This window comes from Pleurodeles waltl, chromosome 1_1 (assembly GCF_031143425.1).
Source record: "Pleurodeles waltl isolate 20211129_DDA chromosome 1_1, aPleWal1.hap1.20221129, whole genome shotgun sequence".
NCBI lineage: Eukaryota > Metazoa > Chordata > Amphibia > Caudata > Salamandridae > Pleurodeles > Pleurodeles waltl.
The window spans coordinates 99333771-99622128 of NC_090436.1; positions in this window are offsets into that span (position 1 = coordinate 99333771).

Genomic DNA, 288358 nt, shown 5'->3' on the forward strand with positions numbered 1-288358 from the left:
TAACAATACCAGTCCAAAGTCAGGAATTCTGTAAATGACCATTGATGTCTTATTGTTCTTCTATCAGTAAAGATCTTCAACTGGAAATTATGTTTACCCTGCTTTGGAGGCAATACGTTCTAGCTTTACTCAACAACTATGGTGTATCAGTGATAAATGTTCACATCAATAAGGTCAATTTATGTTATTGTTGCTTTTTTTCTTATTCTTCAGTCACCAGATGCACCCAGGTCTTTGGGTCAAATACAATGATCAAATTTAGTAGCCTAATCAGAATAACCATAGTATCAAATGTACCCATATAGTTATTGTACTTACTAATGTACATGCTGTGGTGCATTATTGTACTTGTTTTTAATAATGTATTGTATTTTTATACATTTGGGAAAATATAATTACATTTGCTGCAGTGAAATGTTGCTTTTTGTTGCCAACCTATGTAAGCTATCTACTGGCTGACACCAGGGGCATACTGAACCAACAATTGACTAAGTATTATTGAGACCTCTTTTTTCTTCATGAACATTTCAATCATGCTTAAGATATCTTCTGTGCAATGGTTGGGATTGTGCAGGTTTGCTTCAATTACACACCAGGCATATATTATCCAAATTTGATTATAACATTGTTATTGAGAAACTATTGTTGATTTAGTATGAGTTATAAACAATATGAAATGCAACGGCTCTCAGAGCCTATTTCGACCTGATTGACTTTTGATCATATCAAGTAATTACTTTGATGTACATGTGTAGCCTCTACTGAGTTGCACAAAGTATGAGAGTGTGTATGATAGTTCTCAGTTTCAAATATTGGTTGGTGTTAGAAATGGGGTCTTTGGTTGACAGTCAGGTTACCCCCTGTTCAAGCAAGGACCCTCACTCTAGTCAGGGTAAAAGAGAATCACCCGCAGCTAACCCCTGCTTACCCCCTTTGTAGCTTGGCAGAGCAGTAGGCTTAACTTCAGAGTGCTAGGTGTAAAGTATTTGTACCAACACACACAGTAACTTGATGAGAACACTACAAAATGACACAACACAGGTTTAGAAAAATAGGAAATATTTATCTAAACAAAACAAGACCAAAACAACAAAAATCCACAATACACAAGTCAAGTTATCAGTTAAAAATCAAAAAGAAGGGGAGCGTGGCGAAGGCGTCAAGATGGCGGTCACACTTTAATAGAGCTCCGGACCCCTCCGTCATCCGCCTAAAGTAAAGACAGGCCATCGACTCCCATCGCGCTACGATTGACCCCTGGGGGTCCCACAGTTCCCCCCCCACACCGGCAGGGGGGTTTCCGATCCTTCTTGGCCCTGATTTTGAACGATCCGATCAGAAACACCACAGGCCAAGATGGCGGCCGGAGAGTGAGACCAGAGAGCAAGGGGCCCGGGGCGGTCGATCGGTGTCGGCTCGTGGTGCCTGGATGCCTGACGAATGACCCCAGCATTGAGAGGTGAGCTCCGGGAACCGGGACGTGGCGCGCGGAGCCGGCCCTGAGGGGCCCTGGCTGAAGACCGACGGCCGTGCGGCCGCGCTCCTCTCCCCCTCCCTCCAATTGACATCGCTCTGGTACCGGCAGAAACTGAAGAAACGACCGGGGGTAAAATCCCCCCCTAACCTTGGACTGGCGCTGAGACGAGGAAACGCCTCGGCGGCAACAAAATCCGCAATCGGGCTGCGAGGCGGCACCCAGTGAAGGTGCGGTCCCCGGCCCAAGATCGTGGTCGGGATCCTGTGGCAACGCAAAGGTAGTAAACGAAGGCGGAACACAGAAAGAGCCTAACGAATCGGTCCAATTCTGCAAAACCCTGAAAGGTGAGCCGCGGCTGGGGACTGAAAAAACAGGGATACTACGAGGTACGCAGAAAGCGGCGCGAAACCGAACCTCCTCCGGAGCGCACGATTCCGGCATAAGCCCCAAACATAGAGGGAAGGGGGGGGTTCCTTTCTCCCCCCCTTACAGAAAGTAATTAAAGAGCAGAAAACCCACTAGAAAGAGCAATGGAGTCATCGCGACAAACCATATTGAAAAGAGATACGCAACAAGAGGAAGGCCACTAAATGCCATAAATGCCCACTGTGACCTCGCGAAAACTTTGTAAAAACCCCCGAGAACCAAAGTTCACGGAAGGACATCCGGACACCAAAGGACACACCTGATGACACTGATCTATTCCGCAGCCCGACCTTATGAAGCCACAGGCCAAGAACACCCCACAGGGGGAAACTGAAATTAAATTGAAACTGAAATTGAACTAATGGATGAAAGCAAGGCTGAACTTGAACAACCTAAATATCTACTATTTATTCGTTATGCAGTCTTCGATGATCCGACACGATGGAGGTGTCCACCGCCATTAACACTACAACCCACCAGTTGAAAACCACCTCACCAGTTACAAAAGTGAGGTGTCACATATTTATGGGCGACAGATGCTTCTGGGGGGAAGTATGGGGAGGGGAGGGAGTTGGGGGGCAAAAGGGTTCAGGCTTAGTTCTCAAGGCCATTGTTCAATCGGTTCTATTACTGCAATGTTCATGTTCTTATTTGTTAACTCACACACAGGGCAAGGGATTTAAAAACATTACTGACACAATTGAGGCACCGAACAAGTTAGAGATATAGAGGAAACATAACGTAAGCCCCTCACAAACACAAATCTCCTTAACCCAAAATGAGGTCAGCCATTGCGGCAAGCTACCCAAAACCACCCATCCACCATGAACCAGACGCAAATTATTTCATGGAATGTCAATGGTCTCCTTGATAAAATCAAACGCACCGCAATATTCTCGTATATACAAAGATATTGACCAGAAATACTTATGCTGCAGGAGCACACCTGCTGGGTGATAGTTGTCCATTCCTGGCCCGTCGCGGGTTTGACAGAGTATATCATGCAGGATTCACACGCGGATCACGAGGAGTAGCTATAATATTACGCCGCACATTCCCCATGACACACATCCAGATAAAAAGAGATGAAGAAGGTCGATACATAGCCCTCACCGGCAAAATCGAGGGAGCCACAATTAATTTAATCAGTGTCTACACTCCCCCGCCCCTGGTCAACAAAACGCTCCAAGCACTCACCACACTCCTCTCTGACTTACCCCCGGGAAGTACTATACTAGGTGGGGACTTCAACGCAACTCCAAATCCAGCCTTTGACGTAACCGGACCAATTTCAACGTATAGGACTACAATAGCAACAGAAATCAATGGCTGGCTCTCAGCGACAGGGCTATGCGACGCCTTGAGAACATGGCATCCTAGAAAGCGACAATTCACTCACACCTCGGCAGCCCATGGTTCCCAATCCAGAATAGACCTGATACTCCTCCCAAGCACTGAATGCGCAGCTCTTACACACGTTGAAATTCTGACGAGGGGAATCTCGGATCACGCTCCACTCCGACTCACTCTGGGCCAACCCGAAACCCAGCTCCGCCAGATATGGCGACTAAACGCATGGTACCTCCAAGACAAACAATCCAGGGAACAAATACAACAAGCACTATCAGAATATTTTCACCTTAATGATAGATCAGTGTCCAAATCAAGCACCTTATGGGCAGCGGGTAAAGCGGCACTGCAAGGGGTAGCAAAAAAGCTGATACGCAATCAAGAACGTGCCAAAACCCAACAAATTACACAATTAGAACTCCGGGCGATTGCCCTTGAAAATCAAAACGTAACAAGCCCAAGCGAAAAGCTTAGGAGACAACTCCTTTTGATCCGAGAAGAAATCCGAGACCACTCCCTAGAAACGGCAAAATACATATGGAGGGCAAACGCCGGGAAACTGTACGGGTGGGGAGATAAGACCGGGAAAATGCTATACTCGCTAATTTCCAACCAACATGCCTCCAGAATTGTCCCCGAAGTCTATGATAAGGGAACCACCCTAGTCACAGGACACGCCGAAATTGCATATGCCTTCGCCACATACTACACCACTTTATACCAAGCATCCACACAAGTAGACCTACACCAGGCCCGTCAAACACTAGAAGGGATCCCCCTCCCACAGCTCCCCAGGGTGGAGGTACAATCATTGGAAGAACCCATTGGGATAGAGGAGATTGGAGGAGCAATTTCAACTCTAGGCACGGGCAAGACGCCAGGCCCTGATGGGTTCCCCTCAGAATACTACAAAACATATAAAGAAGAACTCTGCGCATCTACATGGAAGTCAACGAAAAAGGATCCTTCCCCCAAGAACTAGACACTGCCACGATCGTGGTACTTCCCAAAACCCAACCCCCCTCACCTCATTGCGCAGACTATAGACCAATATCACTAATAAACACAGAGGTTAAAATCTTTGCATCCATCCTAGCCACTCGTCTCAAGAGGGTCCTACCGCAACTAATACACCCAGCTCAATGTGGATTTATGGCATCCGCAGATTATATGTAGCCTTAACAGAGAGACACCGATTGCCCCGAAACATTGCCCTCCTGCTCATCGATTTCGAAAAAGCATTCGATTCGGTTGGTTGGGGCTTCCTTCCCCTGGTGATCCAACGCGCAGGGTTCGCAGCACAATTCTGTCGATGGGTCCAAGCACTGTACACCAACCCTATGGCTCGGGTGCTAGTCAACGGGATATTGTCCCCTGCATTTGATATCCGCAGGGGCACGCGACAGGGATGCCCCTTGTCTCCCCTGTTATTTACCCTGGCCATCGAGCCCCTGGCCCAGATGATCAGGACTGACACAATCTACCGCGGGTGGAAATGGGTCCCCTCCCATGAGGACAGAATAGCGCTGTACGCAGATGATGTCTTGCTATACATGCAAGAGCCCAGCATAACCGGCCCAAGAAGTCTCAACCTCCTACGAAAGTATGAACAAATATCAGGACTCAAAATGAACTCTACCAAATCGGTTCTGATCCCGCTAGCAATTTCACAGGATTGCTTTGATTGGCAAAACACAATACCCCTGCGTAGGCTCAGCTTCAAATACTTGGGTATCTGGGTATCCCTTCTGCCTGAGAGGACATGGGCCAAGAACTTATCTCCCTTGTTAACACGAATTAAAACAGATTTACAGAAATGGCAAACCCTGCCACTAAACGTGATGGGCCGAGTGGCATTATATACAATGATGATCCTACCAAGGCTCCAATACATATTTCAGAATCTTCCCCTCCCTATCCCCCACTCCTGGTTCGAGAACCTCGAAGGCATCACAGGGAAATTTCTTTGGCGAGGAGCCAGACAGAGAGTGGCAATACACCACTGTCGGAAGGATGTTTTCGATGGGGGCCTAGGCACAACAAATCCATACCTGTATTACCTGGCCACCCAACTAATGGTGATCCACGATTGGTTTAATGGAGGATGGGATGACCCGGCCTACAAAACAGAACTGACAATCCTAGGCTTCCCCGGTGTTCTTGACATGCTCTACGGATCGCCGCTCCCCCGAGATATGGAAGACATAACCAAGGCAGTCTTCCTGGCTTGGCAAGCGGCTCTGCGGCACACCAACTGGAACACCATTATCACGCTCCAGACCCCGTTGTGGAGGGGGAAATGGCTGAGCGCCCCAGCTGCGCTAAAGGGATTTACAGAATGGGACCGAATATGTTTCTCCATGGTGGGGGACGTATGGAGGGGGAGAGCCATGAAAACATTTCAGGAGCTCCAGACAGAATTTCAACTAAACACGACACAATTCTTCAGATACCTCCAACTGCGGTACGCACTAAAAATACACTTACCCACCACAGGCCACATGCCAGAATTTAACCTGCTTGAAGCCAAGTTACTCATGGGAAACCTAGAAGGGAAAGGCATCTCGCAAATATACAAGACACTAATTAACAACACTCCGGACAAACTAGTCCCACTTAGGGCCAAGTGGGAAACCTGGGTGGGAACCCTGGAGGAAGCAGACTGGAGAGAGGCCCTAATGGCACCCAAGGTACTGGCGGTGTCAACTAGATTCCGAGTAAAACAATTTTATTACCTGTATGAAGCATACCTGACACCATCCAGGCTTCATAAAATGGGAGCCCGCCCCTCTTCCAGATGCCCAAGATGCACGTGCGACCCAGCAGATTTCTTCCACATGGTATGGGCCTGCCCAACAATACAGAAATATTGGGATGGGGTATTTCAGGAACTGGAAAGAACCCTGGGGCAAGAACTACACAAATCTGCAAAATTAACTTTATTAGGGATAATGGAAGAAACGGAGGGAACACGTGCAAAACGGGCCCTAGTAGCCACAGCATTACTAGTTGCTAAAAGAGACATTGTAGCAGCATGGAGCCTCCCGGGGGCCCTTTGCTCCACAAATGGAAGAGAGGAGTGGACTGGTGTGCCAATCAGGAGAAGATAGTCTTCGAATCCAGAGGGTGCCCACAAAATTTTTGAAAGCTATGGGGACGGTGGTTGGAGCTATTGACATAAACCAGACTGATCACAGGGGAAAAATCACTGAAAATATTGTATTGACATATGATTATAAAAAGGCTCAAAAGGAAGGAAAGGCTGCTACAATAATTGTTACCATCTCTAACAACAAAGATGCTATCTAACTATTACTATGAAGACGGAAATGAAAAATTTTGTAAGATGTTTGTCTCCCTTGACTTGTACCCTTCCCCTCCTTCTTCATTCGTTTTTTTTGTTTTCCCTTCCTTTTGAAAATAATCAAAAATGTTTATCAAAAAAAATAATCAAAAAGAATCTTTAAGTAGTTTCAAACACACGCTAGCTCCGCTAGAGTGAAAAAGTACCTTGGGTGCGTCAAAAATAACCCCGCACGGGTGAGTGCGTGTCAAAAAGGGCTTGTGAAGCGTTGATTCCACTCACGAGCGGGACCTTGCGTTGTTTCACCTTTTGCTCGGGTCGGGCGCGTCGTCTCTTCTCTCCGCAGGAGAGCGATGCGTCGATCCGGTTAGGACTCTCGGGTCCAGGCAGGACTTGCATTGTTTTTGCATTCACAGCAATGGTTCACGTCAGAAATCCAGCAGCACGATGATCCGAAACCACGCAGCGTGGGTTGCGATCTCCCAGCCTCCGTCAGCGATGATGGGTGTCGGTTCTCCTGTTCCGTGCGTCAAATCTTCGGTCGCATTTCCGGCCGCACATCAGAGTTGCGGCGATTTTTTCCCCGCATGGTGCTCTGTGCATGGATTTCTTCCTCTTAGGCTGCCAGCTTCTCCTTTCAGGAACTGGATGGGCACCACAGGGCAGAGTAGGAGACTCTCCAGAGACTTCAGGTGCTGGCAGATAGAAGTCTTTGCTGTCCCTGAGACTTCAAACAACAGGAGGCAAGCTCTAAATCAAGCCCTTGGAGATTTCTTCTCAGGATGGAAGGCACACAAAGTCCAGTCTTTGCCCTCTTACTCTGGCAGAAGAGGCAAAGGCAGGATAGCTCCACAAAGCACAGTCACAGTCAGGGAAGCTCTTCTTCCTCAGCTCTTCTCCAGGCAGAGGTTCCTCTTGTTTTCACAAGTGTTTCTAAAGTCTGTGGTTTTGGGTGCCCTTCTTATTCCCAATTTCTCCTTTGAAGTAGGCCTACTTCAAAGTAAAGTCTCTTTTGAATGTGAAATCCTGCCTTGCCACTCCAAGGGGGTTGGAGACTGAATTGTGTGAGGGCAGGCACAGCCCTTTCAGGTGTGAGTGACCACCTCTCCCCTCTCTCCTAGCACAGATGGCTCATCAGGAAATGCAGACTGCACCCCAGCTCCCTTTGTGTCACTGTCTAGTGTGAGGTGCAACCAGATCAACTGTCAAACTGACCCAGACAGGGACTCCACAAACAGGCAGAGTCACAAAAATGGTATAAGCAAAAAAAATGCCCAATTTCTAAAAGTGGCATTTTCAAACACACAATCCTAAAATCAACTTTACTAAAAGATGTATTTTTAAAGTGTGAGCTCAGTGACCCCACACTCCACATGTCCATCCACTCCCAAAGGGAATCTACACTTTAACCAGATTTAAAGATAGCCCCCATGTTAACCTATGAGAAGGACAGGCCTTGCAACAGTGAAAAACAAATTTAGCAATATTTCACTGTTAGGACATATAAAACACATTACTATATGTCCTACCTTAACCATACACTGCACCCTGCCCTTGGGACTACCTAGGGGCTACTTTAGGGGTATCTGACATGTAAGAAAAGGGAAGGTTTAGGCCTGGCAAGTGTGTACACTTGCCAAGTCAAATTTACAGTTAAAACTGCACACACAGACACTGCAATGGCAGGTCTGAGACATGATTACAGAGCTACTCATGTGTGTGGCACAACCAGTGCTGCAGGCCCACTAGTAGCATTTGATTTACAGGCCCTGGCACCTCTAGTGTACTTTACTAGGGACTTACTAGTAAATTAAATATGCCAATCACGGATAAACCAATTACATACAATTTACACAGACAGCATATGCACTTTAGCATTGTTTAGCAGTGGTAAAGTGCTCAGAGTTCAAAAGCCAACAGCAAAGAGTCAGAGAAAATAGGAGGTAGTAGGCAAAAAGATTGGGGATGACCCTGCATAATCAAAAAAGTCTAACAGTTGGTCATCCAGGGGTACACATTTATGCAAATCCTTGATATTTTTGAAGCATAAGTCTATTATTGGCTTATAGAGGGACTAACAAGTTCTCAGGTTGATCTGTATATTCAATTTGACTCTGCTCTTTAAGAGACACTTTTACTATTTCAAAGCCAGATTTTTTTACATTTGTTCCTTTTATCCTTCTTAATTTTAGTTTAATTTCTACAGTAATTGTTTTTATAGGGTCTTAATCTCAAGTATCTCTCAATTGTAATTTGTGTAACCATCACCATAAAATATAAAGATAATAAAAGTATAGCGAGTGAACATCCCCTAAGTTGGACGCCATTGGTTTTGAAATGCCATGCCTTTCAGAACTCTGGCCTATATAAGAAACTCTAAACATAATTGCAATCTTAAGATATTTTGACTGATGACTTTTAGTTTAATTATTCGCTGTGTACACTATGAAAATTTGAGATGGACCTTAAATGCTACTTTTTTCACAAAAGGGGATGTCTATACAGCAGTTTGAGCTTCTCACATACCTCCCTAGGGTTATTACCAATATAAGGAATTACAATATGTCCATTAACTAGGTCACTTGAAACAAAATTGATCTGAGGTAACCATGGGCAGCAACTCTCATGTACTTTGTAACAATATTCTTAGACCGGTCACATTCCACCAGATTATACTCAAATGTCTTGGTGGTGCATCGATACTTGGTTAGAAATATTTTTTTTCATGTGGTATGGCAGCAAACCAGAAACAATGTGGTGTTTGCAAGCCAGCCTTATTATTCTACTCTTCAGTTACTGAATGTTCTCTGTGTCCATTCTCATCTTTTCTCTCTTCTAGTCTTCAGAGACAGAATGTTCTCTGTGTCTATTCTCATCGGTTCTCTCTTACACTTTTCAAACTAATTTATCAACATACCAGAGAACCAGAAGCCTGAAAACAGTATGGTTATGGATTGTTTCATCATGCCCTTGGTATAAATAAAACTAGAGATGTAACTTACATTATAAGACATTAAACTAGAGATGCACAGTGGGTCCAGATGGTCAATAACCTCTAATATCAAAACCACTACCGTGGATAAACTCAAATGTTGATTTAGATTGTCTTTTCTATTATTATGTCACAGAAACGTTAGCAGCTACAGTGGTGCTGGATTAACAATAGTTAGTGAGCCATTTATTTACTGCTGGTTTTCTTTAATCCACATCTTTTTAGCTCCTAATTCTTTCTCTCTGCAAGCGTGTTGTCACCCTGGAGACAGGCATCTCCTTTGCTGCACTAGAAATGTATGTTCTCTTCCATAGAGTCTCAAGACTGTTTTTGTTTAATCCACTCCATGTAGCTACAAGCATTCACCACTCCACTTCAACTTCAACACTAAGCTACGTAATGCATGGTGTTAGGAACAAACTGTTTGTGTGGTTTAAGTGTGCAGAGTAAAAGGGTGTGACTAGGATGATTTAAACATGCTTAATGAAGAATAACTGATCAATTCCTACCTCATCTCTCTTCCTTGTAACAATTATTTATCAATAAAATATATTAATTACCAACCCTCCAGTGCCAGTATGGCCAGAAGCAATGTGTAATACTTCTCAACCCATTATAGTCTTGACTTGAGAACATTACTCATATGATGGAATATGGATCATGGGGCACACTACTGCTCAAATGGATGGCATCCAGGAAAAATATTATTTTGCATCTGCTTAACACTTATTTAGGGATTATTTTGTAGGATGCATTGATGGCATGCTATTCTTGACAGTTTCAACCAGGGTCTACAAAGCCTCAACCCTAAATTATAGTGTTCATATATCTTGATCAGTAAGGATGTAGCTTGTGATACATTATTTGCAATGGAGTTGTGTTCTGATTCTCTGAAGTGAGCTAGTAGATGTTGCAACACTAGATTCCTGTCACCAGATGATGGTAGAAAAGTCTAAGCTAAGTTGTAATTTCTTCAGAACAGAGACTGTCACTCAATCTATGTTCCATGAGATGCCAGTCCTCCAGCTTCTTCTTCTGCAGATATGCACATGTGCTCTATAGCATATTTCATTGCCTAAGGTTGGCTGGTGTGAGGTCTCAGTGGTATAGTTTTCCACCGGGTGCTTGCGGTCCCTGGTATTTTTCTGAATGTAATTATTCACTCTTGCAAATCTCTACTGAATCCTTCAACATGCATATCAAACAGCGACACATTTTTAGGCTATAGCACAGTTCTCTGAGAAAACTGTGCCTAACCTCTTATGTTTTGGTACAAGCAGCAGAGTGTTCCTTAGAGAAATATATGATAGGCTCAATTAATACCAACCACCATATTGATCAAGACAACAACACTGCAAACTCCCAAAGGCAATTTAGAAAAATCAAGAAAATCATACATGGCAAAATGACATTTTTAAACTAGGATTATTGGCACCTTAGATTTGACTGTTAAAGTTTAGACATTGGCATAGATGATATCTAATGAGGTACCCTTTCCATTGAAGCAAAGTTCGACCTGCCTCATTTAGATTGTGACAAAACTTCAGAATGTAGATGGCAGAGACTAATCCATCTCTGCTGCCTACATACATCCCTGGGTGGCAGTAGGGAGAAAAAGATGTTAGAGTTTTGGCCATGTGTTTGCCTGCGCACTTTAGAGTGGGCGAACAGATGGCCAGTTTCTCCACAATTATTCAATTTGAGCAGTAGAGTGTCCCATGATTGGGGAGTAAAAACTGAAAAATGACCACTGCACCATGGGAGAAAACACTCATGGTGAGGGGGTCATTGTTTTTTGGTGGAGTTACCTGTCAAACGTTCAATACATTTTCACAACTGCCATGACAGGAGTTCCTGCAAATGCAGGAGCTGTTCGCTGAACAATGATACCAATACTTAATCCATTAACCAACGTATAAATCAGGCCCTAAGGGCCAGATGTAGGAAGCCTTTTGCGCCTCGCAAACGGTGAAAAGCGCAGTTTGCGAGGCGCAAAAGGCCTAACGCGATGCACAACCGCAAATTGCGAGTCGGTACTGACTCGCAATTTGGGGCTGCGTGTTCCCTTCCTATTTGCGACCGCATCGCCATACAGAGTTGCTTTGGCACCGCGAATGCGGTCGCAAACCAACTCGCAGTTACCATCCACTTGGGTCCCTATGGGACCCCTTCCCCTTTGTGAATGCCAATAAAAATATTTTTTCAGAGCAGGCAGTGGTCCTATGGACCACTGCCTGCTCTGAAAAAACAGAAACCAAATGGTTTCGAATTTTTTTCTTTTTGCAGCTCGTTTTCCTTTAAGGAAAACGTGCTGCAAAAAGAAAAAAAAAAACAGCTTTATTCAAAAAGCAGTCACGGACTTGGTGGTCTGCTGTCTCCAGCAGGCCACCATCCCTGTGAGTGCTTAGTCTTGCTATGGGGTCGCAAAATGCGACCCACCTCATTAATATTCATGAGGTGGGTCTTTGCGACCCCATAGCGAGTCGCAGAACGTGTCTGAGACACCTTTCTGCATTTCATTTTGCGAGTTGCAAATTGCGAGTCGCTAGTACTCGCAATTTGCAACTCGCAAAATGAAACCTACCTACATCTGGCCCCAAGTTCTTAAACATTACAAAATGCCACTCGCAGCCTATATTCATCATTGAGTGGTACCTAGATACATTTTCAGGTCGGACTCAATGGAGCAGTGCTCAGGTTAATCCTAGTGTGTCTCTGATCAGAAGTTTTACCATCCAGGGCAGCATCACTCGTCTTGCAGCCCTTAGTGCCTCCCTACCGCCACCATGTGTGAGCCACATTTAATATGCGGCGCCCCATAGTGCAGGGTAGGGTCAATAGCATCAACATTTTTGATGCCAGTTATGAACTGTGAAAGATCAGCACTAACATTTTGGTGCTAATCCTGCAGAGTACATAAGAACCCATGGAAAACAATGATATGCCCCCTTTTAATGCCTTCTCTATTTAGTGGAAGTCGCCGTGTAAGTAGCTATAGTTAGGACCCAGTTTCTATGGAAAAAACTGTTTTTTACCCGCCTATATCTTTGATGCCGCTTGACGAACCTTGCCAAAAATTTCCAAAAACTATTTGACAGTCACATGAACTGCTGTCTAGAAGGTTTTAGGGTTGTGTGTCAAGCAGGGGATAAGATAAAGGCGGGAGTGAAATTTAGAGTGCTACCAATGTTAATTCCCATAGGAAAAGTGAACATCGATAGCAACAAAACCAATGAAAGGAATTACACCAAATTTGGCAGAAAGGTAGCTCTTGGTTCAGAAAAAGCAATTTTTTATTTGGTGTAAATCCGTTTTTTAGTTTTTGAGAAATGTAAGGAAATCCAAATGTATATATATAGGGAAGTGAAGGATTAGCAACCCCCTCCCGATCTCTTACTAAGATTTGATTGGGTGTGAAAACTTCCAGTATTGGCAGGAATGTTGGGGCTTGGCTTCAACTGAGTCCCAGAAAAAAACAATAAAAAATACAAAAGGGGCCAGGGTATTAACACCCTGACTGCTTAGCTCTGATGCTGGGGTCCTAAAGGGACCCCTCTGCAGGGCAAAAGAGCATTATTTTTAAATACGTCATTTGGAATTTGTGATAGGATCACAAATCAAATCGCCCTTGTTTTTAAATAATCCCTCCGGTGGGCCAGGTCCCAGGGGCAGTGTATTGTTTTTAATAGGGTGACCTCCTGCCCCCTGAAGCCAAGGGGACCACCACCTCCCTGAGGAGATTAATGAAATATGTGCAAGGGGGCACATAACCCTCCGTGCCCTGGGGACCACCACCTCCATGGCGCAAATGTATATTGTGGATGTTAGAACTGACAGCCTGCCTCCCTCCACTTTTGAGATACTTTTTTTGCTGGTTTTTAGACTTTGCACACTTTACCACTGCTAACCAGTGCTAAACTGCATATGCTCTCTCCCTTTAAACATGGTAACATTGGATCACAGCCAATTGGGCTATTTAATTTACTTATAAGTCCCTAGTAGAGTGCACTATATGTGCCCAGGGCCTGTAGAGTAAAAGCTACCAGTGGGCCTGCAGCACTGATTGTGCCAACCACTTCAGTAGCCCCTTAACTTTGTCTCAGGCCTGCCATTGAAAGGCCTGGGTGTGCAGTCTCACTGCCAATTCGACTTGCCAAGTTAACCCCTAGAGAAGGGTGCTGTGGAGGTAAAAGGTAGGACATGTACCTGTGTAGTTTACATGTCCTGGTAGTGTAAAACTCCTAAATTCGTTTTTACACTACTGTGAGGCCTGCTCCCTTCATAGGCTAATATTGGGGCTGCCCTTATACATTGTTTGAGTGGTAGCTGCTGATCAGAAAGGAATGGGAAGGTCATATTTAGTATGGCCAGAATGGTAATATAAAATCCTGCTGACGATGGTGAAGTTGGATTTAATATGACTATTTTAGAAATGCCACTTTCAGAAAATGATAATTTCTCTGCACTTAAATCTATCTGTACCTTACAATCAAAGTCTGACTGGGTTTAGTTGACAGCTCCTTGTACATTCAGTCAGACACACCCCAACCACAGGTTACTCACCCTCACTTGCATACATCCGCATTTTGAATGGGTCTTCCTGGGCTGGGAGGGTGGGAGGCCTGCTCTCACACAAAGGACTGCCACACCCCCTACTGGGACCCTGGCAGACAGGATTGAACTGAAAGGGGACCTGGTGTACTTCTAAGCCACTATTTGAAGTCTCCCCCACTTCAAAGGCACATTTGGGTATAAAAACAGGGCCTCTACCCTACCACCTCAGACACTTCCTGGAGAAGAAACCTGAACCAGAACCTGCACCCTGACAAGAAGAACTGCCTGGCTGCCTAAAGGACTCACCTGACTGCTTTCTGAAGAGGACTGCTGCCTTGCTGTTGCCCTGCTGTCTTGCTGCTCTCTTGCCTTGCTGCAGAAGTGCTAATCCTGTTCACTAAAGTCTCAGGACCAAAAAGACTTCTCTCCTGCAGCTGAAATCCCCAATCGGTGAAAATTCGACGCACCGCCTGCCAAGAACGATGCACAGCCTGCTTGCGGTCACAAATTCACTGCACGCCTAGTCTGGAGCGACGCAGCCTGACTTCGCGACAGAAGATCGACACAGCACCAGCGACGTGACTGGAACTTCAATGCACAGCCCTACTGGATCAACTCAAGCCGACTCAGAACGCCGCCGCCCGACTTCCTGAGAGGAATCGGTGCAGTGCCTGCAGTGCAGAAGAAAATTCCACGCATCGCCTACCGGAATCAATGCAGCCCCTGTGACTTTACTCCGCAAGCCCAGGATTTCACGCATCGTCCCCGGGGCATCTGAAAACCCCGCCACCCGAAGAGGATCCAAGTCCGCGCACCGGAAATTGACGCAAACGTCTTCCCCACGTGGAAAATAACGACACAAGTCTGTGTGCGAAGGGGCGAAACCGACGCACACTCACCGTTTTCCACGCACCTCCTCCTCTGTGGTCCCTTGTGAGGATTTTTTAACGCAAACCAGGTACTTTGCCCTGCAAGAGACACTTCTTGTTTCTAGAAGAACTTAAGACACTTCTTATTGCTTTTAAAGTAATCTTTTAACTCTAAAGACACTTGATATCAAGTCAAGTCAATGAAGTCTTTATTCGATATTTCATCATAAAAGACATGCTACACGTCATAATACTTATAAAATTAACAGTGCTAACGATTAAAACAATAAATACAATATTTCATAAAAGCTACTAATGCTTCATTTGTTAAATATTTTAACATAATAAAAAAGGAAGTACATTACTTTAAAATCTCAGTACTAATGTTCAAGATATTTTACTTATCTAAAACAAGTAACTGTTTTAGTAGTTCAGAACAAATTATCCATGCCCACCCCAGGAATTTGGCCACCCCTATTGCTATAGTAGGTGAAAGATCAGTTTTAAGGATCCTATAAGCAGTCTCGGCCGAATGAGTGCCCAGACTTTTGCATAGGGGTACCAACCACTTCTTCCTTGGGGCAGCATATAATGGACAGACAAAGAACAAATGGCTCACATTTTCCCGCATTACAGTACACAATGGGCATTTATCTGGGCCTCCAATGCCCCAGGTTGAGGTTAAACACCTTAATGGTATTGAGCCCACTCTAACTTGGTGATATAATTTGCGGTCCATAGGTTTTGTAATAACATCCCAATACATTTCAATTGCAGAGACATCTTTCACGTGTACAAATGTTGTTGTAAGGGAACTACCTATAAGGGATGAGTGTCTTATGCCTACCACCCATTCCCAATATAGTTGTTTCAGCTCTTTTTTTGAGGGAAAAGTAGCTGAGTCTGGGTTGTGCCAAAGGGCACCTAGACCCATGGCACAAAGGGTGGTTCTAACACCCTTAAACCAACCAATCTTATCGGATCCTAGGGTGTCCCTTACCTCGAGACATGCTTTCGCATATAATAACAGATCTAGGGTAGACCACAACCTCCGCCAGAAGGCCAAGGGCCGAAATCTGGCTTGATCTTCTACCGGTTGGAGCCCTAGGTCATAAAGGAGCGGGATGCGTGGGGATGACCTCGGAAGACCAACCGCCCCTCTTGTAAATCTGTTTTGGGCCAGCATCAGTCGGTCCAGATTGCTATAACCCCAATACAAGACTGAGGGAAGAATTTTTTACCCATAAATTTCCATAAGTGGGGACATCGGGCGGGTAAATGATCTTTTATATTCCTTAAGAAGGGCACCGCCCAATTGAACATGTTTAAGTGCTTGAATATCAATCTGGGGTTTCCAACTAAAATTATCACTAAAATGCACACCCAGATATGTAAATACATTAGTTTGCTCAAGAATAGCACCACCCATTTTAACCCTTGCCACAGTTTGTGTTCGACCTCTTAGTACCATGAATTTTGTTTTAGAAACATTTACTTCTAGCTTATGCTCGTCACAAAATAACTCAAATCTGAGTAGGGCCTGCTGAAGCCCTTGCCTTGTCTTTGATAATAACAAGGTATCATCCGCGAACATGAGCAATGGTACTTTCATTCCCGCTATCTGGGGAGCATCCGTGGGATTTGTTGCAAAATATTTGGTAACCCCGTTAATAAACAGGGAAAACAAAGTGGGAGCCAGGACACATCCTTGTCTAACACCTTTCAAAACGTGAAACCTGTCCGTAACCTCGCCAGGCTTACCCCAGCGGACTTGGGCATAAGTGTATGCATGAAGATTCATTAAGAGTCGCACTAGAGCCCTGGGCATTCCCTGTTCCAGTATGCAATCCCATAATTTAGTCCTAGGGACCAAGTCGAATGCAGATCTTAGATCCACAAAAGCTGCATACAACTTGCCCTTACCCAAAAAAACTGTTTTCCAATATAAAAGGGCAAAACGAAAGGCTTGATCAAGGGTGCTTACATGAGGTCTAAAACCCGCCTGCAACGGAGTCAAAATATCTGAGTCTGTTATCCATTCCTGTATCCTCCCTAAAATGAGGCGCGCTATGATTTTTTGGATCGCATCAATAAGGCTGATAGGCCGGTAATTTGAGGGTACTGAGCGATCGCCTTTCTTGTATATAGGAAGGATTTCTGCCCCATACCATGAGTCAGGAATTTTAGCGCCTGCTGCAACTGCATTCACCAGGTGGAGTATATAAGGTACCCACAGGTCCTGGTCTTCCAGAAAAATGTCCGCTGGAATACCATCTGGGCCAGGGGCCCTCCCTTTGGGAATGTTTTGCAGGCAATTGATAACTTCAGTAACTGAGAATATTAACGACTCGACGGGCTCAAGACAGTAGGGTATAGTCACTTCTACTGTATGACACTTAAACTGATCCTAAAATTTTTTTACCCACTGATGATTAGAGACAGGTGCTGGACTATAGTGGGCGTCCTGCGAGATACCCCATTTTATGAGGTACCAAAACTGTTGCATATTGCGTTTACCACAGGCTTCTGACAGCATAAGCCAGCGTTCCTTGTCCCACTTTTGTTTTGCTTTACGTTTTGCCTCATTATAGAGTTTTCTACAAGATCTAATCTGGCTATGATTTTTGTTTTTAATAGCCTCAAAGAGAACTCTTTTTGTCTTGCTACACTCTTTATCAAACCAGGTAGTGGATGAGTATTTCTTGGTCGTAGGTTGTTTAGGGATAAATTTGATGAACAACTTTTTAAGTTCCTGAAACAAGTCAGAATGGGTACGTGTAAGTTCGCTGTTAATCTCGTCCTGTGAGCCACAATTGTTTAAAAGCTCCACAGAACTAGACACTAAGGTTCTTATCGCCCTGCGGGCCCCAGCGTCCACAGCTATTTTGGGCCAGCGTACCCTGCGTGTATCATTGCTCACAATGACCTCTTTTTCTGTTATATTAGGACCACTACCCTCAGACCTCAGAAAGCTGGAATCCCTTAAGGTCAAAACCAGCGGGTCATGATCGCTCTCTGGGCGTTCCGTAACTAGCATATCAACAACTGGAAACCACTGCCTCACGTCGACCAAAATATAGTCGATACAACTACTGTGTCTGCCGTTGTTGAACGTATGCCTGCCCTTCCTATCTGACTTGACCCTTCCGTTAACAGCTCTTAGACCCATATCCAGGCATAACCCCTTGATATAGGTGGCTGAGCTCGACCACTTAGCAATCAGAGGTATCTCGAGTTGGGGAATACCCCAGGATAAATTCTCATCCCCGGTGAGCGGGCCGTCCTCAATACCCAAAGGCTCAAAACAAGTATTAAAATCCCCCATCACAATCTTGTGACCATCGAACGTTGTTCCTGATAGAATGTCATCCAACAGGAGGAGGGTCGGAGAAACCCTTCCTCCCTGGAGGCCCCTGACATAAATATTAACCAACAGGATGTTTGTACCTTGGTTGGACTTTATCTTTAAGGCAATTATGTCTGGACTATCAATTGTCACTTCTTCAACTCTTACACCCGCACTTTGGCGGACCCAAATTGTAAGACCTCCAACAGGACGCCCTTTCTGGCCTCTGATTGCTGGCTTGCTAAAGTTCAGATACCCCACCCGAAATATCGGTGTGGTAGCCCATGTTTCCTGGAATGCAATTATATCGCCCTGGTCTATGAAGTCCCTCCAATCAGGAGTACACTGGCTGGACTCCAGACCGGCTATATTACAGTATTTATACCTTGATAACTTATCAACAGGCTCAGCTAAAGCAGAGGGTGAGTCCGTACTAAAATTGGGTAATGCAGACAATGTACCAACAGGGGTAGTGTCAGGATTATTACTTTGATCAGTGGCAATAGCCTTCCAACTTATATCTTCTATGTGGGGGGATTTCAATAAAGTTAAATTAACTAATTCTTCTCTACCGATGAGTCAATCATTCTCATTTAGGCAGGATAACGGCCCATATCTCCCGGCAGTAATCAAGGGTTCAATGCTTTCTGGTGCGAACCAACCCCTGGGAGGGTTAATGACATTTTTATTAATCTGGGAAGGCACCTTCACCTCGGGATACACCGTAGGATAAAAATCTAGTAGTTCCCACGTGACTATTGGTCCGTCTGCAAGTTGCGGGCACCAGCCTCTCAAAAATGGGACCACATTAATACTCCTGAAATTAACTATTACCAGATCACCTGGGATATCTTTAATCATGTGGCCAAGCCAACCCACCCTTCTCACATTTAAGATTTTACCATCAATAGTAGGGGGGAGGGGTCTATTCTTAGTAAGCCAGAAGGCTACTTTGTTTTTTAAATCATTGTAACCTTCTTTTTTACCTGAACTAAGTTCTGGGACTCCTGACAATATACATACAAATGGAGCGGCCTCCGGTGGGAGATCAATCCTAACATTATAATTATTGTTGTGCTCTCTTGCTTCCTTATGGACTCAAGTTGGTTGAGGCCTGCCCTCTAGGGACCCTCGAATCACTTCGGGTTCCCTAGGTATAGCGGGCTCCGCCTCCAAACTTGTTTCGTTACATGGGGCTTTATGTCTTAAACTGCTGCCCGCGAGTATTGCCTGCTCAACACAGTTTCCAGATGGTAAATCTAGAGGTACCGTTCGTACATCTGCTGGTGTCGATGTTGCTTGTACCCTCAGACTATGAACCTCTTGGGTAAGTACTTCAATTTTCAGTAATAATGTGCTAAAAATTTCAGCCATTTTTGTCGCTAACTTATCCTCTACTGTTGCCAGTATATTTTCTATATACTGCCTGTTATGACAGCAACCCACTGGCTTATCAGATCCCCCGTCTAATCCTTTTGTTTTAATAGTATGGGTTTTTGCTTCGAGGAGCTTTCGAGAATTGCTGACCTTCCCCGCTCCTCTTTTGCCCAACGACTTTCTGCAAGCCCTAACTGCTCTTGCTGGTTGGGGGGGAGTCACTGCCATAACCACGGGGCTAAATGGGCTCTCGCCAATTATATCCGTTGAGTCTAAGGGATTAGAATGTATCTGTGCCTCAGTTAGTATCATATCCTTGTCAGTGTTGACACCCAGATCCTCAAAAGTAGACACTATATGTGGGGAGGAACTAGGGTGTGTCTGAACGGGGGAACCTCCTTTCCCTAGAGAGACTCTGCGATCGCTATTAATCTTTTTAACCACCTTGACCAGGTAGTTATCAAGCATAGTAGCCCCTAGATTTTTGGCGGAGTTATTACAGTTAGCCATCATAGGTTGGTTGCAGTAAGTACCACCAGCTATAATTCAGCAATACAAAACACAAAACCGCGTAATCAAGATGTAATACAGCTAATTTACAGTTTAGGCAGAGTCCCGTGCCCAGTCCAGCCTCTTCAGGCCTCAGGGGGCCACAGAGGGCCCGCCCTTTGCCCGGCGCCGCCCGCGCGCGCCCCGCGGTGCGGTGTACCTTGTTGCAATTTAAGGGCCCGGGCCCGGGGGGCGTAACAGCACTTTCGCGCCACCTGGCGCACAGGAAACCCAGAGGATTCTGGGTATTGTGGTCCTCCCAGCGTGCTTTAGCAGGCAGCCTACCCCTGTATCCTGCAGGGGTGCGCGGCTGGTTGTCTCCGGTGCCTGTGTAACACCTATAGTGAAGGCTCTCAGAACCAATCACCATCTGCAGATGTACTCTGGTTTTAGTGTCCCCTGAAACAGTCAATTCCAAACATACGCGGTCAAACCTGATCAGCACTGCGTCCACAGAAACTCTTGTGGGGCCGCCCACCAGCAGCCAACACCTCTCAAAATCCCGCCCAGACCCGGGCAAGGATCAGGTTCATAGAGGTGAAAAGGTATTGAAAAAAGAAATGGATACAAAGTTTAGTCGATCTTTGCTTCCTACGGCCGTCAAGAGCTGCCGTTCACAGAGCACTGTTCCCAGAGACGCACCGTTTCGATAATGCAATTGTATCTCGTATGGCTGATATGTACATATCCAGGTGCAGCTTGGTTTTCAGAGCTCCGCAATTTCAAAACCGCGCGGAGCCAGCAGACACTTGTTATCTAATGGGCGGCTTCAAACAAGTCCAGGAAGCCAAAATATCACGGATACTTCTTTGAGTAATTAAAAAATGTACGAGTCACCGTTGTAGGATTTCATTATCTTCGTCGAGTAATCGGCCGGCCAAGCAGAGTCCAAGATCAATTGTCAGCAGAAAATGCTCACAACGCAGCAGCCCCGCACTTCCGTCCACCGCGACAGCTCCTAAACTGGCAACGCCGTACACTTCCGCAGCGGCCACTGCCTTACTATAAGCGAAAGAGGGGTGGCCCAGCCCAGCCTCTTTCGGTCGATGACGGGCGCAGGACGGGCCCGCCCTTGGCCCGGGCTTTGCCCGGGCGCCGCCCGCGCGCGTCCCGAGCAGCGGGAGCGCTCAGGAAAGTTTAAAGGGCTCCTGCCCTAGCTTGATTGGTTTCCGCCTCCTGCTGCCTCACAAATGCGCGTCCCGAGCAGCGGGAGCGCTCAGGAAAGTTTAAAGGGCTCCTGCCCTAGCTTGATTGGTTTCCGCCTCCTGCTGCCTCACAAATGCGCGTCCCGAGCAGCGGGAGCGCTCAGGAAAGTTTAAAGGGCTCCTGCCCTAGCTTGATTGGTTTCCGCCTCCTGCTGCCTCACAAATGCGCGTCCCGAGCAGCGGGAGCGCTCAGGAAAGTTTAAAGGGCTCCTGCCCTAGCTTGATTGGTTTCCGCCTCCTGCTGCCTCACAAATGCGCGTCCCTTTCAGTGATATCCCTACATTTGCTTATTTCATCTTTAATCATTTTGACCTGCATTTATCCAGATAAATATTATATATTTTTCTAAACACTGTGTGGTGTATTTTTGTGGTGTTATATTGTGATATTGTATGGTTTATTGCACAAATACTTTACACATTGCCTTCTAAGTTAAGCCTGACTGCTCAGTGCCAAGCTACCAGAGGGTGGGCACAAGATAATTTAAATTGCGTGTGACTTACTCTGACTAGAGTGAGGGTCTGTGCTTGGACGGGGGTAACCTGACTGCCAACCAAAGACCCCATTTCTAACACTGCGTGAGACCCAATGGCCTCCCCCATAGTCCAAGTGACCACCACATCCCGGTGCAATATATTTACATCTGTGCCCCCCACCATCCAGGGACCACTACCTCTTGGGGCACTACAGAAATTTGGTGGGGGCCCCACTGGAGCTGCAGGGAACACCACCTCCCTGGGGCAGTTAAACCATAAGGTGCAGGGGGCCCATGGCCCCCCCTTCCGCCCAGAGACCACCACTTCCCTGTGGCAAATAGTAGAATATGTAAAGGAAGTCTGCTTGGAGTGGGGACACATGGCCCCCCCTTGAGGAACCACTGATAAACGTGTGGCCCAACACCCCCAGGGCTAGCTCCTGCTATGTCCCAATAGGCCCATCCCGTGACATAGGTGTTTGCTGTGGCTTGGCTGCAGCCTTGACAGCAGGACTTGAAAAACAGGCCCCACTGCCATAAATCAGAGTTTTCATCTCTGTTCCCTGCATGCAGATATGTGTGCAGGGAACAGAGATTAAAGCTTTGCTCCAGCCAGCACAGAGCTTCTACTTAAAAGGCATAGTATAAAATAAATGTTGAAAAATGTTCAGGGGCCTCAGGGGAGGCGTTGAGGCTCCCCTGCGATCCCAGATAGCCCATAAAGGGCTAAAGAAATAGGAAGAAAAAATAATAAACTCAAGTTTGAAGGCCTCAGATCTTCACACTGAGCATTGAGGGTTCAAATCCAGGTGTGGCTCTGGTCGTTTTCCTCCTTTATTCTATTTTTTTATTCAAATATTTAAGACTCATACTGAGGGGTAATCTTACTCTTTTTAATTAACAAATAAATTTTTCTTTTCAATTTATGCAGAAATATCTCATTCTAAATATATCTCCCTCTCCCTCTCTTTCTCTCTCTCTTTCACTCACGCACCTACTCAGACCCTTATGCAGAAAACTTTTTTTTTTTTTTTTTAAACATCCCATTTTTTTTTAAGGAAAATAGGCTGTATTATAAAAAATTTAAAAAAACACTGCTTTATTTAAAAGCAGTCACAGACATGGAGTTCCGCTGTCACCAGCTGCCCACCATCCCTGTGAGTGCAGCCATTCCCAATGGGGTTCCAAATTGCGACCTACCTATTGAATATTTATAAGGTAGGTCATAGGCAAAAAAAACAATTGGGATTCGCAAACAGTGTCACTAACACATCAGATTTTGCAACTCGCAAACTGCGAGTCGCCAAGACTTTTATTTTGCGAATTGCAATACCTGATATTTGTACATGTGTCCCTTAGTCAACCATTTCAAGATATTCTGCTTTTGTTCTCCCAGTCGAGAGAGAGTTCTTGATTTCTCTGTCAATCTGAACCAGGAGCAAATGAGGAATCCATTTATGGAACATTCTGAAGACGCTTACCTTAAGTGAAAACTATAATTCCTTCCATTTCGAGAATGTATGCGTAGTTTTATCCAACAGGGTACCGGCATTCTCTTTCACGATCTGTAAGTGGCTTGGGCACACAATGATATCCAGATAGTTTAGTAGGCTGCCTATTGAAGGTAAGGTCATCAAATCTACTGTTCATGAGTATTCCACTATAGGAAAAATTTGCAACTTCAACAAGTTATTCTTATTTTTAAAGACATTGGCCCTCATTCTGACCTTGGCGGTCGGCGGAGAGGCGGCGGTCGGACCGCGAACAGACCGGCGGTATTAAAAATGGCATTCTGACCGTGGCGGTCACCGCCGCGACCGACCGCCACTTCCCCACTCCGACAGCCACGGCGGTCATGACCGACGGGCTGGAGTCTGCGCACTCCGGTCCGGCGGTCGACCCAAGACCGCCAACGGTATCATGACCCTGCTCACCGCCGCGGTTTCTGGTGTTCGGGAACCGCCATGCGAACCATGGCGGTAGGCACTATCGGGGCCAGGGAATTCCTTCCCTGGCACTGATAGGGGTCTCCCCCACTGCCCCCGAGTCCTCCCCCCACACCCTCCACCCCCCTGCCACCCCCCAGAGGTGGTACGAACCCCCTCCCCACCCCCACCCCGACATGCACATACACGCCCCCCGACATGCACACACCCCCAACATGCACATATACACACCCCCTACACACACACATACACAACGGGGACACATACCCGCACACATACATGCCGACATGCGCACCCGCCGAACTACACACATTGCCCATAGGCACAGCAGCACTCCCCGCCCGCATGCACGCACTCACACACCCCCTCTACACACTCACACGCACACCCCCATGCACGCACACATCACACAACACCCCCCCACCCCCTCCCCTCACGGACGATCAACTTACCTTGTGCGTTGGTCCTCCGGGAGGTGACAGGAGCCATGGGGAGGTGACCGCCAACAGAAGACCGCCAACAGAAGACCGCCACACAGAAATGTGGGTCGTAATTCTGTGGGCGGTGTTCTGCTGGCGTGGCGGTGGAGGTTGACCAGTCTCCACTTTCCCGCCGACCGCCAGTGTGGCTGCTGGCGGTTTTCCGGCGGAACGCTCCCAGCGGTCAGAATGCGCACAGCGGCATACCGCCGCGGTCGGCGGTCTTCACCGCGGCGGTAACTCGGCGGTCTTGCGAAAAGACTGCCAAGGTCAGAATGACCCCCATTGTATTTGTTATTATCATTATACAGTGAAAATCCAAGAATTCAGAGATTAAAGGTAACAGCCATTGATACAACAGGATCTGAAAGGGAAAGCAATATACCATTAAAATATATGGCCCCATTTATTTCCCCTTCCCTTTTGGGTAATGTCAAGTGCATGGCAATTGCCTTCAGTTCCAGAACTACCAGAAAAAAGGGTTTGACAACAGACAGCTTCTCAGCCCAGCTAACGCGAAATCGCTTAGACAGTATTCCTGTGCAGGAATTGACATCATAGGTTTCTCACCAAAACTGTCCTTAAATGAAAACGTCAGCAAAAAGGACTCTTTTTATCTTCCATCTGCACATGAAATTATCCACCATCCTTCTGCACAGGAAGTGATATCACTGGATTCCAGCCAAAATTGTATTTAAAATAGGAAAATGTAGGAAATGGGGTTCTTGGTCGACTAGGGTGTGAGCCCTGGTCAAGCAGCAACCACAATTCTTGTCAAAGTGAGCAGAAGCCAACCCTAAACTGACCGGTGCTCAACCGCGGCTTAACCTATAGGAAATGATTAAAGTATTTGTGAAAACGTCAGAAATAAAATGAAAACACTACACAAAAACAATACCACACCAGATTAGAGCAATAAAGTTATTTTTAATAAATAAACCAAAACCAAAATAGAATAACTGGACATATGTATTTTATAATTGTGAAAATAGCACCAAAAAGCACAAAAGGTCAACTGTGGATATCTGGTCTAGGCGACTGTGATGGACCATGGCACAGCTACAGAGACACTCCTAGGCAGCCAAAGCAATGTGTTGGTTCTGAGGTGTGGTAAGGCTATGATGCAAGGTTCTGCATTATCACTGGGGATCCCATCAACCAGGGCATTGGATGCGAAGTCCGGCGTCTAGGATGCGTTGCACAGTTGGAGCAATTTGACAGTTTCGAGGAGCTGTGAGACTGTGAGGTGGAGTCTGACATCTTCATTGAGACTGCAGTAGATGAGGGATACAAAGGCCTGCACTGTTACAAAGAAGCTGCAGAGGCAATACGGTTATTTGTGACCGGTACAATCCATGCACCAACGGCAATGTATCAGTTCTGCTTGAAGGAGGAGATGCATTAGTTGTGCTGGATTCAAAGAGCTTGGAAAAGCACTTTCGGCCCCCTTCCGAAGGTCCAGTACTGGGGTGACACCACTTGGAAGGCTACACTCACAGATGGCAAAGTCCAGGTACAGGGCTGTTGTAAGTCTGTTATGTCACTGAAGCTTCAGGTCAGCCACTGGGTTTTGGGTTCAAGAGATGCAGGTCCATGCCTTCTCACCCAGGAATTAGAGAAGCAGGCAGCGATCCCTACCGGTCTGCAGTCCAGCAGAGTAGCATCCCTTTCAGCATCACAGCCATCCTTCATCCTGGAAGAGTATCTACAGGTCAAGAGGTGTACTGAAGTGGTAGCATCTGAGGTCCAGTATTTATACCCAGTTGTGCCTTTGAAGTGGGGAGAGGCTTGTAGAGGCATGCATTTGAATTACACAGGCAGCCTGCCTTCCTGTCCGTGACTCTGGAATGACTACAGTGGCTATGCAGCCCTTTATGACGAGGCAGGACACATCCTATTCAAGTGTATGTGGAGCTGTGTCCAGCAACTTCTTCCCATCCTGCCAGTTATGGCCCATCCAGACACACCTAAGCTCCCTATTTTGTGTGTCTGTCTAGGAGCAATACACAAAGCCCAACTGTCAACTACACCCAGTCATGTGACCCAGAGACACGCTGCAGGCACCAAATGGTTAAGGCATGAAAATGCTGAATTTTTGTGAGTGTCATTTTCAAAATTGAAATGTAATATCTGACTTCACTGCAGGTTAGGATTTTTCATTGCAATTCCAGAGACACTAAACATGAACTGGTAACATGTTCCCATTTGGAAAGCACATCTTATTAAATGTATTAGGATAAATCTAATGTTATTGTACATCAGAGGTGGGCCGTACAGTAGTGAGAAATAGATTTAAGGGTTTTTCATTACAAGGACAAGTAAAACCAAGAAGAAAATGACCCACTTTTTAATACATTGCACCGTGCCCTCTAGGCTGGGCAGGGCCTACCCTAAGTGTGACTTGTATGTGTTAAAAAGGAAGGTTTGGGCCTGGCAAAAGGTTTATTTTCCAGGCCAAAATAGCAGCCTAAACTGCGAACAATAGCAATGGCATTCCTGGAACCTGTGGGTGGCACAATCAATGTTGCAGGCCAAAATTTTATTTGCAGACCTTGAGCACACATGGGTCCTCATTACGAGTCTGGTGGTCTTACGATCGACAGACTTGCAGTGGCAGTCATACTACCGCCATAGTGGCAGTCCGACCACCACATTACAAACGTGTTAGAGCTGCATGATCGGACCTCCAACACCACCATGTTGCAGCCTGGCCAGGATCCCCCCTTTAGGAAAACATAATTCCCCATGCCTGAGCTAGCCTGTTGTCTAGAGAGACACCATACCCCAGTAGGCAAAGAAACCAGTGGTCACGGCAAGCAGCTGTAACAAAGTCAATCAGCATGCCATTGTGTTCATTTGGCTGCAACCTCCCTCTAACATGTATGGGACAAGGAACAGCTTTAATAATAAAACAGCTGATGTTCTGAGAAAATGTCCCTATGTAAAACTATGTGGGTTTCTGTGAACATTAGACACAGTGTACCACTTGAACTGACAATCCTATCTTGCTGCAGCCTTGAGGAAAGCAAGGAGTGAAAGAATGTCGTACTGTGAAACAGAGGCTCAGATTTATGGTGGCCTAGCATCATTCCAACTCTGCATTAGCGTCATTTTATTATGCTAATGTGGCGTTGGAAGGGAAAAAACGCATCTGTGAGATTACTTTGCACCATTGGCATTGGCATTTTTCAATGCCTACTAAGTGCAGGCATTCAAAAGAGGCTCCCATTGTGTTCAATGGGCCTCTGGGTGCTTTGCAGGATTAGCATCAACATTTAGTTCTGCAAAGCACCGGACTAGCATAAAAAATGATCATGCTAGTCCCCCTGACTACCGCCATGGTGTGCTGCATTTTAAATGTGGCACACACATGTTGGCATTAGAGAGGCTCTAAAGGGGAATAAAAAAAGTGGTGCTGTACTAGGGCCATAATGCTTTCCTGGACAAAAGGACAACTAGATAAAAAATAAAAAAAACATCACTACAAATGTGGCCAGTTCTAAAATAATAAAAATGAAGCAGAATAAAAGGCACAAGCAGCAAGCCTTGTTGCTAAAATAACATGCCCGGAGACATCAGTAAAATGACTATGCAATACCGCCAAGTTAAAAACTGCAACAGTTGCTACAAAGTCATCAAGAATTTCAACAATTGACTTACCTTCAGTGCTGACTACCTGGCCCTCCGAAAAAACAGTACTACTGCAAGATTTAGAGCCTGATTCTAACTTTGGAGGACGGTGTTAAACCGTCCCAAAAGTGGCGGATATACCACCTACCGTATTACGAGTTCCATAGGATATAATGGACTCGTAATACGGTAGGTGGTATATCCGCCACTTTTGGGACGGTTTAACACCGTCCTCCAAAGTTAGAATCAGGCCCTTATTTTGTACACCAAGGAATTTAAAATGTTGAAACACCACTGCAAACCAAAGGAGCTCAAATGGAGACTGAGCCAGGGCAATGTAGATATTAGCATGTTCAAATTAAGCCAAAGATGCTACACCAAATGATCCAGACCACTGAACTTGCCATTTTGTCAGACCACATTGATGCCAACACCAACAGAAGGAAAGAACTCTTTGTCATTGTGAAAAATATCACCCCACCATTGGCCGTCTCCAAGTTGATCACCACCTTGAAGGACCTCTGGAACAATCCTTCTCAGTTCTTCAGAAACAAAATCACTGGTATTTTCAGCAACTTTAGCCCGCACCGGACCCAACAGACCTCGCCAAACACCTTCTGATCTTATCCAAAAATCAATGCTAGCCACAAGGCCCAATATCTCCCCAGAAGAAACCACAGTCACCATGAAGTCCAATCACTCAGAGGCCCCATCAGAAACCTGCCCCTACCACGCCTGCGTCAGAGGACTGCAGCACATCAGTGTCATGCTCACACCCATTCTGAATGCCTCCACCTTCTCTGGGACCTTCTCAGATGCTTAGAAACATGCACCTGCACTGCCATTGTTGAATAAACCTTCTGCAGACCCTTCAGTACTCAGCAACTACAGACTAATATCCCTGCTACCGTTACTGGACAAGGTTTTAGAGAAAATCATTAATAGGTACCTCACCAAATTCCTCAAAAACCACCAACACCTCAGTCTGGTTTCAGACCCTTCCACAGCATGGAAACTGCCTTAATCACTGATGGCATCTGCATGATTCTGGACAGAGAAGATAGGTTGGCCCTCATACTTCTGAATTTCTCCACAGCGTTTGAGATGGTCGCTCACCCCATCCTCACCCAACACCTACACAACATTGTTATCCAATTACACACTCCAATGGTTCTACTTCTCCCTGACTGGTAGGGATAGGTCGGTCAACCTGGCACAGTACACCTCGAACTCCCACAACCTGAGCAGGGTAGTTCCACAAGGATCCTCTCTGAGCCTGACCTTCTTCAATGCATTCATCATCCCTCTAGCCAGTGTCAACAACTCTCACAACATCAATGCCCTCTCCTATATGCAAATCATTCTCTCCCTTACAGACAAGACACCCAGTACCCTGATCAAGATCATTATCTACATGACTGGAATTACCCACTGAATGAAGACTAAGGGGCACATTTACTAGAAATTGGACTAGGAATTCAAAGCTACACCCATGGAACTCCCCCGATGCAATGTAAGGCAATGCAGTGACATGCACTGCGTTGCCTAACACCATATCAATTAGGCCATCAAAAGCCACACAAATGGGCTTTGCCCAGTCTCATGGTTACAAGTCTGCAATCTGCGCTGGTGGTGAGTCAGGCAGCACAAGGGGCTTGTAAATATATCCCCAACTGTTGAAAGCTTAACATTGACAAGACCAAAATCGTGATCATCGAGAATAGCACATCACCATGGGACTTCACTCGGTGGCCAACAGAGATAGGACTGACACCCACCCCCACCACTCACACTGAGAATCTCAGGATCATCATGAACAGCAAACAGCCTGCCATGACAGCCCAAGTCAATGCCATCACCACCTGATGCTTATGTACCCTTAAGATGCTGAGGAAAATGTTTAATTGGCTCACAATCAGCGCCCAGAAAAATGTCAGGCACGCCTTGGCCGTAAGGAAGCAGGATTACAGGAGCACCCTCTATGCCCATATCAACAAAAAACTCAGTAGAAGGCTGAAGATCCTTCAGAGCTCAGTGGTCAGAATTATTCTCAACCTCCACACTGCACTCACATCACTCCACATTTGAAGGAGCTTCACTGGCTTCCAGTTCTCAAGTAAGCACAATTCAAACTCCTCACTCACACTTTCAGGGCACTACATAACACTTGACCAGCTTACATCAAGAATTGCATTTGCTTTCACAAACCTTCCAGACACCTCTGCACGTTCAGACTCCTGCTTGCACAAATCCCACCCATATATATCAGGATGTCAAGCCTTCTCCTACATCAATCTGACAGTATAGCGCAACCTGCCACTACAAATAAGAACCTCATCCTCACTTCATGAACTTTGTAGGAAGTTGAAGACCTTACTTTTCAGAAAGTCCCACTAGACCTTGTCTGTGGCCAGACTCACATCTGCTCAACACCAGTATACTCTAATATAACATACCATAATGTAACACACCATAACATAAGATAACATGTCATAACATAGCATAACATAACAAAACAATTCAATATGGAAGTTAGTTCATGATATACCACTTCACTTTGCTCCTAAAATATAGGGCTAAGCCAGCTCTCTCTGAGAATTGTCTTAGCACAGAGAGATAGAGGCCAACTTTGTGCACAAGGTCACATCTAATTTTCCAGTGTAGATGAAGGAGAATCCCACAATTTCCTCTCAAAGACCTACAAGGTACAAATCCTTATTGAGCTCCTTCAAGCATCATAGGGATGACTACGTAATCTTGGACGCATTACCTTGGCTAGAATCATCATACCTGTTGTTGATTAGCAGAATAGCCGTACAGTTCCACAGAGTTAAGGATCTCTTCCATATTGTGTGAGAAGGAAAGTTGGGACTGTTAAATTCCAGTAGTAAGACATGTTGTTCACAAGCTTCCTTAAAGACCATGCATATTAATGAAGCACCTTAAGTATCATCACTTGTATAAAAATGCAGTTCTGAGCCCTTCTTTTCCACAGGCTTTGACTATGTCAATTCATTTTAAAATGTCTGTGATTTCTGTCTCAGAAGTTTATTGCTCAAGTTGGACACACACTGCAACAGAAAGCAATTCCAACTGAATAGTCTGTATGAATTCAATTTGCAGATTAGTAATGTCACCATTGCCTGAGGTCTAAAGCACAGAGATAGTTATTTGACAATAGAAAATGGATGCATCATGAGTTGACACCTTACATGCCAAAAGCTGTATCTCCTTGATTTTATTAGGGTGTCAACAGCGGCCTTGCTTTGAGGAAATAAATGCTATTTATTGTGGGTACACATATGAAGAAGTGGAAAAAAGGAAAGTAAGGGTACAAACATCTCCATGTTGCTTAGAGAAGTGGAGTATTGACAGCCAACATACTCAAAGCTGTAAAGGACTGCTGCTTCATCACACAGGTTTAGAGTCAGTACAAATGTCAGTGAAGCAACTGGAACAGTATGGGATGAAGGTGTGAATCTGTTGTGATCATCCTTAGAGTTTTTTGTTCTGATGTTCTGCTGGTAGTTGTAACATGGTAGAACACTTTTGCTGTACTGTGCCAAATTATCCTGGCTGGATGTCACAGCAGCACCAGTATCACCTAGGAAGTGTAGGATCAAGCTGCAGGTTAAAGACCCCACCAAGGAACAAGTAGGTAGGGTGTTATCAGGACATTGTTGATTCCATTCTGAAGTGTCTTTGGACACCATACCTTTGTACAAAGTCGGGGTGGAGCTCAATCTGGTCACCAATAAAGGTGTAAGCAACAACATGAAGACTCACAAACTGAATTGCCTTGGATGCAGCGCCAGGGCCATATTTTGTGAAGAGCCCTATCACACAGAGTAAGGCATCTGTTGATCCTTCACCCAGAAGGGAGTGTTTGATGGAGAGCTCCATCAGATGGTAGCCATCTACTGTAAACCCAACCTCACATCATAGGTTTTTAGTGTTGTGCCTTGATGCATGTTAGAAATTGGGTCTCGACCTGGCAGAGGTATGCACCCTGTCCAAGTAGGGGCCATATTCCTAGTCAAGGTAAGTCATAAATGCAACCTAAAGTAAGCTATGCTCACCCTTTGGTAGCTTGGCACAGAGCAGTCATGCTTAACCTAATAGGCAATTTGTCAAGTATTTGTGAGTGTAGTGCTTAAAAATCACTAGTGCAAAAAGGTTAGTTAAGGTCGCATAGACCCGGGTAAATCCAAAGTTCAGTCCAACCGTGATGGAGGGCAAGCTGGGCAGAGGACCCACACAGGGCTTTCTGAAGTGTACCTTGGATGGAGGGTTGCGTTGGTGTCAAGGAGGCGATGCAAAGGTGATGCATTGGTTCTAATCTTTGCAATCCAGAGGATGCATAGTCATTGAGCCACACAGTCATCCAAGCACTGTCCTCAAGGCATGGCATTGAACCCCTTGTGATGAAGGCAACAAAAGCGAGGCATCATCATCTGGCTGTGGTATGAGTGATACGTCAATCTTGAGCCACGCATTCTGCAATGCAAAGTCATTGTCCTCAGCTGCATCAGTGATACGTAGGCTTTGAGGGAGGATGTAGTGGTGTTGATGCATTCCTTTCTGCAGGAAAGTAGCTGCAGAGTCCTCTTTCAAGGCCCAGGACTGGATGGCCACCTTTGGCAGTACAGAATTCATAGTTTACAGAGTCCAGCAGGTGAGCAGGTTTGCAGGAAGCCTTTGATTGCCCTGAAACTTTAGAGTAGGAGGTAAGCCAACAAGAATTGGAGTCACTTAAGTTCTTTAGAGAATGTAGAGAGACAAGTCCAGTCCTTCTCTCTCCCAGGCAACAGCCAGCAGGCAGCAGGCCAGCACAGCAAAGCAATCCAGCAGAGTGGCAGTTCCATCTGGCAGCACAGCAGTTCTTCTTCCTGCCAGAATGTCATCAGACTGAGTTGAGCCTTAGAAGTGGGGGGACATTAAAGATAGGCTTTTACAGTGCACAAAGTTCCTGTAGTTTCTTCCTTGGATCCAGACACTCTACAGGGGTTATACAGCTATGTGAGTGGGGACAGGCACAGCTCTATTAAGATGCAAGTGTCATCTCCACACCTTCCATCTAGCCCAAGAAAGCCCATCCGCCTGATGATGGGCCATCAGGATGTAAATGTCACACCCCAGCTTCCTTTGTGTGTAACCATTGAGAGGTAATGCAACAATGTGTATTCAGAGACAGGTAGAGGCACAGAAAGGTTAAAGTAAATGCAAATTTCTAAAAGTGCATTTTCAGACTTACAATTAAGATATGGTTTCAAATTGTGAGTCCAGAGACACCAAACTCCAAGTTTTTATATTTTCCTAATTGAAATTACACTTAAAAGCTTTGTTAAAATAATCCCAATTTTAACCTATGAGAGCAATATGTCTTGCAGTAGTGAAACATGAATGTAATGGTTTTTCACTACCAGGACATGTTAAAATTAACAGTATATCCCCTACCTTTAAATTACACTGCACCCTGCCCTTCGGACAAGCTAGGGCCCACTGTAGAGGTGACATACATGTACTAAAAATTAAAGTTTGGGCCTGGCAAGTGGGTGCGCTTGCCGGTCAAAATGGCATTTTAAAAACTGCAAACACAGGCTCTGCAGCGGCATGCCTGAGACATGTGTAAAGTGTTACTGTAGTGGGTGGCATACTTGGTGCTGCAAGCCTACTAGTAGCATTTAACATAACATACAGGCCCCAGGTGAATATAGAGAAGTGTGGCACAATGGTTAGAGCGGCAGACCCTGCTGCAGAGATCTGGCCCAGGACAAGGGTTCAATTCCCACCTCAGTGGGTCTTGAGCTCAATTCCCTTGAAACAGGTAATTCTTGCCTCTGTGCCTAATATAATTGATGGGTCCCCCTCTGTAACTCTGGGCAATAGCTTGCTTAATCTCCACAACAGTGCTTGGGTGCCTGGCTTAACACTGGGGCTGTCCAGGAGTGGGTTCCTCACAGGGAGAAGCCAGGAGGGGTTCCACAGCGGTATGCTTACAGTACCTTGAGACCCTAACAGGTGAGTAGTGTGCTATACAAGTGTGTATTTTACAGTTTAGTGCACTTTACTAGACTTATGTGACAGCTGAACTAATCAATAATACATTTGCATTGATAAATGTATTTAGAATGCATTTTAGATCAACATAGAAAAATAAAATATTTGTGGAAAATGTGCCCACCAGAGTGGCCACCATTATATATGCGACTTAATAAAATACAGTATTAATTGCCATGTTAATGTATAAGTAAATAAAGTGTAAAAGTAAACCATAATAACATATAATTCATATGTATTTGCTTAAACTTATAATGCAAAAGACTAATTGCGAAAATACTAGGCCTGCTCGACTAAGACTCATGCTAGGTTTCATGATATTAAATAAATGTTTAAAATTATTTTGTGATGCAAGGAAAGAAGTTTTACTGCTCATTGTATTCTGTTCACATGAGGTTGACCAAACCGGATGTAATGTTGCAATGTAAGTTAGCTAATGTCCTGACTCCTTGCTGTAATGTCCCGTACTACAAGTTGATACTTTGTAGGTTTGACGCATGAAGAAGGAGAGGTTGCCAGGAGCTGACAATGACCATACTGACAAGAGAAGTAAAGTGCAACAAAAGTTACGCAAATAAATCTGGTGACAGGAACAGGAGAAGAGGAAACAATCATCGACATGTGAACGACTGTCTAACTATATCAATGATTTAGTACATTAACCCTATTGGTTCTAAAGTGAACATTGGATACTCTGACCAAGGGAAATTACTGTGTAGTTTTAGTTTATCCCTGACTTTGTTTTGTAGCCATTTGAGCTATAATTTTATACACGTTATCACGTTATTTTAGCGTATTAGGCCTGCCGCTGTGCACTTTAACCTAGATATATTTTATTCAGCTTTGTTTTATTATTTTAACATTAGCCACATTTGCGGTCTTGTTTTATTTTCTCTATCTAGCTGTTCTTTGCCTAGGTCAGCACTGCATTCTTAAACAAGGCATTTCTCTCACTCTGTGCATTTCTCAAGGCTGCAGTAAGATAAGTTGCCGGCAAAAGTGGTACACTTTGTCTCCAATGTTCACAGAAACATACACACTCTTTCGTGGGGATCCTTTCTTAGAACATCAGCTGTTTTATTATAAAAACACTACTTTGACCCATGTACGTTAGATGGAGATTCCAGCCAGATGACCACGACTGTATGCTGATTGCTGATTACTTTGCTACAGCCGCTTATGTAGACTACAGGCCTCTTGCTCAGGTATGAGGTGTGATGTCTTCCCAAGAGGAATCTGTAAGGCAGAATTAGAGCGTAACATGCTGTGCTCTAACATAGCTTAGGTAGGAACTATCTATATGAACTTTAGTGACAGTATGGTAGTGTTATTCTTGTGTTTTACTCTTCTTGTCACAATTTTAATCTTATTGTGCTTCATCGTCCTAGTTATTGTAATACACGCGTTATTATCTAAGATGCAGTTACTTCAATAAAACATTCTTGAACTATATTCTGCCTCTGATTTTCCTTGCATACATGAGACTAATGTAACTGAGAGAAATGGTTGAGATCTGAGCGACCACGATTCCCCTGAGGAGTCATATATGTCAGGAGCCCAGTTCCCCAGTCATCCCCACTATTGGGTGGTGATGAGGCACTGCTAGTTGGCCAGAACAAACCCAGGGTAGGCCAACAGGTGTCACATGGTGCGGGATCAGACTCAGTCCCCTGCAGTACAGGTGATTCTGCCACCCGAATCCAGTAGTCTCATTAGGCTAATGAGAACCTGCGTGACATGGCGCCGCCAACATTTGGCCAGGCACTCCTTTTCGGATCCTCCTGGGTATCTCTGTCTCACTACATGCAAAGACTATATATGGAGACATCCGTGGTATTGCAGATTTTTCCTCCTCAGCTAAGTAGGGAATACCTATCTAATGCTGCAGGTTGTTCAAGCTTGAACCCTAAAAGGATAACCTCCATTTGGTGTGCTTATCTCTGAATAAAAATCACCATTTACCATGGCAAACCCACAACGGGTAGCAATTGCAGTAAATATGCGACCACCCCTTACTGCACATTTACTGGCACATGACCTAATGGCCCAGGGGGTTCAGTTACATTTCTTGTTGAAGCTCATGCAGCATACAGAACAGACATTTTCTATTCTTGGGTCACATTTACAGCAGCTGATGGGAACACAAATACATTTCACCACTATACACCTGCCAATATACCTGCAAAATAGAGAGTTTATGCATATTTATCTTATCAAGACCATAATAATTGGCTTGATGGCGACCTACCGCATACAATCCTACATGTGAGGTTACGTCCTCTAAGTAATGATTGCCCTACCTGACCTTTATTGGCCACATATACACCGCACCCTGATGCAGCAACCTTGGTGGTAGCTGAGGTTTGCCACTTATATACTGAGCTTACTTCAATATACAGACTATTAGTATAGTTTGTAATGCAAACATTTAACAAAAACCCAGCACATGCTGCCCCGGTGCAACCACATGCAGCAACCCCAGGCATTAATCCTGCAACTGTACATTGGATCATGGGTAAGGTACCCGCCAAACATGAAGAGATTCTGTTTTGGTTAGCTCAAAAAATAAATGCACTGGAAGCAGTATTTCCCCATATGGGACCTCAGGATAAGCATAGAATATGAACTATGTGCTTGCCATTTGGGATGGTTCCCACAGTAGATAACTTCATTACTCAGGGCACGGTATTTGCCACGCTCTATACTACTGCACACGGTACACTGACACTTGCCAATCTTCCGGGAAGTGTTAAAACAAGTTCAAAATGAATATGGGGCTACCCCGGCCCTAGATCTGGGGATGCAACTTATGGGCAATTTTGTCATTGTATCTTCCTTTATACTAAGTAACCTTAAAGGGGAAGCAGTAGCACTAGCAGTGCGTATGTGGCTCTGGGACCTTCCCGCACAGGTCATGAACGTGAGCTGCCAAAGATTATCGCGGAGACCTATTCTAGTATTAGTCAAGATAGTCTGGGGGCCAGACCCATAAAACCACAGTTTCAGGGAAAATCTAATAAAGATTCTACCAATCAAGCACCTGAGGGTTCTAAAAATGCTGGGATAAAAAACAAGAAACACCTAAAAAAGAAAGGGGAGAATCTCCGCATTCGGAGACCCCTGAGAATAGATATAATCTCAGAAATAGAGGTATTATGAAAACGCCTGACAGATATCAATATACTGAAACACACCCATCTTGTTCCTTTCAGGACTCACCGGAAAAACGCAGTGAGAGAGGTGGGCGGTCAGAGCGGAGAACTGAGTACGTGAAACCGAGACAGGAATCACAATGCTCAAAAGAAGTTTCTGTTAAAAAAAGAAGAGAAACTTCCCCCCAAAATATAACCAATTTAAAAAGAAAGAAAGTGGCAGCAGTTGCGATTCGTCATGCCACTCAGGAAGAGGGGTCTATTGAAGTACACAATGTGGGCACTAGCTCTGCTAAACAGCGCAGCACAGGTCACAATAGTTCGCTGGAATCTTCAAGAGCATCTGGAAGTGAAAGCAACTGATGACTTCTTACAAGTTGAAACTGCGGACATGCGTGTCTCTATGCCTGACAAGCTGTACAAAGTAACAATACAGTTAGAAGGAGACATTGAACGCACAACAGACGCAATTTTTTTTGGGACCGCGCCATCAACATTTACGATATTTTACTGTCTGAAAAAGATTGGCCACCTGAACTTTTCCGTACTTGCCCATATGGGGAAGAGGTTATCTAACCTTTTTTCTAGCCTCTTGTTCCCGAAGAGCTTGAAGAATCCTACGCCATTGATCGGGCATTGGCGCAGGTGCCTGCGTTATACTGCACTCACGTAGGGTGGGATAAAGATTTCCCCAATCAAGTAATTCCAATTAAAAATCAACCTCAACATCAACCCCAATACCCAGTAAAATATGATGCTAAAGGACCTGTGAGGCAAATCCTCACACACTAGAGTACCAGGGCGTAATCAAACCCTGTGTCTCACCAATGGATAATCCTTTATTCCCTGTAGCTAAACAGGACCATTCATACAGAATAGTCTTAGACTACAGACACTGAAATAGTCATACACGCACTTATGCTATACAAAATTCTCATAGCACAGCACTTATGAACAACATAGTGCGCAAAAAATACAAACCAATATTGGATATTTCCAATGGCTTCTTCTGCCAAAATGTAGCGCTTGAGAGTAGAAACTTAACAAGTTTCAGTGCACTAGGCTCCCAGAAAAAATTCTGTGGTTTCCCACAGGGGTAAAAGAACAGTCCAGGACTGTTCGTGGTTCATGTAACTTCAATATTGCACGACATTGACCCTGAAGCATTGTCCCATGTAGATGATATCTACTTTACACATGATGAATTACTGCAACATTTAAGACTGGTAGCCTGCATTGTTGTAGGATTTGCTGAATTTGGCTATAAATTCAACTTAAAAAAATAAATAAAATAGCCTTCCTTAGTGTCCTGTTTCTGGGATAAGAATTATCAGGTGAAGGAAAGAGCCTAGCGCCACAATTCTTAGAAAAATGCACAGTTTCAACCTCCAAATACCATTAAAAAACTCCAGTCATTATAGAGTTTTTTTTAATTTTGGCAGAACATACATTCCAGATTATGCATCATGCATCAAACCTTTAAAGAACCTCTGTGACAACTTCACTTGACTGGAGCAGTCAGTCTGTGAGTTTGAGTCTGCTAGTTAGTCTATTAGGGTTGGTGTAAGTGTTCAGAAGAGTATCTTAGGAAAGAGTGTGTGTGTGGGTTGGAGAACTGTTTGTGAGTGTGTCAGAGTAAGACAGACTTAGATGCTGTTTCCCATATTGATGCCATAATTTGATTCAGCTGACTTAGAGCCCACTGTGGCTGAGCAAATCCCTTTCATTGTCCCAAATGCGAATGCTGACCAGACGGATGTCCAACTGATGAAGAAGTCTCTGCTTGCTGATCCTATAAAGGAGAGGTATAACTGAAACTGAAATGTATTTGCTATAGATTTTTGTCTTTTCTTTTCTAGGTGCCAACTGGTACATTTTATATTAAGCCATAGCTAGATGTTTTCCAAATTGAATTTTGTCTGTGTTTTCTTTTTGCATGAAAGCCCAATTAAGCCATTTGAAATTAGAGGGTTAGTTATAAAGTCCATGTCCCACCAATAGTATTAACAATGATTAATTTTGTTCACCTGTGAAAGCTTAAATGTATGCTATTTCTTCAGTTCAGTTACTGTTGATATTAATCTGCTAAGTATTCTTCAATGTTTTTTAAATGCTTTGGTTAAGTTGAGGTTTTTTGTGGTCAACCCATGTTGTTTATCAGTTGGTTTTGAGATTACTTTATGTGACTTTAGTATTGTTAACCTAGGGAAATAAACATTTTAACCTTTACTAAAGGCGCGGTTATTCATGGTTACATGGGCCATGGTGCGTGAAGGTTACAGACCAATGTTTTATATAAATTGATTTGTGTTATTGATATGTGGGTTATGAGTGAGTATAGTGTCCATGATAGATCACTCTTACCTGACTCCAAAGGTCCATATAACCTCTAAGCGCGTCACCTTATATATAAAATAATAAAAGATCAAATAACATCAGATGCGCTCAAACTTACAGGTACATTAAATATGCCAATTGTGATAAGCCAATATCAGCATTTTTAGGGTACAGTGAACCTGCACTTTAACACCGGTTAGCAGTGATAAAGTGCACAGTATCCTAAAGCCAGTAAAATTGAGGTTAGAAGGCAAAATGTCAGGGGAAACCACAATACATGTAACCATCTAAACTTTATTTAAATTATCTAATTTGTTAAATTACATCAATGTAAACCAAAGTTTATATACAACCATTATAATAATTGAGATTCTGTAATCCCTTTCTTATTTGTTAAACTACTTCAACTTAAGTCAAAGTGTATATAAAACTATTATCATAGCTGGGATATCATAATCCCTGTATATTCACCTGTCTTTCATTTCTTTATAATCGGGGTCTTGTGATGCACCCAGCAGCTGGTTATAGAGAAAAGACATTGGAAATTGACTTCTGTAAGTTAGTTCAGTCGAATTCTGATGTCACATTTTCTGCTGCCAGCAGTAGAGTTAAAAGGCAGGCTGGTCACAGACCATAACTGGAACAACTGTTTAGCAATGAAAGCAATGTTGCTTTTCTTTCTTCAGCTCTGTTTTTCTACTTTACAATAGCAAGAAGAGAGAACGTGTTTATTTTTTTTGCACTCCTTAGATAGAGGAAAGCTAGAATGCTTCTGCATGTTTTTACAAATTGCTACTGCAGCATTTTCTTTTAAAAACTGACTTGTACTGTGTAACTATTTTTAATATCTATTTGCAACACATATCTGACATGTTATTGATGTGTTTAATTTTGAACTAGAGTCTTTATTTTTGTTCTTCATGTTTGCGAACATGCTCTCTCTTTCATGTGAAAGAGCTATGCACCAACAATTGTTAGAAAGGTAATGCTGTAACCATGTATTATTTGGAATAAAGCACCCCCGGCCGTACATGAAAAGGATATTGCAGGTCAGCTCAGAGTTCCATAACCTTATAAAGGAAAAAAACTGCTCAGTGACTTGCAATATCCTTATAATATATGTCAGGGAGTATTTTACCCCTATATAGTTATTTCCCTATGGTATATAAATTGTCAAATGATAATATAATAGGGCTCCTATAATGCCACACATGCCACTAACTGGTACTCCATTTTAGCACTGCATTAAATTGTGTTTATATTAGACAGAAATGCGGTAGGTAAGCATCTATATTCTCAGATATTGCGCAGCCCACCACACCTTTAAGCAGTCACTCACCTCTCCCTGATGCTGTTGTATATGTCTCCCCTTGCATTACACATAGTTACCAAGCTGTGTAAAACTGCTATGGCCTTCTAATGGAGAATGAAGCAAAACAAAATAATGCCATGCAAACAACCGATAATCTGCAAAAACATAAACACAGCACACATTTACTGTAATAAATTTGCACTTAAAAAGCAGTGGACCCATGTATGTAAACATACAGTCCTAACACCCAGTAGTAGGCCAGCCAGTAAGCATCACACACTACACAAGGTATGCTGAAGATGAATGATCTCTCCTGCCACTATCAACTCCCGTTAGCAGTAAAAGTGATCAGTTAGTGGTGGTAGGGGATGGCTGGGGCGTATTACAGCCATTTGAAAATCTACCAACCATTCTGTGGCATTTTCTCTACTTTTGTAGACCCAATGGGGTATATATATACTCCATTTGCCCCAAATTTGCATCATTTTGTTCTGCAAATTTGGCACAAAACTAACTCCATATTTATATTTTGACGTTAGGCAAAATATCAGAGTTTGCACCATTCGTTAGATGCATGATCCTACCTTTCGTTAATGAGATGCAAGGTGGGCGTTCCCATCTAAAACATAGTGGAGAAGTGTGGCACAATGGTTAGAGCGGCAGACCCTGATGTAGAGATCTGGCCTGGGAACAAAGTTCAATTCCCACCTCCAGGGGTCTTGGGCTCAATCCCCTTGGACCAGATCATTCTCGCCTCAGTGCCTAATCTAATTAATGAGTCCCACTCTGGCCAATAGCTTGCTTTAGTCTCCACAACAGCCCTCACAGCACTTGGATTCCTGCTTTCACCCTGGGGCTGTCCAGGAGTGGGTGCCTCACAGGATAAACCCAGGAGGAGTTCCACAGCAGTATGCGTACATCACCTTGAGACCCTAACAGGTGAGTAGTGCACTATACAAGTGCATTTTTTGTTTTGTTTTGCTATCCCCAAAACCTCATATTTATCCCCGTGCTAAAATGACACACGGGTGGGAGGGGGGCTAAATAATGGTGCAAAGCTTGCTTTGTACCATAATTTAATGCCTGGGTCAGATCATGTGTTGGGGGACCTGTAGACCCATTTTCATGGTCAGACACCATGGAATGGGTCCTCAGGTGCCCCCCCCCCACTCCCCAGCTACACCCCCACTCCCACCAGGGGACGCTGACCCAGGTAAGTAAAGTATAGGTAAGTATTTTTTTATTTTCTTTGAAAGTGCAATTGGGGGTCCTAACTTCGGCCCCCCCGCATGGCACAGGGTGCAACGGCCATGCCCAGGGGACACTTGTCCCCTGTGCTGGCCATTGACTGGTGGGCATGACTCCTGTCTTTTGTAAGACAGAAGTCATGTTTTTGGTTGTTGTGCGCCAGGAAACAGCGCTAGTCTGGTTAGAGGCATTTTTTTTTGCCTCAAAGCAGGCTAGCGCCATTTCCTGGTGCACAACCCCCTCCTTCCCTACCGCCACCCCAACCCGGCTAGATTGTTTTTCTAAGACACTAGCCCAAGCTTATCGCCTGCTTGCGCCATTCCATAAATATGGTGCCCGGCTGGGGCTGTGGAATGGCGCAGGCCGGTGCTGTACTTTTTGCCGCAAAACTGCATTAGCGCAGTTTTGCGGTAAAAGGTATAAATATGGGCCTATTTTTTCTATTTTCTGAAAATTAGCAAAGTTTTCCTACTTTTACTGCTCCAAATGACTGCCTAAAAATATGCCAATCATTGTCATGTTGGAAGCAGGCACACATATTCATTGGATACATTTTATTTATGTCAGAACAAAGTGTTAACCCTCTAGGTGTCACGTAGCTTGGGCCTCGTATGTCATTTATCAGTGAGTTTTAATATCCTTTGGAAAGCTCCTTAATCTAAAATTCGGCGTATGCTATGCTTACATAAAGACAAAAACGCAATTCCGATTATTAGGGCCATAAATTCATCTGAATCATAAAAAGTGAAGTTGTGTTCAATTGAACTTGAAACAAAAACAGGAAAATTGATGGGTTTTTTGTGACTTTCAGATGAAAACATTTTATTAGGAAAGAGATGTTCACCTTTCAGCTATTCATGTTGATAGACAAATAGCTACATTTATACTTTCCTCTAATTCTCCATACCAGAACAACTAGGCACATCTGATTTTGGCAGGCCTTGTTCTAAACAGGTTTGAATTCATGATTCAATTTCAGTTCTTTCAAGCCCTCTTTGGCCAAGTCACTCACAGTGCAGAGGCGCAATCGTCCACATTCTTAATGTGTTTAGAGCCAATATTCGGGGATAGTCATGTGAGTTTTCAAGCAGTTCACTAATATTACTGCAAATATTCTCTGAGACACCCTCCCATTTCTCATATCCGAGGTCCTTTTGTGATCTAAAAGAAAACTTTTTTATGGAGGTTGCATGAAAAATTAACACATTTCTCTGCAAAATGTCTGTAATAGACTCACACATTACCCACATAAAAAGAAAACGGTATTTAAACTGCTTAAGAAGTATTCAAGGTCATCAGAACAAGACTCTCTGGAGAACAGAACAGGTTATGTCAGGGGGCCCTATAAAAGTCTGGGCCCCTGGGCCAGAGCCCACTTCCTCATGCCCTAAAACGTCTCTGCTAATAACCAGAAAAACAAGTGATTGTGCGCCTAAAACAGCTGAGAACCACCCCTTATGACAACTCACAATAGTATATGGGCAGCAGTGAAAGCGTAAGTGGGCACAAAGTATACACATTCCAAAGTGCTTTCAAGTGGCTGCTAAAAACACATGGACTGGTTTTGAAAACTTTGAAGAAAAAAAGTAGTCAAATGCATAAAATGAGTTCATAATGTTGATTACCCTAAAGGTGTTGCTTAATGCTCAAAATAAAGGAAAACATCCACATTATAGTTTAAATGGATAATTGGAAGTGTTGAATAAGCCACACTTGTTCAGATAGCAAAAATGAATCTAGTAGCTTCTGAACAAAGGGCCAGATTTACGAGCCCCTAGCGTGACGCTGTGCGGTGCGCCATATTTGCAAGGTGGCATTAAGCCACTTTAAGTGGCCTAACTACACCTTGTAAATACGGTTCCTTCACACGCAGCACTTTGCGTGGAAGGGGCATTCAAAAGGTGTTGCTGTTGCGTTCCACAGCAATGGCCATTGCATTTTGACACTGCCCCAGATTTAAAAGGGTTTGTAAACCTGAGGCAGCACCAAAATCTAATGCCACACATAGAAAGGCAAAATCGTCATAGAAATTGTTTTTGTGGAGGAAGGTGTCCCTTACTCCACAGAAACAATCTCCCCCTCAACGCAGCCATCCTTGCAGTATGGCGCATGGGTGGCTGCCTTGGCATTCGGCAGCAACTTTAGCGCAGGGGGGGACAAAGCGTGCACCGTATTATTGTAAATACAACACATCCCTGTGTTTCCAAACTGGCGCAGCACGGCACTGTTAATTGTGGCACAGGACCGTGCTGCACCAGTTTGTTGTAGATGTGGCCCAAAGGATTTAAAGGATTGTATCATGATGGCTCTAAAACGAAGTGTGAATTAAAACCAGCTTTCTAGCTATTTCAAGAAGCAACAATACAGTCTATCTTTAGTGTCACCTACTTGTGTCATGTCCAAGCTGAAGGATAGTGTAAATTCAGGGTCTGAGACAGAATCAAGACAAATGCTCAGAGAGAGAGGTAGATGCTTAAAAACTATGCCATTTGGCAATTGATTCCTTCGAGAAGCGGTGTGAGTCAGCTCTGGACATTAAAGATCCGAAGGCGGCTGGAGAAAGCACTTGGAAATTAATAAGGAAAAAAGTAAGACTGATTACTCGCCTTTAAGTGTTTCATTATGGGTGAAAAAGATGGAGCCTAGCTGAGGCCTATGGGAGTGACACAGATAAAGATGGGACTAAAGTGACAGAGATAAAGAGACTAAAGTTTAAAAGCAAAGAAGTATAGGCACCAGAGCGTATTTATAACTTCGTACAGCACATGTGGTGCTATTTTAGGTAAGCAGAGCTATTTCTTAGTCAGTTTTGAACAGTGTTTCAGGCAGAGAATAAGTATAATACAAAGTGATGCTCATGTAATGAGAAAACATAGAACATCATTGTCATATAAGAGGGCATTGTGCTGTTTATTTTACAGATATACATTTCATAATTCTCGGCACCAGAAAATATTGGATGGGGCCTGCTTAAACAAAGTAGGTCTTAGTTTCAGAGTGGTGCAATAATTCCACCCAAAAAGAATCTGAATCTTACAGGGTATGGGAAGGCATTCGGTAAACCCTATGATTTTTCCGAGCACATCTCCACCTGCACAAAGCAGGTGGCAAATTTGTTCAGAGCTGGCACAGAACCAGGTGACCCACATGTAAAAGGGAGCCCACTGCTTCCGGGAGTCAACATTTATATAGTTCTCAAAACTGGATGTGCTGGCTTGTTATGGCTGATAAAGGGGCTGGAAATACTGGCTGTTATAGTTAACTCTGGGACTAAAAGGACCCCTCTAGTTGTCCTACATCAACTAGATAGTGCTTTCAGGTTGAAGGATTGAAACAGGATTAAACACTGAGCGGCTTATTTACAAGCCCTGTCCATAGCCAGTGTGTCACTTTTTGTGACGCACCAGTGGCGCATTATGCTTTTCATGCTTTATATGGCCCTGTATATATGGTGTAAGGCAACGCAGCACAAGTCACTGTGTTGCCTTACACTGCGTCAAGCAGGCTTCCATGGGTTTTTTAATGCAACACCCATGGTTTTTTACATATTCCCAGATTTACAAGGCATTGTAGACCTGGGAATGCGTACAAATCTTATGCCACCCCAGGGGGGCACAACAAGTAGAAACTGAAGTATCTTTATGTTTCCTCATTTTTTCCTTTATCCATGTGTGCTGCAATTTGCAGCACACCGAGAAAAAAGAAAAAGCTTCCATTGATTCTTTTTGTGCAGAAAAGTGTCCCTTTGTGTACAGAAACTATCCTGTCTGCGACCCAGGCATCCTTGGAATGGTGCCTGCATCGGCACTGAGCAGCCCATTGTGCGCCAGCGCAGGGAGAGAGTACAGAAATGAGAAGTATCTTGTAGCTACTGCACATTTCTTCCCTTTCCTGCAGGTCACTTGTAAATAAGCCCCTGAATATAGTGTTTTATGTGGCATGGTAAAACAAAAAAGACACTGATAATCACCTCTTAATAAATTTTGAGTTGAAGCCCCATCCAAGTGGACAATTCTGGTAAATGTTTTAGCATAAAATGCATCTTTTTGATTATTTATTTATTTATTTTCTTACATGGCGTAAGAAAATGCCCTTTTTCTGTGATCACCCCAACTTTTTTGTTTGATTTATTGCTGCTCTATTGTATGGACTGTGAACACTGAGGCGCCCAGTGTTTTTTTCTCTGACCCCTAAAAACATGTAGAATTCTCTAATCCCTTATTTGCATATTTAACTTCTCTACAAGTCTGTAGTATATGGTACTCTATGTGCCCATAGCCTGTACATAAATGTCACTAGTGGGCCTGGAGCACTCATTGTGCCACTCTGTAAAGTAAAACTTTGAAACTTTTCTCAGACCTGCCAGTGCAACCTGTGCAGGATGTTTTAAACTGCCATTTCGATGTGACAAAATAAACCTTTTGACAGGTATGTGAAATTGCACGGTTGGTTGGAGGGGGTGTGAGCCCTCTGCAAGCAATAGCCACAATCCACATCAGGGTGAACCACTAATGTCACTAATTCAATATGTGCTTAACCCTCTGGTGGCTTGGCACAAAAGAACACAGGCCTAATTTAGAGGTAATGTATAAAGTCTTTATGCAGCTCACAAACAATAATATAGTGAACAAAGAAAAAAATCAAAAGTTCACGCTGACTGCAATGATGCACACGCTGGATACAGGATCATAGCTAAATTGGTCCCACTGAGAAATGAACCTTAAATCCTGCTAGTGGAGCATTGCTCTGTGCAGCAGCGGTCCCAAGAAGAGGCACGAGGGCCACGCTAGAGATGCTTTGCACAGTGATGGTTCCGATGGGCTGCGAGGGCTGAGATGCAGACTTGTGTCAAAGATGCATCAGGCAGCAGTGGTTCTGATAAGCTGTGAGGGTTGCGATGTGGCCTTGCGTCGAAGCTGCATTGCGCTGCATCAGTTCTGATGAGGCTTTGCAAGGCTGTGTTAGGTTTGCATCACGCTGCATTAGTTCTGGTGAAGTCTACAGATGGGCTGTCAGAGCAACATTAGTCCCACTTCCACGGGTCCAGGACTGGAGGGGCACCACTTGGGGCATTAAACTCACAACAGGCATAGCCCAGGTGCAGGGTTCAGGATGGCAGTAGCCTTTTTTGTCCCTGAGTCTCTAATCAGGAGCCCAGCCATCTAGACCATGGAGTCACTCTGGTGGTCCTGGGTTCAAAGTGCAGGTCCAGTCCTTCTCACTCAGGCAGCAGGACAGGAAAGCAGCGGTGCAGCAGGGCAACAGAGCAGTAGTGTAGTAGAGCTGTCCTTCTTGAAGCAGAGCAGCAGCGCAGTCCTTCTTCCAAGTCTTCCACAGGTCCAGAAGTGATCTGAAGAGTTGGATCTGAGGGTCCACTACATATATTAAAACCCTTTGTGAGTGTGTGAGGCAGAGTCTTTGTGATGTGTACGTGCTGTAGATGACAGGTCTGCCCCATATCAGTTCACAGTTGGTCCATTCTGCCAACATCTAGTCCCCTTTTGTCTCCCTGTCTGGGATTAGTACATAAAAATCAACTGCCAGTTACACCATGTCATGTGGCACAGGTTACAGGCTGCGGGGATCAAAAGGTTGGGAGAAGAAAAAGGCAACTTTCTAAAGTGTCATTATTAAGAATTGTGATATAAAATCCCACTTTACCATTAAAGAGAGATAACCATTACAATTCTTTAGCTACCAAACTCAACAGTCCTAATGTTTTCAATTGAAAGTTAGCACTTATTAACTGTAATAAGGTAATTGTTACAATGTGGGAGAGATAGGCCTTGCAGTAGTGAAAAAATATTTTAAGGATGTTTCACTACCAGAACATGTAAAGGCAGAAAAGTATGTGCACAACTTTTTAAATGCACTGCCCTATATGCTATTTAGGGCCTACCCTGACATGGGTCACCTAGATATATTAAAAGGGAATGTTTAGGCTTGGCAAATGATTTATTTGACCAAGCCAATATGGCAGTTTAAAGTGGAACACACAGTCTGCAGTGATAGTGCTGAGGCATAGTTAAAGGGGTATTAAGTGAGTAGCACTTGGAGTTCTACAGGCCCATTAGCAGCATTTTAATTTACTTCCCCTGGGTACCGACGATACTACTTTACTAGGGACTTATCAGTAAATGTGCCAGTTCAGTGTAAGTTATGCTTAAAGAAGAGAGCACAATCACTTTAGCACTGATCAGTAGTGGTAAAGGCCACACAGTCCAAAGACCAACAAAAATGATAACAAAATGGGAGGATGACAGCAATATGTTTGGCAGGAATTCACCCTAAGGCTGATCGATCTAATAAAAGACCTGGACCATAATTTTTAATACCTACGTCACCCCTAGGATAGACCATAAATGCCCACAAGGCATGGTGCATGGTATTTAAAAAAGTGGGACATGCGTATTCAAGTTTTACATACCCTAGCATTGAAAAATCCAGAGTAATTTTTCACTGTAGCAACGCTGGCCCTCCAAGAGAAAAGCAAAGAATTATATTATAGGAACTTATAATGCATAACGTCAGTTGAGGAAAAGTTTCAACCATGACTCATGGACTCAAATCACTAGGAATTTAAAATCTAATCTGATATTCAAGTCAGATTTTAAATCACCATTTTGAAAATTCCACTTTTGCAAATTTGGAATATTCCTTCCTAAAGCCCATAGAAGCCTTTTCAGAGTTAGTATCTGACTGTAACCTGGCAGCCGACTGAGAGGGGTGAATGGCTACCAGGAAAAGAAATAAAAGGACTTTGGCTGGGAGTAAGTTCAGCTTCCTTAAGACAGGATGACCTGGAGGCATGCCTACCAACTGCACAAGCTTCAAAGGGACATTCCCTTTCAGAGGCTGATGTACCTCACAACTCAGCTGCCCTTGCCATTGTCTAAGTATCCAGAGTGTCCCCAATCCCAGTGGGAGGGAAACATATTCCAGAAATGGTTTGCAAAGGAAATACCTAATTTCCATAGACACACCTCAGGGGTGTGCCCGGAGCTCTGACAAAGGGAAACAACGATTCTGCCATGCTGGATTTTGGCAAAGCAGGGAACTGTGGGATTGTTTAGGGCCAAACCATAGGAAGTTAGGTGAAAATGGGTAGGGTTGTACCTGGGAGCTTTTCCCTCTTTAACAGGGCGTTTCACCCACCCGCAAGCTAGTGCCAGGCATTAAAAATGTTACCTCTGGATACATTCTTCAGAACACTGCTGGACCTAAGGAAGACAAAATAAGGACTGCAACTTCTGAACCCCTTTAAACCTCAGAAAGAGGACTGAGCTTACTCTAACCAACTGAGAAAAACCCCAAGGGCTGGACCTGCTCCCACTTAAACCCATGACAGAAGAGGAGATGCCATGGGCTAGTTTGCTAGCCTCTGCTAAGCTATATGGACACAAAAAGCTGAATGAAGTTTATGTTTCTGAAGAGGCCAGCTGACCAGTTCTAACTGGAGTTGCTCTGGATCCTGCTGATGGCTTCCTCTAGAGTGTGTCCTGACTCCCAAGTGGTCTCCCTATGGTCAGATAAGTACCAGAGTGCAGTCCTCTTGTCTAACCCTAACAACTGGGACTAAGAACCTTTTTCAAGGATTTTAGCCAAAAGAACCAGAGGATACCGTAGTACTACCACCAAACCACAACTGCCAATGTCAAACTGCTGATTGGACTCAACTTGCCTTGCTGAATGGATCCTGACTTCCAAAAAGATTTCTAGGACTTAAAATATATTTTTTTATTAAGCAAAGGCAACCTTCCTTGGGGGAAATTTCAAATTTCTCCCACTCTGAGCTTTTCCGCCAAATGTCAATAGCTACACTTCATCCAACAGTTATCCGGACTCTTGAAACACAACTCACTACAACCTGCTGCCTTAACCCAAAGAGGATCTTTGATTTCCATTTCAGAGTCAGAAGGAAAAGCTTTCCACTGGACCAAACCTGGTCCCTGTATCTGCTCCGTGCTATATCGTGGTCAGCACTACCTTTTGACTTTGACCTAGTCCTGCACAACCAGATAACTGTGGTTGGCTCTTTGCACTTTTTGGAAACCAGAAACATCTAAGACTTTGTAAAATTATATCTCCAATTCCCTTAATGAAATGATTGGTGCTTTGGTGTTTATTTGCTCATTAAAATGGTATCCATTAGTATAAATTGTAGTGGGATTTTTATTGTTTTGCATTTTCTACTTTTTAACTATTTTGTAACTGATAAATGCTTTACAGATTTCTCCTAAGTTAAGTCTGTCTGCTCTGTGCTACAGCTACCAAGGGTCGAGTTCAGGTTTAACTTATTGAGGCTTGATTGTATCTCATCAGGAATAGTGCCATTAGTGCCTGTAGAGGACTACTGTCCACTTGCACCCACCATGCATTTTTCGGACCATCAAGTATGTTAATTGTGTTACTTTGTAAAAGGTTTGATGTTTGAAGGTGGAAAGGCACCATCACATTTTTCTTTTTTTGGATGTTTTGACCACTTTAGCGTCAATTTATTTACACTAATGTGGTGTTGGAAGGCCAAAAATGCAGCGCCATATTTACGAAGTGGTGCAGTGCTTGCATTGTTCCACTTTATAACCCGTTGCACCACATTATACCTGCTCCAGGTATAATGTATGGAAGGGGGGTGTTCCAGGGTTCGGGGGCGAAAAAATGGCACAAAGAAATCTAAGAGATTTCTTTGCATCATTTTTATCAGCATTTCTTAATGCCTGCTAAAAACAGGTGTTAAAAAGAGGCTCCCATTGTGTTCAATGGGCCTCTGGGTGCTTTGCAGAATTAGTGTCATCATTTTTGCGCAAGAAAAGTGGTGCTGCACTAGGTGCAGCGCCACTTTTCATAAATGAACCCTTATGTTTTTTTTACTGTTTGGAGCCTAGTTTGTTGTAGTTCATTGATGCTGTTTCTTTAAAACATTCACTCATTCGCATAGCAGCTGTGCCAGAGATATTTTAGAAGATTGTGATTAGGGGTGGGCAGTGAACTCCACCCCGCTTGCGGAGTTTGCAGAGGTTTTCCCACTCAACGCTCCGCTTAAAGCCCAGAGTTCCGAAAAACTCCAGGTATCTGAGTTTTTTTCCTCATTTGCTCTCACCAATGTTAACTTGCTAAATGTAAGCGAGGAAAATTTTACTCAGACCACCTCCCAGCCACATTTCTCAACACAGAAGGTCACAAATGGTCGCTACAGCTTTCGCTGAGAAACCTTCCGTTCGCGTTGAGGAAGGTGCCGCTCAAGTAGAAAATCTACTTGAGTGTCAGAAAAGAAGCAGCACCCTCTTGCGCAATGCATGGTGCCATTCATGCTGATTTTGTAGTCCTGGACAATCACCAGGTGCTAAAAATCAGCATGAACGGTGTGACCTAACGCACTACGCTGCTTGCAAAACTCCGCGTAGCATGGCAGCGTTTTTTGGTCACTTCGCACTCCGCCCTGACCTACTTGTGATGGGCTTGTATTCATGCCCAATTTTGATCTCCTTCTTCCTAATGTGCCTGCTGACCATTGTGTGTGGTGTGTGAGTGTGTGCGCACAACGCTTGATTATTGAGCATTTTCTGCAATGTTTAAATATATTTGGCTAGAGTAATTATTGACAGCTTAAGGGTAGGGTGCAGTGTATTTACATAGTAGGACATGTAATTTAATGTTTTGCATGTTCTACTAGTGAAAATCTATTAAATTATTTTTTCACTACTGCAGGGCCTGTCTCTCCTGTAGGATAACATTAAAATTTGACCACCGTATGTTGTGATTTTAAATTTTTATTCCAGAGACACCAAACTTGGGGGTCCAACCTCTTCCCAATTTAAAATTACACTTGGATCATTGTGCCACTAGTACGAAACTATACCTGGCAGAAGAGCCCTTATTTGAGTGAAGAAAGTCCTGGGTTGCTTGAGTTCTGGTTCAAGGAAGACCTGGCCTGGCACTTCGGGCCGGACTGTTCCCATGAGGAGCAAGGTCAAGACTGATTTGCATATGGCTGGGTCCAAACTGAGGTGGCATGGTGGGCAAAAAACAATGGACAGGGAAGGGGCCCGAGCAATTGCGAGTGGCTGAGATTAATTTAAGTGTTCTATCCATTACCTTCTTATTTTTGTATTTATCCCCCACTTCAAAGGCACGACTGGGTATAAGAACTAGACCTCAGACACAACCAGCTCAGTGCATTTCTGGACCTGTGGATTCTCTGCCAGGAAGAAGGACTGCTGTGCTGTTGAAAGGACTGCCACTCTGCTGGACTCTCCTCCTTGCCTGGTAGTCCATCCTCAGGATCAACGCCAGCACGCCACCTCCTTTGCTCCTCGCATCTTGTTCTCGACAAAGATGGTCCCTATCTCTAACTTGATCATTAAATTAAGCTATATTTTTTACTGTTTGAAGTGTTGCACACATACTCAACACATTGCATCTTAAGCTAAGTCTGACTCCTCTGTGCCAAGCTACTAGGGGGTGAGCACAGGTTATTTGAGGGTGTGTTGATGACTTACTCTGACTAGGATTGTGGTTCTTGTTTGGGCACGGTGCATACCTCCGCCAACCAGAAACACTATTTCTAGCACACTGATATGGAAAGAGGTGACTTGGATCAGTTAATGAATGTCAAATTATAAATAAAACATATTGGGAGGGGCTTAGATACACTTTATATTTTTAGCGTATTCCTCATCATTCTGGGAACATTTTTCTACATGTCTCTGGGTTTATTATGTGATAGACCTTTTGAGAATAACACACCAGTATCACATGGTTCCACTGATCTCTCTCACTCTACATTAACTCCTCAAACCAAATTTATGTTCCTTTTCTTATTCAACAGGTCTCTCTTTGAAGGAAATAAAAGGTGCATGTCTGGCGAATAATATCCAGGAAAAGAATTCTTCTTTATCTACTTTCATTGGAAAAAAACCTCAAAGCTGCATACCTCTGTGGATGGGAAAGAGGTGATTTATTTGGAACAATTTTAAAAAGTGACCTAGAGTAGCAATCTTTAATTGATTAATGTGAGAGACAAGATGGGCAGTGATAAATCTGCCTTTTTAATATTGGATGATCATTAACTTAGGACACATGCAGCTGGTTGTTTGAGACTGTCTGTTATTGGTACTTACACATGCATATGCCCTTCACTCTGAGAACTCACAGATTGTTTACCCTGACTTATAAATATTGTCATTTCTTTTTTTCTCTCATTCAGTAGACCTTCTCTTCCACCAGGAGCCACCATGGTCCTTTTGCTCTGTGGTTCTGCCCTGCAACAATGGCTCACAATGCAAGGGCGTAGATGCTGAATTTTGTATGCAGCATCTTTTTTAATTCTTATATATTTTTAACTGTGCATGTCTAGCACTCCTATTTAGCATTGTAGCTTAGGTATCTAACTTGTGAGCAGTTAGCAAAAAGTGGATAAACAGCAAGGAAAAACTAAAAGAACAGAATAATAAAGGAAACAAAAAGGACGATGGGGATAACTGTTACCAAAATAGATGAAAGGTGAAGTTAAAAAATGCAACAAAGAAAATGTTTGGAAGATCATGCAATATAATAATGGTGAGACTAATATTTGTCAAATCAAGGAAAAAATAAATATCTTACCACAAGCAAAGAACTGAAGTGGTAGATGAAGTGTGGGTGGCACTAGTGAGCGACTTTTGTCCCCGTCCTCATATACTTATTCTTCTCCCTTTGCTCTGGTCTTCTTTGGTTGTCCTGATAACAGAAAAGAAAAAGAAGACACTATTGATTAGTAATTTTGGCCACCATTGAGCAGACATAGAAATTAATGTTCAAACAAAAGTACTGTTTCAGTACCCAATCTTTTCTCCTAATTCCGCAATCCTAATCATAAGAGTTCTTTGCACTATAAATATCTACAAATAATGATCCTCCCATGCATTTCCAGTATTGTCACACTAAAACTTTCTGCAAAGTGACAAAACTTGCAGCTCACGTAGCTGGAGATTTTGCAGCAAGAGATGAGTCTTGGGGAAGAGCCACCACCTTTGGAACCACCTTCTGATGTCCTGCCCATCTACCTAAACTTCCTATCCAACTTCTAGACTGCCTGTTACAAACCTAGATGACTCCCTCTCATTGTCAATTTTGATTTAAAATAAACTAATGTCTAGCATGACATAACAACCACATTTGACACCCTCCTTGACATGACACTCCAGTATCTGGACCAAACCTCCTAACCCAACTGACGTACTTTCCAATCTCAATTAAAGAGTATAGACTACACATCTGTGCCCACAAGGATTTATGTTCTCCTGTCAACCATGGGTCTGCAGCTACACAGGCCCACAGTTCACAGTGAAAGAACATTTATGGCTATGGTTCAAACACAATACTGAAACATCTGAAAAGAACTGGAATTTACCAGTTATGGTGTGAAATACACAATGGACATCTTATCTCGTGCACACTATGTTTTGTTTTTTGAAGACCACTTTTTTCTGTCATCGACTAAGGAGTGTACTGAACATGGCAGGGCCATAAGTTAAGGTGTGTATGTGCAATGCATACCATAACTGGTGAATAATGCTGCTTCACCTCTTCTAGTATTTGGAATGATGCTGCTTCAGCTCTTCCACTATTTGGAATGATGCTGCGTCACCTCTTCCAGTATTTGAGACACCAGTTAGCCCAAAACTGTGGCTCAGACAATGGGTAGTAAAATAATAAATGGAGCAAAGCAGCTGCTACTTTATGACTGTGGGATCCATCACAAAATATGTGTGACTGGTGCTTTTTCATTCAGTGCTTGTTCCAAAAACCTTTTACCACTGTGTTCTGAAAGCATGATTATAGAGGTGGTGATGTGTGACAAGAACATGTGTGCATATTTGTTTTGCGTAATTTTATTGTGGCGGCGACTGTTCTATTGTTTTTCATATGCAGCGGTGTGTATGTGATGCATCACTGCAATGTGATCTTGCTATGTTGTACTGCAGGTATTGCATTTTGTTGTGATGTGCCCTGTCCTGTTTTAATTGTGGGGTTGTGCTGCTTTGAATATTCTATTGTTCCATATTCTGTTGTTTTCTTTAGATATGTTAACAAGCGCTGCTACATTTCCAGCTTAAAAGAGCACATACTTTGAAAGTTCCTGTGAGAGGCAACTTTTCACCACTGTCTAAGATAAAAAAATAAATCTACTGCTCTTCACCTATTTTAAGAAATAACTTTTCCAAAAATTGTGTCAGATACTGTCTTCTCTTTGCACTCCAAGTAGTCACTTTATGGGACACAGCCCACAGCGCATAGGCCACTCTCTCCGAAGACAGTATGGAATTCTTTACATTCACACTTTTACCATTTGTCCTTTGATCATGTGCAACAACCCGATCTGGCCTGTATATTTAGCACGTACTCACTATTGAAGTTAAACTGATATTTAAAAGCCCAGGTTTGGTTCAATAAAATGGTGAGAAGTATGATTTATACCGAATGATTCCCAAAATATATTAATTAACATCCACAAAAGGCCTCATCGCCCTTGCCTGGAGGAAATATGACCACCGGTAAATAGCGACCGGTTGGACCAGTGTATTTAAGGGGTATTGTAAGACCTCCTCATTGTCAGTTCGGTACCTCGAAATGGGAACGAACATGGTAATATGCATGTTTGCCACCATTCTGAGCTTACAACGTATGAAAACGCAGCATTGCCCCTTTAACTCCTCCGAAGGGAAAAAGTCAGGTATTACCTCAGAAGTTGTAATCCCGATTGAAATCACAGCCATAGTGGAGCCATTTAAAGAAATGAGCATGCTCCTCATTTTTTTATCTTTTTATTTTTTATTCTCAGAACAACTATTAAAATGTCAGCTACTCATAAATTGGCCCTTTTTGCTTTTAAAGGAGCCCAGTGCTATCTTCTGGTAAGGATGGACCACGTGCTTTGTTGGGCCAAAATAATGTGCTATATTCCTTGCTAAAACAAATTCTACCTTGCAAAAAAAGAAAGAAAAAAAACATAATACTGCATGCTTTGCTACCGTGGCACCTGTCGTAGCAGAATGAAGCAGACAGTTCTCTCGTGACCCAGAGGCATTAAATGAATTATGTTCGGCAAGGTGCAGAATGAGTTTCCATCTGACAGAGACATTTACATCAAACACATTCGGAATAATTATTTTCGCTTGAGCATTGATGAATCAAGCAATGGGAATTTAATGAGAATAGTGTCTGTCCTTGCGCGTTAGCCTCTCCTTCAGCCGAGAACGACAGAAGCTGCGCGCGCTGTATCACTCAGTCCTGTCAGAGGAGATGTTGTGTCACTGATTAAGGAGCCGAATGTCCTCTTTAGGCGCAAAAACATTTCGGGGAATAACCTCGCGTCTCTCCTAATGGATCCCTGCGACGTAATGAGTGGTGGCAGACTGGACTTGAGGAAATGCTTGGCGAGATAGTGAAGGAACGCGCCTCTCAGTCACTGAACGCAATTTCTAACATGCTGGAGAATGGACATGATGTTCACAGACACAGCCCAGCACAGGCAGCTATTCTGAGCATGTGCTGACATATTTTGTTGCCTTTACTGTTCCTGTGCGCTTTTCAAAGGAAATCTTCGCGTGTGAATATAACAGTAAATATATTTCAACGGTATCACAAGTGTGTTTGACAATGGAAAAGTAAAGGAATGGCTGTGTGAGTGGCTGTGAGATTGTGTGTATTGGTGAACGAGTGGGCGTGTCCGTTGGTGTATGTGTGAGTGGCTGTATTAGTGACTGTATGGGTGTGTGAATGGTTGGATGGGTGAGTGAGTGGGTGTCTCGGTGGGTGTGTGGGGTTGTAAGTGGGCAGGTGAAAGGCTGTATAGGTGTGTGAGTGTCTGTGAGTGGGTGTGTGAGTAGCTTTATGGGTCTGTGAATAGATGAGTGTTAGAGAGCAAACATCAATAAAAATGAATTACTAAAATGCAATCTAAATGTGAAGTGTATTTAAAGGCCTAACAGAAAAACGTGTGTTTGAAAAATAAAAGTGCAGCTTTAAAGTGACTGATATGGTGGCCCCCACACCATACCACAACGTGTATTATATGAAATAATGTCTAATGCGAACGTATTTTGATTTATCATAATTATATGTACTGAAGAAAATGAATTAATAAAGCTAAAGGTTTGAAATTATTATTCAACTTTTTATTTTTTTAATGCTTATTTAGCGCAAACGTAACTCCATATTTATATTTTGGCGCTAGACATGTCTAGCGCCAAAATATTGGAGTTAAATTCATTTTTTAGATGCGTGAACCTACCTTGCGTCAATGAGATGCAAGGTAGGCTTTCCCGGCCAAAAAATAACTCTAAGGCCCTAGCACCTTATTTATCCTCCCATGCCAAAATGGTGCATGGGAGGGAGGCGGGCCTAAATAATGGCGCTAAGCATGCTTAGCACCAGTTTCCAACTGGTGCTAACCCATTCGCAAACGGAAAGGGGTCCCCATGGTACCCCTTCCTCTTTGTGAATGGCAGCAAAAATATTTTTCATTTCTGTTTTTGAAATGCATCTCGTTTTCGTTTAAGGAAAACGGGCTGCATTAATAAAAAAAAAAAACTGCTTTATTTAAAAGCAGTCACAGACATAGGGGGTCATTCTGACCCTGGCGGTAAAATCCGCCAGGGCCAACGACCGCGGGAGCACCGCCAACAGGCTGGCGGTGCTCCCATGGGCATTCTGACCGCGGCGGTACAGCCGCGGTCAGAAACGGAAAACCGGCGGTGTACCGCCGGTTTCCCGCTGCCCTGGGGAATCCTCCATGGCGGCGCAGCTTGCTGCGCCGCCATGGGGATTCCGAGCCCCATACCGCCATCCTGTTCCTGGCGGTTTTGGCCGCCAGGAAGAGAATGGCGGTATGGGGTGTCGTGGGGCCCCTGGGGGCCCCTGCAGTGCCCATGCCAATTGCATGGGCACTGCAGGGGCCCCCGTAACAGGGCCCCACAAAGATTTTCAGTGTCTGCCATGCAGACACTGAAAATCGCGACAGGTGCAACTGCACCCGTCTCACCCCTTCCACTCCTCCGGCTCCATTCGGAGCCGGCATCCTCATGGAAGGGTGTTTCCCGCTGGGCTGGCGGGCGGCCTTCTGGCGGTCGCCCGCCAGCCCAGCGGGAAACCCAGAATACCCGCTGCGGTCTTTTGACCGCGCAGCGGTATTCTGGCGGTCCCAGCCAGGCCGGCGGCGGCAGGGTCAGAATGACCCCCATAGTGGCCTGCTGTCCCCAGCAGGCCACCATCCCTGTGAGGGCAGCCTTTCCCAATGGGGTTGCAAATTGTGACCTACCTCATGAATATTCAGGTGAATCACAAACAGTGTAAAGTACACTGTGAATCGCAAACAGTGTAAAGTACACTGTTGTGCATAGGGTTTTGTGGCTCGCAATTTGCTACTCGCAAACAAGTTGCAAATTGTGAGTCGCAAAACTCAGGGTTGTACATCTGGCCCTATATGTCTCTGCCTTATCTCGTGACACCTTATCATAATAATATAAAATAATATAAGGCCTCATGCTCACAGAATGTGGTAGCAGAGGATGGTTTTGCCTCAATAGGAGGAAAACATCCTTGTTTTGATGGTTTCATCTCAATAGGAGAGAGACATCCTGAATTCGAGAGATTTGGCTTTGCCAATACTTGTTAAAAATTCAGATTTTTGGAAATTCAGTTTTGCTAATGCTTGTTTAGATGAAAATTGGTATGTTCCCAGTATTTATAGTGTTGTTTGAGTTCCGAATAGGGTTTGCATTTGCAATGCTTTGGCAAATCGCAAGTGAATTGTGATGTATGTGAGAATTAGGGAGTTTGCGTACTCCAACGTAGTTTGTTAGGTAGTTTGCATACTCCAAAGGGTGAATGTAGGGAGGTCAATATACTGCAATTGAGTGTGGCACTTTGTGCGAAAAATTGCCCACGTGGTTGTTGGTATATGGATCCTGCATGGTCTAAGACTCCAGAGTATTGTACAAAAGTAGGAGACACTTGGTTGTTGTTTACCTGTCTGCAGTTGGTGTAGTTCTATTTCTAGAATGGGTGTTAAGAAAGTGTTAGTAGATCAGATACTTGGAGATTCCTGAGAGCTCAAGGAGGATCTGGTATGAGTCAAAGATGAAATTTGCTATTCAAATTTTCTTTGCGCAAGAGAGAAAGCTAAAATCAGATGAGTAGTTGTTAGAGCTAAAAGCCACATTCAAAATATCTGTAAAGCTTTTAAGCTTTTGAAGTGATTGAGTCCCTACCTGTAGTAAACAAACAAATAGGTTTGTTGACTTTTCTTTGGTGCTCACAGTATTTTGCACTTCGTTTTTGTGTGGCTGAGGTTGAAGGCTCATCTGCAAGACTTTGTCAGCCGCTGTATGAGTGAGTGTGAAGTCACTAGGTCCTCGCTGGGATAGATTAGTTGGAGAAAGGAGCTATTGGTTGAGAGAAGCCAGCGAAAAGGATTTTGGGAATTAAGTATTACCAGTTTTGAATTTAATTTGTAGTTTTAAGGCTAATTAAAGGTAAAAATTAAATTTTTCAAAGGGTTCAAGAGTGCAATAAGAGGAGATGCTTTAATTCCAGTCAGAATAGGAGGAATTGCCGTGCCAGAAGAAATACACTAACATTCATCGTAATTGAAGAGAAAGGTCCATCAGATTGTATTTGGATAAAACAGTGGTGCAAAATAACAGAGAAGGAAGATAGCTTAGCGTTTCCTGCTAATGGAAGTTTTTTAATATGAGAATTTTAGAACATTGGAGAAGAGTAGTTTACGAATTAAAACACCCTCACCAGCACAATTTAAAGCTTTATCTATTTGTGCGTTAGTAGCTATATAACAAGAGAAATTAAAATTTGAGAGACAAATGAGAAATTAGGAGAAAACTTTGCTAGAAGTACGATGGGACAATGAGCAAAACGTTTGGATTTGGAGAACAGGAACATTATAGGATATTAAAATGTATCCTGCAATTACACAAGTGAAAGAGGACAGAGTCAGACCAAAGACAAAGAAAAAGAATAAGGATTTTGAAGAATCTCAGGCGAAGTCAGATGAAGCTAGAAAATCATTGACTTATCATCAATGAAAATCATTGACATTATCAGTGCCTTGGTACCCTACATGATTAGCTGCCCTTTAGAAATCACTGATTGACTGATTGATAGTGACTCAGATGATGATGAAGTTATAACACAATTTTTGAGAAATTATCCTCCTCTGTTTGCAATACAAGAGACAAGTCCAGGTACTAGTACTAGTCCAAATGTACCAAATGTATCTCCAGTTGTGATAACACAAAGCCAAGTACAGGTCGCAACTAATGTTCCTGCCATTACAGTTACTCAGACTCCTGTGATTGAAACTGTAGCTCAGCCTGTAGTTTACCCTATAATTCCTGTTGTAAATTCTGCACCGAGTATTACAGTACCGATGGCACCACAGATACCACAGATTGTTAAAAATCCTGTGATATCCCAGATGGAGTCTACACCTAATTCAATGACTCCAGTGCAAACTCAGACAATGCCAAGGTATACTCCTGTAACAGTAACTCAATCAAGTTCCTCAGTACTTTTGTGAGAAAACAGGGCTGATTGCAGAGGCCCCATAACTTTTTGCCCCCATTTTCCACTTTTTGCTGGTGTTTTCCTGACTCTGATGGTGCCCTGGGTACTGCTAAACAGTCCCAGGGCCTGTGCTCTGTGTAAAATGGATATGCAAATTAGGCTAATTATAATTGGCTAAGTTAACCTACCTATAAGTCCCTAGTATATGGTAGGGCATGTAGGTTTAGGGACCACAGCATAGGTGGTGCACACCTAGGTGCACTGCTGAGGTGCCCAGTGTCATTTTAAAAGCAAGCCTGCCTTGCTGGCTGCTTTTAAATTAAAGTTATATGCAAATTCGACTTTGGAATTAAAGGTACTTCCAAAGTCTTAAACTACCTTATTTTTACATATAAGTCACCCCTAAGGTGTGCCCTATGTGCCCCTAGGGCTGGGTGCCATGTAACTATAAGCAGGGACTTTATAAAAATAGATTTATAAGCCCTGGTGAGGTAAAAACAGCCAAATTCGTTTTTCCCTCATTGAAGTAAATGGCCTTCATAGGCTAGAATGGGCAGACTTTATTTTAAATTTTAAAGTCTCCTTAAATGTTACATACCAAGAATTTGGTATCAAATTAATTGTTGTTATAAATCCCACAACTTCCAGTTGTTGGATTTAATATAACTTGTTCAGGTAAAAAGTTTAGACTTTACCTAAAAAGTTGCCAATTTCAGCTCTGCATTGTTTTTGCTGCTGTGCTCTGATTGGCCAGCCTGCAGCAGCTTCTGCCAGGCTGCCTTGATTAGGTGTGAAGTGGCCTGGCTTCACACAAAGGAATGTGCTTGGGGGAGAGAATCTCCCCTCAGCAGATGGTGAGGCAGGAAGGGGGAGGGCTGCCAAACTGGTCTTCAAAGGCAGAGAAGGACATTTGCAGCACCCAGCAACACCCCCACATCCTGCAACCCCAGACAGCTAGGTGCCCCCTTGATTAGATTAGGAGAGGGCAGGAGAGGGGTGTGTTTATGATTTTTAGCCACACCAGTGGGTGGGCTCAGGCAGATGTAACCTCCAAAAATCAGATGAATCCATGTTGGATTTTTAGAGACTGTTGCCTTCTGGGATGGATGTTTGCCACACTTCCCAGGAAGTGGTCATCACAGGGGGACGACCCTGTCCCTGATTGGAGAACCAGGGCCCCCCTGCTTTTCACCCAGGAGCAAGGATAAAACTGGCAGACCTGCACCCACACCTCAGATCCCCTCCAGAATTCAACAAGAAAGGAACTAAAGAAGAAGAAGGACTGCCCTGCTGGACCCCTGGCCTGCACCTGGACCCTGCACTCAGAAGGACTGCACCAGCTGCACACTTGGGCTTCACCACAAGAAGGACTTTGCCTGGCTTCAACTGGTTCAAGGAGGGACTCCCTGTTTGCTACAGGTGAAAAATTGCTAAACCAGAGTCCCCTGCACCAACTCCTGAAGAAAGCGACCAGCTGACCACTGTCCAGTGGCCAAAAAGGAGTTTGCGCCAGGTGCATTCTGGGAGTTGAAGTCCGCACCCCCCAAGGACCATCACAGAACTTCTGGACCCTTGGGGTGAGCTGTGGACCCCAAAAGAACCTTAAAAGAACATCTGGGTGAAGCCCCAGAAGTTTGGAAAAGATTTGAGAATTTTTGGAAAAAAGCTCCAGAGAGGGACCGACCCGCCGTGGAAATTCTAGCCGGCTTGCCTCAACCGCGACCCGGCCTGACTTCGTGGTTCGTCCCGGTAAAGAAAAACATCCAAAAAAGAGACGAAGTCCGAACGTAAAAAGTTGACCGGGACCTCCCAGCCATCGTATCCGAGAAGGGCTCCATGGACGTCGGATCAAGATCCAGGTTTACCCCGGTCGAAGGATTTTCATCTCGAAAAAACGACTAAGTCCGAAGGTAAAAGTCTCCACCGAGGAAACCCACATCGCGTATCCGGACAAGGGCTCCAGGAGGTCGGATTCAACTGGCAGGTTCGTCCCGGTGAAGAAAAACTTCAAAATAAAGACTAAGTCAGAAGGTAACTTTTTAACCGAGGCCTCCCGCGACCTGTAGCCGAGCAGGGCTCCATCGCGGTCGGCCTGAAAGTTTGACTTTGCCCCGGTCGAGGTGCAACCAGATGACCCGATTGGCGCTTTTTGTTTCTAAGCGCTAGAAAAGTAATAATTCTTTAAAAATTCATATCTCCGGTTCCCCTGAACTGATTTTAATCGTTTTTGTGTCATTTTAAAGATAAAAATATAAACTATTTTTATAAATTGGTTTTGGATTTTTAAACTGTTTCCTGTGTTTTATTTAATTACTGTTTTGTGATATTTGAATGCTTTACACTTTGTCTCCTAAGTTAAGCTTTGACGCTCGTTGCCAAGCTACCAAGGGTTGAGCTGGGATTAATTTACTGAGACCTAACTGTACCTACGTGGAGGTTAGTGGCTTGTTGCTAGGTGTAGGTACCTACCTGCCCTTACCAATAACCCATTTTCCAACATAATTGGAAGCAGCAACGGGATCCTGTACTTGTGTTCAATATCACGTTACAGTTTTGAGTAAAACAAATTAAAAATCCTTTAAATTGTCCTAGTGCAAAAATTGTTTTTTTTTTAATTTGGATTAATTTCAATTATTGAATTTTTGTAATTTTTCTAAATTCTTGTTTCCAATTTTTGCAAAAAGTTTTTGTTGACACAAAACTAGGGAACCATGGAGCTTGATCTGGCTAGCCTACCCACACTGACAGTAGTCCATCTTAGGGGGTTGTGTATTGAAAGAGGGTTGCCTGCAACCACTGAGCTCAGGAAGCAAATCCTGATCACATCCCTGACAGCATGGGCTGAGGCCCAAGAGGTAGAGTCAGAAGAAGCTCCAGAGGAGGGAGAAAGAAGGGAGGATGCAAGCTCTAACCACTCAGGGGAGGGAAGGCATCTGAGCCCAAGTGAGGATGAGGAAGAACGGTCCTCAGTAAACACAGTCACTAGGGGCAGATCCAAAGCTAGTGGTGGGAAGGGGGTCCTTTCAGGAGGAGAGAACCCATCCATCAGAGAAAGAGAGCTGGAGGCCCAGCTAGCATACATAGCTTTGGAAGCAGAGAAGCTGGCCCTAGAAAAGAAAAAGTGGGCATACAAAGAGAAAAGAGATGGAAGCAGCGATAAAGAAGCTGAGGTGTCCATGGGTGGGGGAGTTTGCCCCAGATTACCCAAAGGGGTGGTTCCTGCCTATGTAGAGGGGGATGACATAGATAAGTGGCTGGGGGCCTTTGAGAGGGCACTCCAAATGAGAAGGGTTAGGCCTCAATACTGGGGTTCCCTTTTGTGGGAGTTGGTCCCCAACTCAGGGAGGGATAGGCTTCTGACCTTAAGGGGGGAGGAGGCAGATTCATACCCTAGTATGAAGAGGTGCTTAGCCAAGAAGTTTGGTCTGACCCCAGAGCAATATAGAATGAAGTTCAGGGACACCCAGAAGGTCAGTACCCAGTCTTGGGTTGACTTTGTGGACATATCACTAAAGGCACTAGAGGGCTGGATTATTGGTAACAAAGTAGATACTTATGAGGGGTTATACAATCTGATCATGAGAGAGCACATCTTGACCAATTGTACCCAAGAAAGGTTACGCCAGAATCTAGTGGACTCTAAGCAGACCAACCCTAGAGAGCTAGGGGAGGTAGCTGATGAGTGGTTGAGAACCAGGGTGGTTGTCAAGTCCCAGGGGGGAGACTCCAAGAAGGGGGGGACAGGTCCCCAAAAACCTAAGGAGGGAGGTGGTAAGCCCACCACAGAGACTCCCTCTGTACCCCAGAACCCTAAGAAGGAGGAGAGTAAATCCCACTCCCACTCTGACAAGCAGATACAGGGAGACCCAGGGTAAAAAATACTTGGACAGTAGGGCTTGCTTTGACTGTCAGCAGACAGGTCACTTCAGAGGAGATGCAGCCTGTCCAAGGAAGGTGGTTAGCACTGGGCTGTCCAGTGTAGCCATAGAGGAGGATTCCTCAGATGATGAAGTCCTCCTAGCATTGTGCTGGGAGACAGGACCAGATGGTAAGCTGGTGATCCCTGAGGGTGGGAGTAGGCACTTCCACCACATTCAAGTGAATGGGATCCCTACCACTGCCCTGAGAGACACCTGTGCCAGTCACACTATAGTGAGTGACCGGTTAGTGACCCCAGACATGTATGTCCCAGGAAAGACAAAGAAAGTCAGGATAGCCACAGGGGAGGTCACCTCCAAACCTGTAGCCATAGTGCCCCTAGAGAGGGAGGGTATCCTTGACTGGATTAGGGTGGTAGTCAGTGCTGACCTTCCCCTAGATTGTATCCTGGGCAATGACCTCCCAGAGGTGAGTCTGGTCACAGATGGGGTGGTCGCCCAGGACGCCCCCCCAACCCAAAGTCCTGGGGAGTCAGTCCCTACAGTTAGGAGACAAGGGTCCCCAAGAAAACGAAAGAAGAAAAGCAAGGGTAGGCCACTCTTAAAGAGAGTTCCAGGGAGCCAAAGGCCTTCTGCCCCAGTAGGGGGGGAGCCCAGAGTTGGCACTGGTGAGGCCTCCCCTGACCCCAAGGAAGTCCTGAGTAGTCAGGCAGCTGTCCAGATGCAAGGTGTTGCCCCTGCACTGACAGAAGGGAGAGTGGAAGGAGGGTGTCTGCCACAGGAGGTGGTAGCCCCCCACTCTAGACAGCAAGAGGGGTGCCAAGACCCCAAAGATGCCCCTAAAGCAGCTCAGCCACCTGTCAGTGGAGAGCTTAGGGTGTGGTTCTGGGTACTGACAGCTGTCAGTAGCCTCTGCTGGGTGCTAGCCTTCCTGGCAGCACTGTACTTGGCCTGGGAGGCAGACCCCAGGGCCAATAGCAAAGTAGGCCCCCTGACCCTATTGGTCATGGTGGGGTTGCTCAAGTGTTGGGTGACCTCTTTGGGTAAGCTAGGTGTTGCCCTAGCAAAGTTAGGAGTAGGGGAGGTGGGCACCTCACTACCCAAGTTGGCAGAGAGAGAGGAGGAAGACCCCCCTAGAGGGAAGTTTCAGTTTGAGTTGGGTCCTTTTACTGTTGGGATGGCTTCACTACCCAGAGGGAGTGACCCTGACAGGAGGATGTAAGGCAGAGTAGGCCCTGCAAAGGGACAGCCAGTTTTCTTCACTGTCTTCCTCGCCTAACAAGCCAGGAAAACTCTCCCAGGGTTGGGCTGAGTCTCCTGGGCGTGTGGGCTGGGGGGGGGTTGTGTGAGAAAACAGGGCTGATTGCAGAGGCCCCATAACTTTTTGCCCCCATTTTCCACTTTTTGCTGGTGTTTTCCTGACTCTGATGGTGCCCTGGGTACTGCTAAACAGTCCCAGGGCCTGTGCTCTGTGTAAAATGGATATGCAAATTAGGCTAATTATAATTGGCTAAGTTAACCTACCTATAAGTCCCTAGTATATGGTAGGGCATGTAGGTTTAGGGACCACAGCATAGGTGGTGCACACCTAGGTGCACTGCTGAGGTGCCCAGTGTCATTTTAAAAGCAAGCCTGCCTTGCTGGCTGCTTTTAAATTAAAGTTATATGCAAATTCGACTTTGGAATTAAAGGTACTTCCAAAGTCTTAAACTACCTTATTTTTACATATAAGTCACCCCTAAGGTGTGCCCTATGTGCCCCTAGGGCTGGGTGCCATGTAACTATAAGCAGGGACTTTATAAAAATAGATTTATAAGCCCTGGTGAGGTAAAAACAGCCAAATTCGTTTTTCCCTCATTGAAGTAAATGGCCTTCATAGGCTAGAAAGGGCAGACTTTATTTTAAATTTTAAAGTCTCCTTAAATGTTACATACCAAGAATTTGGTATCAAATTAATTGTTGTAATAAATCCCACAACTTCCAGTTGTTGGATTTAATATAACTTGTTCAGGTAAAAAGTTTAGACTTTACCTAAAAAGTTGCCAATTTCAGCTCTGCATTGTTTTTGCTGCTGTGCTCTGATTGGCCAGCCTGCAGCAGCTTCTGCCAGGCTGCCTTGATTAGGTGTGAAGTGGCCTGGCTTCACACAAAGGAATGTGCTTGGGGGAGAGAATCTCCCCTCAGCAGATGGTGAGGCAGGAAGGGGGAGGGCTGCCAAACTGGTCTTCAAAGGCAGAGAAGGACATTTGCAGCACCCAGCAACACCCCCACATCCTGCAACCCCAGACAGCTAGGTGCCCCCTTGATTAGATTAGGAGAGGGCAGGAAAGGGGTGTGTTTATGATTTTTAGCCACACCAGTGGGTGGGCTCAGCCAGATGTAACCTCCAAAAATCAGTTTCATCCATGTTGGATTTTTAGAGACTGTTGCCTTCTGGGATGGATGTTTGCCACACTTCCCAGGAAGTGGTCATCACAGGGGGACGACCCTGTCCCTGATTGGAGAACCAGGGCCCCCCTGCTTTTCACCCAGGAGCAAGGATAAAACTGGCAGACCTGCACCCACACCTCAGATCCCCTCCAGAATTCAACAAGAAAGGAACTAAAGAAGAAGAAGGACTGCCCTGCTGGACCCCTGGCCTGCACCTGGACCCTGCACTCAGAAGGACTGCACCAGCTGCACACTTGGGCTTCACCACAAGAAGGACTTTGCCTGGCTTCAACTGGTTCAAGGAGGGACTCCCTGTTTGCTACAGGTGAAAAATTGCTAAACCAGAGTCCCCTGCACCAACTCCTGAAGAAAGCAACCAGCTGACCACTGTCCAGTGGCCAAAAAGGAGTTTGCGCCAGGTGCATTCTGGGAGTTGAAGTCTGCACCCCCCAAGGACCATCACAGAACTTCTGGACCCTTGGGGTGAGCTGTGGACCCCAAACGAACCTTAAAAGAACATCTGGGTGAAGCCCCAGAAGTTTGGAAAAGATTTGAGAATTTTTGGAAAAAAGCTCCAGAGAGGGACCGACCCGCCGCAGAAATTCTAGCCGGCTTGCCTCAACCGCGACCCGGCCTGACTTCGTGGTTCGTCCCGGTAAAGAAAAACATCCAAAAAAGAGACTAAGTCCGAACGTAAAAAGTTGACCGGGACCTCCCAGCCATCGTATCCGAGAAGGGCTCCATGGACGTCGGATCAAGATCCAGGTTTACCCCGGTCGAAGGATTTTCATCTCGAAAAAACGACTAAGTCCGAAGGTAAAAGTCTCCACCGAGGAAACCCACATCGCGTATCCGGACAAGGGCTCCAGGAGGTCGGATTCAACTGGCAGGTTCGTCCCGGTGAAGAAAAACTTCAAAATAAAGACTAAGTCAGAAGGTAACTTTTTAACCGAGGCCTCCCGTGACCTGTAGCCGAGCAGGGCTCCATCGCGGTCGGCCTGAAAGTTTGACTTTGCCCCGGTCGAGGTGCAACCAGATGACCCGATTGGCGCTTTTTGTTTCTAAGCGCTAGAAAAGTAATAATTCTTTAAAAATTCATATCTCCGGTTCCCCTGAACCGATTTTAATCGTTTTTGTGTCATTTTAAAGATAAAAATATAAACTATTTTTATAAATTGGTTTTGGATTTTTAAACTGTTTCCTGTGTTTTATTTAATTACTGTTTTGTGATATTTGAATGCTTTACACTTTGTCTCCTAAGTTAAGCCTTGACGCTCGTTGCCAAGCTACCAAGGGTTGAGCTGGGATTAATTTACTGAGACCTAACTGTACCTACGTGGAGGTTAGTGGCTTGTTGCTAGGTGTAGGTACCTCCCTGCCCTTACCAATAACCCATTTTCCAACATAATTTTCAGGTCAGAGTTCTGGAGTAATTTACTCAAGAAACCAGAGTGCTCCCTTTGGTCCAGAAGCATTAACAGTTCCTGTCACTATTGCTCCAGTTGTTCCATTGTATGCCCAGGAAAATAATGAAAGCAATGTACAGATTCTTTTCAACACAGATGCAGAAATGGAGAAACTCATACAACTGCAGTAGTTATGTCTTCAATTAATCAGACTTTTGAAAAAACAGGTCCACCCATGGACTAAACATATTCCAGGACTTCACAAAATTTGGAGAAGTCAAATTCAGATTCAAACTCAGTTCTGATGACACATGGGAGAGTAACGGGTCCTCCATGTAATACTCCACAATGTGCGCCCAATGTAAATAATAATCTCTTGTTACAAGGCTTAACAGATCAACAATTAACATCCTGTTTGGAAAAAGTGAGTGGAGTGAAAACAGTTGCTGAAGTGGGAAGAACACTGAATCTGGTAAGTTTAAAATTAGAATTAAATAAAAAGATTAAGACAACACTTGAGGTAACTAGAACTGACTCATGTAATAAAGATGAGTTTTGCTTCACGGGTGAAGATATTACAAACATAGCAGGATTGGCACATCAGAAATTACGAGAACTTGCAGAGAAATATGAAATATATATTTAAAAGTCAAAACCATTGAATTACAAATCCATTCAAAAGTCATTGAGAACAATGAGATCACTTGGAATTAAAATTCACATTTAGTAATTAATCCAGTGTATTCAAACATGGGGAGCATTAGATAAATGGGAAGGCAGATGGGTAAAGAAAATGGATCGGAAGAAAAGAGAGTCTGCAAATTCAATTACTACTGAAACACAGCAGACTGACAGTTCAGTAAAGATATTACCAATGGCAGAAACTTCTGGAGGGAATTATGATAGGAGTGATATTTTGTCATTCACAAATTGCCACTCAAGTTTGAGAGAGAAACCAGTGGAATGGTACCAGCAAACAGTTGTGAAATTCGTACAATGCCCGTGGGAGGATTCAAATACCTTTTTAGAAATAGTGGCTCCAGCTGATTTATGGACTGAATGCAAAAAAAGTGTTGACTGGCCAACAAGAGAACCAACACGATATCCAGTTACAAGGGCACCATCTCCTGATGTAAAGAAAAGCTATTACAAAGTGATTGAATTTTTGAAAATTAGAATTTCTCCCAGAAGTATTGATTGGCAGAGAATTGATAGGACAGCACATAAAGCAAAGAAGTCAATTAATGTATAATATGAAAGGTATTTAACCATTACAGTGGTACGGAGACAACTGAACCTAAAGATATGATTCATTTTGTGTTCAAATTTGTTGAATGATTGAGACCTGAAGTTGGTAACATGCTTAACAGTCATTTGATTTGTGTGCAAGCAAAACCAATTGATGAAGTATTTCAGTTTGCTAAATACTGCAGTGATGAGATTGAAATGAAGCAGAAGAAATGAAAGAAAAGGCATTGGTGATGCAGGTTACAGAATCAGGAATGTAGGGAATTTTTTTGCAGCAACAGGAAAACATGCAAGTAATTCAGAATGAGGGATAGGCCAGAGGTAGAGGACGAGGTGGTGAAAATGGAAATGGAAATCGTGTTGTCGGTGTTGATTTGAATACTAATGTTAATGTAGGTGATATGCAGGCAATGAAAAAGATGTTAGCTTATCACACTCTCAGGGGCCTCGGGGATTGAAAACGAGAGTGTCCAATGATGGTACAGAAAGGTGTTGTGCAGATGAATGAATCTTTTTCCAAATTTGCACATCAAGCTCCAATGGCACAGCAGCAGGTGATGGTTCCTCAACAGAACACGAGTCAAAGATTAAGTCAAAACAATCAGTTAATACATCAATTCCCATTACAAAGTGAGGATGAATCGAGTGATGAAATGGTGAGTGAGAGTTCGGATGAAGAAGAATGTGTGTTAGAAGAATCATTAGAAGTGGATCAGAGGGGTCCTTATGTAACTGAAACAGTAATGGGCCATCAATTCTCATTTTTAGTTGATACAGGAGCTAAATGCTCTTCTGTCAAAAATGCAGAAGTTCCTAATGTGCCACTTTCTAGAAAAACAGTTTAAGTTGTAGGAGTAGAAAATCAATTCCTGACAAATTTGATGTTGGAAATGGCCTTTCTGCAGGGTCACCCCCAAACATTTTACCTTCCTCCTTCCCTTTTTCTGACCTCATTTTTGCTGGCTTTAGGACTCTGCACACTTTACCACTGCTAATCAGTGCTAAAGTGCTTACGCTCTCTCCTTAAAACATGGTGAAATTGGCTGATACCGAATTGGCTTATTTAATCTACTTGTAAGTCCCTAGTCAACTGCACTACATGTGCCCAGGGCCTGTAAATTAAATGCTCCTAGTGGGCTGCAACACTGTGTGTGCCACCCACATAAGTAGCCCCCTAACCATGTCTCAGGCCTGCCTCTGTAGTGCCTGTGTGTACAGTTTCACTGCCACTTCGACTTGGCATTTAAAAGTACTTGGCAAGCCTTAATCCCCCCTTTTTCTACATATAAGTCACCTCTAAGGTAGGCCCTAGATAGCCCATATGGCAGGATGCTATGTAGGTAAAAGGCAGGACATGAACATGTGTGTTCTATATGTCCTGGTAGTTAAAACTCCTCAATTCGTTTTACACTGCTGTGAGGCCTGCTCCTTTCATAGGATAGCACTAGGGCTACCCTCATATACTGTTTGAGTGGTAGATAATGATCTGACAGGAGTAGCCAGGTCATATTTAGTATGGCCAGAATGGTGATACAACATCCTGCTTCATGGTGAAGTTGGATTTTATATTACTATTTTAGAAATGCTACTTTTAGAAAGTGAGCATTTCTTTCCCCTGAAATCCTTGTGTTCCTTCTAATACACATCTAGCTAGGTTTAGTTGACAGCTCCCATGTGCATTCACTCAGACAACCCAAACACAGGATGCTCAGTCACACTTGCTACATCTGCATATTGAATGGGTCTTCCTGGGCTGGGAGGGTGGAGGGCCTGCCACTTACATGTCAAAGGACAGAAGCCTTCCCTCACACAAAGGACTGCCACACCCCCTACTGGGACACTTGCAGACAGGATGGAACTGAAAGGAGACCTTGTGCACTTCTCAGCCACTCTTTGAAGTCTCCCCCACTTCAAAGGCACATTTGGGTATTTAGGTAAGGTCTCTGACCCTACCAACTTAGACACGTCTGAGGTAGACACTCTACTTCATCAAGACACTTCTTGACAAGACACTCTTGTCACAGGCACCTCCTGGAAAAGAAACCCTGAACCAGAACCTGCAAACTGTCAAGAAGAACTGCCTGGCTGCCCCAAGGGCTCACCTGACTGCTTTCTGAGAAGGACTGCTGCCTTGCTGCTCTCTGGCTGTGCTGAGAAGTGTTCTCCAAGGGCTTGGATAGAGCTTGCCTCCTGGTCCCTGAAGTCTCAGGACCAAAAAGACTTAATTCCTGCATGAAGAACTTCCTGTGCAACGGAAATCAATGCACAGCCTGCAGAAAACAATGCACAGCCTGCAGTGCCGTGAAAAATTCACTGCACGCTGAACCAAAATGATGCAGCCCGACTTCTCAAGGAGAAGATCGATGCAGCGCCTGGAAATTCGACACACGACCCACTGGATTGACACACAGCTGAGCCAGAACGATGCAGCCCAACTTCCTGAGAGGAATTGACGCAGCGCCTGCCGTGCAGTAGAAATTTCCCCGCAACGACCACGGGATCGATGCAGCCCCTGTGACTTTGTCCTGTCAGCACCGGATTTCAACGCATCATCCCCGGGGCATCCGAAAACCCCACAACCCGGAGAGGATCCAAGACCGAGCGCCGTAAATCGACACAAAGCCTTCCCTGCATGAAAAATGAACAACGCTGTGTGCAGCCCGAGAACTCTACGCACACCTCCCTGTTTCCTCCTCTGTGGTTCCTTGTGGAGAAATTGAACACAAACAAGGTACTTTGTGCTTGCAAGAGACATTTGTTGCTTTTAAGAAACTAAAGACACTTTATACCATTTTTACAGTGATATTTCAACATATACTTATTGCATCTTAATCATTTTGACCTGCATCTTATCATATAAATATTATATATTTTTCTAAATACCATGTGGTGTATTTTTGTGGTGTTCTACTGTGTTCTACTGCGTTATTGCATGATTTATGTAATTCAATTATTGAAGAATTCCCACTGATTATTTTGTATCCTCTATTTACAGTGCAAGACCTGCCAAATGATCTACAAGGTACGGTTACCTTAAAGGTTTGCAATCTTTCTGGGAAAGACATTGGTCTAATTAAAGGAGTCAAACTAGTCAAAGTCAAACCTAATGCAGTTTTCCCGAAATGCAGTATCATATGGCACCAGATGTAATTGAAGGAGTTATTCCTGTAATTGCAGAATTTGTCAAGCAGGGAGTTTTAAAACGATATCGATATCGAGACAACCGCCTCAGTGGTTGAGAAGCTCTCGCTGGACATGGAAAGGTCACACGTTGACCCAGTAGCAAGCAGCTCATTAAAACCACATTCCTGTAACCCAAGCTTAACGACTAACGGGAAGTCCATAACTGCTACCATTTCAATTATTTTTCTACTTTAAATCTCAGTAACTGGAACAACTGGAGTCAGAGCTCCCACTTACATATTGTTCAATCAAACGATACTGACTGCATAATGATGGAGGACCAACCATAAATCAACCTTTCAGAGACTTGTTCAAATACATTTTTAAGCAAGAAGATTGCCAGTGAGGGACCGATAAATGCGGGTCAGCATTTGAATACCCATGCTAGGCAAGGAGGGGAGGGGTGGTCGGAAATACTAAAAGTCATCTTGATCCAGTGTATTACCTGCAGTAGTAGTTCACTAGTGAAGATAGACTCCCCCATCAACACAAGGAGTCCTAGGAACTCAGATACGCAGGTAAACGCAACAGATATCACATCGGTCCGTCCAGAGGAAACAAATGTCCCAGTGGTCCCTTCAACAGGAGTCAAAATTAATGTGGAACTGCCAGCTTCTGGAGAATCAGGAGACCTGTGGAGGGCTCTTTTATCGACCATGGACATGATGTCCGCAGCTATTCACTTTCAAGCTGACAAACAGGACACTCAGGTGGAGTTACTTAATATCTTGGCAGTGCACATAGTGAGTATTGATGAGAAGCTTCAATCATTGAATGACTTCATAAGAAGTGCCCAAAACTATTCTTATACTCAGCAAGTGTTATCATTGCGCAAAGGCAAAAACTCGCACAAGGCCACAGAAATTTTAATTGTAAACAACATCTTGACAGAAGAAAGGGCACAGGCCCTCAGAACCCAAGATCACCTTCACTGCAGGGAAGACATGGTGCACGAAAACCCTATGGACAAGAAAGATTCTCACTACAAAGTTGACCTACTACAGGAAAGTTAATTCTCCTGGACAGGAGAGGAATCTGTGTCTAACTGAGTGTAGGTCTGGCCTCAGTACTCAAGAAATAAGACCTGCCAGTGGTGGGACTGTGGGAGAATCCACCAAGGAACCTGCAGTGGAGAGGGCCTCTCTTACAAAAAGGGAAGAGAAACGGCATGGAAAATGTTTAAGGGGGTCCAGCAAAACAGCATATTGAAGTCATTTGCTAAGTCCATTGGCATGCTGGGCAAGGATCCAGACGGGATAAACAAGGGAAACAAGGCGGAAAGCAGGACAAAGTCCACACAGCTGATGGAAATGCAGCAGGACAGTCAGGATAACCCTATGATATCTGGTTCTGCATTCAGCAGTCAATCAAAACCGCATAACCAGTCACCCAAGAACAAAAGTCCAATTATTAGTGGCTGTTGGGGTGGAAGCCCAGATCATCGTGAGGTGCCCGTAAGCAAACCCTTGAAAGAGGAACCCAACAACTGCCAACCCCCAGGCCAAGGTAATCAATGGGACAATGCCAGGCTGGAAGCCGGTAAATATTGGGGAAACAACCAAAAATTTACAGTAACCGAAAATTGCCCGAACTCACAAAACGATCTTGTGGGAAACAACATGCAAATCATTGGCAATGAACAACACCCAAGACCAGATAATTATTAAAAAAAACCAGCACTAATAAGATCGCCAGGATGCCAGATACCGCAATATAAAGGGGCTCTGGGAGAAAACAAACTACTCTTAGGGCCATATGTACGAACACATTTTCCCATAGACACAGAATGGGTAAAACCCTTTGCCACATCTGGCCCTTAATCCCTTGTTATAATTCGAAGGGTTCCTTTGATATTTTAAACAGAGGAACAATGATCAAACTCATAAATGCAATTCAGTCTCTGGTCCATATCTCCACGACAGAACTGAGAACAGTGGAGTTTATCCCTCATCCGAATAACAGGAAAAAAGAGGCAACACTAACATATCGGACCTTGTCTGCCATTGTTGACCAAATTCTGTTACATCAAGATACCTTTAGCTCATGGGGCATTGTGTTACAAAGACTAGAACCTCTTTGATACCGCAGTCCCTTGCTCCTGGAAAAAGAGAAGGGGGCTCAGTGTTAAAAGGAGCGGTGGGAGTTGATATCTCCCAAAGTAGACTGGAAAATCTAACTATAGTAAAGCGACAAAGTATGCTCCGTCATGGCATGAACCAACAAGTATTTGTTGGCAGGCTTCCGATCTGCAAACAGACAGAAAGGCAATATTCAAACGACTATAGTAGCAATTGGTTCGAATGAAAAACCAAGATGGCAAACAGCAGCAGATTACAGCATTTACATATGCTCCTGGAAACATATGGTAACCGACGTGGAGGCGTTAATGTTCCTACAGCAGTTCAATATTATCATGTTGTAGAAAACCTGGTGATTGGAGCCAATTCAAATTTCAGGATACATTGGAACAAATGTCTCCGCCATAACCCTCAAAGATTCGGACACCCTAAAGGGGGTCTCGCAACATTGTGTTCAACTAAAATCAACTGGGTCACTAAACAGATTGACCTTGGAATCGACTGGCTGCTGCCAATTAAGGTAGAATCCCAGGAGTCAACTGGTTCTAACACAAGAATGCAGCTAATCAATCTGGAATTGAGCTTGAAAAAAAACTAAAGTAGTCTGGTTCGTTGACTCGAAGTTCAAATCATTTGCATGGTTCATTTACGGAACTCAGGTGGAGGTTGTCCCTTCATACAAATACTTGGGTTTCACAGAGGATCATCCCCTGAACTTTAAACCTCAGCTTGCTGCAGTTCAAGCAAAAGCGCAATGCTTGACCTTTGGATTCAAGTTATTAAAACAGAAACTGAGTTGCCCGTCTTATAACCATCTGCTCTCTGTAATGTCAGCATGGCTAATGCCAACAGTCACTTATGGTGCTGAAATAATGCTGGGTAAGGAAACAGCTTTTTACAACCGAATTCAAACGAAGACCTACAAAACAGTGTTCCAGATTCTAAGCACAGTCTCACCAGCTCAGGTACGCTTAGAATTTGGACTGAAAAACTATGAGCATCAGAGCAAAAGTGCTTACAATAAATTCTGTTGGAGACTGCAAGCAGCAGATCCTGGTACCATCAACAATCTATGTTGGATTGAAATTGAGGAGCAACAGTGTTGTAATGATAAAGGCTCCTGGGGTCATCACCTAACAATTCTATGAAGGAACGAGGCTTGCAAGAGGTATGGGGCATGAGCTTGGGTAAAGTGGAGTTTTACCGGTTGGCAAATGCTGCCACTCGGTAACAGTCCATAATTACAGACAAAAACACCTTCTCCACAAGACGACATGCATGGACCATATTATCATCATACAAAACTCCACAGGCTCAGGAATATCTAGCAGTGCCCTTTATCCAGTCTCTGAAATATGAATTCATGCTATTGCATTTTGGCATGATGGAAACCAAAGACATGGTCCCTTCATGGAGACAGCAGTCACAGACACAATCTTGTCACCTTTTTGGTATAAACAAGAGTCATTTGTCCATGTTTTTTGTGTGTGCCCTGTGCTGGCAGAACATAGGAGAAAGTATTTGAAAAACATTCTTAGGTCGCTGGAAATATGGTCATGTAGGCCAGCCATTATTAGATGGTTAAGTGGCACTTCATTTACTTTTTTTTGTAGGGGTCTTAATTCATTGGGCAGAACTTCAAAGAAATGGCAAAAATAGTTGAGTAGGTAGAGCATAGATGAGAACTGATCAGCGTGTAGACGCTTTAAATGTTTATGGCTCTGTGTTAATGAGTATTCAATTGGCAAATCTTATTATAATGGGTGGATGGAGGAAACAAAAGCTGTCTTTTAGAGCTGAAAGTTTAGTGTGCACCTTTAGCGAGCTCTAAGTCATTTAGATGGATAAACTAGTTTTAATATGCTTTATTGTCATCTTGAACCTGACTGTATTTTATGTTCAGTAACTAGGATGCACTGTCGCTTTATATATGGCTTGCACTGTCACTTTAAATATGGCTGCAAACTAGTGCTTAGACTTAAGGCCCCGTTTTTAGCCTAACATTTTAAGGAAAAGATTTAGTACCATGACAAGCCGAAGGGGTGACCTTTTTATATAGTGTGTAATCAAAAGCTAAAATCAATCAATTCTAATAATTGGGCACTGTTTTGTGTATATTCAAAGTTCAACTTAAGAGCATATGCAGATGAATATTTGGCACGATTATGTGATTAGTTCTTAAATTGGCATAGGTTTTAATTAACTTACTAATAAAAGTTATTACTACTACGAATGAATGATGAAGCTAATGGTTTGAAATTTTTATTAAAATGTTTAGTGAAAGGACTACGCTTTAGCATTTTCTAGAAGCTTGATGTTTTAAAAGTTGCTCACTTCACTGAAATGTATACAAGCTGTGTTTATTAACATCCTGTATGACTTGTGCAGTGGAAAAATTATCTTCTGTACTTGCTTCACTTGTTGTACTTCCTTGAGATAATAATTGTAAGTTTTGACAATGGGCTTCAGTACTCAGTCATGTTTAATGTCGCTTTATAAATTGTATTTAATCACGGAAGCTGTTGACCGGAGATGAGAGAAGAGTGACAATGTGAACCGATCCTAAGTATTGTGTATGAAGAAAAATACTCTAAAGACGCAAGCTAAACCTGAATGGCTTTTAACACTCTCACCCTGTATATTTGTCCAGTAGAAGCTCAGTAGGTATCTTTTAGGACTTTAATATAACAAAGTTGTAGGGAATGTCAGTTAGTTTCCTGGTTTTCAATTCTAGAGTTTTGATGATCTGTTATTCAGCTCTTTGCTTATGATTCTATCAGTTCAGATACATTAAGCCCAACTTTAGTGAGCTGTTTTCCTATTGATGTCTCTGATACCTGACGCTGTGGAGCCCTAGTGCTCCAGTGCTCCGTTGATTAAGACACTACCGTCTACTGTCTCATTTAGGAGAGGTATAACCAATAGACATTTGTCTTTCTTGCAGGTTTTTCTCCTTTAGAAAATCCAACTGTCTATTTTGGATAGAGCTATAGTTAGATTTTTTCTAAATTAATTTTTCTCTTATTTTTCTTTTTGCATGAAGACCAAACATGCGTATTGAATTAGAGCAATAGTTAGGGATCTATATGTTCAGGCACACATCCCACCCATATACATTACTAGTCCATCATATTTCGTAAAGTATATCCACTTTTATGGCATAATGCTCATTTCTTCATAATAAATATTTCAATATGGTTCCAATTATAACTTTCAGCATCCAAGCCAACACATGTTTCGTCAGGGAAATCTCCCAAAAGACTTCATCAGGGCTGTAATTGTACATAAGATAATATAAAGCTTAATGTATCATGCCATCACTTTAACCCTTGTTACACCTCTGTGTGAATTTGTGGAAATCAGTACATCTCATATACCCATCTTTTCTTCCCTTCTTTGTGAGTAGGGTGATCAACCAACCTATTAAGTTCTTATACCCAAATCCTTATGCAATCATATTTGTTTTATATACCTTAATCCTATTTTGCAATGTAATTCACCTTGTGTACATGCACACACATGTGAGGTTTCTATAAATCATAATACCTATCTATAGCTCTTATTTATAATTCACCTGTTATTCCTCAATTCAATGAATTATAATGTTCAGACTGTTTTTCTTATTCTTCACATATTGGTAGCCACGGTTGCCATGTAATTATTCTATTCCATTTTTCTGTAATTACAAATTACAGCTTCCTACACTATTGGCCGCACAGGAGAATCAGTCTTATGTTTATGAATTTTAGACAGAAGATACAGTGTTGGTATAAGTGGTGTATCATTTTTCAGAAAACCCATCTCTACCCAATTTAAAAGTTGATTATTGTAACATTCTCTCAATCGTTCATTGTATCGCTTCTGCAAATCTACAAAATAGCTCTGTCCACTTTTACATAACACGTATTATCACCAAGCTGTCTGAACGGCTCATTCTCATATTTTTCCCCAGACAACAGGACGGCATTGCCCCCTTTATCAGAGGGTTTTATCAACAAATTATCCTCATTCTGTAATGATTTTATAGCCTGCCACTGTTCATGGCTTAAGCTTTGATAGTGTGATTGTGTGTTTACCAGTTTTACTATATCTTCTGATCTCATGTCTCCAAATACATCAATATTCTCTCTTGGTAAGTGGGGTATATACCATGAAGATTGCCTAAACTGTGTCTCAGCTGCTAAAGTGGTTATTCCAAAACATTTACAAAGCTCCCTAGATGCTACATGATCAAAAGGATCACAAAATCTACTCACACCCTCACCTTCATTTGCTAAATCACACATTGTATTTAGCGTCTCAATATCATCAATAAGGCGATTTGAATGTTCAACAGTACTGCTTTCTTTTTATTGTACCACATGTTCTTTGACTTTCATGCATTTGCTTTGTTTAACTTCAGCTTACGTGTAAATTTAAACTTATATATAAATTCAAATAAATCAATCTGTAGTTAGGCATAGTTATCAGAATATCAAGTCAGAATAGAAGTGCACATTTTAAAACAGCAGGCATTAAAAATGATGCAAAAAATTGTGGAATTAAGGGCCAGATGTAGAAAGCCTTTTGCACGTCGCAAACTGCGAAAAACGCAGTTTGCGACGTGCAAAAGGCCTAACGCGATGCACAACCTCAAATTGCGAGTCGGTACCGACTCGCAATTTGAGGCTGCGACTCGCAAATAGGAAGGGGTGTTCCCTTCCTATATGCGACCGCATCGCCATACTGAGTGGCTTTGTGACCGCGAATGCGGTCGCAAACCAACTCGCAGTTACCACCCACTTGAAGTGGGTGGTAACTCATTCACAAAAGGGAAGGGGTCCCCATGGGACCCCTTCCCTTTTGTGAATGACAAAAAAAATGTTTTTTCAGAGCAGGCAGTGGTCCTATGGACCTATGGACCACTGCCTACTCTGAAAAAACCGAAACCAAATGGTTTCGGAAGTTTTTCTTTTTGCAACTCGTTTTCCTTTAAGGAAATCGGGTTACAAAAAGAAATAAAAAAACTGCTTTATTAATAAAGCAGTCACAGACATGGAGGTCTGATGTCTCCAGCAGGCCACCATCCCTGTGTGTGCATGGACTCGCAATGGGGTCGCAAAATGCGACCCACCTCATTAATATTCATGAGGTTGGTCTTTGCGACCCCATAGCGAGTCGCAGAAGGTGTCTGAGACACCTTTCTGCATGCACTTTTGCGAGTTGCAATTTGCGAGTCGGTCAGACTCGCAAATTGCAAGTTGCAAATTTTTCCCTACCTACATCTGGCCCTAAATCTTGTAGATTTCACTGCGCCCTTTTTGCGAACCTCCTTGCACCGGAATGCTCCCTCTGCCTACATTATGCATGGTGCATGTATAATGTGGTGAAAAGGGTCGCAAAGTGGAGCAATGCATGCACTGCTCCACTTTGTAGATATGGCATAATGTTTTTGGCAATCTAAAACCACATTAGTGTCCGAAAAATGGCTCTAATGTGTGCATTAGATGGCGCATGACCATCCTTAAATTTGGGCCTTTAAGTTTTCTCGTAATGTAAACATCGCTACAAATTTAAATTCTTCAGATTGCTTTCCACCACCATCAAAACCAATCTACAAATCTCTCATTACCAATTTGAAGATTATAATCTAATCTGCACATTATGATCTTGAATGATTCAATCTATAATTCCTGACCTTAATGTACTCCAAAAAGGTCTTTGGAAATTACCCTTTCTGTGGGTCATCCCCAGACTTTTTGCCTCCCTCCTCCTTGTTTTCTGACCTTGTTTTTGTTGGCTTTAGGACTCTGTGCACTTTACCACTGATATCCAGTGCTAAAGTGCATGTGCTCTCTGCTTAAAACATGGTAACATTGGTGTGTCCAAAATTGGCATATTTAATTTACTTCTAATTCCCTAGTTTTTTAAATCTTTATTTTGTAAATGTCCTTGTTAAAGCAAGTACTACAGAGTAGACCATGTAGACATATCCTATCTCAAACTACAGTAAACGCATATTATTAACACATATTATGCATGCTACAGGTGGACAATCCTTCTGGAAGAACATTGGTAAACATAAAGGAAATGCAAATAAAAAAAGGGATAAAACATAGAGCAGACACTCATACACATGGGCCAGTAGATATGGTTCCAGCGACAGGGATGGGAAGGTCTGTCATGTCAAAATGTGCAGAGTTCAGTAATCTCGCTCAGCATCTGCTGTGACTAGTTCAGCATGCAGGTGTCACTCAAGAAGAAGCCAAATATCTTTGGGGCCGGATTTCAGGGGCATAAGGTCCCAGTAGGCAGCAAGCTGTTCCTGACTGTACTCAGCATCAGTAAGGTCCCAGTAGGCAGCAAGCTGTTCCTGACAGTACTCAGCATCAGTGAGCTAATCTGCTACAAGTGGCACCGCATGTGCATCCCATCACATTGCCACTCTGTGCCTAGCAAGTAGTAAAATAATCGCTGTTAGTCGGTGACATTCAGTAGGAACATTCATAACATAACCTAACAACGCCACCATGGGTGCGCACTTGGATTGGTGCCCGTGGTGTCCTGAATTCTAGCAAATATTTTGGTCCAATAAACAAACATTTTCGGGCAGTTCCAAGCAAGGTGTAGAAAATCTTCAGTGTGGTAGGAGCATTTTTAGCAATGCGCATGGGCAACCAGGCCCATGCGAAGCAAGTGCACACGGTGTAGTACAGCCGGTGTATGTTATGAAAAGGATAAGGTGGAACCTACAGTTGGGCAGAGTGTGCATGCAATAGCGTCATTGTTCATCTGTGAGAGGTGACATTATATCTAAGTCCGAAGCCATCTTGTTCTTCAGAGTGCATATTGGTGCTGCGGTCTGCATTCCCACATAAAACTGCGTTATCAACTTATGAGGGGATAGATTAGTCAGAGTTGTCTTGAGAACCTGGATTGTAGGCGAGGCATCAGGGAATGAAACATAAAGCACACAATGTTCTGCAATTTGTTGATAGTAGGTGAACACGTCAGGTAGGATGACATCATGTGCCAGAAGGGCCTGCTGTGATGAAAGAGAGGTGCCATCAGGGTATATGACACCCATAGACATTAGGTTCTGTTGGACTTTTTTCCTTTTGCAGGGTCATCTCCAATCTTTTTGCCTTCTGCCTCCTTTTTTTCTGGCTTTTGAACTCTGACCACTTTACCACTGCTAACCAGTGGTAAAGTGCATATGCTCTCTGTGTAAACTCAATTGTTGATAGGTTTATCCATGACTGGCATATTTGATTTACTAGTAAGTCCCTAGTACAGTGCACTAGAGGTGCCCAGGGCCTGTAAATCAAATGCCAATAGTGGGCCTGCAGCACTGGCTGTGCCACCCACATCCCGTAATCATTTCTCAGACCTGCCACTGCATTGTCTGCGTGTGCCGTTTTAAACTGCCAGTTCGACTTGGCAAGTGTACCCTATTGCCAGGCCTAAACCTTCCCTTTTCTTAAATGTAAGACACCCCTAAGGTAGGCACTAGGTAGCCCCATGTGCAGGGTGCAGTGTATGTTTAAGGTAGGACATATACTATTGTGTTTTATATGTCCTGAAATACTGCCAAATTTGGTTTTCACTATTGCAAGGCCTATCTCTCTTATAGGTTAACATGGGGGCTGCCTTTAAATATGAATAAAGTGTAGATTCCCTTTGGGAGCAGATAGACATGTGGAGTAAAGTTGATTTTGAGATTGTGTGTTTGAAAATGCCACTTTCAGAAAGTAGGCATTTTCTTGCTTAAACCATTCTGTGACTCTGCCTGTTTGTGGATTCCCTGTCTGGGTTAGTTTGACAGTTGGGCTGTTTGCGCCTCTCTCTAGACAGTGACACAAAGAGAGCTGGGGTGTAGCCTGCATATCCTGATGGCCATCTGTGCTGGGAGAGAGGGGAGGAGTCATCTCTTAGACCTGAAAGGGCTGTGCCTGCCCTCATACAATGCAGTCTCCAACCCCCTAGTGTGTGTCTGGGGCCTGGCCTGGGCAAGGCAGGATCTCACAAACAAGAGAGACTTTCCTTTGAAGTAGGCCTACTTCAAAGGCCAAAATGGGTATAAGAAGAACACCCAAAACCCTGAAAATTATATCACTTCTGGACATCAAGAGGAACCTCTGCTTAGAGAAGAGTTGAAGTGCTGAGGAGAAGTGCTTCCCTGCCTGTGACTGTGCTTTGTGGAGCTATCCTGCAGTTGCTGCTTCTGCCTTTGCAAGGGAACAAAGACTGGACTTTGTTGTGCATTCCTGCTTGTGAAGAAATCTCCAAGGGCTTGTCCTGAGCTTGCCTCCTGTTGTTGAAGTCTCAGGGCCATCAAAGACTTCCCCTGCCAGCACCTGAGCTCTCTGCCCTGCTAAGTGGTGCCCTATCCAGTTCCTGGGCCCTTCAAAGGTGAAGCTGGCAGACCAAGACTGAAAATCCATGCACAGACCGCCTGCCTGAGGTGCCTGTCCGGATCGCCGCATTGCTCTCCTGTGGAGATGAAAACTGATGCACGCCGACCGGACCGGAGGAGGAACGACGCGCGGTCTCACTTGCGAGTGAGAAATCGATGCATTGGTGGCCTTTTTCAATGCACACTCACCCGTGCGGTGTTATTTTGATGGAACCCAGCTACTTTTTGCTAAAAGCGTTAGCACTGTTGTTCACAGGATTTAAGACTATTTTTGCTTTTGTGTATGATGGATTTTGTCGTTCTGGGCTTGTTTTGTTCGGATAAATATTACCTATTTTTCTAAACATGTCATGTCATTTTGTAGTGTTCTCACTGAGTTACTGTGAGTGTTGGTACAAATACTTTATACCTCAACTCTGAAGTTAAGCCTGCCTGCTTGTACCAAGCTCCCAAGGGGGAGAGTGAGGGTGATTCTCCTTTACCCTGACTAGAGTGAGTGTCCTTGCTTGGACAGGGGGTAACCTGACTGCCAACCAAAGACCCTATTTCTAATAGTTTCAGTTTGCACAAACAGGTGCACATTCCCAAATCGGCAGTGACAGGAAAGGCGGGATGGTCAATAAGTGGCACAGTTGGACCAAAAAGATGCTCAAGGTGTGCTCTGCATTGGCGTTTGTTCCATGCAGATACCGTACATGCCACTGGATCAATTGGTTTGCTCGGGTGCCTTGGAGTCAAGAAAATCACTGTGTGAAGGGGGCAAGGTGCAGCCAGGTCAGTCTCAGGGGCCGTGTGGGTGAGGAACTGTATACGAAATTGCCAGTAATGTACAAAATTAGCCTGGGCACAAAACAAATATTGATTCATGTCTGGAGCAGCTAGTCCTCCCTGCTCAAACAGCTGTCTGTCAGCTCAAGCCAGCGCGGTAAGGTGAGATTTAAGCTGGCGCTGAAAGTGCAGAGGCAGCAGGAGCAGTAAGTTGAGGAAGTGATATAGAAATTTTGGTATTATCACCATTTTCGCAATGGCTAGGTGACCGATTCCCTAGTAAAGTGCACCTTATACGTGAATAGGGCTATGCCTCTCCCACACAAAGGGCTGCATAACCCCCTGTAAAGTGTCTGAAACCAGGGAAGGAAGGGCAGGGACCTTGTGATATTCGAAGGCTTTATTGAAGTCTTTTCCACTTCAAAGGCACATTTGGGTATAAGTACAGAACCCTAAATCCCACCAAATCAGAACTCTACTGGAATAAAGGACATTCTGCCAGGAAGAAGGACTGTTGTGCTGCCAGGAGGGACTGCCACTCTGCAACTGCATTGCTATGTTGATCGACTGCTTCCTGTGTGGTGTGCTGTAGGTGGAACTGACACTTTGCTACTTGCTTTGCTGTGTTGGCCTGTTGCCTGCTTCTTCTTGCCTGCAGTGAGAAGGACTGGGCTTGTTCTCTACATCCTTGAACACAAGATTTTCCAAGGACTTGTTGGCTTGCCCGCTATTCTTTACAATCTCAGGGCCATCAAAGACTGACTGCAACTCTCCTGGTGCTGCTGGACTCTGCCACCTGTGAGTCCCACTCTTGCCTCAGGTATCCCCTCCAGCCCTGGGCCTCAGACGTGGGTTCTGCAGCTGATGTCTGCAAAAACCGATGAATCGAGCACTCAAAGCTGCTGCTTTGCTCCATCAAAAGAACTGTTTCAGTGGGCCCTGCACGGGTTCTGTAGCTGGCCTACCCTCCATCATGGTCAGTCTGAACTTTGGATTGGCACCAGTCCCTCGTGACCTCAAGTAACCTTTTTACCGCTAGTGACTTTTAAGCACTGTTCTCACATTTAGGGCCTCCTTATAAGTTCAGTGGATGGGAAGATCCATCCTCCGAACTTCCGATGGGGAGGTTGCCGCCACACTGACTACCACCCTGCCGGACCAATTAAGACTTTCTCGCTAAGCTGAAGGACGGAAACTCAGGTTTCTGCCAGTCAGCCTAGCAGGAATGTGGTGGCAGCATTGTCTCCAGCTCATAATCGAGCCGGCAGCAATGCTATCTCCCGCAGAAAGCAGACAGTGAACATTAGGAGCATGCTAGGCAGGGGGACCCCTGCACTGCCCATGATAAGTGCAGAGGCAGTGCAGGGGGCACCCTGTGGCCTACTGCACCTGTTCTCTGCCAGCCTTTTCATGACGGGTATGCTGAGATGAGAAGGCTGGCAGAAAGTCAGGTCATAATAAGCAGGGAGGCATGGCATGCAGCGCCACCCTGGCTGATTCTGACCTGCACCGATCCGACGGAGAATGCGGAACCCTGGCACTCTGACTACCAGGGTCTTGATGTGGTGGTCGGGCTGCCACAGCAGCTTCAGTCCTGACTGCCACCGCAAAGCTGGCGGTCTAAACATTGACAACCTCGTAAGGGGGCCCTCAAACTTTAAAAATTGACATCTCAAATTCTGCATGTTGGATTTTTGTTGTATTGGTTTGTTTTACTCAGATAAATATTCTTGATTTTTCTAAACTGATGTGAAATATTTTTGTGGTGTCTTCCACTATGTTACTGTAAGTAAGTGTTGCACAAATACATCACTCATTGTTGCTTAAGTTAAGCCTGATTGCTCTGTGCCAAACTACCAGAGGGTTGGCACAGGTTGATTTAGGTTGCATCTGACTTACCCTGACTAGGATCATCGTCCCTACTTGAACAGGGTACATACCTCTGCCAACTAAAGACCCAGCTTCTAACAATCCTCTTTTCTCCTCCTCAGCCCCCCCCATTATTTTCTTCTCCTGTGACCTCCCATATCCTCTCACTTCTGAATACACAGCCGCCAGAATTCTCCACTCTAGCACTTCTCACTCCACTTTTCCAGCCTCATCCTGTACCCACAATCTTTTTTTCTCTTAGAACTCAGTGCCATATTTCACCTTGCTGCACTCTGTCACAGGGAAAGGGCAGGAATGTTCCATATTTACTGCACATTCCTGTCCTTTCCCCCTGCCTCGCACCCTTTTGGCATCCTAGCGCCAATGCCCTTGCACCATGGTGTTTAAAGAACAAAAATGAAGCATTGCTTTTCTCTCTCTGTTCTGTTTTTCCAGCTGTACTGTGACAAGCAGAAAATAGATATTTATGCCAGCATATTTATTTTGTGCACTTCTTGGGTAATTATACAAAATGTTGAGTTTTTTGTGAGTAGCGATGCATTTTGAGCCGCTGTGCATTGTTTTTGTATTAAACAATTCTTACATCTTTTTTGAACAAATATATTTTTGATGTGCTTACTTTTTCAATAAAAGTTCTATTTGTATTCTACATGTTTGCAAACATGCTATTTCTTTCATATACCCACCAAAGATTTTAGTGTTTTTTGGGAAAATAGCCAACTTGCCACCTTAATTGAAGACCACAACATCCTCGACGCCTTCCAATCTGGCTTCAGAAAAAAGCACAGCACCAAAACAGCCCTCCTGGCTGCAACAGATGATATCCGCTCTCTGCTGGCAAGGTAAAGACTGTGGCCCTCGTCCTGCTCGACCTCTCGGCGGCCTTCAACATGGTCTCCCACCACACCCTGATACGCAGACTTCACAAGGCCGGCATCAGAGCCCACACCGACCACCTGCGGAGTTCCCCAGGGATCCTCCCTCAGCCCAATGCTGTTTAGCATCTACATGGCCCCACTAGCCGCCATCGTCAGAAACTACAGACTCAACATTGTCTCCTATGCTGATGACACCCAACTCATCCTCTCCCTATCCAATGAACCCAACACAGCCAGACACAACTTCCATGAAGGCATGGGAGCAGTTGCCAACTGGATGAAAAGCAGCTGCCTACATACAACTCAATGCAGACAAAACTGAAGTACTCATGATGGGCCCTCAAACCAATGCATGGAACGACTCCTTATGGCCTTCACGAACCAAGCCCACATCCTCGGAATCATCCTGGAATTCAAACTCAACATGGACTGCAAAATCAACTCAGTTGCATCCACCTGCTTCCGCACCCTCTGCCTCCTACGCAAGACATTCAAATGGATCACCCTCGAACACCGAAAGACCGTCACATATGCCCTCGTTACCAGCACACTGGACTATGGCAATGCGCTCTATGCCAGAACCAACAAGAAACTCACCCACAAACTACAGAACATCCAGAACGCCGCCGCCATACTGGTCCTCGACCTACCCCAACACTGTCACATCTCCAAGCACCTGGGCACACTACACTGGCTCACTATAGTGAAAATAATCACCTTTAAGATCCTCATCCATCCACACAAAGCCCTCCACGACACCGGGTCAGCCTACCTGAACAGGCAACTCAATTTCCACGTACCCCACAGGACCCTGCACTCAGCACAGCTCTCTCTTGCCAAAGTACCCAGCATCAGAAAAACAAGAGCAGGCGGCTCTCATTCTCCTACCTTACCACCAGCCTAGATTGCCCTACCACCTCAGCTCAGACATACTACACCCCTCCTCAACTTCACGAAAAAGCTGAAGACATTGCTATTTGAAGACAAGGATATTTCAAGAACCACCGCACTGATGGATGCTCCACGCCCCCCCAAACACCCTCAGTGCCTTGAGACCCTCACGGGTGAGTAGTTGCGCTTAACAAACACTGATTGATTGATTGATGTGACCATATATTATAAGGAATGAAGTACCCCCTGATGTACATGATAAAGATGTTGCAAATCACTCGGAGTTCCGAACAGTGACATAAAATCAAGTATTGTGATACCAAAATACTGTGTCAAAAATATTGTTGACACAAATATCGTCTATCTATAGTGATAAAGGTTACTACAAAAATATCAAAACAAAAATATTGTTCACACTAATATCATAAAAAATAAGACAAAAATATTGTTTTCTATACATAGATTGTTTAAGATAGTAAATCTTAAATATTTCAATACATAACATTAATGTAATGTATATTAAATAATTTAAGTAACGTTTAATAATAAAATAAATATAATATATAATCATAAAGACATAAATGCATGTGTGTTTATGTATATATATATATATATATATATATATATATATATATATATATATATATATATATATATATTTAATATACTACTATTAATATTAAAAAATATATTTAACATGTCCTAAAAAATTGTATATTTATATATTTTATATATATATATATATATATATATATATATATATATATATTACCTAGGTACTTATAGTCAGGGCCATTTCTTCCATAGATTAATGGGGTCATTATGACCCTGGCGGTCGGGAGCACGGAGCCAAGTGCATGGGCAGTGCAGGGGCCCCCAGGGGCCCCCTGAGTCCCCTTACCGCCAGCCTCTTGCTGGTGGTGCACACCGCCAGAAACAGGCTGGCGGTAGGGGAGTCATAATCCCCAGGGCAGCGCTGCTTGCAGCGCTGCCCTGGCAGATTATCATCGCCGGGGCTAAAATGGCGGTATACCACCGGCCCCGGCGGTGCGACCGTGGCGCTACCGCCGCAGTCCAAATACGCCGGGAGGCACCGCCAGCCTGTTGGCGGTGCTCCCGTCGTTTTGGTCATAATGACCCCTTTGTCTCTATGGGGATTTTCAATTTTTTAGACACGCCTACAGCCCGAACCGCTGAACGGAATTACACCAAACTTGGCATGAAGCTAGATTCTGTTCTGCAGATCATGCTTTTTGTAGTTTGGTGGAAATCCATTCAGTAGTTTTGGAATAATTTAAAGTAAAGAAATATAGATATATAGCACCACAGATTCTCCTGGGATCAAACTGTCCTGTGCTGATTGGCTGCCAACACTTCAATAAGAAAATGTTGGTAGCCATCTTGAGACTTGGCTTCAGCTGAGTCCCAGAAAAAAAATGAAAACATAAGAAATTGGGCCTGGGTAGAGTCACCTTGTCCCCTTAGCCCTGTGCTGGGGTCCCTGAGGGACACCGCCAGGGCTAAAATGCATTTTTTTTAAATCAGAAAAATCTGCAGATGGATCCGTGGATTATTCTGAGATTTTTTTAAAAAATGGATCAGTTGATTATTCTGAGATTTAAAAAAATATCGGTCTCCTGCGATTTTTTTTTTTTTTGCTTCCGGGTGTGTCAGGCCCTGGGGCATTTGGGGCTTAATATAGGTGGGGGATCATCACCGCCCCAGGAAATTGAACTAATGTGTGCCCCATCTGCCACGGTGACCACCACCCCCTGAGGTAAAATGCTTTTTTAAATTGGGGGAGGCCCTACGGCCTTCCCCACAGCCCCAGGAACCACCTCCTCCCAGGGGCAAATTTTGAAATATGAGCGGGGGAGCTGTTCAGCCCACTGCACCCTGAAGACCACCTCTCCAGAGGCAAAATGCTTTTTTAAAGTGGGGGAGGCCCTACGGCCTCCCTCATAGACCAGGGGTAAATATTGAAAATATGAGCAGGGGTCTGCATGACCCCCCCATGCCCTGGTGACCACAACCCCGGGGCAAAAATGCTTTTCATATTTGGGGGAGGCCTGTTAGCCTTCCCCACAACCCCGGGGACCACCACTTCCCCAGGGCTAGAATGAATTGAATTATGAATGAATGAATGAATTATGAGCGGGGTAAATTCTACAAAATGTAAAGGGTATCCGTTTCAGACCCCTTTAGCTCCGGGAATCACCACCACCTTCCCGGGGATATGTGCGTGTTCGAAGAGAGCTATGCAGCCAATAATGGCCCTGGGGACTGCCACCCCGAGGCCAGCTCCTTCTATGTCCCGAGGTGCCCACTCTTGGGATATAGCTGTTTGCTGCGGCTTTGCTGCACTTCTGAACCTGAGCCAAGCCACAGCAAACACTCCATTGTTTAAGAGTAGGACCTGTAAAGAAGGTCCCGCTGTCAAACAGTGGAGCTTTCATCTCTGTCCCTTGCACATTTGCAGGGGACAGAGATAAAATCCTTCAGCAAGCAGGTAACTGTTATTAAAGCAGCTCCCTGATTTCTGAAGCAGTGGCTCCACAAGGGAAGCCTTCAGGCTTCCTCTGCAGGAATTTGTAGGGACTGAGGGGGACCCCTTGAGGGCTCCCTTACACTCCCTGTTAGCCCATAGAGGGCTGCAGACCTTCACAATGAGCATTGGGGTTTTGAGTCCAGCTGGACTCATTTACATTATTTTTATTAAAGTACAAATTATTGTATTTTTTTTTAAATAACATATGTTTTATTTTAAAAATGGATGTAAATAACTCATTTTAAGTATATCAGGCATCTCAACCTAAAAAAACTCTCTCCCTCTCACTTTTTATCTCTCTTTCTATGTCTCTCTTTCAATCAATTTCTCCCACTCCCACTCACAAACTCACTCGCACACTTACGCACCCACACACACACACACTAAGACACTCTCGCACCCATTCACATACCTACTCAGACCCTTGTGTACTCAGTCACAGCCCCAGTCATACCCTTGTGCACCAACTCAGAGCCCCAGTCAGACCCTCATGCACCCACTCACAGGCCCACTCATATAGTTACGCACCCACTCACAGACTCACTCAGACTATCACACACTAGCTCACAGACCCACTGACAGCCCCATGCACCCACTCACAGACCCTGGCCCTTGCCATGCATTGCTAACTATTCCACAAATTACAGCTCTCATGATATCTCTGATAACATCATTGATAAAGTCATTGTAACATCTGCAGTAAAATTATTGATCACATAGCTGTGCATAGTGGGGGTATGAGTTATAGTTCCCTCGGGCATGAGTTATAGTTACTTTAGACAAAGGAGTGTTTTTATAATAAAACAATTGACATTACAAGAGGAATGAGTGTGTGTGTTTCTGTGAATGTTGGAGACACAGTGTACCACTTTGCCTGCAAACCTTTTTGACTATAGCCTTGAAGAAAGCACAAAGTGAAATGAATGTCCTACTGAGAACGTATTGCTTTCCTAGGCAAAAGAACAATCAGATAGAGAGAAATAAAACAACACTGCAAATGTGGCTATTGCTAGAAAAATAAAGCAATGCTGAATAAAATGCAACTGGCTAAAGTCCACAACGGCAGGCCTAGTTTGCTAAATTAACATGTCTAAAATATGGCTAAAATAGCTGTACAATAATATTATTGAAAACAATATTAATAACACATATATTATTGAAGATATTGCCAACAAGTGTATTATTGAAAATTATGGGCCTGATTACAACTTTGGAGGAGGTGTTAATCCGTCCCATATGTGACGGATATACCACCAGCTGTATTACGAGTTCCATAGGATATAATGGACTCGTAATACGGCTGGTGGTATATCCGTCACTTTACCGTCACTTTTGGGACGGATTAACACCTCCTCCAAAGTTGTAATCAGGCCCTATATTACTTAACTAAAACTCAAAATTAATGTCAACAATATTTCTGCATCACAATATTTTTGTGTCACAATATTAAAAACTCAATATTTCTGTGACTCAATATTTTTTTATTCAATAATTTGTCCAATTACCAGAGTTCCATAACCTTATAGAAGTACTCCACATTTAGAGGTGTTCCTCTATATGAAAATGGAACTCTTCGGTGACTTACAATAGCCTTATAATGTACTGCAGGAGTACTTCATCCCAAATATAATGAGCCACTGAGTGCATCACAAGTCCTCTATTGTTTGCCCTGTAATCCATTTCACTGACTTTGTTTTTGCTGACTTTAGGATTCTTGGCGCTATACTACTGCTGACCAGTGCTGATGTGCATGTGCTCTTTCCCTAAAACAAGTTATCATTATCTCATCCTCAATTGTCATATTTAATTTAGTTATTAGTCCCTAGTAAAGTGCACTCCCTGTGCCCAGGGCCTGTAAATTAAATATTACTAGTGGGGCTGTAGCACTGATCATGCCACCCACTCCAGTAGCCTTTTAAACATGACTCAGGTCTGCTATTGCAGAGCCTGTGTGTGCAGTTTTAAACTACCACATCAACCTGACACGTTAACTCATTTGCCAGGCCCAAATACTCCTTTTTTAATATATATACATCACCCCTAAGATACCCTGGGCAACCCCTGGACAACCCCAAGGGCAGACTGTACATTTAAAAAGTTGTACATGCACTTTTAAATTTTACATGGACAGGTAGTGAAAAATGATTAATGTTTCACTACTGCAAGGCATATCGCTACCATAGGTTAACATTGGGATTGCCTTATTACATTTTATATGTGTAATTTCCAATTGGGACCAGAGAGACATTTCACGTTTTGTGTCTCTGAACTCACATTTTAAAATCACAACTCATGGTAAAGTTGGATTTTAAGTTGGTATTTTCTTACTTTAACCATTCTATGCCTCTGCTTGTCTCTTAATACACATCCGGGTAGGTGACAGCTAGGCTCTTGTACATTGCCCATAGACAGCCCCACAGAAAGGGAGCTGGGTGTGCCTGATGGGTTACTAACATCTTGATGGGTCATCCTGGACAGCATTAGAGGAGAAGCTGACACACTGAATTAGGTTAGGCCCTGAGCCCTCACAAAGGACTGCATAACTCCCTGTGGTGTGTCAGCAGCCTGGGATGGAAGGACAGGGACTTTGTCCACTTCAAAGGCCTCTATTTGAAGTCTTCCCCACTTCAAAGGCACAACTGGGTATAAGTAAGAGGACCCAAACAACTTCAACTCACTAAATGTCAGGAACTGAGGACATTCTACCAAGAAGATGGACTCCTGTGCTGCTGAGACACTGTCATTCTATGAGAACTTTGATGGACTTTGCCTGACTCCTGTGTTCCTGTCCCTGCCATGCTGCCTGCTGCATGCTGCTATTCTTGCCTGGAAGTGAGAAGGCCTGGAGCTGTATCTCTACATCCCCAGAAACAAAGTGACTGCAAAGACTTGCTAGCTTGCCTCCTGTTCTGAAGTCTCAGGGATATCAAAAACTTCATTCAACACTGCTACAGCTTCTGGATCTCGCAAACTGTGAGTCCTACTCTGACAAATGGTGCCAATCCAGTCCTGGGCCCCTGGAAGTGGGTTCTTCAGGCATCTTCTACAGAAATCCATGCATTGTCATCACTGAGCCAATCTGGATGGCTGCATCTCTCCCTGATGCAACAGATAACTGCTGCTGCTGAGGACAAGGACATTGCAGCACCAACTGCACAGCTCAGAATCAATGCATCACCCTCAGTGCATTACCTTTGCTGTACGAGCTGCTCAGCTTGATGACAACTCATCGCCTTCCAGCACTATTGAATCATCTCCTCTGCTCGTTGCATCAGTTCTTTGATATTGATGCAACCCTCCTCACACATGGTACTGTTTTAGCAGGGCAAGGTTGGTCCCTGTAGGCAGTCCTCACTCCATCACAGTCAGCCTGAACTTTTTGATGTACACAGGTATATCATGACAAGATGGCCCTGGTTGGTGCTTTACTTTCTAAGCACGACAGACCTTCTTAAAAAACTCACATCTCAATTTCTACTTATTGATTTTTTGTCATCGGTCTTTGTTTATTTGTTAAATTAAGCTCTATTTTTCTAAACTGGTGTGATTTTCACTCTTTTACTGTTTTAAGTGTTGCACTAATAACTTTACACTTTGCCTCCTAAATTAAGACTGTCTTCTCTGTGCCATGCACCCTGATATGATTGTGGTGACTTCTTGGGCAGAGTGTATACCTATGCCAACCAGAAAACCAATTTCTAACATCTATTTTAAAATAATTAGACACATGTTTTTATACAAGAATTGCAGAATCTCATGTAGTATAATGTAATCACAGAGACCAAGGTGCTAGTACGGTACATTTTGGAAATAAAAAGATAGCATCAACCACATGTTAATCTGGCTCTTGCAACACTAGACATTTAGGTGCACCATTTTTATTGCAGACAATGACAAGTCCTTTTATGTCACTTTCCCATCCTCATAAACATCAACATGGGCAGTAAACATTGTGTTGATCTAAGTACTTCAATAAAAGGTATTAATACCACAATTAATTCAAGTGAGCAGTAGCTCAGTAGAATCAAGGCTGAGATTATGCTTTTGGTAACAAAAAAAGCGGGATACTGTGTCTACATGCAGGAACATATACAACTGGACAGCTTGCTCAATGCTTCAAAACTGAGCTCTTTTAAAGGGTATTTGCAAATAAGTTCCAAAGCAGTGTATGTGGTGAAAGTAAACTAAGATCTGCTGGTTGTATGATCAGGGGTTGCAAAACCTCACCCCTATATGTTCGACGCTGGGGTCAGTAGTAAAAATAGATTTACTATTTACTATTCTTACTGAATGAATTTTAAAATGTTCTCATAAAAACCTGATTTATTGTTTGTATCTTCAATGGGATCCAATGTCAGCCACCACTTGACAGCCCCCCCCCCCACTTCCTGTTGTAGCCAGTTGCTAAATCTATATTGTAGCTGCCTGCTGGGTAAGTACAGGTGACAAGTAATGATATTCTGCTCCTGCACAAGTATCTGTGCCTTGACTATTGCTATCACAGGATCAAGGCTTTACCTTATCTTGAAATAGGAACCACAAAACACATGCTACCGATAGACTACACTCTTGGAAAGAGCCATCTATTGGGTTTATCACCCCCCTTTCTGGATTTAATTCCACTTGACATCTTTCTTTACATGCTGAAATATGCTTTCCTGGTGTCACACTTTATGCTTCATGCTCTATGTGGCTTACCTACCTTGCTGACCATGAACACGGAGACTCCATGTGAGAAAACAGGGCTGATTGCAGAGGCCCCCTAACTTTTTGCCCCCATTTTCCACTTTATGCTGGTGTTTTCCTGACTCTGATGGTGCCCTGGGTACTGCTAACCAGTCCCAGGGCCTGTGCTCTGTGTAAAATGGATGTGCAAATTAGGCTAATTATAATTGGCTAAGTTAACCTACCTATAAGTCCCTAGTATATGGTAGGGCATGTAGGTTTAGGGACCACAGCATAGGTGGTGCACACCTAAGTGCACTGCTGAGGTGCCCAGTGTCATTTTAAAAGCAAGCCTGCCTTGCTGGCTGCTTTTAAATTAAAGTTATATGCAAATTCGACTTTGGAATTAAAGGTACTTCCAAAGTCTTAAACTACCTTATTTTTACATAGAAGTCACCCCTAAGGTGTGCCCTATGTGCCCCTAGGGCTGGGTGCCATGTAACTATAAGCAGGGACTTTATAAAAATAGATTTATAAGCCCTGGTGAGGTAAAAACAGCCAAATTCGTTTTTCCCTCATTGAAGTAAATGGCCTTCATAGGCTAGAATGGGCAGACTTTATTTTAAATTTTAAAGTCTCCTTAAATGTTACATACCAAGAATTCGGTATCAAATTAATTGTTGTAATAAATCCCACAACTTCCAGTTGTTGGATTTAATATAACTTGTTCAGGTAAAAAGTTTAGACTTTACCTAAAAAGTTGCCAATTTCAGCTCTGCATTGTTTTTGCTGCTGTGCTCTGATTGGCCAGCCTGCAGCAGCTTCTGCCAGGCTGCCTTGATGAGGTGTGAAGTGGCCTGGCTTCACACAAAGGAATGTGCTTGGGGGAGAGAATCTCCCCTCAGCAGATGGTGAGGCAGGAAGGGGGAGGGCTGCCAAACTGGTCTTCAAAGGCAGAGAAGGACATTTGCAGCACCCAGCAACACCCCCACATCCTGCAACCCCAGACAATTAGGTGCCCCCTTGATTAGATTAGGAGAGGGCAGGAGAGGGGTGTGTTTATGATTTTTAGCCACACCAGTGGGTGGGCTCAGCCAGATGTAACCTCCAAAAATCAGATTCATCCATGTTGGATTTTTAGAGACTGTTGCCTTCTGGGATGGATTTTTGCCACACTTCCCAGGAAGTGGTCATCACAGGGGGACGACCCTGTCCCTGATTGGAGAACCAGGGCCCCCCTGCTTTTCACCCAGGAGCAAGGATAAAACTGGCAGACCTGCACCCACGCCTCAGATCCCCACCAAATTTCAAGAAGAAAGAACTTAAGGAGAAGAAGGACTGCCCTGCTGGACCCCTGGCCTGCACCTCAAAACCTGCACTCAGAAGGACTGCACCAGCTGCACACTTGGGCTTCACCACAAGAAGGACTTTGCCTGGCTTCAACTGGTTCAAGGAGGGACTCCCTGTTTGCTACAGGTGAAAAATTGCTAACCAGAGTCCCCTGCACCAACTCCTGAAGAAAGCGACCAGCTGACCACTGTCCAGTGGCCAAAAAGGAGTTTGCGCCAGGTGCATTCTGGGAGTTGAAGTCCGCACCCCCCAAGGACCATCACAGAACTTCTGGACCCTTGGGGTGAGCTGTGGACCCCAAAAGAACCTTAAAAGAACATCTGGGTGAAGCCCCAGAAGTTTGGAAAAGATTTGAGAATTTTTGGAAAAAAAGCTCCAGAGAGGGACCGACCCGCTGCGGAAATTCTAGCCGGCTTGCCTCAACCGCAACCCGGCCTGACTTCGTGGTTCGTCCTGGTAAAGAAAAACATCCAAAAAAGAGACTAAGTCCGAACGTAAAAAGTTGACCGGGACCTCCCAGCCATCGTATCCGAGAAGGGCTCCACGGACGTCGGATCAAGATCCAGGTTTACCCCGGTCGAAGGATTTTCATCTCGAAAAAACGACTAAGTCCGAAGGTAGAAATCACCACGAGGAACCCCACATCGCGTATCCGGACAAGGGCTCCAGGAGGTCGGATTCAACTGGCAGGTTCGTCCCGGTGAAGAAAAATCTTCAAAATAAAGACTAAGGGGGTCATTTTGACCTTGGCGGACGGCGGAGGCCGTCCGCCAAGGTACCTCCGCTGAATGACTGCACCGCGGTCAAAAGACCGCGGCGGCCATTCAGACATTTCCTCTGGGCCGGCGGGCGCTCTCCAAAAGAGCGCCCGCCGGCCCAGAGGAAATGCCCCTGCAACGAGGACGCCGGCTCAGAATTGAGCCGGCGTAGTTGCAGGGGTGCGACGGGTGCAGTTGCACCCGTCGCGTATTTCAGTGTCTGCTTAGCAGACACTGAAATACTTTGCGGAGCCCTCTTACGGGGGCCCCTGCAGTGCCCATGGGCATGGGCACTGCAGGGGCCCCCAGGGGCCCCGCGGCACCCCCTCCCGCCATCCTGTTCCTGGCGGGAGACCTGCCAGGAACAGGATGGCGGTAGGGGGTGTCAGAATCCCCATGGCTGCGGAGCGCGCTCCGCAGCCATGGAGGATTCACAAGGGCAGTGGTAAACCGGCGGGAAACCGCCGGTTTACCCTTTCTGGCCGCGGCTGAACCGCCGCGGTCAGAATCCCCTCGGGAGCACCGCCAGCCTGTTGGCGGTGCTCCCGTGGTCGGTGACCCTGGCGGTCACCGGCAGCCAGGGTCAGAATGACCCCCTAAGTCAGAAGGTAACTTTTTAACCGAGGCCTCCCGCGACCTGTAGCCGAGCAGGGCTCCATCGCGGTCGGCCTGAAAGTTTGACTTTGCCCCGGTCGTGGTGCAACCAGATGACCCGATTGGCGCTTTTTGTTTCTAAGCGCTAGAAAAGTAATAATTCTTTAAAAATTCATATCTCCGGTTCCCTTTATCCGATTTTATTTGTTTTGGTGTCATTTTAAAGATAAAAATATACTCTATTTTTATAAATTGGTTTTGGATTTTTAAACTGTTTCCTGTGTTTTATTTAATTACTGTTTTGTGATATTTGAATGCTTTACACTTTGTCTCCTAAGTTAAGCCTTGACGCTCGTTGCCAAGCTACCAAGGGTTGAGCTGGGATTAATTTACCTAGACCTAACTGTACCTATGTGGAGGTTAGTGGCTTGTTGCTAGGTGTAGGTACCTACCTGCCCTACCAATAACCCATTTTCCAACATTTTTGGAAGCAGCGACGGGATCCTGTACTTGTGTTCAATATCACGTTACAGTTTTGAGTAAAACAAATTTAAAAATCCTTTAAATTGTCCTAGTGCAAAAATTGTTTTTAATTTGTAAATTTGGATTCATTTCAATTATTGAATTTTTTTAATTTTTCTAAATTCTTGTTTCCAATTTTTGCAAAAAGTTTTTGTTGACACAAAACTAGGGAACCATGGAGCTTGATCTGGCTAGCCTACCCACACTGACAGTAGTCCAGCTTAGGGGGTTGTGTATTGAAATAGGGTTGCCTGCAACAACTGATCTCAGGAAGCAAATCCTGATCAAATCCCTGACAGCATGGGCTGAGGCCCAAGAGGTAGACTCAGAGGAAGCTCCAGAGGGAGAAGTAAGGGTGGATGCTAGCTCTAACCACTCAGGGGAAGGAAGGCATCTGAGCCTAAGTGAGGACGAGGAAGAACGGTCCTCAGTAAATACAGTCACTAGGGGCAGACCCAAAGCTAGTGGTGGGAAGGGGGTCCTTTCAGGAGGAGAGAACCCATCCATCAGAGAAAGAGAGCTGGAGGCCCAGCTAGCATACATAGCTTTGGAAGCAGAGAAGCTGGCCCTAGAAAAGAAAAAGTGGGCATACAAAGAGAAAAGAGATGGAAGCAGCGATAAAGAAGCTGAGGTGTCCATGGGTGGGGGAGTTTGCCCCAGATTACCCAAGGGGGTGGTTCCTGCTTACGTAGAGGGGGATGACATAGATAAGTGGCTGGGGGCCTTTGAGAGGGCACTCCAAATGAGAAGGGTTAGGCCTCAATACTGGGGTTCCCTTTTGTGGGAGTTGGTCCCCAACTCAGGGAGGGATAGGCTTCTGACCTTAAGGGGGGAGGAGGCAGATTCATACCCTAGTATGAAGAGGTGCTTAGCCAAGAAGTTTGGTCTGACCCCAGAGCACTATAGAATTAAGTTCAGGGACACCCAGAAGGTCAGTACCCAGTCTTGGGTTGACTTTGTGGACATTTCACTAAAGGCACTAGAGGGCTGGATTATTGGTAACAAGGTAGATACTTATGAGGGGTTATACAATCTGATCATGAGAGAGCACATCTTGACCAATTGTATCCAAGAAAGGTTACGCCAGCATCTAGTGGACTCTAAGCAGACCAACCCTAGAGAGCTAGGGGAGGCAGCTGATGAGTGGTTGAGAACCAGGGTGGTTGTCAAGTCCCAGGGGGGAGAATCCAAGAAGGGGGGGACAGGTCCCCAAAAACCTAAGGAGGGAGGTGGGAAGCCCACCACAGAGACTCCCTCTGTACCCCAGAACCCTAAGAAGGAGGAGAGTAAATCCCACTCCCACTCTGACAATCAGAGACAGGGAGACCCAGGGTTAAAAAAGCTCTTGGACAGTAGGGCTTGCTTTGACTGTCAGCAGACAGGTCACTTCAGAGGAGATGCAGCCTGTCCAAAGAAGGTGGTTAGCACTGGGCTGTCCAGTGTAGCCATAGAGGAGGACTCCTCAGATGATGAAGTCCTCCTAGCAATGAGCTGGGAGACAGGACCAGATGGTAAGCTGGTAATCCCTGAGGGTGGGAGTAGGCACTTCCACCACATTCAAGTGAATGGGATCCCTACCACTGGCCTGAGAGACACCTGTGCCAGTCACACTATAGTGAGTGACCGGTTAGTGACCCCAGACATGTATGTCCCAGGAGAGACAAGGAAAGTCAGGATAGCCACAGGGGAGGTCACCTCCAAACCTGTAGCCATAGTGACCCTAGAGAGGGAGGGTATCCTTGACTGGATTAGGGTGGTAGTCAGTGGTGACCTCCCCGTAGATTGTATCCTGGGCAATGACCTCCCAGAGGTGAGTCTGGTCCCAGATGGGGCGGTCGCCCAGGGCGCCCCCCCAAACCAAAGTCCTGGGGAGTCAGTCCCTACAGTTAGGAGACAGGGGTCCCCAAGAAAAGGAAAGAAGAAAAGGAAGGGTAGGCCACTCTTAAAGAGAATTCCAGGGAGCCAAAGGCCTTCTGCCCCAGTAGGGGGGGAGCCCAGAGTTGGCACTGGTGAGGCCTCCCCTGACCCCAAGGAAGTCCTGAGTAGACAGGCAGGTCCAGATGCAGGGTGTTGCCCCTGCACTGACAGAAGGGAGAGTGGAAGGAGGGTGTCTGCCACAGGAAGTGGTAGCCCCCCACTCTAGACAGCAAGAGGGGTGCCAGGACCTCACAATTGCCCCTAAAGCAGCTCAGCCACCTGTCAGTGGAGAGCTTAGGGTGTGGTTCTGGGTACTGACAGCTGTCAGTAGCCTCTGCTGGGTGCTAGCCTTCCTGGCAGCACTGTACCTAACCTGGGAGGCAGACCCCAGGGCCAATAACAAAGTAGGCCCCCTGACCCTATTGGTCATGGTGGGGTTGCTCAAGTGTTGGGTGACCTCTTTGGGTAAGCTAGGTGTTGCCCTAGCAAAGTTTGGAGTAGGGGAGGTGGGCACCTGACTACCCAAGTTGGCAGAGAGAGAGGAGGAAGACCCCCCTGGAGGGAAGTTTCAGTTTGAGATGGGTCCTTTCATTGTTGAGGTGGGATCACTACCCAGAGGGAGTGACCCTGACAGGAGGATGTAAGGCAGAGTAGGCCCTGCAAAGGGACAGCCAGTTTTCTTCACTGTCTTCCTCGCCTAACAAGCCAGGAAGACTCTCCCAGGGTTGGGCTGAGTCTCCTGGGAGAGTGGGCTGGGGGGGGGGGCTGTGTGAGAAAACAGGGCTGATTGCAGAGGCCCCCTAACTTTTTGCCCCCATTTTCCACTTTATGCTGGTGTTTTCCTGACTCTGATGGTGCCCTGGGTACTGCTAACCAGTCCCAGGGCCTGTGCTCTGTGTAAAATGGATATGCAAATTAGGCTAATTATAATTGGCTAAGTTAACCTACCTATAAATCCCTAGTATATGGTAGGGCATGTAGGTTTAGGGACCACAGCATAGGTGGTGCACACCTAAGTGCACTGCTGAGGTGCCCAGTGTCATTTTAAAAGCAAGCCTGCCTTGCTGGCTGCTTTTAAATTAAAGTTATATGCAAATTCGACTTTGGATTTAAAGGTACTTCCAAAGTCTTAAACTACCTTATTTTTACATATAAGTCACCCCTAAGGTGTGCCCTATGTGCCCCTAGGGCTGGGTGCCATGTAACTATAAGCAGGGACTTTATAAAAATAGATTTATAAGCCCTGGTGAGGTAAAAACAGCCAAATTCGTTTTTCCCTCATTGAAGTAAATGGCCTTCATAGGCTAGAATGGGCAGACTTTATTTTAAATTTTAAAGTCTCCTTAAATGTTACATACCAAGAATTTGGTATCAAATTAATTGTTGTAATAAATCCCACAACTTCCAGTTGTTGGATTTAATATAACTTGTTCAGGTAAAAAGTTTAGACTTTACCTAAAAAGTTGCCAATTTCAGCTCTGCATTGTTTTTGCTGCTGTGCTCTGATTGGCCAGCCTGCAGCAGCTTCTGCCAGGCTGCCTTGATGAGGTGTGAAGTGGCCTGGCTTCACACAAAGGAATGTGCTTGGGGGAGAGAATCTCCCCTCAGCAGATGGTGAGGCAGGAAGGGGGAGGGCTGCCAAACTGGTCTTCAAAGGCAGAGAAGGACATGTGCAGCACCCAGCAACACCCCCACATCCTGCAACCCCAGACAATTAGGTGCCCCCTTGATTAGATTAGGAGAGGGCAGGAGAGGGGTGTGTTTATGATTTTTAGCCACACCAGTGGGTGGGCTCAGCCAGATATAACCTCCAAAAATCAGATTCATCCATGTTGGATTTTTAGAGACTGTTGCCTTCTGGGATGGATTTTTGCCACACTTCCCAGGAAGTGGTCATCACAGGGGGACGACCCTGTCCCTGATTGGAGAACCAGGGCCCCCCTGCTTTTCACCCAGGAGCAAGGATAAAACTGGCAGACCTGCACCCACGCCTCAGATCCCCACCAAATTTCAAGAAGAAAGAACTTAAGGAGAAGAAGGACTGCCCTGCTGGACCCCTGGCCTGCACCTGGAACCTGCACTCAGAAGGACTGCACCAGCTGCACACTTGGGCTTCACCACAAGAAGGACTTTGCCTGGCTTCAACTGGTTCAAGGAGGGACTCCCTGTTTGCTACAGGTGAAAAATTGCTAACCAGAGTCCCCTGCACCAACTCCTGAAGAAAGCGACCAGCTGACCACTGTCCAGTGGCCAAAAAGGAGTTTGCGCCAGGTGCATTCTGGGAGTTGAAGTCCGCACCCCCCAAGGACCATCACAGAACTTCTGGACCCTTGGGGTGAGCTGTGGACCCCAAAAGAACCTTAAAAGAACATCTGGGTGAAGCCCCAGAAGTTTGGAAAAGATTTGAGAATTTTTGGAAAAAAAGCTCCAGAGAGGGACCGACCCGCCGCGGAAATTCTAGTCGGCTTTCCTCAACCGCGACCCGGCCTGACTTCGTGGTTCGTCCCGGTAAAGAAAACATCCGAAAAAGAGACTAAGTCCGAACGTAAAAAGTTGACCGGGACCTCCCAGCCATCGTATCCGAGAAGGGCTCCACGGACGTCGGATCAAGATCCAGGTTTACCCCGGTCGAAGGATTTTCATCTCGAAAAAACGACTAAGTCCGAAGGTAGAAATCACCACCGAGGAAACCCACATCGCGTATCCGGACAAGGGCTCCAGGAGGTCGTATTCAACTGGCAGGTTCGTCCCGGTGAAGAAAAATCTTCAAAATAAAGACTAAGTCAGAAGGTAACTTTTTAACCGAGGCCTCCCGCGACCTGTAGCCGAGCAGGGCTCCATCGCGGTCGGCCTGAAAGTTTGACTTTGCCCCGGTCATGGTGCAACCAGATGACCCGATTGGCGCTTTTTGTTTCTAAGCGCTAGAAAAGTAATAATTCTTTAAAAATTCATATCTCCTGTTCCCTTTATCCGATTTTATTCGTTTTGGTGTCATTTTAAAGATAAAAATATAAACTATTTTTATAAATTGGTTATGGATTTTTAAACTGTTTCCTGTGTTTTATTTAATTACTGTTTTGTGATATTTGAATGCTTTACACTTTGTCTCCTAAGTTAAGCCTTGACGCTCGTTGCCAAGCTACCAAGGGTTGAGCTGGGATTAATTTACTGAGACCTAACTGTACCTAGGTGGAGGTTAGTGGCTTGTTGCTAGGTGTAGGTACCTACCTGCCCTACCAATAACCCATTTTCCAACACTCCAGAACTATCCATGCAGTAAAGGTGCCTAGCCACATCCTGAGCATAGTGATCAACAATGCACTGTGGGGCTGCATGTGAAATTCTTCTTCCTCTGAATTCATGAAGTTCCTATTATTTTTAAAATTCAATTTAGTTATTGATGCTATTGGCAGAGAACTGCCTTTCACACGTGATAGAAACATAAAACAAACATTAAAAAACCATAGTGTTAAATTCACAAGTCTCATAGGTTATTAAGGATTAGGTAACAAATCAGTGTCATAAAATAAAAGAGGTGATAGACTTTTATTATTCAGAAATAGATTTTATGATATGATAGGTGGACATTAGTAGATGTATCGGGTGAGCTCCCTGATACCCCAACATTTCACCTAATGTCTACCTGCTCTTTTAATTGCTTCTTCGGCGATGACACTAGGAGAAAATATACACAGGGCTTCATTATGAGTCTGGCTGTCACAAGACCGCCAGACTCGCAGATGCAGGTCGGATTACCGCCAGTGCGGAGGTCCAAGCACCACATTATAACCCAGGCAGGTGTGCTACCAGGGAACTGCCAGCTCCGCCAGGATTGGAGATCTCTGCAGTTTGGAGGTAGGTATCAGTCCTAATCCGTCAGCTTTCCTAATCTGACAACTTTGTCTATATTCGATGAGAAGTGGCGCCCATGTCCCTTACTTAGCCATCCTTAAAACTGCTCTATATGAAGCATCCCTGCCCTGGGGATTATGAGTCCTCAAATGCCAGCCTGTCCATGGCGGTAAACACCGCCATGGAAAGGCTGGCAGGAAGGGGGACTCGGGGTGCCCCCGGCGGCCCCTGGGGGCCCATGCACTTGGCATGGGCAGTGCAGGGGTCCCCAGGCACAGTGCCATCGCGCATTTCACTGCCCGAATTTCGGGCAGTGAAATGCACGATGGGTGCTGCTGCACACGCTGCACATCAACATTGACGCCAGCTCTATTATGAGCCTGCTGCAATGTTGATGTGACTTTTCCACTGGGCCAGCGGAAAAGTCATAATAGGGGGCCAGCCATACCGCCACCACTGGCGATATGTTGGCTCCTGCGGCTTTGTGGTCTTTTTTAAAGACCACCGAAGTTGTAATGAGGCCCATAATGATTTTCAATGTTGATTCATTACTGAACCTTTCAATAAATACATGATGTTGACACATATCTATCAAGAATTTAACTGTGAATAGGCTATCATTGTCTATGAACCATACCTAGTACAGTATGCCTTAGGTCAAAGCAGTGATGCCACTTTCCACTGACAGAACATTAGCAAGGTAGTAAAATTCCTAGCATCTGATACCAATGTATGTGTGCCTATTGGAATGTTGCAACAACTCAATGCATGTTGCACCCCATCCTCGTTGGGAGGACGTTCCCAGCTGGGTCTCTGCAGTCTTCCGGGCCCAGAGTTTCAGGCCCTCTGCTGGCTGTAGACCCCCAGGGTCAGCACTTTCTTTGCGATGGCACGCCAGATCCCCTGATTCTGATGGGCGTTGACCTGCATGGATGACATAGAAAAAATAAAGAATTTCATGTCCACATGTGCCATACTAAAAAAGGCATGGAAACTAACTAGTTATTACAACTAGCCAAACACTGACTGTCTTGAACATCCCCTGCACTGATAGATAAACATATTCAGTCAAGCCAGATGAGAGGTGGACACAGGCAGATGACATGCATATCCAGCACCAGCTTTCATGTTATCACATATGACCAGACAGCAAAACACATATGCAAATATGGTATTCAGGAGCAGCATGGTATACCAACTCCACTAACCCTGCACAAAGTGGGTCAGGGAAAATACATCAAACACTCTCCACATTGTCTCAGGCCTCAAAACCTGTCTCCAAACATAAGTACATGATCAGGAACTCATCCCCTTCTATCCCAACTTTGGGATCCTACAGACTTTGAGAAAAGAATCTGAAACATTGCCCTCAGCCTTTGTTAAGTAAAACAAAATATAGTTGAACTAATTAAATATTTGTGCACAAGGTGCACTTACCTGCTCCTCTAGTGCACCATCAAGCTGTTTATACAGGGGTAGGACCTCCTCCACCAGCTTCTCCAGCTCCTCGGGTGAGAAGGCAAGGGCCCTATTATCTGTAGGACAAGGCATGATTGCTCCCAGAGGCAGTACACAGAAGCTTAAGTCATGGAGGTCTTGCTGGCAACAGTATCAGGACTCAAATGAGAGATGAAGTATGAAATGGCAGTCACGTCCGCCCCGTAAGAGACCGTCACCACCAGCGGTCATCACCATTGGCCCAAGACCACCAAAGGCAGCTATGTGTTCCAATGTCAATATCCAATGTGATAGTATCCGCCGACCACCATGATGTCCAGTACAGTGGGTCAGACAGCTGCCATTTTAAGGACCTTAGATGGTCTGGAAAGGTAAAAGAAAGATGTGTCACAGGACCAGAAACATATCTGACCACAGTTTTAAGTGCAGGCTATGAGCAAACATGTTACTGAAGTCCGATTTAAATGCATGTTGTGATATTCCTGGAATGTGAGTAATGTATCATAAGTGGCATAGCCTGCACCCTCATGGCAACTGGATAGATGATATTTGTGTCTATTATATGTGAAACATAGTAAGAATGTCAGTATCACTGAGGCTTTCAGTGACATACGTTTCCATTTCCAAGTCACATTTGAGGAAAGGGGATGACATTGCAGCAATAAGCCATTATTTCCCTAGGTATGTCCTGTGTAACATGTTTTTACTATTTCATATGGCATTTCCAAGCATCATGTGTGACATCTGTATTTTCACACTTACAATAGACACAATGACTGATAGACATACCGTCTTATTCCCTTCATCTAGTTACCCTGGAATGAGAACTATCAGACAACCTCCAGTGTACCGTCTAATACCAGACCTGCAGACCATGGAGGATCGACATGTCATCCAGATCTACCACATGGATAGACAGACAATCATGGATCTCTGTCATCAGTTGAAGCCAGATCTGATGACTGCCATTCGTCATTGCGATAGTATTCCAGCCCAGTCATGTCAGTGCTGCACTTCCTGGCCACAAGATCCTTTCAAAATACTGTGGGCCATATTTATACTTTTTGACGCAGTTTTGCGTCAAAAATATTACCGCCAGCTAACGCCATTTCTTTGCACCGTGCGGGCATCAAATTCATACTTTGACGCACGGCGGCGCAAGCCACAGGTGTAAGACATTTTTTTTTACGCACACCGCAGCGTCACGTCATTAAGGAAAACGACGTTAACGCGGCAGAAATGACTGTGAGACGATTTACGACACCGCAAATCGGAAATGCAGTGTTTTTTGATGCAATAGTGTCAAAATTTCCCACAAACACAGCCATTTCAGCAGAGGAGAGCCAAAATGGATTCCAGATGCCTGTACAGACCCCAGGAAGATGAAAACAGACCAGGAACCAGCCAGGAGGACCAACACAAGGACCAGGACAGGGAGAAGAAGAAAAGAAAGTGTTGCTTCAGTGCAGAGGAGCAGGAAATCCTGGTAAAAGAGGTGACGGAACACCAGCACCAACTGTTTGTCCCCTCAAAGTTGCCAATCAGTAGGAGAGAGGCATTATGGCAACAAATTGTTGACAAAATTAACAGTGTGGCAGAAGTACGCAGAACAGTCATCGAGTGCAAGAAACGCTGCCAAGGACCAAGTAAAAGATGGCCAGGAACAGGAAGGCAGCACTGCAGTCTGGAGGTGGGAGTCCAGCACACCAGGAGTCCCTGGAAAACATGGAGGAGATGGTCGCAGACGTCATCCCTGAGGAGATCGTCACAGGGATTCAAGGACAGGGCAGCGCAGACTACCAGGAGACAACACAGATGCAGGGTAAGTCGCATGGAGAATTAAAATGCACCAATGTCAACTACAACCGGGGGGGATACTGACTACAAAATGCATGGAAGTCATCATATACATGGAGTGGCATGGGTAAAGGGGTACAGCATGGGGGCATGGCCTGTACAGAGAAAAGCTGGGGCAAACCATAACACAACACCAACAACAGTTCCATGGGGGTATGCTGCCATGTCAACTATGTAGCAAAGGTAAAGCCACGCCACGAGGGAAGAGCACAACGTCAAACTGACATCCTGTCACACGTCAGCCACTATACCCCCTACATTAATTAGGGCCCAATTAACAACCTCTAACCATACCTACAACTGGAATGTAACAGTGACAACATTTGCCACTACCACCTCCGCTGTGTGTGCAGCTCAAGTAGCCAATGGCAGTAACGTCCCCATGGATCATACACACCTAAATTAGAGGGTTGAGGATGACCCCTGAAACAAGACAAATGTTCCAGTCCTGTCAATTGTGAATGCCCATAGTTGCCGCAAACATCAGCCAATGTCATCAACATTAGGAGCTACACAGCATTAAGGTCACACCCATGCAGCATATGTCAGGGTCCATCCCGTGCCTGGGTCACAATGCAACATCCCAAATGTCATACTGCTCAGACAACAGCATTGATGGGGAAGGACACATGTAACTGATCACTGAAATACACCTGCACAGTCAGAGGAGGAAATAGGACACTGCTACGACTATCAGGGCAATCTAATCTCCACACATTCCCTAACATCAGCTGTACACATTACCAATGCTGACATCCATGTTGTGCCATAACAATGCTATGCATAGGATACGCTACATTTCAACTACATATAAGTGGATGTGAAAGATCAGAGCATGGGGCAGGTTCAGATTGTTAAGTGTGCTGCTAGTGCCATAAGGGCACCCACAGGCAGTGAAAGGTCTCACCATGAGAATGGATGTAGACGGAGGGTTGAGTAGGACAACAAGGTGGCAAATCACTAATTGGCCAAAACCAACACCTAGAGGAGATGATGCCGACAAGTCTAATAACTTACCACAATACATGTGACATGCAGGTGGGGCATAGGCCTGGGAGAATGCCCATCTGAAAGACTGGAGCAATGAACAGGAAACAAGATCACAATGTGAAATCATCACAAGGCAGGCATGTCACATCACCAATGCCACAACACAGACACACTAATTGTACCCTATTTCATTGCAGAAGACAAAGGATCTCCTGTGGATATGCCTGTCCAGGACTACCCTGATGACATGGATGACGAGCTGACAAACATCAACCACCAGACACTCCAATATGTCCTTGGAACCCTCCAGACCCCACCTTCAGTCACAAGGAGGAGCACAGAAGAAGCAGCCATCACAGAGGACCCACCCACCACCCCAATTGTAATACCTGCCAGCTCCAATACAGCTCAGGACTCAGATGGCACAGGCACCAGCTTTGAGAGAACTGTAGTCAGAGTACAGCGGGAGATGGCCAAGGAAGTGCAGTGGGGATGCAAAATATGGCAGCCAGCCTAGAGGCGGTGCGTTTGTGCATGATGTCAACTGAAGAACAGGCAGCAGCTATGCAAGGGCGAACAACTATCTTGCAGGAAGTAGAATAAAGGCCGAAGGAAATCAGCACAGCCGTAATACAGTTGACCCAACACCTACAACAGCAATCCTGTCAACACGTGCACGAATGCAACATTGAACCCCTCAGGGCCGACCTGGCTGCCTACCATCGTGATGTGGCTGCTATTCTTAAGAACCAGCAGATCATCCTTGCAGCAGTACTGCCCTTAAGACCCTCACAGGTAGCAGCTACCGTGATGTCTGACTCCACGTCTTCAAACACTGAGGTGTGTGATGCCCTTCACAACCACCACCACCAACAAAGGACAGAGGAGGCAACACACACATCAGAAGAAGAAGACAAGGAACAGATCACCTTCACACATAAAAGTACACGGAAGCACTAGTCTCTGCCACATGGCCACCTATTACCAAGGTCCTGCCGTTCGTAACATGCCAGTCTTGCAACAACTGTACTCAACGACTGTTCTGCAAACCACTGTATATTTTGTCTGCATGCCTTGTGATTGTCTCTCACTTACTCATTGGCAAATCCTGTCCCTCTGCACTGTCTGACACATCACCCCAGCATGTCAAATGCATTTTCCTTTAGCACTTGTGTAGGATCACAATGGAAGATGTCACTATAATGGACTCACAATCATGGACAATGTACATATAGCACTACATCACTTTTCAATAAATAGCACTTACACAACCACTTTGTCTCTGTGTAATGTGACACATCAACTGTGCAGTACACCACTGAATTTTGCCTCCTGTTAAAATACATAGCTTGTCAATACAACTGTCCTGAAATAATGTAGTCTGCTAACTATGCACAGTGGCCTGGATTCTACCATACTTTGCCCTTCTTGAGAGTAATATCTGATGAAAAGAGAAACTATACACCATAATGCTGTTTTGGACAGAATAACGCTTCCTCAAGGGATATCTAAGCCATTAAATAGTGCCAGCAAAATGTTGCCTCCATGCACAACTAACACATATAACATTGCCCACAAATCTAAGCGAACAGTCACCAAACTGCATGAATGGAGGTGTCTGAGTTTACATCCAAATAAGTGATCATGCTGAACAGTGTAACAAATGATCTATATGAGTCATGAACATGATACTACATGAGTGCTTACTACCACTCACCTTATAAGGGTTTCCTTGAACATCAGACTGCAGTCAGACATAACACAGTGTCCCCAATACCAAATCTGTAAGCACTGTATGTGACATTGTAAACATACTTATTGAAAAAACACGTTGGGCTCCATAGTAACTGTGATTGGTGGTTGCAATGAAAGGTCTAATCTTTGCAAGGTTGCTTTGGGGTAGCTGCCAATGTTACAGATAATTTGGGATTTGTTTGTAGCACAGGACACAAATTGTAATACAAAAGAAATCATGCACATGCTGCCGCAGGCAACTCATTTTTCGCAGGACACGGTCCAATTTACACTGCATATCAACAAAAGCAGCAGGGTCAATATCTACAGCTGGGGTGGTCTGGGTGCCGGCTGAGGAAGTGTGGGGCTCTGTAGTGTCCATGGCTGTGGGCTGCCCTGCAGGTGGTGCTGTGCTAGGGCCTGGAGCACTTGCTGACGTGGTTGCCAGAACGGTGCCACCTGGGTGGTAGTGGTGGTGGTGCTGGTGGTGGCTATGGTGAGCAAAGAAGGGCCGCCCTGTGGGAATGCCCTCCAGGCTCAAGAGGCGTTCCTGTATCTGCGTGTCATTCTTCGGTACCCAGAATCTACCTGAAGTATATGCTGATACCTCATTGCCCGCGTTTGGAATTCCCGCACCTGGATGGGTGTCATATTTGCAGCTGTGAAGACAAATCGAAAAAATAAGATTAAGAACTGCATTGTGTGAAATGGCACAAGAAATAAATCAGACAATACATCTACTGTACTTGTAACAGCTCATATCATCATACAGATCATTGAATGCCCCTGAGGAAGTACATATCAGGCCAGCCTACAAAGGTTCTATCACACATAGCACATCCAAACCCTACAAGATGGGTAACAACTGGCATGTTTTGGCATCATAGTTCTGCCAGTTGTCAGCTAACAATCATGCAGCACATCCTCCGCCAATGCCAGGGCTACAAATGTCATCGTACGGAATGGAAATCTGGGGTCACATGATCTGCAAGTTGTAAATGGACTTGCTAGTTTAGTACTCATGTGGGATACTAGGTTCAGACAAAATATTCACTGATTTTCATGTCTGTGTACCAAACTTGTATCATCAGTCCTAGGTACACTGTTCACAAACCCATGCCCGTGTTGGAGGGTGGGGGGGTGGAGTAACAACTAACAATTTCAAACAACATGGACACTGGGGAAGGTTATGAAAGCTGGACATGTGTTTGCCTCTACACGTACACCACAGGTAAGGTGTATCTACAAATAGGAGACAGCAAACCCTTGACCAATCCCAGCGCCACAAATGTCTGGAAATGCAGACCTTTGTCCACATCATATAGTTCCAGTAAGCCATGACTTACAACTAACACATAGATGCAAGAACACCCCTGGCCATGATTTGCATGCACACCTAAGCCATTGCACTCAAGTGCCACATACTCGTAGCACTACATGTGGAGCTACATGCTGCTAGGAAGTTCAACCTACAGTTTAATAAGTACATTAGTGAATAGGGAAGCCGAAGTCTGTGGGTAAGCATTTAGCAGCCCCATTCTGGGAGAATGTGGGTCTGACAGGCTGACTAAATCACAGATTAGGTCCAGTGCGACTCTTGCTGATACAAGTGCTATCCACATGACTCATCCCTATTCACATTGCGGGGCCTACAGGACTGACCTGGAATCCTCTAAATAAGACAATAGGTTAAGCATTGGCCAACTCTAAAATGGTGATAAAATGAAATCCCACTCATGGAACAAGACAAATGATGGGCCAGCACATCACACCTTGCTATGTGTTCAACACACAGGAGTCCATCACACATCACCAGCAAACACAACACATAACAGACATATCAACACTTACTGTAGTTGTTTGGGTCCTCGAATGAAGCCACCTCGCCCACAGTGTAGGGTGCGGGTCCACCTGTAAGGCATGGAAGGGAGAAATGTGCTCAAAATCTGTGCACTGTCCAACAATTCCAAACACAAATACTATGTGTAAGATTACATAAGTAAGTAAAGCCACTCAGACATGATGATACTGCATCCGACATAGCACGGCTAACATGTACATACCATGGGTCTCCTGCGGAGTTTACACACATATCTGCACACATGCAGTGGCCCTAACTATCATGTGGTGGCAAACATGCTCCTTCATTAGTGAGCAGACATAATAATGGAGTGTATTCGTCTCATCATGTGTATTCAAGAGAGACATCCAAAGCTACTTTCCTTGAGGAGTGCATTACCATTCAACCAGCCATTGTGGCCATGAAAAATTTATGACACACAGGTACAATGTACAGAGGGGCAGGGACAGTTGTAAGCCCTCATGTTGTTACATTTTCTTCATTTGATGTGGCCCAGCTATGATGAGTTGCGCCAACCATAGAGATATGAACCCATGTGCATACTTTTGGCCAGCCATCCGTAAACGAAAGGTGGAATAACAAACACCAAATACCGGTCTAAGATGTTAGCTGAGGGCACCTTGAACTTTTTCCCTATGTCTCCAAATCCAGATCTGACATGTATCCGAAATGACAAAGGGCCACAATAATCCCTAAGATTTTTGGATTTCCGTAATTGCTTTCCTTACACACTCACCAGACACACGAGACATATGTTTGGGCCACATTGCTATCATCAATTGACGTGAAGCCTGCACTCATTTTCAGCCTCATGTAGTGTTTCAAAAGTCAGTCTAGCTGTTGCGTCAACAAATGTAGGTAATGATTTTGAAAATCTATACCTCACAGGCAAACGTGACCTATATCTATACATAATTGGCTCCTGATTTGTGTTGCTGTTTGACACAAAGGCAGCACCAACTTACATTAAGCAAAAGTATTCAGTAAGTTTGCAGAGCACTTGCTTCCTAACAGCTAGCAATCGTGGTCCTTAACACAGTCCATAAATGACCCTGTATGTTTCCAAAGCATTCCACACACTCAACAACATTGCCGGCAGATATTGTACAAATCATCTGATGTCACTACGGAGCATTTAATCGTGCACATTTACATGATTTGTACTCACCAACAGGGCCACCAATCACAATTCCCAGGTGGTCCAGTAGATCTTGCTCCCTGGAGATGAGGTCAACCCACCGTTGTTTTCAGCTGGTGGTCATTCCTTGGGGTCCGATAGACGCGTTGCAGGTGATGCAATACCTTTCCCCACCGGAGCCTCTGTGCCTCGGTGTGATACCCCTGTATCACCCACCCCCCTTCCTCAATCATAAGGGGGAGGAAATGGCACACCAGCCATATGAAACCCCCAAGCTCCTCCTCATCCATCTTGCCAAGAGGAGGCCTACCCAACATCTTAGCAGAAAAAAGGGAAATATGGGATAAAACACAAAACACCACACACCACTACACTCATCCACACTCATCAACACATACACCACCCCACACATCACACAGAACACCCCATGTCACGCCAAAGACACCCCCGCTTCTCCGAGGAGGAGCTCAGGGTCATGGTGGAGGAAATCCTACGGGCAGAGCCACAGCTATTCGGCTCACAGGTACAGCACACATCAATAGCCAGGAAGATGGAGCTATGGCGCAGAATAGTGGACAGGGTCAACGCAGTGGGACAGCACCCAAGAAATAAGGAGGACATCAGGAAGAGGTGGAACGACCTACGGGGGAAGGTGCGTTCAACGTTCTCCAGGCACAACATCGCGGTGCAGCGGACTGGCGGCGGACCCCCACCTACTCCCCCCGAATTTACCGCATGGGAGGAGGAAGTCTTGCACATCCTGCATCCTGAGGGCCTCGCAGGAGTAGGCGGAGGAATGGACTCTGGTAAGGCAAACCTTCACTACTTCTTCCCACCCCCACCCCACCTGCATGCCAAATCATACCCCCACCCTCACCCCCTCCCCATCACACCAACACCTAGCAAAAGGCTCACCATCACAACCCACCCATCCCAACACCAAGCCCTGCATGTGACCACAAAGCATGGACACCCATCACCAAAGCATGCCCACTGCACACACACATCACCCCCACAAGCCACCCTCACAAAAGCCCCCACAAGGAAATGCCTGCACATGGGTACACGGACACCCACCCATCACACGAAATGCCACACACAGAAGCAATAACCATACCTTTATACCCCTGCAGGACCCGAACGCCACCACACCGCCACGGAGGGTCCAGAGATGTCCATCCCACCCCCAGAAGAGGCCCCCAGCGATGACAGCACTCTGTCTCCCTGGAGCCAGATGACCAGCCCGGCCCATCGGGGACCTCTGGACAGTCGGTTCCCCACAGACAGCCACAGGCTACACCAGACCCAACCCCCTCTGGGAACACCAGCACAGCTCCCACCCAGCGGGCCCATGCCTCTGTCTCCAGGACACGTAAATCAGCGTTGTGTCCACCACTACAGGGCACCAAGGTTGACCCACCACCCCAAAAACAACAGGGACCTGGGGGCAGTGGTAGTGGGCACACCGTCCATGGGACAGAGGCCCAGGAACACTGGGGAACTGGGAGGGCTGCAGTGCGACAGGGGGGGACAGGCTCGGGGAACCGACTCTCCAAGAGGCCCTCTCCTCCATCATGGGAGCATACCACCGCTCCCAGGAGACGATGGCGACAGTACTGGCCCGGTTCCAGGAGATCCAGGAACTGCAGGAGGAACATGGGGTTCAGGGAGGAACTGAGGAACATCGGTTCCGCAATGGGGACCATCGTCCTGGCCCTTACCCAGATCGTCACCACATTGCGGGACCATGTGGCACCCCAAAGGGCCCCTGTCACTAGCCCAGGCCAGGAACAGCCTACCACCTCCGCCGGCGCTAGTGGACAGGAGGCCCCTACACAACGACAGGCCACCAGAACCCCACCTCCTGCAGAGGAAGAACCACCCCGCAAGCGGAACCTGAGATCTCACAAGAAGACAGAGTAGGATTGCAAGACCCCCACCAGCCTAAGATTCCCCCTGATGTCATCCCACTGTCCCACATTGTCACCCTGTCCAACCTTGAACTGCCCCTGCTCCATCCTTCCCCAGGCATATGGACAATGCACCTGTGCGACTGAGAACTGGACTCTGCCATGGACATTACTCCACCCCCACCCATCACCGTTTCCCAATCATGTACCTATATGTAGCACTTAAAATAAATCACTTATTGCACTCAAAAAAACAGGAGTCTGCTTGTATTCTTAACAAATGTATTACACATAACGGTGCAATAATGTCCAGTTACTTTGTGATGACAACATACCAATTTCAATAAGCTTTAGTCCATGGGCAAACAAAGCTGAAGTCAGGCAGTGGGTCATACAGCTCTGAAAAGGGAAGGGAAAGTCACAAATCAGTTAACAGGAACTGGGGGGAAACAGAGACAGTGGAGACGCATGAGGCCTTAAGTAAATGTAAAATGGGGTGGCTGATTCTTACCTGTGTGCTACTGAAAATATTGTTGTATGACTGTATCCCTGTTGTCGGTGTCGTCCCCGTCGTCTTCCTCCTCTTCACTCTCCACAGGCTCCACAGCTGCTACAACACCACCATCTGGACCATCCTCCTGCAGAAAAGGCACCTGGTGTCGCAATGCAAGATTGTGAAGCATACAGCAGGCCACGATGATCTGGCACACCTTCTTTGGTGAGTACATGAGGGATCCCCCTGTCATATGCAGGCACCTAAACCTGGCCTTCAGGACCCCGAAGGTCCTTTCTATGATCCTCCTAGTTTGCCCATGGGCCTCATTGTACCGTTCCTCTGCCCTGGTCCGGGGATTCCTCACTGGGGTCAGTAGCCACGACAGGTTGGGGTAACCAGAGTCACCAATTAGCCACACATGGTGGCTCTGTAGCTGTTCCCTCACATAAGGGATGCTGCTATTTCGCATGACATACGCGTCATGCACTGACCCAGGGAACTTGGCATTTACATGGGAGATGTACTGGTCAGCCAAACAGACCACCTGGACATTCATCGAATTATAACTTTTTCTGTGTCTGTACATCTGCTCACTTTCTTTGGGGGGAACCAAAGCCACATGGGTCCCATCAATGGCACCAATGATGTAGGGGATATGTCCAAGGGCATTGAAATCACCCTTCACTGTAGCCAATTCGCCCACCTCATGGAAAATAATGTAGCTCCACATGTATTTCATCAGGGCAGACAACACTCTGGACAAAACCTTAGAAAACATAGGCTGAGACATCCAAGATGATATGGCCACTGTTGTCTGAAAAGACCCACTTGCCAAAAAATGGAGTACTGACAGAACCTGCACCAGAGGGGGAATCCCTGTGGGTTGGCGGATGGGGGACATCAGGTCTGGCTCCAGCTGGGCACATAGTTCATGTATAGTTGCTCTGTCAAGCCTGTATGTAAGTATGATATGTCGTTCTTCCATTGTCGACAGGTCCACCAGCGGTCGGTACACAGGAGGATTCATCCTTCTCCTCGCAAGTTCCAGCGGACGGTGCCTAGGAAGGACAACATGGAGCACAGAGTCAAGCAACCCACAGGTTCGTTCACACAGCTTGCACAGTACACGAATCGCTATGCATTGAAAGGCTTGTATGAGTGGCAATGCAAGGCCTAGGCCTGTGTGACGCAGATAAAATCATGCCATGTGGGTCCTTGAAATGGCGGATGCCTGACCTGTGAAGTGTGACAGTGGGCTGTGAGGTCACTGCACTGGCGTGGCACACCGTGGCGGTAGGCGGTCGACCCTATGGGTCTCAGGAGCCAATGACGATGTGCGCGGGCGGTCGCGGTACGCACCGCCGCGGTACGCACCGCCGCGGGAGTGACCGCCATTTTCTATCTGATTAATCACTCGAGACCTGATCATCCACAGGAGAGGACCTATACTGCAAGTGCTGCTGTGACCTCGGTCTGGGAGATACAATGGCTGCTGCGACTGGGGAAAGGGCCCCTGCCTTCACTTCCGAAGAATTGGAGAGACTTGTTGATGGGGTCCTCCCCCAGTATGCGCTACTCTACGGTCCTCCAGACCAACAGGTTAGTACACAGGGTGCACGTTGAATGGGCTATGCCTGTGTTGAGTGGGGTGTATGTAAGATGGTGGGGAGGGGAGTGAATGAGGAGTGCAACGCACGAAAGATGAGAGCATGTGCCACATGGCAAGGTTGGGGGGGGGGGGCACTCACATTGACCAGGCAGAAAACTGATGCGATTTCCTTTACCACCCTGTACATGTCACATAGGTCAGCACCCATCAGAAGATCGTCATTTGGCGTGCCATCGCCAAGGACGTCCGGGCCCTGAGGGTCCACAACAGACGGGGCACCCACTGCCGAAAGAGGTGGGAGGACATCCGCCGCGGGACCAGAAAGACCGCTGAGTCTCTGCTGGGGATGGCCTCCCAACATAGGAGGGGTGCCAGCCGCCAATTGACCGCCCTAATGTCCCAGATCCTGGCGGTGGCCTACCCCGATTTGGATGGGCGCGTGAGGACATCACAGCAGACACAAGGGGGTGAGTATCAGCACATTCTGCTATCTTTGCGCGCAGTGAAGGTGTCTGGGTGGGGGAGGAGGGCTGTGGCTATCTCCAGGCCAGGGCGCATTCTGTAGGCTAGGCCCCTCCGTTAGACACGGCCCTGTGCCCCCGCCCCCCACCTCTGTAGGGTGCCAAGTACAGCTATCCATGGTCCGGCCTCACCCATGTGTGCATTTGTCGTCCATAGACCTGTAGGCCTAGTCACAATAACTGAGTAGTGTACCCCCATTGCGCGGCCTAGTTCAGGGGGCTTCTGTGTCTGTCCTCTCCGACAACGGTGTTGCCAATGCATGCACTCAACCTGTCTTCATTTCTCCCCCCCCCATTTTCTTTGTCTTCCTGTTCATGTGTGCATTAGCATCATCAGGCGGAGGAGAAGTGGCATTGGCGCACGAAGGAGCTGCATCTCACATGGCCCCGGAGGGCCATACAACAGACTCCGAGTACACCAGTGAGACGGAGGGCAAGTGGAGCTCCACAACGGGGACCCGTGGAGACGTCAGCGACACCGACACGTCCTCGAAAGGGAGCTCCCTAGCGGTGGCGGCAACATCCGTGCCCACCGCCACAACAGGTACAGCCGCCACCCAGCGCACCAGCCCCGCCCTCCCAGCAGCCCCTCAGCCTTCGCTCCGTGCCCGCTCGCCCAGGAAGGCGGGCATCTCCTTCGCCCCAGGCACCTCAGGCCCTGCCCCAGTTACCCCTGCTGCCCTCAGTGAGGAGGTCATCGACCTCCTCAGGACACTCATTGTTGGGCAGTCTACCCTTTTGAATGCCATCCAGGGTGTAGAAAGGGAGGTGCATCGGAGCAATGCATACCTGGAGGGCATTCATTCGGGTCAGGCTCCCCATCAGCGATCGTTCAACGCTCTGGCCTCAGCACTGACGGCAGCCATTGTCCCTGTCTCCAGCCTCCCTCTTCTGACTCCCTCCACCCAGTCCCAGTCTCCTGTTCCTCTGCCTATCCCATCCACACCATCAGACCAGCCTGCACACACCTCTACACCCAAGGGCAGCTGATCCAGACATAAGCACCACAGATCCCACAAGCATTCACACAAGCAACATCCAGATGCAGACATGCCAACAGTCACTACCACCTCTGTGTCCCCCACCTCCTCATCTCCCTCCTCCCTCCCTGTGACGTGTCCACTCACACCTGCATGCACACCACCATCAGCCAGTACTTCCATCACCAGCACACCCTCCATTACAGTCCGCACACGTGCAGTCACCACCCCCACTGCATTTACACGTCCCCTGTGTTCTCTCCCAGTGTGTCTGTCACCCCCTCTTCCAAACCACACAAACGCAGGCAGCCACCCACCCAACAGCCATCCACCTCACAACAGCCTCCGTCACAAGCAGCTGCACCCAAAGACAGCACACTTGACTCTCCTACAACCACATCCTCTTCCTCCACTCCCATACCCACTACACCTACCCGTCCCTGTCCTTCCAAAGTCCTTTTCCTTTCCAACCTTGAGCTCGTTCCAATCACTGACCCACCCCCTCCATCTGGTAAGAGTAAAAAAAGCACCTCAGCCACCACCAGCCCTGCATCTACTGTGACCATAGTGCAGGGCTATTGGAGTCCACCAGATCCTAGGGCAGGAACATCGGCCAGCAGCAAGGGGACAGCCAGCCCACCCCCTGGGAAGAGGACAAAAAAGAAAAAGGCCCGGCGCGACAAGACTGAGACGGCTGCCACCAAGGACAGTAGCCTTGCCCCGTCACCTGCCACATCATCCAAGGGAGGCAAGGGCCACAGAGCTTCAGCGAAGGAGGGCAAGGGCAGCAGGGCGGAGAAGCCAGGCAGCAGGCGAGCCCAGGAGGGCCCCACCAGCCCCATTCCGGTTGCGACGGACGACACCCACGGGCCCAGGACTCCATCACAGGAGGGCCCCGCAACCGCAAGTTCGGATGGCGAATGAGCGGGAAGTCTTGCCCAGGTCTGGCTCCCTAGACACACAGGACAAGCACTGCTGAACAGGGCCCCGCCGGGACAAGTACCGCTGAACAGGGCCCCGCCGGGAGGCGCACCGCTGAACAGGGCCCCGCCGGGAGGAGCACCGCTGAACAGGGCCCCGCCGGGAGGAGCACCGCTGAACAGGGCCCCGCCGGGACAAGAACCGCTGAACAGGGGCTTGCCGGGACAAGCACCGCTGAACAGGGGCCCGCCGGGACAAGCACCGCTGAACAGGGGCCTGCCGGGACAAGACCCGCTCCGCTGGGCCCTTCATCTCAAGCACCGCTCCGCTGGGCCCTTCATCTCAAGCACCGCTCCGCTGGGCCCTTCATCTCAAGCACCGCTCTGCTGGGCCCTTCATCTCAAGCACCGCTCCGCTGGGCCCTTCCTGTCAAGCACCGCTCCGCTGGGCCCTTCCTGTCAAGCACCGCTCCGCTGGGCCCTTCATCTCAAGCACCGCTCCGCTGGGCCCTTCATCTCAAGCACCGCTCCGCTGGGCCCTTCATCTCAAGCACCACTCCGCTGGGCCCTTCATCTCAAGCACCGCTCTGCTGGGCCCTTCATCACAAGCACCACTCCGCTGGGCCCTTCCTGTCAAGCACCGCTCCGCTGGGCCCTTCATCTCAAGCACCGCTCCGCTGGGCCCTTCATCTCAAGCACCGCTCCGCTGGGCCCTTCATCACAAGAAACCGCTCCGCTGGGCCCTTCCTGTCAAGCACCGCTCCGCTGGGCCCTTCATCTCAAGCACCGCTCCGCTGGGCCCTTCATCTCAAGCACCGCTCCGCTGGGCCCCGCCGTCTCAAGCACCGCTCCGCTGGGCCCTTCATCTCAAGCACTGCTCCGCTGGGCCCTTCATCTCAAGCACCGCTCCGCTGGGCCCCGCCGTCTCAAGCACCGCTCCGCTGGGCCCTTCATCTCAAGCACCGCTCCGCTGGGCCCTTCATCACAAGCACCGCTCCGCTGGGCCCTTCCTGTCAAGCACCGCTCTGCTGGGCCCTTCATCTCAAGCACCTCTCCGCTGGGCCCTTCATCACAAGCACTGCTCCGCTGGGCCCTTCATCTCAAGCACCGCTCCGCTGGGCCCTTCATCTCAAGCACCGCTCCGCTGGGCCCTTCATCACAAGCACCACTCCGCTGGGCCCTTCCTGTCAGGCACCGCTCCGCTGGGCCCTTCATCTCAAGAACCGCTCCGCTGGGCCCTTCCTGTCAGGCACCGCTCCGCTGGGCCCTTCATCTCAAGCACCGCTCAGCTGGGCCCTTCATCTCAAGCACCGCTCCGCTGGGCCCTTCATCACAAGCACAGCTCCGCTGGGCCCTTCATCACAAGCACCGCTCCGCTGGGCCCTTCATCTCAAGCACCGCTCCGCTGGGCCCTTCATCTCAAGCACCGCTCTGCTGGGCCCTTCATCACAAGCACCGCTCCGCTGGGCCCTTCATCTCAAGCACCGCTCCGCTGGGCCCTTCATCTCAAGCACCGCTCCGCTGGGCCCTTCATCTCAAGCACCGCTCCGCTGGGCCCTTCATCTCAAGCACCGCTCCGCTGGGGCCTTCATCTCAAGCACCGCTCCGCTGGGCCCTTCATCACAAGCACCGCTCCGCTGGGCCCTTCATCTCAAGCACCGCTCCGCTGGGCCCTTCATCTCAAGCACCGCTCCGCTGGGCCCTTCATCACAAACACCGCTCCGCTGGGCCCTTCCTGTCAGGCACCGCTCCGCTGGGCCCTTCATCTCAAGCACCGCTCCGCTGGGCCCTTCCTGTCAGGCACCGCTCCGCTGGGCCCTTCATCTCAAGCACCGCTCCGCTGGGCCCTTCATCACAAGCACCGCTCCGCTGGGCCCTTCATCTCAAGCACCGCTCCGCTGGGCCCTTCATCTCAAGCACCGCTCCGCTGGGCCCTTCATCACAAGCACCGCTCCGCTGGGCCCTTCATCTCAAGCACCGCTCCGCTGGGCCCTTCATCACAAGCACCGCTCTGCTGGGCCCTTCCTGTCAAGCACCGCTCCGCTGGGCCCTTCATCTCAAGCACCGCTCCGCTGGGCCCTTCATCTCAAGCACCGCTCCGCTGGGCCCTTCATCTCAAGCACCGCTCCACTGGGGCCTTCATCTCAAGCACCGCTGGCCCATTGACAGTGCCGGTTCTGTGTCGAGCAGGGCTTCAGGAAGCACTCTGGGCACCATGCCTCCTCCATTAACAGTGGAGTCGGTAATCCATCTGATGGACTGTGGCTTGGCACTTCCCAGGATGGTCCAGTGGGCAACCCACCCACTGTAGAGACTTGAGAGACTGTGGCTTTGCACTCCCCAGGATGGGACAGTGGGCAAGCCACCCACTGTAGGGACTTGAGAGACTGTGGCTTTGCACTCCCCAGGATGGTACAGTGGGCAAGTCACCCACTGTAGAGACTTGTGAGACTGTGGCTTTGCACTCCCCAGGATGGCACAGTGGGCATGGAGGCCCCTCGTGGATCTGGCGTCGTTGACTCATGTGGCTGAGGTGCCCCCCCTTCCCTTCCCCCTGAGGTGCCTGTAGTTTTATCATCTGATGCCCCAGCAGTGTTCTCTCCAATGGTATCTGGTCTCCTGTGTGGGCTTTGCCCATGTGTTTGTGCACATTGGCCCACGGACTATGGAACTTTGACAGAATGTGCAGGACTTATTGCCTATGTATATATTGTTGACTGTGTTCATTCCTTATTTTTGTATCTTTTATATAGCATATTTCCCATACCTTCATTGGAGCTATTTATACATATATTTTATAGATCATTTTAATTGTGTCTTTGCATTATTCCGGGGGGTTTGGGTGGCGTCACTCTGACTTGTTGCTCGGCATTGGGGTGTAGGTATTTGTGGTGGGGGGGTGGGTGTATGGCGCATGTGTGTGCCCGTAAGCTTTCCTCCTCCCCCCTCCCCTGTGTCGTAGGTGCAGTACTCACCGTTGTCGTCTGCGCCGGCGTTCGTACTCCTGGTAGATGAGCAGGTAGACAATAGCTGGTAGGATGTGTAATTCGGGTTCCATGCTGTCCTCCTTCCTCGTGGAGTGTGTATAGGTGAGCGTTTTCCCGTTCGTAGTCTGTTTCCGCCGTGTTTTTATCGGCGGGGCTCCCGCCCCGGAAAAGGTGGCGGATTGGTGAGTTGTGATAGGGTGGGCGGTACATTGTCTGCCGCCTGCCTGTTGGCGGTGACCGCTGCGCTATTTGTCTGTCCCGCCGTGGCGGTCGGAGTGGTAAAGTAGCGGGCTGTGTTGGCGGTTCCCGCCAGGGTCAGAATTCCTCTTTTTTGACCGCCTGCCTGTTGGCGGGTTGGCCGCCGCTTTATCACCGACCGCCAGGGTCAGAATGACCACCAAAGTGTTAAGCATTTAAAAATCACAAAACAGTAAATAAGTAAAACACAAAACACAATTAAAATCCAACAACAATCTATAAAATTAGATTATATTTGTATCTTTAAAATGACACCAAAACAATTAAAACCGGAAAAGGGGAACCGGAGATATGAATTTTTAAAGAATTAAGGTTTTTTAGCGCTTAGTAACGAATAGCACCCATCTGGTCATCTGGTTGCACCTCGACCAGGGCAAAGTCAGAGTTTGAGGCCGACCGTGATAGAACCCTGCTCGGCTACGGCTCGCGGGAGGCCTCGGTCAAAAGTTTACCTTGAGACTTTGTCATTTTTCTGGAGATTTTCTTCAGTGGTACCAAGTCGCCATTCCAATCCCACCTCCTGGAACTCTTGCTCGGATATGCGTCGCAGGAGCCCTTGGTGGAGATTTTTACCTTGGGACTTAGTTGTTTTTTCGAGATGAAAATCCTTCGACCTGGGCAAACCTGAATCTTGATCCAATGTCCCTGGAGCCCTCTTCGGATACACTGCCTGGGAGGTTCTTGTCAACTTTCTAAGTTCGGATTCAGTCACTTTTTCTGTGATTTTCTTCACCAGGATAGACCTGCAAGTCAGGCAAGGTCGCAGTTGAGGCAAGCCATCTACAGTTGCTGTGGCGGGTCGGTCCCTTTATTGACCTTTTTTCAAAAAGTTCTCCAAACTTCTGGATCTTCTTCCAGATGTTCTTTTAAGGTTCTTTTGACGTCCACAGCTCACCCCAATGTTCCATAAGCTCTGAGATTCTGCTTGAGGGTGTGGACTACAACTCCCAGAATGCACCTGGCACAAACTCCAATCTGGCCACTGGACAGTGATCAGCTGGTTTCTTCAGGAGCTGGTGCAGTGGACTCTGGTTAGCAATTTGTCACCTGTAGCAAACAGGGAGTCCCTCCTTGAACCAGTTGAAGCCAGGCAAAGTCCTTCTTGTGGTGAAGTCCAAGTATGCAGCTGGTGCAGTCCTCCAGAGTGCAGTGTCCAGCTGCAGGTCAGGGGTCCAGCAGGGCAGCCTTTCTTCTTCTGTAGTTCTTCTTTTTGGAATCTAGTAGGGATCTGAGGTGTGGGAGCAGGTCTGCCAGTTTTATCCTTGCTCTTGGGTGAAAAACAGGGGAGTCCCAGTTCTCCAGTCAGGGGCAGGTCCTTCCCCCTGTGATGACCACTTGCTGGGAAGTGTGGCAAACATCCATCCCAGGGAGCAACATTCATCGAAAATCCATCATGGCTGAAAATGATTTTTTGAGGTTATATCTGGCTGAGCCCACCCACTGGTGTGGCTAAAAATCCTAAACACACCCCTCTCATATCTCATCAGCTAAAGCCTTATCACATACCCATACCATACCTCCCAAATGACCATACCCCATATTACTGACAGAGGTCAGTGCAACTGTCCGCAGTCATGGAACCTTCCACTTACTATGGTCATGTATTTGTAGGCATGCTACACACCTATGCAGTCTTGACACACATGCACAGTTGCCTGCGATGAGGAAACACAGTACCAGCTTGTGAGAAAACAGTGCTGATTGCAGAGGCCCCCTGACTCTTTGCTCCCATTTCTCACTTTTTGCTGGTGTTTTCCTGACTCTGATGGTGCCCTGGGTACTACTAACCAGTCCCAGGGCCAGTGTTCTGTATAAAATGAGTATGCAAATTAGGCTAATTATAATTGGCTAAGTCAACCTACCTATGAGTCCGCAGTATATGCTAGGGCATGTAGGTTTAGGGACCACAGCATAGGTGATGCACCATAAGTGCACTGCTGAGGTGCCCAGTGTCATTTTAAAGGCAGGCCTGCCTTGCTGGCTGTTGTTAAATTAAAGTTACATGAAAATTCAACTTTGGAATTCAAAGTAGTTCCAAAGGCTTAAACAACCTTATTTTTACGTATTTTACCCCTAAGGTGTGCCCTATGTGCCCCTAGGGTTGGGTGCCATGTAACTATAAGCAGGGACCTTACAAAAATAGTTTGATAAGCCCTGGTGAGGTAAAACAGCCAAATGTGTTTTTTCCTCACTGTAGTGAATGACCTCCATAGGCTAGAATGGGGAGACTTTACTTTAATTTAGAAAGCCCCCCTAAGTGTCGGATCAAATGAATTGTTATAATAAATCCCACCACTTACAATTGTTGGATTTAATATAACTTGTTCAAGTACACAGTTTTAAACTTTACCTAAAATGTTGCCAACTTCTGTCCAGTAGTGCTCTGCTCTGATTGGCCAGCCTCTGGCAGCCAGGCCAGACTGCATTGATGAGGTGTGAAGTAGCCTGGGCTGAACAACACAAAGGAATGTGCCTGTGGGAGGAGATCTTCCCTCAGCAGATGGAGAAGCAGGGAGGGGGGAAGGTTGCCAAACTGATCTTCAAAGGCAGGGACAGACATTTGGAGAAACCCAGCACCTCCCTCACATCCTGCAAACCCAGACAATTAGGTGCCCCCTTGACTAGATTAAGAGAGGGCAGGAGAGGGGTGTTAGGGACCCGTCTAGTGCCAAAGTTATGGAGTTAGCGTCATTTTCTTTTACTGTGAAAACCTACCTTGAGTCAATTAGGTGCAAGGGAGGTGTTCCCGTACAAAAAATGACTCAAAGGCCCTAGCGCCTTATTTATCCTACCGTGCAAAAATCACGCACAGGAGGAGGAGGGCCTTAAATAATGGCGCTAAGCCTGCTTAGCACCATTATTTAACGCGTGGGTCAGGGCAGGCGTTAGGGGACCTGAGGGTTAATTTCCATAGTCAGATACCATGGAAACAGCCCACAGGTGCTCTTCCCTGCACCCAGGGACACCCCCAGCACCCCCACCCACAGCTGGAGGACACCTATGGATGGGGGAACCCATCCAAGGTAAGTCCAGTTAGGTATTTTTCATCTTTTTTTAAAAGTGCCATGGAGGGGCCTTACTTGGCACTGTGCCCAATGGCCATGCCCAAGTTCCCTTGGCATGGCCATTGGGCTGGGGGGCGTGACTCCTATCTTTACTAAGACAGGAGTCATGTCCATTGGGGTTGTGCATCAAAAAAATGACGCTTGTCAGGTTAGAGTCATTTGTTTTACTCTAACCTGACTAGTGTCATTCTTTCCCGCACAACCTCCAGTTTTCCCAACGCCTCCCCTACCTGGTTAGTGTCATTTATTTTGATGCTAACCGGGCATCGGCTTGCTCCATTCCTTATGTATGGCACCCGGCTGGCATCCTGGAATGGCGCTAGCCAGCGCTATACTTTTTGACACAAACCTGCGCTAACGCAGGTTTGCATCAAAAAGTATAAATATGGGCCAAAAAGTTTAAATAACAGGTGATGAGGTGTGGGTGTGGTGTTGTGAGTGGGTGACGGGTGGTGTGTGATGTGTGGTGAAGGTTTGTGTGATATGTATGATGTGCAGGTGAGGGATGTGTGATATATGGAGTGGTGAGGGGTGCCTATTCTATGGTTTCTAAATACGGTGTGTGGCCTCTGTCTAACTGTGCATGGTGTTTTTTATGAAAAACATTGTGGGGTGGGAAGGGGTGTGTTTTATAATGCAGTTTATAGGTGTGTTGAGTGTGTGGATGTGTGTCAGTTGTGTGGAAATAAAACTATCCAGTGTGGTGTAGTGTATTGCTGTGCAGACCGCCGACCACTGCCGCTTGCACCACCATTGGTAGTCCGCCATGGGATAAACGCTATCATGATTTGAGGGTCATAATTGGTTCTGAGGATTTTTGGCGGGCTGGCGGTGCTGATCATGGAACCGTTCTTTCCTGCGCTCCAGAGTACTGGCGTTATCAGCATTTTGGCAGTCCTGCCTGTGTAACTCGTGATAGGGCGATCTATATGACTGCCAAAATGGCAGTCTTTTGGGAGCTGCCACTGCGGCGATCTTACTGTCAGACCGCCAAACTCATAATGAGGCCCTAAGGGGCAGATTTATGATAAGTGGCACTGCACCTAGTGCAGCGCCACTTAGAGCCCCCTAACATCAGCATCTGTGCGCCGTATTTAAAGTACGGCGCACCATGGCCGTAATCAGTGGGACTAGCGTCATCATTTTTGATGCTAGTCTGGGGCTTTGCAGGATTAGCGTAAAAAATTATTATGCTAATCCTGCTAAGCACCCAAAGGCCCATTAAACTCAACTCAATGGGAGCCTCTTTTTAACGCCTGCTCTTAGCAGGGATTAAATCTTGACCATCCACAGTTGTGACAAATAGTCCACAACAGCAGTTTTCAATGAGGACACCTTTTCAAATCTAAATACTTCAGATGAAAGTTTTTTTTCGAGCTCTTGTATGAGTTTGTGCTTCGCTGCTTTGGTTGCAGCATCTCCATCAAATATTGCCTTTTTTGGAAGAAGATCATGTGACAGAATATCCTTGAAAAAAAAATGCGCCCCTTTCTTTTGCTACATCCATCTTTCTATGTGCTTGAGAAAGTTGTTCTTTGGAGCCTGTTTTGTAGTGACTGGTAGGCCAAAACTCTTACTAAGGCAATTAAAGTGTGGAAGTTTAGCTTTAGTGATTATGTCATACTGCTTTTTCTCTTTCAATAGAAATCTCTCCTGCTTCAGTTTGCCGTATAGTTTTAATCCATGTTCCAGGACAGATAGTAGATGTGTCTTTATATTGTTTTCCTTATATTGTTTGGTCACAAAGTTGTGTAGTCGCACAGGCTCAGACATTTCAAAGGGGTTTCCTTGCTGCTGCATGAAATGAAGGCTGTCAACATATTTATTAAAATGTTCCCCTCTCTTTCCCACAAGTTTGTGTAAGGAACAGTTTCACAATGGCCCATTAATTTTCAATTTGTCATCTCTTTGAAAACATTTCTAATAGAGAGGACTAGCTGCCACTGAGCAACATATTCACTCTTATGTGTCTGACCACAAACTGCCTTGGAGCTTTTCTGTGATCTCTGGGTCGTTTATTCCAGTTTCACATCTGGAGGCACAGAATTGAACCTTCCCTCTCTGTCTTTCATCAAAAAATGTCTTTGGATGAATGTTCTGTAGAGGTATGATTTTTCCACCTCCAGCTTCTCCACTCTTTCCAAATAGCAGGAATGATGTCACAGGTAGTTTATGCAATCAAATTCATAAAACCCAGTAATCAGTGACTCCACATCCTTCATAGGCAGCTCCCAATCAATCAATCAGAGATTTGTAGATCATGGCTAATCACCCATAGGGGCTCAAGGCGCTGTTTGTGGGCATGCTGCTCAGTCAAAGAGGTCTTGAAGTCCTTCCTGAACTGCTTCAGTGATGCAGTCTGCCTGAGTTTGAGAGGTAGTGTGTTCCATGTCCAGGCTGCTAATTATGCTGCTATAATTTAGTTTGCACTCTGTCCAAGCAGGGACCCTCACTCTAGTCAGGGTAAGGGAGATACATACCAAGGATAACCCCTGCTCACCCCTTTGGTAGCTTGTCACAAGCAGTGAGGCTTATCTCAGAGGCAATGTGTAAAGCATTTGTACCAACACACAACGTAATACAGTGAAAACACTACAAAATGGACACCATGCCAGTTTAGAAAAATAGGCAATATATATCTAAATCGTACAAGACCAAAATGACAAAAATCCAACATACACAAGTCAAGATATGAATTTTCAAAGAATAGGTTCTTACTTAATAACAAAAAACAATGGAAACGTTTTTACACAAAGTACCTGCTTTGCATCAAAAATAAATCCGCATGCATGAGCGTGCATCAAAAAAGTCCGTGGTATATCAATTTCTTACTCGCAAGTGAGGCCGTGCATCGTTTCTTCTTTTGCCGGATAGGCAATGTGTCGTTTTTCTCTGATGCAAGAGAGCGATGCTTCGATTTCCGGACAGAGCACCTCAGATCCTTGCAGGTTCACAATGACTTTGATACCTTCTTTACAAGTCATGCACATTGAGATTGCCTTTGCTGCTAGAGGCTTCCTATGAGACTCCATTTGTGAATCAAGTGGATCTTGATGCAACAACACCTGGCACTGCACAGGATGCTGCCGCCTCAACTTGAGCTGAGGCCCCGCAACATGAATGCTTTTTCACCTTTTTTGTCAATGAATTGGTTGCGTTAACATCTACTAAAGTGGAGTATTTTCTGGATTCTATTGCGCTTGATGAAATTGGCAACTTTTTAAGAGAACATGATTATTTTTTAATTGCTGACGTTTGAATTTACATGTTTTTAAATTCTGAATTGACCGGTTTTAATTTGTCCTGCATTTTGGTCTGCTGGCTTGTTAACACAGACATTTCATTTTATACGTTTCAGCCTGTTTGGGGGAGTCAATAGAGAGGAAGTTGTAAGTTTTTTTTAGCTAGGATACAAGCAAATTATTTTAGCCTTTTTAGCTTAGGCCTGCAGCTTGTGTCTTGCTATCTAGATACATGGTATTTTACTCATTTTTATTATTTTAGCAAAGGATTTGTTTAGTGGAGATGTTTTTATAATTATATCAGTTGTTCCTTAATGCAGAATTCTGTTATTCTTTTCTTGCACAACATATTCACTCAGTGCTTTCTCTAAGGCTGAATATGATAAGCTTATTAGTTATTGCCAGTACAAACCATTCATGGTGTCCCCAAATTTTATACACAGAAATATATGTGTTCTCACGTCAGGCCAGTTTCTCAGAACATCTGATGTTTTATTAGAGAAACACCTCAATGCCCACTTTACATTAGAGGGGATTTCCAGCCCATTGCCATTGTGAGCTGCATGCCGACTTTGCAGTTTCTGCCGAGCTCTGAAACCTCATCTGCCTGTACGTGGAAGGAATCTCAGTAAACCAACAGAACTCTTCTTTACCTACAACCACAGGTATGGGTGCCTTTCTACATAGAAATCAGTTAATTCAATAAAACTTATTGAACCTAGTCTACTTCTGTTTGTCCTTTGCCTGTATGAGATGACTTACTGAGAGTAAGGGTTATGATCTGTTCCTCGTGGTTTCCATGAGAAATCCAAGAAGTCATTCAAAGGGCTGCCACAAATAACCTCTAATCTTGGGTACTAGTGAGGTGCTGCTAACTAGCCTGAAGGGTTAGGCTGACAGCTGTCACATGGCACAGGATCAGACTCAGTCCCCCACGTTCGGTGGTGCTGCCTCCCAAATCCAGCAGTCTTGTTACCATAATGGGAGTCTCTCCATAACAATACACCCTTTCCCCAATACGAAGAGGAGAGGTTGTTACAGATTTTCAGATCCTCAGTTCCACATATTTTTTTGGCTAAATATTGCCCTAATGAGTCCCTAAAAATGTGTTAGGCTGACGGTCCTACCTTCTACAACTGCTAGTTTGTAGTCTGGTTATACGTAGGTGCAATGTGTGATGCATTCTAGTGCAAAAAGTCCTATTTACTTTGTACTCACATTTTAGATATAGGGGCAGATTTATGGACAGTGGCTCTGCACTGAGTGGAGAGCCAATGTTCCAGCGCCCCTTAGCGCCCACCTACCACCACCATGTGTGCAACATATTGAAAATACAGTGCACCATGGCGCAGGGTAGGGGGCAATAGAGTCATTTTTCATGATGCTATTGATGTACTATGCAAGAGTAGCGCCCAAATATGGGCGCTACTCCTACAGAGTACAAGGGCCAATTATAAATAATGGAAGCCCCTTTTTAACGCCTGCTCTGAGCAAGCATTAAAAGTGCAGTACAAAATGACGCAAGGAAATCTTTCAGATTTCCTTGCACCATTTTTTCGCCCCTCCTTCAAAGAGGGAACTCCCCATTTGCATACATTATGCCTGGTTCAGGCATAATGAAGAGCAAAGGGTCAAAAAGTAAATATGACTTTAGGATTTTGACCTCATCGGGCCACATTAGCGTAAAGAAAAATTACGCTAATGTGGCGCAAGGGGCTTATAAATATGCCCTATAGTTGTGTCATCCAAACATTCACTTTCCTTGCCCTGTTTGCAAGCTGGTTTCATTCATGGTGTGGCATTGATCTTCAGTCACCTGAAGAGGCTGTTAAATACAATGTGGAGTGAGCAGAGAGTGTGTATATAACAAATGTATACTTTCCTACATGCTTGCACTGTTTCGTTCTCTCCCACCGTGACAGCTTACCTCTACTAAGAAGTGATGGTGCCAGTAGACCTATCCTGGAACTCTTATTACCTCATCTTAGTGATTCTTTCGAAAAGAGAAGTTTAGAGCTTGCAAGTCACAGAATAAATGGAGTGCATCTCTAGATTCCAGATGGGCAGCTATACGAACTGCATTAATATCTTGAAGCACTGGCTTAAAGAAAATAAGCTAGTTTGTTTCATGGTCGTACATTACTTTATTGCCACCCAGTAATGCTCCAGAAAATCTGTGGTCCAATTTCTAAGTATCAGTTTGCTCTAAAAACAAATTACCCATGTAGCAGTTATTAGCCAGGATGTTTCACATGAGGAAATTGATTTCAATGGCATGCCTATATTCAATATCAGGTCTTTGTAGTCATCCTGGAGCTTAGGCAAGTGGGCAAACAAGTTGTACCTTCCTTCCACATTGCTTTCTGAACAATTATGTCAAGGGAGTAACAGATATATCACACAGGCTTCAATTATGTCATTCCATTGTGTTCTGAGTGCCACTTGCACATTACACTTGCCGAACCTTTAACACTTCCACCTAAGATCGCAATTTCAAGATAGTAACCCGTATGAAAACCAAGATCGGCATTATTTCTTTCTTTTTCACATGGGTAGTGTCATTCAACTGCAGAACAAAAGCTGCGTGAACGTTCTTTGTATATACGTAGATTCATCACTTCAATGGGAGTATGGAGATTGTTATATGTGTTTACCAGTTCTTCCTTGAAATACTGGCCTAAGATGTGCACTTTTTGTGGTGAATCTGGAAAGTAGGGAACTCACCTTTTTATATTTCTCAAAGCCTGTCTATATTATTATTAGAAGTAATGCAAGCAAATGTATTTTACATAGTCTGTCAGTCAGTCAAAATTCTTTATTGGGCAAAGTGCCATAAAAAGCACAAACCATTTTATACAGATTAAAAGTTGAAATACATTTAAAAATATGCAAAGTATTGTTTACAAAACAGTTCAGCAGCATACCCCAATTCCAAATCTAATTTACACTACGATATTAGCAAATTCATGTCAATTCCTGGTAGCAGTAGCAAATCTAGTAAGATTTAAAACCGAATAATACATTTGATACCCTTCAATTTTATGCAATGTCATAGCAGCCTTGCAATACAAAACTTTTAACTAAATTATAAAAACAGTAGAAAATTATTTAAGAACGTTAAAAGTATGTAGGATGAAATGACAAATGCTCACTTATATCAGAAATCACGAATTCATTTTAGAGTCACATCTGTTTCCAAGTTAAACTATTGTACAACCTTATCAGCAGATTCATATCGTTTCCTGATAGTGATCGCAAATCTAATAAATTTAATACAGGATAACAGATTTTAATTTCTGGCAGTTTTTGAACATAAGTCATAGCATCTTTATAATGTATGAACTTTAATTTACGTAAAAGGGGCAATATAAAAGCATATCTAGGGGTAGTATAAAGTGTACAAAATAGAAAAAAGTGACATGTGCTCTGCTTAGATCTGGCATCACAGGGACAAGGTGGAAGCTCTTTTTGCCAAATAAATTGTTTGGGGAAGGCCACTCTATAATGAATTAAGTTTAATCTGAATGAAGTTAGAAAGGAGCATATTAATGGACTCGAGAAACAAGTTAAATAGGGTTCCATAGTATCCACGGTTGAAATCTGGACATAAGGTTCAAAGGTTTTCAATTTCAGGGCACTATGAAAGCTAAGGCTCACGGTATAATCAGTATGCCATTGTTTCACCACCTCATTTGCATTTATAGGCAAGGACTCTGGGTTTGCAAACATGTTCTCAAGCCCCAAATTTTGAAAAGATGTTTGCAAATATGAGAGCCAAGGAATTCTGTTTGATTTGGCCAATTGTAAGCAATCAGTCATACAATCTTGTACCCAGCTAGCCGCAGTGTTTCTCCAGCATCTAAGCCACAGCAGAAGTGGAGCGACAGCAAACAAAATCCTCCATATACCGTAAACCCAGTTCCTCATGGCAGATGATAGTTGCTGCATTCTTGGGTACCAACAGTAGTCTGTGGGCAAATTTGTTCTCAACACGTTGAAGCAAGTCTACTTTAACATAACACCACAAACACATCCCATATGTAGTTGTTGATACACACTTGGAATTATAGAACGTAACAATCTGAGGTATTGGTCTATGGCCCAATTTATCGCTTCTATATTTCTTACCAGTTGCTGAGTCTTAAATTTGAAGTGGGAGTTCCATAACATAAAGGAACTCACATGCATTCCTAAATAACAAAATTCTTTCACCTTGTTAATAATATTTCCTCCCATGGTGAATTATTTAGACCTTGTATTTTGGTGGCCACACGTCATTATGTACGTCTTTGAGAAATTTACTTTCAAATCAAGGTCCTGCATAAAAGTTAAAAAAGATCCAACAGGCCTGGAAGACCTTTAGCTGTACGCGCAATTAATGCAGCATCATCTGCGTATAGTAAAACTCTGAGCTGTCTCTGTCCCATCGTAGCAAAATCCTTCCCATATTTTATTAAAAAGTCATAGAGCCCATTGATATATATCAAAAATAAAAATGGGGCTAAGATACAGCCCTGCCTCACTCCTCGTCTTGATGAAATAGGGGGGGTCTCTCACCATGCAAGCCAAACTGAACTGAGACCTTTAAGTCTGTATGTAAACGCTTTATTAACTCCAACAGGTTCAAATCAATCCCCAGGGTTTCTATAGTTTGCCAAAGTTTCCCTCTATTACCAGATCAAAAGCACTTAAGAGGTCAATAAATGCCATATGGATGGATTATTTTTTAGCAATTACGTATTTGCTAAGAATGAGATGCAAATGCAGTGCTTGTTCTACTGTGCCTAGACCAGGCCCAAAGCTATATTGAATTGGGGAATAATCTTTGCCTCGTCACCCAGTCCTCCAACCGTGATAGGATCACACTTCCCAGTATCTTAGCTGTGGAATCCATAAGGGAGAATGGCCTATAACAAGTAGGATCTTGTCTATTACCTCTTTTGAATATAAGGATAATAATGGCCAACTTCCATGAAGATGGAATGTTACTTTTTACTACACGTCTTAGCACATTTGTGACTAACGAACCCCAAAGATTTGGCATAGATTTAAATATGTCTACAGGGACCCCATCTAGTCTGGGTGCCTTTTCTGGCCTTGAGCGATTTATTGCTGTAGTGACCTCATGAAGGTCAATAGAAATATCTAGAATGTTCAAATTAGATTCTGCAGGTTCCTGCTTGATACTTTCATCCCCCTCAATTGGTAAATCATTTCCAGGGTGGAATACACTGGTACAATGATTCACCCACACAGCTTCTGAAATTAAACAATCATCATCTTTAGTATTGTAATCAGAAAAATACAGGTGATTTACCAGCTTCCAAACTTTTGATGCATCCTTCAGTTCAGTAGCTGCCAAAAGCTCTTCCCATGCTTTAGTTCTAATTTCCAATTTCCTCTCTTCTAGCGTTGCCTTGTACTGACCCCCTGTCATTTTAACTAGATCGTGGGAAAAGGGAATAGTTCTAAGAGCTTTTTTAAAGTTTTTGTGAGCAGCTGTACATGCAGAGTTAAACCATTGCTGTACCACTGGACCCAGAGAAATCCTATCAGTTACCAGTACGACAGAGATGGCATTACTTAAATGTCCGTATTCTTGGACTATGAGATCATGGGTTGACTGATGTGACAGACAAATATTAATGGAGTCTAGCTATGATTTTTAAGATTTCCTGATTAAATGCATTTGGATGTACCTTTTCCCATTTCATGCATACACCAGAGTTTTTATTGAATGCAGATTTTCTTCTCACTTCCCTATTCTTTGAGTCTAGTTTGATGTTATAAACTGGATCAATGCATAGGGGATTATGATCACTGGCGCAATGGGGTATTATCTTGAAATCAAGAATTAGATGGAAATCTAAAGAGCTAACAAGAATAAAATCAATAATACTCCCTTTGAAATTCCCTGTGAATGTCGAGATTGTTTGAGTATTTGCAGACGCTTTTTCCCTTTACATATACAAGATCAAACTTACAGATTAAAAAGTTTAAAACTTCGCCTTCATTTGAATGAGTAAAGTGGGTTAATATCTCTCTACCCTCAGGAGGAACACTGCACACATGTGGAGCTTCCTGGTGGCATAGGGACGTATTAAAATCTCCTACCCATAGCATGACTAGCTCTTTGTCCTGTAGCCAAGTAGATGAATCAATAAAATCTATTACATTCTCAAGGCTTCCCTTCAGGAGACCACGTGGTATATCATTGTAAAAGTGTATTATCAAGATACCCTTACTCCCCTCAATTATTAGTAAAACAATCATAAAATAAGATGAGGATCAGATTAAAGTTGCCTCCATTTTTGGTAATTGTAATGAAACAAGAACTAGAAGGTCCCCTCTTGCCACTCCCGCTATGGAGGTTATTGCTGGTTGATGTAAGGATAAGTAGCCATCCAATAAAAATGTATCCTTTGGCCAAGTCTCTTGAAAGCAAATTATATCACATGTAGATATAAATTTCAGCCTATCTGTTTTTTTTTTATTTTAGACTGGAGCCCGGCAATGTTCCAACTAATTAATGTTAAAGGTTTATGTCCTAATCCTGCTACCGATTCTTTCATTGTAATGACAGGAGCCAAAACACTAGGAGGAGTACCTGTCATAACCACCCCTTCCTCTAGTGGAGATGTATCATAGCCTTTGCCTACCTTTAGCCCCTCCGGGTCATCCCTATCATGCCTATCTATGTCTGTGAGTCAATCATTCTCATCTGAGGAATTGAGAACCTGGAAGCGATTGACAGTGGGAACATTTGTCTGGACATGTGACGTAACCAACCCTGGATTATGTTTACAATGGACTGCAGTAGAACATAAAAGTAAAGTAGTCGGGTCATAAAAGTGAATTAATGGGTACATTTGAATCCCTTCTTTGATCCTAGCACGGTAATCCAGATCAGCCACCAAGCGCCTGACTAGACAGGGATTAACAAAACTAATCACAACACAGTCACTCTCAGAAACTTTCTTTGTCCTCAACCAATGAGCAGACTTCCTCATTAAGGATTGAGTGTCTTCAATATTACAACTGTCCAAGGGGGGCACATTTACTAAAACCAAAACATATGGCATACATTCGGGAGGTAAGTTCATTGTCTCTTCACAGTTGTTAATAGGATGAGTAGGAGGGGGTTTTAGACACCCAAGGTGAGCCTCCTTTCGATTGCCCAAAGATAGCTTATGCTCAATATATGAGGATCCCAGACCATCTGAGAGTTTTGCCAGAGATGAAAACATTTCATTTGGTGGAAGATTAAGTATTGCATTTTCATTTTTAGACACAGACTCTTTATTACGTGTTTTCCCAAAATTAGGTGTCCCTAAGTTGATAGTTTGAGAACGTTTTTGAATCACATTCTTATAGAAATAGTCTAGTCTCATAGTCAACAAATTAATAAGGTTCTCCTCCAAAGCTGCACAAAATGGTTTGAGTATGGAGTCAATTATATGAGTGCGGATGTTTAAGATATCTTTCTTCTTGCTACATTCACCTGTCATGTCAAAGGCTACCAGTTGTCTAACATTATTTCCCGGTTGTATATAACTTCTCTTTTTAGACCCTGGAGCTCGTTTTATATTCTTAGCCCTTCTTCCCTCTTTCCTCTTTTTCAAAGGTGGAGAATCCAATTGGGAACAATCAGGGGTTAAATTTATGCTTAATTCCTTAGTTTTACTTGAGTCTTGCAGGGATGGAGCACAGATTCCATGTTGTAAAATTGCCTGAGTTAGAATCCTTCAAAGGTGACTTTTCCACTTGTGTAGGATTTATAAATACAGTAGGTTCCAGGGGTGGCCTCTGAGCAGATTTTTGGACAGCCCCAATCTTTTCCTCTACTTGCTCTAATTCAGATTCTATAGCCCCTATCACGGATGATGAATAGCAAGTAATTAATGTTTGAGCTAAAGAGCCCAGTCCGCCCTCCCCTTTTTTCATACTATTCTTTCTTTTCTCCATTAAGTGGGTAATTCACGTATCTTAGGGAGTCTGCGTGTAGCAAAACACTTAACCACTCCCCTAAATGGAGGGGGCCCGACCCGACCTAATCCGGCTGTTGACGGGCGTAGAGTGGCATAGGGCCTGGCTCCTCCCATCATACAGCGCCTGCTGGCACAGTGCTCAGTGGGACCTGGAGTCCTCTCCAGGGATGGCGGCAATAAGATTGGCGAAAATGTATATAAATGTTGTCCCTGACCGCGTCCTCTCCCGGTGGATCTTCCATCTTTATATATAATTACTTTCCTTTTCTGATGCTTTGATACTGATGGGTGGTGAAAAGAAGGTCAGAAACACACTAGATGAATTGCAATGTGAGCAGTGGTCTGTTGTTTCTGCATGTTGTCTAAAATATGGTAATGTGTATGAAAGACTTGGAAATTGCCATTTGCGCTATCAGTTTTTACAGGGGCAAAATGCAAAAACTTGAATTATTAAATGGGGTAGATGCGTATCCACCACAAGTAATACATCCCTAACATGGCAGGTCCAGGCAAAGGTTTCAGTAATGTACACCTGAGTCTATCCCCTGGCGTCTATGGTTCTGCTCCTAGTACTCAGACACATACACAGTGCTACCACCAAATGTGTCCCACACACATTCACTACTCTTATATGCACTCAATTCGACCTACACAAAGAAAATTAGTGTAAGCATCTGGGGTTCATATAGTAGATTTTTACCAGAGGGGGTTACTTTCCTTGACACAGACAAAAAGGTCTGGTTACATTAATGATTCACAAAGACTCTGTATTCTGACATCACCGCTTTATGTGACTCATTCCAGGCATGGAAAGTAATCTTATGCCCTATATAAGAATATGCTTGGTGTGCCACACCAGGTCACAGGACAAGTTCTAGACCTCACTTTATCATGGAAAATCCTAATCTCCACATACATGCTAGATTTGTGTACCTCCAGGGCCAATCAGTTAATAAGGATATCAATTCCACATGCAGTCCAGCACTCAGGGCAGTGGTACACATCCATTTACTATGCAGGCAAAATTCTCTACCCAGTGCGCTCTGATATGGAGATACTGAAACTCAAATAAGATGACACTGAAACTTGACAGTGAACCCAGGCCAATGCAAGTCTGACATATGGATAGGTGAATACTGGTGTGGATAATGGAGACCTTAAGCCTCAACTCATAGATTTGGGGTTTCCTAATTACATGTACAGTGCCGTGAAGGATGATGGAATGAAGCTGACAGAAGTAAGCTATACAAACAACCAAGCGGGGAAAAAGGAACAATCACAAAGGGGCAGAAAGAAACATGCATTAATACCTGGAACATATATACATTCATCATGGAAATACACTCACAAGTATCCGGGAGTTGGGGTGGTAGGGTTACTTCTGCATTTTTTAACATGGCCCAGGTGAGATGAGCAGGTAGTCCCATGTAATACATGCCTTTTTCCCAATCTACAGTGCCCCAACACACAACTCGCTCTTGCCATTCTTGCCACCTCCTAATTCAGGGGATTGCAGCTGCTGCATTCCCAGAATGCTCCCCTTTGTCTCCCTGTCTATTTTTGTGCTCCCACTCAGCACTACTAGGCTGTGCTGCTTACTATTTCAGTTGGTTGCACGGAGAGGGATGAAGAAAGGCAGTAGGGACTGGACTGGGAGCCATGGTACAGGGAAGGTGTGCTGAGGGTCTCACCTGTCATAAGCGCAGATCCCTCTTCCTTGCTTTGACCTCCTTGCAAAGGATAAGGGCATGCAGGTAAGACAGGCACTCCCTTCCTAGTTGAGTTTTTGAAATTACAGTGTATCAACATGGATGAACCTCATCAGGCTCCAAAAAATTGAAAGAAAGAGAGCATCACTGTGCATGGTGCATCCCAAAACAAAGGGACAGGGTGGAGGCAGGGCATTGCGGATGGAGTGATGTCACCCACACTGTTTGAACACTTCTTAAGTAAAATCAATAGACTTCCGCTTGGCAGCATCACCGAAGCAGGGCTATTATCTGTAATGATTTGTGTGCTTAACAAGACTGATGGACTTGGGATGGTGGGTAGCCCCCAAGTATAAACGTAGCGTATGATGAGGCCATCACAGAGTAGTGACACTCAATTTAAAAGAAAAACACACACATGGAATTTTTCACACAAAACTGTGGAAAAAGTAGTCTATTTATGTGACAAAAAGCCCACTGTGCAAAAAAACGAACACAAAGGAGGACCATTAGCATGTGTAGAGTGACTCAGTGCACTCAACATCTTCGTGATATTTATGATTGCAAGGTTTGTGCTATTTCTATACGATTGTTATTATGGATTCCCCACATGGGAGAACTTTTATCTGCAGCTACTATTGTGGTTGGCAATAAAATCCCCAACGGGTTGCCCTCCTAAGGGTAAAATCCGATCAGTTATCCTCCGTTATGTGTATTTGTAGAGCACATAATTCTCCCTCGGATGTATCATGGCACTAATGTAGGAGCTGTATGGTATGACCCAGGGTCAGGGCTGGGTGAAGAGCCAGTCTTCTTTTTCTTCAAGAATTCAAGCACTGAGGAGAAGGCTTTTATTAGAAGGGGGAGCGTGTTCTGGCTTTAGGAGAGAGGTTGGAAAAGGAATGTCTGCCAGATTTGGATCTGTGTGTACAGGAGATAGGTGCATGTAGGAGTGGAGACATCTGGTAGGTTTGTGGAAGTTTATGTGACTGTTGAAGCACGTGCGTCCAATATTGTGTTAGGCTTTGTATTGGTCAGTGAGGAATTTTAAGAGTGCTCGTTTGTGAATTGGGAACCAGTGTAGCTTTGTGAGGTGTGGGATGATGTGAATTCAGGAAGGGAGGTTGAGGGTGTGCTGAGTTTTATATTGTCTGGCTTCTTCTGGTCAGCTGAATGTTGATTCCAGCATATAATGTGTTACAGTAGTCCATCTTGCTGGTGATGAGGGCTTGCATGAAAATGCTGTGAGTGTTGGTAGGGAGATATTTGAAGCATCTTGAGTGTGTGGAAGCACGAAACAGAGGCTGCATTCAGTTGGCCAGACAGGGTGAGTTGTTTGTTGATTGCTATTCTGAGATTCTTTGCATTGCTTGCTGGGAAGGGTGAATGTTTGATTTTGTCAGGCCATCAGGTGGAGTCCCAGAGAGAGGAGTCTGCCAAAGATTTGTACTTTCAACTTGTATATTTTGAGCAGTTGGTTTTCATCCATTTGCCGACTATGGTGATGCAAGGGGAAACATTGGCCTGGGTGTTTTGCATCTTGTCTGACAGGGAGAGTATTAGCTGGGTATTGTCAGCATATATTATGATGTTGATTACATTGGTGTGGATAATGCTGGTGTGTGTGTGAGTTAAACAGAGTTGGGCTAAGTGAGATTCCTTGTGGAAGTCCACAGATACGCTTGGCGGTGTCTGAGGTGAAGGGGACCAGGCTAACTGACCTCGGCGTGGCTTGTCAGGAAGGAGCAAATCTAGAAAAATGTGGCTTTGTTTAGACATTGAATGAGGATGGGAGACAGTATTGAACACTGTGAAAAGATCCAATATATTAAAGGCTGTGGTTCCACTTCCAACCATGATCATCTGGCTTCTCTCCTTGGTGGGATGAGGGTAATCTCTGTACTGTGGTTGTGCCTGAATCTGGACTCAGTGGTATTGAGGTGGTGTCTGTCAAAAAAGTGTGCGGCTAGGCATTTGTTTACCATCTTTTTCATGATGTTTGTCTGGTAGAGTATCAAGGAGATAGACAAGTAATTTGCTATTGTTTTCAGATCTGTGGAGAGTTTCTAGAGAGATCAGTCGTGATATGTTTCCAGGTGTAGGGGGCTATGATGATTGCGTCATTCTGGATCTGGGTGACCGAATCCAGTCCTTTGATAAATATGTGGTGAGGCCAGGGCTCTGAGGATGCTCAAGAGCATTTGAACCAAATGGTCCTTGAGGTTTCTTGAATGGAGATGGTGGGCTAGGTGCTCAGTTTGGACCCATTGATATTGTTAGAGATTCCAAGGGTGGAAGGGTCTGGCTGGAGCTTGAAGTTTTCGTAGATGCTGGTGATCTTTGTGCTGAATTATAGGGGCAGTTGGGTGCATGGACCTTGAGAAGGGTTTATGCTGGTGTATCTGGCTGCTGAGAGGGTGAAGTCTTTCATTATAGCAAATATTTTCTTGGTGCTGTTGGTGCTGCTTGCGATGTGGTCAATGAACATAGAGTGTTTGGTGGCTCTAATTGCTGATTGTAGTTCTGACTTTGTCTCCATCTGCATTGAAGTTGCTAGCAGTGGCGTTTGGTGACCTTGAACGCTTCCATCTAACAGCTTGCTTGCCATCTGCTTTTTGGTTCTTTGTTGGCGTTAACAGGTGCAGAGAATCTGAACAGACAGTGAAGATTGAGATGGAATGGGGTGGTTGCTGTGTGTTGAGGCCAGTAATGGAAGATTTGGATGACCAGGATAGTTCTGAGATCATATAAGGTAAGGCCATCATAGAGAAGTGACTCCCAGTTTAAAAGAAATAACACACACTTCGGATTTGTCACACACACATGTGGAAAATGTAGTCTGTTTGTGCAACAAAAACATATTCTGGCAACCCAGACCACAAATGAGGATGGTGTTGTGTTTCTGCTATGGTGTGCAATAGGTTATCTGAGGTGTTGGAAAATGTGTTATTGGTAAGGGCAGGTAAGTACCTACACTTAGCAATAGGCCACTAACCTCCACTTAGGTCCAGCTGGGTCTCAATAAAATAAACCCAGCTCAACCCTTGGTATCTTGGCATCGAGCGACAAGGCTTAACTGAGGAGACATATGTGTAGAGCATTTAAAAATCACAAAACAGTAAATAAGTGAAACACAAAACACAATTAAAATCCAACACCAATTTATAAAAATTGATTATATTTGTATCTTTAAAATGACACCAAAGCAAATAAAATCGGATGAGGGGAACCAGAGATATGAATTTTTAAAGAATTTATGTTTTTTAGCACTTAGAAACTAATACCACCAATCTGGTAATCTGGTCGCACCTCGACCGGGGCAAAGTCAAAGTCAAAGTTTGAGGTCGACCGCGATGTAGCCCTGCTCGGCTACAGCTCGCGGAAGGCCTCAGTCAAAAGTTTACATTCGGACCTAGTCATATTTCTGGAGATTTTCTTCAGCTGGACTAAGTCGCCAGTCCAATCTGACCTCCTGGAATTCTTCCTCGGATACACGTCGCGGTAGCCCTCAGTGGAGATTCTTACCTCCGGACTTAGTCATTTTTTTTAGATGAAAATCCTTTGACCAGGGTAAGCCAGCTAGAGTTTCCCCAATGGGTTAGTCCATTTATAGAGCTTATTTCCAAAAGTTCTCCAAACTTCTCCAAACTTCTGGATCTTCTTCCAGATGTTCCTTTGAGGTTCGCTTGAGGTCCACAGCTCAACCCAAGGTTCCAGAAGCTCTGAGATGCTCCTTGAGGGTGCAGACTACAACTCCCAGAATGCACCTAGCGCAAACCCCTATTTGGCCACTGGACAGTAGTCAGCTGGTCAGTTTCTTCAGGAGTTAGTGCAGTGGATTCTGGTTAGCATATTTTTCACCTGTAGCAAACAAGGAGTCCCTCCTTGAACCAGTTGAAGCCAGCAAAGTCCTTCTTGTGGTGAAGCCCAAGTGTGCAGCTGGTACAGTCCTCCAGAGTGCAGTGTCCAGGTGCAGGTCAGGGGTCCAGCAGGGCAGTCCTTATTCTTCTGTAGTTTGTCCTTGTTGGAATCTGGTAGGGATCTGAAGTGTGGGTGCAGGTCTGCCAGTTTTATCCTGGCTCCTGGGTGAAAAACAGGGGGGTCCTGGTTCTCCCATAAGGTGCAGGGTCCTTCCCCCTGTGATGACCACTTCCTGGGAAGTGTGGCAAAAATCAATCCCAGGGAGCAAAATTCTTCAAACATCCATCATGGCTGAAAGTGATTTTTGGAGGTTACATCTGGCTGAGCCCACCCACTGGTGTGGCTAAATATCTTAAACACACCCTTCTCCTGCCCTCTCCTAATCTAATCAGGGGGGCACCTAATTGTCTGGGTTTGCAGGATGTGAGGGAGGTGCTGGACTGCTCCCAATGTCCTTCCCTGCCTTTGAAGACAAGTTTGGCAGCCTTCCCCCTACCTGCCTCTCCATCTGCTGAGGGAAGATCTCCTCCCCCAGGCACATCTCTTTGTGTTGAGCCAGGTCACTTCACACCTCATCAATGCAGCCTGGCCAGGCTGCCAGAGGCTGGCAAATCAGAGCAAAGCAGCAGGGCTGAAGTTGGCAACTTTTCAGGTAAAGTTTAAAACTCTTTACTTGAACAAGTTGTATTAAATCCCACAACTGGAAGTTGTGGGATTTATTATAACAATTAATTTGATATCAAACTTGAGGTATCTTTTACTTAAGGGGACTTTTAAAATTGAGATAAAGTCTCCCCATTCTATCTTATGGAGGGCTTATAAAACTATTTTTATGAGGTCCCTGCTTATAATTACATGGCACCCAGCCCTAGGGACACATAGGGCACACCTTAGGTGTGACATATATATGTGAAAATAAGGTAGTTTAAGACTTTGAAACTACTTTTAATTTCAAAGTCGAATTTGCATGTAACTTTAATTTAAACACCAGCAAAAAATGAAAAATGGGGGCAAAAAATCAGGGGGCCTCTGCAATCATCTCTGTTTTCCCACATGAGGCTTATGGGGGTGGCTGGACAAGATGATCCTTGAAGGCTTCTCTACTGTGATGATGCTGATGTTGCTGAAGATGGAGTTCAGTAGCTCTTTCGCAGCATGTGTTGGACCTTTTGTGTGACTTATTCTTTTAAAGACAGTTTTGAGGGGAAATCAGTGATGGCACTTCCTGTGCAGATGGATAATGGAAATACATCCTCTTGTTTAGTTTCTTCTTTTAAAGACAGTTTTGGTGGGAAGCAAGTGATGTAACTGACTGTGGAGATGGCTAATGGGAAATAAGTGCAATTGCTTGGCTTCTTCTTTAAAAGACAGTTTTAGCAGGAAACCAGTGATGTCTCGTCCTGTGTAGGTGGATGCTTGAAAATCCAGTGATGTCACAATTTATACAGATGAATGATAGGAAATCCAGTTATGCCACTTCCTGTGCAGATTGATAACGGGAAATGAGTCCTCTTGCTTAGCTTCTCCTTTTAGAGAAATTTTCATAGGAAACTAGTGATGTCACTTCCTGCTTTTGATAGTAATTGTTTGGTAGGTGTGTGTTAAAGAAAAGATATTTGGTGGTTTGGTGTGAGTGTAAACTGCTGTGTATTTTTTCTGTGATTAGCTACTGTAGGTACTCCTATGTCAGAATGTCTCTGATCAATAAGAAGATCTTTCCATTTTCAGCATAAATCATTTGTATATAATAACACTACTGTACTCCAGGATGCATGCTTTGACATTTCATGTTGTTATTTGCACATTTAGATTACATGTGATGTGAAGAAATATATTACATAATCACTGCTGCAATTAGGGCCAGATGTAGGAAAAAAGCAAATTGCGACTTGCAATTTGCAAGTCCGTGCGACTCGCAAATTGCAAGTCGCAATTTGCTATGCAGAAAGGTGTCTCAGACACCTTCTGTAACTCGCAATGGGGTCGCAAAGACCCACCTCATAAATATTTATGAGGTGGGTCGTGGTTTGCGACCCCATTGCGAGTATGGGCACTCACGGGGATGGTGGCCTGCTGGAGACAGCAGACCACCATGTGCGTGACTGCTTTTTAATAAAGCAGTTTTTTTCTTTTCTATCTGCAGCCCGTTTCCCTTAAAGGAAAACGAGCTGCACTTAGAAAAAAAAACGAAACCTTTTGTTTCGGTATTTTTCAGAGCAGGCAGTGGTCCATAGGACCACTACCTGCTCTGAAAAATTGTTTTTGTGATCATTCACAAAGGGGAAGGGGTCCCATGGGGACCCCTTCCCGTTTGCGAATGGGTTACCATCCACTTAAAGTGGATGGTAACTGCGATTTCATTGAAATTGCATTGCATACCTTTTGTTTCGGTATTTTTCAGAGCAGGCAGTGGTCCATTTGCGAGTCGCAAATAGGAAGGGAACACCCCTTCCTATTTGCGAGTCGGAAATGCATTTTGCGAGTTGGATCCGACTCGCAAAATGCATTTCTGCATACCGGTGAGGTTTTTTTGCCTCGCAAACGGCGTTTTTCGCCGTTTGCGACTCGCAAACGCCTTTTTACATCTGGCCCTTAGTGTTTAATCTTAGATTTCATTACTTCTTTATCTCAGTCATGTTTATGTGCCCTTGTTTGTTTATGCACAGTGTAAGGGCCACATGAGCAATTAACCACCAATAGTGGGAGTGTCTGTATCCCAGACTGTGTGCATGATCTCTAATTTTTGGGTCTGTTGTGCATCAGTATATCCTCTCTATCACCGGTTTGTTATGTTCTCATGTTACGTTTGTTTACGTATACAATTGCACTTTCCTATTTAATTTTCTTATGCTTGTCTTTGCCCAGTGCTATTTTTTCCATTTGGATTCTTAGGTTTGTTTGTATTTCCCCTTTGTTTGGCCCTCTGGTTTATTTCACTTTTGTTTGGAGTGAGACTTCCAGGGAAGGTGAGACACACCAGACAGAAAGAGAAGCTGTCCAGCACATTGCACTGAACACAAACTAGTGGTAATGCCCAGCTTCCATTTCAATTGAGCCCTGCTAACACAAGAAAACTGCAGAAAAGCAGTATTTAAACATACAGCTTGAAGAAATGTGGAGGAATGCATCTAAATGTTCACCACAGCTGATGATGCTAAATTGGAGGATTATGGGGCACATGTAAGTACCATGTTTGCGACAGTAAAAAAACATTTTGGTATGTACAGACCCTATTTTGCGATTCAGTAATCTATTTACCGAATCGCAAAATAGGTTTGCGGGTCGCAATTAGGAAAGGGCATTCCCTTCCTAATTGGGAGTCAAGCGCGATGTAGCATTGTTTTGTGACAGTGAATGCGGTCACAAAACAATCGCAGTTAGCGCCAGTTTCAAACTGGTGCTAACCCATTTGCAAACGGGGAGGGGTCCCCATGGGATCCCTTCCCCTTTGTGAATGGCGGCGAAAATATTTTTTCAGAGCAGGCACCACTGCCTGCTCTGAAAAAATGTCAGGAAAACTTTTCATTTTTGTTTTTGAAATCCATCTCGCTTTCCTTTAAGGGAAACGGGCTGCATTTTTAAAAAAAACTGCTATATTTAAAAGCAGTCACAGACATGGTGCTCTGCTGCCTCTAGTCATTGACACTGTTGTACATCCGGTTTTGCAAGTCTTAAATTACTAGTCGCAAAACCGTATCTTTGTACATGTGACCCTATATTAGAAAAACATGTTTGACCTCATTTCCCAAAAGTAGCAACTCTACAATTCTCGGATTATTACCTCGCATGGGTGCAGATTCATGACTGCATGGAATTGGCCAAACCTTTCCTGTTTGCACCTGGACAAGCTAAGTGAATTATTCAGTGTGGCATCATCCGGCCTGTTTGGTCATCACTTCCCTTTACATTGGCATCTACATGAATATGTCTATCACGGTTTTCTGTTTGTTATTTTAAGTACTTTTGTCTTTTCTTAGACGAGGCCTAATTTTTAAATGCTATTGCTTTGTATCTATACAAACACTATTAAAGTACTATTTTGATAAATCAGAAATATTTGTGAAGCGATTGTTAATGCCCAGCTTCCATTTTCCTTCACTCTCTGCCAATAGAAAAAATAGTATTGAACAGTCTTTAAATATACATCGTGAAGAAATGTTAACCAATACACCCAAAGCCCTGGAAACCATGTGCAGTGGAAGGCTGGGTGCAAAATGGTCACACTAAACTGGAGGAGTTAATTCAGAGAAGACGATTTCCTCATTTTCTAAAACAGTTGCACAATGTTAGTTTATTACCTCACGAGGGTGCAGATTTATGACTGTTTGGAATTCACAAATTGTTTGCATTTCGCAATTATAACCCACGCAACTGCACCTTTGCAGACACAATACTGGAAAAGGTTTGGGAATTCCATTTTCTCAGTCGTCTTCCATATTTTTAACCAAGGAGAACCCCCACTTTATCTGCCTCCCCACCTCTTTTTGGCGGAGTGTTCAAATTCCCTTTCCACTGTAGTAAAGGATTCATTCCTACCATTGACATGACAAGTTCCTTTGGGAGGGGGTTGAACAAGGATAGCGCATGGTATAATAATTGATGTTTGTGTATGTTCACAGTCTTCCTGGGCATTTCTATTCACAAATCTTCACTCTTCACTTTGCACACAAACGAGTAGAGTTACTCACATGAAACACTCTGCATCAGAAAACACTTTTGCAACTGATTCCGGCTCATATCCAGCTCATGATGGGCCACACATAAAGCTTTAAACTGAATCCTTTTTGTATTAGCAACTAATGTAGCGTGGCTGGTGAAGGCAAAGCAGTCAAATGATTTGGGGTACTCAAAAGAAGCTGGACATCAGCATTTTGGATCATTTGGAGATTCTTAATCAAAGATTTTAGACAACCTAAATATACATAATATATAATCCATTGTCCAGCTGTAAAAATACCAAGCCTTGAACAACCACTCTTCGTACAGCACTTAGCAGCCACCTCCGCAACTTCCAGAGGGTTCTCAGAAGACTGAAGGAGGTTGATGACGGCTATCTGTCCAGGGCTTCCATGGTTAGTTTACTGTCAATATTGATGCCCAAACTATTTACTTCTGACTTGGAGGACAGACGGGCCTTTAGGGACTTGGGCCACCTGAGGTCACCCCTTAGGAAGAGATTGTTACCAACTATTAATACCTCTGTCTTGTCATCATTAAGTTTAAGGAAACTAACTGCCATTCAATCTGCAACATCTGTTTGACAGGAATTAAGTAGGTGCAATACTGACCTAATAATGGGAGTGAAACTATAATCTGTGTCCTCAGCATATGACACCATAAAGAAGCCATGACAGCATATGATGTCTGCAAATGGGTGGACATTAATATTAAATCGTGTGGGACTGAGTGAGGATCCCTGTGGTCCCCTACATTTTCCATAAAGGGAGGCTGAGTAAAAAGGTCCTTCACTGACTTGAAAAACATCTGCTGCTTAGGAAGGAGGTGATCCATTTAGTGCTAGACCAAGAATCCCAGCTTCTTTCAACCGTTTAAGCAAAACTTGATGGAAGGCAGTATCAAATGTTCGACTCAGGTCAAGCAAAATTACCACAGCTAATCCCCCCTAGGTTGAAGACCCATTTTAACTCCTATGTGACTGCTAGAAGAGCAATTTCCATGCCCCATTCAGGCTGAAAGCCTGTTTGAGTAGGGTGCCGTAAATTGTGGGCTTCCAAAAAGCCAGACAGATGTTGATTATTACATTTTTGGCAGCGATGGCAACTGCCTGAGGTGCGGGGCAGGGTGCTCTGTTGTGTAGGTTCTCATTAGGGTAATGAGGCTACTGGATTTGGGCAGTAGGATCACCTGGGTAGTGGGTACTGAGTACAATTCCACACCTGGTGACAACTGTCGGCCTTATCCGGGGTTTCCGGCTAACCAGCAGCGCCCCATCTCTGACCGAGATAATTGTGGCAACCGAGCTCATGGTAAGATAGACTCCCCTTGGAATCCTGTACATCAGATCTCATCCCTTTCTCTCAGTTACCAAAATCTCACTCAGACAAAGACAACAGAGGCAGAATATATTTAAATAACAATTTATTAAAATATCTGCATCTTAGCTAAAAGCAGGCGCATAGCAATAACGAGGATAATGAAAGACAATAGGAGCAGGCATGTGACTAAAAATGAAAAACACAAGAACAGTCCTACCATGCTGTCTAAACAGGGGAGTGGATCTATGCCCCCTCACCTACGCTAAGTATGAGCACAGCATACTTAGCTTAATCTGCCCTTCGGGTACCCCCCCGGGAGAATATCATCTCTCATACCAGATAAAAAGGCCTGAGGTCTAAAAGGGCACCGTCCCCATCTGGTTCAGGGCTTGGCCATCTAAGCAGGTAGCTGTAGCGAAGCTTACAGCAATCAGCATACAGTCGTGGTCACCTGGCTGGAATTTCCCTCTAATGCGTCTGGGACTAAGCGGTGTTTTATAATAAAACAGCTGACATTCTAAGAAATAGTCCACACGTATGAGTGTGTTGTTTTCCATGAATGCGGTAGAAAACAGCATACCACATTTGTTGGCAACCCTATCTGACTGTAGCCTTGGAGAAAGCACAAAGTGAGCTGCATGTCCTACTAAGAACACAATGCCTTCCTCGGCGAAAGGACAAGAAGATAGAGAGAAATAAAACATCACCACAAATGAAGCTATTGCTAGAAAAACTAAGCAATGCTGTGTAAAATGTAATAGGGTGAAAGTGCACAGTTGCTGGCCTAGCTAGTCTAGTTAAACCAACGTGTCTAAAACCTAACTAAAATAGCCATATAACAGTTTCAGCTCTTTGCCGCAAAGTAGGCAAAAGATTTTCAACCAGCTGAGATCTTCCGGTTGCGGGGTGCGGTGGCTTGAGCTTGTTGAGTGGAGAAGAGAGGTCTGGTGGGGGAGTAGAAGGTAATGCAGTGGTAGGGGTAGGCGTGTCCTGGGTCGTGAATGGCCTTTTATGCATGTATGAGGAGTTTGAAGTTAATTATTTTCTCAATAGGAAGCCTGTGGAGGTCTCTTAGGTCATTGGAGATGTGGATGAGTCTGATGCAGGCGTTTTGGATGTGCTGTAGTTTCTTCAGGTTCTTCTGGGTGGGGCCAGCATAGAAGGAGTTGCCACAGTCGAGTCTGCTGGTAATCAGGGCATGTGTTACGGTTCTGCCTAATTCCTTTTGGATCCATTTGTAGATCTTCGGGAGCAGTCGAAGAGGGTTAAAATAGGAAAATGCAACTGAGATGACTTGGCGGGTTCCAGGAGGAAGCCAAGATTGCGAGCGTGGTTTGTAGTGGGGGGTGCTGCAGAGGGTGGATTTCCACCAAGAGTGGTCCCAGGATGAGGTGGAGGGTTCCAGCATGAGTATCTCAGTCTTGTCAGAGTTGAGCTTTAGGCAGCTATTCTTCATCCAGGCGACGATTGCTTCCATCCCATTGTGGGAATTCTTGTTGGCAATTGTGGAGTTTTCACTCAGTGAGATGATCAGCTGGGTGTCGTCGGCTTAGGAGGTGATCTTCACCTCATGGCTCCTGATGCTGGATCGAGCGAAGAAGATTGTAGAAGAGTGTGGGGCTCAGGGAGGAGCCCTGGGGAACTCCATAGCTGAACTCTGTAGGTTCTGACAGGTAAGACAGCAGTACGACTCTCTGGGTTCTATCAGACAGAAAGGAGCATATCCATTGCAGGCACTTCCCACGGATGCCGGCTGCATGGAGACTGAAGCAGAGGGTGAGGTGTGAAACCGTTTCGAAGGCGACTGATAGGTCCAGTAGGATGAGGGCTCCTGTATGTCTGCAGTCAAGGAGTGAGCAGATGTCATCTGTGGCAGTGAGGAGGGCAGTCTCCGTGCTGTGGTTGCTCCTGAAACCTGTTTGGAGATGCCCAGGATGTTGTTGTCCTTGATGTGCTGACGGAGCTGAGTGTTGATGGCGTTTTCAATGGCCTTGGCTGGGAAAGGCAGCAGAGAGATGGGGCCATAATTCTTGAGGTCCAGGGGTCAGCCTTGGGTTTTAAAGGAGTGGGAGGGTCTCAGCGTGTTTGCATTCCTTTGGGAGGGTGGCTGTATCTGTGGAGCAGTTGAGGGTGTGGCAGAGCTCGGGTGCGATGGAGGTGTTCACTTTGTTGAAAAAGTGGTGAGGAAAGGGGTCAGTATGGGCTCCAGAGTGGATGCTGCTCATGGTGGTGCAAGTCTCATCCGTGGTGAGGGTGGTCCAGCTCTGCATGATCTGTGATGGTTCAGGAAGTCAGAGCTGGGGGTTGTTGGAGGGCTCAGAAGGTCTTGGGGTCCGAAGCTGTCGTATATGCCTTTGATTTTCCAGTGGACGAAGGTGGCTAGTCTGTCGCAGAAGTCATGAGAAGGAGGGATGTTTGCTGTTTCTGATTGGGGTTTAGCAAACTCTGAGCACAGCGACAAACTCTTTGGTGTATTGAGCTGTGGTGCTGATACGGTCCTGCAGGGTGGCTTTCCTGGTGACTCTGATGAGGTGGTGGAGTGATTTGGTGACAGCTTTGAAGGCCTTGAAGTCTTCCGGGACTTGATGTTTCTCGATTTTTACTCTAGCCACCTGCAGGTGCCCCTGAAGTTATGGAGTGCGGGGGAGAACCAGCTGGGCTTCTTGAGATGGTATTTAGCTGAGGTCTTACGGCAAGGTGCTAGGGTGTTGACACTTCTGTTCCTTTCTTTTGCAATCTTTTATTAATTCAAGTAGCTCTGCTGAGACCCTGCCGCCTGTCCCTTTGGTAAGCTGGTCTTGTGACTGGTATGATTGATCATATATAATTATCTATTGATAATTTTTATATATTTAAAGGCACTCCATGGAGAGTGTTGGGACTTCTAATTCCTCAAATAATCGTGAGGTCTCAGAAACATCTTCATTTGTAGGGTATCTGTCATATCAAGCAGTACTAGCTGAGGGACCCTGCTACACAAGTCTCTGCCTCATCTGTCACCCTCTCAAAGTTGTCAGTGTATTTTGGATGTCTGTGGGAACTCAAGCAATGGCAAAACAACAGCTCTGCATTTGGATGGGAGTCCTTCACTTGGTGTGGCTTGTATATCTCTAGCTTACTCTATGTCAGATGGACTTTGTGGAGTTACCTCTTGCTTGCTTTCATGTTGTCTCTTGGATGCCACATGTGTGAAGAATGTATTTAAAACTCTACAGTTCTCACAGTATTTCTCACCACGTAGTGTGAAAGCATGTACTCAGGTATGATGTCCCAGATATCTTAAAGATTACAGCACAGCTTCCAAGGATGAAAAGCAGCTGCCCAATGTAGGAGGCTGGCTTGGTTTGTAGTGGGTACCTAAGGTACTTACACCTTATACCAGGGCCAATTATCCCTTATTAGTGAAACGTAGGCAGTGTTCTAGCAGCCTAGGCTGGCTAGGGGTAGCTGTAGCAGAGCAGCCAAGACTGAACTAAGAGACATGCAAAGCTCCTGCAATACCACTATAGTTAGACAATACTCAGTGTTACCAAAATAAAGGTACTTTATTTTAGTGACACAAGGCCAAAAATATCTTAGAGACAATACTCCTTCCGGAGGTAAGTATTATACACAATATATACACTAGTAGCCAAAATCAGGTAAGTAAACAGTCATAGAATAGTGCAAACAGTAGAAAATACAAGATTACAATGGGCCTAGGGGCAACACAAACCATGTACTAAAATAGTGGAATGCGAATGCTGAATTCCCCCCTAGGCAAGTGTAGTGTGTGGAGGGGCGGTGGGAGTGTAAGAGAACACCAAAGGTAAGTAAATTACCCCACCCCAGAGCCCATGAAAGCAGGAGTAAAGTATAGCAAGTTTCCTCAGGATACATTACAAGTCGTGATAAAAGATTATGTAAGAACCAAGCAAGACTGCAAACAACAAATGATGGATTCCTGGACCTGAAGACCTGTGGAGAGAGGAGACCAAGTTCAGAAGTTGAAGTGCACATGAGTACTGTTGCAGCAAAGGGATGCAAGCTCTTACCTCCACCAAAATTAGACAGCTGGACCTTTGGACAGTCTGGGTTACTTTGGTCCACCACCTGTGTTCCAGGGAGCACGCTAGTCATCAGGAGAGGAGTCCCAGAGTACTGGTTGTCATTGCAGAAGGGTGCCTGCTGGAGCAGGAAAGTGACTCTGTCACTTCAAGGGAGATTCCTTTGGTTTTTCTGGTGCAGGGTGAAGACAGGCAGTCCTCACAGTGTGCACACCTTGGAAACTGTTGCAAATGCTGGCTGGGGCTGAAGTTGCAGGTCACAAGAGTTGGCCTGGATACTTTGTTGCAGTTACAGTAGTTCTGGGAGCAGTCTGCGGTTGTTCCAATGGTCAGAAGCTGAAGCAGAGGACGCAGAGCAGTCCTGGAGGAATCTTGCAAACCGAACCTGAGGAACCATCCAAAGGAGAGACCCTAAATAGCCCTGAGAAGGGGATTGGCTACCTACCCAGGAGGGGTCTCTGACATCACCTGCTGGCACTGGCCACTCAGAGGTCTCCAGAGGGTCCCCACACTTTGGAAGCCAAGATGGTTAACGCCAGAGACACTCTGGAGGAGCTCTAGGCACCACCCTTGGGGTGGTGATGGACAGGGGAGTGGTCACTCCCCTTTCCTTTGTCCAGTTTCGCACCAGAGCAGGGACTGGGGGTCCCTAAACCGGTGTAGACTGGATTATGCAAGGAGGGCACTGTTTGTGCCCTTACAAGCATTTCCAGAGGCTCTGGGAGGCTACCACTCCATTGCCTGTAACACCTATATCCAATGGCAGAGGGTGTGACACCCCTCTCCTAAAGGAAATTAATTGTTCTGCCTTCCTGGGATTGAGCTGCTCAATCCCCAGGAGGGCAGAAACCTATCTATGAGGTGGCAGCAGCTGGGGCTGCAGTGGAAACCTCAGAGAGCTGGTTTGGCATGAAGCCTGGGGGCTCCATAGTGGAGCCCACAGGGTGCATGGGATTGGCTCCCCAATACCAGATTTGGATTCAGGGATCAATTCCATGATCTTAGACACCTCACATGGCCATATTTGGAGTTACCATTGTGAAGCTACATATATGTATTGACATATATGTAGTGAACGCTTATAATGGTGTCCCCACACTCACAAAGTACGGGGAATCGGCCCTGGACAATGTGGGAGCATCTTTGCTAGTGCAAGAGTTCCCTCACACATAGTAACTTTGCACCTAGCCTTCAGTAAATGAAGGTTAGACATATAGGTGACTTATAAGTTACTTACTGCGGTGAAAAATGCCTGTGAAATAGTGTGTGCACTATTTCACTCAGGCTGCAGTGGCAGTCCAAAAGAAAGGTTTGTTTGAGCTCCTTATGGGTGGCAAAAGAAATGGCGCAGCCCATAAGGATCTCCTGAAACCCAAATGCCCTGGCTACCTAGGTACCATATAGTAGGGACTTATAAGGGGGGGTCCAGTGTGCCAATCAGAATTGGAATATGCAGTGAATAAACTGTAGTGACAAATTTGGTAAGTAAAGAGAGCACAACCACTGGAGTTCTGGTTCTGGTCGGTGACACAGTCAAGTATACTGACAACACATATAGGTCACAAACTATGGGCACTCGGGTCCTGACTAGCAGGATCCCAGTGAGACAGGCAAAACACACTGACAAATAGGTTTTAAACTGTGAGCACTGGGGCCCTGGCTAGCAGGATCCTAGTGAGACAGTAAAAACACACTGACAAACACTCACAAACTGGCCAAAAATGGGGGTAACCATGCCAGAAAGAGGCTACTTTCTCACACCCACGCACTTTAGTGATAAAGAGTGTGTCTATTCAAATACAGCAGCAACCCAGAGATCAATGGTCAGGTGGAGGGAAACAACCAAACTTTTTTTAGAGTGACTAAGTACAAAAAAGTAATGAGCGAGATAAGAAAATGTACATATCCAGGGGCACCATCTTGGAATGTGTTTCTACACAGAACAAAACCACATATTATTTGTTTCTAAAGACGGTTCATTAAATATAATAAAATAAAATGATGCAATCCTGAACGACATGATTGTCTTCCTGAAGCAGGTAAATAGATTGTTTACAAACTACATATAAAAAAATAAAGCAATCATATAAACCATTACTCAAGGCATTAGTTATATCTGAAATACTCTAAGGAACAAAGGAGTCACAAATTTATAAAAATTGATATAGTTCACTCAAATTGCTCTTAACCTCATGATAGTCACAACAATATATGCCGCAGTACACTAATGACATTTAATGTATATGCCTGGAAACACTTTTGAACCATATACTAGGGACTTGTAGATAAGAGAAAAATGCCAATCAGGGAGAACAGCCAATTTTGACTTGTTTTAGGGGCCAGAGCACTTGGATTGGGGCATGTTTAACAGTGTCTTAGTGCACAGAGTCAAACAACTGTAGTAAAATCTAGCAAAAATGGGGATGAAGATGCAAAAAGAGGCATTTTTCTGCACTTAATACTGTAAATTGTAACTTAAGGTCGTCTAGAATTGTTTTTAAATATACTTATTTCTAAGTTTACTTCTGTCGAGTAAGATGTTGCAAGGTGCTGGAGAGCTTGTCCTCAGGGAAAGCGATGCCTCTTTTTCTCTGGGTTAGCTGTGCAGCAGATTGTGGGTTTAGGATGTTCTATATTTATACTCTTTTTTAAATCGCTTCTGTGTTCCTGTTTGTTCAACCATTTTACACTAAGTTGTTACTTATTTTTGTTGGCTTGTTTATTATATTGTTTTGAAAACGTACCTTTTGTTTTATGTTGCAATATATTAGTTTGTCTGCTTGGTGTTATATTTGATATTTTATTGATATCTTAGTAGTCAAATTTTGACTATTGAGTTATTTTTGTTTTATTATGTTTTGCTGTTTCATCAATATTTTTACACTATATTTTAGCGCACGATATTGGTGTCATTCCAATATTTTGTATAACAATTTTTTTGTAGACAATATTTACATTTTTTCGATAGGGGCTTAGGAAAGTTAAGAAAGTTAAGGATATTTATTGTTTTGCAATGATATTTTGTACTACAATAGTGCTGTGGCTGAGATTGTGACATACAACGATATAAGAATATTAATAGTGATTCCAGTGTTTTTTAGTATGGAACTAGCATGTGTATTTAATCACCATAATATATTATCCGATGATGAAATGGCCCAAATTATCGGGTTATGTGTGTTGCTGTCTAAAAACCAGTCATTTACATGTTTTTTACTTCAACGTGTAATGTTTCATCGTCGGGGATTCATTATGGCTCTGACATGAATATAAAAATGTACCGCTAATGATCTTGCTAGACCACAGAGGATTTTATTAGGAAATCACTTCATATTGTATGGCATATGAAGGTTGCAGAATGCAAGTAGCTTTGCGCAGACTAGACATGGGTTCTTCCATGAAGGTTATCCTCAATATCTGCCGATAGCAGGAAACAGGTTCATTTAAATCTCATGGACCTAATATTGCCTGTTAAGTTATTACCTGGCTATATCAGATGTTCAAGGACATACCTTGAAGAATGGACATGTCAGGATACAAGCAGCAGGTACCAGCAGGACCCGATAACGCACGTCTCCATGTTAGACAAATATACATTGACCTTAAATACAAGTGTGCAGTGTTCTTTAGTCATTCAACTTAGCACGTAATGGACACCCATGCGCTCTCAGCGAATTACTTTAGCGGTACCACTAGAGAACGACAGCCTGAAAAATGCATTAAATTTATTTTAAATTCTTGTTAAGCATTTGCAGAATATATAATATATATTAGACGTTGCACAGTCTGTCCACTGAAAATTATGTGATATGTCAATTGTACTTGCCCAGAATGCACATAATGGTTCATTTGCAGCTGTGAAACTGTTTGGAGTTTTCCAATGTGCGCTCCCTGTGGAAATTCTTTTAGGCAGAGGCCCTTTTGACAAATCTTTAGATAGTTGGGAGTTTGATGACAAAGTTGGCTGGCACACTCGGAATAAATGCAAAGGTACACAAACATTTGAGCAACCACACATTTAGAAGAAAGTAAACACTCCCATGGCATAGGCATGGGGGCCTAATTACGCAACCTATAAACTCTCCTTCCGTTATGGGAGACAAAGCTTTCATTAGAAATTCACGCGTGTTTTCTGTAGCCATTCCTAACACGCGAGCAGTGCAATTGTATGGTAAGTCAATTTAAATAAGTAATTGTATGATGCAAATAATCTATGAAGCACTGTTATTAATCTCATTGGTACACAGTTGCCCAGCATAAATACATGATGATATTAATTGCCAAGCCTGAACACTTAAAGAAAAACAATATCGCATCAGCTGCTATCGTTATTGGTGATTTGAAGTCCGCGTTGTCACATTCATTGATTTTTATAGAAAATGACGGTCGTTGCGCGCTGGAACGCACGTTTAATTGCGTATAATACACGCCATGAGTCGATTGACCTCAGGGCTGGAAGGCGGTGAGGAGGGAAGCATTAAAGAAATGAAGGTACTGATCACAAGGGGAGCCATATTTCAGTTTCCGGGGTGCCAAATCAGCTGCAAACTGACACAAACAACCGGTTTTCCAGCAACACACTATCCCTTTTTGCAGATGTCAGATTCAAAGAAATTAGGAAATTATGCCTCATTCTGAAAGAAACTCTGAATTGGGTGTAAATTGTGCCACTGATAATAACGGCACTGTGTGTTGATGGTGAATAATGGCTGCACAATTTACTCCTGCGATTACAAATAAACTGATATCAGGGCATAGGTGAGGCATTTAGACCTGTGAGTAAGTGCTAACATTTGTACAAATATCCCTTGCTGCCGTGAGAGGACATAGGGCTACATGTACGAAGCAGTTTGCACATCGCAAACATAGAATCGGCCCGTTTGCGATGTGCAAAATGCACTTTGACATGTTCCAACCCATTTTTGCGATTTGGTAAACTATTTACCGAATCACAAAAAAGGATTGCGAGTCGCAATTAGGAAAGGTTGGGCCAGATGTAGCAAAAAGAAAATTAGCAAGTTGCAAATTGCGAGTCCATGCGACTCGCAAATTGCAACTCGCAAATTGGTATGCAGTACGGTGTCTCAGACACCGTCTGCGAGTCGCTATGGGGTCGCAATGACCCACCTCATTAATATTAATGAGGTGGGTCGCAAATTGCGGCCCCATAGCGAGTCTAGGCACTCGCAAACATGGAGGCCTGCTGTCGTCAGCAGACCTCCATGTTCGTGACTGCTTTCTTTTTTTTTTTAAGTGTAGCCCGTTTTCCTTAAAGGAAAACGAGCTGCACTTAAAAAACAAACGAAACCTTTAGTTTCGGTATTTTTTCAGGGCAGGTAGTGGTCCCTTGGACCACTACCTGCCCTGAAAAAATAGTATTGGGTCCATTTGCAAAGGGGAAGGGGTCCCATGGGGACCCCTTCCAATTTGCGAGTGGGTTACCATCCACTTGAAGTGGATGGTAACTGCGACACCCTTTGCGACCACATATGCGGTCGCAAATGGTATTGCATGCCACTCCGAATCGCAAATAGGAAGGGAACACCCCTTCCTATTTGTGATTCTGAAATGCATATTGCGAGTCGGTCCCGACTCGCAATATGCATTTCTGCATAGCAAAAAGACATTTGCGCTCCAAACGGTGATTTTCGCCGTTTGCGAAGCGCAAATCCTTTGCTACATCTGGCCCGTTGTTCCCTTCATAATTGTGACTCACAGTCCCATGTATGATTGTTTTGTGACCGCGAATGCAGTCGCAAAACAATCACAGTTAGCACCAGTGTCACACTGGTGCTAACCCATTCGCAAATGGGAAAGGGCCCCATGGGACCCCTTCCCCTTTGTGAATGTCAGTAAAAAAAAAATTTCAGAGCAGGCAGTGGTCCTAAGGACCACTGCCTGCTCTTAAAAAATGAAACAAAAACGTTTAATTTTTTGTTTTCGAAATGCATCTCGTTTTCCTTTAAGGAAAACGGGCTGCATTTAAAAAAATACAAAAAAAACTGCTTTATGTAAAAGCAGTCACAGACATGGTGGTCTGCTGTCTCCAGCAGGCCACCATCACTGTGAGGCCGCCATTCCCAATGGGGTCACAAATTGGGACCTACCTCATGAATATTCATGAGGTGGGCATTTGCCACCCCCTTGCGAATAGCAAATAGTGTCATTGACACTATGCAACATAAGGTTTTGCGACTCCCAAATTGCGAGTCGCAAAACAAAACTTTGCACTTGCTCTAGTTTTTGTTGCACATGAGGTTACCTCTAATAAATATCTTGAAGCCTATGACCATATATAAAATAATATAGACGAGTAATAGCAGTGGAAAATAAGTACAAAAATGTTATTGTGGGACATCCATTATTTACCACCAAGGTTACAAACTTGATGGAAAAAAAATTCTAGTTTATTTTAACTGACACGTCTTTACACATTATTAAGGCATCATTCTTAGGCCCATATTTATGAAAAATGGCACATAACTGTGCTAGCACAGTTGTGCGTCTTTTTTTTTTTAATGCAAGCTAATGCTATTTCCTAACGCCATCCATGCACCATATTTAAGGCATTATGCAAAGGGATGGCTATCGTTTAAAAAAAAAGATGCTAGCCAGTGAGGGATGGTGTTAGAAATGGGGTCTTTGATTGGCAGTCAGGTTACCCCCTGTCCAAGCAGTGACCCTCACTCCAGTCAGGGTAAATCACACACAATCCAAATTATCCTGTGCCCACCCTCTGGTAGCTTAACACTGAGTAGTCAGGCTTAATTTAGAAGGAAATGTGTAAAGTATTTGTGCAATAAATCATACAATAACACCATATTGCACCACAAAAATACACCACAATGCGTTTATAAATATATATAATATTTATCTGGATAAATGTAGGTCAAAACGATCCAAGATGCAATAAGTAAATGTTGGGATATCACTGAAAAGTGATAAAAAGTGTCTTAAGTCTTTTAAAAGCAAACAGAGTCTATTTCAAGCACAAAGTACCTGGTTTGCGTGACAAATCTCCACAAAGGACCACAGAGGAGGAGATGCGTGGAAACAAAGGGGTGTGCGTCGATATCTCGGACCGCACATGGCTATGTGTCGTTTAGTTTTCATGCAGGGATGGTGGTGCGTCGATTTCCGGTGCTCGGTCGTGGTTCCTCTTCGGGTTCTGGGGTTTTCAGGTGCCCTGGGGACGGTGCGTGGATTTCTTGCGCTGGCAGGACAAAGTTAGAGGAGCGGCATTGATCTGGTGGGTGTTGCATCAAATTTTCTCTCGCACGGCAGGCGCTGCATCCATTCCTCTCTAGAAGTCGGGCTGCGTCATCCCAGGTCGGCTGTGCGTCGATCCGGTGGGGCATGCGTCGTATTTCCAGTTGCTACGTTGGCGCTGCCTCGATCTTCTTATTGCGAAGTTGGGCTGCGTCGTTCCGGTTCGGCGTGTCGTGAAATTTTCACTGCGGTGCTGGCTGTGCCTCGTTTCTGGCAGGCTGTGTGTCTAATTTCACTGCACAAGGAGTCCTTCTTGAAGAGATGAAGTCTTTATGGTCCTGAGACTTCAGGAAACAGGAGGCAAGCTCCATCCAAGCCGTTGGAGAGCACTTCTTCACCACAACCAGAGAGCAGCAAGGCAGCAGTGCAACAGCAAGGCAGCAGTCCTGTACAGAAAGCAGTCAGGTGAGTCCTTTTGGCAAGCAGGCAGTTCTTCTCGGCAGGATGCAGGTTCTGGTTACAAGTCTCTTCTCCAGGAAGTGTCTGAGTTTTTAGGGGCAGAGGCCCTGTTTATATACCCAAATGTGCCTTTGAAGTGGGGGAGACTTCAAAGAGTGGCTTAGAAGTGGACCAGGTCCCCTTTCAGTTCAATCCTGTCTGCCAGGGTCCCGGTAGGGAGTGTGGCAGTCCTTTGTGTGAGGGCAGGCTCTCCACCCTCTCAACCCAGGAAGACCCATTAAAAATGCAGATGTATGCAAGTGAGGCTGAGTATCCTGTTTTGGGGTGTGTCTGAGTGAATGCACAAGGAGCTGTCAACTAAACCCAGCCAGACGTGGATTGTAAGGCACAGAAAGATTTAAGTGCAGAGAAATGCTCACTTTCTAAAAGTGGCATTTCAAAAATAGTAATATTAAATCCAACTTCACCAGTCAGCAGGAGTTTATATCACAATTCTGGCCATACTAAATATGACCTTCCTACTTCTTTCAGATCAGCAGCTACCATTCAAACAATGCATGAGGGCAACCCCAATGTTAGCCTACGAAGGGAGCAGGCCTCAGAGCAGTGCAAAAACGAATTTAGGAGTTTTACACTACCAGGACATGTAAACTACACAGGTACATGTCCTGCCTTTTGTGTACACAGCACCGGCGAATTTCCGGTCGCTACACTGGCGCTGCATTGATCTTCTTGCGGAGTCGGGCTGCGTCGTTCCGGTTCAGCGTGCAGTGAATTTTTCACCACGATGCAGGCTGTGCCTCGTTTTCTGCAGGCTGTGCGCTGATTTCCGACGCACAGGAAGTTCTTCTTGCAGGAATGAAGTCTTTTTGGTCCTGATACTTCAGGGATCAGGAGGCAAGCCCTATCCAAGCCCTTGGAGAACACTTCTTCAGCACAGCCAGAGAGCAGCAAGGCAGCAGGGCAACAGCAAGGCAGCAGTCCTTCTCAGAAAGCAGTCAGGTCAGTCCTTTGGGCATCCAGGCAGTTCTTCTCGGCAGGATGCAGGTTCTGGTTACAAGTCTCTTATCCAGGAAGTGTCTGAGTTTGTAGGGGCAGAGGCCCTGTTTATATACCCAAATGTGCCTTTGAAGTGGGGGAGACTTCAAAGAGTGGCTTAGAAGTGGACCAGGTCCCCTTTCAGTTCAATCCTGTCTGCCAGGGTCCCAGTAGGGAGTGTGGCAGTCCTTTGTGTGAGGGCAGGCTCTCCACCCTCTCAACCCAGGAAGACCCATTAAAAATGCAGATGTATGCAAGTGAGGCTGAGTATCCTGTTTTGGGGTTTGCCTGAGTGAATGCACAAGGGAGCTGTCAACTGAACCTAGCCAGACGTGGATTGTAAGGCACAGAGGGATTTAAGTGCTAGAAATGCTCACTTTCTAAAAGTGGCATTTCAAAAATAGTAATATTAAATCCAACTTCACCAGTCAGCAGGAGTTTATATCACAATTCTGGCCATACTAAATATGACCTTCCTACTTCTTTCAGATCAGCAGCTACCATTCAAACAATGCATGAGGGCAGCCCCAATGTTAGCCTACGAAGGGAGCAGGCCTCAGAGCAGTGCAAAAACGAATTTAGGAGTTTTACACTACCAGGACATGTAAACTACACAGGTACATGTCCTGCCTTTTGTCTACACAGCACCGGCGAATTTCCGGTCGCTACACTGGCGCTGCATTGATCTTCTTGCGGAGTCGGGCTGCGTCGTTCCGGTTCAGCGTGCAGTGAATTTTTCACCACGATGCAGGCTGTGCCTCGTTTTCTGCAGGCTGTGCGCTGATTTCCGACGCACAGGAAGTTCTTCTTGCAGGAATGAAGTCTTTTTGGTCCTGATACTTCAGGGATCAGGAGGCAAGCCCTATCCAAGCCCTTGGAGAACACTTCTTCAGCACAGCCAGAAAGCAGCAAGGCAGCAGGGCAACCGCAAGGCAGCAGTCCTTCTCAGAAAGCAGTCAGGTGAGTCCTTTGGGCATCCAGGCAGTTCTTCTTGGCAGGTTGCAGGTTCTGGTTCAGGTTCTTCTCCAGGAAGTGTCTGAGTTGGGAGGGGCAGAGGCCCTGTTTAAATACCCAAATGTGCCTTTGCAGTGGGGGAGACTTCAAAGAGTGGCTTAGAAGTGCATAATGTCCCCTTTCAGTTCCATCCTGTCTACCAGGGTCCCAGTAGGGGGTGTAACAGTCCTTTGTGTGAGGGCAGGCTACTGTGCTTTGACATGTAAGTGTCAGGCTCTCCACCCTCCCAGCCAGGAAGACCCATTCAATATGCAGATGTATGCAAGTGAGGCTGAGCATCCTGTGTTTGGGGTTTGCCTGAGTGAATGCACAAGGGAGCTGTCAACTGAACCTAGCCAGACATGGATTGTAAGGCACAGAGGGATTTAAGTGCTAGAAATGCTCACTTTCTAAAAGTGGCATTTCCAAATTAGTAATATTAATAGTAATATTAAATCCAACTTTACCGGTCAGCAGGATTTTGTCTTACCATTCTGGCCATACTAAATATGACCTTCCTACTCCTTTCAGATCAGCAGCTACCACTCAGACAGCATATGAGGGTAGCCCTAATGTTAGCCTATGAAAGAAGCAGGCCTCACAGCAGTGCAAAAACAAATTTATGAGTTTTGCACTACCAGGACATGTAAACTACACAGGTACATGTCCTGCCTTTTGCCCAAACGGCACCCTGACCTATGGGTTACCTAAGGCATACCTTAGGGGTGTCTTATATGTAGAAAAAGGGGAGTTCTAGGCTTGGCAAGTACTTTTAAATACCAAGTCAAATTTGGCAGTGAAACTGCACACACAGGCCTTGCAATGGCAGACCTGAGACAAAGTTAAGGGGCTACTGGAGCGGGTGGCACAATCAGTGCTGCAGGCCCTCTAGTAGCATTTAATCTACAGGCCCTGGGCACATATAGTGCACTGTACTAGGGATTTATAAGTAAATTATATAATCCAGTGGGGTATGATCCAATGTTACCATGTTTAAAGGGAGAGGGCATCTGCACTTTAGCACTGGTTAGCAGTGGTAAAGTGTGCAGAGTCTTAAAGCCAGCAAAAACAGTATCTAAAAAATGGAGGGAGGAAGGCAAAAAGTTAGGGGTGACCACCCTAAGGCTGTCTGGTCTAACAGATGGCATTAGGGGAAATGTCACTGGTGGGTCAAAAATGATGTTAGGCTGATTAGCGGCAAACAGTCTGCCGCTGGTCAACCTAGTGTCATTTTTTGATGCAGAAGCAGCCAAAAAATGACTCCTGTCTAAGTATAGACAGGAGTCATTACCACTACCCCAATGCCCACCACAGGGGACTAGTGTCCCCAGAGCAAGCCCAACATACCCACTGCCAGCCAGGGGACCCCATGAAAGGGGCCCCCAGTGGCACAACAGACACATACACAGTCAGTTACCTGCAACTTACCTGGGATGGGCTCCCTCCTCCTTTAGTGTCCCTGTGGTGTGGGTGGTGGTGATACTGGGGGTTGGGGTGGGCATCTTTGTGCCCATTCCATGGTGTTTCCCCATGCAAATGTGCCTTCCTGCACATTAACACCTGGTCTGACCAGGTGTTAAATAATATCACTAAGCGGGCTTAGTGCCATTATTTAGGTTTGCCTCCTACTACGCGTCCTTTCAGCATAGGGAGTTAAATATGACGCTGGGGGGCTAGCGCGTTTTTTAGGAAGGGAATACTTACCTTGCATCTCATTAAAGAAAGGTAGGTTAGCACTTCATACAAATGGCACTAACTACAATATTTTGACACTAACAAAAATATGGGGATAAGTTAGTGCTGCTTTAGCGTCACAATTAATTATGCTAAGGTGATGCTAACCTTACATAAATATGCCCCTAACTATCCCTAATATTACACTGTAAGAATCTTGATTAGAACAAGGGTGTCCAACCTAGGTCCAGAAAGTTCAGATTTTTGCCAGATTTTCAAACTAACTACTGCCCCAGGCAAGAATATTCATTTAGATTAATGGTATGCACATTTATCGTTTGCAAACATCCTGAAATTATCTTCTGAATCGTTAACCCCTCTGAGGCAGACTGAATAAAGAAATAATAGAACACAAGCCCTTAGGACCATTTTATGTGAGTGGTGTGTGTAAGAGAGGCACATTTTTGTATTCCAATTTTTCTGCTTGTATAAACATTGGCAAGGCAAACCGGACTTAAAACAAATTGAAATTCCATACAGTATGAACATTCTGCAACCTTAATCTTGGATGAATGTTATCTTTGATAGAGTTTACATACTAAGAAAAGGAACACAAAAGTTACTACACATAATAAATGTGAAAGATGGCAGTAGCACATTATCAAAAAAAGAAAGTCAATTAGCTCCATGTTAACAAAATCTATTAACTCACTAGTATTTTTCTTGTTAAAATATTGTGTGACTTTTCATGATCTTGTACATAAGGGTCCCCTTCACGCTTAACACTGCATGAAAGGGCATTCCATGTGTGTTGCTGTGGGTGTTCACACGCAACACCCATGGAACTCTAAGGAATCGGGTACATTCCCAGATTACATGTCTACGAATGCATCAGATTCCTATACCACCTCAGAGGTTATTTCTCCCTGTTTTTTTCCTCGTTCTATGTGTGCTGCTGTTAGAAATTGGGTCTCTGGTTGGCAGTCAGTTTGCACTCTGTCCAAGCAGAGAACCTCACTCTAGTCAGGACAAAGTAGATTCACACTTAAGATAACCCCTGCCCACTCCCTTGGTAGCTTGGCACAAGCAGTCAGGCTTATCTCAAAGGCTATGTGTAAAGTATTTGTACCAGCACACACAGTAATACAGTGAAAACACTACAAAATGGACACCACACCAGGTTAGAAAAATAGGCAATATTCATCTAAATCAAACAAGACCAAAACAACAATCTAACAGACACAAGTAAAGTTATGAATGTTTAAAATAAGAGTCTCACGCCATAGAAAATAATTGATGCGTTGATATTACACAAAGTACAAGGTCTTCATAAAAAAAAAAGCCGCACTGGTGAGTGTGCATTGGAAAAATCAGTGATACGTCGATTACTTACTCGCAAGTGAGTCCGTGTTTTGTCTTTTCTCTTGTCGGGCAGCCAAAGTGTTGTTTTTCTCTCCCACACAAGAGTGGTCCATTGATTCCCGGACGGGCACCTCGGGTCCAAGCAGGTTCACATCAATTTTGACACCCAGCAACAATGCTTGCAAAATCAGTCTGCAAGGTAATGAGGAACCATACTGCGTGGGGCTTGCGTCAATTTTAGCAGCCGCAAGTGGCCGTTGCATCATTTTTACTGCCATGATGCAGGTGGTGCACCATTTTTACAGCTGCGTTGGAGGTGGTGCATCAAAACTTTTCCCACACAACTCCTGTGCATGGATTTCCACCTCTGTGCCACCAGTTTCACGTTTAAAGGGCCCAGAGACTGGATAGGGCACCACTTGGCAGGGTCGGAGTCTCAGCAGAGAGTCCAGGTGCTGGCAGAGAAAGCCTTTGATGGCCCTGATACTTCAAAACAGGAGGCAAGCTTAGTCCAAGCCCTTGGAGACACTTTACAAATAGGAATATTCCACAAAGTCCAGTCTTTGTCTCCTCTCAGGTGGAAGCAGCACCTGCAGGCAAACCCAGCAAAGCACAGTCACAGGCAAAGGGGCAGTATTCCTCCTCCAGCTCTTCAGCTCTTCTTCATGGCAGAGGTTCCTCTTGGTTCCAGAAGTAATCTAAAAATCTGAGGTTTTGGGTCCACTACTTATACCCCTTTCTTCCTTTGAAGTAGGCAAACTTCAAAGGAAAGTCTCTGTTTTTTAGTGGGTGGCTTCATAACACCACCACCCACCATCACTACCACCGACTCAGCCAACCCCACAGCACCCTGCCGCACCAACGTACTGAGCACCTGGACCCCCGCCAACGATGAAGAAACCAGCAAATCCATGAGTTCCATCCACTCAGGATCTCCAACAGACCCCTGCCCCCACCATGTGACCAATCATCGCTCCCCAGCTCCGGTCCGTCATCAACAGCTCCTTCGAGACCGCCACCTTCCCAGATATTTGGAAACATGCCAAAGTCAACGCCTTGCTCAAAAAACCCAAAGCAGACCCCGAAGACCTCACAAACTACCGACCTATCTCTCTACTCCCCTTCCCCACGAAGGTCATAGAGAAGATGGTCAACAAACAACTGTCCTGCTTCCTGGAGGACAACAACATACTCGACGTTTCCCAGTCTGGATTCCGCAAAAACCACAGCACCGAGACCGCCCTCATCACCTGCACTGACGACATCAGGACCAGACTTGACTAGGGTGAAACCGTTGCCCTCATCCTTCTCGACCTCTCCGCAGCCTTCAACACCGTATGCCACCAAACCCTTTGCACATGCCTCTTCGATGCCAGAATTCGCCACAAAGCCCTGGACTGGCTCACCTCCTTCCTCTTCAAAATAACCCAAAGAGTTTGCCTCCCTCCTTTCCGGTCTAAAGCCACCAAGACCATATGTGGAGTCCCCCAAGGATCCTCACTCAGCCCCACCTTCTTCAATATCTACATGGCTCTGCTCGCCAGCATCGTCCGCCCCCACGGCCTCAACATCATTTCCTACACTGACGACACCCAGCTCATCCTCTCCCTCACAAGGAACCCGTCTACCACCAAGAACAACCTCCATGCTGGACTCCTCGTCATCGGTATTTGGATGTCAGCAAGCCACCTCAAACTGAACTCAGGAAAAAACAAGATCATCATCTTCGGACCCAACAAGACAGCATGGAAGGACTCATGGTCATCTGCCACCCTAGGACCACCTCCGACACCCACCACCCACGCACGCAATCTCGGCTTCATACTAGACTCGTCTCTTTCCATGACTCAGCAAGTCAACGCCATATCATCCTCTTGCTTCAACACCCTCCATATGCTACGCAAGACCTTCAAGTGGATTCCGATAGAAACCAGAAGAACGGTCACCTATGCCCTTGACATCAGCAGACTGGACTACGGTAACGCCCTCTACGCGGGGACCACAGCCAAGCTTCAGAGAAAACTCCAACGCATCCAGAATGTCGCCGTACGTCTCATCCTCAAACTCCCTCGCCACAAGCACATCTCCGCCCACCTCTGATCTCTACACTGGCTGCCCACCAACAAAAGGATTGTCTTCAAAATCCTGATCCACGCCCACAAAGCCCTCCACGACACCGGACCGGCCTACCTCAACGAACGACTTAACTTCCACATCCCGACCCACCAGCTCCGCCAACCTCGCCCTCGCAACAGTCCCCCGCATCCAACGCACCACCTCCGGCGGCAAATCCTTCTCCCACCTCGCAACCAAAACCTGGAACTCCCTCCACACTAACCTACGCAAGACCCAGGACCTCCTAGCCTTCAGAAAGTGCCTCACAACAGGGCTCTTCGAGCAGTAGCGACCACCCCCCACCCCCAGCACCTTGAGACCCTACAGGTGAGTAGCGCGCTTAACAAATTATTGATTGATTGATTGATTGTTGTTCACAAGATCCTGCCTTGCCCAGGTCTCTCCCCAGACACACACCCAGGTGTAAGTGTCAGCTCCTTCCTCCCACTCTAGCCCAGATAACCCATCAGGATATGCAGGCTACACCCTAGCTCACTTTGGGGCATATTTATACTCTGTTTGCACCGAATTAGCGTAATTATTTTAACTCTAATTCGATGCAAAACTAACTCCATAGTTATACTTTGGCGCTAGACCCGTCTAGCACCAAGTTTATGGAGTTATAGTTATTATTAGGAAGTGGAAACCTACCTTGCCTTAATTAGATGCAAGGTAGGCGTTCCAGTGCAAAACATGACTCTATGGCCTTAGTTTTGCACCGAATTAGAGTTAAAAAAAAATATGCTAATTCAGTGCAAATAGAGTATAAATATGCCTCTATGCAGGTTAGAGTCATTTTTTTTTTACTTGAATCTGCCTAACGTCATTTTTTTTTAATGCTAGCCTACCCTTCCCACTGGCTTGCACCATTTCATAAATCTGGTGCCCAGCTGGTGCACAGAAATGGTGCAAGCCGGTGCCAAACTTTTTGTTGCAAAACTGAGTTAGTGCAGTTTTGCACCAAAAAGTATAAATCAGGGCCTTTGTGTCACTGTCTAGAGGGAATTCACAACAGCCCAACTGTCAATCTGACCCAGACAGGGAATACACAAGCAGGCATAGTCACAGAATTGTCAATGCAAGAAAATACCCACTTTCTAAAAGTGGCATTTTCAAACTGACAATCTAAAAATTTAAATTGTGAGTTCAGGGACACCAAACTCCACAATTCTATCTGCTCCCAAAGGGAAATTGCACTTATTAGTTATTTAAAGGCAGCTCCCATGTTAAATTATGAAAGAGATAGGCATTGCAACAGTAAAAAACATATTTGGCAGTTTCTCACTGTTAGGACTTGTAAAAACTCACCAGCCCACCATTAACGTACACTGCACTTTGCCCATATGGCTACCTAGGGCCTACATTTGGGGTGCCTTACATGTACAAAAAGGGAAGGCATGAGCCTGGCAAGTGGGAACACTTGCCAGGTCGAATAGTCAGTTTAAAACTGCACACACAGATACTGCAGTGGCAGTTCTGAGCCATGTTTACGGGGCTACTCATGGGTGGCACAACTAGTGCTGCATGCCTACTAGTAGCATTTGATTTACAGGACCTGGGCACCTCTAGTGTACTTTACTAGGGACTTACTAGTAAATCAAATATGCCAACCATGGAAAAGCCAATTGCACATACAATTTACACAGGGAGCACTTGCACTTTAGCACTGGTTACAGGTGGCAAAGTGCCTAGAGTACCAAAACCAGAAAAAACAAAGTCCAAGACACAGTCAACACATAGGAAGCAGAGGCAAAATAACAGGGGAGACTATCCCGAAGATGCCAGATCTAATATCTGCATCCTGCAGCACACATAGAAAAAGGAAACACCTCTTGTGATCATTTTTGTGCAGGAAGGTGTCCTTCCTCCACATAAACAACCCTGCCCACAACAACGCAGGCATCCTTGCACTATGGTGCAAGGGTGCCTGCGTTGGCGGTAGGCAGCAATTTGTGCGCCAACAAAGTGGAAGAGGACAGAAATGTGCTGTATCCTGCAGAAACTAGTGGCACAGGGGCAGCGCAGCAAGACACTTGCTGTGCCGTCCTGCACCACAAGGCTTGTAAATAAGCCCTCTAGTCTAATATTTTGCCTCCTGTGCATGAAGAGAAGCTAGTGCAACGTTGACATCCTGCAATTGTGAATACAGAGATGAAGGTCTGCTGCCCATCCTGGGACCCCGTCACTCCATTTGCTGCCATTCTGATGAATCCTGCTTTGACAATATTATGCATTTAGGAAGATTTCTGCAAGTCCCTCTGAGTGGAGGGAGGTTTTGCACTCTGTCAAATAAGGACATCTTAGAGAGTGCAAAGAAGGACTGGTTTGCATATTAACTCAGTGAAAAGATGGAGACTGTTTCATTGTTACCCTATATTTTGTCTATCCGTCCCCAAGACCAGAGGAAAACACGTATGCTCCGGTTCATATTATGCAAGCTGCAACAGTGCAGAAAAAAAGATGTTTTTTTGCAGCGGGGAGAGTTACTTGAGACATAATTTTTAAATGTTCACAATGATAAATGCCAATGCCAAACCTGATCCACAGTTTAAAACGAAGGGACTTCCAGTAGATACAAATCGAAACTTGTGTATTGTGGAAAGACTTTTGGAAGTTAAGAGAAGAGGAGGATGAAGGGGAGGAGTGAGAAAGAGAGAAAAAGGCAAAGAGGTTACATGAAGTCTGGACTGGAAGCTTCACAGGCCCCCAAATCCGATAAAACTTAGCTTTAAGCCTAATGCAAAAGTTTACATTATAAGCCAAAAAGGGTTAACCTTTTGTATACGAGATACATCAGACTGTACAAAAGCTCAGATATCTATGTGTATCAAGAGAGTACCGCTTGCCAGGGGCGTCTCCTGTAGGGGCAAAGCGAGTGGGGGCACAACAACATAAAGAAATACAAAAAATGAAACTTACCTCCTCCACTGCCACTGCCTTGCTGCTCTTCTGGCTGCCATTCCACTTGCTGCAGGCCCAGGCTCTCAGCCTGGCATGCAACCAATCCTAACACTGCTCTCGCCTGAGAGCAGAGTTAATATTGATTGGAGCGCCCTGGCTTGGCGCTCCGAGGCAGAGTGGGAGCCTCTGCCTGCTCTTTCCAACCCAGCAACACAGTATCGGATTGGACAAAGCCCAGTGCGCATGTGTGTTTGTGGGCCCGAGATGGCCAGCCAAACATACTTGTGCACCGAGGGGAGTTCTGTCCCTGTCATCGCCTGTGGCCCCACCTCCATGAAAAATAAAAACGATAATAAACACTGTTTGTTATCATTTTTATTTTTCATTTTGCAGCTCCTGCTTCTCGTGTTGGGGGGAGGGGGGTGGCACACCTCCGCCATAGCAGAGGAGCTGTGCCTGCAGCTTGCATTATTGGCTCATGCATGTTTGTAGTATGGTAGAGATCATTAAAAGTCTTGTCTCATATCTACAGAGTGCGATTTTTGGAGATGTGCAATAGAGCATCCTACACTTAAGTTGAATGTGAAACCCTGTAGGCAGGGCCACTAGAATTATGTGATTGTGTGGCCATGGAGATATTTGCATAATTGGTAATTTGCCACATAATGCATCATCTGCTGCATAATCTGCAGATTTTAACAAAAATAATTTGTTCCTATCTCAAACAGTTCAAAAGTTTCTGAAAATGCAGTGACACGTGTTGATGCGTGGTGGAAGGCCCTTTACAAATCTGAACTGGTCACTTTTCTGGTGGTTATTGTTATATCTAGGAGTAGATTTGGTACTAATGAGGTCAAAGCAATACCCAGGTAGCGTTACCAAGTTTAAAAAGGAAAAAATCATGTATACTTTTACAAAATGTGTTGCTTTATACTGCATAATTTGTCTTTTCTTGCCACATATTTTACTCAACTCTCCCGCATATTTTAGTCCTTTTCTGCTGCATTATTCCAGTGGCCCTCCCTGTAGGACATTGGAAGGCCATAGAAAATACAGAAACGATCCGCCCCTTTCAGACACCACTGGGAATAAGAACTGGACTTCTGACCCCATCAAATCAATACACTTCTGGACCTGAGGACATTCTGCAAGGAAGAAGGGCTGCTGTGCTGAAGACAGTACTGTCACTCTGCTGGACTTTGTTGGACTCCTACTTTGCTGTGCCTGCCCTGCTGCCCTCCTTTCCTGGGAGTGAAAAGGACTGGACCTGAATTTCGACATCCCCAGAACCAAAGTGACTCCAACGGGCTTGCTGGCTTGCCACCTGTTCTGAAGTCTCAGGGTCATCAAAGACTTCCCACAACCCTGATACAGGCTCCGGGCTCTGCCAACTGTGAGTCCTGCCCTGCCAAGGAGGGGCAATATAATCATGTGCCTTTGGGAGTGGGTTCTTCTAGCAGTTACTTCAAAAATCCATGCATCACTCCTGAAGCGTTGGTCAGAACAAACGCATCTCCCCTCAACACCAGCGCATCACTGCTGAGGATAAACACATCACATCGCCGGCTGTGTGACTCAACAACAACGCACCACCTACATCAATAAAAAAAACGCTGATGATGCATCTCAGATTGCACAGCTTGGAACCATTGCAACACCTGCATCTAGACAGATCGACAATAGCACATCGCCTCCTCTGCTCCATGCATCGGGCCCGTCAACTGCACAATAAGGTACTTTTTTCAGCTGTGAAAGGCTGGTCCCTGTATCCGACCCATGCTGCATTGCAGTCTGCCTGAACTTTTTGGTTTACCGCTACTCAAATGCAAATGGATAGTCTTTGTTATTAAGAACTGTATTTGCAAATAATCTTTAGAAATTCATATCTTGACTTCTACTTATTGAATTATTGTCATGTTCATCTTGTTATGTTAATTAAATCAAGAGCTATTTTACTTACAAGGTGTGATATCTTTTTGTGTGGTGCCTTCACTGTTTTACTGTTTCAAGTGTTGCAAAAAATACTTTACCCATTACCTCCTAAGTTAAGCCTGCTTGCTTTGTGCCATGCTACCAGCGGGTGAGCACAGGTTAATTTATGGTATGTAACTGACTTACCCTGACCTGGGCTGTGGTCCCTACTTGGACAGGATGCATACCTCTGCCAACCTAAGACCCAATTGTTAACAGTGAGGTAATTAGAACTGATGGTAAATATCACCTATTCAGTGTGTTTAGCATGAAAACAAGGCATAACATGCAGAATCGACTTTGAACACCTCAAGTACTGCAATATTTGCCTTTTTTCCGGTCCCTCACTCCCAGGACATTTCTTCAGGTTTGGCCTGCTGGAATGTATCAAAGGAAAACCGTGAGGGTGTGATAGTTATCGCCCAACTCGTAATTTCAATCAATGAACATGATTATAAAAAGTTTCTCCTGGGTGGTATTACGTGTCCATGGTGGTCAGTTAAGGCATTGGTGCAACTATCTTTTACTACCATATTTTGAGAGTAGGTTTCTGGGTGTTGTAATGAGTGGCAAAATGTATGTACCTAATTTCTGTGTGAAATTGTGATACAATATGCAGTTACGTAGCTTTGTGAATGGTACGGTGTTATGATGTGTTGTTTGCTTCAGGCATGCCAACTAATGCTGCCTCGTTTGCAGCCAAAAGCAGCACATTACTTTAAGGTTGTGGAAACAACACCAGTAAGCTCAAAACTGTGGCTTTCCCTAAACCAAGGAATGATGCAATTTCTAGCAGATGTGCTCCCGTTGCCCCCTGTATGTGATATAGCCCAACACCCATTGCTCTTTTGCTAGAATTTATATCATAACTCTGTTAAGGTAGTGCAATATGTCTTGTATAGTCAGAAGAGTAAAGCAGGCTTCTAAGCATAATTTTGCTGAAAAGTCTGTCCCTTTTGTTTAGCTCTGATTCCTTATGATGGATTTCATACATACTGTGATACGATTAAGGCACGCATAACAGTTGCCAAATCATTTTGCTGCTAATCTTTAAATTTCCACAGCAAGGCTCACTGAGATAACCATGCTTGAATGATCACATTTATTGAAGTTTTCATTGTAAGATCTTTGTCTCCCAAGCTGCCAAAAATGAGAACATTTTGCATTATGAATAGAAATAGCCATCAATTGCAAACCTCTGACTATTTCGGCTCCTCTTGGCAGATATGTATCAAATTCTTCCCAGAGAATATTACAACATCTTTTATATACAGGTCAATCCTGTTCGCGGTCTAGTCACATTTAAGACAAGGCTTTCCATCCCAGTCTAAGAATCAATTACAGCTTTCATTGCAATGCACAGTTACGTTTTTTGTTCTTTACTCTGAATTCAGTTTATGCTACAAGTGGAGAAATAAACAATGTAGAATTAACGTCATACTACTGCACAACTCTTTAGAGAAATCCTGCTTGGTTGTCTTCGTTTGGATTAGGAAGTCAGGGGCTAGCTCATGCGAACTGCTGTAAAACATATTTCAGTATTACTTAATCAATGTATACAGATCACATACCATTCCATAACAAGATGCCATTTTAATGATGCTTGTACTCCTAGGGCTATTGTGCACATAAGTGTGCAAAGCAGACCTTTTGAAAGTCACCATAACATACAATATAGCAAACTACAGTTGAATGTCCATTAAAGATTATTAGCTGTTCTGCATTTTTGTTCTGGTTCAGGTTCCTGCTCATTGGTTCATCCTGGCAAAATGCATCTCATAGGATGCAATAGCCCTATGGACTACTATAGAATATGGCACAACAGGTACCAGATATCTCTGGTGCTGCCCAGGTTGCTGAACATTGTGTAAATTAAATCATGTGGTGGTGCCCCAGGTGTATGATGGATAGAAAGTACTAGTGGATGAGATCAATTCAAGCATCCCACCCATCACTTTTTTGTTTCTTCTGAGTGATGCAATAAGTGAGGCGGGTTTACACGGATGTGGGCCCATTGCTTTCTGTGCCCTGGGAATCAAGCTTTACCTAATTGATGAGGCCTAAATAGGCCGAAGCTGGTTGGGGGTTACTTGTTTTCCCATTATTAAAGGAACTGACCATGCAATGTGGTCTAGACTGTTTCTGTTGGGGCACGACCAAGACTGACTTCCATATGGATGAGATTTGTCTAGAATGGCCTAGTGGATAAAAACAACAATGGACTGGAATGTAGACTATTTAAATGCACATGGATGAGATTATTTCAAGCATTCTCCCCATCAAATTTTTATTTCCTTAGAAATATCTGTCAACGTCATAAAGTTGCTCACTTATGGGCCTGTCACCCATCTCTGCTACACCTTTGTGGCATTGTGGATTATCGAACGTACCTTTGGCCTCCTGAAGGTCAGGTTTCAGTGCCTCCATATAACAGGTGGATTCCTGTGCTACTCACCCAAGAAGGTCTGCCAGATAATTGTTGCATGCTGCATGTTGCACAACCTGGCACTCAGACGCCATGTGCCTTTTCTGTAGGAGGAGGAGGCTGGAGATGGCCGTGTGGCAGCAGGGGACCCTGTGGACAGTGAGGATGAGGAGGCAGAGGATGAGGATGAGGACAACAGAACTGCAGTGATTCAACAATACTTCCAATGACACACAGGTAAGAAAGTGTTACTTCATATTACATTTTCATTTTATGGTTAATCTTTGTCACTGGCATGTTGTTATTTCCCAATTTTATGCCCACTCACTTTACCCTTTGGCAATTCATTTCCCAGATGTCGTGGGACATCCATTATTTACCACCAAGGTTACAAACTTGATGGAAAAAAAATTCTAGTTTATTTTAACTGACACGTCATTACACATTATTAAGGCATAATTCTTAGGCCCATATTTATAAAAAATGGCACATAACTGTGCTAGCACAGTTGTGCATCTTTCTTTTTTAATGCAAGCTAATGCCATTTCCTAACAACATCCATTCACCATATTTAAGGCATGACGCAAAGGGATGGCTAGCGTTTAAAAAAAAGATGCTAGCCATTGAGGGATGGTGTTAGAAATGGTGTCTTTGGTTGGCAGTCAGGTTACCCCCTGTCCAAGCAAGGACCCTCACTCTAGTCAGGGTAAGTCACACACAATCCAAATGATCCTGTGCCCACCCTCTGGTAGCTTGGCACTGAGCAGTCAGGCTTAACGTAGAAGGCAATGTGTAAAGTATTTGTGCAATAAATCATACAATAACACAATATAGCACCATAAAAATACACCACACAGTGTTTAGAAAAATATATAATATTTATCTGGATATTTGCAGGTCAAAATGATAAAAGATGCAATAAGAAATTGTAGAGATATCACTGAAAAGTGATATGAAGTGTCTTAAGTCTTTAAAAAGCAAAGAAAGTCTCTTTCAAGCACAAAGTACCTGGTTTGGAGTGAAAAATCTCTGCAAGGGTCCGCAGAGGAGATGCGTGGAAAAATGGTATGTGTGTTGGTTTCGCCCCTTCACACACAGACTTGCGTCGTTATTTTTCACGCGGGGGAGACGTTGTGTCGATTTCCGGCACGCGGACAGGTCTCCTCTGTGGGTCGCGGGGTTTTCAGACGCCCCGGGGTAAGTGCGTGGAATCCTAGGCTTGTTGTCTGGCTGCGTGTCGTTCTGGTGGGCGATGCATGGAATTTTCTTCCTCACGGCAGGCGCTGCGTCGATTTCCCCTCTGGAAGTCGGGCGAAGTGTCCAGGCGGGCCGTTCGTCGAAGTTCCGGTCGCACTGCAGGCGCCGCATCCATCTTTTCCTAGCGAAGTCGAGCGGCATCGTCCCTGGTCAGCGTGCAGTGAATTTTTCACTGCGGAGCAAGCTGTGCGTCACATTTTTCACCACACAAGGAGTCCAGTTGCAAGAGAGAAGTCTTTTTGGTCCTGAGACTTCAGGGAACAGGAGGCAAGCTCTATCCAAGCCCTTGGAGAGCACTTCTTCACCACAGCCAGGGAACAGCAAGGCAGCAGTCCTTCAGAGAAAGCAGTCAGATGAGTCCTTTGGGCAGCCAGGCAGTTCTTCTTGGCATGATGCAGGTTCTGGTTACAAGTTTCTTCTCCAGGAAGTGTCTGAGGTGGTAGGGCAGAGGCCCTGTTTTATACCCAAATGTGCCTTTGAAGTGGGGGAGACTTCAAAGAGTGGCCAAGAAGTGTACCAGGTCCCCTTTCAGTTCAATCCCGTCTGCCAGGGTCCCAGTAGGAGGTGTGGCAGTCCTTGGTGTGAGAGCAGGCCCTCCACCCTCCCAGCCCAGGAAGACCCATTTAAAATGCAGATGTATGCAAGTGAGGCTGAGTACCCTGTGTTTGGGGTGTGTCTGAGTGAATGCACAAGGAGCTGTCAACTAAATCCAGCCAGACATGGATTGTAAGGCACAGAAAGATTTAAGTGCAGAGAAATGCTCACTTTCTAAAAGTGGCATTTCTAAAAATAGTAATATTAAATCCATCTTCACCAGTCAGCAGGATTTAGTATAACCATTCTGGCCATACTAAATATGCCCTTCCTATTCCTTTCAGATCAGCAGCTACCACTTCCACAACGTATGAGGGCAGCCCCAATGTTAGCCTATGAAGGGAGCAGGCCTCACAGTAGTATAAAAACGAATTTAGGAGTTTTACACTACCAGGACATGTAAACTACACAAGTACATGTCCTGCCTTTTACCCACACAGCACCCTGCTCTAGGGGTTACCTAGGGCACACCTTAGGGGTGACTTATATGTAAATAAAGGGGAGTTTTAGGCTTGGCAAGTACTTTAAATGCCAAGTCGAAGTGGCAGTGAAACTGCACTCACAGGCCTTGCAATGGCATGCCTGAGACAAGGTTAAGGGGCAACTTAAGTGGGTGGCACAACCAGTGCTGCAGGCCCACTAACAGCATTTAATCTACAGGCCCCAGGCACATACAGTGCATATTACTAGGGACTTATAAGTAAATTAAATATGCCAATCATGGATAAGCCAATCAACAGTAAAATTTACACAGAGAGCATATGCACTTTAGCACTGGTTAGCAGTGGTAAAGTGCTCAGAGTTCAAAAGCCAACAACAACAGGTCAGAAAAAATAGGAGGAAGGAGGCAAAAAGTTTGGGGATGACCCTGTAAAAAGGGCCAGGTCCAAAATGACCCACCACCAGCCTAAAGCCAGGGGAAAACAATCACTATCCTGATGTACTTCCCTGTTTGAGGCGATAGAACAAGGACCCAGGCCCACAACAGCAGGGGCATGTTCCAGTTCTTCGCCTTCCTGACTCCAATTGGATCCCTCTGTCCATACTCTCAGGGTCCACTAAGCCAACCCATGGGGAACCTTTCTCCTCACCTGCGGATACCATCTGTGCAGCACCTAACCTTACTTTGCTCACAGATGTATCCCAGGGGCCGGATAATACCACCAGGGCCAACACAGTGGTGTTTCCCACTCTACCCCCAGGGTGTGACTCTTGTCCCCTCCCCAGGGGTAACTCTGTCCACCCGGACAGCAAGCCACAGTGGCCACTGGCAGCTGTCAGGGATAAGAGCCAGGCCCCAGGCCTCTCAAAGCTCCCTGACCACTGTGACAGTGGAGAGTGGGGGGCGGTAGCTCCAGGTGCTGGTTACCCTTTGACCACTCTCCCTTCCACTAGGTCAGGGATGACAGCCTGAACCTGGTCCTCCCCTCTGGGGCTCTGTACCCTCGCTCCTGGAGCGGCACCCCCAGAGTCCATCATGGTCAGGGTGCTTATAGAAGCAGCCCTGCACCATTCTTTCACCAGTGCAGGGCTGTTAACCTGCAACTGGTCTTCCAACCTGGGGTCTGTACATTCAGGTTGGACTAGGGCCCGGGGTGAGGCTTCCCTCCCCCTGCCCTCCCTTCTGGGGTCCAGCACCCCCCAACTAGGGGTGCCCCCCCAGAAGACAACATGGTAGGGACACTGTTATCAGTAGCCCCTTCCTCCAGGTCAGGGGGGACACCCTGAACCTGGACTTCCAATCCAGGGTCTGTACCCTCAGACTGGATCACTGCCTGTCAAACCAGGACTTTCTGGGGGGCACACCTAGTCGGAGTTTACCCTCTGAACCGGGTCCCTCAACCCAGAGTCACCACCCTGAGGTTGAACCATTGCCTGGCACACCAGGACTTCTTGGGGGGCACACTGACCCCCCCACCAGTCCAGAGTTTAACACCTGAACCTGGTCATCCAACCCAGAGTCACCACCCTGAGGTTGAACAATTGCCTGGCACGCCAGAACTTCCTGGGGGGCACACTGACCCCCCACAAGGGACACACCATCCACAAGGGCCACACAAGAGTCTGGCTGACGCAGGTCTCCTAACCTCTGCCCATCTGGCAGAGTCTGGATCTCCCCCAAACCAGAAATGGTTTCACCTGGGTCATTCCTGGGGGGCTGTGCTCTCAGGGCTGACCCCTGACTCTCCAGGACCTCCACTGGGGTCTGCAGTCTCCTCTCAACCCTCTGTCTGGACTTCTGCACCCCCTCACTAGGAGGGGTACTGCCAGACACCAGAACTGGTGGGATGCTGGCTACAGTCACTGCCCCAAGTTCTTCTGACACTGCGGGATCTCCCTCAACAGGTGTCCCTACGGTACAGGCTAGGCTTCCCTCCTGGCGTTCCCTCATGGAACCCTCCAGGACTTGAGACCGGATCTCAGGCACCCTGGGCCTCAGCCCATCCCCATTCCCTCTCTTCTGAGACTGGACATGGGGTCCCTCACCCATCCCACTACTCTGGGACCTACCTGGGACACAGCAATCCTTTCCCACCTCACTTGGTTGGGAAACACCTATACCACTCCCTTCAGGAGCACCCCCAAATGCCTCTTCAGACTCTCTGGTACTCACCCAGAAGTCTGTCTTCATGGTAAGCTCCCTGGGGTCAGAGAACTCACACTCCACCTGGTGTTGGCGTAGCTCTGGAAAATAAGGACCAGACATATGCTCTCCAGCAATTACATCACTCAGCCCCTCACATGTATTAACCAAAGTACCCTTCACCCAACCATCCAGTGTCTCAGCTTTGAAAAAGCACTCTACATCACCCTCCTGAGACTGGTGAGACAGTATTTGACTTTCCCTGACACTCAACCCACACTCTTCTGGGATGTCTCCACACTCTATACCCAGGACGTCCATCGGGGGGAACCCTTTTCCCTGTCACTCTCCTCTAGAGCCAGTAAAGTGTCCCTCCCCCCAGTAGGAATATGACTCCCAGTGCCAGTTCCCCAATCCTCCTCAGGGACACTGTACATAACGGGGTCTACCTCATACTCCTGAACCGCCTGGTGTGTGTCAACTCCCTTCTTCAAGTCGGGCTCCACATCTCTTGGCCTGTGCACTTCTTCAGCAGCACTGGATGCAAGATGTTTGCTGCCACCATCTGAACTGGACTCAGCCCTTCTGGCTTCCAGTTTCAGCTCTTCGCAGCTCAGCTCCTGAGCTGCAATCCATTCTTTTTCCTGGGCTAAGGCTCTCTCTTCCTCAGCCCTCTCAAGCTCCTCATCTAGCTCTTCCATCCACTGCTCTTGAGCTAGGAGCCATTCATCTCTCACTGGTTCTCTTTCCTCATCTGAGAAGTCCTCCTCCTCATAATCATTCTCAGGGCTATTATTCCTTTGGTTCTTTGCTGCCTGTTCCTCTGCCCATTGTGCTTCCCCCCAGGCTATAAAGATATCCAGCAGTTCCATCTTAGTAGATCTCCTTGACATAGGAAGTCCCCTTTCTCTGCAAAGCACCCTCAGCTCAGCCTTGGTGAGGGATTCAACAGGTACAAGGTTTGACACATCGTAGTCTTCTCTGAAGCTGGTATCCATTCCCAATCTGGCAAGGTATCACATGCAAAACCCAAAACCAAAGTCCAAAATATATCAACAATATATCCAGGAGGACATCAGAGAACCAAAAGCAAAAAGATGAAAAATCAAGTTGACCTTCAACTGTGGGTAGGTAGTGAAATACTTAGCTACTGCATGTCACTGCACAAATACAAATCCTATCCTCACCGCTGATCAAAAATGTTAGAAATGGGGTCTTTGGTTGGCAGTCAGGTTACCCCCTGTCCAAGCAAGGACCCTCACTCTAGTCAGGGTAAGTCACACACAATCCAAATGATCCTGTGCCCACCCTCTGGTAGCTTGGCACTGAGCAGTCAGGCTTAACTTAGAAGGCAATGTGGAAAGTATTTGTGCAATAAATCATACAATAACACAATATAGCACCATAAAAATACACCACACAGTGTTTAGAAAAATATATATTATTTATCTGGATATTTGCAGGTCAAAACGATAAAAGATGCAATAAGAAATTGTAGAGCTATCACTGAAAAGAGATATGAAGTGTCTTAAGTCTTTAAAAAATAAAGAAAGTCCCTTTCAAGCACAAAGTACCTGGTTTGGAGTGAAAAATCTCTGCTAGGGTCCATAGAGGAGGAGATGCGTGGAAAAATGGTGTGTGTGTTGGTTTCACCCCTTCACACACGGACTTGCGTCGTTATTTTTCACGCGGGGAAGACGCATTGATTTCCGGCACGCAGACAGGTCTCCTCTGTGGGTTGTGGGGTTTTCAGACGCCCCGGGGTCTGTGCGTGGAATCCTAGGCTTGTCGTCCATTTGCGCGTCGTTCCGGTGGCTGATGCGTGGAATTTTCTTCCTCACGGCAGGCGCTGCGTCGATTTCCCCTCTGGAAGTCGGGCGGCGTTGTCCAGGCGGGCTGTGCATCGAAGTTCCGGTCGCACCGCAGGCACCGCGTTGATCTTTTCCTTGCCAAGTCGAGCGGCAGCGTCCCGGGTCAGCGTCCAGAGAATTTTTCACTGCATAGCAAGCTGTGCATCGAATTCTTCGCCGCACAAGGAGTCCAGTTGCAAGAGAGAAGTCTTTTTGGTCCTGAGACTTCAGGAAACAGGAGGAAAGCTCTATCCAAGCCCTTGGAGAGCACTTCTTCACCACAGCCAGGAAACAGCAAGGCAGCAGGGCAACAGCAATGCAGCAGTCCTTCAGAGAAAGCAGTCAGGTGAGTCCTTTGGGCAGCCAGGCAGTTCTTCTTGGCAGGATGCAGGTTCTGGTTACAAGTTTCTTCTCCAGGAAGTGTCTGAGGTGGTAGGGCAGAGGCCCTCTTTTATACCCAAATGGCCTTTGAAGTGGGGAGACTTCAAAGAGTAGCTTAGAAGTGCACCAGGTCCCCTTTCAGTTCAATCCTGTCTGCCAGGGTCCCAGTAGGGGGTGTGGCAGTCCTTTGTGTGAGAGCAGGCCCCCCACCCTCCCAGCCCAGGAAGACCCATTCAAAATGCAGATGTATGCAAGTGAGGCTGAGTACCCTGTGTTTGGGGTGTGTCTGAGTGAATGCACAAGGAGCTGTCAACTAAACCCAGCCAGACATGGATTGAAAGGCACAGAAAGATTTAAGTGTAGAGAAATGTTCACTTTCTAAAAGTGGCATTTCTAAAATAGTAATATTAAATCCAACTTCACCAGTCAGCAGGATTTTGCATTACCATTCTGGCCATACTAAATATGCCCTTCCTACTCCTTTCAGATCAGCAGCTACCACTTCAACAACGTATGAGGGCAGCCCCAATGTTAGCCTATGAAGGGAGCAGGCCTCACAGTAGTATAAAAACGAATTTAGGAGTTTTACACTACCAGGACATGTAAACTACACAGGTACATGTCCTGCCTTTTACCCACACAGCACCCTGCTCTAGGGGTTACCTAGGGCACACCTTAGGGGTGACGTATACGTAAAAAAAAGGTGTGTTTTAGGCTTGGCAAGTACTTTTAAATGCCAAGTCGAAGTGGCAGTGAAACTGCACACCCAGGCCTTGCAATGGCAGGCCTGAGACAAGGTTAAGGGGCTACTTAAGTGGGTGGCACAACCAGTGCTGCAGGCCCACTAATAGCATTTAATTTCCGACCCTAGGCACATACAACGCATATTACTAGGGACTTATAGTATGCATAATTATTATAATTATAATTAAATATGCCAATCATAGATAAACCAATGAACAGTACAATTTGCACGGAGAGCATATGCGCTTTAGCACTGGTTAGCAGTGGTAAAGTGCTCAGAGTTCAAAAGCCAACAACAACAGGTCAGAAAAAATAGGAGGAAGGAGGCAAAAAGTTTGGGGATGACCCTGTAAAAAGGACCAGGTCCAACAGTGCCCCACTATCGCTCCTGGCATGATCACTGCACCCAACTACAGGTCTTTCCTATTTTAACTTTACTGTACAGTTGAATTGCAATGTTTGAACCTGGTTAAACGAATACATACTCAAAGTTTAACATACTCCATACTTGTATTTTTTGAAAGTGTGTTTATTTAAGTGCTAAGAAGTAGAGGGGCAAGTGCAATGGGCTGGGGTGATGATGGAGGAAAGTCCAGGGTATTGTTCTAGTTTATTGGCAGCACAGGTGCATTGTCCAAGGTGATATAGGAAGGGGAGCAATGGCAGCTCAAGGTGGACTGGGTGACAGAGTGGGACACAAAGGTGACAATTAGGAGAGTCTCATTTCCTGGTGGGGGTCTTGGCAATAGTCTCTGGCTTCTGCCTGGATCACAGGGAACGTTTGCGGGGTGGTTCTCCTTCTGCAGGGGGAGGGGTGCTGGTGGCCTGCTGGTCCTGTGGCAGGGCCTCCTGTACACTAGCGGCAGTGGAGGTGGAAGGCAGTTCAGATTTCTGGCTAGTGGCAAGGGCCCACTGTTGTAACACTGCCTCCCTCATGATGTTGGCCATGTCTGCCAGCACCCCTGCAATGGAGACCAGGCTGGTGTTAATGGCCTGCAAGTCCTCCCTGATCCCCAGATACTGTCCCTCCTGCAGCCGCCTGTTCTGCTGCACATTAGCCAGGATCTTACCCAGTGTATCCTGGGAATGTTGGAATGCTCCCAGGATCTCAGTGAGTGCCTCTTGGAGAGTCGGATCCCTAGGCCTGTCCTCCCCTTGGCACACATCACTCCTCCCAGTTTCTCTGTAGTCCTGTGCCTCTGTCCCCTGAACCATGTGCCCACTGACCACAGGTCCCTGATTGTCTTTGGTGTGAGGTGTGCCCTAGGGTCCCTGTAGTGGTGGACACACTGCTGATTGACGTGCCCTGGGGACAGAGGTATGGGTACGCTGGGTGGGTGCTGTGGTGGTGTTTCCTGATGGGGGAGGCTCTGTGGTAGTAAATGATTGTGCCTGGGTAACCGACTGTCCAGAGGTCCCTGATGGGCCAGGTTTGTCATCCAGATCTAGGTGACCAGAGTTGCTGTCATCACTGTGGCCCTCTTCTGTGGGGGACTGGATAATCCTGGCACCTCTTCGCCGCTGACATTGGCTGGGATACCTGTTGGGATGTAAATGAAGTATTTTTGTTTCTGTGTGTGACATATTGTGCATCCGTGGGTTGCCCTGTTTGGTTGCATTTGCCCTGGCAGCTTTCACTTGTGTACGTTGGTATGTGGTGGGCTAGCTGATTCTCTCTAGTGTGCATGCTTTAGTGATAGGTGTCCATGCAGGTCTGTGAGTGCTGTCCATGCATTGGTATGGCATGGAGGGCTTGGCATTGGGATAAGTGAGATGTGATGGTGGGGTGTGTGGGATGTGGTAGAGTGATGGGAATGAGGGTGGGGGTAGGTGATGGCATGCAGGTAGGGGGTGATAGTAGTACAGAGTTGACTTACCAGAGTCTAGTCCACTTGCTACTCCTGCCAGGCCTTCAGGATGCATGATTGCCAAGACTTGCTCCTCCCATGTTGTTAGTTGTGGGGGAGTATGTGAGAGTCCACCGCCAGTCCCTGTAGGTCGTTCCACCTCTTCCTGATGTCGTCCCTTGTTCTGGGGTGCTGTCCCACGGCATTGACCCTGTCCACGATCCTCCGCCATAGCTCCACCTTCCTTGCAATGGATATTTGCTGCACCTATGCTCCAAATACCTGCGGCTCTACCCGGATGATTTCCTCCACCATGACCCTTAGCTCCTCCTCTGAGAATCTGGGGTGTCTTTGTGGTGCAATGGGTGTTGTGTGAGTTGTGTGAGTGAGGGTGTGTAGGGTGATGTGTTGGGGTGTGTGATGTGGAGTGCGTGGGTGGTGTATAGGTGATGGTGGTGTGTGGCTATGGTCTTGTCTGTGGTGTCTGTCTTGTGCCAATGATTTGTAATAGTAAAGGGTTGTGGGTACTGTGGGTGTGTGATTTATAGTGGTGTTGGTGTGTGGGTGTGGTGTGTGTATGTGTGTCAGGTGTGTGTTGTTTGAATTGTCCAATGGGGTGATATTTTGAATGTGTGTGTGTATTTTGAGCGCAGCGGTATGTACCGCCAATGGTTTATTTCCATTGAATGTCCGCAATGGTTATTCGTGGGTCATAATGTGGTGGGCGCCATTCTGTTGGCCTAACGGTGTGGGTTTTGATACTGCCAGTTTATCAATGACCTTTGGTGTGTCAGATTTATGTGTGTGGCTGAATAGTGATGGATTGGTGTGTGTGTGTGTCATAATATGGTGAACGGATATCCGCAGCAGACGCGGTATGTTGGTGGCAGTCACCATGGCGGTAAGTGGTATTTACCGCCAATGTCATAATGAGGGCCTATGTGCCTTCTTTCACACTCTGGTTATAAGAACCTGGACTCTCGGGCGTGGTCTGGCCACGGTGAGAGAAGGCCGCCTGAAGGGTAAGCTCAGCACTCTGCCGGGCCCCCAGTGGAGGCAGAGGGACTGAGGTCACAGTGGAGGGCCCGCAGGTAGTCTGAGGAGTTGTGCCAACATGGTGCCTCTGATAGAAGGTCCTGCAGGAGCGGAGGCCGGCCGACGATGCTGAGGAGATGCAGCGGGGCTGGGGCCTGAAGCCTCTGTGAGGCATCAGCCTGGCGCAATGGCGTCAGTGGCGAGACGTACCCGACCCAACCTGCTCACTCTCTCTGGAGCTGCCGCGGGGGGCCTTGCAGCTACGGATGACAGTACGCAAACTGGTGAACAGTGCATACTATTGACAAAGCTGGCGGCGGTGAGGCCTGCTTGCCGGTCGAAGAAGAGTGTCACGTCAGTAGAGGTGGGGTCTGGAGCCCATGAATGCCAGAGACCACGGTAACCTGGACACGTGCGCCTGCTAGTCCTTGCTGCTGGCACATGGGAGTGCGCTTGGAGGTCAGCGTACCCCCTCCTCCTTCCTTACTCACAGTGCTAATGCACCAACGTGGTACAGTCCTAGGGTGCAGGCTGGTGAGCCTAGGACTGGTAGCTTGCCATCCCTCTACCCTCCTCTCCCCTCGAGCACCATAAAGAGGAGGGGACAGTAGAAGAGCACAGGGGGTTCAGCTCAGCGGGCCATAGTGGGACCAAGCCCCACCTCTCCATCTCTATCCCGCTCCACCTGCACAGCCCAAACGGGATAACCCTTCATCAGGGAACAGCGACGGGACCCCCCTCTCCTGACTGACCTCCAATTCATGTTCTGAATAAGTTGTGAGGCTCACATTCACTACTTCATATCCTCATTTGCAACCCCGGCTTTCGGGGTGCATATCATCAAGTGATAAAGGCTGCAATGCCTTCAAACACCCTGTAGAACCTATGGCCTAGTGGGGGCTTACATACAGGGGCAAAGAGGCCTGACCTGGGGACTCATTGGGAGACGGAAGCCTGCCTGCTCTTTTTTACCCACACCAACCTCAGCAACAGGACATGGGAAGCGGGTAATCGGTTGGAGGACCACTCGCACGGGTGCACAGGTCAGCGGGGGTAAGAACGGACCTAGTCCCCACCCCCATCTGGGCACAGGGATTGCTTGTCGGTGGACCCTTCTAACCCACCTGAGTGAAGTGAGGGGAGGGTGCTGACATCTTCTCCCCTCTGTTTGATGAAGAACGCCTTCTGTCAAACATAGCATGCTTGACATAACATGCTCTGCATCTCCTGCACAACAAAACGACTGAGCACAGGACCCTACAAAACCCTGCTCAATATTGCTACATTATAGACAAAAGGAATACGGCCCTGTGATGGCCACCAGAAAGTCCAGTGATAAATCCGCTGGCAACCCAGAGAGACAGCTTCTCTTCCCTGAAGCCCTCCACCACTCCCGCCCTCCAACCTCACTCCAAGAATCCCAGCCGATAAACTTGCTCATTGTTACTGAAAACCCAGAGCAAGGCACTACCATGGACTGCATCCTTCAAGAAATCACAGCGGTGGGTTGGCGGCTGGAGGGGATGGACTTCACCATATCCACATTGGTGGCATAAACCAAATCCACACGCCCGGATATTGCAGGCTTTCTTTCCAGAGTGTCTGACCTGGAACAGCGTGTAATCGCAGTGAAGGACCATCTTAACACTGTCCTTGAACAGGAGCTGTCTTCCTCCGCAGCAGCTCGCTAACTTGGAAGACAGGAGCCATAGGGACAATGTATGTTTCTTTTGTTTCCCGGAGCAAATCGAAGGGACGGACATATAGGCATTCCTTAAAGAGACCCTCCCTACCCTAATGGGCTTCTCCTTTGACGCCCCCGGGAGTTTCAAGGGGCACATCATTTAGGGCTGAAAAGGACTGAAGACTTACACCCACTACGCCCTGTCATCGCCTGCCTCTTGTGCCACACTCAAGCCCCCACAGCGGATTATTGCAGCACGTTCCCAGGGTCCATTCCAAGCCGATGGCTACAACATTTGCATTGAGGTGGATTTCTCAAAAGAGACAAGCGAATGCTGCATTCTTGTCACTCCGCCCTCGTCTACACCAAATGGAGGTGAAATATGGACTCTTCGAACCGGCCTCCATGTGGGTTACTAAACACTGACAAGACCTACGGCTTTACCTAGATGACCTGTCACCCACGTCTATGGACCGGACTCCTCAGACCTTGCCCGCTGACACTACAAAGGACTCCTCAGATGGACTCCTACCGCTCATTTCATCAGAAGGACGACCCCTCGGTGGCAGAGAGACTCATGAAAGAAGCAGAGATCCGGCTAAAATTTGGAGGCCCCATGATGCAGAGGCAAAGCCCTCCTAACCATGACGCATTACACCCAGCAGAAAGACAGGGATAAATCTTATTCTCCATTGAAACCCAGACCCACCTCCACTTGAACTGTTGGTGATATCCTGAATCCAGCAAAGGCAGAGAGCCACGGAGGCTTTGTGAGTACTACGCTTGGCCCCAGTCATCTGACTGTATGTGTTTGTAATTGTATGCACTCTGGGACCCGTGAAGCTGTTCCGCGGCTTGTTGTTTTATTGTTTGATTGTTTGATTGTTCATGAGCTAGGCCCATTCTAGCTGCTTGCTATTTTGCTCTTTTGCCATATTACTGTATTGCCTTTTGAACACCCCACGCTTAATACCCTCAATTCGCCCTCCCTCCCTCCCCCCACCTGCTTCCTTCTCCCTGAGACATGTTAGTTGCAGAGCTTGAAAGGGACGGACTTGGTTTCCATCACAGGTTAATGTCTCATACTGTAATCCACACCACCCAAGTTAAGTTAGATCTTACAGGTGAGGAACTATGGTCGCAGCTATCGATATTATCCATGCCTTCTCATAGCACACCAGTCTAATAGCACCCCTCCCCGCTTCCCACTCCTACCACAGAGAATAGGTCTCCGCCAAGGCTGGTGCGAATACATACCCCCCCTTCACCCTTCATTCCCTTCCCTGTCACCTTGCTCCCCTGCTCCCTTCCCTTACCCTCCTCCACCATGTCCCATGACGAGACAGGGAGAAATAGAAATCTTGAGATCTCCATCTTCCCACGGACGCCCTTTCACTTTATTGGTCACAATAGGTTCATGGCCCACCCATTCGGCTACTTGACCTCCTTCTCCAATTCCCCTCTTAAGCCCTTGCTACTTAACTCCTCTTGCCTGCCTGGTGCCCCCGCCTCCTCTTGGGGCTACCCCCGACGTATGATCTCCTCAGATTTGGACCTGCAGCTTACAGTTCCGGACTTCCTAGGATCCTCTCCACACTAAACACAGGTTTTCCTCACTCCCCTCATCCTCTTTTTCTTTTTTCTTTTATCTCTTTACTATCCTCGTTTCACTCTCTCCCTTACCCCTCCCCTCTATTTCTCCTCCTGTCCACTTCCCTTTCTATTTTTCTGTCCTGTTCCATTACTTCCTGCATCCTACACCTCCCCTCTACCAGTACCTTGCTTTATTTTTTGATTCCTTATATCCTATTTCACTCCCTCCCTGAAGACTGTTGCAGAAGAGTACCCAGCGCCCCCCAACTCTTGCACCCTTATTTCCCTCCTCACTAATCCTCCCCCCCTCACTCTCATCATCTTTTTCGACTCACCCACCTCTCCTACAATCTTTCTCTTCATTACCTTTCCTCTGCTATCCACAGACACATGCTGTCGCCATGACTAATAGGCCTACCACCCCTCCCCATCCGCTTCAAATCCTCTCCTGGAATGTCAATGGCTTGACCCAATACATGAAGCGGAAAAAGTACTTTCCAATTCACGCTGCAAACAGGTAGATGTGGACCTCTTACAGGAGATGCATCTCAATGCTGTCAAATCTAGCAATTTGCGCCAAGACTGGGTCGGGGGAGCAATTTTCAGTAGTTGCCCTGCCCCACAGTTGCCGGGAGACAGGATGCCCAGACAGTGCGGTGTGGATATCCTGTTGCATAAAACTCTTCCTGCAAAGGTGGTCAAACAATGGTCTGACCCAGAAGGGAGGTACGTGTTTGCCAAACTAATGATCGGTAATCAATCCATATGTGTCAGATCTGTTTATAGACCCTCGGTTCTCAAATGGTCCTTCCTCCTACGTCTAATTTGCTTACTCACAGAAATCAGGGCTTCATGTTACCTCATTGGGGGAGATTGGAACCTCGATAGGGACGCAGTGTTAGATAAGACCGGCCCCATCAACACCGGTAACAACCCTGCCAGATCAGTCTTGGCGGTTGTGCTCTCTGATCACGGTCTTGTGGAACTCTTCAGGCTAACACACCTGGCAGACAGAGAATATACTTTCCTCTCTCAGGTACATGGCACCCAATCAAGGTTGGACTACTTCCTCGTGTCGCAAAAGGTAGTGGAGCAGGCCCGGGATGTACGGATTTTGGAATGTGCTCTTTCTGATCACTTCCCGATTTTAATCTCAGTGGACATGGAGCTCCCCTCCCCGGGACGTAAACCATGGCGCTTCCCAGTACACCACTATAGAATGCCCCATGGCAATACTCAATTGTGGACGCATGTCACCACTTACTTACAAGATAGTCAGAATTCAGTGTGTTCCCAGAGGGTCCCGTGGGAGGCCGGGAAAGCCACAATATGGGGCAGATGATGAGGGATGCTGCAATCTCCAACCGACAAAAGAAACTCGCCAAATTGAGCTAGAACGCAATATTGCATCTCTCACGCAGTTGTATACAAACAAACCCTTGCTACCAATTCGCAGACGCTTAGAGCAGGCAAAGATGGCACTTAACCAAATATACACCTACCAGGCTGATTATGCTTTGCAGCACCTTCAAGGGTGGCATTATGAACAGGGTGAGAAAGTGGGCAGACTCCTGGCGGCTCAACCCTGCCAACAGGAAGCTTCACAAGCCATACCTGCGCTTTCCTCCTCCACCGGTGAACTCTTCACACGCCCACAAGACATAGCTCAAGAGTTTGCAAAGTTTTATCAAGACTTATATACTCCTGAAAAATTGGCTAGTCCCACCCAACTGGACTCCTTTTTAGATGGGCCCATCTCCCTCAATTGACAGATGAGGGATGCGCTCTATTGAATGGGGAGATTAGTAAGATCAAAATAGCACAGGCCGGGGGGGATGGCTTCCTCGCGGAATTCTACAAATGGACCGGCAGTGACTCAGTTGACTTACTATATGAAGCCTTCCGTGAAGCCAGCTGCGATGGATCCCTAGCCTCTTTCTCTAATAGAGCAGTGATAGCGGTCCTTCCCAAACCCGGACGAGACCCTCTCCTATGCAGTAGCTATCGCCCTTTATCTCTCCTGAATGGGAATATTAAAATACTCGCCAGTGTCCTACCGTCCCACCAAAGCAAAGTACTCCCGGCCCTAATCCGCCCCACACAGGTGGGATTTGTTCCAGGGTGCACATCTAGAAATCATCTCTGTTCCCTCTCCCATGCCCTTTGGTTTCGCTTTAGACGCTGAAAAAGCATTTGAAAGCATCGAATGGGGCTAATTATTTGCCACGCTAAAGAAGTTTGGCCTCGGAGATCCCTTCATCTCCCAAGTGTGTCTACTCTATGATTGCCCCACGCACCGGTCAATTGTGGTGGAATTATCTCTGACCCCTTCCCGGTGGGCAGGAGGACGAGGCAGGGGTGTCAATTATCGCCCCTCTTTTTTCTACTAGTAATGGAACTCTTTGTCATGACCACACAAATTTGCCAAATCGAATCAAAGAAATTCTTGAAAAAAGCAAAGAGATATCCTCAGTGGAGACAGCAAACCTCAAACTGGAAGAAGGTTTGCAGAGTAATCTTGCGCTTATTTCAAAGGAAGAATCAAGAAGAGAAGATTCAGGATGGCCGTCGAGAGTCCTGAAGGTTAGTTACAGTTCTAGTCTTGTAATCGGTTGGTTGCTAGGTTACGAGCTCACCAGCTGGAAGCTTCGCACTTCAACTGAGGTCTGACAGGAATCAGCTGTGTGGAGAGAGAGCGCGCTTCAGAGCAGAAACTCCTGTGAGGTAAAATTACCCTTGAAGACTATTTTAGAGAAAATGTGATAAATTTTGTCAAGGTTTATTCAAGGAGTTTGATAGTAGACCGTTCCAGTGGAGGTTTGGAAAGGCTACAGAGTTTAATGTATGAATAAACCTTATGTTTACAAGGTTCCTGTTTAAGATATCAAAGTCAAAAGAAAAACGAACTTTAACAAGCAAGTATTTACAAATACCAAGGTTATAAACGAATGTCGAGTTTAAAGGAGAAATGAATGTTAACAAGTAAGCATTTACAAATGCAACAGTAATAAACCAAAGTAGAGTTTAAAAGAGAAACGAACTTTAATAAACAAGCATTTACAAATACAAGTTATCAACAGATGTTGAAGTAAGAAAGAAGAAACGAACTTTAATAAACAAGCATTTACAAACACAAGTATTGACAGAAGTCAAAATAAGACAGGAGAAACAAACTTTCACAAGCAAGAATTACCAATGCAATAAACTTAATTGAACTCTCTAATGTAAAGTAGAAACCAACTAACATCAGCTGATTTGGAGAACGCATTATCACCAACTATATATATATATATATATATGTATATATATATATATAGCAACATAAAACCAATCTCTAACAAAGGTTGAGAAGTTTTCCAGAATCAGTAATAAGCATTTTTAACCGGTTCTGTGCCTTGGACGAGATGATCTCGTCCAAGGCTACAGTTCCCCTGTGCCTTGGACGAGATCTTCTTGTCCTAGGCACAGGGGAACTTGGGGGCGCGCTAGCGCGCCCCCCGTGCACCCCCCCCCCCTGGCGGGGATGGAAGGGGAAGACCTTCCCCTTCCACCCCCGCCCCCGCCCCCCCCCACGGCAATCCGATGACGTCAGCGCGCGCACAGCGCGCTGACGTCACCTAGTGTTGCCGGCGCGCTGGAAGCCATTTGCTTCCAGCGCGTCTTCGGAGTAGGACCTCTAAGGTGAGTCCTCTCCGTTTTTGGGGGGCGGGGGGGTTGAGAAAACAGACACGGTGGGAAAGGAAAGGGTTTTTCCTTTCCCCCTGTGTCTGTTTTCTCAAGATTCCTGCTCCACTATCGCGGAATCTCCACTAGCCACCAGGGATTTTCTTTTTGGCTAAATTTGGGGGCGCCGATTTTTCGGCGGATCTGCCCCCGGGGGGGACGAAAACCACTAGACACCAGGGATATCTTTTTTTATGTGTGTTTTTGGGGGCGACCCCTTGGGGGAAATGTTGGAAAATGGGTTATTGGTAAGGGCAGGTAGGTACCTACACTTAGCAACAAGCCACTAACCTCCACCTAGGTACAGTTAGGTCTCAGTAAATTAATCCCAGCTCAACCCTTGGTAGCTTGGCAACGAGCGTCAAGGCTTAACTTAGGAGACAGTGTGTAAAGCATTCAAATATCACAAAACAGTAATTAAATAAAACACAGGAAACAGTTTAAAAATCCAAAAACAATTTATAAAAATAGTTTATATTTTTATCTTTAAAATGACACAAAAACGATTAAAATCGGTTCAGGGGAACCGGAGATATGAATTTTTAAAGTATTATTATTTTTCTAGCGCTTAGAAACAAAAAGGGCCAATCGGGTCATCTGGTTGCACCAGGACCGGGACAAAGTCAAAGTTTCAGGCCGACCGCGATGGAGCCCTGCTCGGCTACAAGTCGCGGGAGGCCTCGGTTGAAAAGTTACCTTCTGACTTAGTCTTTATTTTGAAGTTTTTTCTTCACCGGGACGAACCTGCCAGTTGAATCCGACCTCCTGGAGCCCTTGTCCGGATACGTGATGTGGGTTTCCTCGGTGGTGATTTCTACCTTCGGACTTAGTCGTTTTTTCGAGATGAAAATCCTTCGACCGGGGTAAACCTGGATCTTGATCCGACGTCCGTGGAGCCCTTCTCGGATACGATGGCTGGGAGGTCCCGGTCAACTTTTTACGTTCGGACTTAGTCTCTTTTTCGGATGTTTTTCTTTACCGGGACGAACCACGAAGTCAGGCCGGGTCGCGGTTGAGGCAAGCCGGCTTGAATTTCCGCGGCGGGTCGGTCCCTCTCTGGAGCTTTTTTACAAAATTTGTCAAATCTTCTCCAAACTTCTGGGGCTTCACCCAGATGTTCTTTTAAGGTTCTTTTGGGGTCCACAGCTCACCCCAAGGGTCCAGAAGTTATGTGATGGTCCTTGGGGGGTGCGGACTTCAACTCCCAGAATGCACCTGGCGCAAACTCCTTTTTGGCCACTGGGCAGTGGTCAACTGGTCTCTTTTTTAGGAGTTGGTGCAGGGGGACTCTGGATAGCAATTTTTCACCTGTAGCAAACAGGGAGTCCCTCCTTGAACCAGTTGAAGCCAGGCAAAGTCCTTCTTGTGGTGAAGCCCAAGTGTGCAGCTGGTGCAGTCCTTCTGAGTGCAGGGTCCAGGTGCAGGCCAGGGGTCCAGCAGGGCAGTCCTTCTTCTCCTTAAATTCTTTCTTCTTGAAATTTGGTGGGGATCTGAGGTGTGGGGGCAGGTCTGCCAGTTTTATTCTTGCTCCTGGGTGCAAAGCAGGGGGGCCCTGGTTCTCCAATCAGGTACAGGGTCGTCCCCCTGTGATGACCACTTCCTGGGAAGTGTGGCAAAAATCCATCCCAAAAGGCAACAGTCTCTAAAAATCCAACATGGCTGAATCTGATTTTTGGAGGTTACATCTGGCTGAGCCCACCCACTGGTGTGGCTAAAAATCATAAACACACCCCTCTCCTGCCCTCTCCTAATCTAATCAAGGGGGCACCTAGCTGTCTGGGGTTGCAGGATGTGGGGGTGTTGCTGGGTGCTCCAGATGTCCTTCTCTGCCTTTGAAGACCAGTTTGGCAGCCCTCCCCCTTCCTGCCTCACCATCTGCTGAGGGGAGATTCTCTCCCCCAAACACATTCCTTTGTGTGAAGCCAGGCCACTTCACACCTCATCAAAGTAGCCTGGCAGAAGCTGCTGTAGGCTGGCCAATCAGAGCACAGCAGCAAAAACAATGCAGAGCTGAAATTGGCAACTTTTTAGGTAAAGTCTAAACTTTTTACCTGAACAAGTTATATTAAATCCAACAACTGGAAGTTGTGGGATTTATTACAACAATTAATTTGATACCAAATTCTTGGTATGTAACATTTAAGGAGACTTTAAAATTTAAAATAAAGTCTGCCCATTCTAGCCTATGAAGGCCATTTACTTCAATGAGGGAAAAACGAATTTGGCTGTTTTTACCTCACCAGGGCTTATAAATCTATTTTTATAAAGTCCCTGCTTATAGTTACATGGCACCCAGCCCTAGGGGCACATAGGGCACACCTTAGGGGTGACTTATGTGTAAAAATAAGGTAGTTTAAGACTTTGGAAGTACCTTTAATTCCAAAGTCGAATTTGCATATAACTTTAATTTAAAAGCAGCCAGCAAGGCAGGCTTGCTTTTAAAATGACACTGGGCACCTCAGCAGTGCACCTAGGTGTGCACCACCTATGCTGTGGTCCCTAAACCTACATGCCCTACCATATACTAGGGACTTATAGGTAGGTTAACTTAGCCAATTATAATTAGCCTAATTTGCATATCCATTTTACACAGAGCACAGGCCCTGGGACTGGTTAGCAGTACCCAGGGCACAGCCAAGAGTCAGTAACCACCAGTACCTATCCAAAAAGAGTGGGGGTGATCAGGCAAAAAAGGAGGACTTTCCTACACTGCCCCCCCCCCCAGATGAAAGGTGATGGGTACTAACCTACACCCTGGTAGTCCTCATCAGCTAAGTGGAAAAACCTGGAAAGGCCATCTGCATTGGCATGGGCAGTCCCAGGTCTGTGCTCCACTGTGAAGTCCATCCCCTGTAGGGAAATGGACCACCTTAACAGTTTTGGGTTTTCCCCCCTCATCTGCATCAACCATCTGAGAGGTCTGTGGTCAGTTTGTACACGGAAGTGAGTGCCAAACAAGTAAGGCCTCAACTTCTTCAGGGACCAGACCACAGCAAAGGCCTCCCTCTCAATGGCACTCCATTTTTTCTCTCTGCAGAGTAGTCGCCTGCTGCTGAAGGCAACTGGGTGATCATGGCCCTCTTCATTAACTTGTGCTAACACTGCCCCAATCCCTTCCTCTGAAGCATCTGTTTGCACTACAAACTTCTTGCTATAGTCAGGGGCCAGTAACACTGGTGCTGAACACATAGCCTGTTTTAGGGTGTCAAAAGCTTTCTGACACTCTGGGGTCCAAATGACCTTCTTGGGCTGTTTCTTGGAGGTAAGCTCAGTCAGAGGGGCCACTATGGTCCCAAAATTCTGAAAAAACCTCCTGTAGTACCCAGTCAGGCCAAGAAAGGCCCTGACCTGAGTCTGGGTTTTTGGAGCCTCCCAATCCAGGATAGTCTGGATCTTGGGCTGAAGAGGTTGTACATGGCCTCCACCAACAAGGTGGCCCAGGTACACAACAGAGCTTTGCCCTATCTGGCACTTGCTTGCCTTGATAGTCAGGCCTGCTTGAAGCAGGGCCCGAAGCACTTCCTTCAGGTGGACCAGGTGGTCCTTCCAGGTGGAACTAAATACAGCTATATCATCCAGATAAGCTGCACTGAAAGATTCCAACCCAGATAGGACTCTGTTCACCAACCGTTGGAAGGTGGCAGGAGCATTTTTCATGCCAAAGGGCATCACCTTGAACTGAAAGTGGCCCTCTGGTGTGGAAAATGCTGACCTCTCCTTAGCTCTTGGACTTAAGGCAATCTGCCAATATCCTGAGGTCAGATCAAATGTGCTCAGGAATTTGGCAGCCCCCAGCCTGTCAATGAGCTCATCAGCTCTAGGTATGGGGTGAGCATCAGTCCTAGTGACTGCGTTTAGACCTCTGTAGTCCACAGAGATTCTCAATTCTTTCTTCCCACCTTGGGGATTAGCTTTGGGCACCAGTACCACTGGACTGGACCAAGGACTATCAGAGGGCTCAATTACCTTGAGGTCCAACATCTTAGCCACTTCAGCTTTGATGTTGGCCTTGACCTGGTCAGACAGCCTGTACAGCTTGTTTTTGACAGGCAAGCTGTCACCAGTGTCAACATCATGGACACACCAATTGGTGAGTCCTGGGGTCAGGGAGAACAGACTAGCAAACTGTCCCAAAACTTGCTTACAGTCTTTTTGTTGCTGGTCTGTCAATTTGGGAGAGAGTACCACTCCCTCCACTGACCCATCTTTTGCCTTTGAGGACAGGAGGTCTGGTAGAGGTTCACCCTCCTCCTCCTTCCCTTCATCAGTGACCATTAGCATGGTCATGTCTGCCCTGTCCTGGTGGGGTTTCATCCTGTTAACATGCAGGATCCTGTGAGGATTCCTGGGGGTGCCAAGGTCCACCAAGTATGTGACCTCACCTTTTTTCTCCAGAATTGGATAGGGCCCAGTCCACTTGGCCTGTAGTGCCCTAGGAGCCATGGGCTCCAAAACCCACACCAGCTGTCCTGGGTGATACTCAGGCAGGGTAGCCTTTTGATCATGCCAGAGCTTCATGAGCTCCTGGCTGGCTTCCAGGTTTCTGCTTGCCTTCTTCATATACTCAGCCATGCGTGACCGCAGGCCTAGCACATAATCTAGCACATTCTCCTTGGATTCTTTGAGAGGCTTTTCCCAAGACTCTCTCACCAAGCACAATGGGCCTCTTACACGGTGCCCAAACAGTAACTCAAAGGGGCTGAATCCAACCCCCTTCTGTAGCACCTCTCTGTAGGCAAACAGCAGGCATGGGAGGAGGACATCCCATCTCCTCCTGAGTTTGTCAGACAAACCCATGATCATGCCCTTCAGGGTCTTATTAAATCTTTCCACAAGACCATTGGTCTGTGGGTGGTAGGGGGTGGTGAACTTATAAGTAACACCACACTCATCCCACATGACTTTCAGATAGGCTGACATAAAGTTTGTGCCCCTATCTGAGACCACCTCCTTTGGGAATCCCACTCTGGTGAACACACCAAGTAGGGCCCTAGCCACTGTGGGAGCAGTGACTGTCCGGAGGGGTATTGCCTCAGGGTACCTGGTGGCATGGTCCACTACTACCACAATGTACCTGTTACCTGAAGCAGTTGGTGGGTCTAGGGGACCAACAATGTCAATCCCCACCCGCTCAAAGGGAGTCCCAACCACTGGCAGTGGTATCAGGGGAGCCTTTGGTTTGCCTCCTGTCTTGCCACTGGCTTGACAGGTGACACAGGAGCTGCAAAACTCCCTGACTTTTTCTGACATTTGGGGCCAATAAAAATGGTTGACCAGCCTGTTCCAGGTCTTGGTCTGTCCCAAATGACCAGCTAAGGGGATATCATGGCTTAAGGTAAGGAGGAATTCTCTATACTTCTGGGGGACCACTACTCTCCTAGTGGCCCCTGGTTTGAGGACCCTTGCCTCAGTGTAGAGAACTCCATCCTCCCAGTAAACCTTGTGGGACCCACTGGTATCCCCTTGTTCTTGCCTGGCAGCAGTCTGCCTCAGGCTCTCAAGAGTGGGACACTCTCTTTGTCCCTGGCACAAATCTTCTCTGGTGGGCCCACCTGCCCCTTGCAGTTCTGCCAAGTCAGGCATAGTTTGCAGGGAAAGTGTCCCTCCCTCAGAGTTCAGATCCTCCCCCTCAGGGTTGGATTCTTCCTGACCCTCTGTACTTGTTGGGGCTGGCAATCCAGACCCAGTGCCCTTTCTCTTTTTCTTGGAGGCTTGGCCCATTGTTCCAGGGTCCAAGTGTCCAGCATTTCCCTGTTGTGCTGCCTGTGACCTGGTCACAGCACACACCCATTCAGGGAGGTCCAGCATCTGTGCATGGACCCTTCTCTCCACTTCTGACCATTCAGATGCTTCAAGATCATTTCCCAGCAGACACTCTACTGGGAGGGCAGGAGCTACAGCTACCTTTTTAGGGCCAGTCACACCTCCCCATTCCAGACTCACCATAGCCATGGGATGGAGTTTGGTTCTGGTATCTGCATAAGTCACCTGGTGGAAGACACCAGGTAAGACCTGCTCTGGAGAAACCAGCTTTTCTGTGACCATTGTCACACTGGCTCCTGTATCTCTCAGAGCTTCCACTTCAGTCCCATTGACTTTAGGCCTCTGCCTATACCTCTCCATGATGGGAGGTAAGGTGGCCATAGTTGCAATGTCCACCCCACCCACGGATACTAAGGTGACTTCAGTGTACCCTGATTCCACCCCTGGGCCAACTTCCACCCCCAACCCTACACTAGCAATCCCCTGAGATTGCCCACCAGTGGGGGGCTTCTTGGAGCAGATAGCATCTCCTCTTTTATGTCCAGGTTGATGACAATCAAAACACTTGCCGGCCTTAGCAAGCTCCTGAAACCTTCCTTCTTTAGCATGATCAAAATTCTTTCCCTGATACCCTTTCCCTTTAAAAGTGAATTGGCTCGGGGCTCCCCCTCCCTGATAAGTTTTTGGGGACTCTTGTGAGGACTCATTTTGCTTTTTATCATCTTTCCCCTGGTTCTTCCCCTGAGAAGAACCATGTCCTCCCTTTTTCTGATCACCCCCTGGGGGTTTCTGGTTAACCCTAGTTCTTAACCAGTCATCTGCTGCCTCCCCCAGCTCTCTGGGGTTGGTCAACCTAGAGTCTACTAGATACTGGCGGAGCCTCTCTTGGACACAATTAGTTAGAAGGTGCTCCCTCATAATCAAATTGTACAGCCCATCAAAGGTACTTACCCTGTTGCCCTGTATCCAGCCCTCCAGTGCCTTTACTGAAATGTCCACAAAGTCCACCCAGGACTGGGTGCTTGTCTTTTGGGTGTCCCTAAACTTGAGCCTATACTGCTCTGGGGTCAGACCAAACTTTTTAGTCAAGCAACTCTTCATACTGGGGTATGAGTCTGCATCCTCCCCACTCATGGTTAGGAGCCTATCCCTCCCAGAGTTGGGAACCAACTCCCAAAGAAGTGAACCCCAGTACTGAGGCTTGACTTTCCTCATCTGGAGGGCCCTCTCAAAGGCCCCCAGCCACTTATCTATGTCATCCCCCTCTACATAGGCAGGAACCACCCCTTTGGGTAATCTGGGGGCAAGACCCCCACCCAGGGATACCTCAGCCTCTTTATCGCTGCCACCATCTCTTTTCTCTTTGCTTGCCCACTTTTTCTTTTCTAGGGCCAGCTTCTCTGCTTCCAAAGCTATGTATGCTAGCTGGGCCTCCAGCTCTCTTTCTCTGATGGATGGGTTCTCTCCTCCTGAAGGGACCCCCTTCCTACCACTAGCTTTGGGCCTGCCCCTAGTGACTGTATCTACTGAGGACCGTTCTTCCTCTTCCTCACTTAGGCTCGGATGCCTTCCCTCCCCTGAGTGGTTAGAGTTAGCATCTTCCCCTTTTTCTTCCTCCTCTGGAGCTTCCTCTGTCTCTACCTCTTGGGCCTCAGCCCATGCTGTCAGGGATTTAATCAGGATTTGCTTCCTGAGATCAGTGGTTGCAGGCAACCCTCTCTCAATACACAACCCCCTAAGCTGGACTACTGTCAGTGTGGGTAGACTAGCCATATCAAGCTCCATGGTCCCCTAGTTTTGTGTCAACAAAAACTTTTTGCAAAAATTGGAAACAAGAATTTAGAAAAATTACAAAAATTCAATAATTGAAATTAATCCAAATTAATAATTAATAAAAAAATTAAAAATTAAAAAGTAAAAAGTAAAAAAAAAAATGTTTTTGCACTAAGACAATTTAAAGGATTTTTAATTTGTTTTACTTAAACTGTAAGGTGATACTGAACACAAGTACAGGATCCCACCGCTGCCACCAAAAATGTTGGAAAATGGGATATTGGTAAGGGCAGGTAGGTACCTACACCTAGCAACAAGCCACTAACCTCCACCTAGGTACAGTTAGGTCTCAGTAAATTAATCCCAGCTCAACCCTTGGTAGCTTGGCAACGAGCGTCAAGGCTTAACTTAGGAGACAGTGTGTAAAGCATTCAAATATCACAAAACAGTAATTAAATAAAACACAGGAAACAGATTAAAAATCCAAAACCAATTTATAAAAATAGTTTATATTTTTATCTTTAAAATGACACAAAAACGATTAAAATCGGTTTAGGGGAACCGGAGATATGAATTTTTAAAGTATTATTATTTTTCTAGCGCTTAGAAACAAAAAGTGCCAATCGGGTCATCTGGTTGCACCAGGACCGGGACAAAGTCAAAGTTTCAGGCCGACCGCGATGGAGCCCTGCTCGGCTACAAGTCGCGGGAGGCCTCGGTTGAAAAGTTACCTTCTGACTTAGTCTTTATTTTGAAGTTTTTTCTTCACCGGGACGAACCTGCCAGTTGAATCCGACCTCCTGGAGCCCTTGTCCGGATACGCGATGTGGGTTTCCTCGCTGGTGATTTCTACCTTCGGACTTAGTCGTTTTTTCGAGATGAAAATCCTTCGACCGGGGTAAACCTGGATCTTGAACCGACGTCCGTGGAGCCCTTCTCGGATACGATGGCTGGGAGGTCCCGGTCAACTTTTTACGTTCGGACTTAGTCTCTTTTTCTGATGTTTTTCTTTACCGGGACGAACCACGAAGTCAGGCCGGGTCGCGGTTGAGGCAAGCCGGCTAGAATTTCCGCGGCGGGTCGGTCCCTCTCTGGAGCTTTTTTACAAAATTTGTCAAATCTTCTCCAAACTTCTGGGGCTTCACCCAGATGTTCTTTTAAGGTTCTTTTGGGGTCCATAGCTCACCCCAAGGGTCCAGAAGTTCTGTGATGGTCCTTGGGGGGTGCGGACTTCAACTCCCAGAATGCACCTGGCGCAAACTCCTTTTTGGCCACTGGGCAGTGGTCAACTGGTCTCTTTTTTAGGAGTTGGTGCAGGGGGACTCTGGATAGCAATTTTTCACCTGTAGCAAACAGGGAGTCCCTCCTTGAACCAGTTGAAGCCAGGCAAAGTCCTTCTTGTGGTGAAGCCCAAGTGTGCAGCTGGTGCAGTCCTTCTGAGTGCAGGGTCCAGGTGCAGGCCAGGGGTCCTGCAGGGCAGTCCTTCTTCTCCTTAAGTTCTTTCTTCTTGAAATTTGGTGGGGATCTGAGGTGTGGGGGCAGGTCTACCAGTTTTATTCTTGCTCCTGGGTGAAAAGCAGGGGGGCCCTGGTTCTCCAATCAGGTACAGGGTCGTCCCCCTGTGATGACCACTTCCTGGGAAGTGTGGCAAAAATCCATCCCAAAAGGCAACAGTCTCTAAAAATCCAACATGGCTGAATCTGATTTTTGGAGGTTACATCTGGCTGAGCCCACCCACTGGTGTGGCTAAAAATCATAAACACACCCCTCTCCTGCCCTCTCCTAATCTAATCAAGGGGGCACCTAGCTGTCTGGGGTTGCAGGATGTGGGGGTGTTGCTGGGTGCTCCAGATGTCCTTCTCTGCCTTTGAAGACCAGTTTGGCAGCCCTCCCCCTTCCTGCCTCACCATCTGCTGAGGGGAGATTCTCTCCCCCAAGCACATTCCTTTGTGTGAAGCCAGGCCACTTCACACCTCATCAAAGTAGCCTGGCAGAAGCTGCTGCAGGCTGGCCAATCAGAGCACAGCAGCAAAAACAATGCAGAGCTGAAATTGGCAACTTTTTAGGTAAAGTCTAAACTTTTTACCTGAACAAGTTATATTAAATCCAACAACTGGAAGTTGTGGGATTTATTACAACAATTAATTTGATACCAAATTCTTGGTATGTAACATTGAAGGAGACTTTAAAATTTAAAATAAAGTCTGCCCATTCTAGCCTATGAAGGCCATTTACTTCAATGAGGGAAAAACGAATTTGGCTGTTTTTACCTCACCAGGGCTTATAAATCTATTTTTATAAAGTCCCTGCTTATAGTTACATGGCACCCAGCCCTAGGGGCACATAGGGCACACCTTAGGGGTGACTTATATGTAAAAATAAGGTAGTTTAAGACTTTGGAAGTACCTTTAATTCCAAAGTCGAATTTGCATATAACTTTAATTTAAAAGCAGCCAGCAAGGCAGGCTTGCTTTTAAAATGACACTGGGCACCTCAGCAGTGCACCTAGGTGTGCACCACCTATGCTGTGGTCCCTAAACCTACATGCCCTACCATATACTAGGGACTTATAGGTAGGTTAACTTAGCCAATTATAATTAGCCTAATTTGCATATCCATTTTACACAGAGCACAGGCCCTGGGACTGGTTAGCAGTACCCAGGGCACAGCCAAGAGTCAGTAACCACCAGTACCTATCCAAAAAGAGTGGGGGTGATCAGGCAAAAAAGGAGGACTTTCCTACACTGCCCCCCCCAGATGAAAGGTGATGGGTACTAACCTACACCCTGGTAGTCCTCATCAGCTAAGTGGAAAAACCTGGAAAGGCCATCTGCATTGGCATGGGCAGTCCCAGGTCTGTGCTCCACTGTGAAGTCCATCCCCTGTAGGGAAATGGACCACCTTAACAGTTTTGGGTTTTCCCCCCTCATCTGCATCAACCATCTGAGAGGTCTGTGGTCAGTTTGTACACGGAAGTGAGTGCCAAACAAGTAAGGCCTCAACTTCTTCAGGGACCAGACCACAGCAAAGGCCTCCCTCTCAATGGCACTCCATTTTTTCTCTCTGGGGAGTAGTCGCCTGCTGCTGAAGGCAACTGGGTGATCATGGCCCTCTTCATTAACTTGTGCTAACACTGCCCCAATCCCTTCCTCTGAAGCATCTGTTTGCACTACAAACTTCTTGCTATAGTCAGGGGCCAGTAACACTGGTGCTGAACACATAGCCTGTTTTAGGGTGTCAAAAGCTTTCTGACACTCTGGGGTCCAAATGACCTTCTTGGGCTGTTTCTTGGAGGTAAGCTCAGTCAGAGGGGCCACTATGGTCCCAAAATTCTGAACAAACCTCCTGTAGTACCCAGTCAGGCCAAGAAAGGCCCTGACCTGAGTCTGGGTTTTTGGAGCCTCCCAATCCAGGATAGTCTGGATCTTGGGCTGGAGAGGTTGTACATGGCCTCCACCAACAAGGTGGCCCAGGTACACAACAGAGCTTTGCCCTATCTGGCACTTGCTTGCCTTGATAGTCAGGCCTGCTTGAAGCAGGGCCTGAAGCACTTCCTTCAGGTGGACCAGGTGGTCCTTCCAGGTGGAACTAAATACAGCTATATCATCCAGATAAGCTGCACTGAAAGATTCCAACCCAGATAGGACTCTGTTCACCAACCGTTGGAAGGTGGCAGGAGCATTTTTCATGCCAAAGGGCATCACCTTGAACTGAAAGTGGCCCTCTGGTGTGGAAAATGCTGACCTCTCCTTAGCTCTTGGACTTAAGGCAATCTGCCAATATCCTGAGGTCAGATCAAATGTGCTCAGGAATTTGGCAGCCCCCAGCCTGTCAATGAGCTCATCAGCTCTAGGTATGGGGTGAGCATCAGTCCTAGTGACTGCGTTTAGACCTCTGTAGTCCACAGAGATTCTCAATTCTTTCTTCCCACCTTGGGGATTAGCTTTGGGCACCAGTACCACTGGACTGGACCAAGGACTATCAGAGGGCTCAATTACCTTGAGGTCCAACATCTTAGCCACTTCAGCTTTGATGTTGGCCTTGACCTGGTCAGACAGCCTGTACAGCTTGTTCTTGACAGGCAAGCTGTCACCAGTGTCAACATCATGGACACACCAATTGGTGAGTCCTGGGGTCAGGGAGAACAGACGAGCAAACTGTCCCAAAACTTGCTTACAGTCTTTTTGTTGCTGGTCTGTCAATTTGGGAGAGAGTACCACTCCCTCCACTGACCCATCTTTTGCCTTTGAGGACAGGAGGTCTGGTAGAGGTTCACCCTCCTCCTCCTTCCCTTCATCAGTGACCATTAGCATGGTCATGTCTGCCCTGTCCTGGTGGGGTTTCATCCTGTTAACATGCAGGATCCTGTGAGGATTCCTGGGGGTGCCAAGGTCCACCAAGTATGTGACCTCACCTTTTTTCTCCAGAATTGGATAGGGCCCAGTCCACTTGGCCTGTAGTGCCCTAGGAGCCATGGGCTCCAAAACCCACACCAGCTGTCCTGGGTGATACTCAGGCAGGGTAGCCTTTTGATCATGCCAGAGCTTCATGAGCTCCTGGCTGGCTTCCAGGTTTCTGCTTGCCTTCTTCATATACTCAGCCATGCGTGACCGCAGGCCTAGCACATAATCTAGCACATTCTCCTTGGATTCTTTGAGAGGCTTTTCCCAAGACTCTCTCACCAAGCACAATGGGCCTCTTACACGGTGCCCAAACAGTAACTCAAAGGGGCTGAATCCAACCCCCTTCTGTGGCACCTCTCTGTAGGCAAACAGCAGGCATGGGAGGAGGACATCCCATCTCCTCCTGAGTTTGTCAGACAAACCCATGATCATGCCCTTCAGGGTCTTATTAAATCTTTCCACAAGACCATTGGTCTGTGGGTGGTAGGGGGTGGTGAACTTATAAGTAACACCACACTCATCCCACATGGCTTTCAGATAGGCTGACATAAAGTTTGTGCCCCTATCTGAGACCACCTCCTTTGGGAATCCCACTCTGGTGAACACACCAAGTAGGGCCCTAGCCACTGTGGGAGCAGTGACTGTCCGGAGGGGTATTGCCTCAGGGTACCTGGTGGCATGGTCCACTACTACCACAATGTACCTGTTACCTGAAGCAGTTGGTGGGTCTAGGGGACCAACAATGTCAATCCCCACCCGCTCAAAGGGAGTCCCAACCACTGGCAGTGGTATCAGGGGAGCCTTTGGTTTGCCTCCTGTCTTGCCACTGGCTTGACAGGTGACACAGGAGCTGCAAAACTCCCTGACTTTTTCTGACATTTGGGGCCAATAAAAATGGTTGACCAGCCTGTTCCAGGTCTTGGTCTGTCCCAAATGACCAGCTAAGGGGATATCATGGCTTAAGGTAAGGAGGAATTCTCTATACTTCTGGGGGACCACTACTCTCCTAGTGGCCCCTGGTTTGAGGACCCTTGCCTCAGTGTAGAGAACTCCATCCTCCCAGTAAACCTTGTGGGACCCACTGGTATCCCCTTGTTCTTGCCTGGCAGCAGTCTGCCTCAGGCTCTCAAGAGTGGGACACTCTCTTTGTCCCTGGCACAAATCTTCTCTGGTGGGCCCACCTGCCCCTTGCAGTTCTGCCAAGTCAGGCATAGTTTGCAGGGAAAGTGTCCCTCCCTCAGAGTTCAGATCCTCCCCCTCAGGGTTGGATTCTTCCTGACCCTCTGTACTTGTTGGGGCTGGCAATCCAGACCCAGTGCCCTTTCTCTTTTTCTTGGAGGCTTGGCCCATTGTTCCAGGGTCCAAGTGTCCAGCATTTCCCTGTTGTGCTGCCTGTGACATGGTCACAGCACACACCCATTCAGGGAGGTCCAGCATCTGTGCATGGACCCTTCTCTCCACTTCTGACCATTCAGATGATTCAAGATCATTTCCCAGCAGACACTCTACTGGGAGGGCAGGAGCTACAGCTACCTTTTTAGGGCCAGTCACACCTCCCCATTCCAGACTCACCATAGCCATGGGATGGAGTTTGGTTCTGGTATCTGCATAAGTCACCTGGTGGAAGACACCAGGTAAGACCTGCTCTGGAGAAACCAGCTTTTCTGTGACCATTGTCACACTGGCTCCTGTATCTCTCAGAGCTTCCACTTCAGTCCCATTGACTTTAGGCCTCTGCCTATACCTCTCCATGATGGGAGGTAAGGTGGCCATAGTTGCAATGTCCACCCCACCCACGGATACTAAGGTGACTTCAGTGTACCCTGATTCCACCCCTGGGCCAACTTCCACCCCCAACCCTACACTAGCAATCCCCTGAGATTGCCCACCAGTGGGGGGCTTCTTGGAGCAGATAGCATCTCCTCTTTTATGTCCAGGTTGATGACAATCAAAACACTTGCCGGCCTTAGCAAGCTCCTGAAACCTTCCTGCTTTAGCAGGATCAAAATTCTTTCCATGATACCCTTTCCCTTTAAAAGTGAATTGGCTCGGGGCTCCCCCTCCCTGAGAAGTTTTTGGGGACTCTTGTGAGGACTCTTTGGGCTTTTTATCATCTTTCCCCTGGTTCTTCCCCTGAGAAGAACCATGTCCTCCCTTTTTCTGATCACCCCCTGGGGGTTTCTGGTAAACCCTAGTTCTTAACCAGTCATCTGCTGCCTCCCCCAGCTCTCTGGGGTTGGTCAACCTAGAGTCTACTAGATACTGGCAGAGCCTCTCTTGGACACAATTAGTTAGAAGGTGCTCCCTCATAATCAAATTGTACAGCCCATCAAAGGTACTTACCCTGTTGCCCTGTATCCAGCACTCCAAGCCTTTACTGAAATGTCCACAAAGTCCACCCAGGACTGGGTGCTTGTCTTTTGGGTGTCCCTAAACTTGAGCCTATACTGCTCTGGGGTCAGACCAAACTTTTTAGTCAAGCAACTCTTCATACTGGGGTATGAGTCTGCATCCTCCCCACTCATGGTTAGGAGCCTATCCCTCCCAGAGTTGGGAACCAACTCCCAAAGAAGTGAACCCCAGTACTGAGGCTTGACTTTCCTCATCTGGAGGGCCCTCTCAAAGGCCCCCAGCCACCTATCTATGTCATCCCCCTCTACATAGGCAGGAACCACCCCTTTGGGTAATCTGGGGGCAAAACCCCCACCCAGGGATACCTCAGCCTCTTTATCGCTGCCACCATCTCTTTTCTCTTTGCTTGCCCACTTTTTCTTTTCTAGGGCCAGCTTCTCTGCTTCCAAAGCTATGTATGCTAGCTGGGCCTCCAGCTCTCTTTCTCTGATGGATGGGTTCTCTCCTCCTGAAGGGACCCCCTTCCTACCACTAGCTTTGGGCCTGCCCCTAGTGACTGTATCTACTGAGGACCGTTCTTCCTCTTCCTCACTTAGGCTCGGATGCCTTCCCTCCCCTGAGTGGTTAGAGTTAGCATCTTCCCCTTTTTCTTCCTCCTCTGGAGCTTCCTCTGTCTCTACCTCTTGGGCCTCAGCTTCCTGAGATCAGTGGTTGCAGGCAACCCTCTCTCAATACACAACCCCCTAAGCTGGACTACTGTCAGTGTGGGTAGACTAGCCAGATCAAGCTCCATGGTTCCCTAGTTTTGTGTCAACAAAAACTTTTTGCAAAAATTGGAAACAAGAATTTAGAAAAATTACAAAAATTCAATAATTGAAATTAATCCAAATTAATAATTAATAAAAACTTTAAAAATTAAAAATTAAAAAGTAAAAAAAAAAATTGTTTGCACTAAGACAATTTAAAGGATTTTTAATTTGTTTTACTTAAACTGTAACGTGATACTGAACACAAGTACAGGATCCCACCGCTGCCACCAAAAATGTTGGAAAATGGTTTATTGGTAAGGGCAGGTAGGTACCTACACCTAGCAACAAGCCACTAACCTCCACCTAGGTACAGTTAGGTCTCAGTAAATTAATCCCAGCTCAACCCTTGGTAGCTTGGCAACGAGCGTCAAGGCTTAACTTAGGAGACAGTGTGTAAAGCATTCAAATATCACAAAACAGTAATTAAATAAAACACAGGAAACAGTTTAAAAATCCAAAACCAATTTATAAAAATAGTTTATATTTTTATCTTTAAAATGACACAAAAACGATTAAAATCGGTTCAGGGGAACCGGAGATATGAATTTTTAAAGTATTATTATTTTTCTAGCGCTTAGAAACAAAAAGTGCCAATCGGGTCATCTGGTTGCACCAGGACCGGGACAAAGTCAAAGTTTCAGGCCGACCGCGATAGAGCCCTGCTCGGCTACAAGTCGCGGGAGGCCTCGGTTGAAAAGTTACCTTCTGACTTAGGCCCTCATTCTGACCTTGGCGGTCGGCGGAGAGACGGCGGTCGGACCGCGAACAGACCGGCGGTATTAAAAATGGCATTCTGACCGCGGCGGTCACCGCCGCGACCGACCGCCACTTCCCCACTCCGACAGCCACGGCGGTCATGACCGACGGGCTGGAGTCTGCGCACTCCGGTCCGGCGGTCGACCCTAGACCGCCAACGGTATCATGACCCTGCTTACCGCCGCGGTTTCTGGCGGTCGGGAACCGCCATGAGAACCATGGCGGTAGGCACTATCGGGGCCAGGGAATTCCTTCCCTGGCACTGATAGGGGTCTCCCCCACCCCCCACTGCCCCCCCGAGTCCTCCCCCCACACCCTCCACCCCCCTGCCACCCCTCAGAGGTGGTACGAACCCCCTCCCCACCCCACCCCGACATGCACATACACGCACCCCGACATGCACACACCCCCTACATGCACATATACACACCCCCTACACACACATACACAACGGGGACACATACCCGCACACATACATGCCGACATGCGCACCCGCCGAACTACACACATTGCCCATAGGCACAGCAGCACTCCCCGCCCGCATGCACGCACTCACACACCCCCTCTACACACTCCCACGCACACCCCCATGCACGCACACATCACACAACACCCCCCCACCCCCTCCCCTCACGGACGATGAACTTACCTTGTGCGTTGGTCCTCCGGGAGGTGACAGGAGCCATGGGGAGGTGACCGCCAACAGAAGACCGCCAACAGAAGACCGCCACACAGAAATGTGGGTCGTAATTCTGTGGGCGGTGTTCTGCTGGCGTGGCGGTGGAGGTTGACCAGTCTCCACTTTCCCGCCGACTGCCAGTGTGGCTGCTGGCGGTTTTCCGGCGGAACGCTCCCAGCGGTCAGAATACGCACAGCGGCATACCGCCGCGATCGGCGGTCTTCACCGCGGCGGTAACTCGGCGGTCTTGCGAAAAGACCGCCAAGGTCAGAATGAGGACCTTAGTCTTTATTTTGAAGTTTTTTCTTCACCGGGACGAACCTGCCAGTTGAATCCGACCTCCTGGAGCCCTTGTCCGGATACGCGATGTGGGTTTCCTCGGTGGTGATTTCTACCTTCGGACTTAGTCGTTTTTTCGAGATGAAAATCCTTCGACCGGGGTAAACCTGGATCTTGATCCGACGTCCGTGGAGCCCTTCTCGGATACGATGGCTGGGAGGTCCCGGTCAACTTTTTACGTTCGGACTTAGTCTCTTTTTCGGATGTTTTTCTTTACCGGGACGACCCACGAAGTCAGGCCGGGTCGCGGTTGAGGCAAGCCGGCTAGAATTTCCGCGGCGGGTCGGTCCCTCTCTGGAGCTTTTAAAAAAAATGTGTCAAATCTTCTCCAAACTTCTGGGGCTTCACCCAGATGTTCTTTTAAGGTTCTTTTGGGGTCCACAGCTCACCCCAAGGGTCCAGAAGTTCTGTGATGGTCCTTGGGGGGTGCGGACTTCAACTCCCAGAATGCACCTGGCGCAAACTCCTTTTTGGCCACTGGGCAGTGGTCAACTGGTCTCTTTTTTAGGAGTTGGTGCAGGGGGACTCTGGATAGCAATTTTTCACCTGTAGCAAACAGGGAGTCCCTCCTTGAACCAGTTGAAGCCAGGCAAAGTCCTTCTTGTGGTGAAGCCCAAGTGTGCAGCTGGTGCAGTCCTTCTGAGTGCAGGGTCCAGGTGCAGGCCAGGGGTCCAGCAGGGCATTCCTTCTTCTCCTTAAGTTCTTTCTTCTTGAAATTTGGTGGGGATCTGAGGTGTGGGGGCAGGTCTGCCAGTTTTATTCTTGCTCCTGGGTGAAAAGCAGGGGGGACCTGGTTCTCCAATCAGGTACAGGGTCATCCCCCTGTGATGACCACTTCCTGGGAAGTGTGGCAAAAATCCATCCCAAAAGGCAACAGTCTCTAAAAATCCAACATGGCTGAATCTGATTTTTGGAGGTTACATCTGGCTGAGCCCACCCACTGGTGTGGCTAAAAATCATAAACACACCCCTCTCCTGCCCTCTCCTAATCTAATCAAGGGGGCACTAGCTGTCTGGGGTTGCAGGATGTGGGGGTGTTGCTGGGTGCTCCAGATGTCCTTCTCTGCCTTTGAAGACCAGTTTGGCAGCCCTCCCCCTTCCTGCCTCACCATCTGCTGAGGGGAGATTCTCTCCCCCAAGCACATTCCTTTGTGTGAAGCCAGGCCACTTCACACCTCATCAAAGTAGCCTGGCAGAAGCTGCTGCAGGCTGGCCAATCAGAGCACAGCAGCAAAAACAATGCAGAGCTGAAATTGGCAACTTTTTAGGTAAAGTCTAAACTTTTTACCTGAACAAGTTATATTAAATCCAACAACTGGAAGTTGTGGGATTTATTACAACAATTAATTTGATACCAAATTCTTGGTATGTAACATTTAAGGAGACTTTAAAATTTAAAATAAAGTCTGCCCATTCTAGCCTATGAAGGCCATTTACTTCAATGAGGGAAAAACGAATTTGGCTGTTTTTACCTCACCAGGGCTTATAAATCTATTTTTATAAAGTCCCTGCTTATAGTTACATGGCACCCAGCCCTAGGGGCACATAGGGCACACCTTAGGGGTGACTTATATGTAAAAATAAGGTAGTTTAAGACTTTGGAAGTACCTTTAATTCCAAAGTCGAATTTGCATATAACTTTAATTTAAAAGCAGACAGCAAGGCAGGCTTGCTTTTAAAATGACACTGGGCACCTCAGCAGTGCACCTAGGTGTGCACCACCTATGCTGTGGTCCCTAAACCTACATGCCCTACCATATACTAGGGACTTATAGGTAGGTTAACTTAGCCAATTATAATTAGCCTAATTTGCATATCCATTTTACACAGAGCACAGGCCCTGGGACTGGTTAGCAGTACCCAGGGCACAGCCAAGAGTCAGTAACCACCAGTACCTATCCAAAAAGAGTGGGGGTGATCAGGCAAAAAAGGAGGACTTTCCTACACCCCCCCTGGGGGCAGATCGGCCGATTTTTGCGCTGATCTGCCCCCAGGGTGGGTGGGGGGGCGAAAACCACTAGACACCAGGGATTTTGTTTTTATTGTTTATTTTGGGGGCAACTCCTTGGGCAAGGGTCGCTCCCCTGGGGAGCTTTATTTTTTTCTGTTTCGGCACCCCCCCCCATTGGCAGACCAGCCATTTTTTGGACGATCTGGCCCGGGGGGGGGTGGAAGCACACTAGGTGCCAGGGATTGTGTTTGGTGTGTGTTTGGGGGCACCCCTTGGGCAACGGTCGCCCCCCTAAGGTGGTGAAAATTTGTATTGCCCATCTCTGCCCGTAATTTTGTAGGGCCATCTGCCCCCAAGGAGGGCAGAGACCACCAATACGGCAGGGATTTTTTTGTTTTGTGTTGTGCTGGGGGTGCCCCTTTGGGAAGGGTCACCCCCTGAAAGGGGGCACAGAGGTGTTGCCCATTTCTGCCCCCCTTGGGGTCAGATTGGCCAATTTGTTTACGCCCATCTACCCCCGAGGGGGGCAGGATCCACTTAGGTACCAGGGACAACTTCTAAGTTCTTGGTGGTGGGGTGTTTGTCAACTGGCAAAGTATTTGTATTTGTGATTATAACAATTTATTTCTTCTTTTTCTTCTAGTTCAATGCTTTTGCTTCCTTTGCTGTGGATCTTTGCGGTTTTGGCAGTAGTTGTCCTGTGGTTTGCATAGTTGCATGTTTTAGGTAAGTGAACGCAATTTACTCCAAAGGAGTATTGTTGACATGTTTGTAGGTGGTGTACTAAATGCAGTATTGTGTGTTTGACATTGTCCTTAGATTTGAGCACAGTGGTGTTTGTGTTGTCATATGTCTAAATTGCTTTTTTCTTTTTTCTTTTTAGTGGGATATCATTGGTGATTGCTGTCTGTGCAGAGTAGTTGCTTGGTGAGTAGCTATTTCAGGCAACTGTGTGGTATAGTTTTTTGTAGTACATAACTCTTTGTGATAAAGCTACACTTTGTTTATTACTTATTTTAGTGCTAGTTGTTGTTGGCAATCCATTTGTTGTTAGGATCATGGCTAGCCGCAAAGTGACCGCTCAGCAGGTTGTTCGCATGCTCTTTGAGTCGTCTTCAGACCATGATTACGACACTGACTCTGCATCTGAGGCAGAGGAGGAAGCAGGAGATTCTGGAAGTGAGTTTTCTGTCCGAGAGTATTCTTCTGATGAGGAAGCTACTCTCAGTGCAGATGAAGGGCCTGTGTTAGAGGAGGACATTGATGTGCCAAGAGTGCAGCAGCCTGGGGCTGCAGGGTTTCCCATTGGAAGACCTGACACCTGGATTGCCCCAAACATGGAGCAGCCACAGTTACCTGCATTTACTGGTCTCCCAGGGTGTAGAGTTAATACGGAAAACTTTCTGCCTGTCCATTTCTTTCACTTGTTTATGGACGATGTATTTTTGGAAGAGATTGTGGAGCAGACAAATGTGTATGCAGAGCAATATTTGCGGGACAACGCTGCCAGACTTAAGCCTCAGTCTAGAGCTACTCATTGGGTTCCCACATATCTGGAAGAGATGAAAAGGTTTTTAGGTTTGTCTTTTTTGATTGGGTTGATCAGGAAGCCGTCACTGGCTTCTTATTGGTCTACTAGTCCCTTGATGGCAACTGCTATATTTCCTGCAACTATGACACGTAATCGGTATTTGCTTCTTCTTCGTATGCTGCATTTTGTAGACAATGCTTTAGCCTTGCCACAAGATCACCCTGATTGTGACCGCCTTTTTAAGATTAGGCCTGTCCTTGATCATTTTGTGGATCGGTTTTCAGAGGTCTATGTACCAGGCAAAGAGATAAGTGTGGACGAGTCTTTGGTCCTTTTCAAGGGGCGTTTAGTTTTTAAGCAGTACATTCCTAGTAAGAGGGCACGGTATGGGATTAAATTGTATCTGCTGTCAGAAAGCAGTACAGGATATGTGTATAATTTCCGGGTCTACACTGGTAGGGATTCCAGTATTGACCCTCCTGGTTGTCCGGCCACTTTTGGAGTTAGCGAAAAAATTGTGTGGGAACTAGCTAGACGGCTGTTTTACAAAGGTCACCATTTGTACGTAGATAATTTCTACACTGGAGTGCAGTTGTTCAAGGAGTTGTTTAGGGTGGACACTGTTGCTTGTGGCACAATCCGTTCTAACCGGAAAGGCTATCCAAGGGAGCTTGTCTGTAAAAAACTTGAGAGGGGACAGTGCAGTGCCTTGCGGAATAATGAGCTGCTAGCTCTGAAATTTTCAGACAGGAAGGATGTGTACATGCTATCGACCATCCATGATGAGAGTACTTCCCCTGTGGCTGTTTGGGGTCAGGTTGCGGAAGTACGCAAACCTGCGTGCATTTTGGACTACAATAGGCACATGGGTGGTGTTGATAGAGTAGATCAGAGGTTAGAACCTTACTCTGCTCTTCGTAAGTCATATGTGTGGTATAAAAAGTTGGCCCTACATTTATTTCATTTGGCAACTTTTAATGCCTTTATTGTATACAAGGATTGTTCACCCGAGTCAAGGATGACATTTGTTAAATTTCAGGAGTCGGTGATAGAAAGCCTTATTGTGGTGGAACCGGCAAGAGTTCCTAGAGTAGAAGTGGTGGAGGATGTGGCTAGATTGAAAGATCAGCACTTTCCAGATCACATTCCTCCCACTCCCAAAAAAGACATGCCCACAAAGAAATGTAGAGTATGTGCCCGGAGATCAATCCGGAGGGAGAGCCGGATGTACTGCCCCGAATGCCCTTCAAAGCCTGGGCTGTGTGTGCCCAGCTGTTTTAGAAGTTACCACACAAGGAAAAACTTTTGGGAAATACCGTGAGCGTAAGCTGTCTGTTTTATATTTTCATATGTTTCACGGTTGGCATCTGTTGTGTATTTAGTTAGAGCTTTTGTGTTTGTAGTTTTGTGCTTATTTTATAATTAGTAGTTTCTTTGTTGTTTATAAATAAAAAAAAGTGATTGCGGTGTCCGTGGGGTGGCGCTTGGCTGGCAGTGTGCGTGGGGTGGCGCTTGGCTGGCGGTGTGCGTGGGGTGGCGTATGGCTGGCGATGTGCGTGGGGTGGCGCTTGGCTGGCGGTGTGCGTGCGGTGGCGCTTGGCTGGCGGTGTGCGTGGGGTGGCGCTTGGCTGGCGGTGTGCGTGGGGTGGCGCTTGGCTGGCGGTGTGTGTGGGTTGTCGCTTGGCTGGCGGTGTGCATGGGGTGGTGCTTGGCTGGCGGTGCCAGCCAAACGGCAGTCCACACTCCCATCAGCTGGTGTGATTCTTGTATCAGGCATGTGGGCGTATGTAAGTGATGGGCCCTTGAGTGACGCGGTCTGTCGATGTGAGTGTTGTAATGTGCTGGGCCCGTGGCTGGCGGTGTGAATGGTCTTGTGCGTGTCATGTATGAAAGGTGTATGAATGGACTGTAAAGCGGTTGGTGCCTTGTCGCGGCTTTACAGCTCACGAGCTGTGAGTCATTGGCTCACTTTTTTGCCTTTCACTTATTAGCAGTGCATTTCATTTTTGTGAAATCTCTTGTTAATAAAATTTGATCCACTGAACCATCACTCACCCTCGTGCCAAATCCAACCAGTATGTGTTGTAAAAAATGACAAAACCTGCTCCGCTGTAATCAGGCGTCGCAGCACACCTGTGACACGCTAGGTGCCTCGGGTGGGACCCCGATGATGAAGCATGCCACCAACTTGGTTGGTGGGTGAGGGGTCTTCTTCATATAACCTAAGTGTGTTTCTTTTCACAATTTTAGTGTTTGGCACATCACGGATGTATGTGCACACATCAAAGTGATATATATTCCAAATATACCTGTGTTTGGGGAGGAGAGCCCACCTATGTTTTTGGTCCTGGGTGCGGCCTTCATGTAGGGAAACCTACAAAACCCAGAAACTTTTTAAAACTAGGCACCCCAAGGAGTCCAGGGAGGTGTGGCTTGCGTGGCTCCCCTAACATTTTCTTACCCAGACTCCTCTGTAAACCTCACAATTTGCATAAAAAAGCATATTTTCCTAATTTTTCTTATTAGGATCACCGCTCCAGCACAAAATTCCTACTCACCCAGTTTTCCCCTCAGTCTCCCAAGTAAAATGACACCTCAGTTATGTGGGTCCCCAAAGCAGAGTCCGTCTCAAGATGTATAAAAGAATGTGCCCTTATAAACTTGCTGTGCTATCCCTTCTATCCCTTCAGGTTTTGGGCCTTATTCTGTTGCAGGCACCTGGCCCACCCACGCAAGTGAGGTATCATTTTTATCGGGAGACTTGGGGGAACACTGGGTGGAAGGAAATTTGTGGCTCCTCTCAGATTCCAGAACTTTCTGCCACAGAAATGTGAGGAACATGTGTTTTTTTAGCCAAATTTTGAGGTATGCAAAGGATTCTGGGTAACAGAACCTGGTCCGAGCCCCGCAAGTCACCCCATCTTGCATTCCCCTAGGTCTCTAGTTTTCAGAAATGCACAGGTTTGGTAGGTTTCCCTAGGTGCCGGCTGAGCTACAGGCCAAAATCTACAGGTAGGCACTTCGCAAAAAACACCTCTGTTTTCTTCCAAAATTTTGGATGTGTCCACGTTGCGCTTTGGGGTGTTTCCTGTCGCGGGCGCTAGGCCTACCCACGCAAGTGAGGTATCATTTTTATCGGGAGACTTGGGGGAACGCTGGGTGGAAGGAAATTTGTGGCTTCTCTCAGATTCCAGAACTTTCTGCCACAGAAATGTGAGGAACATGTGTTTTTTTAGCCAAATTTTGAGGTTTGCAAAGGATTCTGGGTAACAGAACCTGGTCCAAGCCCCGCAAGTCACCCCATCTTTGATTCCCCTAGGTCTCTATTTTTCAGAAATGCACAGGTTTGGTAGGTTTCCCTAGGTGCCGGCTGAGCTACAGGCCAAAATCTACAGGTAGGCACTTCGCAAAAAACACCTCTGTTTTCTTCCAAAATTTTGGATGTGTCCACGTTGCGCTTTGGGGTGTTTCCTGTCACGGGCGCTAGGCCTACCCACGCAAGTGAGGTATCATTTTTATCGGGAGACTTGGGGGAACGCTGGGTGGAAGGAAATTTGTGGCTCCTCTCAGATTCCAGAACTTTCTGCCACAGAAATGTGAGGAACATGTGTTTTTTTAGCCAAATTTTGAGGTTTGCAAAGGATTCTGGGTAACAGAACCTGGTCCGAGCCCCGCAAGTCACCCCATCTTGGATTCCCCTAGGTCTCTAGTTTTCAGAAATGCACAGGTTTGGTAGGTTTCCCTAGGTGCCGGCTGAGCTAGAGGCCAAAATCTACAGGTAGGCACTTCGCAAAAAACACCTCTGTTTTCTTCCAAAATTTTAGATGTGTCCACGTTGCGCTTTGGGGTGTTTCCTGTCGCGGGCGCTAGGCCTAACCACGCAAGTGAGGTATCATTTTTATCGGGAGACTTGGGGGAACGCTGGGTGGAAGGAAATTTGTGGCTCCTCTCAGATGCCAGAACTTTCTGCCACAGAAATGTGAGGAACATGTGTTTTTTTAGCCAAATTTTGAGGTTTGCAAAGGATTCTGGGTAACAGAACCTGGCCCGAGCCCCGCAAGTCACCCCTCCTTGGATTCCCCTAGGTCTCTAGTTTCCAGAAATGCACAGGTTTGGTAGGTTTCCCTAGGTGCCGGCTGAGCTAGAGGCCAAAATCTACAGGTAGGCACTTAGCAAAAAACACCTCTGTTTTCTTCCAAAATTTTGGACGTGTCCACGTTGCGCTTTGGGGTGTTTCCTGTCGCGGGCGCTAGGCCTACCCACGCAAGTGAGGTATAATTTTTATCGGGAGACTTGGGGGAACGCTGGGTGGAATGAAATTTGTGGCTCCTCTCAGATTCCAGAACTTTCTGCCACAGAAATGTGAGGAACATGTGTTTTTTTAGCCAAATTTTGAGGTTTGCAAAGGATTCTGGGTAACAGAACCTGGTCCGAGCCCCGCAAGTCACCCCATCTTGGATTCCCCTAGGTGTCTAGTTTTCAGAAATGCACAGGTTTGGTAGGTTTCCCTAGGTGCCGGCTGAGCTAGAGGCCAAAATCTACAGGTAGGCACTTCGCAAAAAACACCTCTGTTTTCTTCCAAAATTTTGGATGTGTCCGCGTTGCGCTTTGGGGTGTTTCCTGTCGCGGGCGCTAGGCCTACCCACGCAAGTGAGGTATCAATTTTATCGGGAGACTTGGGGGAACGCTGGGTGGAAGGAAATTTGTGGCTCCTCTCAGATTCCAGAACTTTCTGCCACAGAAATGTGAGGAACATGTGTTTTTTTAGCCAAATTTTGAGGTTTGCAAAGGATTCTGGGTAACAGAACCTGGTCCGAGCCCCGCAAGTCACCCCATCTTGGATTCCCCTAGGTCTCTAGTTTTCAGAAATGCACAGGTTTGGTAGGTTTCCCTAGGTGCCGGCTGAGCTACAGGCCAAAATCTACAGGTAGGCACTTCGCAAAAAACACCTCTGTTTTCTTCCAAAATTTTGGATGTGTCCACGTTGCGCTTTGGGGTGTTTCCTGTCGTGGGCGCTAGGCCTACCCACGCAAGTGAGGTATCATTTTTATCGGGAGACTTGGGGGAACGCTGGGTGGAAGGAAATTTGTGGCTCCTCTCAGATTCCAGAACTTTCTGCCACAGAAATGTGAGGAACATGTGTTTTTTTAGCCAAATTTTGAGGTTTGCAAAGGATTCTGGGTAACAGAACCTGGTCCGAGCCCCGCAAGTCACCCCATCTTGGATTCCCCTAGGTGTCTAGTTTTCAGAAATGCACAGGTTTGGTAGGTTTCCCTAGGTGCCGGCTGAGCTAGAGGCCAAAATCTACAGGTAGGCACTTCGCAAAAAACACCTCTGTTTTCTTCCAAAATTTTGGATGTGTCCACGTTGCGCTTTGGGGTGTTTCCTGTCGCGGGCGCTAGGCCTACCCACGCAAGTGAGGTATCATTTTTATCGGGAGACTTGGGGGAACGCTGGGTGGAAGGAAATTTGTGGCTCTTCTCAGATTCCAGAACTTTCTGCAACAGAAATGTGAGGAACATGTGTTTTTTTAGCCAAATTTTGAGGTTTGCAAAGGATTCTGGGTAACAGAACCTGGCCCGAGCCCCGCAAGTCACCCCTCCTTGGATTCCCCTAGGTCTCTAGTTTCCAGAAATGCACAGTTTTGGTAGGTTTCCCTAGGTGCCGGCTGAGCTAGAGGCCAAAATCTACAGGTATGCACTTAGCAAAAAACACCTCTGTTTTTTTCCAAAATTTTGGACGTGTCCACGTTGCGCTTTGGGGTGTTTCCTGTCGCGGGCGCTAGGCCTACCCACGCAAGTGAGGTATAATTTTTATCGGGAGACTTGGGGGAACGCTGGGTGGAATGAAATTTGTGGCTCCTCTCAGATTCCAGAACTTTCTGCCACAGAAATGTGAGGAACATGTGTTTTTTTAGCCATATTTTGAGGTTTGCAAAGGATTCTGGGTAACAGAACCTGGTCCGAGCCCCGCAAGTGACCCCATCTTGGATTCCCCTAGGTCTCTAGTTTTCAGAAATGCACAGGTTTGGTAGGTTTCCCTAGGTGCCGGCTGAGCTACAGGCCAAAATCTACAGGTAGGCACTTTGCAAAAAACACCTCTGTTTTCTTTTAAAAAAATGGGATGTGTCCACGTTGCGTTTTGGGGCGTTTCCTGTCGCGGGCGCTAGGCCTACCCACACAAGTGAGGTATAATTTTTATCGGGAGACTTGGGGGAACATAGATTAGCAAAACAAGTGCTATTGCCCCTTGTCTTTCTCTACATTTTTTCCTTCCAAATATAGGAGAGTGTTTAAAAAAGACATCTATTTGAGAAATTCCCTATAATTCACATGCTAGTATGGTCACCCCGGAATTCAGAGATGTGCATATAACCACTGCTCCTCAGCACCTTATCTTGTGCCCTTTTTGGAAATGCAAAGGTTTTCTTGATAGCAATTTTTTACTCTTTATATTTCAGCAAATGAATTGCTGTATACCCGGTATAGAATGAAAACTCACTGCAGGGTGCAGCTCATTTATTGGCTCTAGGTTCCTCGGGTTCTTGATGAACCTACAAGCCCTATATATCCCCGCAACCAGAGGAGTCCAGCAGACGTAACGGTATATTGCTTTCCATAATCTGACATTGCAGGGAAAAATTACAGAGTAAAACGTCAAGAAAAATTGATGGTTTTTTCACCTCAATTTCAATATGTTTCTTTTTCAGCTGTTCTTTTCTGTAGGAAACCCTTGTAGGATCTACACAAATGACCCCTTGCTGAATTCAGAATTTTGTCTACTTTTCAGAAATGGTTAGGTTTCTGGGATCCAGCATTGGTTTCATGCCCATTCCTGTCACTGACTGGAAGGAGGCTGAAAGCACAAAAAAGTGCAAAAATGGGGTATGCCCCAGTAAAATGCCAAAATTGTGTTGAAAAATTGGGTTTTCTGATTCAAGTCTGCCTGTTCCTGACAGCTAGGAAGCTGCTGAGTTTAGCACTGCAAACCCTTTGTTGATGCCATTTTCAGGGGGAAATCCACAAGCCTTCTTCTGCAGCCACTTTTTCCAATTCTTTTGAAAAAAACAAATTTTTCACTGTATTTTGGCCAATTTCTTGGCCTCCTTCAAGGGAACCCACAAAGTCTGGGTACCTCTAGAATCCCTAGGATGTTGGAAAAAAAGGACGCAAATTTGGCTTGGTTAGCTTATGTGGACAAAAAGTTATGAGGGCCTAAGCGCGAACTGCCCCAAATAGGCAAAAAAAGGCCTGGCACAGGAGGGGGAAAAGGCCTTGCAGCGAAGGGGTTAAGAAGAGCTTATCATTCATAGAGAGAAGCAAGGCTACAGAGAACTCAGGGTGAGTGAAGAAATAATAGAATTAAAGAGAATTAAGTGTTAAGAATAGAAAGTGTAAAACTGATGTTGTATGTGCCTAGTAATTGCGATGGTGATTCTTGCAGGTGCTCCATCCAATCTTAGACGTGAAGAGGCAGACTGAGTACTGACGTTCATCATCTCTGTGGCAGTCTCTCTACAATCCCATTCCCCTTTCCCCCTCCAGGGTACTCAGCATGAAGGATTAAAATTCATTGTGAGTAGCTTGGGTCGGGACTGAGGAGTTATCTTCTGCTTCTGAGGAAATCGAATTGAAGTATCCTGACACTCTTAGGTGCCACCATCTGCCAATCACCTCTCCTCACTGGAATACCAGTATAGGGGGAAGTCTCTAAGCTCTATTTATACGCAGATGGTATACTATTCACCTTAACGGATCTGGATCACGCCATTCTGGCCTTGCTAGAGATTATGGACAGGTTTGCACTCCTATTTGGATACCAGATTAATTGGGACAAGAGCGAAGCACTACCCCTCTCCAACATTACCACGCGGGCGGCGATCCATGGTTTGCCATTCTGATGGAAATCATCCAACCTTAAATATCTAGGAATCCTAGTAAACAGGGACCTGGACCACATGGTGGCAGATAACCTGGGCCCCCTCCTGACTCGTATGTCTCAGGACTCACTATGTTCGGCAGGGTCCAGGCAGTGCGGATGCTCACCCTACCATGTTTTATCTATGTCCTTGGTATGCTGCCTGTTGGAAAAGGCTTTTCTGCAGGGTCACCCTCAAACGTTTTGCCTTCCTACTTTGCGTTTTTTTACCTCATTTTTGCTGGCTTTAGGACTCTGTGCACTTTACCACTGCTAAACAGTGCTAAAGTGCATATGCTCTCTCCTTCAAACATGGTGACATTGGCTTATACCCAATTGGCTTATTTATTCTACTTGTAAGTCCCCAGTAAAGTGCACTATATGTGCCCAGGGCCTGTAGATTAAATGCTACTAGTGAATCTGCAGCAATGATTGTGCCACCCACGTAAGTAGTCCCTTAACCATGCCTCAGGCCTGCCACTGCAAGGCCTGTGTGCACAGTTTCACTGCCACTTCAACTTGGCATTTAAAAGTACTTGCTGAGCCTTAAACTCCCCTTTTTTCTACATATGTCACCCCTAAGGTATGCCCTAGGTAGCCCATAGGACAGGGTGCTATGTAGGTAAAGGGCAGGACATGAACATGTGGGTTCTATATGTCCTGGTAGTGTAAAAACTCCTAAATTCGTTTTTACACTGCTGTGAGGCCTGCTCCTTTCATAGGATAGCATTAGGGCTACCCTCATAAACTGTTTGAGTGGTAGATTCTTATCTGACATGGGTAACCAGGTCATATTTAGTATGGCCAGAATGGTAATACGAAATCCTGCTGACTGGTGAAGTTGGATTTAATATTGCTATTCTAGAAGTACACTTTTAGAAAGCGAGCATTTTTCTACACTCAAATCCTTCTGTGCCTTACAGCCAGTCTCCAATCCACGTATGGCTAGGTTAGTTGACAGCTCCCTTGTGCATTTTACTCAGACAACCCCAAACACAGGATGCTCAGTCACACATGCACACATCTGCATACTGAATGGGTCTTCCTGGGCTGTGAGGGAGGAGGGCCTAAGACTTTCATGTCAAAGGACAGTGGCCTGCCCTCACACAAAGGACTGCCACACCCCCTACTGGGATCCTGGCAGACAGGGTGGAACTGAAAGGAGACCTTGTGCACTTCTAAGCCACTCTTTGAAATCTCCCCCACTTCAAAGGTACATTTGGGTATTTAAACAGGGCCTCTGACTCCACCAACTCAGACACTTCTGGACAAGATATCACTGGTGAAGAAACTCTGAACCAGACCCTGCAACCTGCCAAGAGGAACTGCCTGGCTGCCCAAATGACTCACCTGACTGCTTTTCTGCAAAGGACTGCTGCCCTGTGGTTGCCCTGCTGCCTTGCTGCCCTCTGGCTCTGCTGAGAAGTGCTCTCCAAGGGCCTGTATAGAGCTTGTCTCCTGTTCCTTGAAGTCTCAGGAGCAAAAAGACTTCCTCTTGCAAAGAACTCCTTGTGCGGTGAAAAGTTGACACACAACCTGCCAGAAATGATGCACAGCCTGCATCGCGGTGAGAAAATCACTGCATTCCGAACCGGAGCGACGCAGCCCGGCTCCCCGAGAGGAGATTGACGCAGCGCCAGCGTAGCGACCTGAAATTCGATACGCGGCCCACTGAATCGAAGCATAGCCGAGCCGGAACAACGCAGCTCGACTTCCTGAGAAGAATCAATGCAGCGCCTGCTGTGCAACAAAAATTTCCTCGCATCACCTTCTGGATCGACGCAGCTCCTGTGACTTTGTCCTGCACACCCAGGATTTCTCTGCATCGTCCCCAGGGCATCCGAAAACCCTGCAACCCAAAGACGATCCAATTCAGCGTGCTGGAAATTGAAGCAAAGCCTTCCCTGCATGGAAAATTATTGACGCATTGTCTGTGTGTGCCCGGAGAAACCAACGCACACCTCCCTGTTTTCCACGCATCTCCTCCTCTGCGGTCCCTTGCGGAGAATTTGAAGTCAAATCAGGTATTTTGTGCACGCAAGAGACACTTGTTGCTTTTTAAAGACTAAAGACTCTTTTTATCATTCTCTGAAGTGATATTTCAGCGTGTACTTATCAAATCTTGATAGTTTTGACCTGAATTTAACCAGATAAATATAAATACTTTACACATTACCTTCTAAGTTAAGCCTGACTGCTCAGTCTACCAGAGGGTGGGCACAGGATAATTTGGATTGTGTGTGACTTTCCCGACTAGAGTGAGGGTCCTTGCTTGGACCGTGGGTAACCTGACACCAACCAAAGACCCCATTTCTAACACTGCCCATGCAAATACCCCTCACGACTCTCAGGAGAATTGATGCATCAATCCAAGCCTTTTTGTGGGGCTCTGCTCGCCCCCGCTTATCATCTGCCAAACTCATGGTCCACTGCTCTAGTGGGGGCATGGGGCTCCCATCTGTAGAACAATATGTTCTAGCCCTCCACCTATCTCAATTGGCGAGAATGTTACAGGGGGCACCAGAACCCCCACAATGGGTCCTTATTGAGCCTCAACAGCTTTCAAATAGCAATGGCCTCAGCATCTTAAACAGAGCTCACAAAACTCAGACAAGTTCCAAAAATTCGATTTTGGAGGTGACACTTACAGCCTGGCGTCAGGCAGACCGTCTTCTTGGCACACATCCCCATCTTGGTAAAGGGGCTCCTATATGGGGTAACGACCAGTTGCATATAGGAGAGACCTTTTTCTACTGTTAACAATGGAGCTTGGGAGGTGTTAACCACTTGGGCCAACTCAAAGAGAATGGCAAACGTAAACCCTTTGCAATACTACAGGAGGAATTTGGCCTTCAATCACACCAAGCATGGCGATATCTGCAACTTCGGCACTGTCTCCGCAGCACATTAGAGGTCCCCTCCCACCCCGGAGGAGTGATGTCGGGTCTCAATGGAATGCTCACCCATCATCTCTACTCACAGCTCTTTCTTGCCGACCTATGTGCTAGCTGGCAGCGCCGCCTCCAAACAGTCTTCGAGGAAAAGACTGGAAAGACATAATGCACGCCCTGGATAGGGGTGCCTGCATGAAATTTTGTCTCTTTAAAATAATTAATGACTGGTATTGGACCCCAGCAAAATTGTGCAAAATGGGCCTTCTGGCGCTGTACTGAGATATGCTGCGATTTAATACACATTCTCAGTGATTGTCCTTTGGTACGCCCCTTTGTGAGTCTGTGAGAACCATTCTCGGCTGCTCCATCTCTCTCCGGCAGCCGCTCCCTACCTCTCTTATTCTCCTCCATGATATGGGGGACCTCCCTGTCCTGTCCAGACCACAACGCCGCCTCTTGCATACCACCCTTGCGCTAGGTAAGATATGCATTCTCCCTCATTGGAGATCACCCACCCCACCCACATCGGAGGAGTGGATACTGGCAATGACGTAAACTGCGGCACATGAATGCGTCACCTATAATTTGCAGGACCAGGCCACCCTATTTACACAGGTTTGGACACCCTTCCTCCCTGGAACGTCATAACTCGGAATAGTATTCTCACTAGAGCATAGAGCATTTGTAAAAAATATGTGACCTATCCATGGAAAATTTGCAGACTACGCTCTGGCACATTCATAGAATAAACCTGCACTTCCTCGTATATTCCCCTTTTAATTCAGACTGGTGCCCTCCACGTCATCTTGTATCATCTCCCCTTCTCTCATCCATTTCTATATCTACGAACTCACTCAACTTTCCGTTAGCCCTACTATAGACCCTCCTTCTCTTTCCCACTATGCTCTATTAGCCCCCCTCTCTCTTTCCCCCTCCTCCTCCTCTCACACAGACCACGGCACTGGGTGCCTCTACCATAGCATCCCTTCCCAACCCATCCCTTCCCTCCCCTCTCCTCACCCCATCCCTCCACTTTATACTATTTGTTGCCTTTCTAGATCTTCTGCTCCTCTACTATACTCTTGCTTGATTCACCCTGCTGCCTTTGCCTTACCTTCTGGTCATTGTTCCTACATACCTACCTGAGCCTAAGGCAGCCCCAAGAAGCACTGCAATATTGGGGATGGCTGACAGAATAAGGGATCTATGAGTTACCCATAGTCCCCCCTTTCCACGCTGACTGCCAGTACCATAACCTCCACATTGACTGGGATAGGTCTGAGACCAGATCGAATAGACTGTTAATCTCTATCATAAGCTGCTGCACTCTTTGACCCCCAGGCACTGGATAATGACACAGATCATATACACCCTCCTATTCCCGACACCTTCTCACTCTCCCCACCCCAGGGCTACCTCCATCCCCCCCTTTTTCTTTCATTCCCCTTCTTCCCTCTCCCACCTTTTCTTCCCTCTCCATCCTTCTGGATGCCCAATTGTTTATTGACCACGTTTATGTCCCACTTCTTGGCAATGGCTACACATGGTAGAACAATGTGCTTTGTATACATGTAAGCTTCTGATTCTCAAATAAAAATTGCCCCAAAAAAAAGAACTTGGGGGCATATGTACCAAAACATTTTCCCATAGACACAGAATGGGCAAAACTGCTTGCTACATCTGGCCCTTGGACTCTTCACGTGCCCTGATCCTAGTGCCACCCTGACAATGGGTCTGAGCTGGTTCAGGCCTGGTCTCCACACTCTTCATTGGCATCTACTTTTACTGAGTTTATGACTTCCCCTTCTCTATTTGAGCTTACTTCTATAGAATATGGCATTTTCTGGAAATTCCTGAAACTTAAGCTCATCAGTGTGTGCTGTACATTGCTTGACACATTAGTTTTTATCACCAACAAGATTAATGCACTCTTCATCATAGAAAAATAGGACACCCCACTTCTGACACCTGTGAAAACGTGCGCCATGGAGCTCTGTATTGTAAATACAGTGCATCCATGTTGTCTTTAGGGGATCTTAGGGAAGCGCAACAAATCTGACAAATCCGATGCTGAAGCATCGGATTCTTGTAAATGAGGCCATGCCTATAAGGATTCTTTCCTTATTCATATGAAACATCTTGCAACAAACACATTAAAAGTTGTAAAGTGTATTATGAAAACGACACTCCAAATATATCAGTATAGAAAGCTTATTATTCACTGCTTCTCTACAGTCTGCCACATTCAAACTTCCCTTGCACAAACACCAGCAAAATACAATCTATGCACTGTGATTGCTGCCACGACAGCAGCGAGTCACGCAGCAAATTGCAGATCACATCAAAACAAAAATAATTGCTAGCAGATTATAACGCGAGCTCGTTTTGCACAGCTTCGTTTTTCTCGATGTCCCAAACACATTTTGACATTGCCAAATTCATCAAATTAAGGATCTGAAAGGGAAAGATCTTGAATTTACAAGTGAATACAAATGAAGCGAAGCCATTATTATCAACCTTGTCAAGGAAATGCAGTGCTCTAACCAGCTAATGGGACAGAGAGGAGACACGCCTGCCCTTGCTGCGTGCCTCGTGAGTCTCATTCCTGTGCCTTTGAAATGCTTAGTCCGGCTGGGAGGACTAATATTTTCATGGATTTCCTCATTCCGAGAAATTTTTTTAATACAATGCACACAAATGTCTCTATATGTCTTTTCTTTACCAAAAATAAATGTTGCATGCCATAAGTATACATACTATCTCTAAAGTGCATTCCACGGACAAGCACTGAGAAAACATTTCTCAATATGTAATATGAATTCCTCTAGGTATTTGCAATATAGAGAAAAGCATATAATTGCTTAAATCGAAGATGTGTGGTTCAACAACAAAACGTTCCATATTCATAGAAAAGTTGAAAAAACTATTTCAAGTGTATTTTGTTAACACTTGAACAGATCTCAACACAACAAAGGTCTAAGGGCCAGATGTAGCAAAGAAAAATTTTGCGACTTGCAAATAGCGAGTCATAGCGACTCGCTATTTGCAACTCGCAAAATGTTATGCAGAACGGTGTCTCAGACACCGTCTGCGAGTCGGTATGGGGTCGCAATGACCCACCTCATTAATATTAATGAGGTGGGTCGCAAATTGCGGCCCCATACTGACTATGGGCAACCGCAAACATGGAGGCCTGCTGTAGTCAGCAGACCTCCATGTTCGTGACTGCTTTTAAATAAAGCATTTTTTTTTTTTTTAAGTGTAGCCCGTTTTCGGAAAACGAGCTGCACTTAAAAAAAAATCCGAAACCTTTAGGGCCATATTTATACTTTTTGACGCAAAACTGCGCTAACGCAGTTTTGCGTAGAAAAAATTAGCGCCGGCTAACGCCATTCTGAAGCGCCATGCGGGCGCCGTATTTATTCAATGACGTTAGCCGGCGTTAGCCGCCGGCGCTGCCTGGAGTGCATGAAAAAAAATGACGTACACCAGGCAGCGCCGGCGTAGGGGAATATGGAGCTTGGGCGCCAAAAAATGGGGCAAGTCAGGCTGAGACAAATTTTTCGCCTCAACCCGATTTGCGACATTTTATTTTTTGACTCCCAACCCCCATTGAAATGACTCCTGTCTTACCAAAGACAGGAGTCATGCCCCCTTGCCCAATGGCCATGCCCAGGGGACTTCTGTCCCCTGGGCATGGTCATTGGGCATAGTGGCATGTAGGGGGGCACAAATCAGGCCCCCCTATGCCACAAAAAAAAATAATAATACTTACCTGAACTTACCTTAATGTCCCTGGGATGGGTCCCTCCAGCCTTGGGTGTCCTCCTGGGGTGGGCAAGGGTGGCAGGGGGTGTCCCTGGGGGCATGGGAGGGCACCTCTGGGCTCCTTCCGAGCCCACAGGTCCCTTAACGCCTGCCCTGACCAGGCGCTAAAAAACGGCGCAAAAGCGGCTGGACGTCATTTTTTTTAACCCGCCCACTCCCGGCGTGAATTTTGCCCGGGAGTGTAAATACGGCGCACATGCCTCGGAGTCAATTTTTTAGACGGGAACGCCTACCTTGAATATCATTAACGCAAAAGTAGGTGTCCACGCTAAAAAATGATGCAAACTCCATGGACTTTGGCGCTAGACGCGTCTAACGGCAAAGTATAAATATGGAGTTAGTAAAAAAAAACGACGCAATTCTGGCGCAAACAGAGTATAAATATGCCCCTTAGTTTCTGTATTTTTTCAGGGTAGGTAGTGGTCCCTTGCACCACTACCAGCACTGAAAAAATTATGTGGGGTCCATTCACAAAGAGGAAGGGGTCCCATGGGGACCCCTTCCAATTTGCAAGTGGGTTACCATCCACTTGAAGTGGATGGTAACTGCAACACGATTTGCGACCGCATATGCGGTCACAAATGGTATTGCATACCACTAGGAATCGCAAATAGGAAGGGAACACCCCTTCCTATTTGCGATTCTGAAATGCATTTTGCGAGTCGGTCCCGACTCGCAGAATGCATTTCTGGATAGGAAAATGCGATCTGCGACTCGCAAACGGCAGTTTTTGCCGTTTGCGACTTGCAAATCCTTTCCTACATCTGGCCCTAATTCTTCTATTTTTATAATGCATTTGAATGCAATTTCACATTGGTAGTAAAAAAGCAATAATATTACACAAACATTCCCGTAGGACACTAGGAGTAAATAGCATGAGTTACTCTAGGAAGCGCTATTGTTTTAGCTCTGCAAGTGTCTTTCTTCTGACTATAATTCTTTATCATTTTTAGTGCTGTTACAAGCTTTATTACCAATAGTTTTGAATGTTGCCATATAAATCTGTATGCCACATTCAGAATACAGCACAAATGCTGAATATGTGGTGAAACACAATGGATGCAACTCAGAAAGGTTTTTGCAGGTTGTGTGGCAGTATCCCCGTAGTATTACTAGACACACCTATTAAAGCACTCCACATAGGTACAATGCTTCCTCGCTTTATGTCACAACTCACTACCTGCACATTAGTGACCACCACCAGGGGCCTACATGTGGAACATCCTAATGGCAAAATAGGTTTCCAGACCTTCTACTACACCCACATATTGATTTCCTGACTTGGATGCTATTTAAGAACCCCAGTTCATCCCTGATCCATGCTGGGTTTTGCAGAAGCCAGTATGTTTATGCTAAAAAGTCTGATACATAGAATTCCCTGCTCGTTGCCTCGTCTCCACTCCACAGGCCAAGAATAGGTGGAGGAATTCAGCACACATGAGGCTGGGAGGTGGTAGCTGCACAAAACCTGAGACGTGATCACAGAGCCCCAATGTCCTTTAGGCCAGCTTTGGCCATTATAGCAGTGTTCTTGTTTAGCTAACCCTTATTATCCAAGTTCCTGAGCTGTTGCTCTCCTTATTTCTTTAAGATTTTTGGTACCTGAGCCATAGCTGCTAGGTTCCTTGACCTAGCACCACCTGTATTGCTACCCTGAATTCTCGATTTCTGAGGCAGCACTATTTTGTGCATCCTTGATCCTTAAACTTTCACACCTTCTTTATTTTTTTCAATGCATTCTTTCTTTCCCTTTACCTCTGTTCCAGTTTCTATATTGCTACCTTCCTTTCCCTACTGACTTAGCTTCCCGTTTCCTCATGTGATGTTACTTGCTGTCTCCCAAGTGTGCCCTTTGTTTTTCCTACTCTCCAGTGCACACCTCCTCCTTTCTAGCTCCTTGTCTATCGTGGATGTGTGTGTTAGTTCTACAGCCTTGCTGTTACCACCTTGCATATTCCTATTTAATTGCTTGTATTTGTGAGCACAGCTGACAACCTGGGTGATGTTTCTTGTCCACTGTGAATATTGTCTTTGAGTTACTTTATAACATCAGCCCCACAGACCCTGCCTTTGGAGTTATATCTTATACGTATGTCAGAATCTGTAATAGCAATTGTGGGTGAGGGACTTATTGAGCTTCATCCTTACCATGTGGACCTCCGGAGTGCTTTGCCTGGCACTGTTAATGTTGTTATATATATGTTTTGCTGAACATCATGGATGTTACTCTAAATGCCAACTTACCTCCTATGTGCAAGTTGTTTCAGAGGTATGACTTTCTTGATCCCTTGTGTAGGAAAGTACCATCTTGACTGGCATGTAACAATTTTTACTTGTGTGTCAGTTTGATTTTGCCTGTCTCACTGGGATCCTGCTAGCCAGGACCCCAGTGCTCATAGTTTATGGCCTAAATGTTTTTTCCTGTGTGGTGCCTAACTGTGTCACTGAGGCTCTGCTAACCAGAACCTCAGTGCTTATGCTCTCTCTGTCTTTAAAATTGTCACTGCAGGCTAGTGACCAATTTTACCAATTCTGATTGGCAAACTGGAACACCCTTATAATTCCCCAGTATATAGTACCTAGGTACCCAGGGTATTGGAGTTCAAGGAGATCCCTATGGGTTGCAGCATTTCTTTTGCCACCCATAGGGAGCTCAGACAATTCGTACACAGGAATGCCACTGCAACCTGAGTGAAATAACCTCCACGTTATTTCACAACCATTTTACACTGCACTTAAGTAACTTATAAGTCACCTATATGTCTAGCCCTCACCTAGTGAAGGTTAGGTGCAAAGTGTGAGGGCACCCTGGCACTAGCCAAGGGGCCCCCACATTGTCCAGGGCAATTTACCCAGACTTTGTGAGTGCGGGGACACCATTACACACGTGCACTACATATAGGTCAATACCTATATGTAGCTTCACAATGGTAACTCCGAATATGGCCATGTAACATGTCTAAGATCATGGAATTGTCCCCCCATACCAAATCTGGTATTGGGGTGCCAATCCCATGCATCCCCAGGGCTCCAACATGGACCCCAGGTACTGACAAACTAGCTCTCTGGGGTTTTCACTGCAGCTACTGCTGCTGCCAACCCACAGACAAGCATCTGCCCTCCTGGGGTCTGGGCAGCCCAGTCCCAGGAAGGCAGAACAAAGGATTTCCTCTGAGAGAGGGTGTTACACCCTCTCCCTTTGGAAATAGGTGTTAAGGACTGGGGAGGAGCAGCCTCCCCCAGCCTCTGGAAATGCTTTGAATGCCAGCCCCTGCTCTGGTGCGAAACTGGACAAAGGAAAGGGGAGTGACCACTCCCCTGTCCATCACCACCCCAGGGGTGGTGCCCAGAGCTCCTCCAGTGTGTCCCAGACCTCTGCCATCTTGAATGCAGAGGTTTGAGGGCACAATGGAGGCCTCTGAGTGGCCAGTGCCAGCAGGTGACGTCAGAGACCCCTCCTGATAGGTGCTTACCTGGTTAGGTGGGCAATCCTCCTCTGAGAGCTACTTAGGGTCTCTCCTGTGTGTTTCTCGTCAGATAAAGAATGCAAGAGCTCACCAGAGTTCCTCTGCATCCCCCTCTTTGACTTCTGCCAAGGATCGACCGTTGACTGCTCCAGGACGCCTGCAAAACTGCAACAAAGTAGCAAGACGACTACCAGCAACATTGTAGCGTCTAATCCTGCTGGTTTTCTCGACTGTTTCCTGGTGGTGCATGCTCTGAGGGCTGTCTGCCTTCACCCTGCACTGGAAGCCACGAAGAAATCTCCCGTGGGTGGACGGAATCTTCCCTCTGCTAACGCAGGCACCAAACTTCTGCATCACTGGTACTCTGGGTCCCCTCTCATCTTGACGAGCATGGTCCCTGGAACACAGGAGCTGGATCCAAGTGACCCCAACAGTCCAGTGGTCCTTCTGTCTAAATTTGGTGGAGGTAAATCCTTGCCTCCCCACACCAGGCAGTAATCCTGTGTACGGCATGAAATGCAGCTGCTAGGGCTTCTGTGCACTTTTGCAAGCAATCCTTCGTGCACAGCATAGCCCAGGTCGCCAGCACTCCGTCCTGCATTGCTCAACTCGCTGAGTTGACCACTGACTTCGTGGGACCCCCCTTTTGTAGTGTTGAGACAACCGCTGTGCTCAGATTTCTTGAATGCCTGTTTAAGTGCTTCTGCGGGTGCTGCCTGCTTCTGCGTAGGCTCTCTGTACTGCTGAGTTCCCCCTCTGTCTTCTCCTCCAAGGGGTGACCTCCTGGTCCTTCCTGGCCCGGGCAGCACCCATTTTCTTTAACCGCAACCTTTGCAGCTAGCAAGGCTTGTTTGTGATCTTTCTGCGTGGAAGCAACTCTGCATCTTCCAGCACACTGTGGGACATCTTCTGTGCAAAGGAGAAGTTCCTGGCATCTTCCGTTGTTGCAGAATCTTCAGCTTCTTCCACCCAAAGGAAGCCCTTTTGCACCTTCATCCGGGGTTTAGTGGACTCCTGCCCGGGACACTTTCGTGACTCTTGGACTTGGTCCCCTTCTTCCACAGGTCCTCAGGTCCAGGAAACCATCTTCAGTGCTTTGCAGTCAGTTGTTGTCCTTGCAGAATCTCCTATCATGACTTTAGTGTGTTTCCGGGGAAGTAGGGTAACTTTACTCCTACTTTTCAGGGTCTTGGAGTGGGGTATCTTGGACACCCTTAGTGTGTTCTTACACTCCCAGTGACTCTCTACACACTACACTAGGCCTGGGGTCCATTCATGGTTCGCATTCCACTTTCTTAGTGTATGTTTTGTGTTGCCCCAGGCCTATTGCATCCTAATGTATTCTGCAATGTTTGCTCTACTTTTCTAACTGTTTACTTACCTGATTTTGGTTTGTGTGTATATTTTGTGTATTTTACTTACCTCCTAAGAGAGTATATCCTCTGAGATATTTCTGACACATTGTCGCTAAAATAAAGTACCTTTATTTTTAGTAACTCTGAGTATTGTGATTCTTATTATATAGTGCTATATGACACAAGTGGTATAGCAGGAGCTTTGCATGTCTCCTAGTTCAGCCTAAGCTGCTCTGCCATAGCTACCTCTATCAGCCTAAGCTGCTAGAACACTACTAATCTACTAATAAGGGATAACTGGACCTGGCACAAGGTGTAAGTACCATCAGGTACCCACTATAAGCCAAGCCAGCCTCCGACACCTTGTTCAGGACTTCCACATTCTTCTTGCACTTTCTGTATGGTCTTGGGTGGCTCTGCACCAGTGCTTGATTTGTTAAAAAAAAAAGTAAGGGCTAGGTCCTTGTCAAGAGGCCACTGCAGCTTCCACCACCCACTGCTCCTGTCTGTACTGCCAATGACAGTATCAACTCACCTACTAACCAACGTCCTGCTACAAGTGTGGCAATTCAGACTATTCAAAGGCCACCAAAAGGAATAATAATGGTGTGGGTGACAGGTATTATGTATTTTAATGTGTATTGCATTAATAAACAATGTTGTATTTACTTCATAATTTGAAAGACAAACACCACTGTATGTTGGACTGTCCTTACTGCTGGTTTTGAAAATTAAGTGCTGGTGCTGAGTAGAGGAAACAACAGGCTCAGATTAAGCACTGCTCCGTAGCCACTATTCTGTTTACCAGTCCTTAACAGACTCCCTGATAATTGTTTCCTGCTACAAAAGTCTCAGGACAGAACAAGTGGAAGAAGAAGATTGTACCACAGCCATATAGGTGACAGTGGGGAACACACATCCCTGCACCATGATGTCTCACCCATGTGGGGAGAGACATCTGCCTGCATTAGTGAACTTTATTTATTTTGTCTTCTTGAATATTTAGAAACATTTTACCTTATTGCAGACTATCAAATTCCCTAAGTTCACCTACCTTCAGCCACCCTACCTGGAATCTGGTATACAACAAAAGGCAGTTAATACTGTCCGTTTTACATTTTTCTGACTAAGTTAATTTTAATTTAGGTTTAATATTGTAAAGATTTGTGTTAAAATGTTAGCTTTTCTCTTCTAATTTTCCCAAATAACAGACCCTTTTCTCCAATACATTTTGTAAGTTTTTATTGGTGAAATGTACAGGGGGAAAAGTCAAGAACTGCAGTTTTCCTGCAAAACCAGAAACTCTGTGTTATCTGCTGAAATGGAAATTATGAGCCTCTCATAATGAGAGCCTGTATGTGTGAGAGAAAATTATTGTGAAATCACGTAATTATGTTGTCTTAATGCAAAATAGTGTTTAGTGTGGTGGCTAGGTGTTGGATGCTGGTTATTAGTAGAGGTAAGTATGCAACTACCACAAGTAATAAGGCCTCAAGACACTGTTAGGTCCAGTCAAGGTCTCAAAACATCAGCCAATGGCTCAACCCCTGGTCGTTTGGCAACAAGCAAGCAGGCCTTACTTAGGAGATAGGTGTGTATATCATTTAGGCACACCTATACAGTCAATAAGTAAGACACAAAAAAAAATCCCACGCCAATTTACAACAATAGTAAATATGTTTATCTTTAAAATGACACCAAAGCAACACAAATCCATTATAGGGAAACTTAGTTATGAATTTTTAAAGATTAAATAAAAAATTTGCTTTCTAGGGCTTAGAAATTAGTAGCGCCAACCAGGCTATTGACCGGGACAAAGTCAAAGTTTGAGGCTGACCAGGATGGAGCCCAGCTCAGATACACTGAGTGGGAGGCTGCGGTCAAAACTTTACCTTCACACTTAGAAGGAGCTTTGCTCTCTCAACGTCGTGCAGTCCTCCTAAGTAAGCCAATTTTGATGCAACATTGTCAGGCTGCTTTGCCGTGGGGCCCTGGTCAAATCCTGGAAGACTTGAGATCCAGCTCTTTCAGCGGGACGAACATGAAATCCTGTCTGGGTTGCAGTTGAAGGTGGTCGGCTTGATTCAAAACGGCGAGTTGGTCCACTTATGGAGCTTTTTCCAAAAGTTTCTCCAATTTCTCCAAACTTCTGGAACCTCTTGCTGAAGTTCCCCTTGAGGTTTTAAAGTGTCCAAAACACACATCTAAGGGTCTAGAAGCTCTGAGATGGTTTGTGGAAGTTTAGGTCTGCAGTTTTCACAATGCACCTGGCCAAATCCTTAAAGGTCCAATGGACGCACTCCAGGTCAGGAATATTTGTGATAATGCATGCAGGCAAGGTCTGTACTTCAGTGTGTAGTGCTCTAGGGTGCAGCCCAGGGTTCCAGCAGGGCATTCCTTCTTCTTCTTGTAGTTTCAGGCTGCAGATCTGTGTCGCAATGCAGATCAGCCACTTTTATTCAATCATCTTGGGGGACAGGCAGTTGGGCACCCTGGTCCAATGAGATGCAGGGTGTATCCCAAAAGCATGACAGCTTTCTCCAAAGTGTGGCATTTTCTATTCCCATAAAGCACTGCACTTTATAATTCCAGGATGGCCAATTTTCCTCCAGAGGAGCAAGACATTTCTAATCCAGCCTTCTTGTGTGGCTCATTTACATTAGCACTCCCCCGCTGGACATCTGCCAATGCCTTTCCTGGGCCTGCTGTCTATCTGTGGGTTACAGGATGAGAGAGCGGCCTGGCTGGCATTCCTTTCTATCCTGCTTCCCTTGAAGCCCAGTTTGATTTACCCAGCGCCCTTCCTGGCATGACCTTAGCATCTGCAAACTTCCCCATTATATAACCTCTGCTGAGTGTGGGCCACTGAGCACCTCATCAAAGCAGCCTGGCTAATCCTGTTATGGCTCACCAATCAGGAGAGGACACTAGCAGGCTGGAATTTGGCCTACAGATAAGAATTCTTATAACTTATTGCCTGTACTAGTTCTGATACATTCAATAATGGCAAGTTGGTGGATTTATCATTACCATTCATTTGAGTCCTTTCATGATACATTTAGCTCCCTCCTAGCAAAACATATGCTAATGAAAAATATTCAAATTTTAGCCTATGGAGCTAAGGGCCAGATGTAGGAAGACGGCAAATTGCGACTTGCAATTTGCGAGTCCGAGCGACTCGCAAATTGCAACTTGCAATTTGCTATGCAGAACGGTGTCTCAGACACCATCTGCGAGTCGCTATGGGGTCGCAAAGACCCACCTCATTAATATTAATGAGGTGGGTCGCAATTTGCGCCCCCATAGCGACTATGGGCACTCACGGGGATGGAGGCCTGCTGGGAACAGCAGACCTCCATGTCCGTGACTGCTTTTAAAGAAAGCAGTTTTTTTTTTCAAAGTGTAGCCCGTTTTCCTTAAAGGAAAACGAGCTGCACTTAGAAAAAAAAAACGAAACGTTTAGTTTCGGATTTTTTCAGGGCAGGTAGTGGTCCATTGGACCACTGCCTGCTCTGAAAAAATATTTTTGGGTCCACTCACAAAGGGGAAGGGGTCCCATGGGGACCCCTTCCAGTTTGCGAGTGGGTTATCATCCACTTCAAGTGGATGGTAACTGCGACTCCATTTGCGACCGCGTATGCGGTCGCAAATGGAATTGCATACCACTGCGAGTCGCAAATAGGAAGGGAACACCCCTTCCTATTTGCGAGTCGGAAATGCATTTTGCGAGTTGGTTCCGACTCGCAAAATACATTTCTGCATAGCAAACACACGTTTGCGACTCGCAAACGGCGATTTTCGCCGTTTGTGACTCGCAAACTGTTTGCTACATCTGGCCCTAAGTATCTACAATGAGGAACAATTAAAGGTGCGGTTTTTCCCTCACGAGGGCATATAAAACATATTTTATAATGTCCCTGGTTATAGTTACATGCCATGTCTTATATGTACAAATATGGTAGATTATCACTTTGGAAGTACTTTAAATTCCCAAGTTGAATTTGCACACATTTTACTATTTACAGTCAGCCTGCAAGGCAGGGCTGCCTTTAAAATTACAGCAGGCAGCACAGCAGTGCACACAGCAGTGCACACTCCAGTGCAGGCAATCTAATGGGCCTCTAAACGTCCCTGCTCTATTACATGCTAGGGACTTATAGGTCATTTGAACCCCCCTTGCCCTATTATCTAATAGGTACTTACAGAGATCCCTCACTGCCAATTATAATTTTGCCACTTTACCATATACCTTTTTTCTCAGAGCAATTGCCCTAGACCTGTTCAGCACAGTCCAGGTCACAGTCAGGTTCGGTTACCACCAGTGTCGGTCAGAAACATTGGGCTGAACATGCTACAAGGATGAATTTCTCACACTAGGTTTCTGGGGTGAAAAAGGGCAATCCTAGATATGTAAGCAAAGAAATAAAGCTGAAGTTGACCTTCTGAAACCCATTTAGAGGCACCTTTCTTCACTTTTAATGTACTGGCAGTAAAGTTGTGAGACTGCCCCTCAAAGAGCTGTTCAACATTGAGGCTTGTAAATATTTTTTTTTTTAGAGCTATATGACTTGTGTTATTATACCTCCATAGAAAGCGCTGCTGCAAAAGATAGTTCTTCAATGTAAGAAACAGGTCAAAACACCAAAATACCATGCATTAGGTTCAGTGTGTTTTCTTCATAACAAGGTTCTTCTGATACTTAGAAGAAAAATATGGCTACAATTTGTTTAACGTTCCAAAGCTAGTGATCTCTGTGGAAGTATGTTTCTGCACATCTGGACACAAAATGCAGAACACTGTCTTCTAAAGGTGTTTTCATTGATATTTCACATTAGAGCTGATCTTGAACTTGAGAGTAGACTTTTTCTGTCCTGGATCTTTCTAGTACTCCATAGAGTTGTGCAGTTCTTTTACAGAAAAGAAACAGTTTGTTCACAAACTGCCCTTTTAATCTGAGCTCATAGAGCCAGAATTGGTTCCCAATGGACAGCTGTTTTGCTTCTCAATAGAAAGCTGATTTGGTTTCCAATGGATAGCTGATTTGGGTCCAAATGGATAGCTGTTATGCAAAGCAGTGAAGAACAATGGAGCCCTGTGAGTTGGAAATAGGATGGTACAGCTTACTATGTGATGCACATGCCCATGAAGAAGATCTTTATGTGGCTAAAATATTTTTACCCCATAACACCAGAACAAGATAAGTCCTAGAAAACAAGCTAGTGACCAATTTCAAAAGCAAATCGTCAGCTGAGAGCAACACTCAAAACCAGAGTATATTTGTTACAGTAGAATGTCACCAGCCTTTACTAACCTTTTTCACAACTGTTGACAAAACAAAGGATCATGCTCTTGATCTTTGGCTTGACTATCACAACCATCAATTCAAGCATCAAGAAAGGTTGCAGATATATAAAGGTGGTCAAAGGAAGAACTTTCCACCCAGATTGTGCCTAGACACATAGGCCAAGAGACAATTACGTGATGATAATTGCTTTCAAGCACTCTATAATGCCTCTTCCTATGCAATGTTCACTACTAGGATTTGTTAATTTCATAATGTACTATACTATCATCACAATTATAATTCCAAATGAGAACACAGTGTAATTCATAAAACCACATCTTGACTTGTGTGTGCATTGTGCATATACAAGTCTAGTTTTGGAGTTTTGGAATGATGTGAGTGTGTACAGAAGACACTATGCGGGTAGGTGTGCTTCATTTGAGGATTGTGCACTGGTGTTCCTAAGTGGCTGTAGAAAACTTGTCTATAAAATCTGTCCATCAAGAATGTCTGTAGGCATTTTGGAAAGCATATAAAGGTTGCATCTTAACACTGCTAGTCTTGCGAAGCCACACGCCAGTACTGACTTATTCTTGGAACTGTGTTGGCATCCCCTTCATACTTGGGATACACTAACTTCAGACAGTCACTAAAGATCTTGCATGTGGTGAGAGAAGGCCACTTAATAAGTATTAGGCTCATTTGGAGTTATTTGGTGTAGAAATGTCCCCTACTCTAAGAGGTTGGTGGTGCCCCATTTTCTAATTGTTCTAGTCCCTATTTAGGATGGTATTTTAATTATGTGCACTGTGATACTACTGTTCAGGCCTGTCTCACCGGGCATCTTTACCTGTTCTGTGGAGGGCATCAGCTACTCCTGCTCTAGGAGAGAAAAAGGCAGCCCTGTCACTTGAAGTGAAAAAGGCATAAGCTGCCCAGGTTGCAGCAAAGAAGAAAGCAGCCTGAGCTCTGAATGAGAAAAATTCAGCAGTTGTCCTTGAGGAATTAAAGAGATGAAGAGAAGAGGGCTTCTGAAGCCTTGGCAGTTGAGGAAATACTGGAAACCAGTCTTAGAAAAGTAGAATGCCATACTGGGTTGTGAGGGGAGCCATCATGAATTTGACCTGAGGTCCCGCAGGGTAGAAAAGTCCAATGACGATGGTGGCAGTGACAATGTGGTATCTAGTCTAGGAGGGGTCATTCACACTTTAATTTTACTAAAGATATTGGTCATAGTTATCTAGTTTTCAATGAGATATTTATAAAGCTGTTATTGTGTGTGGCTGTCTAGAGGGAATACACAAAGCCGAGCTGTCACCTACCCCATACAAGTGATTGGAGACAGCCAGCAGAGACCAAATGGCTACAGTCAGAAAATGCCAAGTTTTTGAAAGTAGCATTTTGAAATTGCAGATTAAAATCCGACTTCTTCATAAATTTGGATTTTTAAATTGTGATTCTAGAGACACCAAACTTGTAAAGTTTAGCTCTTCCAGATTGTGAATTACACTTATAAGATGTATAACCTATGGGAGAGATTGGCCTTGCTGTAGTTAAAAATGACTTTGGGAGTTTTTCACTACCAGGACAAATAAAACATTAAAGTACATGTCCTAAAGCCAGCATAAACGAGGTCAGAAAAGTGGAGGAGGTAGGCAAAAAGTTTGGGGGAACACAACCCTAAAGCTCTCAGGTCTAATATTGAGTCAGTGCTTTTTGTTATAAAAAAGGAAAGTACTTTATTATACACACACTACTGAATGCCACCCATTACATTACAAATATCCAGAAATAGGCAGGTAGACATACCTAGGGTGACACCTGCAGGACACATTACATCCCCTAGTGGGTCCTGAGCCCTATAACAACAATACATCCCACCCATAACAAACATTATGTAAGGAGTTGTTATTTCCAAAAGTTAGGCCTACTGGATTTTTCAGGGTGTCAAGCAAAAAAATTGCATACTTATCCAATACAACATCACTGAAATGAATAGGGATGGTACTTTCTATAAATGACATTCATCAAGGTCTGTCATGATTCACTGTCAACCTTGGGCTTGTCAATAAAGCTTTCCAAAATATGACAATGACCATCCTTAGAACATGATATACTTGACTGTTAACATTGTGCTTATCAATAAAACCTTTTTATGAATTTGAGTACATGGTATAACATTGCACTATCAATATTAATAAAACATTCTCAATTCAATTCAATGTGAACATGAATTGTATTTCTATTTTCAACAAACAGCTACTACAGTTAAGGACTAACAGGTCCCCTCACATTCTAGACCTATGTGTAAAAGCACAACCTTGAAAACCTCTCCTGGGCTGAACAATATTGAATTTACCTGAGTACCCCCACCCTCCCTTTGCTTTGGGACACTGGTGTAAAATCAATCTCAAGTAAGGCTAGACTTAGACACAGTGCTTATTGGTGTAGCTTGAGGTCTACTCCAGCTTTAGTAAATTACTATAGTGTCTTAAAAGAGATTGTCACCATGGAGAAGGGAAACAAGATCAAATGGCTAATACCTTCAAGATATCCCTAACACTAAGGGTGGGCTGTGAGTTTCACTCCTCTGGCGGAGCTAACAGACTTTTTGACCCTTGAGCTCTTCTTGGAGTGCAGAGTTTGGCCAGAGCAGAGCTCACCACACCAAACTAGTTGTTGTGGACCACAAAGCGCAAGCGCAGATTGACTGTGCTTGATCTGTGTGGCTCACAACTAGTCTGCAGCCCAGTTATGGGCCAAACAGCGCGATTGCAGACAAAATGTGCTCGCAACTGTGTGGCCCATAAATAGGCTGCATGTTATTCTACCAGTCAGCATGAAGCTGCTGCTGAGGGGCTGCATCAATGCCAGCTCTGGATCCTGGCCTCCCTACCTTCTCTGTCCTCAGAATCCTGGGAGCAGAGGGAGGCAGAGAGTCAGGCCACTGGCAACCGGAACCCTGCCTGGGCCCAGCAGATAAGATCCTTGCTTCCCTTTCTCTTCTATGTGCACACGGGTTCTGGCACTGGGCATGGCAGGATTTGCACATAGGGGTGTCCGTGCTTTTAAGAAAGGAATCTTGCAGTCAGAGTTCCAGTTAAAGAGAACCTCTCTTCCCGGCATTTCTGGGAACGGAAATTGTGTTCTTGGGTATGGTGCTAAGGCCAGCAGGGGAAGCATTAGCTGCTGAGTGGTAGTCCAGCAGCCCCCGCCAGATATGTGTGGCCTGAGAGAGTGCCTTAGAGCTCAGTGGCAGGCAAGGCTAGGCACTTTGAGAAAATACCAGCCTGCTGGTGGTGAGCTGGTTTGCTTCTGACTAGTGGTGGACATGAGGAACTGGTGTACCCATGCGGCCGGCAAAGGAGGAATAAGCACATTAAGGCCCTCATTTCAACCTCAGCGGTCTTTTCTTGAGACTGCCGAGGTTCCGCCGGGCCAAAGACCGCCAACCATATTATGACTGCTGCCAGCCCTCCACCCTTTTTTGGACGGAGAGCCGCCAGCAGCCATACTGCCGATCGGCGGTGAAGTGGAGGCTGCTCCACAGTCGGGGTCCTGATACGGCCGAAATGTGAAGGGGCCGAAACGCGTTGACTGACTATGAAGAGGTTGCAAGGAAAATTGAATTTATCTTTTAAGGATTCTGCATCACAGTATAACGCCGCGCTTTGAAGCAGCGTCTCTTTTTCCGACCGCGGTCAGAACGCGCTGCCGATTCTCGGAGCGCCGTTCCACGTGTTTTCTTGCCATTTGGGCAACGCGTACCGGGAAGCGTGTTTTGCGCTCCCGGTCGCGTCGCCCTTACCAACTGTAAGGCATTGTCTTCTCCCCTGTCGGTGGTGGTCTTCTTTCCAGTCTTTTTTCTTGTCTTTTTTAGTTTCTTTTTCTTGCTTTCTGTGTGCTGCATTTGTTAGTGTTCCTGCTGGTGTCCATGTTGTCTTCTACCTGTTTTCATTTCCCAGCATGCTCTTTTTCTTTTATACTACATCCTATTTCCCTATTCTTTCTATGGGCTTTTTCCAATTCAAGATGGCGTTATTTTCATTTCCTGTGATGTCACTTCCCCTTTTCCAGTGTATAAGCCACTCAGTCTTGCTCTACCTTGCGTTGCAAAAAACTTCCCCTTGGTAATTGTAGTAATGATCTCAAAGGATGGAATAGAATTGGAATGAATGGAGGGGAGATTCTAGAATGAGGGGAGAAGGAGCTGGAAACGGTAGAGTGAGGAGCTCCTGCTGGGGGTTGTTATGATGTTACTTGAAGATAGAAATTACTCAAATAAAGGATTATATTCTTCCTGTCATCGTGGAATCTGTACATATTTTGGCGACGAGGATGGGATAAGGAGAACCAACAGCCCCCAGCTCCTGGATCAATCATTGAGAGGAAAAGAAATTAAGAAGTATTTAACGACATTTTAAGAAAAGAACAGGAACTTACTGGAGAAGTGTACGTAGTAGTGAACTTCCGTTACGTTATTTATAAAGAAGATAGCTTAATTGTTTAAGGTTAGAGAGAGTATTTTGATGCGTTCATTTCGTCAAATTTTGCCGCAAACAGTGGGGAGTGGCAGTTGGAGTTGGAGTGTCTTCGCGCGCAAGTCAAGGATAAACAGGATTCAGCGCGAGTGCGTGCTGATTCTCGGGCACGACAACGAACTGTAGTCCAGCGCGCGGCACACCGAACATCAAGACTCAGCACAGCAAGTGAGATGCAGCACACGCTTTGTGCGGCCCGCTTTGAATAAACTTTTATTGATTAATTTTATCCGGCATTTGTGAAACAAAGTAGAGACGAATCCTTACCTAGTGCGGGCATTTCCTTCTCGTGGTTTTGATCTTTACACTTCAACACGGCATGGAGATAAAAGTTGGACTGAAGCTTGTATATGTCATGAAAACTAAGAAAGGACTAAATGATCGAATTTAAAGGAAAAGAGGGAAAAGACTGTTGACAGTTTTAGAAAAAAGACAAAAAAATATATATATATATATATAATAGTTGTTTATTTTAGATTGTTATTTTATTTAATTATTTTAGATTGTTATATTAGTGAATTTTGGTAATTTGTTATTTTTATTGTTCATAAGCATGGCTGAACAAAGTATTTCTGCCCCACCATGTTTCTTACCAGTGCCAGGTGAACCAACCATTCCATGGAAGAGGTGGAAAAACATTTTTACTACATATCTATTGGCAATTGGAGGTGACAAGTATAGTCCTTTTAGGAGACAGGCGATCTTATTGCATCATTTAGGATCTGAAGGCAGAAGGATATATGATGACTTGCCAGAGGTATCCTTGGGTATTGGGGAAGGACAACCTATAAATCTTTATGATATGTCTTTACAAATGTTGGAAAAACATTTTACACCAAAGATTAATGTTGTGTTTGAACGTCATAAGTTTTTCTCGTGTGTCCAAGGTTTAGATGAGGATGTGATGACTTATGTGGCTGCACTAAGGGGGTTGGCAGTAACATGTAACTTTCAGGATTTGACTGATTCTCTCATTCGTGACCAAATAGTGTGATGCACAAATAATAAAAAAGCAAAAGAGAAACTGCTATCCATTGACCCTTCGTTAGAAGAGTCAATACAAATAGCAAGAAGTATGGAGCATACGGAAGCTTGGATAAAGGGAATTGATTCTAAAGTGCATATGAGAGAGTCAGTTCAAGAGAGTACAGTAGAAGTAGAACAACTTAAAACAATAAAACATGAAAAGGGTATTGCAAGTAATGTGGGGGAGAAGAAAAATTTTAATATATTGTGTTATAGGTGTGGATGTCCGGGACACATCGCTTCTAGTCCTGTATGTTCTGCGCGTACCTTGACGTGCAGAACATATGGAAAGCGTGGCCATTTGGCCAAAGTGTGTAGGTCGAAAGGAAAAGTTTGGAATAAGAGTGTTAAGTCAATTGATAACATACAAGGTGAACATGAAGAAGAGATAATTTTAACTATCAATAGTAAGTCAGATAACAACTACTGTGATGTAGAATCAGAGGCCAGTGTGAATCTAAAGCGTGAAAGCCAATGTGAATTGAAAAAGCCTCATTGTGAGGTAAAGCTGAAAACAAAAACTGTAAGGATGCTTGTTGATTCTGGGAGTTTGTATACCTTAATATCTAAGGATGTTTATGAGGGAATTTTAGGAGAAAGGTTTGAAGATTTACAGACTGCAGATGTGAGAACGGTAGGGTATGGTGGTAAAAGAATCGGCATTGCAGGAATGAAATGGATGGACATCATTTTCAGAGGGAATGGTGTATATGGAAAGGTATATGTAACTCATGAAGGATCAAATTTATTAGGATGGAGGCATCAGAAGGATTTAAATATCGTTCTTAATCCAAACGCTACTGAACCAGTCATTGTTTTGGAAGACTCTAATGTTGAGTATATGGGAACTCAAGGATGTGTAGAAGAATGGAGAGAAAAAATAATAGAAAGATTTCCAAAGGTCTTTACTGAAAAACTTGGTAAATTGAGAAAGTTCACACACCGGATAATTTTAAGAAAAAACGCTGTTCCAGTTGTACACAAAGTAAGATCAATACCGTATATGATGAGAGAACCTCTTCAACAAGAAATTAACAAATTATTGCAGGAGAATATAATAGAACCAATAGAGTCGTCGGAATGGTTGGCACCGATTGTTGTAGCACCCAAGGATGGAAACAAGATTCGCTTATGTATAGATTTGAAGGACCTGAAGAAGAACATTTGGGTGGATAGACAACCCTTGCCCAACATCACGGAAATGCTAAGTATGATGGGAGGTGGAAAAGTATTTAGTGTTTTGGACATGTCAGCAGCTTACCATCAAGTTAATCTACATCCTGATTCACACCCGTTAACCTCTTTTGTAACACCTTTAGGTGCCTATCGTTATTGTAGGATGCCTTTTGGGTTAGCATCCGCATCTGCTGTATTTCAACGTATTATGCATAATATTTTTGAAGGGATGAAGGATGTATTGTGCTTTCAAGACTACGTTATCATAGTTGGGAGATCTATGGAAGAGCATGATAAATTGATTGTGGAAGTGTTGGAAAGAATTGAGAATCATGGATTGACTGTGAAAAAAGAAAAATGCCAGTTGAGGAAGAGTAGTGTGAACTATTTAGGTCATGTGGTGTCTGCAGAAGGTATAAAACCTAAAAAAAGTATTGTAAGGGCGATTAGCGAGGCACCGAGACCAGGTAACAAAGATCAACTTAAATCGTTTCTGGGGTTGGCTGATTATTGTTCTAAATTTGTGCATGATTTTGCTGGAGTTGTGGAACCAATGAGATTGTTATTGAAGAAAGGAGCGATGTTTGAGTGGGGAGCAGAATGTGAATTAGCTTTTAAGAAGATCAAGAATACGATTGCTTCTGCGCCTACCCTTGGACATTTTGACGTGAATAAGAAAACAATTTTAATGACAGATGCCAGTGGTGTAGGATTGGGTGCAGTTCTCATGCAGGTAGTAGACAAAGAAGAAAGAGTCATTCGGTTTGCGTCCCGCAGGTTACAAGGAGCAGAATGCTCATACTCTGCCATTGAGAAGGAGGCGCTAGCTTGTTGTTGGGGTATTAACCATTATAGATATTATTTGTGGGGACTGCCTTTTGTACTTCGCACGGATCATAAACCTTTACTTCAAATTTTCAAGAGTGGTCGAGGTTTGGAAGGAAGTATGACGCCTAGAATTTCGAGGTGGTTAATTAATATCATCGATTACAATTTTGTGGTGGAATTTGTGAGGGGAAAAACAAATGTTGTGTCAGATTGCTTGTCACGCATGCCGATTGATGAACATCCTGAGGAAGCTTCAGTGTTGAATGAAATGGAGGAAGAAACATATTTGATAGATGATGAACTTACCTTGAAGCAAGAAGAGTGGGAGGACGCCATGATTGATGATAAGGAGTATGAGGCACTAAAGAAATTTATCAGTGGTTCTGGTCATGTGGAAAGTGATATACCGGATCTGAAACAATATTTAGTGGTAGAAAATGAGCTAAGTGTGCATGGTCAGAAAGTATTTAGACGTGGGAAAGTAATACCACCTGTGAAGCTAAGGATGAGGTTGATAAAAATTGTTCATGAGGGGCATTTAGGAAGGAGTTTGACAAAAAGAAGGTTAAGACATTCATATTGGTGGCCTGGAATGGACAAGGATGTGGAGCGAGTGGTGGGTGAATGTGCAGCGTGCGCAAACAGAGACAAATCTAGAATTGTCAGACAGCCACCTATGGGGTGTGTACAATTTCCTGAGAGGCCGTGGGAGAAATTAGCCTTGGATTTCATTGGTCCTGTGGATAAACTTGGAAGAAGGAATCGTTTATTAGTAGTCTTGGTGGATTACCACAGTAAATGGTTTGTAGTTAAAAGCATGGAACATATTGCAACTGATAATGTTATCGAATTCCTTAGGAATATATTTTTGGAGGAGGGTGCACCCAAAATTTTAGTCACCGACAATGGGGTGCAGTTGGTGTCTGAGAAAATGACAGAGTTCCTCACTGGATTGGGAATCAAACATGAGAAGGTTCCCTTGTTCCGGCCGCAAGCTAATGGTTTAGTAGAAAGAATTAATAGAATAGTCATGGAAAATATTCAATTATCATTAGCTAATGGACTGGGATGGAGAGAAGAGCTGAATAAGTTGACGTGGGGACATAGAGACACCGCATTCTGTAAAGGGGGTGGCACCATTTATTGCTCTCAAAGGGAGAGAGCCAGCGACGAAAGAGTCTCCTTGGTGGTTATGTGATAAGAGACAAGTGTGGGTAGATCGTGAAAGAATGAGGGCGAGGGTGATGGGTTGCCAAGAACGCAACAAATTTAACTATGACACGAGAAGAAAAGTGAAAGACATGGGAATAGAAGTAGGTGATTGGGTGAGAGTAAGGAAACATGGTGTGATAAAAAAGGGGGAAAGTAGATTTTGTGAACCACGGAAGGTTGTGAAGACATTTAAATCTGTAGTTAGGCTGGATGATGGGAGAGAGTGGAGTACAGGGAACCTGTGCAAAGTTAAGTAGGAATACAATACGGTTATTGAATGGACTTTCTGTTAGTGAATAATGTATATTGATGCAACTTGTAAATATGACATGTTTAGATAATTATTTGTTAGGACTATTTATGTTCTTTTATTATTATGATGTATGGGGGGAAGATGGTGTAGTAATGATCTCAAAGGATGGAATAGAATTGGAATGAATGGAGGGGAGATTCTAGAATGAGGGGAGAAGGAGCTGGAAACGGTAGAGTGAGGAGCTCCTGCTGGGGGTTGTTATGATGTTACTTGAAGATAGAAATTACTCAAATAAAGGATTATATTCTTCCTGTCATCGTGGAATCTGTACAGTAATGCTCTTCGCTCCTGTTTGTTATTCCTGTTTTCGCCTTTGGAGAATTTTTGCCTTGTTTTTTCCTGTTTTCAAGTCCTGTTTTTTCTTCTTTTTCAGGAGTTCCTGTTTGAGGTTTTTCCCCAGTTCTTGGTTTTTTTCCTCTGGGACTCCTTCTGGAGGGTACGGTCTGCTTTGGTGTTCTCTGTTAAGCAGCACCGTGGCTACTAGAAAGGGTTGTCCCTATCTGGGATTATCCAGAACCTGCAGAAGACCGGGTGTTTTCTCCAATCCTGCATCCAGAGGTGAGAAGTCGAGTGAAGTTTGCGACACACAGTTCTCTTTCTCTCCCTTTAAGTAGGGATATGAACAAGTACGATTTAGGACTGGGACAAACTAGACAACCATCTGTGATATGTGGATTTTCGGTTTAGGTATAAATGATTACCACATGGTTCTATGAGTAAAGGAGAGGAATGTTGGACCATTAATTTATGTATAATGTTGAACACTGTATGTATGTGTTGTTTAGTTGATATAAGTGTGTGTATTACATTGTGGTTAACTATATGATTGTCTTAACTGTTGGGAGTGACAAAAATGATTGGATTAACAGCAATTAAATTGCATCACCAATGATAGATTAATTGTCTCATTGAATGTGAATTAGATATGTATATATTTGTTCATACTATTTGACCAATTGTTTCAGATAATAGACTAGTGGTGGGCAGTCAAGAATGATCAGTCTGAGGATTGCAAGGCTGGTGCAAGACAAGGGTGTACTTAGCTCTCCTTAGCAAGTTTATGAAGAAGGGCAGTTGGTGAAAGGAAGTCTGGAAACTTGTGCCCGATCTCTGATACACTGAGCAGGGTCGGGTCACCTGACCCTGCTTAGCACTTCCGAGATCGGGAGCATATGCCAGGTTGGTAGCTAGCCACTATGCAGCACTCTACCAAATTTGGAACTCTGCAGAATTCTGCTGAGTTTTTAACCAACTCCGTGGAATTCTGTATGCTCCACCCTGGCCTACCTAACACATTTCGGCATAGAAGAGTTTATGGGGAACAGAGTCCCATACCAAACCTTTACCTAAGGCCTGGGTTAAGGAACTGTACTATACTAGTCTGCGATAAGAGGATGGATCCTCAAGCACCACTATAGGTTTGAAGGCTTTCTCGACTAAATCTAGGTTTCGCTAGCAAGGAAGCTGTATGTTAAGTTCTGGCTCAGCACACTCCTTCTTAAATCTTTTTGTCAGAAGTGGAAGGGCCCCATGTTCAGTGCATTACCAGCCCTGTTTGCATGCAGGCAGACAAGACTCTCTTTCACAATTTTTTCTTCTGTCTGGGTTATTATCAAAAAAGAGGTAGCTACTCCCAATCTGCTGACAGATTGGCATGAGCTGGTGTCATATTGCTTATATGTGGAAAGAAAGGAGGCCGTTGTATGCACAGTAGCAGCATTTTTACACTGGAGCTGGCCAATCCGTACAAACAGCATGCCTCACTAGTAATTCGCTGCACTTGGTGGCTGCTATTCTTTGACATGCACTTTAGAGCCATTAGCCATGTGGAGCCTCCATATGTTTTCATGGTGCTGGTCGACTGTTCCATATGTTTTGCACTGTAATATATACTGCTCTTAACATGTTCTTGTTTGATTTACTTCCTGTGCGTTGTATTGATACAATCATGGTTTTAGAAATAATACATTCAACTTTAGAATGAGGGTTTTAAAGTATCATGAGGTTTTTATTAGAAGTGATTATATAGTGTTTAAGGGTTTTTAAGATTCATAATGCAGGCTACCCCTATTTTACAAATATTATGTTTAGATAATTGCCAATGAATCTCTGGTTTCAAAATTAGATTGGGTTTTTGTACCTAACATATGTTGTATGGCTTATTTCTAACTACAGCTCTGCTTAGCATAGTGGCAATGTTAAATTTAGCCTAGGCCACTCATACCCAATATTTGCCAGCAATCCTAATTTCACTTTGCATTGGCATATTCTATATCCTTTCATATGTATTTGCTTCCCTTTATGGCTTTTAACAAAAATAAAGTACTAATGAATGAAATTAATGGATAAATATTATCCCCTGGAGATCTACGGTAACCTTAATGGATACACCTTCTGGGGGGCTACTTCACCTCTAGCAGCTACCCAAACACTAGCTAAAGGTTGTGATTCACACTGCCCTTCTGTGTGAATTTTTTTCTGGAGTATGGGCCCATGCCCAGTCAGACACCCACATACACATTTCATTGGTGACCCAAAGGGAGCCCCAAGTCACCCCAGCACCCGCCAACTCCCCGCGATTTTGCACTCCTTTTAAGAGGGGTTTTTAAGTGGGTTATTGAATCCTAATGCCACCAAAAATATTGTTGTTAGAAATTGGGTCTCTAGATCGCAGATGTATTCGCCCTGTCCAAGTAGGGACCACAATCCCAGTCAAGGCAAGCCAGTTACACTCCCTAAATTAACCTGTGCTCTCCTGCTGGTAGCTTGGCACAAAGCAGTCAGGCTTAACTTAAGAGGCAATTTGTAAAGTCTTTTAAAATAAGACTAAAATGGTAAAAATTAAATAAGTAGAAGTTGAGATATGACATTTTTAAGATTAAACGTGAAAACAGAACTTAAAAGTCACTGGCTCTCAAAACATTACGTAAGATCGCGAGGGACCAGCGCAAATCCAACATCCAAGCTTACCACGATGGAGGGTAGGCTAGTTAAAAATCCCACACAGGTTCAGCTGAACAGTAGCTTTGCTGGAGCAATGCGTCGATGGTGAGGACACAATGCATCAATAGTTTCACCGCACTCAGGGCATTGTGTCTTTGTTGGCTAAGTAGACATGGATGTGATGCATTTGGACCACCCAGAGTGTTGTCATTGGGCAGCACAGTCTGCGAATCCATCGGCATCAGGCAGCCGTGGTGTGGCCATCCGGGATGCGATGGACTGACTTTTCTGCCGTACTTTGGGCGATGTGCTGCTATTTGCAGGTTTTCTCTGCAGAACCCACTCCTGAGGCTCGGGACTGGGGGTTAGAACTCACAGACGGCAGAGTCCAGCAGCACCAAGAGAGTTGCAAGCAGTTGTTGATGTCCCTGAGACTGCAGAAGAACAGGGGGCAAGACACCAAGCCGTTGGAGGTTATTGAGGTCAAGGATGTAGAGAGCAAGTCCAGTCCTTCTCACTGCAGCAAGGAAGCATCAGACAGCAGGCCAACACAGCCAAGCACGTAGCAAAGTGATAATGTAGTTGCTGAGTGGCAGCCCCTCCTGGCAGCACAGCACCCCTTCTTCCTGGCAGAGTGTCCTTGGTTCCAGTAGAGATTTGATTTGGTGAAGTTTGGGGTCCAGTACTTATACCCAAATGTTCCTTTAAAAAGGAAGCATTTGAAGATCACAAAGTCCCTATCCTGCTCTTCCCTGGCTCCAGATACCCTATAGGGAGTTATGCAGCCCTCTGTGTCCTATTCAGGAGTAACTGTCCGTTCCTCCCACCCATCTAGCCCAGGAAGCCTGGTGATGGAAATGTGACACCCAGGCTCCCTTTGTGTGTGACTGTCTAGAGGGAATGCACAGAGCTTTGCTATCAGCAATCCAGGTGTGCATTCAGAGACAGGTGGAAGAACAGACTGGTTAAAGTAAGACAATTCCAACTTTCTAAAAGTGGCATTTTCAGACGTTCAATTTAAGATCTGACTTCACCATAATTTGAAATTTGAAATTTTGAGTCCAGAGACATCAAACTCCACATTTCTATCTTTTCACAAATGGAAATTACACTTTGAAGATGTTTTAACTTAATCTCAATGTTGGCCTCTGGGAAAGAATGGCCTTTCAATAGTGAAACATGAATTTAAGAGTTTTTCACTATCTGGAAATGCTAAACAAAACTACACGCCCCCAACTATTTCAAACAACTGCACACTGTCCTTGGGGATAACTAGGGCCTACCTTAGGGGTGACCTACATGTAATAAAAATGAAAGTTTGGGCCTGGCAAGTGGGTGCACTTGCCAGGTCGAAATGGCAATTTAAAGTTTAAAACTGCACAAAAGTTCTGGAGTGGCAGGCCTGAGACATGTTTGCAAGGCTACTGTAGTGGTGCCACAATCAGTGCTGCAGGGCCCACTATTAGCAGTTAATTGACAGGCCCTCAACACATACAATGCACTGTACTGGGGACAAGTAAATTAAATGTGCCAATTGTGGGGAAGCTAATGTTACCATGTTGAGAGTACGAGGCACCTGCGCTTTAGGACTGGTTGGCAATGGTAAGGTGTCCAGAACCCTAAAAGTCAACAAACATGAGTCAGAAAACCATGAGGTCAGAGGACAAAAGTCAGGGCAAACCACGCCAAGGATGGCAGGTCTAACATGGGTGAAGAAAAATACAAAAGTCTGTGGTGACCATTAACCCATTAACTGCTGAGCCTTTTCCACTCCAATTGCTGAGCCCTTTTATTGGCTATTTGTGACAGTTCATGCTTAGGCCTCCATAACTTTTTTCCAATTAAGGTATCCTTGCCAAATTTGCATATTTCTTTCCAACATCCTGGGATCCTAAATGGGACCAGGGTTTGTAGATTTCCCTGGAGGGGATGGAGAATTTAGCAAAATATAGCAAAATTCTTGGGTGTTTTGAGAGATATATGAAAAAAGTGTTCCAAATAAAAATGTCTGTCTTTTTGTCAAAAAATGGCATCAACAAACGCTTTGCTCGCTAAAGTAACTCTCTTCCCAGCTTTCAGGTGCATACAGAGCTGGATTGCAAAACCCAATTTTGTACCACAGTTTTGGCATTTTTCAAAGAGGCAATCCATTTTTTTTTCTTTTTTTTGAGTGCTCAACCTACTTTCATCTTGTTGTGAAAACCAGTGTGCAACTCATGGGTGAGCCAGGAAAGATATAGATTTCTGAAAAGTAGACAAAATTCCAAATTGAGCAAGGGGTCATATGCGTCTCTCAAGGAAAATACCTGTTGAAATAAAGAAATATTGAAAGTGAGTAAGAAAAATGAGCAGGAAAATGCTGTTTGTGACGTTTTCATCTATACCTTTTGTGTCAGAATGGCCAATCTACAAAAGCAATATACCATTTCATCTGCTAGACATGTTTGAAAAGTGGATTGCAGTGATATATAGGGTTTGTAGGTTCTGAAAGAACCCAAGGTACCCAGAGCCAAACACTCAGCTAACTGTATAATAGTTTATCATTGTGTCCCGAGTATAGACCAGTTCAAATGGTTAAATATGTAGAAATAAGTAGAGTGAAAAATGGGTATCAAGGTTTCAAGGAAACCTATATATTTCTAAAATGGGCATAAGATATGGCATTTAGGAGCAGGGGTTATTTGTACATCTTTTAATTTGTGGGTACCTTGGAAACCTGCATATTTTTGAAAACTAAACACCATGGGGTATTCAGGGTGCGGTGAAATTCACGGCTTTCACCTGTTTGTTTGTTTTTTAACTTAGAGGACTTTGCAAACCTCAAACCTTTTGCTAACATTTCTGTGACGGAAAGTTCCAGGAATAAGTGGGAATGAGGAGCCACACACTTCCTTCCACCTGACATTCCCGAAGTCTACCAATAGAAACAATACCTCACTTGTGTGGGTAGGCCTAGTACCCACTACCTGAAACAGATAAAATGCAACATGGATACATCACTTATTTCAACTCAAAATTGACCCAGCACCTAGGGAAACCTAGAAAAGTTACACATTTTGAATCACTAGACTAGACACCAGGGGGAATCCTGGGTGAGGTTATTTTCATGCCTGTCATCAGTTTTTTTTTGTTACCTAGAATTTCTTGCAAACCCCATACATTGACTACATCTAACATATGTTTCTCAAATTTCTGTGATGGAAACTTCTGGAATCTGTGGGGATCCGCAAACTTTCATGGGTAGATCTGGTGCCAGCAACAGGAAGTGGGCTAAAACACAACATAGATGCATCACATTCTCCACTGACAACTGACCCTTTTTTCCAACATGGGTAGCTGTAGATTTTGGGCCCTTGCACAGCTGGCACAAAAGGAAAACCTGCAAATGTGCACATTTTTGAAAAGTAGACACCTAGGGTTGGGGTGACTTGCATAGATCTCACCAGAATATTTTACAGAAAATCCCTTCAAACCTCAAACTTTGACTAAAAAAAGGAAATTTTCCTCACATTTATATGATGGAAAGTTCTGGGATCTGTGGGGAGCCATAAACGTCCTTCCATCCAGCATTGCCCCAAGTCTCCTGATAAAAATGGTACTTTACTTGTGTGGGTAAGCCTACTGCCTGCAGTAGGAAGCGTCTCAAAATGCAATACGAATACATCACATTTTTCCACTAAAACTGACCCTTTTTTTAAAAGTGGGTAGCTTTAGATTGTAAACCCTAGCTCAGTTGGAACACATGGAAAGCTAGCAAACCTGTGCATTTTTGATAACTAGACACTAAGGGGTATGCAGGGTGGGGTGACCTGTGACTTGCGTGGCTCTCACCAGGTAATTTTTTACACAGAATCCCTTGTAAACCTCAAACGTAGACTGAAAAAACACATTGTCCTCATATTTCTCTGATGGGAAGTTCTGGAATCTGCAGGGAGCCACAAACTTCCTTCTACCTGGCATTCTTCCAAAATTGTACCTCACTTGTGTGGTTTTGCCTAGTGCCTGTGACAGGAAAAGTCCCAATATGCAAGATGGAAACTTCACACTCAAATCTGACTCTTTGGGGTAGCTGTGGATTTTGAGCCCTGGCTCAGCCGAAACCTAGGGAAACTGAGCAAACTTGCACATTTTTAACAATAGACACCTGGGGGAATCCAGAGTGGGTTGACTTGTATGGTTCTCTCCAAGGCCCATATTTATACTTTTTCACACAAAACTGCATTAGCACAGTTTTGCGTGAAAAAGTATAGCGCCGGCTAGCGCCATTCCAAGACTCCGGCCGGACGCCATATTTATGAAATGGCGCTAGCCGGGGCTAATGCCCTGTTAGCGTCCCAGGGTGGTGGAGACGTTGGGAAAACCAGAGCTTGTGTGCCAAATTATGGCACTACACTGTTTAGAGGCAAAAGAATGCCTCTAAGCAGTGTAGCACCATTTTCTGTCACACAACCCCCATGGACATGGCTCCTGTCTTAGTAAAGACAGGAGCCATGCCCACCACCCCAAAGGCCATGCCTAGGGGACAAATGTCCCCCGGGCATGGCCATTGGGGCTAATGCCATGCAGGGGTCCCCAAGTCAGGGCCCCGAGCGTGAACATTTAAAAAAAAAATACTTACTGGGACTTACCTGGGATGGGTCCCCCATCCTGTGGTGTCCTTTTGGTGTGGGTGGGGGTGGGGGGCGGTGTCCCTGGGGCCAGGGGAGGGGACCTGTGGGCTCTTTCCATTTTCTCTGACCACGGAAATATGCCTACAGGTCCCCTAACGCCTGTCCATACCCAGGCGTTAAATAATGGCGCCAAGCAAGCTTAGCGCCATCGTTTAAGGCCCTCATAACCCCATGCTGGATTTTAACACTGGGGATAAATGTGGCGATAAAGCCATATGATCCTTTTCTGGACGGGAACGCCTACTATGCATCTCATTGACCCAAGGTAGGTTTTCATGTCCAGAAAACTACTTTAACTCCATAACTTTGGCGGTAGATGTGTCTAGCGCCAAAGTATAAATTTGGAGTTAGGTTTGCGCTGAATTAGCTTAAAACAAATAACGCTAATTCAGCGCAAACCGAGTATAAATATGGGCCCATGTTTTTTCAACCACAATCCCTTACAAACCTCAAACCTTGATTAAAAAACACATATTTGTGACAAAGTTCTGGAATCTGTGGGAGCCTAAAAATTCCATCCACACGGCATTCCCCTAGACCCTTTTTTCCAAAGTGGGTATCTGTAGATTTTGGACCATAGCTCAACCAGCACCTCTGCAAACCTAGCAACTCTGAGCATTTTTAGGATGTGTGACTTGTGTGGCTCTCACCAGGTAGTTTTATCCAGAAGCCTTGCCAAATGTCAAACTTTGGGAAGAAACACACCTTTTCCTGCCATTTCTGTGACCAAAAGTTCTGAAATCTTCGGGGAGCCACAAACTTCCTAGGACCCAGACGTCTCCCGATAAGAACTGTACCCCATTTGCATAGGTGAGCTAAGAGTCCACAACACCAAAGGCCCTAAAGTGTTATGCTGAGAGATAAAGGAACAGATCAAACCAAGATCAATGGGAGTCCCCTGATGAGGACTCCCACTGACCTTGGTTTGAGCCATCCATGTAGTGGGCACAAGGCCCAGCCACACAAGTGGGGCAGTGTTATTATCAACACAAGTGTTCTAAGAAGACATATGGGAACTCAGAATGGTAAGCAACTTGTGGCTCTATGCAGATTCTAGGTTTTTTGATTAAAGAAATGTGAGGAATCCATGTGTTTCCTACCAAACTTTGAAATTTTCCAGGTCTTCTATGTAAAATTGCCTAATGAGAGCCACACAAGTCACACACTCCTGGACTCCTCTGGTTGTCTAGTTTAAAAAAAAGTGTGGCTTTACCTAGGTTCCACCTGCACTATAGTCAAAAATATACATCTACCCACATGTACAAAAATGCTGCATAATGTGATGTGTCTATGTTGGGTTTTTCGCATTTTCAAATCATAGGCGCTAGGCCACACACAACAATTTTATTTGGCTTTTATGTAGAAACATGTGGGAACCCTAGTTGGTTGTCAACTTGTGCAGCTTAACAGATTACAGATATTTCTAACACAAAATGTAAATAAATGAGTAATGTTTGTCATGTATGCATTTTGAAGTTTTGTACAGCATTATAGGAAACTGAGCATAATCAATACAAACTACACTACCTTGGACTCATCTGGGTGATTAGGTTGCATAAAAAAACAATGAAGAGTTCTTTGTAAGGGTGATATTTACATTTTGGTTTACAAAGAAGAGTCCATCACCTTGGCGGAGGACTTAACATCTGATAGACTGAGGCAATGAAGCAGAATTATCATTAAAATGCAAAAGTAAAAAATTATCTCTGTTCACGTACTGTGCAAAGATGGGCATTACCTAAACCATGCAAGTACACCAGTATGAATGCAAGCTTGGTTTGTGCACTAACCCCATTTTGAGCATGAGGCCTAACTCCTGAAGTGAAGTGGGACTTCGCTGGTGCACTCTGGAATGAGGCCCTAGAGTGCCTCCATGCTCCCTCAGACATTGTTCAACATGCAAATTTGATTACTAAACAATTTGCTCAAGGAACTCACCATTCCTAAATAGATGGATGTGGTTAACTGGCAAAAAATTGCCTGTGTTGACTTTACATCCAACATCACCAGTGAAAGGCAGAATATCCTGCTGCTGAACTAAATAGAGGGGCTTGAAAGAGAGCACTTCATCTGTGCTAGCCACAGCACATGCTGCTCTCTAGGTTGGTTTACCTACTACAGTCACGCGCTGCACAGACTTTGCTTGTGAAGGGACAAAATGATTGCCATCATCATGTCCTTTGGAATTCCTGGATGATGAATTGTCGGATGACACTCCACCAACTGGAAAATCATTTTTCTGCTCCATTTTCCTCTCTCTCAGAGCTGTCCTCCATAAATGGAGTTAGGACCTGGGAAGCAGTCATTCACCCAGATGCCATCTCTGCTGACTGGCTAAAACTATCCTTCTAAAAGACTGCACTAAGTAGAAGGCATACGTTTTGTTATAAATCAGTCAGTGTGTGTGTGCCAAAATAAATAAGCATAAACATGGTTTCCTGAATCTGCAGGTTCTCCAAAGACACTAAAAAAAGACAAAAATGATGCCTTGCCTTATACCCAATATCACAGTATTCTTTGTGTCATGGCTCCTGCAAAACTTTATTGATGAGGGAGCCGCTGAGCCTTTGCCGCTATAAAATTAATGTCCAGAAGCCACACATCAGCCTTTGATCTCAAGAAGCACACATTCACGTAGTAGACACTGCAACTTTATGCACACGCATGCTTCTTGTGAAAACACACAGTGCTATCACAAGGGTTAATTGAATCATGTGGCTGGACAGCACCAAGTTATAGGACCAGATTTACTAACAGCAAAAAAAGTCAAATTATGCTGCATCATGCAGCAACCTTTTTGATAATATTTGTAGGAAAATGGCTCCTTGTTGCAGATACCCCCAACCTTTTGCCTGATATTGATGCTGACTTGACTGAGAAGTGTGCTGTGACCCTGCTAACCAGGCCCCAGCACCAGTGTTCTTTCAATAAAAATGTACCATTGTTTCCACAATTGGCATACCTCTGGCACACAGTTAAAAGGTATCAGTGGTAGCAAGGGCCCTGTGACCAGGGAAGGTCCCTAAGGGCTGCAGCATCTGTTGTGCCACCCTGAGGGACCCCTCACCTAACACATGCACACTGCCATTGCAGAAACAAAGCCTGCACTGGGTGGTGGACTTTCACACCCTTCCCCGCAGGCACTGTAACACCTAGCAGTGACCCTCAAAGGCTCAGGCTTTGTGTTACAATGCCCCAGGGCACCCCAGCTAGTGGAGATGCCCAGCCCCCGGAAGGAAGCCCTACTTTTGGCAGCAAGGCCAGAGGGATAATGAGAAAAACAAGGAGGAGTCACCCCCTTAGCCAGGTCCACCCATGAGGTGACCAGAGCTGAAGTAGCCCCTTCTTGGGCTAAATCCTTTGGAGGATTTAGCCCAATAGAGATAGGGATGTGCTCCCCTCCCCAAAGGGAGGGAGCACAAGGAGGGTGTAGCCACCCTCAAGGAGCCATTGGCTACTGATCTGTGACCCTAACACACCCCTAAATTCAGTATTTAAGGGTGACTCTGAACCCAGAAAATCATATTCCTGACAACCTACAAAGAAGAAGAACTGCTGACCTGAAAACCCCGCAGAGAAGAAGGAAGACGGCAGTTGCGTTGGCCCCAGCCCTACTGGCCTGTCTCCTGATTCAAAGAACCTGCACCAGCGATGCATCCTGCGGGCCCAGTGACCTCTGCCAACTCAGAGGACTGCCCTGCAACTACAAAGGGCCAAGAACTCCTAAGGACAGCGGAAGTGTCTATATCAAGCAAAAAGAAACCATCTTTAAAGGGACTCTCACCTCACTCCAGAAGCGTGATTCCCCACCACTCTGCACCCAACGCCCATGGCCAGTGTCCAGGGAAACCAACGACGCAGAAAGGACCCCCAGGTGACTCCGACAATGTGCTCACCCTGGGCCAACCTCCCTGCACCCCCACAACAACACCTGCAGAGGGAATCCCGAGGACCCCCAGACCGCGGCTGCCCGGTGAAAAGAAACCTGACACCTGGAAGAAGCACTGCACCCGCAGTCCCCAGCCCATGAAGAACCAACTACCGGTGCAGCAGTGACCAGCAGGTGGCCCTCACCTTCCCCAGTCAGTGGCTGGCCCGAGAAGCCCCCTGTGACCTACCTGCAATGTTTGAGTGTCCCCCGGGTCCCTCCATTGATTTCTATCACAATCCTGACGCCTTTTTTGTCCACTGCACCCGGCCGCCCCTGTCCCGCTGAGGGTGTATTTTGTGTGCCTCCTTGGGACCCTCCCAGTGCTGTACAAAACCCCCCTAGTCTTCTCCCCAAGGACGCAGGTACTTACCTGCTAGCAGGCTGGAGCCGGAACACCCCCTGTCTCCATAGGCACTTATGCTATTTGGGCCCCTCTTCAACCTCTGCACCTGACCGGCCCTGTGTTGCTGGTGCTGGGTGTTTGGGGTTGACTTGAACCCCCCACAGTGGGCTGCCTATGCCTCAGAGATTGAACTTGTAAGTGTTTTACTTACCTCAAAAACTAATCTGTACTTACCTCCCCCGGGAACTGTTGAATTTCGCACTGTGTCCACTTTTAAAATAGCTTATTGCCTTTTTATGCCAAACTGTGTACAGTACTGTTTTGATTTAAAGTTCTATCTATACATATGCAAAGCACCTTATATTTAATGCACTTACCTGCAATTTGACTCTTGTGGTTCTAAAATAAATTAAGAAAATAATAATTTTCTACATAAAAACCTATTGGCCTGGAGTTAAGTCATTGAGTGTGTGTTCTCATTTATTGCCTGTGTGTGTATAACAAATGCTTAACACTACCCTCTGATAAGCCTGACTGCTCGACCACACTACCACAAATAGAGCATTAGTATTATCTATTATTGCCTCTGTCAAGTTTCTTGGGGATCCCATGGACTCTGTGCACACTATCTCTCACTTTGAGATAGTATATACAGAGACAGCTTTCCACAATATTACTTAATTATTTCTGTGTGTGAAAATATAATAATACTGTCTGGGCAAGGATTTCACCTCATTATGAACAATATAGTAACTAAATACAGAAATAAGCAAGTGAAATATGAAACTTTATACACTCCATGAAAACACATCACCACACCTTTAGTAACTTTTGTTATATATTTTCCTAATAAAATGTCCTACCTTCCTCTTTTAAAATATTGCCACATGTGGTGTGGCTTTTTGAAAAATATATGTGTGTTTTCCCTGTGTGGGGACGCAATTGAGCCACCAGGGAAACATACACAATTTGACTGTTTAACAAATGTTTGCTGAACTCAAAGAATAATAAAGGTTTGATGACAACAACATTTTGTATAATTTTATCTTTTCAATAATTAATGCATATATTTGTAGAAGCACAGTGGCGCAGCGCTTAAGCTCTCAAGTGTAAAAACATAAATTCTACATCCTGGCTATGACACGTACCTTGCCACAGACATACATGTTCATTTTGTCCAACACAGTGTGTGACCAGTCTACTCAGCAAGAAGTATGCTGGAAGAGCAAAAGTAAGGGTGGACAGTACACTTTGCTGTGACGGTGGAGATTGCAGAGTTTTGCCACTCTGTGCCCCACTTGGAGCATGGGGTTCAGCAAAAACTCAACCATCCAATGCATGGCAGAATTTGCTAACGTCCATTCCTAATCAGGGCATGTCAGCCACCTTTCTACGTTATACTGGTGACTTGTTCGCGTGAGGGGCAGAAGGTCAGCACAGCAAGGCAGCATCTCCTTCAGAGTAACAGTCCAGCAGAGTGACAGTCCTTTCAGCAGCACAACAGTCCTTCTTCCCAGCAGAGTATCCACTTGTCCAGAAGTGTACTGAAGTTGTGATGTCTGTGGTACAGTGTTTATACTTTGGTGTACTGGTTCTAGAAGGTGGGAGAAGCTTCTAGACAGGAGTTTAGAAGTACATACAATTCCATTTTCTCCATGCCCTGGATCCAAGCTGGGTGGAATGACAACAGGTGGGTTGTTAAGCCCTTTGTTTGTGGACAGGACACAGCCTATTCAGTTATATGTGTGAGGCTGTGGCTAGCTCACCCATCCCATCCTGCATAGGAGGGCCCATCAGGAAGTGGATGGCCACTCAGTCACACCTAAGCTCCCATGGGTGTGGCTGTGTAGAAAGAAGGCACAAAGCCCAGCTGTCACCCCAGATGAGTATAGGGGACAGGCTGTAGAGGCTAAGAGCAGGAAAATGCCAACTTTCTAAAAGTGTCATTTTTAGAGTTGTAATGATAAACTCGACCTTAACATCAAAGATAATTTATCATTACCATTCCATAGGTACTAAACATGACATATCCACCTTCTCTCAATCAGGAATTACATCTAATTAAATATAATCAGACGTGAGGGGCCTCTCAGTAGTGAAAAACTAATTTGAGAGTTTTTTTCACTATTAGGACATGTACAACTTAAATGTAGATGTCCTACCCTTTTAAGGCTACCTTGGACCTACCTTAGGGATAGCTTACATGTAAGAAAAGGAGAGTTTGTGGCCTGGCAAGGGGTTTTAAATGCCAAGTCGACATGGCAGTGTAACACTGCATTCAGGCTGCTACAGAAGATCTGGGACATGTTTTAAAGTGCCACTTAAGCTGGGGTAGCACAAGCAGTGCTGCAGGCCCACTAGTTTATTTACTTTACAGGTCCTAGGCACATGTAAGGCACTTTACTAGGGACTTATACGTAAATTAAGCATGCCAATTAGGTATATAGCATTCAAATTATGTTTCAGGGTGAGAGCACAAGCACTTTAGCACTGGTTAGCAGTTGTTAAGGGCACAGAGTCCCAAGGCCAACAAAAACAAATTCAGCAAAAAAGTGAAAGGAAAAGACAAAACGTTCTGAAGTGACCCTGCAGAGAGGAACATTTCTTACATGTAGTAAATAGTTTGGGTACAGATTCTTTCAGTCAGATATTGTGAGGTGTCTGTCGGATTTCACCTGGGATTTTTACATGCATACGCAGACAAACATATAGTCACATGCATTCTCCTCTTTCCTCTCTGTTTTGAAGTTCTTGAAAAATGTTGGTTATTTTACAAAATATTGTGTTTAAGAACCCCTAACAATCCACACTGCCTTTCCTTTCTGCTGCCCCTTAAACTTCCTCATGTCCTGCTTCTCAAGTAGCGGCAGCTACTGGCTGGGAAAAGTGGTGGGGCAGAGGGCAGGGCAATAATAAAAAATAGAAAAGAAAACTTACCTGCCTCATGCTGCCTCAACATCTCAGCATTCTCCGGCTCCAGGCACCTGATGTACAGGCTCCCTGACTTTCCTGCACCAATCCAGACTCTGCTCTCTTGCTTGTACTACCCAGCAGTACAGAAGTGCTGGGATTGGACAGAGCGGTCTGGTTTTAAGCTCCAACAGGGAGTGAGAGCCTTTGCCTGCTATTTTCCACTCAACAAAACTGGAGCTTTTTAACTGTGCATGTTGGTTGGAGCATCCTTAGACAGCCGGTCAAACCAACATGCACACTTGTAGTGTCCTGTGCCCACCACGCCTCCTGCTGCTGTCGAGGGATATCCATACCCTCAAAACTGGGCTCGATCACGTAAAATAAAATGATAACTACGCCATTTTATTAACTTCTTTAGTATTATTTTATTTTACATGTATTTGTCTCCTGGCTCCAGTAGTGGGGCGACGCTACTCTGCCATAACAAAGGAGCTGCTCCTGTTCTTAAGTATGTTTTTCCCATGATTTGCCACTAACTGTTGTACCTGAAGCTCACACCCCTCCAGTCTTACTGATCAAGCTAAGCCCCTGACCATATCTATACTTGAGGGTCCACACCATTCCATTAAAGGTCTGCAGCTGCCTGTCCATTTTTTACCTTTAGATAATTATTAGGCATACTTCTCCTGAGCAAATGCTGACCTCCTATACCCTGTAGCTTTTACCGAAAGGTGCTGGTGCAATAAATATCTGACTCCTCAATCCCTGATAGGTAGTGGTGTGGCCCTAGCTGGGATTTTGTCTTTAACCAGGAGATGGCATGGCCTTTTGGCTAAGAGTGGCTTAATTTGACTGCTATATAATCCTATTGGGAGCAATCATTGTTTGAGTTCCCAGTGGCCCAATCAGTGGTGCACTGTGTTGGATGCATTTGCATTGATGTTTGGACTTTCAACCTGATGTGTCAGAGAACACATTATATTAGAACAGTTTTGTGCAAACATTAGAAGCTAAAGTATAGTGGTATAATGTTTGATTAGGCACTGTGGGGGTCATTACAAGCTTGGCGGGCGGCTACCGCCGCCCGCCAAGCGGTAACCACTGTGCGGCCGCCAATGCGACCACACTCCCGCGGACCCCATTACAACATCCCGCTGGGCCGGCGGGCACAAACCTAGTTTACGCCCGCCGGCCCAGCGGGGATGCGGCCGCAACATAGGAGCCGGCTACTAATGGAGCCGGCGGTGTTGCGGCCGTGCGACGGGTGCAGTAGCACCCGTCGCGCTTTTCACTGTCTGCTATGCAGACAGTGAAAAGCTGCACGGGGCCCTGTTAGGGGGCCCCTGCACTGCCCATGCCAGTGGCATGGGCAGTGCAGGGACCCCCAAGGGCCCTAGGACTCCCCTTACTGCCAGCCTCTTCCTGGCGGTGCAAACCGCCAGAAACAGGCTGGCGGTAGGGGAGTCATAATCCTCAGGGCAGCGCTGCTTGCAGCGCTGCCCTGGTGGATTATCACCGCCGGGGCTAAAACGGCGGGAAAGCGCCGGCCCCGGCGGTGCGGCCGCGGCGCTACTGCCGCGGTCGTAACACGGGTCTCCGTACCGCCAGCCTGTTGGCGGTACAGACGCCACATTACCCCTGACCCCCTGTATATTTTCAACATCAATATATAGATTGTGGCCTTCACATGGTAAGTCCTAGATAGGCTTATTTGGAAGATAACTCCAGTTAACAAAAGAACAATAACTTGTTGATATCTATTACCGAATAATTTCTGAATAAATCCACCCCCATACAATACGAATAGATATCCTTTAGGACAGTGGCGGATGGTAATCTTGGGATGGAGGAGGGGCTGCCGGGAAGCACACTCACACTCACTAATTTATTCACACACGCACACACATCCATTCACAACACTCATCAACATTCAAACATACACTCATGCACCAAACATTCATTTAAAAAACACACACACACACACTTACCTTCAGCTCGGAGGTCCCAGGAAGTTTGGGACTTCTGCCTCCCCTCTCCAGCTGACCTTAAGTCAGCCAATGAGGGAAGGCAGCAGTCCCAACTTTGCCACAGAGTGGGATGGGATCAGTGAGACTTCTGACCCCTCCCCACTCTGTGACGAGGTGTCACTGATTGACACTCGCCCTGGGCGAAGTCAATGGGTGACGCTTCCCCTCATCACAGAGGGGAAGTGCCTCAAGGCACCTTTGCTGAGCTGAGGAGGTCATGCCCAGAGGAGTTGTGACCTCTTCAGCCCAGCAAAGTTCAGCTCAGGCAACCAGGAATTTGCGCAAATCACACATGTCTCCTGGCTGCCTGATCTGAACATGAAGAGTGTCTGTCAGGCTGACCTTTGCTCAGCCTGACAACACTCTTCATGAGGGGCAAAAGGTTGGGGGCATGGCCCCTCTGCCCTAAAAGACGGGCCACGGCTGCTTTAGGAACAAGGTCAGATAGCCACAGGTGAGAAATCCACTATACTAAAGCTACCGTGACTAAAATAATACAAATAAGCAGCATTTACTTAAAAAGAAAAATGCAAAAATGGCTTTGTTTGCTAAATGTTGAAAGAAACATTTTTCTATGCCATTGGTTCACTGAATTTCACCAAGACAAAAAATATGCCATGCCAATCTACTTACTTATCCAACATTTACAACATTTTCCCAAAACGTTTCATAAATTCACAGTTTAACAGTTTATAATTGAAGTGAGAAGGGTCGAATTTAATATGCATTTTAAAGAGGTAATCTAAAATATTTTCGTTCAGGAAATATGTTAATTGAAATTCATGAATAGAAAACAGTGGAAATTATAAGTGCCACATCTTATACAAACTACTAATATTTAAATGCACTGTAATTCTTCATTATGTTGCAGATGAATGGTATGAAAATGTGCATAATTATATTTCCCAAGTTTCTAATTATTCATGAATATTTTTAAACAACACACTTGCAGTCGGTTAAGAAACACCCCTGGTAGAGCTCAGAATGTGTGCAAACCATTACTTAAATGAAATTTTATAAATGCAGTATTCCACTCACGAAACATGAAAATTATGCTCTTTTATATGTGTGAAATAAAGTTTAAAAATAATACGGAAGTCAGAAACTCAGTATTAGTGGTATCAAATAAAAGTGCATATTTTCATAGATTTTCTCCAGAAACATATTTTTGCAGAATCTTTTGAAACTTGAAAATTGTGGCATTTGCTATATCTTCTTAATGCAAAAACACAAGGCTCAATTTGGTGTTGTCAGGTGGGACCAACCCTGCACACATTTTTGGGGACTGACATATTTCCTTTTCAGACTTTGACCAAGAGAAACAGAGAAAAACACAAAAGGGAGAAAGAGGAAGAAAGAGAAACATGGAAAAACAATGACAATGAGAGAAAACGGGGATGAAAAAGAACCTGAACTTGAAAGCAGGGATGGTTCCTCTATTGGGGCTCATGGGGCATTGACAACCCACCCCTGAGTTGCCAAAACACATTAAAATTATAATTTAAAAGGACATAATTTGAATAAAATGGCTTGCCCTCCCTCCAAACCCCTATGCCCTATAGCAGCGCTCTTTCCTTTGTGCTGCTGCTGCTTCCAGCGTGAATTGTCTCAGAGGATTTGGCCAATACTTGGCAGAAAGTCAGTGAGAGTAATTATTCACATTAAGGCATTAAGGTGGTCATTACAACCCTGACGGTCGGTGTTAAAGCGGCGGTAAAACCGCCATCAGGCCAGTGGTCAAAAAAATGGAATCACGACCGCGGCGGAAACCGCCAACATAGACAGCCACTTTAACACTCCGACCGTCATGGCGGTACAAACAAACACCGCAGCGGTAACCGCCAACAGACAGGCGGAAGACAATGTACCACCCACACTATTACAACAGTCCAATCTGCCACCTTTTCCGGGGTGGATTCACCGCAAACAAAAACACGGCGGAAACAGGACTTGGAAGGGAAAACGCTCTCCTCTACACACCCCACGAGGAACCAGGACGCCATGGAACTGGAACTCCAGATACTCCCTGCCTTTGTCTTCCTGCTCCTCTACCAGGAGCACGAACGCCGGCGGCGAAGACCACGGTGAGTACTGCACCTACGACACAGGGGAGGGGGGAGGGAAAAAAGAGTGACACACGCACGCAACACCCCCACCCTCACCCACGACAACACACACACACTAATACATCATGATACATTACAGTTACACCCCCCTCCCCTCCCCTAGAAGAATACAAAGACAAAAGGAAATTATTTGAACGTTTGTAATCTATTAAAATCCAGTACTCAAAAATAGATATATACACTATAAACAAATATATACACCAAGAATACCATTCCAAGGTATTCCACCATTAAAGTCCGTGGACCACTGGGCCCAAAATGCATGGGCGAGGCCCACACAAGATACCCAATCAAAACGGAGAGAACACTGCCGGGGCATCAGATAGAAATACAACAGGCACCTCAGGGGGAAAGTCAGCCGGATGAGTGCACGACACCAGATCGACAAGGGGGCTCCATGCCCATTGATGTTCCTGGGAGTGCAAAGCCACAGTCTCACAAGTCTCTCAAGTGGGTGGGTTGCCCACTGCTGCATCCTGGGGATTGCAAAGCCACAGTCTCTCAATTCTCTCAAGTGAGTGGTTTGCCCACTGCTTTATCCTGGGGAGTGCAAAGCCACAGGCTCACAAGTCTCTCAAGTGGGTGGGTTGCCCACTGCTGCATCCTGCGGAGTGAAAGCCACAGTCTTACAAGTCTCTCAAGTGGGTGGTTTGCCCACTGCTTTATAGTGGGGAGTGCAAAGGTACAGTCTCACAAGTCTCTCAAGTGGGTGGTTTGCCCACTGCTTTATCCTGGAGAGTGCAAAGCCACAGTCTCACAAGTCTCTCAAGTGGGTGGGTTGCCCACTGCTGCATCCTGGGGAGTGCAAAGCCACAGTCTCACAAGTGGATAACAGTCTCCACTGGTTCAGGAGGGGGCTTGGTGCCCAGAGTGCTTCATCCTGCCAAGGACTGAGGTAGTGGATGGGAAACTCCACTGGTTCTGGAGGGTGCTTGGTGCCCAGAGTGCTTCATCCTACCAAGGACTGAGGTAGTGGATGTCTTTCTCCACTGGTTCTGGAGGGGGCTTGGTGCCCAGAGTGCTTCATCTGCCAAGGACTGAGGTAGTGGATGTATCTCTCCACTGGTTCTGGAGGGGGCTTGGTGCCCAGAGTGCTTCAACCTGCCAAGGACTGAGGTAGTGGATGGGATACTCCACTGGTTCTGGAGGGGGCTTGGTGCCCAGAGTGCTTCATCCTGCCAAGGTCTGAGGTAGTGGATGGGATAATCCACTGGTTCTGGAGGGGGCTTGGTGCCCAGAGTGCTTCATCCTGCCAAGGACAGAAGTAGTGGATGTGATTCTCCACTGGTTGTGGAGGGGGCTTGGTGCCCAGAGTGCTTCATCCTGCCAAGGACTGAGGTAGTGGATGGGATACTCCACTGGTTCTGGAGGGGGCTTGGTGCCTAGAGTGCTTCACCCTGCCAAGAACAGGGGTAGTGGATGTATCTCTCCACTGGTTCTGGAGGGGGCTTGGTGCCCAGAGTGCTTCATCCTGCCAAGGACTGAGGTAGTGGATGGGATACTCCACTGATTCTGGAAGGGGCTTGGTGCCCAGAGTGCTTCATCATGCCAAGGACTGAGGTAGTGGATGGGATACTCCACTGGTTCTGGTGAGGGGTTGGTGCCCAGAGTGCTTCATCCTGCCAAGGACTGAGGTAGTGGATGTATCTCTCCACTGGTTCTGGATGGGGCTTGGTGCCCAGAGTGCTTCATCCTGCCAAGGACTGAGGTAGTGGATGGGATACTCCACTGGTTCTGGAGGGGGCTTGGTGCCCAGAGTGCTTCATCCTGCCAAGGCCTGAGGTAGTGGATGGGATACTCCACTAGTTCTGGAGGGGGCTTGCTGCCCAGAGTGCTTCATCCTGCCAAGGACAGAGGTAGTGGATGTGATTCTCCACTGTTTCTGGAGGGGGCTTGGTGCCCAGAGTGCTTCATCCTGTCAAGGACTGAGGTAGTGGATGTATCTCTCCACTGATTCTGGAGGGGGCTTGGTGCCCAGAGTGCTTCATCCTGCACGTGGCGGCCCCAGTAGCGTCTGAGCTTTTGGCGCTCATTGGCCTGCGGTGCTGGTGGCGGTGGTGTCCTTAGCAGCGGTGCTGGTGGCGGCGGTGTCCTGTGGAGTGGTGATTGTGGTGGCAGTGTCCTTGGCAGCGGTGCTGGCGGCGGCCGTGTCCTTGGCAGCGGTGCTGGTGGCGGCGGAGTCCTTGGCAGCGGTGCTGGTGGCAGTCTTGACCGCCGTGCAGGTTTTCAGCGACTTGTCTGTCTTTCTGTGCCCCTTCCCCACCTTGGATGGTGGTGCAGCTGTCTTCCCACTCCCAACTGTACTCCTGGGAGAGGCTTTGTTGGTTTTGCCTTTCTCCTGCTGGGCACTGGCCAACTTTTTATGCTTCTGAGGTGGGGGACTGTCCGTGGTCTGGCTCCTTGGCACACTGGCTGCCCTGCTGCTTGGCGCACTCAAGAAGCCGGTTACTGCTGGCACCACTGTTCCCGCTAATGTTGTGGCTGAGGTGCTGGGTTGGGACCTGGAAAGGCGGGCCTAGGGGACTGAAGGGGTGGGGGAGGTGAGGGGAAAAGGTCAAGGTTGGACAGGAAAAGTTTTTTGGACACACTGGGATGGGTAGATGGAGGGGGTTTGGGAGTGGAGGAAGAGGTAGTGGTTGTAGGAGGTGTACGTTTGCTGACTTTGGGTGAAGGTGCATGGGCTGGAGGCTGTCGTGAGATGGATGGCTGTTGGGTGGGTGTGTGGCTGCGTTTGTGTACCTTGGGAGGTGGGCTCACAGACACACTGGGAGAGGACGCAGGGGATGCGTGAATGGTAGTGGGGTGGTGAGTGCATGTGAGCGGGATGTGGTGATGGGTGTGCTGGTGATGGACGTAGTGGATGAAGATGTAGTGCATGCAGGTGTGAGTGGAGACGAGACAGGGAGGGAGGAGTGAGACGTGGAGGAGGGGTACACAGTGGAGGCAATGGATGTTGATATGTGTGCATGGGTATTATACTTGTGTGAGTGCATTTGGGATGTGTGGTGCTTATGTTTGCCAGAGCTTCCCTTGTGTGTTGAGGTGTGTGCATGCTGGTCTGATGGTGTGCTTGGGATAGGCTGAGGTACAGGGGTTTGGGACTGGGTAGGGGAAGTTGGAGGGGGGAGGCTGGACACAGGGACAATGGCGGCCATCAGTGCTGAGGCCAGAGTCTGAAAAGCTCGCTGTTGGGCTGCCTGACCAGAATGAATGCCCTCCAGGTATGCATTGGTCTGTTGCAACTGCCTCTCTACACCCTGTATGGCATTCAAAATGGTAGACTGCCCAAATGAGGAGGTCAATGGCCTCTTCACTGAGGGCAGCAGGGCTGACTGGGGCAGGGGCTGAGGTGCATGGAGCGAAGGAGATGCCCACCCTACTGGGTGAGTGGCCACGGGGCACACACTGAGGGGCTGCCGGGATGCGGTGCGGGTAGGGGGGGTGGCGGTTGTACCTGCAGATGTGGTGGGCAAAGAGGGGCCAGCCACCTCAAGGGAGCTCCCATCACAGGAGGAGTCTTAGTCACTGGTCTCAGCTCCTGTCCCCGCCGTGGAGCTCCCCTCCCCCTCCGTCCCACTGGTGGCTTCAGACTCCGTTGTCTTGCCCTCCAGGGCCATGTGGGATGCAGCCCCCTCCTGCTCCGGTGCCACTGCTCCTCCGCCTGATGATGCTAATGCACACAAGAACAGGGAGACCACAAAAAGAGTGGGAAGACAGAAGAAAGACATGTTGAGTACATGCAATACAGCTACCGTTGGCGGACACTACAGACACAGAAGCCCCCTGCACTACACCGTACTCTCAGCTGTATGAGAGTGTACGTACCCCCTTGTGGCTGCTGTGATGCCCTCAAGTGCCCATCCAACTCTGGATACGCCACCGCCAGGATCTGGAACATCAGGGGGGTCATGGTGCGACTGGAACCCCTCCCACGTTGGAGGCCATCCCCAGCTGGGCCTCCGCCGTCTTCTTGCTCCAGCGGCGAATGTCCTCCCATCTTTTACGGCAGTGGGTGCTCCGTCTGTGGTTGGGTCCCCAGGGCCCGGACTTCCTTGGCGATGGCACGCCAAATATCCTTCTTTTGGTGGGCGCTGACCTACAGGAATAGTAAAGGGGAAAAGGAGAAGATATAACCGTCCGCACCGTCACAGTCATTGGCCCGCATCCCTACCCTTACCATGACGCACATGCACTCACTGTCTTTTCATGCATGCCTCATTCTCCCCCCCACTATCTTCCATCTACACCACTCCACACAGGCATTGCCCATTCAGCATGCTCACAGTGTACTTACCTGTTTGTCTGGAGGACCGTAGAGTAGCGTGTACTGGGGGAGGACCCCATCCACTAGTTTCTCCAACTCCTCCGTGCTGAAGGGAGGGGCCCTTTCCCCAGACACATGAACCATTGTCTCTTCCAGACTGGGGTCACAGCAGCACTTGCAGTCTAGGTCCTCTCCTGTCGAAGATCAGGTATCAAGTGATTGAACAGAGAGAAAATGGTGGTCACGTCCACAGCGGTGCGTACCGTCACCGCCGGCATACATCGTCATTGGCTCCTGGGACCCTTAGGGTCCAGTGTTAACCAATGCAGGATTGCGCAGTGGTCTTCTACCGCATACTGCGACGGTGTACAACGCCAGCGCAGTTACCTCATATCCCCTTGTCCCAAATTCCAGGTCATGCAGACGCCATTTCAGGGGGCCACATGGCATTCATTTGAAATGTGTCAGACATATCCAGGCCTTGCATACACACTAATACAGGCACATAGCGGTTTTAAAAAATTGAGGAAGAAGGTTGTGTTAATGTACCTCAGTGTTGGTTGACTCTCTGCTCGCTGTTCTCCTCCATAGAGCACGTCCGCTGGGGCAGATGAAGGGGTGGCGGCATCCTCCGGTGCACAGACCGCTGGTGGACCTGTTGACAATGGAGGAGCGACATGTAATTGTCACCTACAGACTTGATTGTGCCACAATCCTGGAACTGTGTGCCCATTTGGAGCCAGACCTGATGTCAGCTATCCACCATCCCACAGGTATGCCCCCTCTAGTGCAGGTGCTGTCAGTACTCCATTTCCTGGCAAGTGGGTCTTTTCAGACGACAGTGGCCATAGCATCAGGGATGCCCCAGTCTATGTTCTCCAACGTGTTGTCCAGAGTGTTGTCTGCCCTGCTGAAACACATGTGCAGCTACATCGTTTTCCCTCAGGTGGAGGATTTGCCAACAGTGAAAGGTAAACACCAAGTTTCCTGGCTCAGTGCATGATGCTTACATTTTGAGGAATAGCAGCATCCCTTATGCGATGGGGCAACTCCAGAGGCACCGTGTGTGGCTATTAGGTGAGGACATGGACCCTATACAGTGTGACTAGGTGTCTGGGTCTGGGGATGTCCCTAAGAGCTAGTGTGTGTCTAACAGATTTCCCTCGACATTTGCAGGTGACTCTGGCTACCCCAACCTGTCATGGCTACTGACCCCAGTGATGAATCCCTGGACAAGGGCAGAGGAATGCTACAATGAAGCCCATGGGTGAACTAGGAGGGTTATAGAGAGGACCTTCGGCCTCCTGAATGCCAGTTTCAGGTGCCTCCATCTGACAGGTGGTTCCCTATTCTACTCACCAAAGAAGGTGTGCCAGATCATCGTGGCCTGCTGTATGATTCACAACTTGGCTTTGCGATGACAGGTGCCTTTTCTGCAGGAGGATGGTGCAGATGGAGGTGTTGTGGCAGCTGTGGAGCCTCTGGACAGTGAAGAAGAGGAAGCAGAAGAAGAGGACAGCGACAACAGAAACACGGCGATTCATCAATTCTTCCAGTGAGACACAGGTAAGAAGACATCACTGCCTGCTACATCTGATATAATTGTTCTACCTCTCATCTGTCTGTCACTTTCACCCAGTGTATGGACCCTGAGTTGTCATTTTTCCTTTCAATTTCACAGATGTGGGTCCCACTGTGTGACATCTGCTTTGTTTCCGCATGGACTAGAGCTGTGTGACATAGGTATGTTGAATATACAATGGATATAGCATTTTTACACAGTTATTGCAAATACACATTTTCGAAAGCACAGACTGACTCCAGATTGTTTTGTGCTTTAAGGGTGTTTATTTAAGTGCTAAACATTGGAGGGTGTTGTAAAATGGTCAGGGGTGATGGTGGAGGAATGTCCATGGTAGAGTCCAGTCTATCAGTCTCACAGGTGCATTGTCCAAAGGGGCATGGGAAGTGGAGCTTGGGCAGTTTAAGGATGGACAGGGTGAAAAAGTGAGACAGAAGGATGACAATCAGGGTAGTCTCATTTCTTGGCGGGGGTCTTGGCATTGTTCTCTGCCTTTTTCCTGGATCTCAGGGACCACTTGCGGGGTGGTTCTCCATCTGCAGGGGGTGGGAGGGTGGGGTGCTGGTGTTGTGGTCCTGTGGCGGTGCCTCCTGTCCACTAGCGCCGGCGGAGGTGGTGGGCAGTTCATCATCGAGGCAAGTGTCAGGGGCCCCTTGTTGTGCCACAGTGTGCCTCTGCTGGTGTTGATGAGTTCCTTCAGCACCCATACAATGGTGCCCAGGGTGGTGTTGATGGATTTGAGTTCCTCCCTGAACCCAAAATACTGTTCCTCCTGCAGCCGCTGTGTCTCCTGAAACTTGGCCAGTACCGTTGCCATCATCTCCTGGGACCGGTGGTAGGCTCCCATGATGTTGGAGAGGGCTTCGTGGAGAGTGGGTTCGCTGGGCCTGTCCTCCCCCTGTCGCACAGCAGCCCTCCCAGTTCCCCTGTGTTCCTGGGCCTCTGGCCCCTGAACCGTGTGCCCACTACCACTGCCCCCAGGTCCCTGGTGTTGTTGGGGTGGTGAGTTAGACTGGGTTCCCTGTAGTGGTGGACACACTGCTGCTTGACATGTCCTAGGGACAGAGGTATGGGCCCGCTGGGTGGGTGCTGTGCTGGTGTTTCCTGCCGGGGGAGGCTCTGTTGTGGCTTGTGCCAGTGTGAGGGGAACCAACTGTCCTGAGGTCCCAGATGGGCCGGGCTGGTCATCTAGATCCAGTTGGACAGAGATGCTGTCATCACTGTGGGCCTCTTCTGTGGGTGGAGTGGGCATGTCTGGACCCTCCTGTCCGGTGACATTGGGTAGGGGTCCTGCAGGGGTGTAAAGGCATGAATATTGCATCTGTGTGTGCCATGGTGTGCAATGGGTGGGTGACTCTGTACCCCAGTGCTTGCATTCTTGTGTGGGACCTTGTGTGCTAATTGTTTAGGGGTCTGTGTGGGTATGTGCAGTGGACATGCATTGGTGATGGGTGTCCATGCTTTGGTGTTGCATGCAGGGCTTGGTGTTGGGATGTGTGGGTTGTGATAGTGGGACATATGTGAGGAGTTGGAGTGATGGGGTGAGAGTGAGGGTGGGGGTATGTGATAGCATGCAGGTAGGGTGGGGGATGTAATAGTTAAGATTTGACTTACCAGAGTCCAATCCTCCATCTACTCCTGCAAGACCCTCAGGATGCAGAATCGCCAAGACCTGCTCCTCCCATGTTGTTAGTTGTGGGGGAGGAGGTGGGGGTCCTCCGCCAGTCCTCTGAACCGCGATGTGTTGTCTTGAGACCACAGAACGCACCTTCCCCCGTAGGTCGTTCCACCTCTTCCTGATGTCATCCCTAGTTCTTGGGTGTTGTCCCACTGCGTTGACCCTGTCCACGATTCTGCACCATAGCTCCATCTTCCTAGCTATGGTGGTGTGCTGCACCTGTGATCCGAATAGCTGTGGCTCTACCCGGATGATTTCCTCCACCATGACCCTGAGCTCCTCCTCAGAGAACCTGGGGTGTCTTTGCCGTGCCATGGGGTGGTGTGGATGATGTGTGGGGTGGTGTGTGTTGTGATGTGTGGGGTGATGTTTAGGGGTGTGTGGTGTTTTGTGCGTGGATGTTGTGTGAGTGATGGTGTTGAGTGCCTGTGGATGCTAGTTTGTAAATGGTGGTGTCTCTCTCTGGCCTTCAGTCGCAATTGTGGCCGTAAGGGTTTGTGGGTGATGTGGGTGTGTGTTTTATATTGTATTGGATGTGTGGGAGTGGTGTGTGTATTTGTCTCAGCTGTGTGTATTTGGAATTGTCCAATGTGGTAGTGTTTTGTAAATGTGTGTGTATTTTGAGCGCAGCGGTGTGTACTGCCAATGGAATACCGCGGTTGAAAGACCGCCGCCTGGATTCGTGGGTCGTGATAGTGTGGACGTGTTCCTGTTGGCGTGACGGTGGAGGTTTTGTTATCGCCAGTTTATAACTGACCTTTGGTGTGGCGGACTTGTGTGGGTGTCTAAATTTTGGCGGATTCCGAGCTGGAGGTTATAATAGCTGTGCCGGAATTCCACGGCCGCGGCGGTGTGTTGGCGGACTTCTGCACGGCGGTAAGCGACATTTACCGCCAATTTTGTAATGACCCCCTAAGTGTGCATGACAGGTGGGATGGGCTGCCACCTGCTGCGTTGCTCCACAGCTCTTCTTCTGGTGTCCCAGCATTTAGTGGGACCCCAGCGCAATCAATCAATCAATCAGGAATTTGTAAAGCACACCACTCACCCGTTAGGGTCTCAAGGTGTTGAGGAGGTGGTGGGAGAAGAGGGGGGGTGCTGCTACTGCTCGAACAGCCAGGTCTTGGCTGTGGTTCCTGTGTAGAGGACAGGCTCCCTGAGCAATCCTGGCACTGCTTTCATGCTAATCAGACCATTGAGAAGGAATTGACACAGCTTTCCTATCTCCTTTGGAGAGCTGGATTTCCCTGCTCCAACCAATCCTGGTGCTGTTCGTATTCGTTTTACTGTTGTAACCAGTCTGATATCAGCACCAGGATTGGGTCAGGTGAGTAGTCCTATAGGCAGGGGCACACAAGGCTGCATGGGTGCAGGAGAATTACATGAGTGGCTAATCACTACGAAGCTCTATTTTGAAGCTTCACAGTGATTGGTCATGTGTCTTTCCAGCAGTTTGCTTTTTTGCCCTCATACAGCAATGGCGGATAACACTGCAGGAGGACGAGGTAAGAGTACTTCAGTCATTGTCCAGTTTTTTCTTGGCGAGAGCCCTCATTACCTCTAGTTAGCATTCAGACTTTCCTCCTTTTACTCCAAACCACACCACTTTCCAAAGTCGCCAGATGGAACTGCCTGGAAGAGATAGATAAAGAGGCGGGGAGTGTCAGTTAGTGGATGCAAGAGTCATGAGGTGGAATTAGGAGCATGTAACATTGCTGTAGAGCACTCCCAACTTTCTACAGGGGTCACGCAGCCTTCTGAGAATACTTAATCTCAGGCACTTACTTATTTTTTTTTTACAATTTTAACGATAGTTTCAACAATCGTACACCCACAGATACAATAATGATTTCAAATATCTTTCCATTGCGAGTGTCTATCATTGAGTCATTCACAAGAAAAATCTACATTAGGTCTTGAATTATCAGCATTATCAGCGTCTCAAATCACTTAGGGGCATAGTTATACTCCGTCTGCGCCGAATGCGCGTCAAGAATTTTGACGCACATTTGGCGCAAACCTTGGCCCATATTTAAACTTTGACGCCCGAGCCCACGGACATCAAAATCGCGCAGTGTGGTCATTTTCTGGATGCGGGAAACCGAATTGCATTAATCATATGCAAGGTAGGCGTTCCCGGCCAAAAAATTAACGCCTGGGTCACGGCAGGCTTTAAAATGGGGCAAACACACCTGTATTTAATCAGAACACAAAGGAGCAAGAGCAGAGCAGCAAAAGGGAGACATGGAGGTGCTTCTCATCCAGCGTGCACGCAGACGCAGAGCACAGCAACAACAACAGCAGCTACCACAACACCAGCAGGAACCCCAAAGGTAACACAGAAGGCAGGAAAGGATATTCCGCACCAGGAAAACCCGTCATGGCCGCAGGGAACATGACATCATCCACAGGTACAGGTTGAACTGGCAAGCCATTCAGCAGCTGCTGCGCAACATAGAGCCACAGTTGGCACCCAGCTTGCTGACACCCCGCACCATCCCAACAGAAACCAAGCTGCTAGCTGCACTTCACATGTTGGCAAGTGGCTTCTTCCAAACCACTGGTGCCCTGGTTGCCGGGATATCACAGCCATCATTCTCTGCCTTCTCGCCCAAAGTACTGGATGCCTTCATTGGACTCACACCCGCCACATCTTCTTCCCAAACACAGCAGAAGCAGCAGGAGACGAAACAGGGATTTTACCTCATAAATGGATTCCCACAAGTCCTTGGTGCAATTGACTGCACACATGTACACCTTGTGCCATATGCTGCAACTGAACACCTATACCGCAACAGGAAGCACACACACTCCATCAATGTGCAGGCCATTGTGGATCACCAAGGATTGATCACCAATATTGTGGCAAAGTATCCTGGGAGTGTCCATGACTCATTCATCTTCCGTCACTGTACCATCAATCAACACTTCGAGGATGGACGATATGGCAATGGACTACTTGTTGGTATGTACAGAAACCTACTTATATACTATGCACAGCAACCCTCTAGGACACACAACACATACACCGCAACAGCAACATGTGGACAGGAACACACTGAGGTTGTGACACCGCTAGCCATGTTTGATAGGTCTGCAGTGAACGTGTCACACATCTGAAATTAGTGTACAGTCTAATGTCAATACGTCAATGATCACAACGTATGGAGAGGTTTGGTTAATTGTCACCATACAAAATGTAAGCATCTCAATGATGTTTAAATTAATCCATTGCATATGTCTAAAGGTATGGGATGTTCAGGGTACATAGATGCTAATGTATTACCACCACTGTGAATTTGAATCTGTGTATGGAACTATCATCTCACCCCCAGTGAAGACACAGGGACACCTGTATCACAAGTCACAATGCAAGTGAGTGCACACTGTACTGCAAATTCTAAAACATACTGCTGACAACCGGTCAGCAGGCAAACACCTGTTCAGCCAAGGAAACAACCCAATGCAGATGTTTCATCCTAGAAGCCTAGGAATCAACATAATAACACAAAAGAGCCTCAGACAACACAAGACAACTACTGTCATGCAAGCTGATATTAATGGGGCAAGATAAGTCAACATGATCCCAATCATTTTCTCTTTCAGCTGATCAGGGGTATGGATTATGACACAATTTGGCAACCCAAGCACTGCAGCAGAGCGTGCCTACAATGAGGCACATAGGAGGACACGCACCATAGTGGAGAGAACCTTTGGCATCCTCAAGTCGAGATTCAGGTGCCTCGACATCACTGGTGGCAGCCTCCAATATTCACCAGAAATGGTCTGTAAAATCATTTTAACATGTGCCATCCTGCACAACATTTTGTATACAAAGGAACATTCCCCTATTAGAACCAGAGCCACAAATGCCTGAAGAGGAGGAAGAGGAGGATGCTGGCCTGCAACATGAGGGGGAACAACAAAACACAGCTGCTGGATTGCGTAGGCACCAACATATTGCGAACAATTTCTTTTGAAACAATTCACCATCACCACTGTAGCAACAGATGTAAATAAACACAGATAATAATCACCATATCATGGTCTGGGTAATCATTTTTGCTCACCTTTATCTCTAACTATCAGAATAAGAGTGTAGCCTCATGGAGCATTGCTGACATACAGATCAGGACACAGAACATTCCAAAGCAATTGTGATGTGTATTATAACAGTCACATACACACACAATGTAAATGATATATATCCTGTACATTCCACCTTTGAAGGGCAATAGCAGAGGACCACACGTATTTCACACATACATGTTGGCAACATGGTTCGTCCCAGCATATGGCACACAAGTAAGACACCATCAGTGTATAAGGGAAAAAAATCCCTCATACATGAGGCAGTGGATGTGCTATTGCATTGGTAACTGGAATGTATGACCAGACCCTTGACAGCAGTAAGTCGTACAGCACCTATCTTTGCAAGGACTATCTGTGACTTGAGTTCCATATAAGCAGAACATAGACAGCACAAGTGTCACACCTATGACAAGCATTGCGCACATGACATTTCATGTACATGCCAGCCCATGTCCTAACTCCTGCCACGCCCATGCTCCTGGTCTCACCCCACCTGTCTGAAGAGGTCCCTGGAATGGTAATATGTGTATCCAGATATTCCATCCTCTACACACACAGACTAACAATAGTAATCCAGTGTGCTTCACCCTTTCGTATGGTATGCCATTGTCATAGTACATCTGACTGCATGGACGTCAGGTCAATGAATACATTGGCTTGTAGTTTGTAAGCCCTGTGATTGCTTTCCATGTGAAAGGTACTGTTGGCCATTTGAACTCAAATCTCACCTACAGGACTTGTGAGAAACTGATACAGCACACACCTGTGAGCACCTCCATGCAGACCACCAATTTGAACATGCACTGCCCTTGCAGATGCTTGGAACAGCATAGAAGCTGCCATTTTGTCGATTACGCTGTTATGCATTGCTAGAAAAATAAGCTGTGTAACCAAGCCCTTGGGTTATGTGTCACATTCCAAAACACAGGACAAACACAGTCTTCCATGTCAACTGTCTTGTTATTCCTCCGACCAGTATCAGACCACTGAGTATGTACCTTGTGAAATTGCTGGATCCTGATTGACCCTGCATCCTGTCAGCCTGACTGGCACCCGTCTGTGCGTTACCCTAAAGGTTCCTTTTGTCTACATATGTCCCACACTTGCTTTCCCAAACCTCACATTCCTCCGGGGGTATTTTGTCAGGAGCTTCCTCAAAGCATACTCAAAACATTGTATAGCATAATCTGCTTTTGTATTGTACCTTAATTGTAAACTTGTCTCCAAATACCCAAATCATGGCCTATCCCTTGTCTGGGTCTCATGTATGCATGAACGACAAAGTGTGACAGTGTACCAGGGCATTATGCAGGGATTGGGTATGATGCCTCCAGCAGAACCAGCAACCTCTGATAATGTGCATGAAACTTTCGCACATGTTAGGACCCTGACAGTTCACACTCTGAATCTGATTGCTCAAAACATATTGATGGCCTTTGCGTGCTGAATAGCTGCAAGATTAATCAACACAGAGGCTATGATGTTCCCAGATGCAGTGGGAACTTTACAGGCCAACCTGTGTACAAATATTGCAATGATACCTGCCGGAACATGACTCCTGAGATATGATCTGACTCAGAGCACCAAGGTTGCCCTGTTGACAGTCTCATAACACGTCTGCAGTGACAGGGTGGGACCATTCCCATGTAGGTTCTCATGTCTTCATCGACTTTACTTCCATTGATCTCCGAAGGATACTCAGTAGATACAGGAATAGCCGCCACTGACTCATGATGAGACCTGGACGTAACTGTGACAACATAGACCCCTAAAAATATACAGGATCAACATTGGACCACACACACATGAACCAGACACCTCTGTGCAATTGATCACTGGAAATATGTGGCCACGTGCTGCCTCGTCTGCTGGTCAACCACTGCCACAGGAGAGTTGTGTCTCAGTCATACGACCACAACTGTGGGGTGATATTACAGTTGTCGGTCACCTTTGGCTTTCTGTGTCAATAACATGGTACCCATTCAGTCTGTACATGTGCCTGACTCACGGTGGGTTCACCAACAAGTGCCTAGGAAGCAGTATCCAAATTTCCAGGACGTGTGATGGGCAACTTTTAGACCATTGACATGAACAAGCACCTGCCATCTATCTGGTGCATGCTTTGTCATTTGTGGTGTCTACGATACGCAAAATCTTGAAAGTGCACACAACAGATGTTGCTACATGTATGATTAACACATGTCCTCTCTCATTTCCATACTGACTTGCATCTAAGGTTTGGACACATTGGCTTCACATTCATACAAGCATATTTGCAATAATGAATCTTGTGATGCACACACACTGGGTCAACAACTACATTAGTAGCCAATGCACACACATTGAGCCATAGGCATTGAGGTATTGTACTTATGTGCGTCACATTGCTATCCTCTCCTCACGCCAAACATGCCCAATACATATATGTAAGCCACACATATGGCCATCTAGTGCATCAGTGAAGAGTGAAAATCCTGTTAATGAAGTAGCGGATCATGGTCCGCAGCAGTATGATGTCTCACATGTGCCCATTCACCATCAAGACCCAAGTGGGTGCAATCAGCCTATCTCAGTTGTGTCATAACATTAAAATGGTAAAATGACCAAAACCCAGTTAATGCCCTGAAATGTTGACGCACATGCGTCAAAAAATGACGCACAAGCATAAAAAAAATCCGCTTATGCCCGAAAAACGACTCATAATGCCCTGAAAACACCATTGACTCTTCCACACTGTACCTCAGAAAATTGGTTAAGTGTTAGACTATTTCCAAATATATGGATGCAGACTCATTTTTACACCTGTGCGTTGAAAAAAATGACGCCCAGACGGTATGCGTCAATTTTTTTTGACGCATAACGATAAAAACACTCGCCATTTTAGGCAGGAAGTGATGTAATAGGATACCCTCTTTACAGATTATGTAAGGTGAGTGTACTTTCACTTTCACTTTGCAGTCTGTGATTCTTCTAGACTGTGTGGCTGTGTTGAGAGTTTTGTCTGGTTAAATTGTGCTTTTGTCTCCTGTGTGGTCTGTTGTCATCTTCCTGGGGTCTGTACAGGCATCTGGAATCCATTTTGGCTCTCCTCTGCTGAAATGGCTGTGTTTGCGTGGAATTTTGATGCTATTGCGCCAAAAAACGCTGCATATCCGGGTTGCGGTGTCATAAATCGGGCCACAGTCATTTCTGCCGAGTTAACATCATTTTCCTTTATGACGTGACTCTGTGGTGTGCGTAAAAAAAAAATGACTTACACCTGTTGTTTGCGCCACCATGCTTCAAAGTCTAAATTTAACGCCCGCACGTTGCAAAGAAGTGCCGTTAGCCGGCGGTAATATTTTTGACGCAAAACCGCATCGCCGCAGTTTTGCGTCAAAAAGTATAAATATGGCCCTTAGTGCCAACTGCCTGCTCTTTTTTTTATGAAAGACACAATTTAGAGGCTGTTGTATGTGGTTATAGTTGCCTTCAGTGTTAACAGTTTCCCCCGTTCTTTCTACTGTGTTTTTTAATTTGCTTTTTACCTGCATGCTACAGAGTTTTGTTTCCTTTTTATTCTTTGTTTTTCCCAGTGCTTGCCATTTTCTTGTTTGTAGTGGTTTAAAATCTAGGATGTACAGTTTTCTTTTTTTTTTTGTCAGCATGAGTGTTTTAATTGCAGGAGCAGGCCAAGGACTGACCTGCTGCAGCTTCTTCAGGACTGTTTTGACTAGAGGAGGTGGATACACGAATATTGTTAGGGTGCCAGGTGCAACAGTCCTGGAAAAGCAAACCACCCCATCAAAGGCAGATCCGCTGGATGTGTCTACACAGGTAGGATTTCACTGAAGCCCAGGAGTTAGAGATGATAGAATCAAGTCATGATAGAAAATCTAATTCACTTTTTCTCCATTTTTCATTACTTATTAATGTAACATTGTAACTTTTGGCGATCTTGACCTGCCATTTTTACAGCATGCCTCTGCAATTGTTGGTAGTGGGTGAAGTTCTGAAGCTGTCTGCTTTAAAACTTGACATGTTTTTTCTTCGGATCCACAGAGTTGTGGGAATGTGGTCTACCGTAAATTAATACAGAGGCAACAAATTATTGCCTATATCTCTATAAAGGACAAAGGTCCTGCTGTCACATGGGATATATGTAGGTGTGAGTGACAGTGTGGAAAACTATTCCATGGCATCTGGATGTCCCTCCATGGGACTACAGGATGCAGTGGTATATGGGTTGGGAATATTTTGAAAATATTGCCTCAACATAGTCATGGTAGGTTTCCCACTAAAGTAATATAAATCAGACACCCCGTTTGTGATAGTGACATTTCTAATGGTGGACAAACTTTAATAATATTCATGGAACATAAATGTAAGGTGCAATTAACATCGATACTGGTAGTATAAAAATGATGGGGAAGTAGTATCATATTAATAGAATAGTATTCCTGAAGCATCAGGTTTGTTTGGATTTTTACAAATGTCTGTTGCTGGGGGATCAGGGGTCCTATCTAATACCAGTCTTTTATTCCTTGCTTTTTCTGTCCAACACAGGCCACGTCTGTCAAAACTCAGGAAAGTGTAGCTGAAGGACTCCTAGGAAAGAGAATGGTGGCAAACTATGATTATTATTTCATAATTTTATAATGATTACTTTTAAATTATTTAACATTCCTACAGCACACCTCTGCCATTGTTGATAGTGTGTGATGTTATAAGCCTCAATATTTAGCAGTGCTGGAGTCTGGTTATCCAGCACTAGCACCGAGCACTAGCAATAACGCCCCCAGACAGTGTTAACTTCAGTCAAGGTCTCAAACCTTTAGCCCCTTGCTCAACCCCTGGTAGCTTGTCAACGAGCAGGCAGGCTTAACTTGGGAGGCAGGTATGTAAAGTATTTAAATACACCAATGCAGTAAATAAGTAAGACATAACACACAAAAAATCCCACACCAAATTATAAAAACAGGAAATATTTTTATCTTTAAAATGACACCTAAATGACAACAATCCAATATAGGGAACCAGAGATTTGATTTTTTAAAGGCTAAAAGTAGCACTACTGCTTTAAAGTAAATAGCGCTCAAAGGGAAATTTTCACTAGACAAGGACACATTTAAGAGTTCCAGCCATCTGCAATGTAACATGTTTATACTAATCCAAAATTCCAGAATCTCTGAGTGGCTTCTTGTGATGTTGGGACAACAATTCCCACAATGCACTTGGGCAAATCCTTGCATGTCCACTGGATGCACTCCAGGATAGGGACTTCTGGGGAAGCTGGTGTAGGGAAGCTTGTTTAACCTGTTGCTTTCCAGGAGTCCACACCTGAGTCGTTTTAAAAGCAAGGTGAAGTCCTTGGGGCTTGTTAGAAATGGGGTCTTTGCTTGGCAGTCAGGTTATCCCCTGCCCAAGGAAGGACCCTCACTCTGGTCAGGGTAAGTCACACACAATCCAAATTATCCTGTGCCCACCCTCTGATAGCTTGGCACTAAGCATTTAGGCTTAACTTAGAAGGCAATGTGTAAAGTATTTGTGCAATAAATCATGCAATAACACAGTAGAACACCACACACAGTGTTTAGAAAAATATACAATATTTATCTGGATAAATGCAGGTCAAAACGATTAAGATGCCATAAGTATATGTTGTAAATATCACTGTAAAAATTATATAAAGTGTCTTTAGTCACTTAAAAGCAATAAATATCTCTTGCAATCACAACAAAGTACCTGGTTTGCGTTCAAAATCTCCGCTAGGAACCACCGAAGAGGAGATGTGTGGAAAACAGGGAGGTGTGTGTCGATTTCTTGGGCCGCACACGGCGATGCGTTGTTTACTTTCCACACAGGGAAGGCTTTGCGTTGATTTCCGGCACTTGGTCTTGGATCCTTTCCGGGTTGCAGGGTTTTTGGATGCTCCGGGGACAATGTGTTGAAATCCAGCGCTTGTAGGACGAAGTCACAGGGTCTGCATCGATCCGGTGGGTGTTGCGTGGAAATTTCTATTGCACGGCAGGTGCTGCGTCGATTCCTCTCAGGAAGTCAGGCTGCGTTGTATCAGCTCGGCTGTGCGTCGATCCAGTGGGCCGTGTGTTGAATTTCCGGTTGCTACACTGGCGCTGCATTGATCTTCTCCTTGTAAAGTCGGGCTGCATCGCTCCGGTTCGGCGTGCAGTGAATTTTTCACAGCGATGCAGGCTGTGCCTCGTTTTCTGCAGGCTGATACTTCAGGGATCAGGAGGCAAGCTCTATCCAAGCCCTTGGAGAATAATTCTTCAGCACAGCCAGAGAGCAGCAAGGCAGCAGGGCAACAGCAAGGCAGCAGTCCTTCTCAGAAAGCAGTCAGGTGAGACATTTGGGCAGCCAGGCAGTTCTTCTAAGCAGGTTGCAGGTTCTGGTTCAGGTTCTTCTCCAGGAAGTGTCTGAGTTGGTAGGGGCAGAGGCTCTGCTTAAATACCCAAATGTGCCTTTGAAGTGGGGGAGACTTCAAAGAGTGGCTTAGAAGTGCACAAGGTCCCCTTTCAGTTCCATCCTGTCTACCAGGGTCCCAGTAGGGGGTGTGACAGTCCTTTGTGTGAGGGCAGGCTACTGTGCTTTGACATGTAAGTGTCAGGCTCTCCACCCTCCCAGCCCAGGAAGACCCATTCAATACTCAGATGTATGCAAGTGAGGCTGAGCATCCTGTGTTTGGGGTTTGCTGAGTGAATGCACAAGGGAGCTGCCAACTGAACCTAGCCAGACGTGGATTGTAAGGCACAGAAGGATTTAAGTGCTAGAAATGCTCACTTTCTAAAAGTGGCATTTCTAAAATAGTAATATTAATAGTAATATTAATCCAACTTCACCAGTCAGCAGGATTTTGTCTTACCGTTCTGGCATACTAAATATGACCTTCCTACCCCTTTCAGATCAGCAGCTACCACTCAGACAGTATATGAGAGTAGCCCTAATGATAGCCCATGAAAGGAGCAGGCCTCACAGCAGTGCAAAAACGGATTTAGGAGTTTTACACTACCATGACATATAAACTACACAGGTACATGTCCTGCCTTTTGTCTACACAGCACCCTGCCCTGTGGGTACCTAGGGCCTACCTTACGGGTGACTTATATGTAGAAAAAGGGGACCTTGGCAAGTTCTTTTATATGCCAAGTCGAAACTGCACACACAGGCTTTGCAATGACAGGCTTGAGACATGGTTATGGGGCTACTTAAGTGGGTGGCACAATCAGTGCTGCAGGCCCACTAGTAGCATTTAATCTACAGGCCCTGGGCACATATAGGGCACTTAACTAGGGACTTATAAGTAAATTAAATATTCAAATTGGGTATGATCCAATGTCATCATGTTTAAATGGAGAGAGCATATGCACTTTAGCACTGGTTAGCAGTGATAAAGTGAGCAGAGTCCAAAAACCTGCCAAAACAGTATCCAAAAAGTAGAGAGAGGCAGGCAAAAAGTTAGGGGTAACCACCCTAAGGCTGTCAGGTCTAACAGGACTGCTGCTTGAATGTGCAACAGAAGCAATACATCAGTATACAGTCCTCTGGGTTGCAGACCAGGTTTCCAGCAGGGCAGTCCTTCATCTTCTTGAGGTTTCAGGCAGCAGATCTGAATTCCAATGCAGATCTGCCACTTTTATTTATTCATCTTTGGGGCAGTCAGTGGGCATCCTTGTTTAATGAGCTGCAGGGTGCCACCCAGAAGCATGAGAACTCCTACCAAGTGTGGCAGCTTCTTTTCCCATAAAGCACTGCACTTTAACATTCCAAGAAAGCTGATTTTTCTCCAGACGAGTAAGACCTGGATAAACCAACCCACTGGTGTAGTTTATTTCCATTGACTCCTCCTCTCAACATCTGCAAATTCCTTTCCTAAGCCCACTGTCTATCTGTGGGGAGTAGGGTGAGAGGGCAGGACTGGCTGCATATCTTTCTGACTGGCTTCCTTTAGGTGTCTCAGCTTGATTCACCCAGCCCCCTTCCTGGCCTGGCCTCAGCATCTGCTCAGGGCAGGCCACCTACCACCTCAACAAAGCAGCCTGGCTAATATTGTCAGGGCTGACCAATCAGGATAGACCACTAGCAGGCTGACATTTGGCTTACAGAAAATAAAGTTTTATTTCCTGTATTGGTTATGATAAATTCAACAACAGCAGGTTGCTGGATTTATCATTACCATTGATTTGAGTCCTTTAATGACAGTATTAACTCCCTTCTAGCCACACCTATGCTTATGAAAAATATTAGCTAAGTATCTACAATGAGGAAACCTGAAAGGGAGACCTTGAGGGTGAATTATATGTACAAATAAAATAGTTTATCACTTGGGATGTACCTTAAATCCCAAATTTGAATTTGTGCATATTTACTTTTTAAAGATAGTCTGCAAGGCAGGGTTGGCTTTAAAAATGACGGCAGGCATCACAGTAGTGCACTCTCCAGTGCAGAAGATCTACTAGGCCTCCATATGTCCCTGCCCTATTGTTGAAGTAAGCCTCAGCAAGACCTACTAGTGCAAGGGGTTCACCTTTCTCTGCACAAAGTCCTCAGACCATGTAGGAAGAAGTTGGCACAGAAACTGGAATAAAAGACAAAAGTTTATTAACCTCATGAGGTGGTACTACAGTTCAGACAGCACCCTTGGGTAATGTCTGAAGTAGCACACTGAACTGAGAGAGCATGGTCCTTTTATACCCACACAGGGGCTAAAAGGAGATGGTACAATTAAGGAAACAAGACTTGTATACATGTAAGGTCATGTGGAAAATGCACAGTCGACAGGTAGGAGGAGCTAACAGTTTCCAAGGACTAACAGCTGCAGACCTTACTGAGCATGTGCGAAAGTAAGAGATGCTAAATATAACTTGTCACTAGGCAGATTTCAAGAGCAGTTAACAGAAAGGTAGGACAGAGCACATGGTGAGCACATGGCAGCATGTAGCAGAGAAAATGGCTGCCATGAATACAAAATGGATTCCGCAAAATGTTCACAATAGTTACTAAATACAAGATGTCTTCTGCTAATGCTTAATCTAATCACTGCTAAATTACAACAGACGACCCTTTCAGCATTAGCTGAAGACATTCGTCTTTCTAGGATAATCTAAATATTCATCCTGTATATTTATGCTCATCATTTCAGCTATTTCCTTATCTAACATATGTTGTGCCTTCATTTCTGTAATATTTCTTTTGGTAGGCATACAAGCAGTACTACACATGGAGCAGAACATTGGACCACACTGAATACAGATACAGCATGTAAAAAATATTGCAATTATTACACACAGGACCTTCCAACAGGTAGTTGGTAATATCCATAGTTACCACAAACAAAATATGTATTATGTGAAGCTGTAAAACTACTATTATTTACACCCTCAATAGTTAAAATCAAGGTACAATCGCTTATCCCTACTGGAATTCGTCCAATGCTTCGTATACATAAATCTGCTTTAGTTTTTGTAACAGAAATCACAAATTGTTCTTTCTTGTCAGAGTCTCGTATATTTGTGAAGACATATGGTATTGAAACATTGTCCGGTTGATACTCTTCTGATTCCCATTTAGTTCCTTTAGCTTGGGGATACCCATCTTTGTCTTGGTAGCATACTTTATTAAGGCGAAAAAGAAGTCCGCCCTCTGTACGTTTTCCAGATGCAAACAAAAGCATGTACCAAGCTTGACAAGAACCATTGTGTGAAAAAGGAAGAGGAATGCAAGGTGTTCCTCCTTTCTTTTGATGCGCAGGTATCATTCCACATACCCAACAGTTAGTAGTATTTGTAGCATTATGAGTATGATGCAACATCTGAATGAAAGTATTATTGAAGTACGATTGACGGTGCTTCTGCACCTGATAGGGAAGCGTAAAGTAATAGTGATCCTCTGGTACTGGAGTAGTGGCAACAAAAAACTCACGAGCAGGAGACTTCTTTTCAATAAACCAGGTGATTGTTGCTGTAACCACCAAAACAACAACAAACCCCATAATACTAATGATCAATTTGTTATTCATTTTAGCAACAGTGATAATCGACCCTTTCAGAAATGAATTAAAAAACAATCGTTGGAGCTCTTATCCCTGGGCAGCCGCTGATTTCTTCACCACGGGCCAAGACGGGTGTCACTACTCTAATGTACGGCTGATCCTCCCCCCTTGCCACATTGGCTCTCCGTTTCACTAATCCAGGGCTGTAGCTCAACCAGTCTTTTCAAAACAATTTTCAGATTCTTTCCTTGGTCTCAAATTATATCGCGACACTCCAGAAGTCGTATGGTCCGGGAAGACCTCTGCAGATTCATCAGGTGATATAGCACGGCCTTTCTCCGTAGTCAAAATCTCTCGATGATCGGTCAGCACAGCAGGTTCCACCAAGGTAGGTAGCACTCTCTTGCAGTGAGTACTATGGACCCAATTCTTTCGGTTCGTCACTCGAACTGCTGTCCTTGTCGCAAGGAGCACCTGTTCTGGGCCTCGCCACCTTGGTTCCAAGGGGCTTGATCTTTCAAAAGACTTAATCATCACCTGGTCACCAGGTCGGAGTTCATGGCCTTCACCTGTAGATCTGTCAGGAAGTGCTTCTCGAACCTGTTGATGAATAGAAACCAAATTGTCGGTTAACTGTGCCAAATAATCATTCATCAGGACACAAGGTACATCATATACAGATTTTGGTTTAGGAACTCCCCAAATATTCATTGGCCTCCCTAAAACCACTTCGTATGGGCTAAGGCCAAGTCGAGAGTGTGGCACTGACCTAATAGACAATAATGCCAATGGTAATGCATCCGGCCAAGTTAAGGATGTGGAAGCCTGTATCTTCGCTAATTTCAGCTTCAATGTAGCATTATACCTTTCCACCAACCCTGCTGATTGTGGGTGGAAAACCGCATGGAACTTCTGTTTGATCCCTAATCCTTTCAGGGCATACTTAATAACTTCCCCAACAAAATGAGGTCCGTTATCACTCCATAAAAGTCTGCAAACACCAAACCTAGGGAAAAATTCTTTCAAAGCACCTTCGCTGTGGTAATGGCAGTATTATCCTTTGTGGGGTACGCCTCTATCCATTTACTGAAGGCACAAACCACCACCAAGACATACTTTAAATTGTTGCAGCGTTCAAGCTGAATATAATCCATTTGTAGAACTTCAAAAGGTGCAGTTAGTGTAGAAAACCCTCCTGCAGGAGTACGTGTCCCTTTTCCAGGATTGTATTGTAAGCAGATCAAACAAGACTGTACTACTCTCTTAGCTGTACTGGAAATTTCTGGATGCTCCCAAACCTGCGTAAGCAACTTCGTTATTGTTGAAGCTCCAACATGTGCCAGCCCATGTGCCATCTGAACCATAGGTTGTACAAAAGCTATAGGCAATTTCCATTTATCCATCTGCTTATTCCGCCAACAGCCCTCATCATCCAATTCTCCATCTTTAGACCATTGCTCACGTTCTTTCACAGAAGCAGATTTCTGTATATCTAATACGTCTTGTCTAGCATTATGCCAACGTTCAGCTTGTGACTTCACTACATACATAGAAGTAGTACTTCGCTGCATCACAG